The sequence below is a fragment of the Somniosus microcephalus genome, chromosome 20 (assembly GCF_052327205.1).
Source record: "Somniosus microcephalus isolate GS21.2 chromosome 20, FLI_Smic_1.0, whole genome shotgun sequence".
NCBI classification, from domain to species: Eukaryota; Metazoa; Chordata; class Chondrichthyes; order Squaliformes; family Somniosidae; genus Somniosus; species Somniosus microcephalus.
The window spans coordinates 71687669-71976026 of record NC_141006.1 but is presented as its reverse complement, the minus strand read 5'-3'; the positions used below and the strand labels follow the sequence as shown (position 1 = coordinate 71976026).

At 45.4% G+C, this 288358-nt stretch overlaps 6 protein-coding genes and 1 non-coding gene across 12 annotated transcripts in view; 5 read left to right on the top strand and 2 right to left on the bottom strand.

The window, feature by feature from the left end:
* The first annotated feature begins 16191 nt into the window (after positions 1-16191).
* Positions 16192-30095, top strand: LOC147103417 (uncharacterized). Its single transcript, XM_085962980.1, has 7 exons — positions 16192-16619; positions 17825-17951; positions 20429-20607; positions 21959-22128; positions 22234-22384; positions 24018-24139; positions 27307-30095. The coding sequence occupies exons 1-7, from the start codon at positions 16577-16579 to the stop codon at positions 28435-28437; spliced, it is 1923 nt and encodes a 640-aa protein (XP_085819106.1). The 5' UTR covers positions 16192-16576; the 3' UTR covers positions 28438-30095.
* Positions 30096-63643: 33548 nt separating this feature from the next.
* On the top strand, positions 63644-188913 carry myom3 (myomesin 3). Its single transcript, XM_085962979.1, has 36 exons — positions 63644-63786; positions 65921-66075; positions 70356-70506; positions 72520-72677; positions 74460-74552; positions 79930-80018; positions 82489-82533; positions 85307-85447; positions 91970-92131; positions 95947-96088; positions 97493-97692; positions 100096-100146; positions 104205-104332; positions 108986-109169; positions 115130-115304; positions 118345-118466; positions 124150-124337; positions 125319-125445; positions 127891-128069; positions 131539-131653; positions 135023-135179; positions 136924-137030; positions 137800-137844; positions 142551-142687; positions 152977-153121; positions 157404-157463; positions 160307-160374; positions 160513-160623; positions 163746-163833; positions 165416-165454; positions 173491-173596; positions 175156-175319; positions 175437-175473; positions 177836-177858; positions 180722-180777; positions 186715-188913. The coding sequence occupies exons 2-36, from the start codon at positions 65951-65953 to the stop codon at positions 186967-186969; spliced, it is 4173 nt and encodes a 1390-aa protein (XP_085819105.1). The 5' UTR covers positions 63644-63786; positions 65921-65950; the 3' UTR covers positions 186970-188913.
* A 19993-nt stretch (positions 188914-208906) lies between these two features.
* fabp10a (fatty acid binding protein 10a, liver basic) lies at positions 208907-220667 on the top strand. Its single transcript, XM_085962978.1, has 4 exons — positions 208907-209038; positions 215319-215491; positions 216291-216380; positions 220555-220667. The coding sequence occupies exons 1-4, from the start codon at positions 208972-208974 to the stop codon at positions 220603-220605; spliced, it is 381 nt and encodes a 126-aa protein (XP_085819104.1). The 5' UTR covers positions 208907-208971; the 3' UTR covers positions 220606-220667.
* Positions 220668-222047: 1380 nt separating this feature from the next.
* On the bottom strand, positions 222048-249685 carry LOC147103413 (gap junction beta-2 protein-like). Of its 5 annotated transcripts, none has more exons than XR_015072953.1 (2): positions 249378-249685; positions 222048-223450 (listed from the first exon to the last, which is right to left on the bottom strand). XR_015072953.1 is itself a non-coding variant. In XM_085962976.1 (2 exons), exon 2 carries the CDS (start codon positions 240806-240808, stop codon positions 240044-240046), a length of 765 nt encoding a protein of 254 aa, XP_085819102.1. In that variant the 5' UTR covers positions 240809-240819; positions 249378-249465; the 3' UTR covers positions 239254-240043. The 5 variants fall into 5 exon arrangements, 3 of the variants coding, with proteins under 3 accessions (XP_085819102.1, XP_085819099.1, XP_085819101.1); XR_015072954.1 differs by lacking the exon at positions 249378-249685 and adding an exon at positions 227364-229073; XM_085962976.1 differs by lacking the exon at positions 222048-223450 and adding an exon at positions 239254-240819 and having other exon boundaries at positions 249378-249465.
* LOC147103414 (gap junction beta-2 protein-like) lies at positions 231751-248746 on the bottom strand. The gene is made up of 2 exons (XM_085962977.1): positions 248663-248746; positions 231751-234499 (listed from the first exon to the last, which is right to left on the bottom strand). The coding sequence occupies exon 2, from the start codon at positions 234486-234488 to the stop codon at positions 233817-233819; it is 672 nt and encodes a 223-aa protein (XP_085819103.1). The 5' UTR covers positions 234489-234499; positions 248663-248746; the 3' UTR covers positions 231751-233816.
* Positions 249686-265660: 15975 nt separating the features above from the next.
* On the top strand, positions 265661-265732 carry trnaq-uug (transfer RNA glutamine (anticodon UUG)). The gene has a single exon. It is a non-coding gene; the product is annotated as a tRNA-Gln (tRNA).
* An 11655-nt stretch (positions 265733-277387) lies between these two features.
* Positions 277388-288358, top strand: part of srsf10b (serine and arginine rich splicing factor 10b) — a 16978-nt gene continuing 6007 nt past the window's right edge. Inside the window, exons 1-2 of one of the 2 annotated variants that reach the window (XM_085962971.1) lie at positions 277388-277538; positions 281406-281510. In XM_085962971.1, the coding sequence (XP_085819097.1) occupies positions 277474-277538; positions 281406-281510 (170 nt within the window). In that variant the 5' untranslated portion in view covers positions 277388-277473. The remainder of the gene's footprint in view (positions 277539-281405; positions 281511-288358) is intronic. The other variant, XM_085962972.1, reaches the window with a different exon arrangement.

Below are 288358 nucleotides of genomic sequence, written 5' to 3'. Positions count from 1 at the left end.
CTCGGGTCTGTACGCTGCCCGGCTTCGTAGCACCGGCCGCGCCCTGTGTGCTCCACCCTCTCTCTCTCCTCTTCCCGACAACGCTGCTCGGCCCCGTTGAAAAGCCACCCAATCGAGCTCTAGCCCGCCGCAGCCCAGGAAGGATCAGTGTACTACCTGCCACCAGCCCGATTAGCTGGAACACCATAGACTGGATAACCAAGCCCAGCTCTCGACAGCCTCACCTGCAAATCTTCGAATTCGATGAATCAGAGGGCGGTTGCCCACGGCTGACGCCCGTTTCTTCTGTTTGTTTTTTTTTCTTTTTTGGATTTCTTCCTTCTGGCCTCGACCTCTAACAACTTCGCTTCAGGGATGGATCCCCGTGAGGTGGTGCAGAACTTTAGGTAAGTTCGGATCTGTTCGTCGCCAGTGTAACGTCCGTGTGTAATTGAGACACGGACTGCAGGAGTAGGTTATAACAGGTGTTTACTGAATGGAGACAAAACTGGAACTACTATACAAAGTTACTACACAGGCTTATATACAGGGGTGGTCACTACTGGTACTGCAGTATACAGGGGCTGCAGAATATAGTTCCTTCTTCAAAGTACATACACTACAGAAGGGAGTGGGGGAGAGACAAGAAAGTAAAACCATAATTTTCCCCCTTCTGCACCTTTGGTTGGATTAGACCCGATGCTCATTCTATGTATGTCCTCATTCAACAACAACCACAACAGCTTGTATTTATATAGCGCTTTTAATGTAGTAAAATGTCCCAAGGCGCTGCACAGGAGTATTTTAAGACAAAAAATTTGACACCGATCCACATAAGGATAAATCACAGAATCACAGAAACCCCAGTGCAGATAGAGGCCATTTCGGCCCATCGAGCCTGCACCGACACATATCCCACCCGATCCCCGTAACCCCTACACCAACACATATCCCACCCTATCCCCGTAACCCCATGTATTTAATCCCCCTAACACTAAGGGTCAATTTATCATAGCCAATCAACCTAACTCGGACATCTTTGGACTGTGGGAGGAAACCGGAGCACCCGGAGGAAACCCACGCAAACACGGGGAGAATGTGCAAACTCCACACAGACAGTCGCCCGAGGCCGGGTTCGAACCCGGGTCCCTGGCGCTGTGAGCCAACAGTGCTAACCACTATGCCACCGTGCAGGTGACCAATAGCTTGGTCAAAGAAGTAGGTTTTAAGGAGCATCTTAAAGGAGGAAAGAGAGGTAGAGAGGCGGAGAGGTTTAGGCAGGGAATTCCAGAGCTTAGGGCCTCGGCAACAGAAGGTACGGCCACCAACGGTTGAGCGATTATAATCTGGGATGTTCAAGAGGGCAGAATTAGTGGAGCGCAGATATCTCGGGGTGGGGCGGGGTGGGACTGAAGGAGATTACAGAGATAGGGTGGGGCAAGGTCATGGAGGGATTTGAAAACAAGGATGAGAATTTTGAAATCGAGGGGCAGCTTAACCGGGAGCCAATGTAGGTCAGTGAGCATAAGGGAGATGGGCGAACGGGACTTGGTGCAAGTTAGGACACGGGCAGCCGAGTTTTGGATGACCTCAAGTTTACGTAGGGTGGAATGTGGGAGGCTGGCCAAGAGTGCATTGGAATAGTCAAGTCTAGAGGTAACAAAGGCATGGATGAGGGTTTCAGTGGATGAGCTGAGGCAAGGGCGGAGACGGGCAATGTTACGGAGGTGGAAATAGGCGGTCTTTGTTATGCTGCGAATATGTGGTCGGAAGTTCATTTCAGGGTCAAATACGACAGCAAGGTTGCGAACAGTGTGGTTCAGCCTCAGACAGATGTTAGGGAGAGGAATGGAGTCAGTGGCTAGGGAACGGAGTTTGTGGCGGGGACTGAAAACAATGGCTTCGGTCTTCCCAATATTTAATTGGAGAAAATTTCTGCTCATCCAGAACTGTATGTCGGACAAGCAGTCTGACAATTTAGAGACCATGGAGGGATTGAGAGAAGTGGTGGTGAGGTAGAGCTGGGTGTCGTCCGCGTACATGTGGAAACTCACGTGTTTTTGGATGATGTCGCCAAGGGGCAACATGTAGATGAGAAATAGGAGGGGGTCAAGGATAGATCCTTGGGGGACACCAGAGGTAACGATGTGGGAGCGGGAAGAGAAGCCATTGCAGGTGATTCTCTGGTTACGATTAGATAGATAAGAATGGAACCAGGCGAGTGCAGTCCCACCCAGCTGGACGACAGTGGAGAGGCATTGGAGAAGGATGGAGTGGTCAACCGTGTCAAAGGCTGCAGACAAGTCAAGAAGGACGAGGAGGGGTAGTTTACCTTTGTCACAGTCACAAAGAATGTCATTTGTGACTTTGAGAGTCATTTCGGTACTGTGGCAAGGGCGGAAACCTGATTGGAGGGATTCAAACATGGAATTGCGGGAAAGATGGGCACGGATTTGGAAGAAGACAACATGTTCAAGGGCTTTGGAGAGGAAAGGGAGGTTAGAGATGGGGCGGTAGTTTGCAAGGACGGAGGGATTAAGGGTTGGTTTTTTGAGGAGAGGGGTGATGACGGCAGATTTGAGATTGGAATGATTATTGTAATTTTATTAAGATGGTAGATGAGGTTTTACTCTGTAAGCATAACATGCACTTCTTAAAAAGCTCCTTTGAACCTTGCCCTCCTTTGCTGGCTGTGTGCCAGTATCACACTGTAAACAGGCAATAGGAGATCCATGAAAGTAATTCAGGGTAAGCTGACTACCTTATTTGGACATGTTTTTAACGAGGGTCCATATAAATAAATGCATCAGCATGGTTCAGTCTCCTTATTGATAAGATTAGACTTTGCCATTTGCAGAACCTACTTCCTATAATGTCTTGAAATGACAGATTAGTACTTTAACCCCCCTTATCACTAGACAACTGGTATAGGCAGTTTTCAATGATCTTTACATGAATGTCTGGGTGCAGCTTTTCTCCCAGATATGGCATCAAGCCACTGGTTGATCTGTAGTGTAAACTGGCTGAATTCTGCATTGTTTCATGCCCAAGAATTAAAAAACTGTGAAGCACAACTCTGCTGCAGTTTTTTGGCCAAATTCTGTCCTCTCAATATGCAGGGCTCGACACAGGCAGTGTAACAATGGGAAATAACAAGAGAAAACGCTGGAAAATCTCAGCAGGCCAGGCAACATCTGTGGAGAGAGAAACAGAGTTAACGTTTCAGGTTGAAGACCCTTCGTCAGAACTGAGAAAAAAGCAGGAAATAAATCAGATTAAAAAGCAAGTTTGGGGGCTGGGACATGGGGGAGGGGATGAAAGAACAAAAGGGAAGGTCTGTGTGAGGTGAAGAGACATTAAGAGATATTCAAGGCGAGACGAGATGGTAATAGGAGAGGTAAAGAATGGGTATATTCTTAATACTAGAGCAGGCTAGTAGTTTTCTCACAGTGATCCCACTGACATTTGAGTATTCAACTGGAATAGAAGTGCTGGATTTGGCCAAGAGAAATGATTCCAAACAAGGTACAGTATTGGATTATGGAGTATGATTATAGTCTTAGTTGGAATTACCAGGGTGTGACTGTTGCATAGTTACTTGTGAAACTCCATCAAGCCTGTTCAGTCTACATCCTCTGCTCTTGATTACACAATCAAAGTGCATTTATCGTACTCCACAGAGCAATTATTGACATGGGTGTATCCAGAAGGCAACAAATTGCTGCTTTCTAGGGTGGAGCACAACACTCTGCCAAAAAAAAAAAAAAAAAAAAAAAAAAAAAAACTATTTTGAACAAATGCAATTCAAATGAAAGATCAATGCTACCCTTCCAAATAGAAGCAGTATTAGAAAACAATTTAGATTTTCTGGAAGTGTAGGTAGGCAAATTAAATATCTTCCAACAGCTAGGATTAGAGTACAGAATAAAGTGAAAGTTGCAGAGGTGTGGAAGGAAATTGCTTCGACATGTTCCACGACTTTTTGTCTGGTACTTTCAAACAGATTTGCTGTTATTGCACTTTGGGTGGAACCATGCTCTAGCTTTCTCTGTTGCTGTCGTAATACTCACCTGTGTATTGGTTTTCAGCCTCAAGTTCCTACTGTCACCTGCCATTGCCATGGTGAGCAGCCTTAGCTACATATCATGAACAACTCTTGAGCCATGGATTTCTTCTTCTGGTGATTCTATCTTCCTTTCGCACAGCTGTTGTGTTTTCAGTGACATATATACACAACTACCGGGGTCCACTTCACCTTTTATATCTAATCTTGTAAATATTCAAAAGTTTTGATTCTTAATTTTGTTTTAAAGAAAGTTGTCAGTGTGGTCGAGACCTCAACGAAAGCTTGTCCATGCCTTCTCAGAAACACTGCGTGTATCACTGGTCTCGTCATTTCAAACTTACCAGTCGATTGCCCATGTTATTATATATGGGAAGTGAGGAAAAGGTTTAATCTTCAAGTGAAGCAGGGTTAAAGGGCGGGGGATAATTGGACCAGCAGGCGTAGATGTAATTCGGTCTCGCATTTTAATGTCATTGGCCCGGAATTTGCGGTCAGTGGCGAAGCAAAGGCAGTTACCGTTGGCATAGAAACATAGAAGATAGGAGCAGGAGTAGACCATTCGGCCCCTCGAGCCTGCTCCGCCATTCAATGAGATCATGGCTGATCATCCAAATTCAGTACCCTGTCCCTGCCTTCTCCCCATATCCCTTGATCCCTTTAGCCTTAAGAAATATATCCAACTCCTTCTTGAATATATTTAATGAATTGGCCTCCACTGCCTTCTGTGGTAGAGAATTCCACTCTCTGGGTGAAGAAATTCCTCCTCATCTCTGTCCTAAATGGCTTACCCCTTAGCTTTAGACTGTGACCCCTGGTTCTGGACTCCCCCGCCATCGGGAACATCCTTCCTGCATCTAGTCTGTCTAGTCCTGTTAGAATTTTATAAGTTTCAATGAGATCCCCTCTCATTCTTCTAAACTCCAGAGCGTATAAGCCCAATCGACCCAATCTCTCCTCATACGTCATTGAAGTATGAAGCCCTGAAGTATGCTTCGCACAAGGATCTTGTGATCTCTGTATCGACGCAAAATTCAAATCAATGGAGGTTAGTGGGGATCCCCTTGTGCGAGCTGCTGTGACATCAACAAGCTGTCTAAGCAGCCAATCAAAACACAGAATTGTCACAGCCAGCGAACAAGGAAGTGAGTAAGCTCATAAAATTCTAACTTTTAAAAAATATTGCAGCAAAACGAAGATTGGGGCTCTCACATGGGGAAAAGGCAAATTCAAAATAAAGATGAACAAACTTAAAAAAAAAAGTAAAACATTTTGGCCTAGAAATTCAGTATAGCCACTTTTGGGGCGGTAAAGTCGGGCGGTCGCTAAAGTTAGCGCCCGCCGGAAAGTGCAGGTCAGTTCGCCGAAATTCAGTAGATTTGGCCAAGAGTTTGGGCGAGCACTGAAACTGGCGTTGCACTCCTATCTTTAGGCGCTAAGCCGGCGGTGCGGACTGATAACGCCGAGGCCGGGCGCAGCGCAGGTGCGGTCATGTTTTGATTGACAGCAGACACCCTGACGCCGGCCAGCTCTTAAAGGGGGAAGGGTCGACTTGGTCTGCAGCCACGCCCTGGATAGTGGAGCCCTGCAGCGAGGCCTGAACACTGCTGGTGGACCCAAATAGCGCCTGAAGCCATGGAGAAGGCCCGTGAACAAGCGCAGCGCTTCTCCCAGCATGCTTTGAGGGTGCTGGTTAGGGGGTTGGAAAGGTACAAAGAGATCTTGTGCCCGGACAGTGGCAAGAAGGCTCCCAGGAGGCAGTACAGGAGAGCCTGGAGGAAAATCGCCCACAGGGTGTCAGTCAACAGCGATGTCCCCAGGACTGGTGACCCATGCCGCAAGCAGTACAACGACCTCACTCGGATGGTCAAGGTGAGAACCCTTTCCAGTGTCCTCCTCATCCTTGCGTGTGCACCTCACATTATGGGCAAAGGGACCTCAAAGGCCTAATGGCCAGCCCTCCTCCCGCAGCTATGGCACTGGCATGATCCTCAATAGCACTTTCTGCACTTAACACACTGGCCAAGCTATTCGACCATGGGAGGCAGTGCACACAACAACAGGGCACCACACTGGCCAAGCTATTCGACCATGGGAGGCAGTGCACACAACAACAGGCCACCACACTGGCCAAGCTATTCCACCATGGGAGGCAGTGCACACAACAACAGGCCACCACACTGGCCAAGCTATTCGACCATGGGAGGCAGTGCACACAACAACAGGGCACCACACTGGCCAAGCTATTCGACCATGGGAGGCAGTGCACACAACAACAGGCCACCACACTGGCCAAGCTATTCGACCATGGGAGGCAGTGCACACAACAACAGGGCACCACACTGGCCAAGCTATTCGACCATGGGAGGCAGTGCACACAACAACAGGGCACCACACTGGCCAAGCTATTCGACCATGGGAGGCAGTGCACACAACAACAGGCCACCACACTGGCCAAGCTATTCCACCATGGGAGGCAGTGCACACAACAACAGGCCACCACACTGGCCAAGCTATTTGACCATGGGAGGCAGTGCACACAACAACAGGCCACCACACTGGCCAAGCTATTCCACCATGGGAGGCAGTGCACACAACAACAGGCCACCACAATGTACTTAGAGGCCGTCCTTTCTCTTGCAGGCCAAGATGGCCCGGAATTTGAAGAGCCAGAATGTCACCGGGGGAGGCCGTGCCCAGTTCCAGGAGCTCAGTGAGCTGGAGGAGAGCGTGGCTCGACTCATGCGTGGCCGGGTGACTGGCCCTGTTGCCATTGGAGATGCCGACCCTGTGCTGCGACCCAATGGTAAGGACATGACCGTTTGGACCTCTCTCGTTCCCCTAGCGCATCAGATCTACATCCTTTGCCACTGTCCGACCAATGCGCTGAATGCCACCACTCATGCCTCCCTCGCTGACGCCCTGTCCTCACTCTAAAGCTACTCTTGTGCCTTCCTGCTTTCAGCTGGTGAGGAGGAGGTCCTTGAAGCTGAGAGTGCCAGTCCCTCGGAAGAGGAGGACGACGAGGACCAACAGGAAGGCGGCACATCGGGCGAAGCCTCATCCGCACCAGGGGATGGCAATGGAGGGGAGACGTCTTGCCTGGAGGAGAGCCAGGGGGAAGTGCTGCAGGGGGGTGTAGTTCCTGGGCCCAGTGGCGTCCAGGCACGTGGGAAGGGTCGGGCAGAACGGCGGCCTTCTCCCCAGAGGGAGAGTCCAGCTTCCAGTCCGGAGACGGTCCTCGCCCAGGAGGTGCGCCTCCTAGATGAAATGTCCGCGGATTCTGAGCGCCGCCACAAGGAGTTCATGGGGGTTGTGGGACAGTTGCCTCAGGCCATTGAGTCCCTGGCTCATAGTGTGGCCGCTTTCGGGGACTCACAGGCCAGGGGTGTCGAACAACTCGCGGCAGCACAGGCCAGGGGTGTCGAACAACTCACGGCAGCACAGGCCAGGGGTGTCGACCAACTCGCGGCAGCACAGGACAGGGGTGTCCAGCAACTCGCGGCAGCGCAGGACGCGAGTCGCGAGTTCATGAGTGGTGCCGTGCAGACACTCACTGATCTGATGCGGGCACAGACCAGGGCAGTTCGGGCACTCACTTCTGCCACACTCGCTGTGTCGCGGAAGCATCGCCAGGGCACCCGCCGCCCTGCTGCAGCACAGCGGTCTGGCCTCCACCAGATTGCTGCGCTTGCTGCACTGCCAGCCCGGCCGAGTGCCAGTGTCTCTGGCGACCAGCGAGCGCCTGGCATCAGCCAGCTTGCCCCCATTGCTGCAGCCGCCACTGCAACTCCCCCAGCCAAGGTGCGACGAGCTGCTGCAGAGACTGATGCTGCCCAGCCACAGCTGCAGCAGTCAGCAGCCGGCCCCTCCAGGGCCGGTCCTCGTCTAGGCCGACCCCCAAGGGCATCTGCCGTCACGCATTCTGCCCCTCAGGAGCCTTCCCCCAGCCTTGCAACACCCACAGGGCCCAGGTTGAGGCGGAGCAACAGGTCGGGCAGGGGCCGCACAAGGCTGCACAAGGACTCGCCCTCTCGGCACACCCAGTAGAGTGTGGTGGCAACGTTTTTTTTTATATGGGGGTGTTTGTGTTGTGGGGGGGGCTTATTTTGGTAAGGCCGAGGATGAAGGCCAATTGGATGGGCAAGTTTTGTTATTCCTCCCCAGGTTGTGGGAGTGAGATATTTTTGTGACTGTTTTTTGGGGGTCTTGTCTGTTTTTCTGTTTCATGTGGGAAGGGCCCTGAGTTTGTTAAATAAAGCTTTTTATTTATTCAGCTTGTCCAGGTGTCATGTTTCCAGTGGTTGTTGCGTTAAGCGGCTGAGGGCTTGCGGAGCGGCTGCATTCAGGTGCGTTCATTGCCACAAGCCATTCCCTGACAGGGGGCCTAGAAGTGTCATTCAATAAGCCGCCGGCGGACGGCCCTTGGACCTTGTGGTTCCCTCCTGGGCTGGTACTCCTCCTCCTCCTCCTCCTCCTCCTCCTCATGGTCCTCCTGCTCGTCCTCCTGAGGTGGTGGTCCAACGTGAGGTGGCAGTGCCTGAGTCCTGCGGATAGCCAGGTTGTGCAGCATGCAGCAAACGACGACGAACTGGGAGACTCTATCCGGCGAATACTGTAGAGATCCGCCGGAGCGATCCAGGCAGCGGAACCGTTGCTTGAGGATGCCAATCGTTTGCTCTATGATGTTCCTTGTGGCTTGATGGCTTTCGTTGTATGCCTCCTCCGCAGGGGTCCTGGGCGCGCGGAGCGGGGTCATGAGCCATGTACACAAAGGGTAGCCCTTGTCCCCAATAAGCCATCCCCTTGGTGGAGGCTGTGCCTTGAACATGTCAGCCACAGTAGTCTGGCGCAGGATAAATGCATCGTGGCTGCTTCCTGGAAAGCGGGCATTGACAGCTAGGATGCGCTGCCTGTGGTCACACACCAGCTGTACATTGAGGGAATGGTAGCCTTTCCGGTTGCGGTAATTCTCGGCATTGTCGATAGGTGCCGGCATAGCCACATGCGTGCAGTCAATGGCGCCCTGCACCATGGGGAAGTCCGCGATCCTGCCAAATCCGACTGCACGCTGCTCCTGCCTCTCTAGGGTCATGGGGAAGGAGATGAATTGGTGTCTCCTCGCGAAAAGGGCATCGGTGACCTGCCGGATGCAGCGATGCGCGGCGAACTGGGAGATGTTCGCTATGTCCCCAGCAGCGGCTTGGAAGGAGCCGCTTGCATAAAAGTTCAGAGCCACCGTGACCTTCACTTCCACCGAAAGAGACGTCCTGCACATCAGCTGTGGACGCAGATCTCTGTGAAGCAGCTGGCAGATCTCTGCAACCACCTCCCTTCTGAAGCGCAGCCTCTTAACACAATGCGCGGCAGTCATGGTGAGATAGGACACCTGCTGCCGGTATTCCCTGAGTGGGTAAGGCCTACGTTGCCGACGCCTGATGGCCCCTCTGCGTCTAGGCATGGCTGGCCCTCTCACACAGCGTCTGCGAGCCCTTCGCACATAATGCTGGAACTGAGGGTTGGAACCCCATACAGCCCCCATAATAAACTTGCAAACAGTGAAATCACAATGATTCAAATTTCCAAGCTCTGGCCAGAAGCCAAAAATACCTCTCCTATGTTGTCCCAAATCAGTAAGCTCTGTTCCTTGGTCTCTGTCCAGAAATCCAAAGCACTGAAGTCATTGCAGCAAAATGGCTGGGCTTTATAGGTCAGTGTAAGTGCCCTTTAATTAGCGCTCCCCGAGGCCCACAGGGCCTCTGTTGCATTCCACTTCACAGTTCTTAACAGCGCCACGCCCACATTGGCCGGGCGCCACTGAATTTCCGGTTTGGGGCGCACAAACAGCGTTGCACGACGAAATGACGTCATAAGCTGCGCGCGCAGCTGAGTGGGCGCAAACACTTTGCGCCGGCGCTAAATGTCAACTGAAGTTGGGCGTAGGCGCAGATCGTTCTGCGCCCGGGCGCTAAGTGCCTAGCGCTGCAAATCTACCCCTCTTATGGCGTTAGCGGCTGGCGAACGCAACTGAATTTCTAGGCCTTTATGTTTAATTTAAATTTGTTAATAAAATGGATACCTTTCACACTGCACAAAATATAATAATTTTTCAGGCCCTTAACCTTTGTTTAGCAGTCAATACGCTGTCCCACGGGCAGGACAGAGCCACCAGGGGTGGCAGCACAGTGGTATACAATTGGGATGGAGTGGCACTGGGCACCTTCAACATTGACTCTGGACCCCTTGAAGTCTCATGGCTTCAGGTGATTACCACCTACCTCCCTCCCTCAGCTGATGAATCAGTGCTCCTCCATGTTGAACACCACTTGGAAGAAGCACTGAGAGTAGCACGGGCACAGAATGTACTCTGGGTGGGGGACTTCAATGTCCATCACCAAGAGTGGCTCGGTAGCACCGCTACTGACCGAGATTGGCCAAGTCCTGAAGGACATAACTGCCAGACTGGGCCTGTGACAGGTGGTGAGAGAACCAACATGAGGGAAAAACCTACTTGACCTCGTCCTCACCAATCTACCTGTTGCAGATGCATCTGTCCATGACAGCATTGGTAGCAGTGACCACCGCACAGTCCTTGTGGAGACGAAATCCCGTCTTCACACTGAGGACACCCTCCATCGTGTTGTGTGGCACTACCACCGTGCTAAATGGCATAGATGCAGAACAGATCTAGCAGCTCAAAACTGGGCATCCATGAGGCGCTGTGGGCCATCAGCAGCAGAATTGTAGTCCACCACAATCTGTAACCTCATGGCCCGGCATATCCCTCACTCTATCACTACCATCAAGCCTGGGGACCAACCCTGGTTCAATGAGGAGCGCAGAAGAGCATGCCAGGAGCAGCACCAGACATACCTAAAAAGGAGGTGCTAACTGGGGGAAGCTGCAACACAGGACTACATGCAAGCTAAACAGCAGAAGCCTCCCCTTAGATGCATCTATACTATTCGCTTCAACCACTCCCTGTGGTAGCGAGTTCCACATTCTCACCACTCACTGGTTAACGAGGTTTCTTCTGAATTCTCTATTTGATTTCTTGGTGACTAACTTATATTGATGGCCTCTAGTTTTTGCTCTTCCCCACAAGTGGAAACACTCTCTCTGTATCCACTCTATCAAAACCTTTCATAATTTTAAAGACCCTTCAGCCTTCTTTTTTCAAGAGAAAAGAGACCCAGCCTATTCAATTCTTTCCCAATAGGTATAACCTCGCAGTTCTGGTATCATCCTTGAAAATCTGCTCTGTACCCTCTCCAGTGCTTCTATATCTTTTTTATAATATGGCGACCAGAACTGCACGCAGTACTCTAAGTGTGGTCGGTCTACGGTTCGACACCTTGAGGAGTTGCTCAGTGCAGAGGCTGAGGGAGGAACGGAGAGAGGATAACTTGGGGACAAACTCAAGGTGTGGCTTGGAGGGCAGTAGAAAGCAGTGATTTTTACATGAGAGGCACGGAAGCAGGTAAGGCGCTCAAAGGAGGAGAAGGTGCCAGAGGAGTAGGGTGAGAGACCAAGGTATGACTTGGTCATAGGGGCCACATCACCGCCACTTTGGTTTTTGGGTGGGACAGGTGGCAGAGAGCACAGCTACGTGAGTAGGTTTTGGGAAGGGGCAAGGTGTCACCACTGGTGAGCCCAGTTTCCATCAAACCTAGGATATGAATACAATCGTTCATAATAAGGATTTAGAGTGCAAGGGTCTTGTTTGCCAATGAATGGACATTCTGGATCAAAGTGCAGAGAGGGGCGGTGATTGTTCCTCTGCCAGCAAAGTCTAAGTAGAAAGTGGAGGGTGGGGTGAGCAGGACAGGGAGGAGGCTGGTGAGGTTTTCCCCCAGTAGATGCACTGGGTAGAAAAATTAGTGAGTTATGTTTGCTGCTCGTGAGGAGGCAGTGATGGAGGGTTTAAAGGGCCCTTTGGAGAATGCTAAGAAAGGTACAGAGTCGTAGCTGTGGGCCTCGTCAAGAGAAATGCAACCCTGGGACAGTGGCAGGGGAGCAAGAAGGCAGAGGAGTGGTGAGGGGTCGGTTTGAGGATTGGGGGTGGCAAATTGCTGAGAGGAGAAATGAAAGGTGGCATGGTGGGTGGCACACCAGGGGCCGAGATATTAAAAAAAAATGTAAGATTAATATATCGAGAGATAGTGGTTATTAGTAGAGTCAATTTTAGGTAATGAAAAGCTGTGCTTGCAGCCCTTTTCTCTGGGGAATGCAAAGCATACTTTGATTAGGATGTTGTATAAAGTAATAGTACATTTTTACGAACTTACCCGATAGTTAATTAACCTCCAATGTCTTAATTGCTGTATAATACAACGATGGGGTGACCAATGTAATCTTATAATTTTACGTAATAGAAATTCATTTGAAAATAATGGGCCAAATTGTGCTGTCAAGATAACGGTGAGACTAATGGCGCTTTCCATTCTTTATGCGTAAACGGTACAGCAATTTCAGGTGAGGAGCAGATGCGCGGTTAAACGCCAAAATCCAAAGGTTGCTGTCCGAGTTGCGCCGCTCCACCGGTGGCTTTGCGAAAACGGCATCTCGCCGACCGCCTCACCGTTGAAGTGCACTGAACGGTGTGAGGTTGCGCAGTAGATAGGAACTAAACTGGTTACAGAAAGTTAAGATAACAAAATACTGCGGATGCTGGAAATCCAAAATAACAACAGAAAATGCTGGAAAAACTCAGTAGGCCAGTCAACATCCGTGGAGAGAGAAACAGAGTCAACGTTTCGGGTCGAAGACCCTTCTTCCTGACGAAGGGTTTCGACCTGAAACGTTGACTCTATTTCTCTCTCCACGGATGTTGCCTGGCCTGCTGAGTTTTTCCAGCATTTTCTGTTGTTATTACAGAGAGTTAAGTCCTGTTATAACAGGCGTATGTACCCTTTTAACAATGTGATAGTTTAATTACTGCCAATCAACCTCTCTGGCACTGAAAATTAACTATTACAAGTGTAGCATCTCATTCCTTCAGGTATTAATTTTGGAGATTTAAAAAATGTCACATTTAATTTTTTTTTTAATTTACTTTTCCTTTCCGTTCCTTTCTTTTCTCTCTTAATCCAACCTGTACAAATGTATTGTTAGCTGGTACTTTGGTTTCCAATTTCCTACTTTGCAACAGTGACTACACTTCAAAAGTACCTCATTGGCTGTAAAGTGCTTTGGGACGTCTGGTGGTCGTGAAAGGCGCTATAGAAATGCAAGTCTTTCTTTTCCCCTCTCTTATTCTAGGGGTGCCCAATCTTTTTGTATTTCCGAACTGCATTGGTGTGTACCACGGTGCCTCATTTAGTTAACTATGAGAAAAATTAAACATCTCTTTAGTTTTCACGGAATATTTATCTATTTATCAGTGTCAGCTGTGGCACACTCGTCACTGGGTCAGAAGGTTGTGGGTTCAAATCCCACTCCAGGGACTTGAGCACATAAAGCTAGGCTGACACTCCAGTGCAGTGCTGAGGGAGTGCCGCACTGTCGGAGGTGCCGTCTTTCGGATGAGATGTTAATCCGAGGCCCCAGCTGCTCTCTCAGGTGAATGTAAAAGATCCTGTGGTACTATTTTGAAGAAGAGCAGGGGAGTTCTCCCCGGTGTCCTGGCCAATATTTATCCCTCAATCAACATAACAAAAACAGATTATCTGGTTGTTATCACTTGCTGTTTGTGGGAGCTTGCTGTGTGCAAATTGGCTGCTATGTTTCCCACATTACAACAGTGACTACACTTCATTGACTGTAAAGCACTTTGAGGTGTTTGTGAAAGGCACTATATAAATGCAAGTCTTTCTTTTTCTTTTTTCTAAGTCTTATGAGCTGCAACACAAGGATGAACAGGCTGGGTCTCTTTGAAAAGAGAAGGCTGAGGGGCGACCTAATAGAGGTTTTTAAAATTATGACAGGTTTTGATAGAGTGGATACAGAGAGAGTGTTTCCACTTGTGGGGAAGAGCATAACTAGAGGCCATCAATATAAGATAGTCACCAAGAAATCCAATAGGGAATTCAAAAGAAACTTCTTTACCCAGAGAGTGGTGAGAATGTGGAACTCGCTACCACAGGGAGTGGTTGAAACGAATAGTATAGATGCATTTAAGGGGAGGCTGGACAAACATATGAAGGAGAAGGGAATCGAGGGTTATGCTGATAGATTGAGATGAGGAAAGACGGGAGGAGGCTCGAGTGGAGCATAAACACCGGCATGGACTGGTTGGGCCGAATGGTCTGTTTCTGTGCTCTATGTTCTATATACTGCAAGGGTCACCATAAGAACATAAGAACATAAGAAATAGGAGCAGGAGTAGGCCATTCGGCCCTTCGAGCCTGCTCCGCCATTCAATGAGATCATGGCTGATCTTCTGCCTCAACTCCATTCACCGGCCCTATCGGCATATCCCTTGATGTCCTTACTAGTCAGAAATCTATCGACTTCTGTTTTGAATATACCCAATGACTGAGTGTCCACAGCCCTCTGGGGTAGCGAATTCCAAAGATTCACCACCCTCTGTGTGAAGAAATTTCTTCTCATCTCAGTCCTGAATGGCCTACCCTTTATCCTAAGGCTGTGGCCCCTGGTTCTAGACTCCCCAGCCAAGGGAAACATTCTCCCAGCATCCATCCTATCAAGCCCTGTAATAATTTTGTATGCTTCAATGAGATCCCTTCTCATTCTTCTGCATTCAAGAGAATACAGGCCTAGTTTACTCAATCTCTTCTCATACGACAGTCCCACCATCCCAGGAATCAATCTCGTGAACCTTTGTTGCGCTCCCTCTATGGCAAGTATATCCTTCATTTGGTAAGGAGACCAAAATTGTACAGTACTCCAGGTGTGGTCTCACCAAGGCCCTATATAATTGGAGTAAGACTTCTTTACTCCTGTACTCAAATCTTCTTGTAATGAAGGCCAGCATACCATTTGCCTTCCTAATGGCTTGCTGCACCTGCACATTCACTTTCAGTGACTCATGTACAAGGACACCCAGGTCCCTTTGAGCATCTGCATTCCCCAATCTTTCACCATTTAGGAAATACTCTGCCTTTCTGTTTTTTCTACCAAAGTGGATAACGTCACATTTATCCACATTATATTCCATCTGCCATGTTCTTGCCCACTCACTGAGCCTGTCGAGATCCCCTTGAAGCCTCTTCACATCCTCTTCGCAACTAACACTGCCACCAAGCTTTGTGTCATCAGCAAATTTGGAAATGTTACATTTAGTCCCCTCATCCAAATCATTGATATAGATTGTGAATAGCTGGGGCCCAAGCACCGATCCTTGCGGTACCCCACTAGTCACAGCCTGCCATCCTGAAAAAGACCCGTTTATCCCTACTCTTTGTTTTCTGTCTGTTAACCAATTCTCAATCCATGCTAGTATATTACCCCCAATTCCATGTGCCCTAATTTTGTTCACCAACCTCTTGTGTGGAACCTTATCGAAGGCCTTCTGAAAATCCAGATACACTACATCTACCAGTTCCCCTTTGTCTACTTCACTAGTTACATCCTCAAAGAACTCCAATAAGTTTGTCAAACAGGATTTTCCTTTCATAAATCCATGTTGACTCTGCCCAATCTTACTATTAGTTTCCAAGTGCCCAGTTATTGCATCCTTTATAATAGATTCCAGCATTTTCCCAACTACTGATGTGAGGCTAACAGGTCTGTAGTTCCCCGTTTTCTCTCTTCCCTCCTTTCTTAAATAGCGGGGTTACATTTGCTATCCTCCAATCTGCAGGAACCGTTCCAGAATCTATAGAATTTTGGAAGATGACAACCAATGCGTCCACTATCCCAATGGCCACCTCTTTCAAAACCCTAGGATGTAGGTCATCTGGTCCTTGGGATTTATCGACTTTTAGTCCCATTAATTTTGCTAGTACTGTTTTTTTTACTAATAATTATTTCTTTAAGTTCCTCATTCTCGCCACACCTTTAACTTGGAATTCCTATCTTATCCCATCAGTCCAATTAGTGTTTTATAAACTTGTCGCATTAAGGTTGTAGAGTTAAGGAGTATAGAAACAACTCCACATTTCTAGTACAGGCTGTGCTTCCAGAGAAGGAAGTATTGAACTTTAATGTTAGTTAGAGTCCCGCCTTTCCATACCGTTCTTCCCCCTGGTGAGGTCACATACCTGTGTTCAGGTAAGTGCATGAATGTGATCAGACCAGTATCCAATCCAAGCGAAAGAACGCTGAGTTCTGCCAACAGCGTTCTCTGCAGAAACCAGGAATTTCCTCAACACTTCACGGCCATTCCATCGGAGCCCATTGAGTCGTCAACGTGAATATTATTCTGCGGCTCGGAGAAGGGCAGCACTTGAAGCGTTTGGAGGCGAAAAGGAGCGTAGCCTCATTTCAATAGGAAGAGCGTTGCAAATACCGGGGCCACCCTCGCATCTCGGGTTCATTACAGACAGTAGCGAAATGACCTTCGACATGGGCTAGCAGTTTGAATGTAAATTAAACTTGGGGTTTGCTGAAGTGAGATAGTTTGACTGCAAAATGCGGCGGTGGGGGCTCCCAATACTGCTGCTTTCTTTTACTGGTAAGTATTTTAAATTCATACAATATATAAAATTAATGTTGTTTTAATTAGTCATTTTATTTTAGGCGACAGTTTATTATTTAATGCATTCCTTGTTTGATCTATTTTTGCACGTTTCATTGTGCCTTTGACCATTTTGCCAAATGGACTTCCAACTTTTACAAACATGGAATAAAGTAGATTGTGGGGTTGATACTGTGCCGGATATGTAGCCAAACCTCTGGTTGAAGTAAAGGTAAATCTAAAAGGAAGTGGTTTTATATTGTATATGAATATAAAATAAGTTGTGCTGGTTATTTATTTATGGAAACGGTGCATCATTGAGGAATCTAATTTATCAAATTACAGTCGATATGTAATTTCCCCATTCCTATTTTTATGTGTTCCTCCATTATCAGAATTCCTTTTTTTATATATACTGAGGGCATGCATCCCTCTATTTCTCCCCGATCTCCTCAATGTTAAATATTACTTCCTATGAGCAGGTACCAGGCTGAGAATGACTGACTGACTGTTCCTTGGAATTCCCCTTGTAGCCTGACGCCCCCTCCTGCAGCCAAGAGGCTGACATCAGAATTCCCTGACAGGTGGGAATCAATGCTGCACTCTTCTCTGCTGCAAACACTGGAATATCTTCCCATTGGATCTTGTTAGAAACATTTTTCAAAGGGTAAATTGTATTGGCTCCAATTTGTTTGTATGGGGTGGGGGCGTTTCAGTGCAGAATAGTTGGAAATAAAGAGAGACTTGCATTTCTATAGCGCCTTTCGCACCCTTAGGACGTCCCAAAGCCCTTTACAGCCAATAAAGCACTTTTTGAAGTGTATTCACTGTTGTAATGTGGGAATCGCAGCAGCCAATTTGCGCACAGCAAGCTCCCACAAACAGCAATGTGATAATGACCGGATTATCTGTTTTAGTGATGTTGATTGAAGGATAAATATTGGCCCAGGACACTGGGGAGAACTCCCCTGCTCTTCTTCGAAATAGTGCCATGGGATCTTTTACATCCACCTGAGAGAGCAGATGGGGCCTCGGTTTAACGTCTCATCTGAAAGTTGTGACCTTCACAACTTCTAAACACGTCGTTTGTTGCTTGAACTTTCACGTTTGATTTTAAATGAAATGAAAGTGAAATCTTTGGACATTTAGTGATCCAAATTGAGTAAAGTTCTTGCGGTTTAAGCTATTTACTTTTTTTTTAGGGTCCTTTGCATCGATTAAGTTGCCTGAACCCAAAGAGGTGCTGTTCGATTCTGTGAACTTCAATAATACTCTCCGATGGTTGCAGAAAGGACCTCACGAAACCGTGTATGATGTTGAGTACTCGATGTAAGCCCTGATACCGGCACCTAACAGTATAAACAGGGGGAAAAAAACAGTAGATTGGAAATTTGGATGGCGGACATAGTTACACAGGGTTATTATATCAAACGTGCCACCTTTCCATTTCATAAAAATAAGAGTGCACACTTCAACCCGTGGTACTAGGGCCTCATGGAAATGTATTCACGGGTATCGCACTATAATGGTATCGCTTGATGCCACTGACGGATGATAATTGTAAATTCTATTCCACTCAGCACTACTTTTATTACTATATTTCCTTGCCCTGTTTAGACATCAGGCTAGGGGCAGTACTGTGGCCCTGCTTTACCCCCCTAACCTGGCATCGTTCCAGTGTAACAGCAGAAAACTCTGGAAAAACTCAGCAGCCCAGGCAACATCCGTGGAGAGAGAAACAGAGCCAATGTTTCAGGTCTGGGACCCTTCATCTGACGAAAGGTCTTCGACCTGAAACCTTGACTCTATTTCTCTCTCCACGGATGTTGCCTGGCCTGCTGAGTTTTTCCAGCGTTTTCTGTTGTTATTTCGGATTTCCAGCATCCGCAGTATTTTGCTATCATTCCAGTGTAGCCTGTCTGCACACTGCCACCTAGTTGGGCATTTACAGAACTCCAGAGTAAACCTTAAACCGCAGGTCAGAGAGGGACTGTGTACGTGCTACTAAGGTACTTCTCCTTAAAGTTACCGTCCCATTAATCCAAGTGTTTATAAGTATATGAGATATCCCATATTTAGCTGAAATATTAAATAGCTTTTTTTTAAGTACATTTTTACCTGGTGTTGTTCTAAACAGGAACTATAATTACAGAAAAATGTCAAATACCTATTGCGAAAGACTAATACGTACGTTCACCGGTGAGTTACACAGAGGTTAATGGTTAACTGACAGATGATGAGAAACCATTTGGAATTTGCTCATACCATAAACCACAGAAGTTAAGCTTGAGTGGCTTGTTTATTAACTGAACCCTCCGATTGGACCACTGCCAATAGACAACTAGCTTTATTTCTATTACTTTATCATCTTTCCCATGCCATTGCTCAGGTAAATAGGATGCATTGTTTTATAAGTAAAGCAGTGTTATTTTTTTTTATTCGTTCCTGGGATGTGGGCACCACTGGCATTTATTGCCCATCCCTCATTGCCCTTGCGAAGGTGGTGGTGAGCCGCCTTCTTAAACTGCTGCAGTCCGTGTGGTGAAGGTGCTCCCACAGTGCTGTTGGGGAGGGACTTCCAGAATTTTGACCCATCGCTGAATCCCCCACTATCAACATCCTGGGGGTCACCATTGACCAGAAATTTAACTGGACAAGTCACATAAATACTGTGGCAACAAGAGCAGGTCAGAGGCTAGGTATTCTGCGGCGAGTGTCTCAGCTCCTGACTCTCCAAAGCCCTTCCACCATCTACAAGGCACAAGTAAGGAGTGTGATGGAATACTCTCCACTTGCCTGGATGAGTGCAGCTCCAACAACACTCAAGCAGCTCAACACCATCCAGGACAAAGCCCGCTTGATTGGCACCCCATCCGCCACCTTAAACATTCACTCCCTCCACCACCGGCGTACCGTGGCTGCAGTGTGTACCATCTACAAGATGCACTGCAGCAACTCGCCAAGGCTTCTTCAGCAGCACCTCCCAAACCCGCGACCTCTTCCACCTAGAAGGACAAGGGCAGCAGGCGCATGGGAACACCACCACCTCCAAGTTCCCCTCCAAGTCACACACCATCCTGACTTGGAAATATATCGGCCGTTCCTCATCGTTGCTGGGTCAAAATCCTGGAGCTCCCTCCCTAACAGCACTGTGGGAGCACCTTCACCACACGGACTGCAGCGGTTCAAGAAGGCAGCTCACCACCACCTTCTCAAGGGCAACTAGGGACGGGCAATAAATGCTGGCCTTGCCAGCGACGCCCACATCCCATAAACGAGTAAAAAAAAGACCCCCTGAATCATGTGCAGATGGTGGTTGATGATTGAATTTGGGTAGTTGTGATGTTCTCCATAATCTCATAGCCAGTCAGCATTGATCTAGGCTCACACAAATGAATAATGGCTAATTCAGCAAAGTCCCACCATTGTGAGATTGTCAACACCTTCAGTAGAGGAGGGGAAGAAAGAACTCTGGACTGGACTGAAGGGGTTTGCAAAAAAAAAAAGATTCTATTTCCTTTCTTGCTATCCTGGGCTAGTTCTGAATAATATAAGGATACCACAATAAATTGTACCATAAGATCTCAAAGATGAGTCTGAAAAGTGAAATATAGGAGACTTCACAATCCTCTCTGTTGTGTGTGTATATAGTTGATTTGGGTATATAGGCGTTTCACACTTGCGAATTACACAACTTCTCTGTCCCAGGCATCATACAGAATGATGACCTTTATAGAATTAAGCAATTTGGAATTAAAGGAGTCGGCTGTGTATTTGTATCCTAAAATACTCCATTCCTTTTGCAGTTATGGAGAAACTATATGGAAAAATAAACCTGAATGTCATCATATCACTGCACACTATTGTGACTTAACAAATGAGATTGTGCAGGAGAATAACTGGTACTATGCAAGAGTGATGGCAGTGTCGAAAAACACCAATTCAACATGGTCCTTATCTGAACGATTCTGCCCATTAGACAAGAGTGAGTACACCTTCCTCGCATACAGACGAGTAGCTTGAATCACCTTCAGCGGCATTACTTTAGTCAGTGCTGAAGGAACAACTGTGATAAGAGCTTGAGAAACGTTTAAAACACGGAACTGTGAAATGCTGTTTAGCCATCGACCTGCTTCTTTGATAATTCACAGTTCTCCTCATCGCGGATTCTGTCCCACCTGTGTAACGACCTGAGGGAAAGTTCTCTTTCCTCACTCCCTGATTTGCACACTCCCTGATCACCAAAGATATTCAACCAAAATTCTAGAATATCTATCCATCCCGCATTTTCATTGGCAATCTGCCTCTTGTACGCAATGTTTTCCTTAGTCCCAACAACCTTAGAAATACATGCTCCATAAAATATTTGATCATTGCAGTCAATCCCTTTCCTAACTAAGTTTGTATCCAATTCTTTTTCTTTGAAAGAGCTGAACCAACATAGATTCAATCTGTTCCACGTATCCTCTACTCTGGAGCAGAAACAATTCTTCTAATATCTAGTTTTCTCTTGTTAATGTTAAACCTACATGCTCCAGTGTTCACAGTTGAAGTTAAATAGCCTGCTTATCAGTTTAGGCCTCTCATTTTAGATATTTAGTAAATTGAGCTGGGAATTAATCCTTCTTCCAGTGTAGATAAAGTTCAATTCTGTAAGTTTCTGCCCATAAGATAAAGCCTTGAATCCTGATACTGTGTTTGCTGCCCTTCTCTGGAATCAAACATAAGAAGATAAGAAATAGGAGCTGGAGTAGGCCATTTGGCCCTTCAAGCCTACATTTGGCCCATTTAACAAGATCATGGCTGATCTGCTTCCTCATCTCCACTTTCCCCATATATCCTTTAATTCCCTTCGTTCCCAAAAATCTATCGATCTCTGCCTTGAATATACTCAACGACGGAGCCTCCACAGCCCTCTGGGGGAGAGAATTCCAAAGATTCACCACCCTCTGAGTGAAGAAATTTCTCCTCATCTCAGTCCTAAATGGCCGACCCCTTATCCTGAGACTGTGACCCCTGGTTCTAGACTCCCCAGCCAAGGGGAAACTTTTTCCCAGCATTAACCTGGTCAAGTCCCTTAAGAATTGCATTTTTTGGAGAGAAGCTGCCCAGATCTGCACTCAATCTTCCATATGTGTCCTCATTAGTGACCTATGTACAAGGATACATCCTAGCATTTGATTGGTTTATTGGTAACAGCATCACATTGACGGGAAGCTTTCCGTGAATGATCAAAAATCACACCCACCCGTTTGTCATTTCCACTTTTGGATGTCCTTTGTCACGTACTTATTAAATGTTTTCCGTTGTGATATAAAGTTACTTGCCTCTTTCAGCTGTAATTGGAGCCCCAGCTGTAGAGTACACAGCAGGTGTTAGAAACATAGCTATTCGGGTAGATCTACCGAAAGTGCCACCGAAAATGGGAGTGCAACGTTCTATTGAAGACATTTTTGCTGATATTCAATACGAAGTGCAGCTTAACCAATCGCTAACAAATAAAATGGTAAAGTATGCTGCCATTTTAGTTCAATTTAAACAGTAATTTCAGTAGCACTCGCGCTGATAATTGTTGTGTTTGACGGATGACGTGTAATATTTTTATTTTCAGGTATTTCATGCGTTAGATAAAAGTAGTCATTTCAAAATCGAATCTTTGGAGCCCAATACTAAATACTGTGCAACCGTGCATCTCCGTTTAAGCAAGGAAATGTATTTAAAAAAGAGTCAACCTGTCCATTTCTGCATCCAAACTTCGCAAGGTGAGAATGTCTGCAAATAGGATTGTGTGTGTGATGCATGCCTACTCCTCCTGGCCCCTCAAATGGAAACTTTACACTTACTGTTATAAATCTCATCATCATAAAGAAACGACTCATAAAATAACACTGGACGGCCAGCTGGTGGCGCCGTCCAAGGGGTATAAATACTCGGGCGTGGGCCCAGCCTGCAGGGACATTTTGTAAGACAAGGAACTAGTGAAATACAACTAGACCTCCATGTTTTGAAACAAGTTGATTAAAGCCTTGCTTTATACTCAAACCAAGTGTGTAGTGAGTTTTATTACATCACTTACCTTGGAGGGCTTCTTCTGTCTGCAGACCAGCTGCAAACCTGTTTCAACCTGACCAGAAAGCCGCCGTGGCTTCCCCGCTCCGGCCCCGGGTTAAAATGCAATCAGGGTCTTGTTGGCGTAATAGGATCCTGATTGGCATAAATTCATGAAGTCCCCGCCTGCTTTAGGAGGGGCATCGCAACCCATGTTCCCTTTAAGCTGCGGGGCCGCCCAGCGCTCTGCAGCTCCCGCGCAGCCGGCTCACCGGCTTTTAATGAGGAAAAACCGTGCATGCGTGGTGTTTCAAATGGGCTGCACAGTCCCTTAAAGGGGCCGCGCACCCAAAAAAAAATTAAAGGGAACATTGATCTCAAATGCCTGCAGTTAAAATTGGAAACTGCAGGAAAGGGTTTAGTTCCGAGTGGGTAAGTAACCTGCTCATTGTTAATTGCCCACCTGCCTAGTTTCAGCATTGAGCTGATACGATAAATGAATGAGTGGCAATTTCCCCTATATTTGTGGATTCTGCAGTTCCATTAGGGGAGGAGTTAAACTCTGCAATAACAACAGAAAACGCTGGAAAAACTCAGCAGGCCAGGCAGCATCTGTGGAGAGAGAAACAGAGTTAACGTTTCAGGTCAATGACCCTTCGTCAGAACTGGAAAAAAGCAGGAAATGGAAAGCAGGTTTAAGGGCTGGGAAAAGGGGGAGGGGATGAAAGAACAAAAGGGAAGGTCAGTGATAGGATAGAAAGCAGGAGAGATTAAGAGACATTGAGAGACATTAAGAGATATTCAAGGTGAGATGAGATGGTAATAGGACAGGTTAAGGAACAAAGGATGGCTCCAGATGGGGTGTGAATTGCGCTGGCAGAATGAAGGACAGCTGCCATGTGGGAGGGAAGAAGAGCGTTTTCTGTTGTTATTTCGGATTTCCAGCATCCGCAGTATTTTGCTATCGTATCGAGTTAAACTCTGCACTTAAGTGGAAATAGGGGCGGGTCAAGTGATTGTGGGCCACTCTTGTGATCCTCCCAGCTACTGGATCAAGGGCAGTATGGACAGAGATCTGTGCATAGTTTGCCTGCATACTAATTTCACCAAGGGCTAGTGCTCAGTCTGAAAAGATAACAAAAATTAACTATGATTTAAAAAGTGTTGGGTGGGGGTGGGGGGGGGGGAGGGAGGGGAGAGAGTTCAATCACATATCTGTTCCCAGAGCTGCACGAATTATTAAACTGAAGAAGCAAAGAATTGAGATTGTATGAATGTAAACATTGAAATCCAAAAGTAGTTTATTGTGTTACAGTAATTAATTTATTTTGCTTTACTTTTTTGTAGACAGAACATTGACCATCATTCTACTAATAGCATTTGTGCTCTTAGGAGCAGTAATCACTGGAATATTTTGTTATGTGGCATACAGTTACATAAGTCAACGCAGAACGCTACCACAATCTTTGGTATGTCCCGTTTATAGTTATCCAGAGCTGAACAATGTTTTTGCACTCCTAAGATAGGTTACATTGTAACATTAGGAACAGCAGGAGGCCAATCAGCTCCTCAGGCCTGCTCCACCATTCACTTAGATCATGGCTGATCTGCACCTCCGCTCCATCTACCCGCCTTTGCTCCATATCCATCGATACAAATACCTAAATAACAACAGAAAACAGATACAAATACCTATCTCTCTATCTATCTGTCTATCTATCTATCTAACTCCATATCTATCTATCTATCTCTCCATCTATCTATCGATCTATCCATCGATCTATCTATCCCTCCATCTATCTATCTCTATCTATCTATCTATCGATCTATCGATCTATCCATCGATCTATCTATCCCTCCATCTATCTATCTCTCCATCTATATCCATCTATTTATATCCATCTATATTCATCTATATCCATCTATCTATATCCATCCATCTATCTAGCTATCTATATCCATCTATCTAGCTATCTATATCCATCTATCTAGCTATCTATCTATATCCATCTATCTAGCTATCTATCTATATCCATCTATCTAGCTATCTATCTATATCCATCTATCTAGCTATCTATATCTATCTATCTATCCATCTATCTAGCTATCTATCTATATCTATCTATCTATCCATCTATCTATCTATCCGTCTATCTATATCCATCTATCTAGCTATCTATCTATATCCATCTATCTATCCATCTATCTATATCCATCTATCTATATCCATCTACCTATATCAATCTATCTATCCATCTATCTATCTATATCCATCTATCTAGCTATCTATCTATATCCATCTATCTATATCCATCTATCTAGCTATCTATCTAGCTATTTATCTATCTAGCTATCTATCTATATCCATCTATCTCTATCTATCTATCTATCTATCTATCTATCTATCTATCTATCTATCTATCTATCTATCTGTCTATCTATCTATCTATATCCATCCATCTATCTCTATATCTATCTATCTAGCTATCTATATCTAGCTATCTATATCTATCTATCTATCTAGCTATCTATCAAGCCCCAATTGTCCTCACATTCACAGCCATTTGGGGGGAGACTTCCAAATTGCTAGCATCCTTTGTGTGGAAAACATGCTTCCTGATTTTGCTCTTGAATGGCCTGGCTCCAATGTTAAGATTATGTCCCCTTGTTCTGGATTCACCCACCAGAGGAAATAGGTTCTTTGTGTCTACCAATGTACCCCCTAATTTTTTTTTTGCGTGCGGGTCGGGCAGAGAGCTGCACGATCGCGCAGCTTGGAGGGAAAGTTGGTTTCTACTCTATCAAATCCTTTTAAACACCTGGATCAGATCACCGCTCAATCTCCTAGGTTAGTAATATTTGAGAGGAGTGTACAGTAATAGGAGTAGTTGCTTCCCCATTTTTTCATTCAGTGTGAGCGTGAACTGTTCCTAGGGCAGGTATAATCTGGATTATACTCTGGATTATACTTCATAATTCTTCATCACCTTTTATTATAAAAATTCTAATGGTCAGATTTGCTTTTTTAGAAAATTATATATTTGGTATAACACAACCCTGATTCCAGACTAATTCAGGGCCTCACCATTTTTTCCCTCATAATGCAAACAGAAAGAGTTTTAATGATTTATTTGCTATAGGGATGAGCACAGTTGCTGTGGTTCAAGGTTTGATTCAGTTCCGTCCTCCAAGCAGCAGGTGTCTGAATTCTGACAGCCACACAAAACATTCACGAGCACATTTTTTACAGTCTGGCTTTAACATGTCTGCAGCTGTTGAAGATCTGAACAGCTAATTATTAGAATGTTTCAGTGATCATAAAGGAGCATGCTTTAAGTATAAATTGTTGCCATAAAGTTTTGAAGAATAAAACCACAAAATATTCTGTGCGCCCCCCACCGACCCAACAGCAAGCTGCATTACGCAGAATTACTTGCTCGGCATTGATTTTATTTTTGCTCCAAGATCAGTGATGTAAGAAAACTACTAGGTACTTGGTCTAAGCGTTAATCAAAGCTTTAATCAACTGTTTTACAACATGGAGGTCTAGTCGTGTCCTTCACTAGTTCCTGTTAAGAATGTCCTGCGCAAGCTGGGCCCGTGCCCGAGTATTTATACTCTCCCTGGACAGCGCCACCCGCAGGCCGCTCAGTATTATTTCATAAGTCTTTCTTTCATGAATGACCGATTCATGTCAATCAGCATTTAGAACCGTGAAGGATGTTAATCCGCACTAAAATGGGTCACTTATGTGAGCGCTAAGTTGCTCTTTGCAAGCTCCAAGAATTGGTACGGCAGATTTCCAGCAGAGGAAAAAAATGTAACTGTGAGAAAACGTTCACTATAAAAAAAACTTTCTGGGGGCACACTTTCAGCACAAGGGGCCGGAATTAGCGGTGGGTTATAGCGGTGAACCGACAGTGCTCGCCGTCATTGCCCCTCTGAAGCTGACCGCAACTTCAGGGTGTAGCGCACGAAACGTGGAAATCCTGAAGTTGCGGTCAGTCATTCACTGCTCCGATACTGGCTGCACTGTTAGCCACCCCCCCCCGCCCCCACCCCCCAATAGTCGGCAATCAGTGAAATCTGTGAAACTGATGAAAAGGTGGGCTTTTCCAGGGTAATATCGCTGTTAAATACCCCATTAAATGTTAGACCTTGTTGGATTAGGTGTAACTGGGGTTTTAACAGTGTATTGACTGCTAAACAAAAGTTATGGCCCTAGAAAGACTAATTTTTATATTTGCGGAGTGTCAAATTTCTCCATTGTGATGAGAAATTACAATTTTTAAGGAACTTTAAAAAAAAATTTGTGCATGATTATTTTAAGTTTTACCTTGTCCCCACGTGAGAGCCCCACTCTTTTTGTTTTGCCTCTCTGTGTAACATTTTGAAAAAGTCAGGATAAAAGCAGTTTCTCATTTCCTGCTTTCCTGTCTGTCGCGAGATCTCTGTGTGGGCGGCTTTCTTCGGGGCCAGTGGTGAACGCCTTTGCTTCGCCGCTGACCGCAAATTCCGGGCCAATGATTGCCATTAAAAATGCTTGACTCCTGAACTAAATATTTTTAAACAATCACAAGATACCCAATTCAGAAAATTAATATTTACTCAATTTGTCTACGTGCCTTACTTACAGAATTTGGACCAGATCCTTTCGCATAAGCGTGCTTTGTTGAGACAATCTTCACCAACACTGCAGCTGGTCACCGCTTATAAGAAGAAGGAGAAATTTCAATTTGAGCAAGTTATTCAAATGGAGGATATAGATCTTTTAAAGTCTGATTCCAATGATATGGAGGAAATCATGAAACAAAAGGAGCTTACCTTGGCAACACCGCTAGGTACCTATGCACCGCAATGTCACACCAGAACACTACAGACAAACCTTCTGAGTGCCAACGATTGTGAAAGTCAAAGTAATTCGTCTTCCAGGCCAATTGATAACAGGTGCTCTTCATCGTCGTATTGTCCCCAGGCTACTGATGGTCTGTCAAACAGTCGATGCTCAAGCCAGAATAGTTCGCAGGCACTGACTCAAAATTATGGTACAATTCTGCATATGACATCTCGGAATTCTGCCAAGTTAAATACAATTCCAGGACTGGACAGATTATCCGGGACGCAGAAAGTGCCTTTAAAGGCATTAGAAACGGTGAGTGAAGGCCTCCTTTATAATAATGGAGACCTAATGTTGCAAAATGGCCTTGAATTGGAGATACAGAAATTAAAATTGGAGGAGGAAAAACTAACACAGTTGCCACCCTTTCTATCATTGCTTGATGAGAATCAACAAACGCATCAAACTAATTGGAAGGAGAACCAGCCAACAGAAACGCCATTGTTGCTTCCATTGAAAGATGAAAACCAAATACACCTGTCATTGTTCCAATATGGACAACAAATGGAGAGCCAATCTCTCTTATCATTGCTAATGGACAAAGTAGATGTTTCATCTTTGCAGTCTGCAAGAGTGGATGAGCAACCAGCGAAAGAAGTATCCTTAACGGAGGTTTTGCAAACTGACCTCCAAGGTGGACAACTAGCAAGGGCTCGTCCATTGTTGGAGAATGATGAATTCACTGGGCTGCTACATGTGAAACCTGGATGGGAAGATGGATGCGAAGGGCAGCTGTTAACTTTCCATTCATCAAGGAGGGAAGGGCAACAAAGAGATGCATCATTTTTACAAACTTTACAAACAGATACTTCAATGGAAGGTGGTAAACTTCTTGAAGACTGGGAAATACAAGTTCACATGGACGAATAGGCACCCAAAGAGGGAGCGCTTATCTTAATCGCATATGATTCCACTGCAAGTGTTCCCTCTCTACAGATACTGCCTGACCTGCTGAGTATTTCCAGCGTTTTCTGATTTATTTAAGATTTACTTGTTAACCCAAGGCTCCATGATACAGATCGATGTGGCCTACAAAGACAAAAATCTTGGGACATCCCTGTAATAGGTTGTTTAATGGCCTACGATAAGTTTTGTTTTGATCATTTGTAAGTCATATTTCTCCAGACCCACAAAATCCAAACTGATCAAACCAGCAAATGAGAAATGTATAGACACAACTAGAACTGAATTGGCTGGGTTTAAAGAGCCAGATTGCTAGGGTATGTCGCCCAAGGGCCATATGTTAAACACTCCTGACCCAAGGTACACTTGTCACCACCAATCCAAATTAAAGGTGTTATGACTCAACACGGGGAACAATCAGCTCCCTTGATGGCTAATTAGATAAACGCAGCACCTTGCGTGGTACTGAACCGTGAAGGCTCGGAAGATTGGGCCGAAACATGTGGTTAATATAATTGTTATAATTTTTCATGTTTTAGAATAGCCCATGCCAAAGAAATGGAGGGCAAAGTTCAAGTTCTGTGGATGCAAAACAGGCGGCAGCTGATCGGCCGCCCGTTACACAGCCCGCCATCGGCCCTTTAAGCCGCGCGGCCGCGCAGCGCTCTGTGGGTCCTGTGCGCGGCCGGTGAGCCGCCTTTTAAATAGAAAGAACCGCGCATGCGTGGAATTTTGAATGGCCCGTTAAAGGGGCCGCGTGGGCCTTAAAAAAAAAATTAGAGGGAACATTGCACCCCGTCCGATTCTCATTCCCATGGATTTGCATTCATTTGCTCAGTCACTCAGGCCCACCCTCGTAGAGTAATAGAAACGACAGCACAGGAGGAGGCCAGTTGTTTCAACATGCCTGTGCCAACCAGTCTTATTGACGAGAACTTGGGTAACGGGAACATGCAGTTCTTCTGTTGCGTCCAAGATCTTATTTAAGCTAAATGTTGTACCGCATCAATAATATGAACCTTGTAATGTGCAAGGACTATTACTTTAATTCTGTGAAGTTGTGGGAAAATGTAATTGATGTTGTCGCTCACCTTCTAATGCAATCAGTCTTTTAAATGTGTAAAAAGAAATGCTTGTTCTGATACCGCATGTCCTAATTTACCATCAGCATAAAAATCAATTGACCTCTTGTTCATCAGCTACTTCCTATAAATAAGTTAATGATTTCAGAATGTTGGACTTTAAAATTGTACCTCGTTTCTTTAGTATCGTACTCTGAATTTAGCAAACTGTGAAATCGACGAATATAATTTTATGATGAATGTTCAAATGGCTGAATAAAGATAATTATCCTCAGAACCCTCCAGAATATGCCTTTTTCTTTGAACGTCACAAACTGATGACCTCATATATGTGATTGATTCTAAGCAGAGGTTCTGTTGTTGGAATTATTTCTTTTCCCACAGTGCTGCCCTATTGCATCCAAAAGGCATCATTTCTGTCAGAATATTTGCTCCAGATACTGAAAAACGACCAGAAAGATCAGCCACTCATCTGATGACGTGTTTCTAACTGGAGTTATCACAAAAGATTTATTTTATTAAGTGGCTGGCGTTACGTGACCATTGGCTGAGCTGAATTCTAAATTGAGAGCAGTTTGTTTCCCATGATTATATTGTGAAATGTTTTATTGGATGTTGTTGAAGTTCATTTTGAAAGCTATGTACTTGGCGATGAGTCAGTAAAACACGTTTGCCGCACCCCCTTTACCATGACGCTAACTGCAATTAGTTTATAGCCATGTTACAGTTTAATGTTTCAACCTAGATTTCTAGGCAGAAGAGAGAAATAAATAACAAACAGGGGAATTAAATAAATAAAGGCAGAAAAAGACTGAGCAATTAATAAATCATGAGTCGTGGGTATAAGATTGACTTTTTAAGAAAGATGTCTTCAAGAAAAATATCACATATCAGTCAATGAATCTATATAATTCTGTTTTCTTAATAAAATCAGGTATTCACAGTGCTTTTCATTTCTTTGGGTTTAGTAATGCTAATGATGAAAATAATTAGAACCAGTCCGAAGCAGGATACATTTCTGACCATTGAAATTGGTAACCCTGCCTGTGATGAAATATGCCATTCATCACTCACAGTATTCTCTGCCTGTGACTGTGGTTTAGTTTCAGTTTCATTTCCCTTACCTCAGTTCCGCTTCCTCACCATTGTATTGTATTGTAATGTATTGTGTGCAGGGCTCCGCCCATACCTGGCCCCTATGTAAGCTGGCTCAGCCTGCCTCGCATCCAGTACAGCAGACCTCTGGATGGAAGATACCTCTCCACTGTGTGTTACCTTCTAAGTTAATAAAAGCCTTGTTTTGTTCCGCTAACATTGAGTCTCGGATTTATTGAGGCACATCACTGCCCAAGGTAGGGCTAGACACAAAAGGCATCAAGGGGTATGGGGAGAGAGCGGGAATATGGTATTGAGATAGAGGATCAGCCATGATCATATTGAATGGCGGAGCAGGCTTGAAGGGCCGAATGGCCTACTCCTGCTCCTATTTTTCTGTGTTTCTATCTCAATGACAGCAACTTCTGCAGGCACTCAATTCAGAACACAGTCATGCACATGGTTTTCTGGCTGTTAACGATTGATGTCATTGTCTTTCTGAAATCTCAGGACTGCACGAACACAGAAGGAGAAAATGCTGACTGATGAACTATAGCAACAAGCATACTTCCAACCTAGTCACAAATCACTCCCATTAATGCCTTTAATCAGTGTGTGTGTCAAGCTAGATCATCTGTAATGGGGGAGGTGATAAAATGAACATCCCATGAATGTGCAAGGCATAAAGAGCAGATGAAGGTTAGAACTATAAGAATCACAAAACACTTCTGTTGTACAATTGCTGATCTGACTAAAAAGTAGTTCTTGATTTTGTTAAAGTGGGTGAATAAGTTATGTAATTTTGCATTTAATAACAAACATACTGCTCAATTTAGTATGGTTAGTTAAATTTCAATTTGTAATAGTTTCAAAAATATACAAGTGCTTCGGATCCCATGAACTACTTTGGCAGTGTAGTCACTGTTGTGTAGGCAAATGCATTTGCGCATACAACTGTTTCATAACACACATCACCAAGGCCGCCTATTTCCACCTCCGTAACATCGGCCGACTCGGCCCCTGCCTCAGCTCATCTGCTGCTGAAACCTTCATCCGTGTCTTTGTTACCTCTGGACTTGACTATTCCAACGCACTCCTGGCTGGCCTCCACCCTCCATAAACAAAGGTTATCCAAAACTCGGCTGCCCGTGTCCTAACTTGCACCGAGCCCCGTTCACCCATCACCCCCTGTGCTCGCTGACCTACATTGGCTCCCGGTTAAGTAACGTCTCGATTTTAAAATTCTCACCCTTGTTTTCAAATCCCTCCATGGCCTCACCCCCCACCCTATCTCTGTAATCTCCTCCAGCCCCACAACCCTCTGAGGTATCTGCGCTCCTCTAATTCTGGCCTCTTGAGCACCCTGATTTTAATCGCTCCACCATTGGTGGCCGTGCCTTCAGCTGCCGAGGCCCTAAGCTCTGGAATTCCCTCCCTAAACCTCTCCGCCTCGCTACCCCTCTTTCCTCCTTTAAGACGCTCCTTAAAACCTATCTCTTTGACCAAGCTTTTGGTTCGGGGAATCCAGAACTAGGGGTCACAGTCTAAGGATAAGGGGTAAGCCATTTAGGACAGAGATGAGGAGGAATTTCTTCACCCAGAGAGTGGTGAACCTATGGAATTCTCTACCACAGAAGGCAGTAGAGGCCAATTCATTAAATATATTCAAGAAGGAGTTGGATATATTTCTTAATGTTAAAGGGATCAAGGGGTATGGGGAGAAAGCAGGTACCGGGTACTGAACTTGGATGATCAGCCATGATCGCATTGAATGGCGGAGCAGGCTCGAGGGGCCGAATGGCCTACTCCTGCTCCTATCTTCTATGTTTCTATGTTTCATCTGCCCTCATTTCTCCTCATGTGGTTCAGTGTCAAATTTTGATCCTGTGAAGCGCCTTGGGACGTTTTACTACATTAAAGGCGCTAGATAGATACAAGTTGTTGTTGATGCTTTTAGAATCAAGACTGATATTAAGTCTACATGATGAGTGCCTTTCTGATTAACCTGAAAACAATGTTAACTAATTAAGAGCCTATATATAGTGATGTAGCATTGTTAGGGTGTATAACTAATAACCAAACACCAAAAAACGTAATTACAATTTAAAAAAAGAAACATTTCCTGCTCCTGGAGTATTATTGTGCCATTGGCACGGTTACACTGTTGCAGCAGAATACTCAAACTCCTGAGGGGGTTGGGGAGGTGGCCTGCACCTTAACTGTTCCCTCAAACTAAAAAAGTAAAAAAAGAAAGACTTGCATTTATATAGCATCTTTCACAACCACCAGACATTCCAAAGCGCTTTACAGCCAATGAAGTACTTTTATTGAAGTGTTGTTGCTGCTGTAATGTGGGAAACGTGGCAGCCAATTTGCACACAGCAAGCTCCCACAAAGAGCAATGTGATAATGACCAGATAATGGCCCAGAAATTGGTGTCGGGGGCTTCCCGCGGGTGCAAGCCCCCGACCTACACTTACCTAGCGCGCCGACAGCTGAAGCCTGGGCCTGCGTGGATTTCCTCTCTGTTGCCCGGTTCAGCTCCCGGCGCGCTGTGCTTGTGTGATCCAGCGGCATAGTTAGTGCGATGCGTCGGCTGGGATCACGTGAGCACTGGGCAACCAATCGGAGGTTGCAAAAGTTCATTCATGAGTTTGACAGGAAGAACTGTCAAACTCATGAAAACTCCAGGTGCCCAAAACACTACTTAAACTTGAAATAAAATTTAAAAAAACATCGCACTACTTAAATGAACTATAAATAACTTTAAAAAACTATTTTAAACAATAATTTTAAATTTTGAAAAAAATAATTTTATAAAAAATCGGGGCTAAAAATACATTTACCTTACTGTAAAGTCTTTAAAAATAATAAACCTGTGGAAAAAATGTTCTAATTTTAATGAATAGACCACTTACCTTTTAAAATTAAGTCCTTACGTCTGCTTTTTTCATTCGTAAAAAGTGGAGGTCTTCACGCACGGACAAACCTGTAAAAAGAAGGAAGTTCAATGCGCAGGCGCAGACTCCTGCGCGCACGCGTTCGACCTCTGAACCCCTTGGTTCAGAGGTTCGGAAATGCTGGTTTCCCACGCATGCGTAGTGCATGCAAGAAACTGGCACTTCCATCGGGTCCACACGTGAGTACCCCGTCCGCACTCACGCATTGGGACCCGAATTACTGGGCCCATCTGTTTTTGTTATGTTGATAAATATTGGCCAGGACACTGGGGAGAACTCCCCTGCTCTTCTTCGAAATAGTGCCATGGGATCTTTTACGTCCACCTGAGAGGGCAAACGGGACCTTGGTTTAACGTCTCATCTGAAAGGCAGCGCCTCCCTCAGTACTGCACTGGAGTGTCAGCCTAGATTTTTGTGCCCAACTCTCTGGAGTGGGACTTGAAACCCACAACCTTCTGACTCAGAGACGAGGGTGCTACCAACTGAACCACTGGCTGACACATTAACCACTAGAAGATGTAGAAGAGTGACGAGTAATGGCTTCCTCTCCAATGCCCTCCCTGTCCCCAGTTTTGGGATAGCAGCAAATCAGTGCTCTGTCTACCTGCCCTGATTGCATTTCAGAAGTCTTTTTTGGGGAAATGTGAGCACTATTATATGTGAGGCATCTAACCCCAGGCTTCTGTTATTATCATAGAATCATAAAATAGTACAGCACAGAAGGAGGCCATTTGGCCCATCGAGTCTGCGCCGGCTCTTTCGAAGAGCAATCCAGTTAGTCCCACTCCCCCGCTCTTTCCCCATATCCCTGCAATTTTTTCTCCATCAAGTATTTATCCAATTCCCTTTTGAAGGCTACTATTGAATCTGTTTCCACCGCCCTATCAGGCAGCACATTCCAAATCCTAACCACTCGCTGCGTAAAAACATTTTTCCTCATGCCGCCTCTGGTTCTTTTGCCAATCACCTTAAATCTGTGCCCTCTGGTTATCGACCCTTCCTACATTACAACAGTGACTACACTTCAAAAAGCACTTCATTGGCTGTAAAGCGCTTTGGGGCATCCGGTGGTCGTGAAAGGCGCTACATAAATGCAAGTCTTTCTTGCTTTCTCTTCTCCAGCCATTGGAAACAATTTCTCTTTATTAACTCTCTCTAAATCATTCATGATTTGAAACACCTCTATCAAATCTCCTCTTCGCCTTCTCTGCTCCAAGGGGAACAGCCCCAGCTCTTATTATGAGGGTGAACAGAGCAAAGAAGCTAGCTATCTCTGATCACATTCTGCTGCGGCCAAATTTATTGCATTAAATCACATTTGGGTTTGAGGACAAAACCAAAAAATCCCAAACAGAAATCAGAGCCGATCTCCCAAGAATCTAAAAATACCATTGACAGAAAACACTGAATAAATCAAACAAGTATGATGCTGCACTTTTTATCTTCAATCACTGGAGATCTACTACTTCATGGAACTAAGTGTAAAGCGGGGTGTTTAACTGCGGCAGATGCAATACCACCCATTGTGCATCTCTGCCCTAGTCGAATTTCACCCCCAGCATGTTTTTAATCCTCAATTGCTTTAAGGAAGTAGTTCATCTTTATGCTTACTAGAGAATGCCGGAACCAAAGCAGGTTTATTGGGAACTGAAAGACAAACCCTCTATTTTAGTTCTTTATTTGTAAATGCAGTTGAGGAAACTTTCAGTGTAACAGTAGATTCTACACATGTCTGTCAGCTGTGGCTCAGTGGGTGGCACCCTCTCTCGCCTCTGAGTCAGAAGGTTGTGGGTTCAAGTCCCACTCCAGAGACTTGAACACAAAAATATAGGCTGACACTCCCAGTGCAGTACTGAGGGAGCTCTGCGCTGTCGGAGGTGCCGTCTTTCAGATGCAACACTAAACTGAGGCTCCGTCTGCCCTCTCAGGTGGACGTAAAAGATCCCTCAGCACTTTTTCGAAGAAGAGCAGGGGAGTTATTGGGGCTAATATTTATCCCTCAATCAATATCACTAAAACAGATGATCTGGTCATCATCACATTGCTGTTTGTGGGAGCTTGCTGTGCGCAAATTGGCTGCTACGTTTCCTAAATTACAACAGTGACTACACTCCAAAAAGTACTTCATTGGCTAAAAAATGCTTTGGGACGTCCGGTGGTCGTGAAAGGCGCTATATAAATGCAAGTCTTTTTCTTTTCTGTGAACTCTCCCTTTTGTGGATTACAGATACATCATTGACAATTTCTTTCCCAGAGATCTGAAGTGGATTAATCTTTCTGGGGATACTGTCTAGTTATCAGGAAGGGGACCACAGTTGATTTTTCCCTTCCACAGTACTGAGGCCAATTGTGGCAATGCTGTGTAACCTTGCTGAGATCAAACAGCTCAACACAGATTGATTCCATCAATCCCCTGATCTATATATCTGTTTTTATATTGCACGAAGCTCATGCTAGTGGTGACAGTTCCAGACTCGTGGGTAATCTAAAAGTAACTGTAATGATCAATAACATGTCATTCTATAGTGGACACTAGGTGGAGCCGTAGAGCTGTGTAGAGCTGTATATAGCTGTATGTATAAGACTACACTACCCAGCTGTATGTATATTAAGACTACATTACCCATGAGGCACTAGGCTACCCACAAGGCAGCAGTCAAGATGGAAGCCTCTACAGATACTGTACCTAGTCCACATGTGCTCAATAAAAGTGTCTAGCAAAAGCTAGCTGTGTTCATAATAAGAATGTCTATTTATTAATGAACATAAGATGGTACCAGGATGGTGAAGATCTGCTGAAAATTGTGAAAAGCGACATGGAGAATTTGAAGCCACCAGAGCGTTTGAAACTCACAGGAAAAATCGACTACAATTGGCAGACTTTTAAACAACAATTCGAACTCTACATTGCAGCCATCGGATTCAGTACGAAGCCAGACGCAAGGAAGATAGTGTTGCTGCTTACGGTTGCAGGCCCACAGGCGATAGAGGTATTTAATACATTTGTATTTAATCCAGAGTGTGGCTGTTCATGGTTCCAACACCATCATCAAGTTTGCGGATGATACCACGGTAGTAGGCCAGATCACCAACAACGATGAGTCAGCCTACAGGGAGGAGGTCCAGCATCTCGTGAAGTGGTGCGCCGATAACAACCTGGCCCTTAACATCAAGAAAACCAACGAAATCATTGTGGACTTCAGGAAGTCTAAAGGCGGAAGTCACCCCCCCATCCACATCAATGGGGCTGTGGTGCAAAGGGTGGACAGCTTTAAGTTCCTCGGAGCCCACATCACGGAAGACCTCTCCTGGTCCCTCAATACCTCCTCTCTGGTGAAGAAGGCCCAGCAGCGCCTATATTTCCTAAGGAGGCTGAAGGGATGTAACCTGTCACCCCTGATCCTCTCTAACTTTTACCGCTGCACAATAGAGAGCATCCTGACAAACTGTATCACAGTACGGTATGGCAGCTGTAGCTACTATGACCGGAAAGCCCTGCAGTGGGTAGTTAAAACTGCCCAACGCATTACCGGCACCCGGCTACCGACCATAGAGCACATATACCAGAAACGCTGTCTACGGAGGTCACGGTCCATCATCAAAGACCCTACCCACCCCAGCCACAGTCTGTTCGCCCTCCTGCCATCTGGGAGACGCTACAGATGCATTCGCAACCGTACGACCAGATTTAGGAACAGCTTCTTCCCAAGGGCTGTCATCCTACTGAACTCCACAAATAAACTCTAAAGCCTGCACATCTGCCAATGCACTTTATTATGGTTATGTTTATGTTAATGTATTACAAGCCAAATGTATGTTGAATGTTTAAATGTCTTAATCTAAATGTACACTCTCGGGAGCCGCAAGCCTACATTTCGTTGTACTGCACATGTGCACTAACAATGACAATAAAAGTTGATTTGATTTTGATTTGAACAGAGAAAAATTAGAAGATATGCTAAAAAAATTTGATGCACATTGCTCTCCCAAAAAGAATGTGACCTATGAAAGATACATCTTCTGTTCTCGGACACAGCAACAAAATGAGACTTTTGATAGCTTTATAACTGATCTGAAACTGAAAGCACAGACATGTAATTTCTCTGAGCTCAAAGCATCCATGATTCGTGACCAGATTGTGTTTGGTATTCATGATAAAAAAGCCAGGGAACGTCTGTTGAGAGAAACCGAACTAAATTTGGAAAATGCGGTGAAAATATGCCAAGCCAGCGAGCTAGCTCGAAAGCACGCAAAGACTTTCAGTGAAATCAATAATGATGCGATTGTAATGAGTGATAATGCTGCTGTCGGTGCTGTGTCCTATAAGGGGAAGAAACGTGGGCAGAACAGAAATGAAAAGCAATCGGAGGATGACATTTTTAATTGTAAACGCTGTGGTTACAAACACCAGTTAAGACAATGCCCAGCGTTTGGAAAAATGTGCACAAAGTGTAATGGAAAGAATCACTTTGCCAAACAATGCTTTTCAAAAGTAAAAACTAAGAAAGGGCAACGAGTTAATGTAATTGAGGACACTGATTTAAGTGAGACATTTTTTGTAGGAATGGTGTCATGTGACAATATCAAAAAGGATACAGAAAATGTGCAGCCCTCAGAAATGGACAATGCTGAACATAAAGTTAATGCAGTAAAAGAGGACAAATGGATGATCCCACTGCAGGTAAATGGAGCATTAGTTACCTTGAAACTAGACACTGGGGCAAAAGCAAACTTAATCAGTATGAGTGACATTAACAATATGAAAGAAAAGCCCAAAATACAGAAAAAGTCAGTACTACTGAAGGACTATAATGGACAGAAAATAGATAGCTTAGGTGTATGCAGACTTAAAGTGACAGCCAAAGACAAAGTGCATCATCTCATGTTTTCTGTTGTGGCTGAAAGACTTGATTCGATACTAGGTGACAAAGCTTGTGAAGACTTAGAACTGGTCAAGAGAGTCTACCGTATAAACTGTGCCATAAGCAGACCAGATGACTCAGGTAATGAAGCAGAGAGCCCATCAAGGATGAAAAGGCCAAAGGGTATCCATGTCTTCAAAAAGCCTAGTTTCTCCAAGAAGAAAGAAAAATACTTTAAGGTCAAAGAGAAGCCAAAGGAAGAAAAGCACAAAGAGAAAAAACACAAGGAGAAAAAGTCCAAAGATATAACCGCAGCAGATGTTGTTAAGCAGTGGAAAGAGAAAAAGAAAAAGAAGAAGCCTGCACCAGAGCAGGAAGCAGTTCCGGTGGATACTCCTTCTTCCCTCAGGCCAATCTTTGGTGTTCCATTAGCCGAGGCTGCTGAGAGGACTATGCTGTATGATGGGATCCAGCTGCCAGCAGTTTTTCGAGAGTGCATTGACTACATTGAGAGTTATGGCATGAAGAGTGAAGGAAACACTGAAACCCTCTCCAAGCAAAGATCGCAAGGAGACCTCGATCTATACAAGAGCAGATTGATGACAATGCCGCAACTGCATCTTGTCATTCACCGCCAGAACAATCTCATGAAGACACATCAGACTTACCCGTGTTGAGAAGATCCACACGTGAAGTGAAAAAGCCTGATAGACTTAATCTTTGAGTACAATGTAAAGCTTTGAAAATGTGTTGACTGTTTTGAAAATGTTTATGTTTATAGAGCACTAACAAAAGTGTTACTGATATTATCTTTATTGTTTTCTTGAAAGTTGATTGATATTGATTTTGTTAAACCTCAAAGAAAGGGGGATGTAATGATCAATAACATGTCATTCTATAGTGGACACTAGGTGGAACCGTAGAGCTGTGTAGAGCTGTATATAAGACTACACTACCCAGCTGTATATATATTAAGACTACATTACCCATGAGGCACTAGGCTACCCACAAGGCAGCAGTCAAGATGGAAGCCTCTACAGATACTGTACCTAGTCCACATGTGCTCAATAAAAGTGTCTAGCAAAAGCTAGCTGTGTTCATAATAAGAATGTCTATTTATTAATGAACATAAGAGTGACTTCCCGAGATTTTTGACGTCCAGCAGTTGAAAAGACCCGGTAAAAATGGATCTTCCTAGCCGCCAGTTTTAGCAAACCCCGGCAACTTTAACTTCACATGAGAACTGGTGTTCCCGGTATAGCCTGAGCTCAATTTAAAAGCAACTTATGGCTCAATACTACACCATGGTACTGAATTAAAAAAGAACAGGATGCAGCGTGCAGATGGGGGTTGTGTTATGCGACTGGGCAAGAACCGCACACGTGGAAGATGAACATGTCCCCATTTGTGTTGATGGAATTTTTGTCTTCTGTGTAATACTGGGAACAACATCATTGTATACATAAACATTCAACATCCCTTCTCAGAAAATGGCTGTAACATCACAGGCGAATCTTTTTTTCTTACATACAGACCTTCTCTGCCATTTAGATTGATTTTTTTGCTGTAATTGAAGGACTTGAAAGGACACTACAAATATCGCCATAGAATCATAGAAATTTATGGCACAGAAGGAGGCCATTCGGCCCATCGTGTCTGTGCCGGCCAAAAAAGAGCTACCCAGCCTAATCCCATTTTCCAGCTCTTGGTCCATAGCCCTGCAGGTTCCGGCACTTCAAGTGCATATCCAAGTACTTTTTAAATGCGATGAGGGTTTCTGTCTCTACCACCCTTTCAGGCAGTGAGTTCCAGACCCCCACCGCCCTCTGGGTGAAAACGTTCTCCTCAACTCCCCTCTAATCCTTCTCCCAATTACTTTAAATCTCTGCCCCCTGGTTATTGACCTCTCTGCTAAGGGAAATAGGTCCTTCCTATCCACTCTATCTAGGCCCCTCATAATTTTATACACCTCAATTAAATCTCCCCTCAGCCTCCTCTGTTCCAAAGAAAACAAACCCAGCCTGTCCAATCTTTCCTCATCGCTCAAATTCTCCAGTCCTGCTTAATGTGACATACTGTCAAATTGTCATAAATTACCTCCAGTTGCTATTGTGAAATGCAGACTAGAATCGGGCCTAGTCACATTCCATACTCTTTCTGGTAAATGGGAGCACATGCATTCACAGAACAATATTTGCATATATAAAAACTATACTGTACATAAACATCTCTGAACATTAAGCCACAGTTATAGTGAGATTTGAGACTCTAACATAAGTTCAGTATGCACACGGAACCTCGGCAGAATGAGCCAGTCATACCAGAATCTCCATGGGGAAGTTCCACACAAATGATATCTGCTTTTTCTCATGTTCACACAAGGAAATTGTCTTTTTTTAACCGCAGCTCAGAGAATGAGAAATGTAAGCTGCGGCAGACAGTCTGAGGAATGGATGTAAAAAGTGGAATAGAGAAATTTAAAAAAAAAGAAAGACTTGCATTTATGTAGCACCTTTCACGACCACTGGATGTCCCAAAGCATTTGCAGCCAATGAAGCACTTTTTTGAAGTGTAGTCACTGTTGTAATGTAGGAAATGCGGCAGTCAATTTGCGCACAGCAAGCTCCCACAGACATCAATGTGATAATGACCAGATAATCTGTTTTAGTGATGTTGATTGAGGGATAAATATTGGCCCCAGGACACTTTCGCAGCTTGTGCTGACACAAGTCGGTGAAACAAACTCCTGAGACGGGTCTGATTTTTGCCAGAATGATTCAGGTGGATTATATCTCATGTTGGAAATTGGATTATTGCAGACTTTAGAATCAATTCAATCCCTATGCACCGATATAACTTGAGTATAAAGGCTCCAACATTAGACCTAATCGTCAACTTTCTTAAAAAACACGATATGATTTAGTGCTAGAATATCATGAGTTGTACAGCGGGGCTCATGTCTGTGTCTGTCCTTATTTAGGCAGCACGACTGTCATTCACAGCATTAGTTAACATAATGGGCCACGCTCATGACCCTAATCATCCAAGACTAACACAGGCATCTATATAACTATAAAAGGACAAGACAAATGCATGTGCGCTCTAAAAATATTAACCAGCTAAAAGACATCGGTAAATAGACTATTGAGTCTTTCTCTCTGAATCCGTACGCGGTATAACTTCATATGAATATATATTGAAATCATATTTCACTTACAATGCCACATGGGCTCTAGTATTTTATTCCATTCTAATATTTACTAAATATCAATTAATATCCCTATTATTAATCTTTCAATGCTAACTATGCTCCTATGTTCCTAACGCTACTAAATATTCAGTAGCTATCTTCAGATCACATGCCTTAAGTGTTAATAATTAAAGCCCATGGGATTAAAGGGACAGTGGCAGCATGGATACAAAATTGGCTGTGAGTCAGAAAGCAGAGAGTAGTGCTGAATGGCTGTTTATCAGGCTGGAGTGAAGTATACAGTGCAGTTCCCCAGGGGTTAGTATTAGGACCACTGTTCTTTTTGATATATATCAATGACCTGGATTTGGGTATGAAAGGCATAATTACAAAGTTTGCAGATGACACGAAACTCCGAAATGTAGTAAATAGTGAGGAAGATAGTAACAGACTGCAGGAGGACATAGACAGGCTGGTGAAATGGGCAGACACTCTGCAGCCAGGAGCGTGAGTCCCGAAGGCTATGTTGCCTACCTGGTGCCAGGGTAAAGGACATCTCTTCCAGGCTGGAGAAGAACTTGGAGTGGGAGGGGGAGGATCCAGTTGTCGTGGTCCACGTAGGTACCAACGACATAGGTAGGACAAAGAAAGAGGTTCTGCTGAGAGAGTTTGATCAACTAGGGACTAAATTAAAAAGCAGAGCCATAAAGGTAATAATCTCTGGATTATTACCTGAGCCACAAGCAAATTGGCATAGGGTCAATAGGATCAGGGAGATGAATGCGTGGCTCAAAGATTGGTGTGGGAGAAGTGGGTTTCAATTCGTGGAACACTGGCACCAGTACTGGGGAAAGAGAGAGCTGTTCCGTTGGGACGGACTACACCTGAACCATGCTGGGACCAGAGTTCTAGCGAATCAAATAACTAGGGAGGTAGATAGGGCTTTAAACTAAATAAGGGGGGGGCGAGGGTCCCGGTGGAGAAAAATCTAGAATGCTAAAGAGAAAAGACAAGGAAGCAGTGTAGGAAAGTGATGGGGTAAGGATAACCAGAGTGTGTCAGGAAGGGACAGAGCGTACAAACAAAGGAGTGCACTAACAAATAGGGTCCGGGTAAGAAAAAATGGTAATAAGACAAATAGGGCCTGTCGTGTCTCCTTGTGTTCTTATTCTATATATATTACAGACACTTTTGGTTCATTTTAGTTTGCTGTATTCTTGCTTTGTTACAGTGCTGCTGCATGGTGCGGAGTGATACAAGGGCCCAGAAATTAGGCTCGGGGGCTTGCCGCGTGTGCAAGCCCCCGATGAGCACTTACCCGGCGCGCCTGCCGTTCGGCTCCCGGGACGCTTGCAATTCCCGTTTTCAGTTGATTACTCCCGGGCAGCGTCTGACGTCACGCCGCCCAGGAGTGCAGCCAGCGCGAAGCCTCGAGCGCAGAGTCTAAGTTAGACACGCCCCTTGAGGTCTCCTTAACATAGGCCACGCCCCCGATTTTTAACACAAGCTGCAAAGCAATTCTACATACAGAGCAGCATTTTAAAGACATTTTTTGTATTTTTATTAATCTTTAGGTAACTTTTGTAAAGTTTTAAATACTTTTAAATTATTTTGAAGAATGTAAAGTAGTTTTAAACAGAATTAAAGCGTAGTTATTTTGATGAGCCGGCTGGGATCACGTGGGCACTGGGCAACCAATGGGAAGTTGCAAAAGTTCATTCATGAGTTTGATAGTAAGAACTGTCAAACTCATGAAAACTCAGGGCGCCCAAAACAGTACTTAAACTACAAATAAAAGTTAAAAAAACATCCCACTAAATAAAGGAACTATGAATAACTGTAAAAAACTATTTTAAACATTAATCAAATTTTAAAAAAAAATAATTTTTTAACAAATAGGGTCTAAAAATGCACTTACCTTACTATAAATTCTTTAAAAATAATAAACCTGTGGTAAAAATTTTCTAAATTGTATTAATAGACCACTTACCTGTAAAACTAAGTGCTTACGTCTGGTATTTTCAAGCGTAAAAACCGGAGGCCTTTACGCACGGGCAACTCTTTACAAAAAAAGGAAATTCAGCGCGCACGCGCTGCCTGAAATGTCGTACGCGTTCCGCCTCTTAACCCCTTGGTTCAGAGGCCAGGAAATGCCGGTTTTCAGCGCATGCGCTGTGCATCCTGAAAACCGGCACTTCCATCCGGCCCACGCGTGAGTACACCGTCCGTACTCACGCGTTGGGACCGGAATTACTGGCCCATTATGTCCGACGCTGCACTGTGCACTGCCCGTGCACAGTGTGCCACATAGCAATATAACTACACCATACCAAAGTAGTTCCATACCAAAGTAGTTCCATTTAACGATGTGCTACTATAACAATGTAACATCCCTCTTTCTCAAAAAACTAAAACATGAAATTTAACAATTTAAATTAACAAATATTATATCTAAACTATTATTATCAACTACAAAGAATCGTGAGTATTTTTTTAATTCACGATATCGCTCAGGTGGTTGGATGTTGTCCCTCCATCTTGTGGATTTGGTGGTGACCATTCCTCTCTGCGGTGTTTTGGTGTGTTCTGCTCTTGTTGTTGTTGCTGTCGCCTTTGGAGTTAGAGTGTGCATGCTTGTGGTTGTTTGATTTGTAGCGCTTGTTTCTGGTGTTGTACTTGTAGTGTATGTAACCGTCCACCTTTAAGAGAACTATTTTAGGGGTTGCACTACTTTATCTTGGCTGCTGTATACTGTAATACCGGCGGTGACCACACTGGTATATAAGTGCTGTGTAATGATTTATTGGGCAGTTCCGCCCTGACCTTCGAATAGTAAAGTCCTGTTAAAGTTTACTCTTGTGGTCTGTGTAGTAATTCGCAATATAACACACAGACTTTACAGTGGCGACGAGTTCGATCTTACCCTGCGGCAGAGATACATCCGAAGCAGTTAACGAGTGTCGAGAAGAGGCATCCGCCCTCGTCATTCTGCTGAGAGAAGACTCGAGTCTGCAAAGCAAGGAAGAAGGAAGAATTCTGACACGAAGCCTTCCATCAGCAACAGGCAGTGATCGTCCCTTCTATCACGGTGGTGAGTGAGCCGATCAGCGACGAGAAGCAAGCCGGCCACGTTGACTGTGAGTAGGGGAGAAAATAAAAAGAAACGGAGGATATAAGGGCGGTGAACTCGACCACGGCCGGGGAAAGGAGCCGGACAGAAGTCGGGACCAGAGGCGCTGAGACTGGGGCAGCGTAGGGCACGGAAGCCACGGTACAAGCGGGAACGCAGCTGGTGTGAGAGACCGGGCTACAAGCGGGAACGCAGCCGGTGTGAGAGACCGGGCTACCAGCGGGCTGGGAGATGCAACAGCATCGTGAGACAGCTCAACCGCGACCGGTGAAAAAGGCCGGGCAGCTACCGAGGCCGCGAGGCGCTGCAACCGGGATCGTAAGGCGCGGGAGGTAATAAAAATAAATAAATAAATAAAACCGCGGAGAACACAGCCGCAGCCGGGGGAGGAAAGGACCGGACTGCGAGAGGGCTGGGAGGCAAGATTGAAAACCGCTGAGGGAGAGACAGAGCCCGAGCGAGCGGGAGAGACAGATCCCGAGCGAGCGGGAGAGCGAGGGAGACCGAGCGAGCGGGAGAGACAGAGTCCGAGCGAGGGGGGAACAGGACCGAGCGAGGGAGACCGAGCGAGATTTCTGCCCAGCGGCTTACAGCAGCTTTCCGCAAAGGACCAAGAGCTGGAACTGTCCGCCGCCAACTGGTTGTCCCCAGCGCCCGGTTGCCCCTGTCGGGAAAGGGAACAAGGAACTCAATCAGCTGTTCTCGCGCTTCAGAATAAACCGAAAGCCAGCGGTCGTCGCCCGAGGGTAAAGCTTACCCCTCCCGCCAGAGGAAGAAACGTGGGAAGCCGCCAGTTAGGCGGGGAAGAAGACAAGCGCGGGAAACCGCCATTCTCGGAGGCGAGGAAGAAGACAAGCGCGGGAAACCGCCATTCTTGGAGGCGGGGAAGAAGATAAGCGCGGGAAAATGCCATTTAAAAAAAAAAGTTAAAGAAAAATTCGTTGTTGTTTCTCAGAAAGATTGTGAAGATGCCTAAGCGTGGTAACATCAACGATTTCGATTCCGATGTGGAAGATTGGGCCACGTATGTAGAACGCATCGAGATATATTGTAAGGCCAATAAAATAGCAAATGATGATAAAGCTCTAACCTTACTAAATTCAATGGGTGCGAAGACATACGGGCTATTGAAGCATCTTCTATCACCAGCTAAACCGGCGGATCAGACTTTTGCTAATATTGTTGCTGTCCTGAAGGATCATTTGAACCCCACACCGCTGATGTTAGCGGAACGATTCAAATTTTATGCGAGAACGCAACTGAAAGAGGAAAGCAACACGGAGTACTTGGTTGAACTGCGTAGACTAGCGAAATACTGTCAGTTTGGGGAAAATCTGACAGAGGCATTGAGAGACAAGTTCGTGTGTGGGTTGTCAAAGGAAGGAACACAAAAGTGACTGCTCGAAGAGAACGATCTTACACTTGATAAGGCTGTCCTTATTGCAGCATCGCACGAAGCCGCAGCGAGAGGCACTGCGGAAATGCAGCTGAAGGCAGCGGTACTCAGCGTGGATCAAATGACTTCGGGTACAACGAAATGTTATCATTGTGGGAAGACAACACACGACCAGAACCAATGCTGGTTTAAAAACCAGGAATGTAGAAAATGTGGCAAGCTTGGTCACATAGCTAAAGTATGCTGGTCAGGAAAGAAGACCAGCAACAAAAAAAAGTCACCGCCGGAAAAGTACAGCAAGGTACACAAGGTGGCTGAGAAGAGTTCGGATGAACAGAATTCGGATTCAGACTCCAACAGCAAGGAACTGGGTAGTCTGAGAATTCACAATATGAGTAAGGAAGCTGACTGACAAACTATCTGGGTCACACTGCAGATAGCAGGAGTCCATGTGAAAATGGACTTGGACACCGGAGCGGCGTTGACGGCCATGAATAAACAAGATTACAAAAAGTTATTCAAACATATTCCCCTACGGGACACGAAGATAGTATTGCAGACATACACGGGGCAAAAAGTATACCCCATCGGAAAGATAAAAGTCAAGGTGATACACAAGGGCAAAGAACACCAAGGAATGGAATTATATGTACTACCTGAGGGAGGTCCACCACTTCTGGGACGGGAGTGGATCAGGAAAATAAATATGGACTGGCACTCCCTAAAAGCAATAACGGTAGATTCCGGAAAGAAAAATGTCAAACCTGCACGATTGTCCAGAATACTGGATGAGGGCATATGCAACAGTGACAGGGACAAAGCAGAGAGTGAGAACTCGGTGAAGACAATCAGCTCAGACTCTGGAACTGATGATGGTAAGACCAGCCCATGTGCAAAAGACAAGTCTAAAATGGACTTGCAGACTAATGATGGAAAAACGAAGGAGTGCATAAATGTTTCAGAAGAGAGCAAAGTATCAGAACAGATTTCCACCGAACAACAACAACACAGGTTGACAGAGAATTCTGAGTCTGTCCAGTCTTCAGACATGCACATTTCTGAGGAACACCGGGCTCGAACTCAACTCCATTTCAAACTACAACAGCAATTAGAACAAATGATTCGCCATCTTGAGCAAGAGATGAATGCAACGAAAAAGTTCTTTGACACAGAGTGGGAGAATCTGGAAAGACAACAGAAGCAGCTGATGGAGAAAATGGAGCAGGAGCACACAAACCGTCTGCGCGAGGAGGCCAAACGAATCAAAGCTGATTCGGTTTCTGAAGGTGCGTGCTCTAATCTGCTGGAGCAAGATGTTCAGCAACTGAAGGCGCTTGTTAGCAGGTTGCAGGCAGAAAAGGCTGATTTGGTTGCCATGAATTCTGAGCACCTACTGAAGTTGGGTGCAGCATCACCGGACGATTCATTTGTTGAAATTCGAATGGCGGAGGCTGCGGATGATGGCAAATTAAAAGCAGCGAAGGAGCCCCAGTGCAAGGTTACAAACAGCCCTGCAGCCTATACGTCAAAAACACATGACGACGATACTGGGAAACATCTGATGTCAGAAGAGTTAACGGTCAGCCAACTCCTTCATATGCTGAGGGACAAGACTCTGAAATGGGAAAAACTTGAACACGAGCTTCAATCTTCAAAGGGAAGGGGTTCGGAGCTCTCAAAAGTTATTGAAATAGCTGAGGTTGCAACACAGACTGAGAAGATTGCAACAGAGCAGCCCTTGGATGCCAAGAGTACGCTGACTCATGGCAATGTAGAACAACAGAATGCTGAAACAGCTGCTCCAGTAGAGGGATTGAATAGTCCGATCAATCAATCTCCGAATGAAGTCGAAGTATTGAAATCACAAATGATGTCATTAGTAAAAGACTTGCAGGAAGCCCAGAAAAAGCTGGATGAAGCTGAACGCATGAAGAAGTCTCTTCAGGAGAGATGTCTGGATTTGGAACAAAAGCTGGCTAACGTCCAGCTGGGCATGGAGGAAATAGAGGACCCTCTCGCTGGCCTAGCTCAGGACGACACCGATTATTACCACTACCTGGACGACACCGAATATTACCATGACCTGTTCTGCCCAGCTTGTGGGGAAGTCTTCCAAAGTAAAAAAACCATGAAGAATCACGAAAAGTCTAAGAAACACCGGGAGATGGTGGCGCTGATACGGCAACAGGAGGAAGAGGAGGAGGAACTGTGCATGCAGCTGGGAGTGGAGCCCAGAGAGTCTCCAAGAAGCAGAAAAGGAAAAGACGAAGCAGAAGATGATGACCCATCTGAACCATTATCACCTCTACCAGGTCACGCACGTGGTCCCTCCGAACTGAGTCAAATCAGTTTGGAAGTAGGAAAACTTCCCAAGGTACTCGAGCCTTTAGAAGTCAGCAAGGCTGTTTCTGAAGTTACGGAAGTTCAAGCTGTTAAGTCCAGTGAAGGACTATTGGATGAGTCACCTCAGCAACGTGAACCTACTACACCACCGAGAACTACTACACCACCGAGGCGTTATCCCGACCGAGTCAGGAAGCGCAGGAGGCGCCTCCGCAGAGACTGAATCTGTGAACTGTTTCCCGCAGAGACTACATCTGTGAACTGTTTTTACATGAAGTTGAATATATGTTTTGATGTTATGTTTAATGGGGAATAGGTATATTGTAAGCTAAAAAGGGAGGATTGTAGTGTATGTAACCATCCACCTTTAAGAGAACTATTTTAGGGGTTGCACTACTTTATCTTGGCTGCTGTATACTGTAATACCGGCGGTGACCACACCGGTATATAAGTGCTGTGTAATGATTTATTGGGCAGTTCCGCCCTGACCTTCGAATAGTAAAGTCCTGTTAAAGTTTACTCCTGTGGTCTGTGTAGTAATTCGCAATATAACACACAGACTTTACAGTACTGCTTGTGGTAGCTGGTGTTGTCAATGTTGCTGATGTTGTCTGCTGCTTATCCAGTTCAGGTGAAGGTCTGATGTGGAGTCTGTTCCGTCTGTATTGGTTACCAGGTTCAGTCTCTACGAAGTAGGATCTTGGAGTATCAGCTTTTCCAATGACCTTGGCTGGATTCCAGGTTTTCAACACCAGGTCTTGCACATGCACTGATTGTCCATTCAGCAATTCTGGTAGCGTCTTTGCATGTTTATCGTAATGTTTGCTTCCTACGATTTGTGCTTCTGCCAGCTTTTGTCTGAAGTCCTCCTGGTCCTGGGGAGGATGTATTTTTGCTGGTAGCGTAGTCTTAAACTTCCTCCCATTCAGCAATTCTGCAGGTGATTTCATGTCTGCTTTCAGTGGTGTTGATCTGAGTGATAGGAGGGCAAGGTCTTGGTCTTCCCCCATCTCACTACTTTTGATGAGAGTTCTCTTGACAGTCTGGATCTGTCTTTCGATGAACCCGTGTCCCCTTGGGAAATGTGGGGATGAGGTTACTATTTTGAACCCATACTTTTCTGCCAGAGCTCTGAATTCACTCGATGTGAACTGGGTTCCATTGTCACAGATGACCTTTTCCGGGATTCCTTGTTCAACAAACAAGCTCTTTGCAATCCTGGTGGTAGTTGTGGCTCTCAAGTCTTTCATCCTTCTCACAAAAGGAAACTTGGAATAGTAATCTGCCACTATGAGATACCATTCTTGATTGCACATGAAGAGATCTGCCCCAACAGTGTGCCATGGTCTTGACGGTATTTCACTAGGTATCATCTCTTTCTGTTGTGCATTTCTGTATTTCTGGCATATACCACATGCAGAGACCATCTGTTTGATATTTTTGTACATGCCTATCCAGTATACAGCTGATCTGGCTCTCAGCTTGCATTTCTCCATTCCCATGTGGCCTTCATGTATGAGATGGAGAAGTTGTGTCTGCATCGTCTTTGGCACGATGATCCTCGATCCAGCAAGGAGAATACCGTCTTCTACTGCAATATCGTCTTTAATCGTCCAGTATTGACGAATTGTCGCCTGTACCTGCTGGATTCTCTCCGGCCACCCCTGTATTACTTGTTGTGTGAGTAGTTGCAACTCCTCATCTTTGCTAGTCTCATCTCTGATTTGACTGAGCTTTGTAGGGGTAACATTCACTAGGTGGTGGATTTTTACTGTTAGGCCCTCCACCTCGTGTTTCTCATATGGTGACAATCGAGACAACGCATCTGCTAGCACCATTTCCTTTCCTGGCTTATATTTAAGCGTGAAGTCATAGCTTTGGATCCTTAGAAGTAGTCTTTGCAGTCTTGCAGGCGCTTTGCACAGATTCTTCTTATAGATCTGTTCTAGTGGACGATGGTCACTCTCTATTGTAAATCGCCTGCCATATAGGTATGTATGGAATTTCTCGCATCCGTACTGTTAAGTCCGTGAATGATTGAGACACGGACTAGCAGGAGAGAAAACAAAACGATCTTTACTGGTGGAAGGCATAAACGAATCTAACCAACAGAGGCTCTCTAGCGCCTTTTATACAGGGGTGGTCACTGCCGGTATTGCAGCCTGAGACCAGTTATTCTCTTAAAGGTACATACACAACAATTCCTCCCCTTTTAGATAAACAGTACATAACATTCATTTAACACTAATGATAACGAATTACAATCACAATTACTGTTGCTAGATACATTGGTTAAGTTTAAGCAATTATAAGTTCAGTCTTTGAGGAGGCTTCCTGATTCTGTCTGGATAACGCCTCTTTGGAGTATCAGGTTCTTCTGGCAATGTTGAGTCGAAATCAATGTCGTTGTTTGGTTCATCTGCTTCCAATATTACCGGTTCTGCGGTAGCTGCAATTGGAACGTCGATTTCATTACCAGGTGTATCAGATCGTGGTGTGGAGTTGACGTTTTCCAGTGACTCTAGAATCTGGTCAGCATGGCATCTTACAATGCTCTCCCCAACGTCCACGGTATACATGAGAGGTCCTTGTCGTGTACAAATCGTTCCTGGCTGCCATTTCTCAGTGCGGTAGTCCCGGGCCAAAACTGGTTGACCTATCTTAAAGCTTCTGGTCGGCCTTTCATTCATATTCTGAAACTGCCTGTTCTCCACATCTCTTCGGACGTTTGGCTTAACCAAATCCAAGTGGCATCGTAGTCTTCGATTGAAGAACATCATGGCTGGAGTTTGGTTGGTAACTGCATGTGTCGCATTCCGGTAGGCAAACAAGAAGTTGTCCACCTTGTGTTGTAGGGGTATATCTTCATTACACATTGCCTTGATAGCCTTCTTGAATGTTTGGACAAACCTCTCGACCAATCCATTAGTGGCTGGATGATATGGGGCAGATGTGTAATGCTTAACACCATTGTTCTTTAAGAACCTCCGGAACTCTTCAGACACAAACTGTGGTCCATTGTCAGAGCAAATCTGTTCAGGCAGCCCATTCCTGGCGAATATGGTTCGTAAAACTGCGATAGTTTTTTCCGTGGTGGTTGAGGACATTTTTATTACCTCTGGCCACTTTGAATGTGCATCCACCGCAATTAAAAACATCGAGTCCATGAAGGGACCAGCAAAATCAATGTGCACCCTTTGCCATGGAGATGAGGGCCACTCCCATGGATGCAGAGGAGCTTGTGGTGGGGCGTTTTGGACCTTCTGGCATCCTGCACAGCTCTTGGTCATCTCTTCGATTTCTCTATCGATTCCCGGCCACCACACAAACGCTCTGGCTAAGCTCTTCATTTTTACCCCACCCAGATGACCCTCATGAAGCTCATTGAGCACTCTATCCGTCAACTTTGGTGGAATTACTACTCTGGATCCACACATCAAGGTTCCTCTGCACACTGACAGCTGTTCTCTTCTTGACGAAAATGCTGGCAGCAGTGGTTCGCCATGTGCTGGCCATCCCTTCACCGTTAAATCATAGACCCGTGATAGTGTCGGGTCATTCCGTGTTTCCTTTTCTATGTTTGCATTCGTCACAGGGAGACATTCGACTATGGTCGAGTGGAATACCTCCATTGGATCCACTGCAAGGTCTTCTTCTTCCACCGTCGGCAACGGTAGACGTGACAATCCATCAGCATTTCCATGCTGTTTAGTTCCCCTGTACTCGATGTCATATTGGTGTGCCCCTAGGAAAAGGGACCATCTCTGCAGCCGTTGTGCTGTCATTATCGGTACGCCCTTCTGAGGGTTGAAAATGGAGACAAGAGGTTGATGATCGGTTAGTAGAGTAAATTTTTGACCGTGCAGATAGTGATTGAACTTCTTCACCCCCCACACTAGGCTGAGGGCCTCTCTGTCAATCTGGGCGTAGTTACGCTCGGCAGAAGTTAACGAGCGTGACGCAAAAGCTATCGGCCTCTCCAAACCATGAAGGAATTTATGTGACAGTACCGCCCCAATGCCATAGGGAGACGCATCACACGCCAGCCTGATTGGCAGTGCTGGGTTGTAGTGAGCCAATACTTCCTTCGAAGTGATTAAGTCCTTACTCTTCTGAAAAGCACGTTTACAATCATCGCTCCATTTCCATGCTACCCCCGTTCGTAGCAGGGCGTTCAGTGGATGCAGAATTGTCGACAAATTTGGCAAAAACTTATTATAGTAATTCACCAACCCGAGGAATGACCTCAGTTGCAACACATTTTCAGGCGCTGGGGCCTTAACAACCGCTTCAATTTTGTCAGGGATCAATCACGTGGCCACAATACGATAGCTTTTCCTTAAAAAATTCGCACTTGGGGCGGTTGGCTCGCAGCCCATGTTCCCGTAGTCTAGTGAGCACCTGTTCTAGGTTGTTAAGGTGTTCACTGTCATCTTCACCTGTTACAAGGATGTCGTCCAAGTAACACTGAGTCCCCGGAATCCCTTGCAGGACTTGTTCCATCGCTCTTTGCCATATCGCCGGAGCCGATGCTACTCCGAATACCAATCGATGATATTGGTAAAGACCTTTGTGAGTGTTTATCGTAAGATACTTCCTAGAGGACTCTTCAACCTCCATCTGCAAATATGCTTGTGCTAGGTCAATTTTTGTAAAACGCTTCCCTCCAGACAGTGAGGCGAAGATGTCTTCTATCCTTGGAAGAGGATATTGTACTGTGAAGGACTGGGTTCACCGTCACCTTGAAATCCCCACAGATGCGAATCTTCCTTGGCTCCCCAGACTTATTGCTTAACGTTTTTTTCATGACAGGAACGATGGGTGTCGCCCACTCGCTCCAGTCGACCTTAGACAACACGCCCGCCTTCTCCAGATTCTCCAGCTCTGCCTCGACGGCTGGACAAATTGCATATGGTACCGGTCTCGCTTTGAAAAACTTGGGAACTGCATTCTCTTCTATTTTTAACGAGGCGGTTACGCCTTTAAGCGTGCCCAGTTCTTGTTGAAATACCTCTTTGGCGTTAGCTAAGATTGTTGACAATCGTCCAGGAGTGACGTCTTCATCTTTTTTACCGTCCACCGTTATTGCATGAATGGAATGCCAATCTAAGTTTATCTTCCTGATCCATTCCCGTCCCAATAATGGTGGTCCACCATTTGGCAGTATGTAGAGATACAATTTCCGTATTTTCTTGCCATTGTATTCGACAGGCACCCTTATTTTTCCTCTGGGGTATAATTTTTGCCCCGTATACGTCGTCAAGACGATGGATGTCTCTCTCAAGGGTATGTGTGAAAATAGCCGCTCATAGTCTCGTCGATTCATGACGGTTAGCGCTGATCCTGTATCCAATTCCATTTTAACTTGGGACCCTGCTATCGTGAGGGTGACCCAAATGGTTCGGTGATCCTCTTTTGTGATTACATTGTGAAGTTTGAGACAGCTTAATCTCCTGTTCTCGGATTCACTATCGCTCATCTGGTCTTCGGAACTACTGTCCGTCATCTTTTGTACTTTCTTGTACGGTTCCTTAGTAGCCTTTTTGTTGTCGCTGGTCTTCTTCCCAGACCTACAAACTCGTGCAATGTGTCCAATCTTCCCGCATTGTCTGCATATTTGTCTTTGGACCAGCAGTCCTTCTGGTCATGGTTAGTTCTGCCGCAGTGATAACATTTTGCAAATCCCTGTGTCATTTCGTGGGTGCCGTATTCCTGTGGTTTTTGTTGAATTTCTGCAGCTCCCCTGGCTGCTGCTTCATACGATACTGCCACGCTGAAAGCCTTATCTAGCGTCAGCTCTTTTTCTGCGAGTAACTTCTTCTGTGTTCCTTCACTCAGGAGTCCACAGACAAATTTGTCCCGTAGGGTATCTGCCAGTCCTGCTCCGAATTGGCAGTGCTTTGATAGCTTGCGTAGTTCCGTAAGATACTCAGCATTGCTCTCATCTTTGTGCTGAGTTCTCCTGTGGAAGTTAAATTTTTCTGCTATCAACAGCGGTGCAGGGTTTAAGTGCTCCTGTAGAACAGCAACAATTTTGTTAAAACTCTTCGCCTTCGGTTTGGCTGGAGTAATCAGACCCCGCAATAGGCCGTACGTTCTAGCGCCCATTACGTTTAGCAATATTGATGCCTTTTTCCCCTCCGCTATTTCATTTGCCTCGAAATATACCTCGACTCTTTCCACATACGTGGTCCAGTCCTCTAATGTATTATCAAAAACAGTGATACAGCCAGTCTTCAGCATCTTGCAAATCTAAAATGGCACCTCCCGCGCTTTGCCTTCTTCTCTGATTTAACAAAATGGCGCCTCCCGCGCTTTTCCTTCTTCCCCCGCTGTTGTTAGCGCTGCTTTCCACGGTTTCTTGCGCGTATTCTTTTTCTTTTATTATTTTCCCATCGTGGAGCGGACCCTCTGGAACACTTCACTCCCTCTTCTGAGGTCCGAACGCTGCCCAGCTTCGAAACACCGGCCGTGCCCTGTATGCTCCACCCTCTCTCTCTCTCCTTGCTTCCCGACTCGCTGCCCGGCCCCGTTGCAGCCCAGGAAGGATCAGAGCACTACCTGCCACCAGCCTGATTAGCTGGGAAACCATGGACTGAGGAACCCAGCCTGGCTCTGGAAAGTCGCTCCTGCAAAGCCTTGAACCCGATGATTGACGGTCAACGCCCGTTCCTCGAGTTTCAATGGGCTCTATTTTTTTTTTTTTCTTCTTCCGACCTTCAACGTCGTCGGAGCTGCTGCTGAGTTGCAGGTAAGTTCTTTCTACCTCGTCGCCAGTGTTAAGTCCGTGAATGATTGAGACACGGACTAGCAGGAGAGAAAACAAAACGATCTTTACTGGTGGAAGGCATAAACGAATCTAACCAACAGAGGCTCTCTAGCGCCTTTTATACAGGGGTGGTCACTGCCGGTATTGCAGTCTGAGACCAGTTATTCTCTTAAAGGTACATACACAACACGTACACTACTGCTAGTAGTTCTCTTTCTATGTTGGCATATCTCGTCTCGGCTGACGTCAAGGCCTTTGATGCGAAAGCTATCGGCTTTCCTTCCTGCACCAGAGCTGCCCCTAGTCCTCTGGTAGAAGCGTCTACTTGCAGAGTGACTGGTTTTCTTCTGTCATAATATGACAGACTTGTTTCTTTGCACAACAGTTCTTTAAGTTGTTTGAAATTCCTTTCATGTGATTCAGACCACTGGTATTCGGCATCTTCTTTCAATAGCTCTCTGAGATTTGTTGTATGTTCCGACATGTGTGGGATGAAAGAACTCATGTATTGGACCAAGCCGAGGTAACTCCTCAGCTCTTTCTTGTCTTTGGGTGGTTTCATTTCAGCAATCACCGCAATCTTCTCTGGATTTGGCTTGACTCCCTCTGGTGTATAAATCATACCAAAGAATTGGCATTCCTTGACTTTAACTATGCACTTATCTGCATTTAACTTGATGCCAGCCTTCCTGGTACTCTCCATGGCCTCATGTAGGTGCATGTCATGGTCTCTTTCATCTGTTCCATAGATCTGAATATCATCAGCTATTCCTATAGCTCCTTCACAGCCTCTGTATGTCTCGTCTATTTTCTGTTGAAAGATATCTTGACTGACCTTTAGCCCGAATGGTAGCCGCAGGAATTTGTAACACCCAAATGGTGTGTTGAATGTTGTCAGTGTTGTTGATTCCTCATCCAACTTCACGTTCCAATATCCATTTCTGGCATCTAGTTTTGAGAAAACCTTGGCTCCTGCCAGTGATGGCGTAATCTCCTCTAGCGTTGGGGTGGGATAGTGGTCCCTCTTTATTGCCTGGTTTAGATCTTTGGGGTCCAAACATATTCTGAGACACCCGTTTGGCTTTTCTCGTACCACAATTGAGTTTACCCAGTCTGTGGGTTCAGTGACCTTTACGATCACGCCCTTTTCTTCCACCTCCTTTATCTCTCTTTCAAGCTTTGTCTTCAGCTCGATGGGTACTTTTCGTGGAGCATGTATAACGGGCTTTACCTCTGGATCGATGATGATGTGGTATTGGAAATCTCCGAAACATCCCACTGTATCATCGAAACATTCCGGATACATGTCTATCAAGTCTTTTTTACTCTTGATTTGTGGGCGGTTCTCCAGTGGGGTGTTGCTGTCTATCTTCAGTGGCGTTTCTGTCAGCTCGTGATGCACTGAGATCAATCTCAACTTCTCGCAGCTGTTTAATCCCAGGCTCGCTGGCCCCTCAGTGTCGGTGACATAGAACATGCAGTTGATGTTCTTTCTTTTATGTGTCCCTTTGATAAAGGTTATTCCAAGTTGTTTAATCTCACTCCCCCCGTATGCTGTCAGTGTGACATTACTTGCCTTTAAACAACCATTTTTCGGGTAGCCATCTTCTCTCAGGTTTTCGGGAAAGATCTGCTGGTACAGTTTCAATGGGAGAATGTTGCTCTGAGCCCCTGTGTCCAGCTTCAACTTTAAGTTGATGGTTGTGGGTCGACCTTTAACTTTTTTTTGATTTGGATGATGGCGTGCAATTCTCTCCTCAGAGTATTTTCCGCTCTGGACATCTCGTGAAGCTGTATCTTTATGGTTTCGATGTTTAGTGCATTGTCGTGATCATCATCATTATCCTGCTCATCCATGGCATGGATATTGTGTTTCTTTCTCTGGTTCTGCTGCCCGCCTTTGTTTTTGATGTATGTTCCTTCTTTCTTCGTTCTACACCTCTTTTCCCAGTGGTTTAGTTTGCCACATGCATTGCAGCTTGTTCCATATGCTGGACATTTCCTCTTGTCTGTGTAATCGTGCGGTCTTCCACAATTTCTGTACATGTTTCCCCCGTTGTCATGTGCATGTCTTTGTGTGTTGTACTTTTCTCTCACTGCATCCACTCTGTTGTCCGTCTCAGAAGCCGTCCGCATGTCAGCCGTTTGAGAAATCAGCGTTTTCATTTGCTGCTTCATGGCTTCATGAGCTCTTGCAGTATCTATAGCCTCTGTTTTTCTGAGGTTTTCTTTTCCTATCAGGGCTTTTTGTACCTCTACATGCGCTGACCCCCATATTAGCTGGTCCACAAGCCTTTCCTCCATTTCCTTAAATTTACACTTGCTGGCTTCATTTCTCAGCCTTGTCAGGAAATTTTCAGCTGTTTCACCGGGTTCCTGTCTTAGACTCTGGAATTTGTATCTGTGCATACGGTGATTGGATTTAGGCTCTAGATGGTTGCTGAATTTATCAAAAATTGTCGCAGGGTTTTCCTTTTCCTCTTCAGTCAAACTCCAGCTATTATACAAATCTAGACCTTTTTCTCCTGTCCACAACAGAATGTAACTAACCTTTTCCTCATTGGTAGCACCCTTCAGGAAACTTTTGAATGTAAGCTCACATTTCTGTTTGAACTTGCGGAATGCTTCTACTATATCATCGGCTTCCCAGTTCATGAGGGGTTGCATTTGCACAGTCAGTGCAGCAGCAGCCGTCATTTTAGTTTCCCGTACGATTCACTCTCAATCACTGCAGACACCGGCACTCACAATCAGCTCATAAAATCACTTTTCATCTTATTCGTAGTTCGTATAGCACAATTTTGTACTCACTTATACCGCTGCCACCATGTCGTGTCTCCTTGTGTTCTTATTCTATATATATTACAGACACTTTTGGTTCATTTTAGTTTGCTGTATTCTTGCTTTGTTACAGTGCTGCCACATGGTGCGGAGTGATACAAGATGTCCGACACTGCACTGTGCACTGCCCGTGCACAGTGTGCCACATAGCAATATAACTACACCATACCAAAGTAGTTCCATACCAAAGTAGTTCCATTTAATGATGTGATACTATAACAAAGTAACAGGGCCGTAGTACAAAAAAATGTTAAGATGTCTAAAAATGTTAAAAAGACAAATCTAAAGGCACTGTATCTGAACAAAGCATTCATTATAAGGTAGACTAATTAACAGTGCAAATAGATGTAAACAGATATGATATAATTGCGATTACGGACACATGGCTGCAGGATGACCAAGGCTGGGAGCTGTATATCTAAGGATATTCGATATTTAGGAAGGACAGGCAAAAAGGAAAAGGTGGGGTGGCGTTGTTCGTAAAAGATGAAATCAGAACAATAGTAAGAAAGGATATTGGCTCAGAAAATCAAGATGTAGAATCAGTTTGGGTGGAGCTAAGAAGCACCAAGGGGCAGAAAACTTTGGTGGGAGTTGTCTATAGGCCTCCAAACAGTAGTGGTAATGTAGGGGATGGCATCAAACAGGAAATTAGAGATGCATGTAACAAGGGTACTACAGTAATCATGGGTGACTTTAATCTACATATAGACTGGCCAAACCAAATTAGCAATAATACTGTGGAGGATGAATTCCTGGAGCCAACTAGGGAACAGGCGATCCTAGATTGGGTATTGTGCAATGAGAAGGGGTTAATTAATAGACTTGTTGTGCGGGGTCCTTTAGGGAAGAGTGACCATAACATGATAGAATTCTTCATTAAGATGGAAAGTGAAGTAGTCCAATCCGAAACTAGGGTCCTAAATCTAAACTACGAAGGTATGAGGAGTGAGTTGACTATGAGAGATTGGGGAGCTTCATTAAAAGGCATGATGGTGGATAGGCAATGGCTAATATTTAAGGAATGAATGCATGAATTGCAACAGTTATACATTCCTTTCTGGCGCAAAAACACAAAAGGAAAAGCGGCCCAACCATGGTTAACAAAAGCAATTAAGGATAGTATTAGATCCAAAGAGGAGTCATATAAAGTTGCCAGAAAAAGCAGCAAGCCTGAGGATTGGGAGCGGTTTAGAATTCAGCAAAAAAGGACTTAGCGATTGATTAAGGGGGAGGGATAGAGTATGAGAGTAAACTTGCAAGGAACATGTAAAAGCTTCTACAAGTATGCAGACTGTAAAAGCTTCTACAAGTATGTAAAAAGAAAAAGATTAGTTAAGACAAATGTAGGTCCCTTACAGTCAGAAACAGAAGAATTTATAATGGGGAACAAGGAAATAGCAGAGCAATTAAACAAATACTTTGGTTCTGTCTTCACGGAAGAGGACACAAATAACTTCCATAAATGCTAGGGAACTAAGGGTCTAGTGAGAAGGAGGAATTAAAGGAAATTAGTATTAGTAAAAAAATAGTGCTGGAGAAATTAATCGGACTGAAAGCCGATAAATCCCCAGGGCCTGATAATCTGCATCCCAGAGTACTAAAAGAGGTAACCATGGAAATAGTGCATGCATTAGTTGTCATCTTCCAAAACTCTATAGATTATGGAACAGTTCCTGCAGATTGGAAGGTGGCAAATGTAACCCCAGTATTTAAAAAAGGAGGGAGAGAGAAAACAGGGAACTACAGACTGGTTAGCCTAACATCAGTAGTAGGGAAAATGCTAGAGTCTATTATAAAGGATGTGATAACAGGACACTTAGAAAATATCAACGGGATTAGACAAAGTCAACATGGATTTATGAAAGGGAAATCGTGTTTGACAAACCTATTGGAGCTTTTTGAGGATGTAATTGGTAGAATAGATAAGGGAGAACCAGTGGATGTGGTGTATTTGGATTTTCAGAAGGCCTTTGATAAAGTCCCACATAAGAAGTTAGTGTGCAAAATTAAAGCACATGGGATTGGGGGTAATATACTGGCATGGATTGAAAATTGGTTAGCAGACAGGAAACAGAGAGTAGGAATAAATGGGTCTTTTTCAGGGTGGTGGGCGGTGACTAGTGGGGTACCGCAGGGATCAGTGCTTGGGCCCCAGCTATTCACAATATATATCAATGATTTGGATGAGGGAACCAAATGTAATATTTCCAAGTTTTCTGACGACACGAAGCTAGGTGGGATTTTGAGTTGTGAGGAGGATGCAAAGAGGCTTCAAGTTGAGTGAGTGGGCAAATACATGGCAGATGCAGTATAACGTGGATAAATGTGAAGTTATCCACTTTGGTAGGAAAAACAGAAAGGTAGAGTATTATTTAAATGGTGATAGATTGGGAAATGTTGATGTACAAAAGGACCTGGGTGTCCTGTACACCAGTCACTGAAAACAAACATGCAGGTGCAGCAAGCAGTTAGGAAGGCAAATGGTATGTTGGCCTTCATTGCAAGAGGATTTGAGTACAGGAGCAAGGATGTCTTACTACAGTTATACAGGGTCTTGGTGAGACCACACCTGGAGTACTGTGTGCAGTTTTGGTCTCCTTACCTAAGAAAGGATATACTTGCCATAGAGGGAGTGCAGCAAAGGTTCACCAGACTGATTCCTGGGATGGCAGGATTGTCGTATGAGGAGAGATTGGGTCGACTAGGCCTGTATTCACTAGAGTTTAGAAGAATGAGAGTGGATCTCATTGAAACGTATAAAATTCTGACAGGGCTAGACAGACTGGATGCAGGGAGGATGTTTCCCCCTGGCTGGGGTGTCTCGAACGAGGGGTCACAGTCTCAGGATACGGGGTAGGACATTTAGGACTGAGATGATGAGAACTTTCTTCACTCAGAGGGTGGTGAACCTGTGGAATTCTCTACCACAGAAGGCTGTGGAGACCAAGTCACTGAATATATTTAAGAAGGAGATAGGCAGATTTCTAGACACAAAAGGTATCAAGGGGTATGGGGAGAGAGCAGGAATATGGTATTGAGATAGAGGATGAGCCATGATCGTATTGAATGGCGGAGCAGGCTCGAAGGGCCGAATGGCCTACTCCTGCTCCTATTTTTCTGTTTCTACACATGACAGATGCAATTTAACACAGAGAAGTGTAAAGTGATGCATTTTAATCTCAATTTCTTTAGTCATCCAGGGAACTCTAGCCTTGGATACCCTTTTTTTCCCCCTCGTGTGAATGTGTCTAGACTGTACCCGAACTAACTCTTCCTTGAAGGCCTCCCATTACTCATTTACCTGCTATTCTTTGACTCCAATCCACCTGGGCCAGATCCTTATTCAACTCACTAAAATTAGCCCTCTTCCAGTTGAATAACTTCACCTTTGATTATTTCTTGTCCCTTTCCATAACTACTCTGAACCGAATAATGTTGTGATCACTATTTCCCAAATGCTCTCCCGCTGAAACATGCTCCACTTCCCCCACTTCATTGCCCAGAACTAGATCCAGCACTGCTTCCTGCCTCAGTTCTGACGCAGGGTCCTCGACCTGAAACGCCTGTTTCTCTCTCCACAGACGCTGCCTGACTTGCTGAGTATTTCCAGCATTGTCTGTTTTTATTTCAGATTTCCAGCATCCGCAGTATTTTGCTTTTGTACTGCTTCCTTCCTCATTGAGCTGGAAATATACTGATCAAGAAAGTTCTTCTGTACGCATTTCAGGAATTTCTCCCCCTCCTTGCCCTTTACACTGTTCCCCATGCCCCCCAGTTTATATTAAGGTAATTGAAGTCCCCCGTTATCTTAGCTTTTAGACATTTGAGAAATTTGCTTTCAGATTTGTTCCTCTATCTCCTTCCACTATTTGGTGGTCTATCATATACACCCAGCAACGTAACAGTTCCTCTTCTGCTCCTTAACTCTAACCAAATAGATTCTGTCTTTGAACCCTCCAGTGCATCATCCCTTTTCAGGGCTGTTACAGCATCTTTGATCAATACTTGGATCTTGGATTCTCAATAGAAGAACATTTATGAATGCAACTACTTGACAGCAATATCAGGAGCACACGTTCAGCCCACAGTTGGTTCACTGTAATGATAGGAGCTTGACTTCTACAAATCTAGCAGAAAAAGCATGTTGAGACTGATTAATTACGTGATTCATTTCATTTGTTTGCAACTACTGTGATAAGGAGATTAGGAAAAGGGAAGGGTGGAGTTGGCCAAGTTATGTTGTGCCTGATTCATTGCAAAAGATGTTTTTTTTACATCAAAACTCTAATTTACAAGAGGTTACCAGTCCAAACATGTTTCGTTCATTAGTTTTCTCTGCCATTCTCTTAAAATTCTTTTGATAATTAGTTGTTTTTTATCCATTCCACATGCTCTGGGTTCCTTGCCAAGTGGAGGTGGAGTTTAGAAGCGTCACGTATGGAGAATTCAATTCAGTGGTACACAACTTACACACCATGGTAACAGGATCAGCTTACATCGTCTGTTCCTGAGTTCTGAAAATCAGGTGAATTACTGTCGGAATGCACTAAACGGAGGCCAAACATCCAGTGGGCTCATGCATTCACATCAGAAAGAAAGACTTGCATTTATATAGCACCTTTCATGACCTCAGGATGTCCCAACGCGCTTTGCAGCCAATGAAGTATTTTTAGAGTGTAGTCACTGTTGTAATGTAGGAAACACGGCAACTAATTTGCGCACAGCAATGTGATAACGACCAGATAATCTGTTTCAGTGATGTTGATTGAGGGATAAATATTGGCCAGGACACTGGGGATAACTCCCCTGCTCTTTTCGAAATAGTGACATGGGATCTTTTACGTCCACCTGAGAGAGCAGACAGGGCCTCGGTTTAACGTCTCATCTGAAAGACGGCACCTCCGACAGTGAAGCACTCCCTCAGCACTGCGCTGGAGTGTCAGCCTGAATCACAATATATTTCATGCCAATTAATGGGAGCGTTCATTTAAACGCTCCATTTGTTCTGCCAACAGTTCTAAAATAATTCTAAAATGGGAAGGACTGGATGAAGGGTGCATTGCTTACCTTACAGGACACTGCCACCTTTTGGGAATGGAATTTAAGACGATTTTCACTTTGAAAAGTTGAATTTACAGACAGAAACCTCTGCACAGTGTTTATTACTATTGAAAGTAAGACGACTCTGATGATTTATTGCAGACACTCGGCACATAATCCTGTCTGCATTTGTGTTTCATTGTGGCAGGCTTATTTTGGGTTTAACAAAATGAGACGGAGGCAAATATCCCTGAAAAATAATCATTGTATTTACTGCAAGCGCTGGACACAATGGACTGACGTGCGGTGCTGCATTTTGCTGCGATATATATGTCCACCTCTACGTTCATGAACAAGTAAAATGAACAATTGACATATTTTCTATATTTATTCAGGTGATTAATAAAGCTGCTATAAATAACTCGCTCAAAAGGTCACTAATGGGCAGCAGCAGCAGCATATTCTTCCACCGCTAGTCATTCCTTTTGTTGTCAGCTGGCAAGCGGCTGCTAACTTTTGTCCTTTAGATCTCCTCTGGACGCCCACTTATTCATCGCAGCTTCTGAATCTGGATAATCTGATTTTAACGTCAGCTTTTCACATTGGTGAGTATTTACCTTTTTGAACTGGATCTCTGATACAATGAGTGGCTGCTCAACAGAATTAAAACCAGGATTGTACTGTAATTGGATAATGTCCTTCCAGCACGGTGCATGTAATCCCCAAGATAGTGCCACAGATGCGGCTGTAGGCATGTCTTTTATAACGCTGCACTTGTATTTAATTTGAGTGCTCTGATGAAGAATTCAACTCTGTCTCGATGTTTAATCAGAATCAATATTTAGCGTTTTATAAAACTGTAGTTGAGGTGAGGCTGTTGCTGCACACAAGAGGGTGAAGTTCAACTTCGAAAAGGTAAATCGGGCTGGGTATATAATCGGGTTGGGCTGATCCGTTACTGCCCGTTTTGCGACCCCCCGCCCCCGACCTCCCCATCGAAGTTGTATTTTACCCCCAAGGAAATTTATTGATACAGCTTGCCAGCTTAAACTGAAAGGGGCCGATTTTAACTTGAGGGAATCCGCATTAATGGGGCGGTAAATGTCTCAAAACGGGGTCACTAGACCACAGCCCCATCGACGCTAACGCTCCGGGTGTAATTCGAGGTTCGATGATGTAGGTACGACCCTGATTGCAATTTGTAGGGACACCGGTGGAGTGTCATAAGAACATAAGAAATAGGAGCAGGAGTCGGCCATTCGGCCCCTCGAGCCTGCTCCGCCATTTAATGAGATCGTGGCTGATCTTCTGCCTCAACTCCATTCACCGGCCCTATCGCCATATCCCTTGATGCCCTTACTAGTCAGAAATCTATCGACTTCTGTTTATGAGTATCCCCAGTGACTCAGCCTCCACAGCCCTCTGGGGTAGAGAATTCCAAAGATTCACAACCCTCTGTGTGAAGAAATCTCTTCTCATCTCAGTCCTGAATGGCCGACCCTTCATCTTGAGGCACCACAGTATTCTATCTTTTAAAGATTGTTCTAAAACAATTAGAATTGATACAGAAATTCTGTCATCTTTATTGTGTTTTACTGGTTGCCTTTGAGGTTGGTAATCTTATTACAGAATGACTGAAGCTCAAGTCCATAGCCCACGCCCAATCTTTGGACCTATCTGGTTTGTATGACTAGATGTTGCACCACATTATAGATTTGCTAAGGCGTGACTCGTGTTTGTGTGTATATAATAAATGTATGTCTTTATGAATTAAATAATTTCGGGCAATAGCTTTCCAAACTCTCTAGTTTGTTAAAACAACCTCTGGAGAATTCCAATCCAGCCATGTTTCATTTTCTCATCTGTTTACACTTCCCCACAGTAATGAGCATTTTCTGACTGAGAATGTGGATAGGCTCTGAGTTGTTCTTGAACTGTGATGGTCACAAGGGCAGCTTTGAGTAACTCATCTAAATGTTCTCTTACTCCCTGCGTGAGTTGATCAAGCCTCTGCTGAACATCCAGATAAAGAAAGACTTGCATTTCTATAGCGCCTTTCACGACCACCGGACATCCCAAAGCTCTTTACAGCCAACAAAATACTTTTTGAAGTGTAGTCACTGTTGTAATGTAGGAAACGCGGCAGCCAATTTGCACACAGCAAGCTCCCACAAACAGCAACGTGATAATGACCAGATCATCTGTTTTAGTGATGTTGATTGAGGGATAAATATTGGCCAGGACACTGGGGAGAATTCCCCTGCTCTTCTTCAAAATAGTCCCATGGGATCTTTTACATTCACCTGAGGGGGGAGACGGGGCCTCGGCTTAACGACTCATCTGAAAGACGGCACCTCTGACAGTGTAGCACTCCCTCAGCACTGCACTGGAGTGTCAGCCTAGAATTTTGTGCTCAAATCCTTGGAGTGGGACTTGAACCCACAACCTACTGACTGAGAGACAAGAGTGCTACCCACTGAGCCACAGCTGACACGGCAAAGTTTTTCATAGTCGGCAGGGTTACGAACCTGCACAGGGAGACCCCAGTGGATTTTCTAGTCCATCGCCTTAACCACTCAGCCACAGAGATGGCCTGGTAAAGATTGTAACCTTGCCATGTGGGGAATCCCAGGTGCGAATCCACGTCCTACTCACCTGCTGCCAGCCAACTACACAATAACCTCCAATTACGTGTGTTCACCCAACTGGCAAAAGTCCATCTTGTTGTTTATGTTCCAGAAAACGTAAAGCTAACGTTCGCCTCAAGACATGGCAACCAAATTTCTGCATCTTAATCCGAATAAGCCTGAGCATTTTGATCGTTCTTCTCATGGGCTGAAATCGAGTGTGAAGAAAAGTCCAGCTGAGAAGAAGATTGCAATTCACGCACTCAGGTGAGCCCAGGGTTGGAGATTATGGGCTTTGTACGAATTTTACTTTAGTAATTCATGCAGACAAATTGGTTAAGGTTCTCAGTTTTAGTTGCTATGGTGTCATTTAACTGACTTTGAATATTGGTGTTAGCTATTAATTACTAATAAATATTTTCAATTTTTTGCTTAAAAAACCTGATGATTTGCATCTTTTATCTACAGAATGTTATAATTATGATATTTTATTGTCTTCTGATAATTGTGCAAACAGAAAATGTATTTTATTTATTATTTTACAAAAAAAATTCCCCAGACGTCTCTTCTACACTAAGGAACTTTCCCTCTCGACTGTCAAAGACAATGGGCCGGATTTTGCGGTCCCTGCCAAACGCTACATTAGCACCCGCCCAGAGACTTTCTGTGGGCTTTTGCGCTGGAAGTTCCCGTCAACCAACTATCCAAAAATCGCCGCGCCCTCTACAGGACATCTGGTACCTGAGTGAATGGGGCAAGCAACTGTGTGTCTCCTTAGCCAATCAGATTGAAGAACACGTTAATGAGCAGCGCAGAGTCTGAACCAGGAAGTGACTGTTAGAATATTGAAATCAATGTCAAATCAAGTACAGAAAGCGAAATAAAGAGATAGAAAGAAAGATTGGATTAAGAGAGAGAAATGGAAGGGATAGAAAGAAAAAAAGTTTTAAAAATATTTACATTTTTTAATTGTTTTAAATCTCCAACAATAATTCAATTCTGAAGGAATGAGACTCCACACTTGTTAAAGTTAATTTTCAGCGCCAGAGAGGTTGTTTGGCAGAAATTAAGACTTATCACCAATGTTCCCTGTAACTTGCGCTGCTGCACGGCTGCGCAGTGCTCCAGGGAACCCGTGCAGCCAGCTTGCCGGCTTTTCAACACAAAAAACGTGCATGCGCAGTATATTGAATAGCTCACGCAGACCCTGCACCGGGCCAAACACAATTAGAGGGAACATTGCTGATCACACCATGAAAAATTTACTTGCACTGGAATGGACAAGCCCTAACTTTTGCCGACAAGTTTAGCGTGTATATATCGGGCAGGTAAAGCAACTTCACATTTCAATGGCAAGCCTCTCCGCGAGATAACATTCTCGCGCAGCTTCTGGAGGAGCAGGGCATCTCGGACAGCAACTTCCTGATTTACGCATTTAACTGCGCGTGTGCGGTCGCTGGAAGCTGCTCTCTGACGTACGCCTTAATAACGATGAGCGCAGTTAGCCTCACCATTATTTCTACTGCAAAATCTGGCCCAATGTTGTGCCTCGCTGCATCTGCTGGGAAATGTTGTGACAGCAGCAACAAATGCTCTCGCTCCACTTTTCTCTACTTCCTTTCCCTTGGCCTTGTGTGATGCCTGGTGACTTGGCCGAAATCGTCAACTTGTTGATAGAATCTGATAATAGTTTATTTGATAATGTTCTTGAATTTCCATTTTACACCCCGCCTGGTTTTACTTTTGGGCAGCTGATTTGATGCTGTCAGTTTCTCACGGGAGTGGTTCGGTTAAAATTACCCCCTATGTTCTCTACAAAGACATAATGACCTTAGCTGTTCGCTTCTTTGTGTGACCTGGATAAGCATCAGACTGGAAACTGAGCCAAAAAGCCAAATCAAGACTATATTCTTATCCCTACAAAAGAAATAATTTCTTACGATAGAAACCCAGTATGCATTTTCTTAAGGGACCTTCTTTGTTCCCAGCCTGTGGCTTTCCTTTATATGGTGACACAAATGGATAACTAGACACTGGACCTTTAGAACAAAGTGAGCCTGGAATGGAGTGAGTTCTGAATGAATATGCACATGTTGTTGTCTCACACACTGGCTTTGCTCAGGAGTAGAATCTACACTGTGGATGGTTTGACTGTAGAATTAGCACATTGCAATCATAGTCTTTCTCTCTCGAGCCCTTCTGCTATGCCAGCTGTGCCTATCCTGTCAGCGGCATATAACACAGCGAGGACTTAATGTGACTGCAGTGGCGTCTTTGTTACAGAGTGCGAACTTCTGTGCTACACTCTCGTGTTGGGTGTAGCAGGGATGTTAGGAAGGGATAATTCAGAACTAAAGGAGAAGAGGTTACGAGACTAATTTAATACACTGGGGTTTGCAATGAACCAAAGTGGCACTTGAGCTTAGGGCAGCCCTGCAGCTTTCTGGACAGACTGAACAGTTGTTCCTATTTTCTCAGCTGTGCCCAATAAAGGTTCGAAAGTGTCTAATTTTCTATTTCTAAACTCTTTGCCTGCCGACTAATCTCAAATGAATCTAAAACATGTTCTACTCTGTAGCTAATATTGGAACTATACCAAGCTTTGCATAATTCGCAATATATCATCTTTCCCTGGGGATTCTGTGACTCGTTGGAATGTTTTTTTGCTGTAGATTCATGTCAGTTGAGGTCAGTGTCAGCAATGCCTTGAGTAGACAGGAAGTTAGCAATCTGCAATTTGTACACACACCCGGCTGACCCCATGCCTTTTCGCTTCCAACCCCGTCCCAGTATTCCTGGGATTCAAACAGAGACACCTACCTTGTCGGCCTCACTGAATGTGCTGCTTCTTATCCTCTAGATCAGCACAAATAAAACAAGATGGTGTCACCAGCAGGCAAACAAATGAATCTCTGAATATTTTTTATTCATTCACGGGATGTGGGCGTCGCTGGCAAGGCCAGCATTTATTGCCCATCCCTAATTGCCCCTTGAGACGGTGGTGGTGAGCCGCCTTCTTGAATCGCTGCAGTCCGTGTGGTGAAGGTGCTCCCACAGTGCTGTTAGGGAGGGAGTGCCAGGATTTTGACCCAGCGACGATGAAGGAACGGCCGATATATTTCCAAGTCATGATGGTGTGTGACTTGGAGGGGAACTTAGAGGTGGTGGTGTTCCCATGCACCTGCTGCCCTTGCCCTTCTAGGTGGTAGAGGTCGCGGGTTTGGGAGGTGCTGTCGAAGAAGCCTTGGCGAGTTGCTGCAGTGCATCTTGTAGATGGTACATATGGCAGCCACGGTAGACCGGTGGTGGAGGGAGTGAATGTTTAAGGTGGTGGATGGGGTGCAGATCAAGCAGGCTGCTTTGTCCTGGATGGTGTCGAGCTTCTTGAGTGTTGTTGAAGTTGCACTCATCCAGGCAAGTGGAGAGTATTCCATCAGACTCCTGACTTCTGCCTTGTAGGTGGTGGAAAGGCTTTGGGGAGTCAGGAGGTGAGACATCGCCACAGAATTCCCAGCCCCTGATCTGCTCTTGTAGCCACAGTATTTATGTGGCTGGTCCAGTTAATCCCTTTGATTGTATTTCCTGCCATTGCCAAGATGACGTTGCATACATCAATTACCCCTTCCTCTCTCTTAGGCAGTCCCTCGGAACCGAGGATGACTTGCTTCCACACTAAAAATGAGTTCTCAGGTGACTGATGAGTCCAATGCGGGACCTACGGTCTCTGTCACAGGTGGGGCAGACGGTGGTTGAAGGGGCGGGTGGGTGGGGTGCTTGGGTTGACGTGCGCTCCTTCCGCTGTTTGCGCTTGGCTTCCGCTTGCTCCCGGCGAAGAGGCTCGAGGTGTTCGGTGCCTTCCCGGATGCTTTTCCTCCACTTTGTGCAGTCTTGGGCCAGGGATTCCCAGGTGTCGGTGGGGATGTTGCACTTTTTCAAGGAGATTTTGAGGGTGTCCTTGAAGCGTTTCCTCTGCCCACCTGGGATTCTCTTGCCATGTCGGAGCTTCGAGTAGAGCTTTTGCTTTGGGAGTCTCGTATCGGGCATGCGGACAATGTGACCCGTCCATCGGAGCTGATTGAGGGTGGTCAAAGCTTTGATGTTGGGGATGTTGGCCTGAGCAAGAACACTGATGTTGGTGCGCCTATCTTGCCAATGGATTTGCAGGATAGGCACACCTTCCTACATGTATGGCTTTAAGTAGAAGTGATTCTGTGATATACTGGGGCTCTCTGTGCAGTGGAGTATGCCCATTTCGCACAATATGGCATACTCCACAGTGCCAACATCAACAGTAAAACAACAACAAAAAACTTGCATTCACTTAGCGCCTTTAATGTAGAAAACATCCCACAGCACCTCACAGAGGACAATGGACATTGAGCCAGAGAAAGGGAGATTAGGAATGGCGATCCAAAGCTTGGTCAAGGAGGCGGATTTTGGCCGGGCCTTACGGAGGAGAGGGCGGCTGGGGGGAATTTATTGTTAATTCATTTGATTCTATTTCTTGTAAAGTCAAAAAGAGATAACCTCGGATATCCTTCGTACAGGCCTGAAAGAAGAAAACGGTACGCGAGAGGAGAGACGGAGCCGGGCAAGCGAGTTTTATTTGGAAATGAGATGAAGAAGGTGGATGAAAACTACTATAAGGCTCAGAAACTACTGTTACTGAAGGCTGATCACAAAGCTATGCATGAGAAGGTAACATAAAGAACTGTGAGGAAAGAAAGACTTGCATTTACATAGCGCCTTTCACGACCACCGGACGTCCCAAAGCACTTTACAGCCAATGAAGCACTTTTTGGAGTGTGGTCACTGTTGTAATGTGGGAAATGTGGCAGCCAATTGCGCTCAGTAAGCTCCCACAAACAACAATATGATAATGACCAGATCATCTGTTTTATTGGTGTTGATTGAGGGATAAATATTGGCCCCAGGACACCAGGGCTAACTCCCCTGCTCGTCTTCGAAATAGTGACCATGGGATCGTTTACGTCCACCTGAGAGAGCAGGCGGGGCCTCGGTTTAATGTCTCATCTGAAAGACGGCACCTCCGACAGTGCAGCACTCCCTCAGCACTGCACTGGAGTGTCAGCCTGGATTTTTGTGCTCAAGTCTCTGGAGTGGGACTTGAACCCGGCTGTAGCACGGATTTTTTAAATTGCAATTGTTCTTCGATTGCAACACATTGACATACGTTATATTCATGGATGATGGGTCATGGGTCATAGTACAGTTTGGCAAATATGTTTTATGATGCATCCCTCATTTCAACACCTTTACGATAGTCAGCTGGATGACTAAGGTAGGAAGGTAGCAGTTAGGAACACATGACGAACAAAGCAATAATAAACAATGTTTACTATATATTTCAGCTGTTTTAATCTGAAGAGTCGCCTGTGTCCTTTATCCACTGCATGGATTGCTTGTTCTACACTCTCACTTTGTGATAGGCCATTAAGCAACATGGTCAGAAGGCCTGTATTCCTGCTCCACTGCTGTAACAATGGCAGAGTGGGACTTCCAATACACTTGGGGCCTTGCATGCCTGGGGTCAGACAATTAGCCTATAATTCATGGGCGCACACAGCCGTATCAGTGCAGATAGGTCGCATGCTCAGTGAGGGGGCAGGGGGGGGGGGGGATGGCAGGGATTGGCATGGATATGTGCCACGGCCAGTCGATTGAGCTTGGAGCAGGCAGGTCCGGCTGAAAATGGCACAAAAAGGAGAAAAATGGGCTCCTTCCGAAGAAGACCACTTTACTTACAGCTTCGACAAGGAAACAAGTGAGCTCCACTTCCACCGTTGTTGGCATACGGTGTGTGTGGGGTGGGGGGGGGGGGCACCAGAGGCGGGACTGGTGAGAACTGCAGTGGATGGTGACATCCCACAGTCTCACCTGATGTCAGACTGCAAGGTGGTAGACACGAGCACTGCCCTCCTCACCTCCCATAGGGAAGCCAAGTGTATCGTGGAGTGGGGCAGAGAACCAGTGGAACTGAAACCTGCCCCAACTTTGCCCCTGCTGGTCCCGGTCTATCTCCATGCTGCCACTTCACCCCATCCACCAGAAAATTCAGATTCCGTTTACATTTTTATATATTTCGGTGAATTTTACATTTCAAAATCCTGAGAAAACCATGAAATCCCTGAAAATTCTCAAATATATAACTAAGGCAATAACCAGGGGGGCATAGATTTGAAGTAATTGGTCGAAGGATTAGAGGGGAGTTGAGGAGAACTTTTTTCACCCAGAGGGCGGTGGGGGTCTGGAACTCACTGCCTGAAAGGGTGGGCGAGGCAGAAACCCTCATCGCATTTAAAAAGTCCTTGGATATGCCCTTGAAGTGCCGAAACCTACAGGGCTACGGACCAAGAGCGGGAAAGTGGGATTAGGCTGGAGAGCTCGTTTACAGCCGGCACAGACACGATGGGCCGAATGGCCTCCTTCTGTGCAGTAAATTTCTATAATTCTATGAAGTTACATTGTGCACTATACGCATGCATAGGAATTCCTCTGTCTGCTATTATATTGGAGGTATAATAATCTTATTTGAAATGGGTTATCACTTTCATTAAAATGAATGGACAAAGGAAGCACATGTGAATATACTAACTACAGTATTCCCACACAGATATCGCACAGCGTAATCTCACGGCCTAACTGAATAGTGCCGATGATACCTAAATATGTAAAAATATGTTGTTTTAGGCAGAGAAAAGGGCTAAAGAGGAGAGGCGATTTGCTGAGGAGTTTGCTACCCAGCCCCCTGAGTTTGTGGTTGGGTTGAGAAGCCACACAGTCTGGGAGAAGACGAGCGTTAATCTTTCCTGCGTTGTCCAGGGGGCACCTTCCCCTGACGTCAAATGGTAAGAAAAATTGAAACAAAATTAATTCAAACAAAATTACAGCCCCCGCCCCCCTATCATTCAGGAGTTCCAGAATATAATCTGATTAATATTAAAGGGACATTGTCATCCCATTCTGGAATGCTCTGGGTGGATGGTATAAGGGTGAGAAACAGCGAAACACTGCCCAATCTGACAAACAGATGTTCCCACCTGATGTTGCATAATTTAACGTCCCACCTGTCACCTTGAAGAAGTGGGTGGTGGACCAACCTATACTTTTGTTTATTTATTCGTTCATGGGATGTGGGCGTCGCTGGCAAGGCCACCATTTATTGCCCATCCCTAGTTGCCCTCGAGAAGGTGGTGGTGAGCCGCCTTCTTCAACCACTGCAGTCCGTGCGGTGAAGGTGCTCCCACAGTGCTGTTCGGGAGGGAGTTCCAGGGTTTTGACCCAGCGACAATGAAGGATCGGCAAGATACTTCCAAGTCAGGATGGTGTGTGACTTGGAGGGGAACTTGGAGGTGGTGGTGTTCCCATGCGCCCGCTGCCCTTGTCCTTGTAGGCGGTAGAGGTCACGTGTTTGGGAGGTGCTGCTGAAGAAAGCGTATACTGTCTGTTACCATAGCAACAATTTTAATCTGAGTCTATCCAAGAAGACAGTGGCCTAGAAATTCAGTGGGCTACGCCACCAGTTAGCGCCTAAAGAGGGCACTCAGTGGCTTTAGCGCCACTGGCCGCACCTCCTGCATTATTTAGCTGGGGCGCTAATGGTGGCATTAGCCTGTTGCGCTGCGCCGCCACCGATGACGTCATTGGTGTGCGCAGCGCCCCGCTACCGCCCCGATCGCGATATATGGCAGCGACCGCCTCTGTAGCGCCGTTCGCAAATGGCGCACGGTTCACGGGGCCTACCTGTGGCGGCAGTGGCGCAAATTAAGGTGGAGGTGCGGGGTGGCCGTTTTTTTCGGCGGCCGCCTGCCAGCACCTCTGTCCCCGGCCTTCTGATCGCCCCCCGCGGCATTGCCGGCTGTTTTCCGAGAGCCCGGCACTTCTCCTCGGTGCCGGGCTCTTTTGCCGGCACTCGCGATCGCTCATCGCGCTGGTGCAGGCCCCTCCCCCTTAAGAATGGGAGGAAGGCCTGCAGTACTGCAGCGCGCCGTGCCGCAGCGTGTGGCGCTGCGGCACGTTGCGCTGCGATATTCAGTTTCAGCGCCCTAAGAGGGACACGGAGCGCCTCGAGCCTCTCCCCGTGTCCCTCTTGGGGCGCTCAAGCTGAATTTCCGGCGATCGCTGCTGCTCCAAACGCTACGCTAAATCCGGCGCCCAGGCGAGCTTGGCGCCCCGTTTGCGGCTCCACCCAATTTCTCCCCCCGTGGAATTGGAGTTCTCTGAGGCCTTTACAATAGTGCTGGTTCTTCCATAAGGTGCAATCTTCATGTAAAAGCATCAGTAGTGAGATTATACCTTGGATACTTTTCAGTAATGTTGTTATTGTACAGGTAATGTGGAGTCGTATTATGGCGCCTTACACAGATCAGCTAAGATTAATTTGTTCACTAACCCTAAATTCTATCCTGCAAGGTGGTCATTCTTGAGGAGGTGAACCATTTAATCTTCCTGCTAATCCATAGCTTTTGTTTGTTCATTTCCTCTTCAAGATGAGGTCTAGTTCTAGATGAAACTAACATGTAATGCAACTTTAATGCTGTATTGTTTTATATTATATTGTATTAATCAGAAAAAACTTGCTTTGCATAGTTGCTAGGTATGGATTTTACTAAATCTATCATTACTGCCAGGTATAAGGATTCAGTTCTGATTCAACCAGCAACAGTTCCTGGCAAATACACAATTAGGAATAAAATTGGATTACAGACACTTGAGATTAGTAGGTAAGATATCTTTGTTTTTGAGAATTTATGGTAATTATTTTTTATTTTGTTTGTAACTGAACACATCAATAATGATGAAGAATCATGATGTTGGACCTTTATACTTTTAATTGACAGCTTTCTGTAACAGAATATTGCAACTTAATTTCCTTCATAATTATTATATTTCACATCCATACTTTTACCAGCCATGAAGTCTCTTGCAATCACCAAGGGGTAAAAATGGGTTAAAGCCTTAAGGACGGAATTTTTACCTGGAGGCCCGCCCGGAGGAGGGCGGTAAGACTGCGGGGAACCCAGAAGTCCGGGTTTCGCCGCACGCTGTGGATTTTTAACTCCACGGTGTTGCACAACATCACGGATAGGTTCCCCATCCTGATTGACAGGCTTGATCAGCCATGACCTCATTGAATGGCGGAGCAGGCTCAAGGGGCCGAATGGCCTACTCCTGCTCCTATCTTCTATGTTTGGCTTCCAGTTGGGCCGGGATTGCTGAAGAAGAAGCCGCAACAAATAGGTCGGTGCGAGTCCCGACCCCGGGGGTGGGGGAGGGGGTCCAATCCCTGACGCTGGGAGGGGGGCGATCCCGGGGGGTGGTGCGATTCCGGGGGTGTTTGTCCGCGGTGAGGCTGATGGTGGGGGAGCGGGGGGAAGCACTCCTGTCCTCCCGGCCCACAAGGATTGCTCCCTGAAGCTATCCTCGTCTCGCGGCAGCTACCGGGAATCCCGAGGCCCGGGAAACCCGGACAGTCACAGTTAAACCCACAAAGCAGGTTAAATCTGAGGCTTCCGGCCTCATTATCATATTTAAAGTGCCAGGCCGTCTCTGGGGAGCAGGGCTGCTCCTCCATTAAAACCGGAAGTGGGCATGTTGGGGTCAGGATTCAGATTTTTTAAACTTTAACCTCCCACCTGACCCCAACCCACTCCTTTCTGGGGGTTAAAATTTCCCCTTTGTTGGAATAGCAAACACAGGAATTGCATCCGAATATGTTCCCCAAGTGTTAAAAATAGGGCAGAGTGCAATTTCTACCCGCAAGTGTTTATTGAAAAAGAATTGCATTTAAATAGCGCCTTCGGATGTCCCAAAGCGCTTTACAGCCAATGAAGTGTTGTCACTGTTGTAATGTAGTAGCCAATTTGCACACAGCAAGCTCCCACAAACAGCAATGCGATAATGACCAGATCATCTGTTTTAGTGATGTTGGTTGAGGGATAAATATTGGCCAGGGCACACTCCCCTGCTCTTCTTTGAAATAGTGCTTGTGGGATCTTTTACGTCTAACCTGAGAGAGCAGACGGGACCTCAGTTTAATGTCTGATCCGAAAGACAACGCCTCCAACAGTGCAGCACTCCCTCAGTACTGCAATGGAGTGTCAGCCTAGATTTTTGTGCTGAAGTCTCTGGAGTGGGACTTGAACCCACAACCTTCTGATTCAGTCAGCAAGAGTGCTGCCCACTGAGCCACAGCACAAAGTGGGATATGGTTTGTAACATTGCCCTTGATCTAACTGAAATATAAAGTGTGACTTGTTGATGCTAAGAATATCTACTGCCCATTTCTAATGGTGAGAAAGAACCAAAAGTCCTGTAGTTTTTAATGAGGTTTGATGACAGTTTCGATCCCAATGGTAATCGATTTCAGAAAACATCAGCCCAGATTTTGCTGGAGCGAGCTACCTCATGGTGTGCCCTGTTATGTTAGAATTGTTCCGGTACCTTTCAGCTCAAATGTTTCTTGCCCACAAAGTTGCTGGAAGTGTGAGCTGAAAATTCCCTACATGCAGGAATGAGACGCCACACTCCGAATGAGGCAGCAACGAGGAGGTAGGCCAGATTAGCAAGGTGCTACTACGAAATCCCGCTGGCTTCATGAGACGGGAGCCCTGGTTGTACCGTTACTGACACAGGCATGGAGGCAGAGGGTATGGCTGAGGTACTAAATGAGTACTTTGCATCTTTCTTCACCAAGAGGATGCTGCCATAGACATAGTGAAGGAGGAGGTATTCGAGACACTTGATAGGATAACAATTGATAAAGACGAGGTATTAGAAAGGCTGGCTGTGCTTAAAGTAGATAACTCACCAGGAGTGGATGGGATGCATCCTAGGATGCTGAGGGAATTGAGGGCGGAAATCGCGGAGGTACTGGCCATAATATTCCAATCCTCCTTAGATACGGGGGTGGTGCCAGAAGAATGGAGAATTGCAAATGTTACACCATTGTTCAAAAAGGGGTGTAAAGATAAACCTAGCAACTACAAGCCAGTCAGTTTAACCTCGGTAGTGGGGAAGCTTTTAGAGACAGTAATCAGGGACAAAATTAACAGTCACTTGGATAGGTGTGGATTAATTAAGGAAAGCCAGCATGGATTTTTTAAAGGCAAATCATGTTTAACCAACTTGATCGAGTTTTTTGATGAGGTAACAGAGAAGGTTGATGAGGGCAATGCAGTTGACGTGGTGTACATAGATTTCCAAAAGGTGTTTGATAAAGTGCCACATAATAGGCTTGTCAGCAAAATTGAAGCCCATGGAATAAAAAGGACAGTGGCAGCATGGACATGAAATTGGCTAAGTGACAGGAAACAGAGTAGTGGTGAACGGTTGTTTTTCAGACTGGAGGAAGGTATACAAGTGGTGTTCCCCAGGGGTCAGTTCTAGGACCACTGCTTTTCTTGATATATATCAATGGCTTGGATGTGTGTGTACAGGGCACAATTTCAAAATTTGCAGATGAAACAAAACTTGGAAGTATAGTGAACAGCGAGGAGGGGAGTGGTAGACTTCAGGAAGACAGGCTGGTGAAATGGGCGGACACGTGGCAAATAAAATTTAATGCAGGAAAGTGTGAAGTGATACATTTTGGTAGAAAGAATGAGGAGAGGCAATATAAACTAAAGGGTACAATCTTAAAGGGGGTGCACGAACAGAGAGATCTGGGGGTATGTGTACACAAATCGTTGAAGTTGGCAGGGCAGGTTGAGAAAGCAATTAAAAAGGCTTACGGGATCCTGGGCTTCATAAATAGAGGCATAGTGTACAAAAGCAAGGAAGTTATGATGAACCTGTATAAAACACTGGTTCGGCCTCAACTGGAGTATTGTGTCCAATTCTGGGCACCGCACTTTAGGAAGGATGTGAAGGCCTTAGAGAGGGTGCAGAAAAGATTTGCGAGAATGATTCCAGGGATGAGGGACTTCAATTACATTGATAGACTGGAGAAGCTGGGGTTGTTCTCCTTAGAGCAGAGAAGGTTGAGAGGAGATTTGATAGAGGTCTTCAAAATCATGAGGGGTCTGGACAGAGTAGATAGAGAGAAACTGTTCCCATTGGCAGAAGGGCCGAGAACCAGAGGACACAGATTTAAGGTGATTGGCAGAAGAACCAAAGGCGACGTAAGAAAAAACGTCTTTACTCAGCGGATGGTTATGATCTGGAATGCACTGCCTGAAAGGGTGGTGGAGGCAGATTCAATCTTATCTTTCAAAAGGGAGTTAAATAAGTATCTGAAGGAAAAAAAATTGCAGGGCTACGGGGAAAGGGCGGGGGAATGGGACTAGCTGAATGTCGGCATGGGCTCGATGGACCAAATGGCTGCCTTCCGTGCTGTAACCATTCTATGATTCTATGATTCTAGGCACTTGCCCCTATTATTTTAACGGGGTGTGCCTGGGATTTGGGACAGAGTCAGATTGACGAGAAAAGGGATGGGGAAAGTCTCGCACCCATCGTACTCCCGGCAGTGCAGTAGAGTTCCTGCACTTTCTAGGTCATTGTTTTCAATATAAACTCTGACTAGAGCAGATTGTTGTCAGCTGTGGCTCAGTGGGCAGCACCCTTGCTTCTGAGTCAGAAGGTTGTGGGTTTAAGTCCCACTCCAGAGACTTGAGCACAAAAATCTAGGCCGACACTCCCAGTGCAGTACTGAGGGAGTGCTGCACTGTCGGAGGTGCCCTCTTTCGGATGAGACGGTAAACCGAGGCCCCGTTTGCTCTCTCAGGTGGGCGTAAAAGATCCCATGACACGATTTCGAAGAAGAGCAGGGGAGCTGTGTCCTGGGGCCAATATTTATCCCTCAATCAACATCACTAAAACATCTGTCCCAGCCCGGCCTTTCGATCTATTTCATTTCCTTTCCAGTTTTGAAAAAGGGTTAGACCCGAAACGTCGACTCTAATTTCTCTCCACGGATGTTGCCTGGCCTGCTGAGTTTATCCAGCATTTTCTGTTGTTATTTCATTAAAACAGATGATCTGGTCATTATCACATTGCTGTCTGTGGGAGCTTGCTGTGCGCAAATTGGCTGCTGCATTTCCTACATTACAACAGTGACTACACTTCAAAACAGTACTTCATTGGCTGTAAAGTGCTTTGGGATGTCCGGTGGTCGTGAAAGTTGCTATATAAATGCACGTTTTTTTTCCAGAATGTTCACTCTCAATCTTGTAACAATTTACAAAGAGTGTACATAATATTGGCCCAGAAATTCGGGTCGGAGGCTTCCCGCGGGTGCAAGCCCCCAACCTGCACTTACCTACCGCGCCGGCCGGTGTGCTGTGGGCCCGCGTGGGATTCTGATCCTGGGCCTGCTCCAACTGCCGGCGCGCAGTGCTTGCGTATCCCAGGGGCTCAGTTAGTTCGAAGCATCCCCTGGGATCACGTGGGCCATGGAGAGCCAATGGTAGCAGGGAATCTCCATTCATAAGTCTGTCAAAACTTATAAATACTACGGGCCCCAAAACATCACTAAATCTTCAAATAAATTTTTTAAAAACATCACATTTTTAAATAAACTATAAATTACATGAAATAACTATTTTAAACAATAATTTAAATTTTTGAAAAAAATAATTTTATTTTCTAACGGGGCTAAAAATAATCTTACCTTGTTTTAAAGTATTTAAAAATAATAACCTGTGGAAAAAATGTTTTAATTTTAATTAAGTCACCACTTACCTTGTAAAAAGCAGGCCTTGTGTCTGCTTTTTACATGTGTAACTCCTGGAGACTTACCCTCCCGGGAAAACTTGCAAAAAAAACCTAAGTTCGATGCGCACACGCAGCCTCTCCAGTGCACGCGTTCGACCTCTGAACCCCTCCTTTCAGGGGAACGGAAGTGCCGGTTTCCCGCGCATGCGCAGTGCATGCAGGAAACCGGCACTCCCATTGGGCCTACGGGGGAGTACCCCATGCGTACTCACCCGTGGAGACCCGAAGTTCTGGGCCATTATATAATGTGCAGATATTATAAAAGAGCAGAACATTTTAGCAAGTTGCTAGAAGCCGGTTTCCAGGAGGCTTGTTCATAATCCCTTTATAACCCATTGAACACGAGCTGTGAATTCTAAATAAATTTGCCTCTTTTCTCACTAGATGCAGCCCAGAGGACTCAGCCGAGTACTCAGCGGTAGCTACAAATTCTCATGGAGAGGCATTATCTTATGCTACAGTTCTTGTGAACAGTAAGTCTTGCCTGTTTGTCAATTAGCAGTTGCAATAACTTCAAGTCACTGACAAGATCTAAAGATCTTTATATGCGGTAAAGGAAAGGAAAGTAAGCTGACATGCCATCGATGCTCAATAATTAGATGGGCAATAACTTGTAGTGATTTTTACTCAAGCTAATCAGCTTTTTAAACTTGGCCGAAATAAACCGTCATAATCCAAAGGATGTAAAATATTCGTTTCAGAAATTTTTTAGTTGTTCAACAGAACTTTGCATTCCTGGTCCAACTTCTCTTTAAAGGCCCCGATCTTGAGGTCATTGTACCTCTTGTGGTGCTGTTCCGCATCTCTTGTGGGTGGCTGGTGGACGGCTGCTGTTAAACTGCCCATTTGCTTTCTTGTGAAGTGGAGAGAGGGGGAGCGGGGTAGCAGGACTCCACACCTCCGTGCTCAAGCACAAACGCGGAGCTCCGTTTGCTACTAAGAGGCTATCGCCCTCTGACACATTTGTTGATCAAGAGCTCGTCCAGTTCCTGTGTAGTTTACATTTTTTTTAAATAGTTAAATCTAGGCTTTTGCACTGGCGGCATTCATACTGCCATTGGTGTGAAGTCAAAATTATTTGAGACCCTCTATGGGAGGTTGCCTTGTTTTAGCCAGTTCTGGCCTAGACTGGCGTTGCTATCCTATATTGGCATGCCAAAACCTTGGTTAGACCACACTTAGAGTATTGCACACAGTTCTGGTCACCATATTGTAAGAAGGATATTGAGGCACTGGAGAGGGTGCAGAGAAGATTTACAAGGATGATACCAGAAATGCGAGGGTATACATCTCAGGAAAGGATGAACAAGCTGGGTCTCTTTTCTCTTGAAAAAAGGCTGAGGGGGGACCTAATAGAGGTCTTTAAAATTATGAAAGGTTTTGATAGAGTGGATACAGAGAGAATGTTTCCACTTGTGGGGAAGAGCATAACTAGAGGCCATCAATATAAGATAGTCACCAAGAAATCCAATGGGGAATTCAGAAGAAACTTCTTTACCCAGCGAGTGGTGAGAATGTGGAACTCGCTACCACAGGGAGTGGTTGAAGCAAATAGTATAGATACTTTAAGGGGTGGCTGGACAAGCATATGAGGGAGAAGGGAATAGAGGGTTATGCTGATAGATTTAGATGAGGAAAGACAGGAGGAGGCTCGAGTGGAGCATAAACACCGGCATGGACTGGTTGGGCCGAATGGCCTGTTTCTGTGCCGTATATCCGATGTAATCCGGTGTAAACTATTGGTGCAGAAGCTGTGCCAAAGACTGGGCAGCTCTTCTCTTCAACTTTATGATGCTTGGTCTCACTCAATCTTTCAGCCCCAACTTCCTGTTTAATCTTGTTTATGCCCCAGGACTGATTCTAATCAAAGATCTCCTGTTTTCTTTTAAACTTCCTCAATGGGAATAGCAGACTTTTCGCCAGGGAAATTTTCAATCTCCACCTACTGTTGCCAGTGTTTTGAAATGTCCTGCGGCCATGTGTGACATTATTGCGCATTTGTTTTCTTGTTTTCCTGCTGCCTTTTGCATGATATTTCCCCAGAGTCAGCTGAAGTTACCAACTTGCACAAGATACGACTTTCCACAAATTGAAGCAGGAAAGAGGCAGACAGAATATCACAGAACACAAGAGTGCAACCTGAACTATGTGCTTTAAAACATACATTATATACAAAATATACCCGTCCATACATACCAGTCTCCCCAGGGCTGGCAAAATTCGCCACCTGATTTCAAATACCCACCACGGCAGCTGGGGAATTTAAATTCAGTTAATTAAATAATTCTGGATTAAATGCAGCTACCATCAGTAACGGTGACCATGAAACTATTGGATTGTCATAAAAACCCATCTGGTTCACTAATGTCCTTTAGGGAAGGAAATCTACCGGCCTTACCCGGTCTGGCCTCTATGTGACTCCAGAACCACAGCAATGTGGCTGACTCTTAACTGCCCTCGGAAATGGCCAAGCAAGCCACTCAGTTCTACCAAATCGCTACAAAGAAGTATCACCGCACAGACTTGCAGCGGTTCAAGAAGGCGGCTCACCACCACCTTCTCGAGGGCAAGTAGGGATGGGCAATAAACGTTGGCCTCATCAGCGCCGCCCACATCTCGTGAGCCAATAAAAAAATCTTACTTTACTCTTGCGAGTTTAATTCGTATCTACCGTGCAAATACAGCAACTTTCACGCCATTCAATGTATGTGAACGGGGAGCCGGACAGCGAGTTGCCGTTTTCGCCAAGCTAACAGCAGAGCGACACAACTCGGACAGCAACTTTTTGGATTTCCGCGGTTAACCGCCTGAAGTTGTTGTGCAATTTGCATAAATAACGGTGAGCGCCATTATCCTGCCCGTTATTTCAACGGCATATCCTGGGCCTATATCTGTACATTTACCAAAGTTACTTCACCTTCTGTGTCTTTTGATGATTTGCAGAATATCAAGGCACGGATTCAGGAGGTGACTCTGTCTCGCTGGAAGGTAAATGATCGATGGATTTGTTTCCCGTCAGATTAACCCTTTCTGGAATGGTCATCGCTATGGTATTGTAATCTCGGACTGTTACAATTCAGTCTGACATCATTATCTGTTTTGCCTCTGGTTTGTTCAGATGGCTGAGCATCACATTGGCTTATGCAATCATAGTCTAAAGTTAGAAAAAACAATTTATATGTTACTTCACACTCTTGTGGGCTAAGCTAATGCTGTGTAACGTTAGTAACACAAGTGCTAACACATTGTTGCTCCCCAGCCCTCCACAGTGACTGACTGTATACAGGCAATTGTGCAGCCAATGCACCAAATCGTTTTGTACTCGGAGTCAATATTTAGGTTAACTGGGTGGCAGACTTGGCCCAGTGGTAGCACTCTCTTTTCTGAGTAAGAAGGTTCTGCGTTCTAAACCCCACTCCAGAGACTCAAGCACGTAACCCAGGCTGATATTTCAGCAGCACTGAGGGAATGCTGCACTGTCAGAGCTGCCGTCTTTTGCATCAGGCGTTAAACTGAGGCTCAGTCTACCCACTCAGGTGGATGTAAAAAATCACATGGTATTATTTGAAGAAGAGCAGGGGCGTTCTCCCACTGTCCCGCCCAATGTTTATCCCTCATCTAACATCCCTTAAAGAAATTATCCAGTCCTTTATCAGTTTGTGGGAACTTGCCTGCAGAAACTGCCGTGTTTGCCTTCATAACAAGAACATAAGAATTAGGAGCAGGAGTCGGCCATACGGCCCCTCGAGCCTGCTCCGCCATTCAATAAGATCATGGCTGATCTTCGACCTCAACTCCACTTTCCTGCCTGATCCCCATATCCCATGATTATCCTAGAGTCCAAAAATCTGTCGATCTCAGCCTTGAATATACTCAATGATTCAGCATCCACAGCCCTCTGGGGCAGAGAATTACAAAGATTCACACCCCCCTGAGTGAAGAAATTCCTCCTCATCTCAGTCTTAAATGGCCGACCCCTTATCCTGAGACTATGCCCCCTAGTTCTAGACTCTCCAGCCAGGGGAAACAACCTCTCAGCATCTACCCTGTCAATCCCCCTCAGAATTTTATGTTTCAATGAGATCACCTCCCATTCTTCTAAACTCCAGAGAGTATCGGCCCAATCTACTCAATCTCTCCTCACAGGACAACCCTCTCATCCCAGGAATCAATTATAATAGTGACAACACTTCAAAAGCATGTAGTGGCTTCATTGAGACATTGTGAAAGGTGCGATATAGATGCAAATTCTCTCTTTCTTAACTGTGTCAGCCCAGCAGTTCCAGTTTGTTGGTTTATTTAGTCATACTAGAAAGGCAATTTATTTCATATTATCGATGTCAACCAGGGCCACGACCAAGAGTTCCCCAATAGCTGCTAATGGTCAGCAGTCATTGTTGATCAGGTTCTTTTCAGGTGCTGCGCCAGTTGGAAGCAAGATGCTGGTCCAGTGATGTGCGAGTGAATTTTGCCATGTTTCTCTGAATTGTATCCTTTGTACCAGATGTCTATACAGCATGCCTTCTTCGTGTAACACTTTACCTTCTACCCTACGTAAACTTGAGGTCATCCAAAACTCGGCTGCCCGTGTCCTAACTTGCACCAAGTCCCGTTCACCCATCACCTCTGTGCTCGCTGACCTACATTGGCTCCCGGTTAGGCAATGCCTCGATTTCAAAATTCTCATCCTTGATTTCAAATTCCTCGATGGCGTCGCTCCTCCCTAACTCTGTAATCTCCTTCAGCCCCACAACCTCCCCGAGATATCTACACTCCTCTAATTCTGCCCTCTTGAACATCCCTGATTATAATCGTTCAACCACTGGTGGCTGTGCCTTCTGTTGCCTGGGCCCTAAGCTCTGGAATTCCCTCCCTAAACCTCTCCGCCTCGCTACCTCTCTTTCCTCCTTTAAGATGCTCCTTAAAACCTACCTCTCTGCCCTAATTTCTCCTTAGTGGCTCGGTGTCAAATTATTGTCTTGTAATATTCCTATGAAGTGCCTTGGGACGTTTTACTACGTTAAAGGTGCTATATGAATACAAGTTGTTGTTGTTTTTCAAAAACTATAATTATTGTATCTTTTAAAATTTAGGATAATTACAACAACAATAGCTTGTACTTTTATTGCACATTTCACATAAAACATCCCAAAGTACTTTACAATTTGGTTGGGGAAAATTAAAGCAATAAGCTTTTTCTTTCTAATCGATTTTGGATTTCAATCATAAAACATTTTGCACAAGTTGATATACATGAATGGCTTTTACACCACTTTTACACCACATGAATAAACCATAAACAATGGGGACAGAGAAGTTTACAGTGCAGTAGAAAGCTATATGGCCCATCATGTGCTGGAGTAAGTTAATACTAAATCCACTACCATGGTCTCTCCTCATAGTTTTGTATCTTCCTCTGCTTTGGAGAGGTGTTAAATTTTCACTTAAAAGATGCAATGGCATCAGCCTCAGCTATTCCCTGTGACAAGGTATTCCACGATCCAACAATGCTCTGCTTTAAGAAACTTCTCCTAATTTCTCTCCTTTTTTAGTGACAATTTTAATTAATGGCCCCCTCATCTTCGACTCCCCAAACAGAAGAACTAGTCTTTCCCTAGTCACAAACTTGATGGGCTGAATGGCCCATTTCAATGTTGTAACATTCTATGATTCCGTCACTGCACTGTATGCTTTTGTTGGTAACTGGTGTACATAACATTAATTGAAAGTAACCACTGTACTTCTTTCATGCTTTCCTCAGTCACCCACATTCCGGCGGATGTTGACATCGTTGATGGGTTTGAAGTTTCTTTTGGTAAAGAAGGTGGTTCTCTAACCCTGAGCTGCACCTTTTCACCAGCCCTGACGAGATACCAGGAAGAGGTCTGCTGGCTTAGGGATGGTCAGTGTTCTTTGAAATTTCATTTTTTAACCAGTAAATTTCTACCTATATGTTGTTTTAAAACGCTTCTCAGTTTGTTCACTTGAGCAGTAATGAATTCAGTCTTCTGCTTCTTCTCATTTCATGCTTTAACTTCAGCATAAAAAGCAATTTACAAGCGGAGCATAGTCACAGATAGAGCACGCAAACCTAGGCATGGGTTCCTTCCCGTGTTGCTTGACCAAAGGAAAAAACTTATATTTATTCATAATTCTCTTTATCAAACTGGAAGTAGCCTTACCTTATTTGGTAGTCTCCGGTCAAAAGCACCGTCCTTCAGCCAATGCACACATGTTTACATTTCTCGTACATCAACATTCGGTAGTTTACATTCAATGTACTGTCCTTCAATGGGCTTGTATTTCAACAACCTCTTGCGAAGATTGCAATGGGATGTGATGGGATGTTTACAGTATGGCAATACTATAAACATCCCAAGGCCCTACTTCAATCTTGAACACTGGCTGTTGCTAAGTGAAATCTGAATCTCTCTCTCTCTCTCTCTCTCTCTCTCTCTCTCTCGTAATGATGCCAACCACTTTTTTCCCGATATTGAATGAACTAAACCTGAACACCTTTCGAAAGCCGAGTTAACCGAGTTCCAGATGCCAACATTATACTACCCTTCACTGCACACTGCTATGCAGATGTTTTACTGAAACTGAACCCATCCTATGCAGCTGTCCCTGGAGGCTTAGACCTGTTCAATATCTCTAAGTCTTAATGATGCTTACATTCGAAATTTAAAACTGTGTTGAATAAAATACTTAATAAGCGGTGAATGTCTTTTGCAACTTTCAAAGTTCATCCATTTTCTGCAAGGTTAACACCGAGCCGGCACAGGCACGATGGGCTGAATGGCCTCCTCCTGTGCTGTATGATTCTATGATATGGACATTATAAAGTAGAATTGTTTATTCCTCGTAAGCTCATAGAGTAACACAAACACCTGTTACATTACATAGAGTTTACAGCACAGAAACAGGCCATTCAGCCCAACAGGTCTGTGCCGGTGTTTATGCTCCACACGAGTCTCCTTCCACCTTACTTCATCTCACCCTATCAACATATCCTTCTCTTCCTTCCTAGCTTCCACTTAAGTGCATCTATGCTGTTCACCTCAACCACTCCATGTTACAGCGAATTCCACATTCACCCCGTCCTCTGAGTAAAAAAATTTCTCCTGAATTCCTGATTGGATTGATAAGTGACTATCATATTTATGGGCCCTAGTAGTGGACTACCCCTTGTTATATTGCTAATATTGTTTCAGTCCTCACATGGTTTAAATAACATTTTAACATTTTAACATAATGTGATCATTTCAAACTATTCAGCAAAATTTAAATCAGGAAACCAAGCCTGGAAATATTAATACAAACGCAAAATACTGCAGATGCTGGAAATCTGAAATAAAAACAGAAAATGCTGGAAATAGTCAGCAGGTCAGGTGGAGAGAGAAACACAGTTAAAGTTTCAGGTCGATGATCTTTCATTCTGACGAAAGGTCATTGACCTGAATCGTTAACTCTCTCCACAGATGCTGCCTGACTTGCTGAGTATTTCCAGCATTTTCTGTTTTTATTCCTGGAAATATTAAACCACATTTTAGAAGCTTTTCCTCCTCTTGTGCTTGCCTGTAAAGGATCTCCTGGGGGCGATGATGGGAGAAAATCGGCCACGGAGAATTGCAGTCCCATCATTGGTCCCACCTGATTTTGTACCTATTAAGTTAAATGAATGTGGATTGGGCAGGCGCAGCTATGGGTGTGAGATCTTCCCCACCCAATGTCCTTCTATGTGCACTGCCCAGCTGATCTTTTATATCCAAACGTAAGGGGGAAATCTGCTTGATTTCCTCTAATAATGCAAATGATAATCAATTTTTTTCTTGCAAGCAAAATGGCTCAGAAATTCGCTAACCCTTCACTATTGTCTTGTAAAACACAACTTCTAATGTGGCATACACAACTTATGAAACCTTCTCTGGTGGAGAAATTCTATAAACTCTTTCTATAAGGAAGACTAGAGAAGGTGCAGAGGAGATTTACGAGGATGATGCCAGGACTGGAGAATTTTAGCTATGAGGAAAGACTGGATAGGCTGGGGTGGTTTTCTTTGGAACAGAGGAGGCTGAGGGGAGATTTAATTGAGGTGTATAAAATTATGAGGGGTCGAGATAGAGTGGATAGGAAGGACCTATTTCCCTCAGCAGTGAGGTCAATAACCAGGGGGCATAGATTTAAAGTAATTGGTAGAAGGATTAGAGGGGAGTTGAGGAGAACTTTTTTCACCCAGAGGGTGGTGGGGGTCTGGAACTTGCTGCCTGAAAGGGTGGTAGAGGCAGAAACCCTCATCGCATTTAAAAAGTACTTGGATATGCACTTGAAGTGCTGTAACCTACGGGGTTATGGATCAAGAACTGGAAAGTGGGGATTAGGCTGGATAGCTCTTTGTCGGCCAGCACAGAAACGATGGGCCAAATGGCCTCCTTCTGTGATGTAAATTTCTATGATTCTATAATGTAACCTTTGCTATACAATACTCTTTGAAGACTCCTAAACAAGTGTCAACTGTGGCTCAGTGGGTAGCACTCTCATCTCCGAGTCAGAAGGTTGTGGGTTCATAGTCCCACTTCAGAGACTTGAGCATAAAAATCTAGGCTGACACTCCCAGTGCAGTGCTGAGGGAGTGCTGCACTGTCGGAGGTGCCGTCTTTCGGATGAGATGCTAAACCGAGTCCCTGTCTGCTCTCTCAAGTGGGCATAAAAGATCCCCTGGTGCTATTTCAAAGAAGAGCAGGGGAGTTCTCCCTGGTGTCCTGGACAATATTTAGCCCTCAATCAAAATCACTAAAACAGATTATCTGGTCATTATCACATTGCTGTTTGTGGGAGCTTGCTGTGCGCAAGTTGTCTGCCGCGTTTCCTACATTACAACAGTGACTACACTTCAAAAGTTCTTCATTGGCTGTGAAGAGCTTTGGGACATTTGGTGGTCGTGAAAGGCGCTATAGAAATGCAAGTCTGTCTTTCTTTCTCTGGGAGGTTCTGGTATAATCAGGCTTTTGTAAACTCTGTGCCTGTATTCATTTGAACCCAGATACATTCATCAGCCAATCATGTGCAACGCTTAAGCTACTTCTACAGACAACCAAAAAATTGATCAAAGAGGTTGGTTTTAAGGAGCATCTTAAAGGAGGAAAGAGAGGTAGAAAGGCGGAGAGGTTTAGGGAGGGAATTCCAGAGCTCAGAGCATTGGCCGCCAATGGTGGAGCGATTAAAATCGGGGATGCTCAAGAGGCCAGAATTAGAGCAGCGCCGATATCTCGGGCGCGGGGGGGTTGCTTGTGGGGCTGAAGGAGATTACAGAGATAGGGAGCGGCGAGGCCATGGAGGGATTTGAAACAAGAACTTTTAAATCGAGGTGTTGCTTAACCGGGAGCCAATGTAGGTCAGCGAGCACAGGAATGATGGGTGAACGGGACTTGGTGCGAGTTAGGACACCGACAGCAGCGTTTTGGTTGACCTCAAGTTTACGTGGGGTAGAATGTGGGAGGCCAGCCAGGAGTGCGTTGGAATAGTCAAGTCTAGAGGTAACAAAGGCATGGATGAGGGTTTCAGCAGCGGATGAACTGAGGCAGGGGCAGAGTCGGGCGATGTTACGGAGGTGGAAATAAGTGGTCTTAGGATGGCACGGATATGTGGTTGGAAGCTCATCTCGGGGTCAAATACAACACCAAGATTGCGAACTTTAACATTAAGGCCACTGCTGAGGGACATCTTTTGATAAGCAGTCTGAGTAGGCACGTCCGGAAGTCAACCAAAGGGCAATCATTGAGGGAACATTCTGTAGATCGGAAGCTGTTTGCAAATCCTCAGTGCCTACCATTTTGGAGATGCCAGGTTATCAACATCAGAAAAGTCTTTAAACATGTCTGGCTTTCCTTCACTTTTGTTTACATTTGATGTTTTGAAGTGTGATGGATGGCTGCCAGATGCAAGGCTTTTATATTTATTTATATATCTTGTATTGTGCACTGTGAGGCAGAAGTTAAACTGTTTCAAGTGGCTGTAATTATGGGGAAAGAGTGGAAAAGCTGTAGAAAGGATTTTGTGAGAGATCTGTTCAAGACACTGAATTAAGTGTTTTTTGATGGGTTCCCGAAATTAAATAAACAAAATGTATTCCTTGCCTACTGCATAAAGATAAAAGAAGTAAATTTGCTTCTCTCACCTACTAATTCACGTGAATAATTTGTGCATATAACACTAGTTGTATAATATAATTGAATATGGTTACTTATATCAATTTTCCCATTAATGTTACCTCTTTTCATGCTTTACACTGTCTTTATACAAGACCTGAATTCACACTGACTTGTCCAGTTCTCATCACTTTTAATACTGTCAGTGCTCAGGCCTCTTCCATCCTGGACAACACAGCAGGGACGGAGATTACAAGTCCTGGCTTTGCTAATCTGGCTGTCAATTGTGGAAAACTAAACAAAGTGCTATGCACCTCCCAGATGCAAAGGAACAGGGCCTGATGCATTATTCTGAGAGTTGGCGTGCACAGATTGCTTTCAGACTGACATTGTGCATTCGAGGAGTCGTGGAGTTGTGTCCACAGTGTGCTCACACAAAGTGACACTGATTCATTCCGAGAGACAGTTACCTTGTTGAGCTTCTTTATTTGGCTGATAGCTTTGGGAAGCCCCGTGAACTCAAAGTCCCAGGCTTGTCCGTGAAAGTAAGATCTCTCATGAAAAACAACAGCGTTATTTCAAAAAAAGAAAGACTTGCATTTATACATCACCTTTCATGACCACTGGACGTCCCAAAGCTAAAGCCAATAAAGTACTTTTTGAAGTGTAGTTACTGTTGTAATGTAGGAAACGTGGCAGCCAAATTGCGCACAGCAAGCTCCCACAAACATCAATGTGATAACGACCAGATAGTCTGTTTTAGTGACATTGATTGAGGGATAAATATTGGTCAGGTCACCAGGGAGAACTCCCCTGCTCTTCTTCGAAATAGTGCCATGGGATCTTTTACACCTACCCAAGAGAGCAGACAGGGCCTCGGTTTAAAGTCTCATTTGAAAGACAGTGCAGCACTCCCTCAGCACTGCCCCTCCAACAGTGCGGCACTCCCTCAGCACTGCCCCTCCGACAGTGCGGCACTCCCTCAGTACCGCACTGCAGTATCAGCCTAGATTTTAGTGCTTAAGTCTCTGGAGTGGGACTTGAACCCACAACCTTCTGACCCAGAAGCGAGAGTGTCACCCACTGAGCCGCGGCTGTCACTTAAACACATAGAAGCTACCTCTATACAGGAAACTTTCGATTAACCGGCCCCTAAATAACCGGAAATGTCGGTTAACTGGCAAAATTCAGGAGTAGGTTCAGGTAACTTTTATTACTTTTTTTACTCCATTTGTTGCTGTGCAAGGGTGTAGCTGCAGCTGTTGCTAAGCTACAGAGACGCTTGCAACTTGTGCCGATTGTTCTGAAGCTAGCAACAGGGTTTGTTGCTTTATACGGAGCTCTGAGCTCCGTATCTTTTACTATAGCGTTCGGTTATCCGGAATTTTTGATGAACCGGCACCATGTCGGTCCCGTCCGTGCCGGATAAAAAAAGTTTCCTGTAGATAAAGTCTATTAATTTTCTAGTCATTTTTATTTATTTTAGGTCTTTACTATATTAGAAATCTCTGTTTTTGTGCTTTTTTTTCTTCCCACTTGCTGTATGTACCCGTTCAGTTGCGCTTCATCAATATTTTATGAAAATGACATTTCAGCCAATTAGGTGCAAGTGTGACTTAAACTTTCAAAGATGTAAGATACAAAATGTGGCACTTTATGGTGCGGCAGCTATGCACTAAAGGTAAAACTTTTATAAATAAATAGATACCCTCTCTAAGGCCTTCACATCCTTCCTAAAGTGCGATGCCCAGAATTGGACACAATACTCCAGTTGAGGCTGAACCAGTATTTTATAAAGGTTCATCATAACTTCCTTGCTTTTGTACTCTATGCCTCTATTGATGAAGCCCAGGATCCCGTATGCTTTTTTAACTGCTTCCTCAACCTGCCCTGCCACCTTCAGTGATTTGTGCACATATACCCCCAGGTCTCTCTGTTCCTGCACCCCCTTTAGAATTGTACCATTTAGTTTATATTGCCTCTCCTCGTTCTTCCTACCAAAATGTATCAGTTCGCACTTTTCTGCGTTAAATTTCATCTGCCACGTGTCCGCCCATTCCGCCAGCCTGTCCATGTCCTATTGAAGTCTATCACTCTCCTCCTCACTGTTCACTATACTTCCAAGTTTTGTGGAATAACTTTTTAAAGGAAAGGGATAGCAGAAAAATAATTACATTCAAAATGTAAACGTTAATGTCAAGGAGGTATTGTTGTCTGTGAAAAATGAATGCACACGTGACTAAGGTTGCTGATTTTAAGAGTTATTGTAATTACAGGTATTTTGCTGAAAGAGTCCAATTGGGTAAAGATTGAGGGCACTGACAACTCTACCAAACTGACTCTCACTCACATCCATAAGGAAGATGAGGGCCTCTATACCATGTGCCTTCTTACACAGACTGGCTACAAGGAACACAGTGGATACGTGTTTGTTAGAGGTATGGAACAAGTACAAAATTCATTACATCTGCATCCGCACGAAGACTTTAGTGTTTCTCTTAAGGAGGGAATTCTACCCTGTTTTAAAGTTGCACATTTATAGTTTACCATATGTGAAGTTTCACAGAACACTGACCTTGTTGCTTTGCACTTTCTGTCACCATTGGGGATGCTATTATTTCTCCTGTCTGCAAGCCATTGTAGTCAGGTTGATATTATAGTGTCTGGCTTGTGCTCTATAACTGTGGTATATAGATCTCCACGGCATTTTAGTTGATTCCATGGCACCTACACTGTATGCCTCAGAGACATGGACCATGTACAGCAGGCACCTCAAAGCACTGGAGAGGTACCGCCAACACTGCCTCCGCAAGATACTGCAAATCCATTAGCAGGATAGGTGCACCAATGTCAGTGTTCTCGCTCAGGCCAACATCCCCAGCATCGAAGCTTTGACCACGCTCGATCAACTCCGATGGATGGGCCACATCATCCGCATGCCCGATACGAGACTCCCAAAACAAGCGCTCTACTCGGAGCTCCGACATGGCAAGAGAGCCCCAGGTGGGCAGAGAAAACGCTTCAAGGACACCCTCAAAGCCTCCTTGAAAAAGTGCAACATCCCCACCGACACCTGGGAATCCCTGGCCCAAGACCGGACAAAGTGGAGGAGAAGCATCCAGGAAGGCGCCGAACACCTCGAGTCTCTTCGCCGGGAGCAAGCGGGAAGCCAGGCGCAAGCAGCGGAAGGAGTGCACGTCAACCCAAGCACCCCACCCACCCGCCCCTTCAACCACCGTCTGCCCCACCTGTGACAGAGACTGTAGGTCCCGCATTGGACTCATCAGTCACCTGAAAACTCATTTTTAATGTGGAAGCAAGTCATCCTCGGTTCTAAGGAACTGCCTAAGAAGAAGAAGACGACACTGTTGGACACCTACACTTCTGGGAGATTTGTCCTACCTTGACCCTTCTCTCAGCAGTTCTGATGATTGGCTGGTCAGTTTTTTGGGGTGTGATTCCAGGTTCTTATGTGTGAAGTTTCATGGAAGTTGAAATGAATTGATACAATTTACAGTATGGATAGAGGTGAACCAGTCTAGAGGATAGAGTGTACCTTGACTGCCAGTCAGTCTTTGATTAAGCTCCAAAGAAAAGACTGTGACAGAAGCTTAAAACAATGAGGATCCTAGCTAGAGCAGGTAGATAAGGAATTGGCTGAAAGAGAGGCAGTAGCAGGGACTAGACAGGGAGCAAAGTCAGGCAGGGGGATATACTCAGTGGAGTGACCTGGTGATTGGCACTGAAGCCTCTACTATTTCTGGTCCAAATAAATGACCTGATTTCAGAAACTCGCTGTAATTTGGTGATATTCACAGATGATATTAAACTAGTGGTATGTTGTGGGTGCGGGGGGCTTGCGGGGGGCAGTTGGATCCTGATGAAGCTGCCAAGGAGCTATAGAAGGACCCAGACAACATTTGCAAACAGGCTGAACTATGACAGATAAAATTTAACAAGTGAACCATCTAGAGGAGAAACTGAATAAGGTCGAGCAGTGACAGTAGATTCTATTTTGACCATGACCAGTCATTGCAGATCAGCAATTAACAAACCAAAAAGAGTCCGAGGTCACGTTGCTGATTCTGTAGAGTTCTCTCGTCTGGACACACCTTGAATACTGCATTTAGTTTTGATCACCAAAGCATAGGGGAAGCATCTACATTTTGGAAATGGTGGCTAGTAGGGTGATGACACTTGGTCCCTGATGCCAGTGGAGTTATGAGGAGATGTTAAACATAAGAACATAAGAATTAGGAGCAGGAGTCGGCCATACGACCCCTTGAGCCTGCTCCGCCATTCAATAAGGTCATGGCTGACCTTCGACCTCAACTCTATTTTCCTGCCCGATCCCCATATCCCTTGGTTCCTCCAAAAATCTATCGATCTCCGCTTTGAATATACTCATTGACTCAGCATCCACAGCCCTTTGGGGTAGAGAATTCCAAAGAGTCACAACCCTCTGAGTGAAGAAATTCCTCCTCATCACAGTCTTAAATAGCCGACCCCTTATCCTGAGACTGTGACCCCTGGTTCTCGACTCCCCAGCCAGGGGAAACAACCTCTCAGCATTTACCCTGTCAATTCCCCTGAAAATCTTACATGTTTCAATGAGATCACCTCTCATTCTTCTATGTATAGAGTATAGGCCCAATCTGCTCGATCGCTCCTCATAGGACAACCCTCTCATCCCAGGAATTTAGAAACATTTGAACTCTAACCTTGAAAGGAGGTGTATGAGAAAGTATATAAGATAGTAAATAGAATAGAATCTCAAACACTATTTCAGGTTAGTCCGACGACTGATATCAGCTTTCACATCTTCACACAAAGATTGATTAACACCATAGAATGGTCTTCCAGATAATGAAGTCAAAACTCAAGTTATTCAAGAGACAGTCGATGAGGGGGTAGAACTGGACTGCAGACTCCTATGGAATGATTTGTTAGATGGGCCGAATGTCCTTCCTCCTCTGTACTTATTTAGGATCTTGTTTTATAGAAATACGATCATGTGCGTCAGCTGCAAAGTCCCATGAGATGTTCAGTATCAAAGGCGGTTGCTTTCACTGTATAGATAAACCCTTTCTGTTCACAGAAATCACAGAAACCCCACAGTGCAGATAGAGGCCATTTCGGCCCATCGAGCCTGCACTGACACATATCCCACCCGATCCCCATAACCCCTACACCAACACATATCCCACCCTATCCCAACACATATCCCACCCTATCCCCGTAACCCCACGTATTTAATCCCCCTAACACTAAGGGTCAATTTTATCATAGCCAATCAACCTAACCCGCATATCTTTGGACTGTGGGAGGAAACCGGAGCACCCGGAGAAAACCCACGCAAACACGGGGAGAATGTGCAAACTCCACACAGACAGTCGCCCGAGGCCGGATTCGAACCCGGGTCCCTGGCGCTGTGAGGCAACAGTGCTAACCACTATGCCACCGTGCTGCTTTATCTATATATTTGGAAAATAAGAATCTAAATGAGCTGGAAGAGCAAAGGGATCTCGGAGTACAAATACACAAATCACTAAAAGTAGCGACGCAAGTTAAAAGCACAAGGATTTATTTCTAGAGGGATAGAATTGAAAAGTAGAGAAGTTATGCTAAACTTGTATCGAACCCTGGTTAGACCACACTAGAAGTATTACGCGCAATTCTGGTCACCATATTATAAAAAGGATATAGAGGCACTAGAGAGGATGCAGAGAAGATTTACAAGGATGATACCAGAAATGCGAGGGTATACATATCAGGAAAGGATGAACAGGCTGGGTCTCTTTTCTCTTGAAAAACTAAGGCTGAGGGGTGACCTAATAGGGGTCTTTAAAATTATGAGAGGTTTTGATAAAGTGGATACAGAGAGAATGTTTCCACTTGTGGGGAAGAGCAAAATTAGAGGCCATCAATATAAGATTGTCACCAAGAAATCCAATAGGGAATTCAGCAGAATCTTCTTTACCCAGAGAGTGGTGAGAATGTGGAACTCGCTGCCACAGGGAGTGGTTGAAGCGAATAGTATCGATGCATTTAATGGACAGTTAGATAAGCATATAAGGGAGAAGGGAATAGAGGGTTATGCTGATAGATTTAGATGAAAAAAGACAGGAGGAGGCTCGAGTGGAGCATAAACGCCGGCATGGACTGGTTGGGCCGAATGGCCTGTTTCTGTGCTGTTTCCAATGTATTTAGTTATAATTAATTAATGCAAAACGTCGCATTCTTTCTCCTACAGATGCTCCAGCTGCAGAAGCAGGAGCTCCTGGATCACCACTGGATGTGGAATGCCATGATCTTAACAAAGATTACGTGTTTACTACCTGGAAACCGCCAAGTGCTGATGGAGGGAGTCCGGTGATTGGCTATTTCGTTGACAGGTTGGTAATTGTCATTTGCGTCTGTTCACCAGTGAGCACGGCCCCGCCTACCTGAATCACCAGCAGAACTGTGTAAAGTCGGGAGGGAGACCAGATTTACGAATGACTCCCTCAACAACTGCTCAATTCCAGGCAATCAAACGCTGCCAATACCAAACGCAGTGCTGTATCTCAGCACGCCAGGCAGCATCCGTGGAGAGAGAAACAGAGTTAACGTTTCAGGTCGAAGACCTTGCGTCAGAACTGGAACAAAGCAGGAAATGGAATTATAGCAGGTTTATAATTTTCTGCTGCTTTCCATCTCCAGCTTTTCCCAGTTCTGATGAAGGGTCCCAGACCTGAAACGTTAACTCTGTTTCTCTCTCCACGGATGTTGCCTGGCCTGCTGAGTTTTCCCAGCGTTTTTTGTTCTTATTTCGGATTTCCAGCATCCGCAGTATTTTGCTATTGTAGCGGTGCTGTATCTGTTGCTCTAGGTCATTGGCAGACTGCTAGCATTTACCAATTATCAGCGGTGGAGTCCTTGCAGAGATCAGTATTGCCGATACCTAAAGCTGGCGCTCAATGGGGCATCTTAGTGGTGGGAATATAACTTTTTCTCTTCGGTAATACATCTCAAGCCTATTTTAGCTCCAGAAATATTTCCAATACATCGAGCCGGGACAATCTTTGTATTTACTGTGGATTGGGAGACTGCGGCACAAAACTTACCGCAGTTTGACAACGCTGATATCTCAAAATCTCACTCACCTAGATGATTATGGATAGAGTGCTGTGAATGGAACTGTTGCACTGTGTTGCTTTAAGACTTTAAGCCCATGGCATTCCTTACACGAGCGTGATGCTGTCAGTGGGTAAAATTAGGAAACTGCCCCATTTGCTCTCCCTGTTTTACCTGGATGGGAAAAAATGCACACTGTAAATTATATCATCTTTTAAACTATTCATTATGCAAATTGTGTTTTTATTTGTTCATGGGATGTGGGCGTCGCTGGCAAGGCCAGCATTTATTGCCCATCCCTAATTGCCCTTGAGAAGGTGGTGGTGAGCTGCCTTCTTGAACCGCTGCAGTCCGTGTGGTGAAGGTGCTCCCACAGTGCTGTTAGGGGGGGAGTTCCAGGATTTTGACCCAGCGACGATGAAGGAACGGCGATATATGTCCAAGTCAGGATGGTGTGTGATTTGGAGGGGAACTTGGAGGTGGTGGTGTTCCCATACGCCTGCTGCCCTTGTCCTTCTAGGTGGTAGAGGTTGCGGGTTTGGGAGGTGCTAACAAAATCCCAGATAATTTGAGAATTAACTTCTTTATCAGACTTAAGTAATTCAATTGAACATGAAGGAGTCATGGAGCTTACCTCGTGGTTTCTTGGTACGGCATAAATGTTTTTTGATATATGATTTTAGGTGTGAGGTAGGAAGTGACAAGTGGATTCAGTGCAATGATGTTCCTGAGAAATTGTGCAAGTTTCCTATTGTGGGCATATCTGAAAACCGAACATATCAGTTCCGTGTTCGAGCAGTCAATAGCGCAGGGGTCAGCAGGCCCTCTCGCATCTCTGAACCAGTGACCACAATTGACCCTATTGCTGAAGACAGAATAATAAGTACGTATCATCTATAGAATCAAATCGATCATTTTAATCTGCCTTGTTTGAATGTTTGGTCAAAAATGAATATCTTGAGAGAATTGAGCAATTCTACATAGGCTTAACACCTATCACATTAAAACTAATGAATGGGTTGCAATATTTCATCTCAAAGTGCATTGAAATGTTTATGTCAGGCTTTATTTCACCCGTCTCACCCCATGATCTACCAGTGGTGCTCATTCTTGCCCTCACCCTTATAATTGCTGACCTACAAATGGCTATAAACCAACATTTCCCACATTACAACAGTGACTACACTCCAAAAATACTTCATTGGCTGTAAAGCACTTTGAGACGTCCATTGGTCGTGAAAGGTGCTATATAAATGCAAGTCTTTCTTTTCTCCCTCAATTGTTCCCATTGCTTGCTCCTTCACAGGCCCTGGGTCTGACCAAGATGGCCATTAACAGGTCCAGGCAGCGTCACGTCGAGGGGATCTTCAGCCCGACTGCCCGCCTCTCCTCGCGCTACATTTGTGCCCGGGTGTCCCTGGAGAGAGAGCACGCGGTGTCTACTGGCATGCTTGAGGCCTTCCGTGACCGATGGGCACCGGAGGGACTGGCATGCTTCATCACCCGCCACTCCCCCCCCCCCCCCCCAACAGAATTTTCATTTAATTTGTTAACTTTCCTTTAAATTGTGTTTAAGTTAGTTTTATTGGTTGTGCCCCTTTAAGAAGGGGGTCCATGCTTCCTCTTTTTATCGGTGATGGCATTTGCCATCGATCACCGAAATTAAACAAAAAGAGGTTGCTCCTACACAGGATGCAACCAATCAAATACTGTGGCCCTCCGAGACCCTCCCCTCACCCGCTGAGGCTGAAATCAGATCGTGGAATAGATATAGGGGCAAAGTTGGTACTATGAACGAGTGAAGGGGCAACACCTGCCCCCCTGCAAGCTGCCGAGAAGTGAAGTCCGGCTGAGGGAAGAGCAGCTCCAACCCTTTGCTTGCCCGAGCGGGACTAGTGGAAGGAAGGGCACTTCATTCCCCAACTCCTCTGATGGTGATATCAGGGACTGGTGGAGAGAAAGGTAGCTAAACCCCACCCCTCTCCAGTTCCAGTGAGATAATATTCCTGAACTCATCCCCCCTCCAATTCCATGGAGCCATATGTCAACATGAGTCTTCAGGGAAGGAAAGGGGAGAAAACTGGGGAAGGATGGTAGACAGCAGTAGGAATATCATTCACGTATCATAAGTTGAATAGATAGTTTCTATCTCACCCACGTGCTTAAATCTCTTTGTGGCCTCACCCCTACTTTCTCTGTAACCTCCTCCAGCCCTATAACCCCCTGAACTCACCATTCTTCTGACCCTGACCTCTTGTGCCTCTCCCCACTCCCCCCCCCCCCCTCTGCCCTACCATTGGTGGCCGTCTAGGACTGACACTCTGGAATTCCCTCCCTTATCTCCTATGCCTCTCCACTTACCTCTCCTGCTTTAAGCCCTCCTTAAAACCCACCTCTTTGACCAAGTTTTTAGTCACCCCATCTAAATCTCCTTTTTTGTCTCAACATCAATTTTTGTCTGATCACGCCTTCGTGAAGCGCCTTGGGACATTTTTCAACATTAACAGTGTTATGTAAATGCAAGTTGTTGCTGTTAATGTGGAGCAATTTGTATTTATGTAAGCCGTGGCCCAGTGGGCCGCACCCTTGCCTCGGAGTCAGAAGGTCATGGGTTCAAGTCCCACTCCAGAGACTTGAGCACATAAATCTAGGCTGACACTCCAGTGCAGTGCTGAGGGAGTGCTGCACTGTCGGAGGTGCTGTCTTTTGGATGAGAGGTTAAACTGAGGCCCTGTCTGCTCTCTCAGGTTGACATAAAAGATCCCATGGCACTATTTCGAAGAAGAGCAGGGGAGTTCTCCCCGGTGTCCTGACTGATATTTATCCCTCAATCAACTTCACTAAAACAGATTATCTGGTCATTATCACATTGCTGTTTGTGGGAGCTTGCTGTGCGCAAATTGGCTGCCGCGTTTCCTACATTACAACAGTGACCACACTTCAAAAAGTACCTCATTGGCTGTAAAGCGCTTTGCGACATCCAGAGGTGTTGAAAGGTGCTATATAAATGCAAGTCTTTCTTTTTATTATTTTCTATATACTTAAGATATTATAGATCTAAAATAGTATATTATTTTAAAGCCAGAACAAAATACACATTTCAGATAATGTTTCAAATCTCTTTTAAAAGTATTAATGGATAATCTCAGCTTAAAATAATAACTTGGGTGCAGGATTTTTTTTTCTGTTCTTGCAGTCTGTGGCTCACAGTGATGTTTTACTGTTGATTTTCAATTGCCATAATGATTAAAATGCAACTGGTTTGTTTTTATTTTCATACATGTAGATATCCAGACAGATAGAGGCCGGATAGTGATCACTAAAGATGAGCTTGAAGGTGAGTTTTAAATGACTGAATCAAAGGTATTGGAGTGGATCTTCATCCTCACTGCCTGGGCGTTAACCTGGCAGCAGATGGCACACCATTTATAGAACCCGCCTGATTCGGTTAAATCAATGGAATGAAAATCAGACTGGTTCTATAAAGGCAGCAAATCTATCAGATTACCACCTGACCCCAGTAGCTTTACAAATTTGTTTTTGTTATGCTTTGCAAAGACATCATAAATTGATTGATATATCGCGCACACAAGACCGGAAAGAGTAAAGCAGACCACATGGTGATGTTGGACTAATCTGAAGCATAGAATATAATTGCAGGGAGGTTATGCTTGTACTGTAGCGGTACCACCGAGTGTCCCTTACTTACTCTACATAATTCTCTTTAACGATGTTTATATAGAGTTTGCATGTACGGGGCGTTGCCCCTTTAAGAGCGCGGGCAAACGCGATGACGTCACGTCGCACATCACATGACCGCCCAAACGCGATGACGTCACATCGCACATCACGTGACCGCCCAAACGCGGGCAAACGCGATGACGTCACGTCGCACATCACGTGACCACCCAAACGCGGGCAAACGCGATGACGTCACGTCGCACATCACGTGACCGACACAAGCGCGGGAAAACGCGGGCAAACGCGATGACGTCACGACGTAAACGCGATGACATCACGACGCAAACGACTGGACTGCCTAGTCAGTCCTCGTGGCATCCGCGTTGGGGAAAGACCTGCTCCATGGCTCTCCTGCATCGATCCTTGTTTTCTGGAATTCATCTAAACCTACATTAAAGACCTGTTTGATTGTTCTCCTGAGTTCGACCTCCGTTATTAGTTAGGAATACGACAATTCCTACATTGGTGACCCCGTTTTTCGTGAACGTTTTTCACGAAAGCAGCACAGCCGGACCCCGATTTTTGTGAACGATTTTCACAAAAGAAGCACGCCATGGAAGCAAAAGCTGTTTCGCCGACGCTACCGCAATACAGGGAGCAGCAACCGCCCTCGTGCTTTATTCTGGTAGAAGCCCCGTTCGCCCAGTGCAACATCGATGCGGCGCAGACCACGTATACGGTCTCCATACTCGACAGCTCTACTGCCTCTCGGATCATCCGCCTTCTCGACAACCCCCAAAGGAACAGCAAGTATGAATCCCTCAAAGCGCGGGTACTGCAGGTTTTCGGGCCCACAAGATCGGAGCGCGCCCCCACGGAGATGCCACGAGGGCTCACCCCTCGCGACCCACGAGGGCTCGCCCCTCGCGACCCACGGGGGCTCGCCCCTCGCGACCCACGGGGGCTCGCCCCTCGCGACCCACGGGGACTCGCCCCTCGCGACCCACGGGGACTCGCCCCTCGCGACCCACGGGGACTCGCCCCTCGCGAACCACGGGGATTCATCCCTCGCAAACCTCGAGGACCCATCCCTCGCAGACGCCGCACCAGCCCGTCAGCCTGCTGGATTGTTTTTTTTCTGCCGCGCGTGGTTCGGCATGAAAGCGAAGTGTTGCCACGCTCCCGGCAGTTTTCCCGTTTCAACCAAATAACAACTGATACTGCAACCACCGAGGTACGGGTCTACGGGCATCCCGCGGCCGTGAACGGCCACGTGGGACAATTGCTGTCCACCCCTGATCACAGATCAACGCAGCAACTGGTCACTCTCTTCTGTGTTACCGCTGTAACGTTACGTCGCGCACCGTCTCCTGTGCGTTCCCGACTTCTGAAGAGTGCGCTCGCCTGCTTGGCGAGTTTCCCGATCTGACAAGACCCACGTTCAACACCTCCAGGATCGCCCATTTCGGCGTGCCTCGCAGATCATCGACAGAGCCATGGACCTCGACCGCCCGCCAGACAGCACCGCCTTTTGGCCACACATCGTCGTTACGGCACACCAGGTGCGACCGCCCGCCAGACCGCCAACCGGCCAGATGTTTCGCACCAGTGCCCACTTCGCGCCACGGGCCGCAGAGGTCACACGTTTCCGCGGTCCTTCACAAGGCTGAATACGTTTTATTCGCCCTGACGCATATACGGATCTGCTCAAAACCAACACCTTTAGACCTCGCCCGCCACGTTGAGACAGCATAACCGCCGAGACCACCGGCCACCCATCGTCGTTACGGCAGACCAAGTGCTACCGCCCACCAGACCACCAGCCGCCCAGCAGCCTCCACCTCGATACTACAGGAGTCGTTCGGACAGGCTCGTCAGACCATCTCACCATTTGACTTTGTCCGTTAAAGTGAATTCTGGGGGGGCGCATGTAGCGGTACCACCGAGTGTCCCTTACTTACTGTACATAATTCTCTTTAACGATGTTTATATAGAGTTTGCATGTACGGGGCGTTGCTCCTTTAAGAGCGCGGGTAAACACGATGACGTCACGTCGCACATCACGTGACCGCCCAAACGCGGGCAAACGCGATGACGTCACATCGCACATCACGTGACCGACCCAAGCGCGGGAAAACGCGGGCAAATGCGATGACGTCACGACGTAAACGCGATGACGTCACGACACAAACGACCGGACTGCCTAGTCAGTCCTCGTGGCATCCCCGTTGGGGAAAGACCTGCTCCATGGCTCTCCTGCATCGATCTTTGTTGTTTTCTGGAATTCATCTAAACCTACATTAAAGACCTGTTTGATTGTTCTCCTGAGTTCGACCTCTGTTATTAGTTAGGAATACAACAATTCCTACAGTACTGTATAAATCACCAGTTAGGCCGCAGCGAGATTACTGCGTACAGTTCTGGTCACCAAATTACAGGAAAGATGTGATTGCACTAGAGAGGGTGCAGAGGAGATTTACAAAGATGTTGCCAGGACTGGTGAATTTAAACTATGAGGAAAGATTCGACAGGCTGAGGTTGTTTTCTTTGGAACAGAGGAGGCTGAGGGGAGACTTAATTGAGGTGTATTAAATTATGAGGGGCCTAGATAGAGTGGATAGGAAGGAACTATTTCCCTTAGCAGAGAGGTCAATAACCAGGGGGCATAGATTTAAAGTAATTGGTCGAAGGATTAGAGGGGAGTTGAGGAGAACTTTTTTCACCCAGAGGGTGGTGGGGGTCTGGAACTCACTGCCTGAAAGGGTGGTAGAGGCAGGAACCCTCATCACATTTGAAAAGTACTTGGATATGCACTTGAAATGCTGTAACCTACAGGGCTACGGACCAAGAGCTGGAAAGTGGGATTAGGCTGGAGAGCTCTTTTTCGGCCGGCACAGACACGATGGGCCGAATGGCCTCCTTCTGTGCCGTAAATTTCTCTGATTCTATAGAGAGCTACAGAATGGATGCACAAAGCAATTTATTTTCATAAACGATTGAGAATCATAGGATCATCGAATGTTACAGCACAGAAGGAGGCCAGTCGACCCATGGTGCCTGTGCCTCTTTGGTCGAACGATCCAACTAGTCCCAACTCCCCCACTCTTTCCCCATAGCCCTGCAATTTTTTACCTTCAAGTATTTATCCAATTCCCCTTTGAAAGACACTATTGAATCTGCTTTCTCCCTATCCAAGGTAATATTCAGACAACTTGCTGAGTTAAGCCATTGACTTTTGATGGAGTGGTCGGACATGAGCAATGCCTCTGAGTGCTCACATGAGGCGAAGATCTCCTCTGTGTGTTGGGTGCACAAATATCATAAGCTCTCTCTTTATAAATAGGTTTGATTGCGCTATGCCTATCGGACAGAGGAAACCCATGTTGAGTTACTAATTTCATCCAGCTATTGGGGGACGATATCAATCCACTGGGGATGGAAAAATCAGAATCCAGCCCAACCCGAAGAAACCATGCCCAGATCCTCACACCAGTTCAAGGCTGGCCTTTGAAGTGGGTTATGGACCTAGCTCTTGACCAAAGTGTGCAGGTAGAATTGGGGTACACAAAGAGCAGAGAAAATAACTCAAAGTGAGTAAAGGTAGGACTCAAATAAGTAAACAAAAGGGCACTGGAGTCAGTGGAGTTTTTAACTTTGAAAGTCAGAGTTTAAATGTCCTTAAAGTGTTGATGAACTAAACCTTATCTTTTCTAGGAGAAATCCGCATCCCACTACCTCCAACTAATATTCGCATCACTGAAATTGGACAAACATACACTGCCCTCTGCTGGAATGAGCCGTTCCCTCGTGGCAGAGAACCACTGATGTACTATGTGGAAAAGGTGAAAAGATAAGTGTGCAATGGAACAGCCAATAACAGTGATGTAATGTAGAAGCAACGTTCTAGGTTCGCTCTTGTTGTGAGCAGGTAACTAATACATCACCAGAAGAATTTGACCTGACTGCTGCTGACTTTATTACAGTAGACTGGGGGACGAACATCGTTTGTAAATTGTATTGTGTGCAGCTGTGGACAGAAAGAAGGGGGTCTGGATCAGAATCAATAGACAACAGTTAACAAACTCCACAGTGCTACACAACCTAATAGAAAGCTCATTGACCACATCTAATTTGCAGCCTTCAATAACTAAACTGCATTCTTAAAATAAAATTGGATCAATACATACCATTGGGTAGAATGGTCTCTGCATTTACCAGCTGTCACTCCTTCCTGTTACCAGTTCAAATACTGTAATATGGCAGAATCAGTCTGAATTGTCTTTGCATTGGTGGCCTTCATTACATTGAATTACATATAAATGGCAACATGGAAACATTTCATTTAGCCCAATAAGTCTGAGTTGGTGTATATCCTCCACACAAGCAGTGGTCCTTAACCCATGAGCCCGCTCAGTTCTCTTTCCTGCAGCCACCAATCTACCCTATTCAGGTCAGTCTTTGCTTTCCCAAACCAATTTGGCACAACAGCATGTCTGAGAAAAATGTTAGCAGCATTTATAATAAGATCATAACTTGTCTATATGTTACACAACATTTACAGGTTACCCTTCACAAGTATTTGTTTTATTTTGCGGGACTGGACATCCTCCGGAGGGCGCTTTCTTTGGGGCAGGTGGAGGCTCTGCTCCCAACAGACCATCCTGGATACTCCGATGTTGCCTGGGATCCAGGTCCAAGCCTAATTTTTTTTAAATTCATTCACAGGATGTATTGCCCATCCCTAATTGCCCTTGAGAAGAGCTTTTTTAAGTCTGTGGGCACTGTTTTCTGGGAGGAGGTCTATGACGTGCCTCAATAAATCCGAGACTCGATGTTAGCGAAACAAAACAAGGCTTTTATTGACTTAGAAGGTAACACACAGGAGAGAGGTATCTTCCATCCAGAGCTCTGCCGTACTGGATGTGCTGCAGGCTGGGCCAGCTTACATAGGGGCCAAGTATGGGCGGAGCCCTACACATAGTACAATACAATGGGCCAGGTATGGGCGGAGCCCTACACATTGTACAATACAATGGTGAGGAAACGGAACAGAGGTAAGGGAAATGAAACTGAAACCAACCGCAGTCACAGGCAGTGATGAATGGAATATTTCATCACAGTCTAGTTTCTGGCAGTACTCGTGAACTATGTACCCAAACCATGATAGCCCAGGTCAGGAGGTTATACACAGCCTTGTGATAGTGATGTATCTACGAGGAGCGATTACACAAACTAGGGTTGTATTCCCTGGAATTTAGAAGGTTAAGGGGTGATCTGATCGAAGTTTTCAGGACATTAATGGGAACAGATAGGATAGATAGAGAGAAACTATTTCCGCTGGTTGGGGATTCTAGGACTAGGGGGCATAGTCTAATAATTAGAGCCAGACCTTTCAGGAATGAAATTAGGAAACACTTCTACACACAAAGGGTGGTAGAAGTTTGGAACTCTCTTCCGCAAACAAAAATTGATGCTAGATCAATTGTTAATTTTAAATCTGAGATTGATAGTTTTTTATTAACCAAAGGTATTAAGGGTATGGGCCAAAGGCGGGTACATGAAGTTAGGCCGCAGATCAGCATGATCTCATTGAACGACGGAACAAGCACGAAGGGCTAAATGGCCTCCTCCTGTTCCTATGTTCCTGCATGTATGAAACTCAAAATGGCCACTGTTGCTACTTATGCTCTTTCTTGTTGGTAAAACCATCTTATAACCTTACAAGTGCTTCACTAATATTATCAGCAACCTGACCTCCATACTCTGGGTTCAAATTTAGCTCAGATTCTCGGATTTGGCATGGGCCGAATGGCCTTCTTCCGTGCTGTAACCATTCTATGATTCTAATCCTGAATCCAAACCTGAAACAGAATCCCAAAGGCTGAGTTGGCCTAAGTTCTCATCTTTATTATGAGTAAGAGAGGAAAGATTTTCTGCGTTTTGAATTTGTTGTCAGTATTAAGTATTCTTATGTCAGCTGTGGCCTAAGTCAGATGCAGGATAAACACTGACCAAGTAAGATGCCTATTCTTACTCTTGGATCATTCCCTACTGCACTAATATGCCAGTTGCATTCCTATTACCATTATACTTGTTGTCTCTTTTGCTAGAGATTGTGCAATCAAATGATTATTACCAGTTTTACATTGTGGGCTTCTGTTCACTAGATGGGAGCTGGGTGGAGCCTGGAAAAACTCATAACAAGTTAACATAGAAACATAGAAGATAGGAGCAGGAGTAGGCCATTTGGCCCCTCGAGCCTGCTCCGCCATTCAATGAGATCATGGCTGATCATCCAAATTCAATACCCTGTCCCTGCCTTCTCCCCATACCCCTTGATCCCTTTAACCTTAAGAAATATATCTAACTCCTTCTTGAATATATTTAATGAATTGGCCTCCACTGCCTTCTGTGGTAGAGAATTCCACAGGTTCACCACTCTCTGGGTGAAGAAATTCCTCCTCATCTCTGTCCTGAATGGCTTACCCCTTATCCTTAGACTGTGACTCCTGGTTCTGGACTCCCCGACCATCGGGAACATCCATCCTGCATCTAGTCTGTCTAGTCCTTTTAGAATTTTATAAGTTTCAATGAGATCCCCTCTCAATCTTCTAAACTCCAGCGAGTATAAGCCTAATCGACTGAATCTCTCCTCATACGTCATTCCTGCCATCCCAGGTATCAGCCTGGTGAATCTTCGCTGCACTCTCTCCATGGCAAGAACATCCTTCCTCAGATAAGGCGACCAAAACTGCACACAATACTCAAGGTGTGGTCTCACCAAGGTCCTGTACAACTGCAGCAAGACACCCTTGTTCCTGTACTCGAATCCTCTTGCTACGAAGGCCAACGTACCATTTGCCTTCTTAGTTAACAACAACTTACATTTATACAGCGCATTTAACGTAGCAAAAAGTCCCAGGGTGCTTCACAAGAGCGATATCATTTTTGACGCTGAGCCACAGAGGGTGATATCAGGACAGGCGACCAAAAGCTTGGTTAAAGGGGTCGGTTTTAAGGAGCGTCTTAAAGGTGGAGAGAGGGAGATGTTTAGGGAGGGAATTCCAGAGCTCAGGGCCCAGGCGGCGGAAGGCACAGCCGCCAATGGTGGAGCGATTAAAACTGGGGATGCGCAAGAGGCCTGAATTGGAGGCGCGCAGAGATCTCGGAGGCTTGTAGGGCTGGAGGGGGTTACAGAGATAGGGAGGGGCGAGGGCCATGGAGGGATTTGAAAAGAAGGATGAGAATTTTAAAATCGAGGCATTGTCAGACTGAAGTATAGCACTGAAAAATCATGTTGACAATGATCGTAACCACCGCTCCCATTTTCTCAGACAGCAGGTCGTGTTTGTTCTGCTATCATCATTCATCACTTTTGTCATTTAATTACTCCTGCCCTCCACCTATCACAGGCCTTTTCCCCTTGTTCGTCCCCACACCCCCGCCCACCACCAGTTTATTTTTTCCCTGGCTCTGCACTTGCTTAACAAGTGTTATGTCTCTAACTTCTTCCAGTTCTGGCGAAGGGTCATCGACCTGAAACGTTAACTCTGTTTCTCTCTCCACAGATGCCACCTGACCTGCTGAGTAGTTCCAGCATTTTCTCTTTTTATTTTATATATTATGTAGAAAAATGAGTTGTGTTACCCTCATTCTAGTTCTTACTGGACAGCGGTCTATAGGGTCAAATATCTTAATTCAGGAAAGAATGCGTACGGTGAGATGTCGCTGTATCCAGTGCTGCAGAAACTGCTCTTTCAAGTATGTTAAAGGCAAGACATTGTTGTGGAGTATTTTAAACCAACACTCGACACAAGGTTTTAGATCGATAGTCAAGTCGTCTTTATTGCACCGGTGGGGAGTCAGTCTGCTCTGTCTTAGCCAGACTTCTCCAAATTGGTACAGCAAACACTACATTTTTATACATTACAATAAGCATGGCCACCTCATGTTAAATTCATTCCTGCCACCTGATTGGATCTTGGCCCACATGCACCTTCACGGATTGGTTACGAATTTTAATATAAAAATGTGTAAGCTGCCTCCTCAATCAATCACTCAAACTGCTGAACGCTAATTAAATGATACCTTAGAATGTAACCTAGGTAATAAAGTTCTTATGGGCAGTTGAAATGCTGGACACCCTGTCTCCATTTAATTGTTTTATATCTCTCCAAAGGTCAGCTATCTTTGACTGCATCTTTATGGATGTGGTCTTTCATGGTAGTCCCTGTCTTCCTTACACTATTCAGTGAAACTGCCAGCGATGTCAGTTTAACTCTTTCCCCACTGCAACATTGTGACAGAATATGAAGCAATGGTTGGTGATGTGCACTCTACAGCACTTGGAAACACTTGGTGTTAATGGAAAGAAATTCTATAAATAGTCAACCTTTACTTACTGACCTTCGAGTAAAGACATAAATCTTTGACTTGCACGTATATCTATCAACAAATTCATGTTTAATTGGTCTTTCAATTGTCTTTCCTTTCAGTCAGTAGCTGGGAGTGGCAGCTGGCAAAGAGCAAACCTGGAGCTTCCTGTGAGCTGCCCAAGATATGCAGTCATTGACTTAGTCGGAAGGAAGCGATATTGCTTCAGAGTCCGAGCTGTCAATAAATATGGAATCAGTGAGCCGTCCCTGCCGTCTGAAGCCATGACATTTGGACAAATCCTAGGTAAAGTGACTGCTGATTATTCATCCCAATCCAGGTACACACAGGCCTGATCTAAGTCCAACCCAGAGGTGAAAGTTTAAAGTCATGGGGGATAAATTCGGTTGCTTTGCGCCTCCCGACAGGGTCAGGGGGGCGCGTTTGTGGCTGGGGTGGCGCAAATTAAAGGGCAGGTGCCAGGTGGCCATTTTTTTTTGGGCCGCCTGCCAGCATCTGCCCCATCTCGCCTCCTCCTGCGGGGTGCCGGCCGCGATCAGTCAGCCCGGTTCTCCTCTCGAGTGCCGGGCTCTTTTGCCGGCACCCCCCTCCCCGGTGGTTCAGTGGGGCCCCGGTGCGCGCTGCGCTAGGCCCCTCCCCTTTAATCAGGGGCGGGAGACCTGTAGTACTGCGGCACTACGTGGCGCTGTTGCACGTAGCACCGCAATAGTCAATGGGAGCGCCCCAAGAGGGAGGGGGAAGGCTTCCAGTGGCGGCCCACCTCCTGCTCGGGGCGCTATCATTGGATTTCGCCCCGGCGAAGTTATTGCCCCAAAAAGGGGGGCGACCCAATATTTCCCCCCAATTGTTCTCGGACATTCCAAAACTATGGAAAACCTGCTGCACACAGAATTCAGTCCCGACCGATCAAAGTACAGGAAACTCTTTGGTATCCGACACCGACAGGACCGGCGTGGTGCCGGTTTATCAAAAAGTCCGGATTACAGAGAAGTATAGTAAAAGGTACGAGAGCTCCGTACACAGCAACAAATCCAGGCTTCCCTGTTGCTTAGCAACATGTGCAGGAACTCCGGCCACAGACCAAGCATCCCTGTTGCTTAGCAACAAGTGTAGGAGCCCCAGTTACACAGCCACAGATCCAGGAACTGCCACTAATATGAAGTAAAACTTACCTGAAACTACTCCTGAATTTTGCCGGTTAACAGAGATTTCCGGTTATTTAGGTGCCGGTAAATCGAGAATTTCCTGTACTGTTTACTTTGTTTTCACGTTATAGTCAAGGCCAGATAAAGGTGGGAGGAGGCTCCTGTAGAGCTCTTAAGGGGGGCACGACCTTTCAGTCATTTTATTTTCATTTCCAATTTTACAGTAGGTTCATAGTTCCGGTTCTTACTAACTTTTTTGGCTTTTTTGAAAAGACGTTATGCATGTGTTATTAAAAAAAATTTGGAAAATGTTTTTTTTTTGTCCTCACAGTAAACAATGTTTATGTGGAACCTGAAATAGTCCCCTTATTCACTGAAAAGTTGGCTGTATTTGAAAGATTTGCAAGGCTTCAACAGAACAGGAAGAACTGAAAAAGAGGGGACAGGAAAAAGGAGCTCTTACAGTTCAAGCTTTTACAGGAGCTCAAGGAGCAATGGGGCAGTGCAGTACTGAGGGAGCGCTGCACTGTTGGAGGGGCAGTACAGAGGGAGAGCCGCACTGTTGGAGGGGCAGTACTGAGGGAGCGCTGCACTATCGGAGGGGCAGTACTGAGGGAGCGCAGCACTGTCGGAGATGCAGTACTGAGGGAGCGCCGCACTGTTGGAGGGGCAGTACTGAGGGAGAGCTGCACTGTCGGAGGGGCAGTACTGAGGGAGCGCAGCACTGTCGGAGGGGCAGTACTGAGGGAGAGCCGCACTGTCGGAGGGGCAGTACTGAGGGAGCGCTGCACTGTCGGAGATGCAGTACTGAGGGAGCGCCACACTGTCGGAGATGCAGTACTGAGGGAGCGCTGCACTGTTGGAGGGTCAGTACTGAGGGAGCGCTGCACTGTCGGAGGGGCAGTACTGAGGGAGCGCCGCATTGTCGGAGGGGCAGTACTGAGGGAGAGCCACACTGTCGGAGGGGCAGTACTGAGGGAGCGCCGCACTGTCGGAGGGGCAGTACTGAGGGAGCGCCGCACTGTCGGAGATGCAGTACTGAGGGAGCGCTGCATTGTCAGAGGGGCAGTACTGCGGGAGCGCTGCACTGTCGGAGGGACAGTACTGAGGGAGTGCTGCACTGTCGGAGGGCAGTACCGAGGGACTGCTGCATTGTCGGAGAGGCCGTCTTTCGGATGAGACGTTAAACTGAGGCCCCCTCTGCTCTCTCAGGTGGGTGTAAAAGATCCCATGGCACTATTTCGAAGAAGAGCAGGGGAGTTATCCCTGGTCTCCCGGCCAATATTTATCCCTCAATCAACGTCATTAAAACAGATTATCTGGTCATTATCACATTACTGTTTGTGGGATCTTGCTGTGCGCAAATTGGCTGCCACGTTTCCCACATTACAACAGTGACTACACTTCAAAAAGTACTTCATTGGCTGTAAAGCGCTTTGGGACGTCCGGTGGTCATGAAAGGCGCTATAGAAATGCAAGTCTGTCTCTTTTTCTTAATCTAAGTGTAAGCTACAGAGTCCCAATTGAGTTGAGATTAATGAGACGGGTTGATTTTGAAGTATCCCAAATGCAATCTGTCATGGTTAAGGTGGTACAAGATGAAAGAAGGCATGCAGAGGACATCAGCAGGTGCCAGAGCCAGATTGCCCGTGGCCATCCTTGTCCCACCAACCATATCTGCTGACTGAGGGGACCTGCCTCTGTAGGCTTCAGGTCAGGAAGGGGTCAGCTGCAGAGAACATACGAACATAAGAAATAAGAGCAGGAGTGGGCCAGACGGCCCCTCGAGCCTGCTCCGCCATTCAATGAGATCATGGCTGATCATCGACCTCAACTCCACTTTCCCGCCCAATCTCCATATCCCTTGATTCCCCTAGAGTCCAAAAATCTATCGATCTCAGCCTTAAAGAGCCGTGCCATCTGTTGCAAAGACAACTTCAGCCAACCATAGGGTGATCGTGGCCATCAGGGTCACCTCCGCACTCAACTTTCTGTCTCCATCCTCCTTGCAGTCTAACAGAGAGATCAGTTGCAGCATCTGTTAATGTGCTGCTCACATGTGTGTCAAACAGGTGACTGATGTAATCTGTCAGCACGGCCAACACTTTCATTTGCTGTCCCACTGAGTCGCAATGGTGGATGACATGGCTGCCCACTGCTGCATTTCCGAAAGCATTGAGCTCATTGAAGGTGGCCATGTGGTCATCCTGGCATTAGGTGCCTGCTCCTGAACTGTCACCACCCTCCTCACCTGTACATTGTAGTTCGCCCGGCGCTACCTCTTCAAAACCCACTAACTGCACCGTCCAGGATGTGTGTATCCGTGCTGGTGCTTGCAAGAGGCAGGCAGGGCACAGTGAGCTGCTCTTTAGTCCTGGATGTTGGCACCATGCTGTTAGCCTGCTCCACCATGGCTACAATGAAAGATAAAGAACAAATGTTAGCATTCCGGCTCCAAGACACCCACACTTCATGCAGCAACCTCTCCACTATGCCAGTCACCAGAAGGGTTCAGGTGCAGTGCTGTTTCATTACTTGTCTATATACTCTGTTCCTTGTCTCCAATTCTTTTGCTTGTCCTTGGTTTTTGCCAGTCACTCCTTTTCCCCCACATAGCCTTTGGAAAGGCTTAAAATGTATTTAATGTATTTGTAGCTTTCGGAAAAGAGGGAAAAAAATTGTCCCTATATGTGAGCAATGTTCCCTGTGAGCGGCGCTTCGTTCTGCGCGGCCTGTTTCTTTTAATGCGCGGTCCCTTTAAATTTTGGCGTATGCGCGGTATTTACACTGGAGAAGTTGGTGAGTGGTCTGCACAGGACCTCTCCCATTACAGTGCGGTCGTGCGGCTTAGAGGTAGCATTGTATGTGAGCACTTACCTTTAAGTGGCCGCATCCTTTTAAATATTGCCTGCTGATGACTTACACAGTTTCCCTCCCCCTTTGATGAAGTCCCAGCATCAGTCCCAAAATTATGAGGGGCATAGATAGGGTAGATAGAAAGGAACTTTTCCCATTAGTAGAGGGGTCAATAACCAGGGGGCATAGTTTCAAGGTAAGGGGCAGGAGGTTTAATGGGGATTTGAGGAAAACCTTTTCACCCAGAGGGTGGTTGGAATCTGGAACTCACTGCCTGAAAGGGTGGTAGAGGCAGGAACCCTCACAACATTCAAGAAGCATTTGGATGAGCACTTGAAACGCCATAGCATACAAGGCTACGGACCAAGTGCTGGAAAATGGGATTAGAATAGACAGGTAGCAAAATACTGCAGATGCTGGAAATCCGAAATAACAACAGAAAATGCTGGAAAAACTCAGCAGGCCAGGCAACATCTGTGGAGAGAAATTAGAGTCGACGTTTCGGGTCTTTTTTTGACAAAGGGTTCGACCCGAAACGTCGACTCTAATTTCTCTCCACGGATGTTGCCTGGCCTGCTGAGTTTTTCCAGCATTTTCTGTTGTTATTTAGAATAGACAGGGCTTGATGGCCGGTGCTCTATAACTCTATGACTCTATGACTATGACTCTAATGTTGAGAGCTTGCTACGCGTGGTTAATTAGGACTGACCTCAGGAAATCCAACAAAGTCAGCCAGTGAGAGATAACCCACAACATTGACCCTATAATTTCAGCAAGCAGCCCAAACACTTTCAAATTTCTTTCAAATCCGCAATCTCATTCCTGCCTTGTGTTGTGGGACACATGGAAGGAAAAGATAGAAAGACAGACTTGTGTTTATACAGCTCCTTTCATGACCACCGGACGTCCCAAAGCGCTTTACAGCCAATGAAGTAATTTTTGAAGTGTAGTCACTGTTGTAATGTAGGAAACGCGGCAGCCGGTTTGCTCACAGCAAGCTCCCACAAACAGCAGTGTGATAATGACCAGATAATCTGTTTTAGTGATGTTGATTGAGGGATAAATATTGGCCAGGACACCGGGGAGAGCTCCCCTGCTCTTCTTCGAAATAGTGCCGTGGGATCTTTTACGTCCACCTGAGAGAGCAGACGGGGCCTCGGTTTAACGTCTCATCCAGAAGACTCTACATTGTCTCTAAATTGTCAGACTGCTCCAGTTCTGATGAGCAGAAATTTTCTCCAATTAAATATTGGGAAGACCAAAGCCATTGTTTTCGGTGCCCGCCACAAACTTCGTTCCCTAGCCACTGACTCCATCCCTCTCCCAAACATCGGTCTGAGGCTGAACCACACTGTTCGCAACTTTGGCATCATATTTGACCCTGAAATGAGATTCCGACCACATATCCGCAGAATAACAAAGACCGCCTATTTCCACCTCCGTAATATCGCTCGTCTCCACCCCGCCTCAGCTCATCCGCTGCTGAAACCCTCATCCATGCCTTTGTTACCTCTAGACTTGACTATTCCAACGCACTCCTGGCTGGCCTCCCACATTCTACCCTACGTAAACTTGAGGTCATCCAAAACTCGGCTACCCGTGTCTTAACTCGCACCAAGTCCCGTTCGCCCATCACCCCTGTGCTCGCTGCCCTACATTGGCTCCCGGTTAAGCAACGCCTCAATTTCAAAATTCTCATCATTGTTTTCAAATCCCTCCCCTGCCTCGCCCCTCCCTATCTCTGTAATCTCCTTCAGCCCCACAACCCCCCCGAGATATCTGCGCTCCTCTAATTCTGCCCTCTTGAGCATCCCTGATTATAATCGCTCAACCATTGGCGGCCGTGCCTTCTGTTGCCTGGACCCTAAGCTCTGGACTTCCCTGCCTAGACTGGTCTGCCTCACTACAGTGCGGCACTCCCTCAGCACTGCACTGGAGTGTCCGCCTGGATTTTTGTGCTCAAGTCTTTGGAGTGGAACTTGAACCCACGACCTTCTGACTCAGAGGCGAGAGTGCTACCCATGGAACCCACCCTCCATGCCAAAGAAATAGGACTGGAGTATGGCAATCTTAAAACCTACTATGATAGTAAATCCCAGTATTGCCAGTGCACACAGATTCACTTTTTGTTCGAGTTTAGACAGATCTGCCTCCCTTCCAGAGGTCTGCACCAGATCCAGCGAGTAACCATTTGCAATCCCATGTTGGATAATTACTAATTGAACCATTGTCTCTCTTGCTCAGCTGCTCCTTCTCCGCCACACGACATTGTGCCCGTCAGAAACACCAGGAGGTCTGTGATGGTCCTGTGGAAAGAGCCTGAAGATGAAAACAACCTCATAGGCTTCTATGTTTATGTTTGTGAGGATGGGACAAACAACTGGGAAATCTGTAACAATAAGCCTGTGAATTCAAAGAGGTTAGAAGAATTTCATCTTACTGTAATAAAACCATACCAGTGTGAGGAGTGAAAGGTATAAGAGAGTCGATTGTACCTGAAAAATGACTGTTTAAAAAAGACTTTTTATTATCAGTACCATTTCTAAAAAATATATATGATATATATATATATAATATCTTGTTTTTTCTCACATCTCTACATATTTTGTGGTTATTTTTCCTCAACTGGTGAGTAAAGAGTCATAGGGCTAAAAATTGAGTGCTTTTAGCGCCGGAAATTGAGTGGTTGCACCCCTAGAGGGATGCGGGGCGCTACTGGAAGCACCCTGCATCCCTCTTGGGGCACTGTGAGTCAATATTGTGGCGCTAGGGCGCTGTGGCACGCCGCACCGTGGTATTGCAGGCCTTCCTCCCCTTCTTAAAGGGGAAGGGCCTTGCGCAGCGCGACCCCAGCCCAGCTGGGCCCCCAGGGATTGGGAATGCTGGCAAAAGAGCCCGGCACTCAAGAGATGTGCCGGGTCCTTGGAGTGCAGCCGGCACTCTGCAGGGGAAGGGGGGGTGCGGTTCAGGAGGCCGGGGACAGGAGCGCAGGCAGTTGCTGGCAGACTGCCAGCAACAAAAATGGCCGCCCCGCACCTCGCCTTTTTAAATTGCGCCGCCCCAGCCGCAGGTAGGCCCCCCTGACCGCGTCAGACATAGCGTCCAGCGGTAAGTCAGGGGGCGCTCCCGAAGATCGCGGCCGGGGTGCTGCGCATGGCGATGATGGCAGCGGCGGGGCGCTACCAGTTGGCACCGCCGCTAACCTCCCGCTGAATTTCATGGGAGGCGTGGGCAGCGCCGTGCCCGGGCGTTAGTTGCTTTGCGCCCCGTTAGGGCGCTAATGGGAGGCACAAAGCAACCCAATTTTTCCCCCATAGAGTCATAACGGCACAGAAGGAAGCCATTCAGCCCATCGAGTCCGTGCCGGCTCTCTGTGGAGCAATCCAGTCCGTCCCATTCCCCCGCTCTATCCCCGTAGCCCTGCAAGTTTATTTCCCTCAAGTGCCTATCCAGTCTCCCCTTGAAAACATTGAGTGTCTCCGCTTCCACCATTTCCGTTGGCAGCGAGTTCCAGGTCCTCACCACCCGCTGCGTAAAAAGTTTTTCCTCACATGCCCCTGTATGGGGGGAAAAACATTTACATCGCGCCTTTCATGACCTCCGGACGTCCCAAAGTGCTTCACAGCCAACAAGATACTTTTGAAGTGTACAATCATTAGCCAAAGGTGCTTCAGGGATTTGTGCTGTTTCACGTTGTATCTTAATTCACTTGTACCATTGAGTTGAAACCCTTCAGCCAGGAACCCAGTGATCTCACAATGTTCGGTGCACAAAAGTTTGTTTTTTTTAATTAAAAGAAACAGGCAGAGATCTAGAGGGGAGACGAGGAGACTTCTTTTCACTCAGAGAATTGTCGGGATCTGGAACGCTCGACCTTTACAGGTGGTGGAAGCTGATTCCATTAATAATTTTAAGAGGGAGTCGGACGGGTTCTCGAGGATGAGGAACTTACAGGGTTAGGGACAAAAAGCGGGGGTGTGGGACGAAGCCCGACCGCTCTTTCAAAGAGTCAGCACAGGCACGACGGGCCGAATGGCCTCCTCTGCACTGTAACTTTCTATGATTCTATGAAATCAAGCTTTTCTATTGGCCCAGTGAATAAAGGCACATCCCTGTGCAGCGCTTCTTCGTAGAGAACCGACAGCACCTGGTTCTGCTACTGGTCTGTGCTCAGTTAACTAATCTCATCTGGAGCTGTAGTTGGAGCTCCACAATTGGCCTTGGAACTTCTGGGTTCGGAGGAGGACCAGTCAGGTCCCTGCTGCTGATCAGCACTCAAAGGAGGCGATTTTGCCAGCCCTGGGGAGGCAGGTATGGAGGCGGGACTGCCGGAAAAATGGCAGAATCTGGGGGCGGGTGCCCAACCCGCCTCCATGCCATCTTGCCAGGAGGCGGGTAGCCGTCCCGTGCCGGACCCTGTCTCCTTTGGAGGTGGGAAGGGATTAAAGCCTATTAGCTGTCTGTTAACAGGCAGAAAATAGGATTATCCCCTTTTTGCCCGCACAAGTGCAGGCTTCCCGAAGGCTACGAAACCCGCCAGCTCAGCGAGGCGAGTACTGGGTCTGCGGGGGTCGGAGGGGTCCAAAAGTGTGGTGTGAAGGTGAGTGACGGGTGCAAGAGTGGAGTGGTGAGTATCTGAGGTAAGTGCAAAGTGTTAGAAAAAGTGTACTTAACTTTGTTTCTTCCTGCAGGCTTCAGTCGGTGGGTATGCGGAGAGTCTCGGACCTCCGTGTTGCAGATGAGAGATGGCCGTTGCATTCTCAGATGCAACAACCATCTCATTTCTGTAAAAGAAAGAAGTTTGATGAGGTCTTTAATTCAAGACCTCATCAAATACAGAGAATGTCAGTGTTTGACAGCTTCACAGAGCTATCAAACAATGACAATTCATCTGTCAAAAATTTTTGACAGATGAAACGTCATACGTTGACGTTCTCTGCAACCGGCTTTCCCTTAATTGGCCTGCTGAGCCCGCTGGGCGGGTTTAACAAGGTCAATCAAGGGAAAATAGCGTGGGTTGGCCAGAAGTTGATGGAGGCGGGACTAAAACCCGACAAGTGGGAGTCCCGCCTCCAAAAGCTCCCCTTTGAGAAAATGAGCCCTAAAGACTCCTGCTGTGAAGTTTGTGTGTGTGTGTTTGTCGGGTGAGCACAGGTCAGCCTCGGCTGTGGTGTTGTCCACGATCAAATAGAATTCTGACAATCGCTGTCTCGGCTCATACACGAAGAATGGAACCTTGGCTGAGGTACTAAAGTGCCGCTGAAATAGGAGGAGAAATGGGAGGGTGGAAGAGTTAAAGAAATAGATGAAAAGATTGCTCCGGTTGATTCTATTGCTGTTTAATGGTTGGCTTTATAAGTAGAGCCATGAGAGGGACACTCTTTTTAAAAGCTGCATGACATAGATACAAAATGAAACCAGCAAGAATCATTACAAGTGTGCCTGTTTCTATCTGCTAGTTTTGCAGTCCATGGCCTCACGCCTGGAAAGAAGTATGTATTTCGTGTGAAATCTGTCAATCCAGCAGGGCTCAGTGACTATTCCATTGAATCTACGACCATCGTGGTGAACAATCCCATCTGTGAGTATGCAATACACGCTTTTGAAAATAATGGTTTTCCAGAGAATAAAGTGTTAGTCAATTTTGGTGATTATTGCATTCAGTTTGAATTTCCAAATATGGAACAACATGTTACACCTACCAAGATCCAAAAATTATGCGCAGTAGGATTCTATAAATAATTTTTTTTCAGTTCCCGAGGAGAAAATGCACTAGAAGCCATCAGTGTTTTTAAAAGCTTCAACTTCAGGGTTTAGCTGTCAAACTAATCCGTTTTGTAGGAGACATGACGTATGTTGAAAATGTAGACTAGTGTGTGGAAATGCATTTGATGGTTTTTAAAAGCTGCAGGTTGAGAACAGATAGTGGATGGAGAAGGACGAAAGATTGCCACCTGCTGGTTTCAAGAAAACACACAATGTACAACAGTAATGTTCTGGACTATTTCCAGTAGGTTTATCTAGTGCTCCCATCTAATTTGCTTATTTTCCCTCCTTGTGCTGAATCTACGATGTCTGTCCTTTCAATTTCAATTTTATTGGTCACATAACCAAATACAACAAGTGAAATCCAGTCAGTGAAATACTTTTTTCTTAACGAGCTGAGCGCACCAAGCAGCAAAGGACACTTAGCTGCCTGGTCCGCACGGAACCCGCAAGGACGGCAGCCATCTTCATCGGCGCCATCCATTGGCTACCAGAGAGCAGTGGATGATTTGACTAATTGATAAGCAAGAAAACATTTCCCTCTTTTACCCTTCACCAAGGTTAATGGATACCTAAGGCTAACACCGTACTATGGGGTACGGTAACATAGTGGTTATGTTACTAGTAATCCAGAGGCTCTGGGCTAATTATCTGAGGGACATGAGTTCCAATTCCACCACGGCAGCTGGGGAATTTAAATTCAGTTAATTAAATAAATCTGGAATAAAAAGCTAGTATCAGTAATGAAACTACCAGATTTGTCATTAAAAACCCGTCTGGTTCACTAACGTCCTTTAGAGAAAGAAATCTGCTGTCCTTACCTGGTCTGGCCTATATGAGACCCACAGTGGTTGACTCTTAACTGCCCACTGAAAGGGCCTAACTAGCCACTCAGTTATATTCAAGAAGGATCTTGTACATCTACCTGAGAGAGCTTGGTTTAACGTCTCATCCAAAAGACAGCACCTCCGACAGTGCAGCACTCCACTGGAGTGTCAGATTGTTGTGCACAAGTCTCTGGAGTGGGACTTGAACCCAGAATTTCTGACTCAGAAGCAAGGGTGCAACACACTTTTTTTTAATGTATTATTTATTGAACATTAAAATCATTTACAACATCGTGATCATTCCATTGTATCATACAAATCCATTCCGCCGCTCTGCACAGCCATTCCTCCACCACATATTAACATCAAAACCTGAAGTTTAATTTGTCTCCCATAACATGTACTAATTTATTGTACTTTAAAAAATGATCAGTAATCATGGCTCCGAATAAGGGAAGTGTGCCTGATAATCCCCCATCATTTACTCTCCGGCCCTTCCCTCCTCTCATGCTCCTTCCCACCTTTTCGGGCAGCTGTTGCTTTCTCCTGCAGCCTCCGGCTCTTTTTCACCTCCTGTTTGAACCCTCCCGGCAGTTTCAGCCTCTTCCTTACATTAGGTTTGGGCCGAGGAGCTGCCCCTTCTCCCTCCTTCTGCCCCTCACTAACCTTTCCCTTTCCACACGATGCCACCCCACCCCCCACTTCCATGTCTCTGTCCCCCTCTGACTCCTCACTCTCGGGCTCTTCTGTAACCTCCCGTCCCTGCTCCCCGTCAGATACATAATCTCCCTTAGAGAGTCTTCCTGCTGTCACAGTTTCTCCAACAGTGCCACTCCCTTCAGCCTCATCTCCACCGCTGACCCTAGCTCCCCGTTTCTTCTCTCTCTGGGACAATGGCGCATTTGCACCTATTTTGCTCCCTTCTGGCGTCTTTGTCACCCCGCTCCCATCCTGCTGCCCCTTTAAGGCTCCTGCCTTTTGCACCCTCTCCTTGTCTTTCCACCTCCTGCTCCCCGAGATGTCTGACTCCCCGTCTTTCTTTGGAACACTTGCACATACCCCGTACCCCGCTCCCGCCTCCTCTCCCCCCGCGGACCCCAGATTCTTTAGGGAGAGCTGAGCCGTATTATGGCTCGACTCTGCCCTCGGTCCGTGCTGCCCACTGCTGTCTTTGTCTTTTTCCACCGTGTTGGTGTGTTTTCCACCATCTCCATCCTGTTCTCTGTTCTGCAATTTTCTGCCTCTTCCTGCGCTTTTTTCTCCTTCCATTCACCAGCTGTGCCCTCCGCCTGCTCCGCTCCTCCAGCCGCTCCACACACACCTCCTGCTCCTTCTCCTTATCCCATCTCCTCATCAATCAAGGGGCTTCCTTCTGCCTCACACTCACAGCGGGTGGGGCCTTTGCGACACACTCCACAGCTCTCCGCCTTGCAGCTCCGAACGATGTGTCCAGACTTGCCGCAGTTATAACAGTACAAGTCTGGACAGCTTCTTACAAGATGGTCGTGTCCAAGACAATAATAACAAACCTTCACCTGGTTATCATGCAGTACTCGAAAGTACTGCTCTCCTTCCATTGTCTCGAATTTCATGCTATATGGCAATGACTTCAGCCCCTCTGGGAAATGCACCTTTACATAATGGGTTCCATCTGCTACCCGCGTTCCTAGATAGTATCTCCTCTTTATTGCCGAGCAAATTTTAATGTCCCATGACTCCAACATTTTTATTAGCACCTCGTCCTCAATATAAACCGGCAGGATAAGAATGAGACCACCACCTCTTCCGAATATAGCAGAGTTATTTCCAAGAACTTATCTCCAACCTTCAAACTCAGTAAAAGCCTTTCCACCTCCTCTCGGCCACTGACCGTCACCTCGAACCCAACATTTGGCTTTGGTCGGCAGGCAAAGCAGCTTCCCTCACTGCAGTACTCGTACCGCCTGGATAATAACCCAAGCTCGTATCTCCTTATCCTCGCACTGAACCACCACCGTGTTTTCTTTTCTAAACCTCCTGGGGTCCCGGCCCAAATCTTTGGGCCTTTTTTTCTCCCTTCCCCCAACATTTTCTCCCCTGATTAAATTCACCCTGGGTATATTGTCCTCTGAGAGGCCCGGCACTCCGGGCATCTCAGCAGCCATCTGCCATCTGGCTGCTGTTTAAGGACCAAAAAGGCCCTAAAACCTGGAAAAAAAACTTTTTACAAACTCACTCCAACTCCCTGCAGCAATCAGGCACCCAGCAGCACCTGCTCACTCCTAACCCCGCCTACCTAGAGAGCGCTAGTCACTGAGCCACAGTTAACACTAATTATTAATATCATAATTACACACAACATTAACATTCATTAGTGCACAGTTAAATAAATCCATTCTGGTTTTATTTCTTCTACTTTATTAAAGCAGTAAGTCACTCTAGGGCTACCAAATAATGCAGTAAAGATGTGCGACAGGTTCGATGGACCAGAGGGTGACCTGTCCGTCGTTGTTCATTTGTTCATATGTTCGTAAAACTATACAGAAATGTAGAGTCATCAGTGTGATTCTGACGCAGAAAGTCTCTGGAGCAAGAAGACATTGAAGGGTAAGGTGAGAAGGTAAATAGGCGGATTTGGTCTATGAAAAGGGGATAGACTGCTGGGCCTAATGTCACTTCAATGTTGGGGTCATTACTCATCAATATTCTCATAAATGAGCTGGAAGGTGTCAGTAGCTTCATCTGAAATTCGTGGCTGACACAACACCAAAACAACAGAGCTGGTTAATACAAAGGAAGATAGGGACAAAGTACAGGGGACTTAGACTGCTTGGGAACATAAGAACATAAGAATTAGGAGCAGGAGTCGGCCATACACCCCCTCGAGCCTGCTGCGCCTTTCAATAAGATCATGGCTGATCTTCAACCTCAACTCCACTTTCCCGCCTGATCCCCATATCCCTTGATTCCCCTAGAGTCCAAAAATCTATCGATCTCAGTCTAGAGAATACCAAAGATTCACAAACCCCTGAGTGAAGAAATTTCTCCTCACCTTAGTCTTAACTGGCCGACCCCTTATCCTGAGACTATGGCCCCCTAGTTCTAAATTCTCCAACCAGTGGAAACAATCTCTCAGCATCTATGGGAAGGCGGGTTGATAATTGGTAGATGCAGTTTAATGTAAATAGATGTAAAGTAATGCACTTAGGGATATAAGCAGAGGACTAATAGGATTAATGTGAAAATACCAACAAAAACAAATCAGGAACAGGATCTGTGAGTTATCACGGATAAATCCCTTATGACATTGAGCCAATGTCTGGCTGCCATCAAGAAAGCAATTGGGTTGTAGAACAATCATGTGCAGACCAAAGAAGATTATCATGCCACTGTATAGAGCGTTGTTGAGGCTGCACCTGAAATATTCTGCGCACTTCTGAAACTCGCACCACAGGAAGGATGTAGCTGAATTGGAAAAGGTACAGAGAAGAGCTACTGGAATAAGTAGGTGACTAGAGAGTCTGACTGTAGACGGACTGTTGTTGTGATTCCTCATTGGAAAGAAGAAGGCTGAGGGGGAATATTATGGCTTAATAGGGCTCAGAGATGTAGAAGCGAAGTTAGCAATATATGATTTGGTACAGGATAGCAGAACAAGGGACCATGAATACAAGCTTAAAAGGACAGATTCAGGTGAGACATAAGAAAACAATGGCCCAGAAATTCGGGTCTCCACGGGTGAGTACGCACGGGGTACTCACCCGTAAGCCCAATGGAAGTGCCGGTTTCCTGCATGCACTGCGCATGCGCGGGAAACAGGCACTTCCGTTCCCCCGAAAGAAGGGGTTCAGAGGTCGAACGCATGCGCAGGAGAGGCAGCGCGTGCGCATCGAACTTACATTTTTTTTGCAGGTTTTCCCGGGAGGGTAAGTCTCCAGAAGTTAGACATATAAAAAGCAGTCGCAAGGCTTGCTTTTTATAAGGTAAGTGGTGAATTAATTAAAATTAAAACATTTTTTCCACAGGTTTATTATTTTTAAATACTTTAAAGAAAGGTAAGTTTATTTTTAGCCCCGTTAGAAAATTAAAAAAATGTTTTCAAAAATTTAAATTATTGTTTAAAATAGTTATTTCATGTAATTTATAGTTTATTTTAAAAATTTGATTTTTAAAATATTTATTTGAAGATTTAGTGGTGATGTTTTGGGGCTCATAGTATTTATAAGTTTGACAGCCCTTCCTGTCAAACTTATGAATGAAGCATTCCCTGCTCCGATTAGCTCTCCATAGCCCACGTGATCCCAGGGGACGCATCGAATTAACTGCGCCCCTGGGATACGCAAGCACTGCGCGCCAGCAGTTGGAGGAGGCCCAGGATCGGAATCCCACGGGGGCCCACAGCTCAATAGCCGGCGCGCAAGGTAAGTGCAGGTCGGGGGCTTACACCCACGGGAAGCCCCCGACCCGAATTTCTGGGCCACTACTTAACTGAGAGGGTGGGTAGATTTTGGGAGAGCTTACCAATGGAGGTTTTAGGGACAAGTAGCTTAGATTATTGCAAGATCAAATTGGAGCAGTATCTTGAAGAGAAATATATCTTCAGTTAGAAGTGCTAGGACGGCAGGGAGTCAGATAGGATGGACCTAGTGTCTTTTTTATGCTTCTACCTTATGGCTGTATTTTCTTGTAAAGTTCTTCCATCAGCACCTCATGGCCTGACACAACTGAACTCTGGGAAGAGTGAAATGGTCATTGGCTGGAAGGAACCCAAATTCCCTGTTGGAGCAGATATTCTGGGCTATTTCCTGAATTACCGTGATGCAGCAGATGCTGAGTGGCGTGAAGTCAATATTAAGCCGATAAAAGCAAGGATTTACAAGGTAAATTGGACATTATAAGACTGAGGGCTTAGACGCAATTTATTTTGGTGTCTTTTGTGATTAGTCTTGCCATAATGAAATTAGTACACACTGCGTCATCTTGGCATTTCCGTCAGATTTCTAAGCTTTTCTCTAGATGGCGACATTAATAAAACAGAAGAATGTAGAGGAAAGCAGTGCGATAATAATGAAAATAAAACTAATTATGCATTGACAACCCCATGAAAAATCTACCAACTAATGATGCACCTTAAACACTCAAATCTGTGTGATTTGTTCCTCGTTAATGAATGGGAATCCTTACTTAAGCTTCATACAACCTTCCTGTTGTATGTGATGCACCAATGGCCCATCCATCCCATGGAACGGCCAAATGTGGGTTTGCACACAAGATAATCCCCATACGGTCAGTTTTGAAACTCGGCTGATATGTCAGAAGCAGAGCAAAGTTTAGGTCAGATGGTTTCCAAACCAGGAGGAGAGAAAGTGGACATGAGCGGCTACTAAAGAGATGGGAGTGGGAAATACTGTAAGAATCCTTCATCATGTGGTGCCTTTATACCAGAGGGATGAAAATTACACAGTGAAGTGATGTAGAAACCTGCATCGTCGCTGGGTCAAAATCCTGGAACTCCCTCCCTAACAGCACTGTGGGAGTACCTTCACCACACGGACTGCAGCGGTTCAAGAAGGTGGCTCACCACCACCTTCTCGAGGGCAACTAGCAATGGGCAATAAATGCTGGCCTTGCCAGCGACACCCACATCCCATAAACACATTTTTTTTAAAGAATTAAATAAGGAAATGGGTCCTTCAAAACTTTTACTTCTTCACGTGCTTGATTAAATACTGAAGAGTGGTAACAGCAATTTGAAAGTACAAAGAAAGACTTTAATTCCAGAGCATTCTATTTAATTTCCACACCCCCCCCCCAAAAAAAAGCTGCAAAATTTTTACATTTGATATTTCTTTCCTCTGAAGATCCAAAACTTAACAGAAGGCCGTTTTTATGAATTTTGTGCCTCTGCGATGAACTGGGCAGGAGTCGGGCAGCCATCTGAAGCCAGTGACCAGTTTAAATGTGAGGAATGGACAATGCCACAGCCTGGTGAGTTTGCTACCCTCAGGTGAACACGGTGGTAACACACTAATTATCATACTTCATAGAGGAGACCGGAGTTCCGGCTCTGAATACTGCCTTGACATCCAGAGGGAGACTTGCATCTGGTGGGTTTGGGTGTGGGTGTCCCCGCTCCCCATTATATGGGTTGTGGTAGAGCATAAACCCCTCCCACTGAAGAGCACTAACCACCCTATCGGCCCCTTGCCTCAGCTCATCCCCTGCTGAAACCCTCATCCCTGCCTTTGTTACCTCTAGACTTGACTATTCCAACGCACTCTTGGCCAACCACCCACATTCCACCCTCTGTAAACTTGAGGTCATCCAAAACACAGTTGCTCGTGTCCTAACTCGCACGAAGTCCCGTTCACCCATCACCCCTTAGCTCGCTAACCTACACTGGCTCCAGGTTAAGCAACGCCTCGATTTTAAAATTCTCATCCTTGTTTTCAAATCCCTCAATGGTCTCGCCGCTCCCTATCTCTGTAATCTCCTCCAGCCCCACAAGGTTCCGCGATATCTGCGCTCCTCCAATTCTGGCCTCTTGAGCATCTCCTATTTTAATTGCTCCACCATTGGTGGCCGTGCCTTCCATAGAAACATAGAAGATAGGAGCAGGAGTAGGCCATTCGGCCCCTCGAGCCTGCTCCGCCATTCAATGAGATCATGGCTGATCATCCAATTTCAGTACCCGGTCCCTGCTTTCTCCCCATACCCCTTGATCCCTTTAGCCTTAAGAAATATATCCAACTCCTTCTTGAATATATTTAATGTATTGGCCTCTACTGCCTTCTGTGGTAGAGAATTCCACAGGTTCACCACTCTCTGGGTGAAGAAATTCCTCCTCATTTCTCTCCTAAATGGCCTACCCCTTATCCTTAGACTGTGACCCCTGGTTCTGGACTCCCCGACCATCGGGAACATCCTTCCTGCATCTAGTCTGTACAGTCCTGTCAGAATTTTATAAGTTTCAATGAGATCCCTTCTCATTCTTCTAAACTCCAGCGCGTACAAGCCCAATCGACCCAATCTCTCCTCATACGTCATTCCTGCCATTCCAGGTATCAGCCTGGTGAATCTTCGCTGAACTCCTTCCATGGCACACAATACTCAAGATGTGGTCTCACCAAGGCCCTGTATAACTGCAGCAAGACATCCTTGTTCCTGTACTCAAACCCTCTCGCTACGAAGGCCAACATGCCATTTGCCTTCTTAACCACCTGCATGCTTACCTTCAGCGACTGGTGCACAAGGACACTCAGGTCTCGTTGCACTTCCCCTTCTCCCAATCTATTGCCATTCAGATAATAATCTGCCTTCCTGTTTTTGCCACCAAAGTGGTTAACCTCACATTTATCCACGTTATATTGCATCTGCCATGCTTTTGCCCAATCACCCAACCTGTCCAAATCATCCTGGAGTTTCTCGGCATCCACCTCACAGCACACACGCCCACCCAGCTTTGTGTCATCTGCAAATTTGGAGATATTACATCTAGTTCCCTTGTCTAGATCATTAATATATATTGTGAATAGCTGGGGTCCAAGGACCGATCCCTGCGGTACCCCACTAGTCACTGCCTGCCACTCGGAAAAAGACCCGTTTATTCCAACTCTTTGCTTTCTGTCTGCCAACCAGTTCTCTATCCAAGTCAATACCTTGCCCCCAATCCCATGTGCCTTAACTTTACACGCTAATCTCTTATGCGGGACCTTATCGAAAGCCTTCTGAAAGTCCAAATACACCACATCCACTGGTTCTCCCTTATCTATTTTACCAGTTACATCCTCAAAAAATTCCAGTAGATTAGTCAAGCATGATTTACCTTTTGTAAATCCATGTTGACTTTGTCCGATCCTGTCACTGTTTTCCAAGTCCCAGGAAGGAATTTTTAAAAAAGCTCATATGAACAAAATGAGTGATGTCGTTTGCCACGAATTGTTAACAACTGGGACTAGCCTCTTGCTATGGCATGTTTTTTTTAAGTTTATTCATTTATGGGATGTGGTCATTACTGGCAAGGCCAGCATTTATTGCCCATCCCTAATTGCCCTCGAGAAGGTGGTGGTGAGCCGCCGCCTTGAACCGCTGCAGTCCGTGTGGTGAAGGTGCTCCCACAGTGCTGTTAGGGAGGGAGTTCCAGGATTTTGACCCAGCGACGATGAAGGAACGGCCGATATATTTCCAAGTCAGGGTGGTGTGTGACTTGGAGGGGAACTTGGAGGTGGTGGTGTTCCCATGCGCCTGCTGCCCTTGTCCTTCTAGGTGGAAGAGGTCGCGGATTTGGGAGGTGCTGCCGAAGGAGCCTTGGCGAGTTGCTGCAGTGCATCTTGTAGATGTCATATAGCTTTCCCATTTCTGTCCTCCTCCTTTATTTTGAATTGTTAATTTGTACTGTAAAGTTCAAAGTAAGTTTTCAATTTGTTCCCACAGGACCACCTTTCGATGTGACATTCACTGAGGTGCGCTGCACCTCCCTGCTACTCATGTGGCAGCCTCCGCTGTACATGGGGAAGGACCCTGTCACCAGCTACTTCGTTGAGATGTGTGAAAACGAGTCAGAAGAGTGGATAGCCTTAAATGAAGAGCCGATACTTAAAACACACATGAGGGTTTGTGAATGATTTTCTGATTCAGTCAAATATGGAAAGCAGTGATGTTTCAGGTCTGAAAACAACCTCAGCTCAGCAGCGTGAATGTGAGGGGGCCGGTGGTTTAGCTGGCGCGCTGCTTGAGAGACGCACTGGCATTAGCAGCAGTTCAAACAAACTATTTGGTGGAATGTTAGGATACAGGTTCACAGGCCCCTGGTGGAGAGTTCCTAATCTCAACCATGCCAGTGTGGAGAGAGAGGAAGCTAAGGTCAGGTGATTTTCCATGGGGAAAGAGAGAAAGCCAGATAGAAAGAAGAAAGACTTGCCTTTATATAGCGCCTTTCACGACCACTGGACATTCCAAAGCACTTTACAGCCAATTAAGTACTTTTTGAAGTGTAGTCATTGTTGTAATGTAGGAAATGCGGCAGCCAATGTGCGCACAGCAAGCTCCCACAAATAACAATGTGATAATGACCAGATAATCTGTTCTAGTGATGTTGAGGAATAAATATTGGCCCCAGGACACCGGGGGGAACTCCCCTGCTCTTCATTGAAATAGTGCCATGGGATCTTTTACGTCCACTTGAGAGAACAGACGGGACCTCAGTTTAACGTCTCATCTGAAAGACGGCACCTCCGACAGTGCGGCACTGGATTGGAGTGTCAGCCTAGATTTTTGTGCTCAAGTCTCTGGAGTGGGACTGGAACCCATAACCTTCGGAACCCTAACCCTAAACCTAACCCTCGGGCTACCCTCATGCACACTGTCAGCAAATGGTTAAAGAATTTGGCAGAGGTCTGACAGCGGGGACTGTAGTGGAGGGATTTTTCCTGTCAATGAGTTTCGTTAAAAGTAAGGCAGCGTGAATACAAATAAGGGCTTTTTGAAAAGTAGTGATGGGCGGAATAGACTGTTCTCCTAGTCAGGAATGGGTTGTGGTGCACGCCTATGTCAACTGGGCAGCACTTTCGTCTCTGAGTCAGATGGTTGTGGGTTCATGTTCCACTCCAGAGACTTGAGCACAAAAGTCTAGGCTGACACTCCCAGTGCAGTGCTGAGGGAGCGCCGCACTGTCGGAGGTGCCGCCTTTCGAATGAGACGTTAAACCGAGGCCCCGTCTGCCCTCTCAGGTGGACGTAAACGATCCCACGGCACTATCTCTAAGAAAAGCTAGGGAGTAATCCCCGGTGTCCTGGCCAATATTTATCCCTCAATCAACATCACTAAAAACAGATTATCTGGTTATAATTACGTTTCTGTTTGTGGGAGCTTGCTGTGTGCAAATTGGCTGCCGCATTTCCTACATTACAGCAGTGATGACACTTCAAAAATACTTAATTGGCTATAACGCACTTTGGGACGTCCTGAGGTCGTGAAAGGCGCTACAGAAATGCAAGTCTGTCTTTCTTCTTTCTGTTACAGAGAGGCGTAAAAAAATAAAAAATACCGTTTACCATTTACATTCACATATAAGCAAGACCAAAAATGTGACCCCAAAAAATATTCATGACTCGTACAAGATTATATGTTATAACATTACGAAGCTTCTAGCCAGCAACATTCTCCCCTTCACTTCCACTTTATCGGCAGGGTGCTGCTGCTGGGGGGCACTGTCTTTGCTGGAAGGAAACCAGCCAGGAGGGAAACCTGAGGGAGCACAAGACCTACATACAAGACATACTGCCCCCTCCTCCACCCCCTACCCTCACCCAAAGGGGGACTTACATACAGGGCAAGAAAATAACAACACAAGGTACTTGCAGAGAATGTTAATAAGAAAATAAGAACATAGGAATTAGGAGCAGGAGTCGGCCATACGGCCCCTCGAGCCTGCTCCGCCATTCAATAAGATCAGGGCTGATCATCGACCTCAACTCCACTTTCCTGCCCGATCCCCATATCCCTCGATTCCCCTAGAGTCCAAAAAATCTATCAAATCTCAGCCTTGAATATACTTAACGATTCAGCATCCACAGCCCTCTGGGGTAGAGAATTTCAAAGATTCACAACCCTCTGAGTGAAAAAATTCCTCTTCATCTCAGTCTTAAATGGCCGACCCCTTATCCTGAGACTATGACCCCTAGTTCTAGACACTCCAGCCAGGGGAAACAACCTCTCAGCATCTACCCTGTCAATCCCCCTCAGAATCTTATGTTTCAATGAGATCACCTCTCATTCTTCTAAACTCCAGAGAGTATAGGCCCAGTCTATTCAAGTAAGTGTTACTGCATTCCAGACTTTATATTTAACATATATTTCTTTGCGGCTGTGCACCTGAGTTTAAAGTTAACAGTAATGATCAGCCTGACCACTGAACCAGGGAGGTTCTGAATTTGTATTGACTCAGTTCAAAGAGCTTCAGTAAAGGTCTTTCTGCATGCTGGCACTTCTGATGTCCCAGTAAAATATTCCCCTTTATTTTTGCTCCTGGGGGAATGATTTCCGCTGTACGTTGTGTTTTACAGACGCTGAAACCAGCTCTTCTGATGGTGCTGGGGATCGCAGCAATTCAACTAATGGAATATGAATGTGATCCCTTTCCTTATCCATTTTTTAAAAAAATGTAGTTTCCCTCCTGATCTAGTCGCAGTTGTATAGTTCACTGTGTCTTTTTATATGGGGCATACGATGGCCTTCCTGGGGAACCCTGTGACCTGTGGCGAAGGGTGAATTTGCAGTCCTCTGCCTTCTAATCACCGGGAGAAAATATGAAAAGCGGGCAGAATGTTTTTTTGCTCCGATTTGCAGGTGTTCACTCTGGAGCGTTGCAGCTTATTTCCTGGGAGAAGAACACACCTGGTATCATGTGCGCTGAGGACTTCGGTGGTGGTTATCCTAAATTTGTGTCGGCGCTGCTGATAATGACCAAATGATGAGGGAGTAGAGAAAAAAAAAATAACATTTACACCCGAGAAGGTGCCAACACCTAGAATCATAGAAGCATAGAAATTTACGGCACGGAAGGAGGCCATTCGGCCCGTCGTGTCCGTGCCGGCTGAAAAAGAGCCGTCCCAGCCTAATCCCCACTTTCCAGCACGATAGCAAAATACTGCGGATGCTGGAAATCCGAAATAACAACAGAAAACGCTGGAAAAACTCAGCAGGCCAGGCAACATCCGTGGAGAGAGAAACAGAGTTAACATTTCAGGTCGAAGACCTTTCAGAGTTCTGAAGAAGGGTCTTCGACCTGAAACATTGACTGTTTCTCTCTCCAAGGATGTTCCCTGGCCTGCTGAGTTTTTCCAGTGTTTTCTGTTGTTATGTCCCACTTTCCAGCTCTTGGTCCGTAGCCCTGTAGGTTACGGCACTTCAAGTGCATATCCAAGTACTTTTTAAATGTGATGAGGGTTTCTGCCTCTACCACCCTTTCAGGCAGTGAGTTCCAGACCCCCACCACCCTCTGGGTGGAAAACCCTTTACAGCAGTGGCGTTAAAGTTACGTTTACATGTAACCGAGTTGTTTTTTGTTCAATTTTAACGAAGATTTCACACTTGGAGGAAGGCAAAACCTACATTTTCCGCGTGGTTGCATTCAATTCAGCCGGGACCGGTGAGCCATCATTACCCTCTGACCCTGTTCTCGTGGTAACCAGACCAGGTATGGTGTCTTTCTGACTGTCTGGGGGTCACTGATTTCTATCTAAGTTTTTACCGCTATCTAAAGCAAAAAATGCGCTGAATTGTCTGTTGCTATCGTTAGTGGCATTGAAATGGAGGAGCCCAGAGAATAGGAGGGTTGGATCCAGGCTCCACCCCATAGTATGCCCCCTGCAGGAATTAAGGTGGAATTGCACTCCTGATGTTTGTAGAGCCAATAAAAAAGGACTTGCATTTACATAGCGCCTTTCACAACCACCGGACGTCCCAAAGCTCTTTACAGCCAATTAACTACTTTTGAAGTGTAGTCACTGTTGTAATGCAGGAAACACGGCAGACCAATTTATGCACAGCAAGCTCCCACAAACAGCGATGTGATAATTGTTGTGTATGTAACCTGTTCCACCTTAAGAGAGCTTAAGCCAGCCAGTTCATTACTGCTAGCGTCTGAATCGGACTCCTGTTCGGCCACCTTGTGTACTTTTGCGTATTTTCCTTGTGGTGACTTCTTGTTGCTGGTCTTCTTCCCTGACCTGCATACTCTAGCTATGTGTCCAAGCCTACCACAAGTTCTACATTCTTGGTTTTTAAACCAACACTGGTTCTGATCATGCGTTGTCTTTCCACAACGATAACATTTGCCAGAACTCACACCCAATTTGTGTGCACTGAGCTCCGGTGACCGTAGCTGCATTACTGCCATGCCTCTCGCTGCGGCTTCGTGTGCTGCTGCCATAGTGACCGCCTTCTCAAGCATCAGCTCATTCTCCTTGAGCAGTCGCTTTTGTGTATCCTGTTTAAATAAACCACACACAAATTTGTCTCGTAGTGCATCTGTCAGTCCCGTTCCAAACTGGCAATATTTCGCTAATTTACGCAATTCCAGCAAATATTCAGCATTGCTTTCATGCTGTAGCTGCCTTCTGTCATAAAATTTAAATCGTTCCGCTAGCATCAGCGGCGTGGGGTTTAGATGATCTTTCAGGACAGTAACAATCTCATCGAACGTCTTATCCGCCGGTTCATCTGGTGATAACAGGTGTTTCAATTGCCCGTATGTCTTCGCACCCATTAAATTTAATAATGTTAGAGCTTTATCTTGGTCACGAATTTTATTGGCCTTACAATAATTTTTTACTCTTTCAACATATATGGCCCAATCTTCGAGGTCACTATCAAAGGTGCTAATATTCCCGTGTTTAGGCATTGTAGATTTGCAATTTCTCAGATTTTCTTTTCTTTACTTGTTATCAAAGATGGCGGCTTCCCGCTCTTGCCGTCGTCCTCCGCCCACAAAATGGCGGTTTTCCCGCGCTTGGCGGTCTTCACCCGTCCCCCGACGCCGTCTCCCTTCAGCCCCCGAGTGCGGCCCTTATCTTCGCCGCGATCGCCCGAGTGCGGCCCTTATCAGCGGATGCGATCGATGGCCCGGCTGCGCCTCGCACTTGAAAGCGGCCCGGCCCTTATCAGTGCTTGCGATCGATGGCCCGGCTGCGCCTCGCACTCCAAAGCCCTTATCTCCCGATCGCAATCGATGGCCCGCGCTGTGCACCGCGGCTCTCGCGCCTTCAATTTCTGCAGCCGCTGCCCTTTCAGCCCGAGTGCGGCCCTTATCGGTGGTTGCGATCGATGGCCCGGCTGCGCCCCTCACTTCAAAGCGGCCCGGCCCTTATCTGCCGATCGCTATCGCCCTGTACCTCTGTCTTCCCCAGCCCTGTCTTCTACTCCGGTTCACAAGCTGATGGAGGCTTCAGGGCCCTAATGCCTGTCGCTTCCAGTGGGGTGGTGTGGTTTGAAACCTCTCTTCAACCGCCGTGGAATAACTGCCGCAGGGTAAGAACCTGACTCGTCGCCAGTGTTAAGTCTGTGAATTATTTAGTTAATTAAGACACAGACTAATAACAATAAAAACAGGTCTTTACTGGTTGGAGGTAGGGACTATACTGAATACAAGATTACTGCACAGTGCTTATATACCGGTGTGTTCACCCCCGGTATTACGTCTACAGCAGCCTGAGAAAGTAGTACATCTCTTAAGGTGGAACAGGCTTAAGCTCTCTTAAGGTGGAACAGGTTACATACACAACAATAATGACCAGATCATCTGATTTTTATGCTGTTTTTTTGAGGGATAAATATTGGCCAGGACATCGGGGATAACTCCCTTGCTCTTCTTCGAAATAGTGCCATGGGATCCTTCACATCCACCTGAGAGAGCAGACGGGGCCTCGGTTTAACTCCTCATCTGAAAGACGGCACCTCCAGCACTCCCTCAGCACTGCACTGGAGTGTCAGCCTAGATTTTTGTGCTCAAGTCTCTGGAGTGGGAATTGAACCGACAACCTTCTGACTCAGAAGCGAGAGTGCTGCCCACTGAACCACAGCCGACACGAAAACATGAGAATTGTACCATTTGTGAGTTTAGTGCACAAAGATTGGTACTTTCACTCCACATAAATGAAAGACTTTGAACCAACTTGGTCTAATTAACTAGTTACTGGAAAGAGACTAATATTAATCTATAGGGCTAGAAATTCGGTGCATATGCGCCTCCCATTAGTGCCTCTGGGTGGCGCTAACGGGGCGCAAACGACTTTTCGCTCCCGGGCGCGGCGCCGCTAACAACTCCCGCTAAATTCAGCGGAAGTTTAGCGGCAGCGGTAACCGGTAGCGCCCCGCTCCGCTGTGCAGACATCATCATGCGTGTCGCCCCGTTTTCGCCCTGCCTGCAAAATTGGCCCACGCCCCCGAATCTGCGCCAGGCGATGACAGTGACCGATTCAGGGGGGCGGGAACAGAGCGGCAGGAGGTTCACGGGGCAATAAGTAAAGGGGAGGTGGCGGGCGGGCGGGGGGGGAAAAATCAGCCGATTTACTTGTCGTGGCCCGTTGCGTCTTTGAACGCGGGTGCCGCGATCTGGCAGCCCGGCACCCTGCTCCCTGGTGGCACAGGTAGGGCCCCGCAGAGTTGTGGGCTTGGGGAGGAGCCCTTCCATGCGGCAGCGCTACGTGGCCCAGTGCGTAGGGCTGCAGAACGCACCGCCCCGATATTCGGGGTTAGCGCTCTAAGAAGGAAGTGGAGCTTGGATTAATTAGCGTTCCACCTCCCTCTTGTGGCGCTAAAACTGAATTCAGCGATTGCGGCACTATTATTCGCCAGGTGCTAAATTTAGTGCCCAGGCGATGTTAGCGACCCAAAAATGGTCGCTAACGAATTTCTCCCCCTATATCTTTACAAGAATATTACACTAGACTAAATTGCACATTTCCTTGTATTACATTGTATTTGCTATTAGTAAACTAATAAATGATTCAGGTGGAACAATTGTATAAATAAACACGACATGAAGCAGGTCTGTTACTTTCCGCAGATACCACAGAGATAGATATCGGTGTGGACGAAGATGGAAATATTTTCATGGCTTTCCAGAACCTCGAGGCCGCTGATGCACCAAAGTTTATTTGGTCCAAGGACTACGAAGAAATTGCAACTCCTGAGAGGGTGCAGATTGAAACAAAAGAGGACAAGTAAGAATCTGGAAAATTCGGGAACTTTCAGTCTCAAAATGAACCCTGAGCAATAAAACAGAATCAGATCAACAAAGCAGTGATCAAGCTGCTCACGTTTCCCTCAGTCTGGGGCTCAGGTCCCAGTGCTGACGGATGCTTAAATGTGTGCTAAATTATGTAAGCTCTATTCATAGAATCAGAGAAATTTACGGCACAGAAGGAGGCCATTCGGCCCATCGTGTCCGCGCCGGCTGAAAAAGAGCTCTCCAGCCTAATCCCACTTTCCAGCTCTTGGTCCGTAGCCCTGTAGGTTCTGGCACTTCAAGTGCATATCCAAGTACTTTTTAAATACAATGAGGGTTTCTGCCTCTCCCACCCTTTCAGGCAGTGAGTTCCAGACCCCCGTCCACCCTCTAGGTGAAAAAGTTCTCCTCAACTCCCCTCTAATCCTTCTACCAATTAATTTAAATCTAAAAAGTTAAAATTATTTTCCAGCACTGTCTGGATCACTAGGCAATATTCCTTAAATTCAACAGAACCAATCCCTAACTTTATTGAGGGTGCTAAGACCCACTCACTTACCCTTCCAGCTAAAGGGAAATACTTGCAATAAGCAATCACAATGGCAGCGCAGAGCGTGAAAGAGACTAAAATTTCTATTTAAAAAAAAAAGATAATGCTCTAACAAACTGTGTTACTGCAGTTTCTTTTATTCATTCACGGGATGTGGACGTCGCTGGCAAGGCCGGCATTTATTGCCCATCCCTAATTGCCCTCGAGAAGGTGGTGGTGAGCCGCCTTCTTGAACCGCTGCAGTCCGTGTGGTGAAGGTGCTCCCACAGTGCTGTGAGAGAGGGAGCTCCAGGATTTTGACCCAGCGACGATGAAGGAACGGCGATATACTTCTAAGTCAGGATGGTGTGTAACTTGGAGGGCAACTTGGAGGTGGTGGTGATGTTCCCATGAGCTTGCTGCCTTTGTCCTTCTGGGTGGTAGAGGTCGCGGGTTTGGGAGGTGCTGCCGAAGAAGCCTTGGCGAGTTGCTGCAGTGCATCTTGTAGATGTAATTGCAAGAAATATGAATTGTTTGAACAGAAACGAATGTTCTAATTAATTAACCCTGCATTCTGCTAATGTAGGTGGGCAGTTTAATGTGAATTGTGTGGGTAATAGTTATCGAGCGCACATGATTGCAATTAGTGCTAAATATTGGATAGTTCATTGCTAGTGTAGTCAGTTTTGGGGATTCAATAGTGCACATTAACAGTGAGAGTCTTTGAGACTGGAGTTGCAGTGGTTTTAAAACTGGTGGTTAGACAATAGCATTTTAATGTCTTGCAGTTTAACCTGAAAGGAAGATTTTTTTGATTGCTATGTGTTAGTGACTTCATAAGAATATTAGGAAGATTTGCCCTAATTGCTGATTCTAGCAAATAGTAAATACATTCAATTAGAAACCTATATAGTTTAACTGCAAAAAGTCAATATGGAAAATCTTCGACCAGTGACCAGAGGAAATCTTCCCCCCTCCCCTTCCCAACCCTCCTTCTGAAGCCCAAGACTTGTTTATTACTGTACTGCAAATCAAATTTCTGCTTTGACTTATTTTAAGCACTTCTTTGCCTCTATGAAAGCATGCAGGACCATTTCTAAAACACTGTTCTGCATCTCCATCTCTTGCGTGACGTACCAATTAGAAAATGGAACAAATGTACCAACTTCAAGAGCTGCCTATGTTGACTATGAAATCTTTCTTTTTCCAGATCTAAACTTATCTTGATTGACCCTTCAGAAGAGGATTTGGGCACTTACTCTGTAGTGGTAACCGGCACTGATGGGGTTTCATCCAGTCACAATTTAACAGACGAAGGTATCTCCAATCTTACAAGAGACAAATTACATAGGATTACACAGGATATACGGCACAGAAACAGGCCATTCGGCCCAGCCAGTCCATGCTGGTGTTTATGCTCCACTCGAGCCTCCTCCCGTTTTTCCTCTTCTAAATATATCAGCGTAACCCTCTATTCCCTTCTCCCTCATATGCTTGTCTAGCCTCCCCTTAAATGCATCTATACTATTTGCCTCAACCACTCCCTGTGGTAGCGAGTTCCACATTCTCACCACTCTCTGGGTAAAGAAGTTTCTGCTGAATTCCCTGTTGGATTTCTTGGTGACTATCTTATATTGATGGCCTCTAGTTATGCTCTTCCCCACAAGTGGAAACAGTCTCTCTGTATCCACTCTATCAAAACCTTTCATGATTTTAAAGACCTCTATTAGGTCGCCCCTCAGCCTTCTCTTTTCAAGAGAAGAGACCCAGCCTGTTCATCCTTTCCTGATATGTATACCCTCGCATTTCTGGTATCATCCTTGTAAATCTTTTCTGCACCCTCTCCAGTGCCTCAATATCTTTTTTATAATATGGCGACCAGAACTATACGCAGTAGTCCAAGTGTGGTCTAGCCAAGGTTCGATACAGGTTTAGCATAACTTCACTACTTTTCAATTCTATCCCTCTATAAATAATCCCCTAGTGCTTGGTTTGCTTCTTTATGGCCTTGCTAACCTGTGTCGCCACTTTAGTAAATGAGTAAATCTTTTAAATTGGAAGTCTAAGGTCTGAACCTTTCTTTCAGAGCTGCAGACACTAAAGAAGCTGAGCCATCAGAAAAGAAACCCAAGTGAGTATTTCCTGCTGTTATAACTTTTCTATTCTATTCGATTGTTGAAATATGATGATGATATCAGTAAGCCAGAAAGGGCAACCCAATAACCAAAGATAGAGCCATTAGCCAATTAATACCTGGTTCCACCTAGCTCTTCCGATGTCCTCCGAGACACTACTGAGAAAAAGTGTTAATAAGAAAGGTTGAAAATCTACCACAGACTTGTATGCAAAAAATTTGAACTGAATTTCAGGTGTCATGAGCCTGGCTTGCCTATGTTGTTTTACCGTGAGGAGATCATACATTAATGGAAAGGTCTGCTGTAATCCTTACGTGGTAAAACATTGCCGACATCTGTCATGTTGCACCATTGTGATTGTGACTGCTTTTCAAATACTGTAACCACAGAGAGCAGAAGGATCAATTCACTCATAGGTGACGATATTTTACACTTCAACAAATGTGATTTAAAGGTAGCTTTACTAGATATCATGGCCTTAAATTTCGGCCTCGTTTTTCAGGCACTAAATGGCCTCCTAAGCCTCTAATATGGCGGGCAGGAAGTGCGTGTTCAATATGAGTCGGGAGTGCGTTACCCGCCATATTGATAAAGGCCATAAGTGCCCATACCTGAAACAGGCGCTAGCCCCTTTACACATACAACTGAAAGGCCTAAGGCCTGTTTGAAGCCTCCACTGCAAGATCGGTTTGCCCTGAAGAGGCGGTCGTTGGTGCCAGCTGCACTCAGGAAAGAAAGGTCTATGTGCGGCCTAGCGGGCGCTCCTCCAAGGGTCCTCCTGTTAGGCGGCAACCAACAAGGTTTAAAAGTGTTTAAAATATACTTACCTGAATGTGGAGCTGGGAGGAGCAGGAGGGCCCCTCCCGACCCCACATTCAAAGCACGTGAGCCATTGGCGTCCACCGCTCTCCCCACCAGTAACCGCCCCATCCCACCCCCTCGACCCCCGCTTCTACCTCCCAAAAATGGGCGTCTTCGAATTTCTAGGCCCAGGTTTTAACTCAGTGGAGAGTACTTTGAGATTGGACTGTATTCTTTGTTATTAATCTAACCCGTGTAAATGCCTACCCTTGGAGTATCGGATGTGGCCATTTTGTTACATTTAATTCCTCAATATTAGCCTATTGCTATCATTCTTTAGTTATGTTTGCTTGTGTACAAATGATAAATAGACACGTTGGGGGGGGGGTTCAATGTTCCCGCTAATTTTTTGTGCGTGGTCCCTTTAAATTGCAGCTGTCTTTCACTCTGCCAGTGCATTTCACACTTCATCTAGAGCCATTGTCTGTTTCTTTACCTCGTCTCACCTTGAATATCTCTTAATGTCTCTTCTTTCATCCCCTCCCCCATTTCCCAGCCCCCAAACTGCCTTTTGTTTCATTTCCTGCCTTTTCTCTCAGTTCTGACGAAGGTCTTCGACCTGAAACGTGGACTCTGTTTCTCTCTCCACGGATGTGGCCTGGCCTGCTGAGATTTTCCAGCGTTTTCTATTGTTATTTCGGATTTCCAGCATCCGCAGTATTTTTGCTATCGTCCCTTTAAATTTGTTGCGTGGCCGCACTAGCGTGGTGTGTCTTCCAGCGGCAGGAGCTGGTGAGCGGCCTGCGCGGGACCTCATGGTTGGTGCACACTACTGCACGGCCGCGCACCTTAGGGGGAACATTGATTGGGGGGGTGGGGTACATGAATGGCTTAGTAACATTTATTAACTCTATGCTGTAAGCATTTGTTTGGGCATTCCAACATGCTGACTAGCATACACCTTTCGTTTTGCCAATTCTCATTCAGAACAACAGTTGGGGAGCCTCGCTGTAACAAAAAGTCTGTAGTTCTCTATTAATAACGTGGATTTGTAACCGAGAACAACATTTGCTTGAGCTACATTTTGTTACAGTCTTGCACCTCACTTTGAAACATAGAAACATAGAAGATAGGAGCAGGAGTAGGCCATTCGGCCCCTCGAGCCTGCTCCACCATTCAATGAGATCATGGCTGATCATCCAAATTCAGTACCCTGTCCCTGCTTTCTCCCCATATCCCTTGATCCCTTTAGCCTTAAGAAATATATCCAACTCCTTCTTGAATATATTTAATGGCCCAGAAATTAGGTTCGGGGGCTTGCCGCGCGTGCAAGCCCCCGATGTGCACTCACCCGGCACACCGACATCTGAAGCCTGGGCCTGCTTGGAATTCCTGTCACTGGCCCGGTTCAGATGTCGGCGCGCTGTGCTTACCTGATCCAGCGGCGTAGTTAGTTCGATGTGCTGGCTGGGATCAGGTGAGTACTGTGCAGCCAATCAGGGGAGGGGAAACTTCATTCATGAGTTTGATAGTAAGAACTGTCAAATTCATGAAAAGTACGGGCGCCCAAAAGACTAGTTTAACTTTAAATAAAATTTTAAAAAACATCCCAATAATTAAATAAACTATAAATAACTTTTAAAAACTATTTTAAACAATTAATCACATTTTTGAAAAAAATAATTTTTTTAAAAATCGGGACTAAAACTACACTTACCTTACTGTAAAGTCCTTAAAAACAATAAAGCTGTGGAAAAAATGTTATAATTTTAAGTAATAGACCACTTACCTTAAAGAATGAAGTCCTTACGTCTCCTTTTTACGAATGTAAAAAGGAGAGGCCCTTACTCAGGCGCAAACCTGTGGGGGAAAAAAAGGAATTTCAGCGCGCACGCGCAGACTCCTGCGCGCACACATTCAGAGGACAGGAAATGCCGGTTTTCCGCGCATGTGCTGTGCATGCTGAAAACCGGCACTTCCATCGGGCCCACGCGTGAGTACCCCGTCCGTGCCCACGCGTTGGGCCCGGAATTACTGGGCCAATGAATTGGCATCAACTGCCTTCTGTGGTAGAGAATTCCACAGGTTCACCACTCTCTGGGTGAAGAAATTCTTCCTCATCTCTGTCCTAAATGGCTTACTCCTTATCTTTAGACTGTGACCCCTGGTTCTGGACTCCCCCGCCATCAGGAACATCCTTCCTGCATCTAGTCTGTCCAGTCCTGTTAGAATTTTATAAGTTTCAATGAGATAAGATGAGATAAGACACATGAATCTGTGTAAACAATGTGGGAATTGCCTTCACATTTCAAATGTCACACTTTAAAGAATCAAATGTATTGAAACAAAGGAAGAAAGCCAGGAATTTAATGCTGGGTTTTTTTCCCTGACCCGGAGCTGGAAATTTACGAGCAACTTCAAATCTGCAAACTTTCATTGTCAAACTTTTTGTTACAATGAGTCTCTCCAACTGTTGTTCTGAATGAGAATTGGCAAAACAAAAGGTGTATGCTCTGATTGCTCTGTTTACTTTCAGCAATCAGGCCTTGCGATCTTAAAAAGACGGGCCTCCTTAAATACAAATCCACCCCTGGTTGCAAAAATAATAACTTGCGCCCTCCTGTTATTGATTTATTGTGAGCAACGTCACAGGGGATCTGCTAGCAATACACATAATAACGCTAAAATGATAGAACCACGATAGGGTTCCCCCTGTCCTCACCTTTCACCCCACCAGCCTCCACATTCAACGGATCACCCTCCACCATTTCCGCCACCTCCAGCATGATCCCACCACCAAACGCATCTTCCCCTCCCCTCCCCTTTCAGCATTCCGTAGGGACCGCTCCCTCCGCGACACCCTAGTCCACTCCTCTACCACCCCCAGCACCCCTTCCCCTTCTCCTGGCACCTTCCCATGCAAGCGCAGGAGATGCAACACATGCCCTTATACCTCCCCCCTTCCCACTGTCCAGGGCCCCAAACACCTCTTCCAGGTGAAACAGCGATTTACTTGTACTTCCTGCAATCTAGTATACTGTATTCGCTGCTCACGATGCGGCCTCCTCTACATTGGGGAGACCAAACATAGATTGGGTGACCGCTTTGCGGAACACCTCCGTTCAGTCCGTAAGGGGCACCCGGAGCTCCCGGTGGCCTGTCACTTTAATTCACTGCTCCATTCCCACTCAGACCTCACTGTCCTCGGCCTCTTGCATTGTTCCACGGAAGCTCAGTGTAAGCTCGAGGAACAGCACCTCATCTTTCGATTAGGCACTCTGCAGCCCTCTGGACTCAACATAGAGTTCAACAATTTCAGATCATAACCTCGGCCCCTATCACATATATTTTCTCTCTTTTTAATCCACACTTTCGTCTGGGCTTTTTTCTTCCCTCCCACATGGCAGCTGTCCTTTATTCTGCCAGGGCCATTCACACGTCATCCAGAGCCATCCTTTGTTCCTTGAATATCTCTTAATGTCTCTCAATGTCTCTTTATCTCTCCTGCTTTCTATCCTATCTCTGACCTTCCCTGTTGTTCTTTCATCCCCTCCCCCTTTTCCCAGCCCCCACTTGCTTTAAAATCTATCCCTTTTCCTGCTTTTTTTCCAGTTCTGACGAAGGGTCTTCGACCCGAAATGTTAACTCTGTTTCTCTCTCCACGGATGCTGCCCTGGCCTGCTGAGTTTTTCCAGCGTTTTCTGTTGTTATTTCGGATTTCCAGCATCCGCACTATTTTGCTATCGGAAACAAAATGTACTTGGCCTTGTGCTAAACCGTGACACACACAGAGATTATTATTGCCAGTAATGAAAGCTCGGGTGGCTTTGACATTTATTTGTGATTTAAATTTTAAAAAAGCTGTTAACGTTAGTTCAATTGGTTTTTGTGTTATTTTCAGTAATTAACGTGAAGTCTGACTGGGCTGTTGAGCTGCTGGAGAGGGGTGCCGCTCGACTCTGGTTGCAGGTTGAGAGTTTATCTTCAGCTGCGCAGTTACGATTCATCTTTAATGAGAAGGAAGTCTCAAGCACTCCGGTAACCTTCACTCCACAGTTTAAATCTACAATATTTTATTTGCAACTCCATTACCCTGTGGCTTTTTGAGGTTTTTTTTTTGCTCGGTTAAGTAGTGGGTTTTTTTTTTAACGCAAGACCCCTGTTGCTACTTTTTAAAAAATATTTCACCAAGATGTACTTAGGCAAATCTTCAGTTATTGTAAATTGTCACCGCCTCTTTCATTGATCACGTTTTAGGACAGTCTAGAACTTGAGGGGGTCACAGCGGAACGGTAGCATAGTGGTAATGTTACTGGACTAGTAATCCAAGAGGCCTGGACTAATGATCCAGAGACATGGGCTGGATTTTCTCAATGGGGAGCTTTTGGAGGCGGGACTCCCACTTGTCGGGTTTTAGTCCCGCCTCCATCGACTTGTGGCCAACCCACGTTATTTTCCCTTGATTGACTTTGTTAAGCCCGCCCAGCGGGTTCAGCAGGTCAATTAAGGGAAAGCCAGTTACAGGTGACATCAGCGAGTGCCGTTTCATCTGTCAAGAGCTTTTGACAGATGAAATGTCAGCGTTTGACGGCTCTGTGAAGCTGTGAAACACTGACAATCTGTCCTCTGAGTTGAGTCCTTCTACTCAGGCTCAGTTAGAGATCTCTCCTGAGCAGAAAGCAGAGGCTGCAGCTTTTGACAGTTCAGCGGCCATTCTGCTTTCTGTGTCGGTGAGATGAGGGACTCCCGAGACCTGAAGGGAGGAAGCCTGCAGGAAGAAGTAAAGGTAGATAAAACTTATTAAAACACTTTACACTCACCTCACACATTCACCTCTCCACACTTGCACCCATCACTCACCTGCACACCGGACATCTCGACCCCTCCGACCTCTGCAGACCCACGGCCCGCCTCGCTGACCCTGGCGAGGTTCGGTGCCGTCGGGAAGGCCACACTTCAGGGCTGAAAATAGGGAATCTCCAAAAAACTGCACTAATCCCCTTCCCGCCTCGGGGAGGCGGCTCCCAGTGCGGGTCGGGTACCCGCCTCCTGGGAAGATGCCATGGAAGCGGGTTGGGGGCGGGATGGGTACCCATCCCCAGATTCTGCCATTTTCCCGGCAGACTCGCCTCCTCAGGGCTGGTAAAATTCCCCCCCATGAGTTCAGAATCCCACCACGGCAGCTGGGGAATTTAAATTCAGTTAATTAAATACATCTGGATTAAAAAAGCTAGTATCAGTAATGGTGACCATGAAACTACTGGATTGTTGTTAAAAACCCAGCTGGTTCACTAATGTCCTTTAGGGAAGGAAATCTACTGCCCTTACCTGGTCTGGCCTTTATGTGACTCCAGACCCACAGCAATGTGGTTGACTCTTAACTGCCCTCTGAAATGGCCCAGCAAGCCACTCAGTTATACCAAACTGCTACAACAAAGTCACTGTTGGGAGTACCTTCACTGCACGGACTGCAGCGGTTCAAGGCGGCGGCTCACCACCACCTTCTCGAGGGCAATTAGGGATGGGCAATAAATGCCGGCCTTGCCAGTGACGCCCACATCCCAGGAACGATTTTTTTTTAAAGTCTTGGAATAAAGGGTTGGCCATTTAGGACTGAGATGAAGAGAAATTTCTTCGCACAAAGGGTTGTGAATTTTTGGAATTCCCCACCCCAGAGAGCTGTGGATGCTCAGTTGTTGAGTATATTCAAGACTGAGATCGATAGATTTTTGGATACTAAGGGAATCAAGTGATACGGGGATAGTGCGGGAAGGTCGAGCTGAGGTAGAAAATCAGTCATGATCTTATTGAATGGCAGAGCAGGATCGAAGGGCCGGATGACCACCTCCTGCTCCTAATTCCTATGTTCTTATCTTATCTTCTCCGTCAATGGTCTAACTGTTATTCCTGTAGGTTTTGACACTTACGATCTACAAGCTGTCCTTACAGAGATGTGTTCTTATCACTATCAATTACGCACATGCAATAATCTGCTTAATGGATTTATCATAGTTTTGCACACTCAACCAAACTCTTCCAAATGGTGGCTACTACCACACAGACTGGAGATTTATACATGAAAGCAAATGGTAACTTTATTTACAAACCAATAATCAGCAAATACCATTACAATAGGCGTGTAACAGAAGCACAATGACAACATCATTACTGGGTTAAGTACCACAGTAATTGTGATGAAATATATGCCTTCATCAGCCTATGTGTTTTACCTGTGTGTTTCACCTGCTTGTATTGTGTGAAACGCCCCCTTTTGTTCCTATTGTGTGTATTGGCTACGCCCCTGTCTTTTGCCATATAAAGGTCTCAGGAGCTGGATGAGTCATTCCTACCAGACGCCCGATGTGGGAAGACCTGTAATGCTGCTATGTTCTTAGTGATTAAAAGCCTTAGTTGAATCTTTTAAATTCCTTGTCTTTGAGTTATTGAAGGCACATCAGTAAGGACAGCCTCTGGTTTCTCTCGGGTCTGTCAATTTGCCAAACAATTGATATTGCACTATTAATATCACTGTCTTGGTTCCAACTCAAAGCTTAAAACTCATTGGGAAACTTTATGATCTGATTTCATCAACAGCTGTTGAAAGGACTCCAGCTCTATCTGAAAGCTTCTAATTTCAACTTGTTCGGTGTCCAAAAACACCCCATCTGGGACCTCTTAGATGTTGGTCTCTCCTGAACAGATAGAGCTCGTCTTCACAAAATGCACGTCTTAAATTACAGGCCATCAATTGAGAGATAAAAACATTTTGCACGTACATGTCAAACACACTAACTGTCAATATGGATCAGACCAGTTCTGTTTGATCAAAATAACCATCTGCTAAATAAATCAACAAACAGATCAAAGAAATACTCTGAATGCTAGTCACAAGACAAACAACCGTGGTTATGTTACTAGACTAGTAATCCAGGGGCCTGGGCTAATAATTTGGAGACATAAATTCAAATCCCTCCACGGCAGCTGGGGAATTTAAATTCAGTTAATATAATAAATCTGGAATTTAAAAAAAAGTTAGGATCACCATGTAACTATCGGATTATCATAAAAACCCATCCGGTTCACCAATTTACTTTAGGGAAGGAAATCTGCCGTCCTTATCCGGTCTGGCCTATATGTGACTCCAGATCCACAGCAATGTGGTTGACTCTTAACACTGCCCTCTGAAATGGCCAAGCAAGCCACTCAGTTGTACCAAACCACTGTGACAAAGTCAGCACTGTGGGAGTACCTTCGCCACACGGACTGCAGCGGTTCAAGAAGGTGGCTCACCACCATATTCTCAAGGGATGAGCAATGAATGCCGGCCCACATCCCATGAACGAATAAAAAAAATATCTAAAATACTTTGACATATGCTTGAGATTCTTTGTAATATTTAGAGGTGAATGAACCACTTTATAATTTTACAGGAAACTTTCTTTTATCCGGCATGGACGGGACCGACGTGGTGCCGGTTCATCAAAAATTCCGGATATAGTAAAAGATACGGAGCCGAGAGCTCCGTATAAAGCAACAAACCCTGTTGCTTAGCAACAGGTTCAAAACAATGGCCACAAGTTGCAAGCGTCTCTGTAGCTTAGCAACAGCTGCAGCCACACCCTTGCACAGCAACACATGGAGCAAGGCAAGTAATAAAAGTTACCTGAACCTACTCCTGAATTTTGCCGGTTAACCGACATTTCCGGTTATTTAGGGGCCGGTTAATCAAAAGTTTCCTGTACAGACAATATTCAAAGCTGACATTTTGAAGAAATTAAAACAATTTCCATGATCACTGGGGGTGGGAGGGGGAGGGGGGAATTAAAAGGGAATTTTGAGCTTGCCCGTCTAAATATTTCTGATTTCTGATTTAGTTCATTTTTAAATTTGTTTATTAAAACAAGGACCTTTTACCTCTGGCTAATCATTGCAGCTCTTCAATTATTGAAATAATGATCTTGCTGGAATGACCTCACAAGCTTTATAAATCTAGCTTCACCAGAGATATCCAGTTACCGTCAATGAGTTTTATTGTTTTCCTCAGTGAAAGAAAGAAAGACTTGCATTTCTCCAGCGCCTTTCACGACCACCGGACGTCCCAAAGCGCTTTACAGCCAATGAAGTACTTTTTGGAGGGTATCCACTGTTGTAATGTAGGAAACACGGCAGTCAATTTGTGCACAGCAAGCTCTCACAAACAGCAATGTGATAATGACCGGATAATCTGTTTTTTTTGTTATGTGACAATGTAGATCGATAATTTTTCCACAGAACGGAAGTTATTCAGACTGATAATTAAAAGACAACTTTTGGGACCCACCCGTAACATTGGCATTTACATTGCATGGAGATTTTTTTTCTATTTCTGGACCCACAGTTAACATTTGCTGTCTGATGGGGAAGCGCATTGCCATTCCACTCCGCCTACTAATTCACATTGACCCGGAATTTGCGGTCAGTGGCGAAGCAAAGTCGCTCGCCGCCGGGCCCGAAGTAAGCTTCGCACAAAGGCCTCGCGATCTCTTTGGCGAGAAGTTCGGCTCTTCCGACACCTGGTTGAAATCAGCGCAGGTTAATGGGGAATCCCTAACGCGAGCTGCTGTGACGTCAACAAGCTGTCGAAGCAGCCAATCACAATGCAGAATTCTCACAGATAGTGAACAAGGAAGTAAGTTCCTTTGATTCCAACTTTTTTAAAATGTTAGCGAGAGCAAAACAAAGATTGAGGCTCTCACACGGGGAAAAGGCAAACCTGAAATAAAGATGAATATACTTTTTTTTAAATGTTTACATTTTTTAAAATTTTCTTAAAAATATTAATTTTTATTAAAATGGATAAATTTGACACTCCACTCCACTTCAGGGCCATAACCTTTGTTTAGCTGTCAATACGCTGTTAAAATTCCAAATAAACCTAATCCAAAAGGGTCTAACTTTTAGTGGGGAATTTCCAGCGATATTACTGCGGAAGAGCCAAAGTTTTCGTCCGTTTTCATGATTTGACAGATTTCACTGATTGCTGACTCTGTGGGAGGCGGGGCCACAGCGCAGCCAGTGTCGGAGCAGTGAGCGACTGACCACAGCTTCAGGACTTCCGCGTTTTGATGCGCGCACGCTACACCCTGAAGTTGCGGTCAGTTTCAGAGGGGCAATGACGGCGAACACTGTTCATTCACTGTTATTACCCACCGCAAATTCTGACCCATTAGTTTCTCTGTTCCTGTGCCTTTCTCTTTCTCATTGTGCACTAAGATCTGGCTTAACGCTGCCTTTTTCCATCTCCCTACCCTCCATTACTCTTTTATACAAACTGCAGCTACTATTACTATTCCCATCCCGATCACTTTTTGCTTGTGTTTATTTACTTTAGTTGTGTTTGGTTCTTTTTCTATTTTAAGATTTAAGATATCTCTCCGGTTTCCATCTAGTCAGTTCACTCAGCCTGTGAGCTCTAAGCTGATCCACTTTGCACCAAAATACATTAATAGCTGTAACTAGGCTCCCCCGGGGCCCAGTTGGTAAAGGCAGGGAGTAACTGAACATGCCAGAGTTCAGTTACTGCTGCATGCTAACCTCAGTCAGGCTTGACCCAACAGCAGAGGTCCCTGGCTCCGACCTCCCTCGAAGACAGTGGACGGCGCTCAACCCAATCCGCACGGGGCGCGGACGATGCAGCCACCTGCTCCACGAGTGGGAGAGGGGGGACTACCCGAAGTGAGACTGTGGCCATGAGTCCTAGACCGTGGAACACATCACATTGACCTGCCCACTGAGATCTGTGGCGGGAGGCACCTCATTTCCCCACTTGGATCTCAGGAGGCCGTCGAACGGAGAGCCAAACTAAACATCCCATTAGAAGCTTTTCCCGTCATATGAAACAACAAATCGGGATGGCACTGTTGATGCGGCAGTTGGCCTCAGCTGGGGATGGGGAAAGTCAACCAGTGTTCCTTCCCAATCCGGCTTTCTATCCAGTGACCCCTGCTGGAAGTACACAAGTGTGTCCATAGAGTGACGACACCATTGAGCTCAGCTGTGATCCCTCGTGCTTCACGATCAAATGGTGATCAGATGGTGTCAGCTGTGGCACTGTGGGTAGCGCCCTCTCCTCTGAGTCAGAAGGTTGTGGGTTCAAGTCCCACTCCAGAGACTTGAGCACAAAAATCCAGGCTGACACTCCCAGTGCAGTGCTGAGGGAGTGCCGCACTGTCAGAGGTGCTGTCTTTTGGATATGATGTTAATCCGAGGCCCCATCTGCTCTCTCAGATGTAAAAGATCCCATGGCACTATTTCAAAGATCCCCGGTGTCCTAGGGCCAATATTTATCCCTCAATCAACATCACAAAAAACAGATTATCTGGTCATTACTACATTGCTGTTTGTGAGAGCTTGCTGTGCGCAAATTGGCTGCCGCGTTTCCTACATCACAACAGTGAATATACTTCAAAAGTACTTCATTGGCTGTAACTTGCTTTGGGATGTCCTGAGGTCGTGAAAGATGCTGTATAAATGCAGGTCTTCTTTCAAGTAGCTTGCCAACACTCACCATTCAGGCTCACACAGGAGGACTCACCATTTGTCCACGGTACTGGAGGCTGCTACATGGAACTGTATCCAAGCAGGAGCTGACATGTTCCGGAGTGAAAGAGGGGAGAGAATTGGCAAGAAAAAAATTAATACAGGAAACTTTCGATTAACCGGCCACTAAATAACCAGAAATGCCGGTTAACCGGCAAAATTCAGCAGTCGGTTCAGATAACTTTTTTTACTTTTAGTTACTTTTTTTTACTCAGTTCTGGCTGTGCAAGCATCTAACTGAAGCTGTTGCTAAGCTACAGAGATGCTTGCAAGCTGTGCTGATTGTTTTGAAGCTGTACAGGGTTTGTTGCTTTAGACGGAGCGCTGAGCTCCGTATCTTTTAACTATAGCGCTCAATTCTCCGGCATTGTTGATAGACCGGCACCAGCTCGGTCCCGTCCGTGCCGGATACCAGAAAGTTCCCTGTAATTGCAAGCTAAAAATACCTTGTGAACTTGAGGGGGAGCTGTAGATAGAAAATGTCCACAGGCACAACCAATTCTTCAATCAACAAATCACTGTGGTTATTGTGACTGTTAATGCATAAAAATAATGAAAGACATAAAAACAGAAATGGTGTGAAGGTGGTAGGTCATAGAGCAGACCTGAATTTGACATTTTTATGTACACTAATGATCCATTGGAGAAATCAGACGTGCCCTAGGTTACTAGGGTCCCTCCAATATGTATGAATCAAATGATATCTTGAAGCTGATAGTAGCTGTGAGCAAACATACTGCATTCTGCAAAGATCATTGAGTTTCAGTCAGTTTTGATGGTTATTTGTGCATTTAAATTGAATGTTGAGGGCAATTGCTTTCACTACCGTTTTGAATCAATGTCAAACTTGAATAATAAAGTTGATTTTTATATTGGGCCAGATTTTGCTGTCGGAGAGAATTTAACAGCATCCGCCTTTAGTTAGACATGCCCCTTGTACGTTTAGGATTTCAACATTTTTTGCGCGGCAAGTTGCTGAAAGTGCGAGCTGATAACGGCGCCGCGAGGGGAAACCAGGCATCTGGGACCTGAGTGAATGGAACAAGCAACTGTGTAGCTCCTTCACCAATCAGATTGAAGGATTGTGAAATTAACAGCGCAAGGAATGAGAAGGAAATATAAAATAGAGTGGGTGAATTCAACGCTAAATCAGGTATAGAAAGAGAGGGAAAGAAAGATTGGATTAAGAGAGAGAAAAAGAGACAGAAAGGAAATTAAAACACAATTTACATTGTAAATTTTACACGTTTTAAATTTCCAACAACAATTAAAACCTGAAGGAATGAGACTCCAGATTTGTAATCCAGTGCCAGAGAGGTTGACTGGACGAAATTAACATTTGTCAGATCATTAAAAGTGTACTTTGACTGAAATGACAAGACTTCACTTTCTGTGGCGGGTTTAGTTCGTATCCACCGCGCAAATACAGCAACTTTGCGCCGTTCAATGCATCTCAATGGTGAGTCCGGCAGCGGAATATTGTTTACACGAAGATAACGGCGGAGCGGCGCATCTCGGGGAGCAACCTTTGGATATTGGCGCTTAACCGCACACCTGCTCATCGCTGTACCGTTTACGCATAAATAGCGCCGAGCGCCATTAGCCTCACCATTATTTTGACAGCAAAATCTGGCCCATTATGTTATTCTTTTTCTCCTTTATTTTCTTTTCTTAATTTCTGTACAGTTTATTCTTCATTGGTTGCTTTGACTGGAATCTGACCTCATTTTAAATTAGCTCTCTTGCCACATTGGGTAAATATTTAAAATATTCGCAGCCGTTAAGGCGTTTTTGGCTTCAAGGCAAATATTACTGTGTCTAAAAAATCAGGGCATGTTGATGATATTTCGTCCGTGAGAAAAGCAGAATAATATCAAAGGTAATAGCAAATAATCTACTGTGACTTATTTTTAAATGTCTGGGCACTCTCACGAATGGCACGATCTCAATATGAGTTTACGTTTGCGAAGATGTTTGCCCGAGAGTGTCCAAATTATGTTTAATGTAAGAACAAATCACAATCAACCTCCCCTTTAATCTGCTCAGCCGCGCAGCCGTCTCGAGGTCCCACGCAGCCGTCTCGAGGTCCCGCGCAGCCGTCTCGAGGTCCTGTGCAGCCGTTTCGAATTCCTGCACAGCCGACCCGAGGTCCCGCGCAGCCGGTGAGCCGGCTGCACCGTGCAAATAACCGCGCGTGTGCGGTAGTTTGAATGGGCTGTGCAGCCCGTTAAAGGGGCCGCGTGGCCCAAAAGAAATTTAGGGGGAAGATTGATCATAATACTTAAATGGTTATTCCATCATTGCATATTGAATTGTGTAAAATAGGGTCAGAAGAGATGGGTTAAATCCCATCCTAGTTGTTTGATTAAATAATCCGAGTTGCTACTCCAGTGCGGTACTGAGGGAGTGCTGCATTGATAGAGGTGCTGTCCTTTGGATGACATGTTAAACAGAGGCGTTCCCAAAAATCACAGGGATACCTGAGAGAGCAACACTTGGGAGAAAAATCATCCAGGCATTCAAGAAAATGGTGCGCATTTAAAAAAAATTTCTCCGAACGCTTCTGCTTATTGGTGACTAATTAAGAAAAACTCCTCATCAGAGAGGATGGTGACCGAAAACCACTGCCTGCCCAATAGTGCAACTTAAAAAGTACAAAGAACATCTTAAAACCGTGTACAGCTGCTCGAATGTCATTATTTCAGTCCAGTTTCCTAATCCATAAATCCACACCAATTACTTAGCGCCCAGGTCCTGCTCTGTTCCCGCCCATCACCAATTCCTGAGGGGCTCCACATGAACAGCCCTTTCCGATGGGAGCTTAATTCTTATATGGTTGTCGTCGTATGTATCTTCATACTGTTCCCTTTAGGGGACTGTATGAAGTGGTGGAAGGATTTCTGGCCACGATTAACGCTCCTTCTGTGACCGTAACCATCTTCGTACCAGCCATTAGGGTGGTTAGTCCTATGGCAGGAGGGTTTTACGGGCTCCCACAACCCATACGAGGGGGGGGGGGCACCCACACACGCAAGTATCCCGCTGGATGTCAACCCAGAATTTAGAGCCGGAGCTCCGACTCCACTTGCCGGGACTGTCTGGAGCGGGGTTCGAAACCCTACGCCTTCTGGCCCAGCGGCGGGGATGCTACCGCTACGCCAAAGGCCCACTCCCTAATATGGTAATCAGGCTTCCATGGTGTACATGGGCCCCTGACCATAGGGTCCCTAAAATTGACCTCACTGGCTATAATGCAATCAAGCAAATTTGTTTTTTTCCGCATACGTATTACAAAAACAAGAGGGTGCCCGCAATTTGAAGAGAAAGAGAGAGGGGACCACTGGATGCCCCAAAGCACTTTACAGCCAATGCAGTACTTTTTGGAGTGTAGTCACTGTTGTAATGTAGGAAACGCGGCAGCCAATTTGCACACAGCAAGCTCCCACAAACAGCAATGTGATAATGACCGGATAATCTGTTTTAAGTGATGTTGATTGAGGGATAAATATTGACCAGGGCACCGGGGAGAACTCCCCTGCTCTTCTTTGAAATAGTGGCCGTGGGATCTTTTACGTCCACCCGAGAGAGCAGACGGGGTCTCGGTTTAACATCCCATCCGAAAGACGGCACCTCTGACAGTGCAGCGCTCCCTCAGTACTGCACTGGGAGACTGTGACAAGGAAATAAACCAACAATCAGAGAAGGTCAAAAAGAAAATGATTTTTAAAAATGGACTCTTTTTCACACAGGCTCATAAAATGAATTTTGATAAAGCCAATGGCATTATCGAACTGATCATTCAAAACTTCTCCGAAGACGATCAAGGCTCTTACACTGCCCAGCTGCAGGATGGAAAAGCCAAGGGTCAGTTCACATTGGTCCTGATTGATGAAAGTAAGTTAACATCTACTTGTTTCATTTAATCATGTAATTATACTGCCATCTTTGTAGTCACTCATCCAACAGTGTGTTGAATTTTCATGTGTGACACTATTTAAGAAGGCAATCTCACACCCCATTCCTTCCCACATGCTGAATCCAACAGTGCACTAACTTGGTGTCCTATTTAACTTCAAACCTCATGTCCTAATCCTCAACAAACCACTTATTTCTGCCTCATCTTCCCTCACCTCACAGTTGCTGAAACCCTTACTTTATTACCTCCAGACTTATCCACTCCAATCCATTCCATGCTGTAATCTACATAAAGCTTCAAATCATCCAAATTTACAACACCCACAGCATGTCCAGCACTAAGCCCACTCCCCTATCACTCCCATTCACCCACAGCATGTCCAGCACTAAGCCCACTCGCCTATCACTCCCATTCACCCACAGCATGTCCAGCACTAAGCCCACTCGCCGATCACTCCCATTCACCCACAGCATGTCCAGCACTAAGCCCACTCACCTATCACTCCCATTCACCCACAGCATGTCCAGCACTAAGCCCACTCACCTATCACTCCCATTCACACACAGCATGTCCAGCACTAAGCCCACCCACCTATCACTGCCATTCACCCACAGCATGTCCAGCACTAAGCCCACTCACCTATCACTCCCATTCACCCACAGCATGTCCAGCACTAAGCCCACTCACCTATCACTCCCATTCACCCACAGCATGTCCAGCACTAAGCCCACTCACCTATCACTCCCATTCACCCACAGCATGTCCAGCACTAAGCCCACTCACCTATCACTCCCATTCACCCACAGCATGTCCAGCACTAAGCCCACCCACCTATCACTCCCATTCACCCACAGCATGTCCAGCACTAAGCCCACTCACCTATCACTCCCATTCACACACAGCATGTCCAGCACTAAGCCCACTCACCTATCACTCCCATTCACCCACAGCATGTCCAGCACTAAGCCCACTCACCTATCACTCCCATTCACCCACAGCATGTCCAGCACTAAGCCCACTCACCTATCACTCCCATTCACCCACAGCATGTCCAGCACTAAGCCCACTCACCTATCACTCCCATTCACCCATTTACCTTCAATGGGACCCCATTCCCCAATAAATGCATTGAATTCAAAATCTTGCCTTTAAATTTCCCCCAAAGGCTTTGTTCACTCTCTTTTTTTTCATTCATGGGACGTGGGCGTCGCTGGCAAGGCCAGCATTTATTGCCCATCCCCTAATTGTCCTTGAGAAGGCGGTGGTGAGCCGCCTTCTCGAACTGCTGTAGTCCGTGTGGTGAAGGTGCTCCCACAGTGCTATTAGGGAGGGAGTTCCAGGATTTTGACCCAGCGACGATGAAGGAACAGCCGATATATTTCCAAGTCAGGATGGTGTGTGACTTGGAGGGGAACTTGGAGGTGCTGGTGTTCCCTTGCGCCTGCTGCCCTTTTCCTTCTAGGTGGAAGAGGTCGCGGGTTTGGGAGGTGCTGCCAAAGAAGCCTTGGCGAGTTGCTTTAGTAATCACCTCCAACTCCATGCCCAGCTCACACCTTCAACTCTTCCAACTCGGGAATCTTATACATTTCCCGCTTCCTTCTCCTCTCAGTCTGCAATCTGGCACTCTCTCCCTAAACAGCTCTGCCTTGTTACCTTTCTCCTCAACTTTAAGAGTTTCCTCAAAATTTATGTCTTCAGTCACGTCCCTTAATTCTACTCCTGCTACTGCTCAGGATCCATTTCTCCCTGTGAAGCACCTTGTTTGAGATGTTTACTCCATTCCCTGGCCAGGCCGTTCGCAACCTTCGTGTTGTGTTTGACCCTGAGATGAGCTTCTGACCACATATTCGCTCCATCACCAAGACCGCCTGTTTCCACCTCCCGAACATCTCCCGACTCCAACACTGCCTCAGCTCATCTGCGTTCTTACCTCTAGACTTGACAATTCCAATGCTCGACTGACATAAATTTGTGCTCATCCAAAACTCAGCTGCCCGTCTCTTAACTCACTCCAAGTCTCGTTCACCATCTGGAATCCCCTCCCTAAACCTCTCCGCCTCTCTACCTCTCTCTCCTCCTTTAAGATGCTCCTTAAAGGCTACCACTTTGAGCAAGCTTTTGGTCATCTGTCCTGATATCTCCCTCTGTGACTTGGTGCCAATTTTTTTTTATTGATATTGCTCTTGTTAAGTGCCTTGGGATGTTTTGCTACCTTAACTACGCTATATAAATGTAAGGTTGCTGTTGTTGTGAAGCACCTTGTTTGAGATGTTTACCATATTAAAAGCATTATTTAAATGCAAGTTGTTGTATAAGGATGCGTAAAAAAGCTTTCTAAACTTTATTTTTAACTTAGTAAATGCTGGTCAGGAGCTGTGGGTCCCTTTGACTCTTTACTAACGTCAACCATTTATCTGGCGTTTGGAAACTACGGAACGAAATACACGAGATACAATTCATCCGACGTCTAGTATTTTACAATCTACAACATGTTTAACCGTAATATGAGGAATGAAATAGATCCTGTAGATGAGCTAAATGTGGGTGAGCACCTTGGGAATAGTGATCACAACACGATAGAGTTTAAGATCCAACTAGAAAGGGGAAAAGTGATTTCAAAAACTAGAACACCAGCTTGGGCTGGGGCAGATTTTAGAAAGAATAGGAGCAAGCTAGCTACAGGGAATAGAACAGAAGAGTTTAAAATTGTATAAGGAAGGGACATGGTAGATAGAAGCAGACTGTCTCCAGCAGTTGAGAGATCAAGAATGAGGGGTCATAGATCAAATCTAAAAGATTTAGGGGGAATAATTTGGTTGCTTTGCGCCTCCTGTTAGTGCCCATCGAGTCCGTGCCGGCTCTCTGTAGAACAATCCAGTCAGTCCCATTCCCCCACTCTATCCCTGTAGCCCTGCAGGTTTATTTCCCTCAAGTGCCTATCCAGCCTCCCCTTGAAAACATTGAGTGTCTCCGCTTCCACCACTTCTGTCGGCAGCGAGTTCCAGGTCCTCACCGCTCGCTGTGTAAAAAAGTTTTTCCTCACATTCCCCCCTGTATCTCTTGCCGATGTTGTAACTTCTATGTATCTTTTTAAAACAGTTTGCATTTTAAAGGTCTGTCTCAACTTTTGCAGCTAGTCATGTGACAGAAAATATTGATGAAATACTGACAGATGGATCATTATTTTATCAATCTCAAACCTGTACCTGTACTATAACGGTAGCATGAGTGTCTATCACACAGAATACTGACAACCTCCTCAGCCAAATATTAATACATCTAAGAACCGTAGAAATTTACGGCACACAAGGAGGCCATTCGGCCTATTGTGTCTGTGCCGGATGACAAAGAGCTCTCCAGCCTTATCCCACTTTCCAGCTCTTGGTCCGTAGCCCTGTAGGTTACGGCACTTCAAGTACATATCCAAGTACTTTTTAAATGTGATGAGGATTCCTGCCTCTACCACCCTTTCAGGCAGTGAGTTCCAGACCCCCACCACCCTCTGGGTGAAAAAAGTTCTCCTCAACTCCCCTCTACTCCTTCTACCAATTACTTTAAATCTCTGCCTCCTGGTTGTTGACTCCTCTGCTAAGGGAAATAGGTCCTTCCTATCCACTCTATCTAGGCCCCTCATAATTTTATACAGCTCAATTAAGTCTCCCCTCAGCCTCCTCTGTTCCAAAGAAGAAAACCCCAGCCTATCCAATCTTCCTTCATAGCTAAAATTTTCCAGTCCTGGCAACATCCTCATAAATCTCCTCTGTACCCTCTCTAGTGCAATCACATCCTTCCTGTAATGTGGTGACTAGAACTGCACGCAGTACTCTAGCTGCTGCCTAACTAGTGTTTTATACAGTTCATGCATAACCTTCCTGCTCTTATATTCTATGCCTCGGCTAATAAAGAAAAGTATCCCTATGCCTTCTTAACCACCTTGCTACCTTCAGGGATCTGTGGACACGCACTCCAAGGTCCCTCTGATCCTCTACACTCCTCTGTATCCTACCATTTAATGTGTATTCCCTTGCCTTGTTAGCCCTCCCCAAATGCATTACCTCACTCTTCTCCGGATTGAATTCCATTTGCCACTTTTCTGCCCACCTGACCAGCCCATCGATATCTTCCCACAGTCTACGGTTTTCTCCCACACTATCAACCACGCGGCCAATATTTGTATCAGCTGCAATATTCAATTAAAAAAAACTGACTAGAAAACTTAAAATAGATTTAAATGTTTTGCCGTATTTGATTTTTTTTTAGAGTTTCGAGATGTTTATTCACAGTGCGACTTCCGAAGGAAAGACTGGATGAGAAAACAAGGTAACAAAGTCTGACATGTCACTGACTTTATCTGTGCATGGTTACATTGCAGGTGAAGGACCGATACACAAGGCCATTGACCACGGTTTAGTCACTAATTTACAATTTTATGTTACAACTTCTCCCTTGTTGTGTGACAGACACGTTTGCACAATAGGAGCTGGCCGCAATGTAGCCATTTTTGTTTCACAGAAGAATGATTTTTGTATCCACTTTAACCAAATTAAATCATCCCAAAGGAAGGATGTTTGCTCCCACTGAGGGTTTTCCCATCATTTGGTAACGAACCACAAAAAAGAGTTCAACAAAGAAGAAGCTTACAAAATCTTACTTCCTATTCAGCGCTAAGTTAGTTACAAGTCCCAGAGCAAATGTTAGATATTTGTTTCGCACATATGGAACAAAATTAAACCCTGCTGGGATTGCAAGCTTCTTGTCCCCGATCTTAAAGCTACCCTTCTCTCAATGAATGTAGGAACAAATTCTTTAAACTTACTTTACAATTCATTACCTTAATGTACACAACTAATTTCCCTCTTCCAGTCATGCTTTATGGAAGATTTAGTTTGTGATCAGTATTCTCACACTGTGCTGTGTTTGCCTCTGAGTCAGAAGGTTGTGGGTTCAAGTCCCACTCCAGAGACTTGAGCAAAAAAGTCCAGGCTGACACTCCCAGTGCAGTGCTGAGGGAGTGCTGCACTGTCAGAGGTGCCGACTTTCGGATGAGACGTTAAACCGAGGCCCCATCTGCTCTCTCAGGTGGATGTAAAAGATCCCATGGCACTATTTCGAAGAAGAGCAGGGGTGTTATCCCCGGTGTCCTGGGCCAATACTTATCCCTCAATTGACATCACTAAAACAGATGATCTGGTCATTATCACATTGTGGGAGCTTGCTGTGTGCAAATTGGCTGCCGCGTTTCCCACATTACAACAGTGACTCAAACATTACTTCATTGGCTGTAAAGTGCATTGGGACGTCCGGTGGTTGTGAAAGGTGCTATATAAATGCAAGTCTTTCTTTCTTGTTTGTATATTGTCGCAAGGATATAAGTGATCAGATTACATGTTAGTTGCTTTGTCATTTATTTGCATTTGCACGGAGGACACTTTATTGATCAAAACAACAAGAATTACATTTATACAAAGCCTTCCACATGAAGAAACATCCTAAGATATTTCATAAATAGAAAAAAATAATTTTAGAAATGTTTTTTTTAATCTCAGCACCAGGAAAATGGCTTTGACACTTCAGAGGAAGCAGTTCAATGCATTAGGAGCAGTACTATGAATATTGTACTTCAGAAACCACAAACTCTATTTAATAGGTCATTCTACTGTTTCTCAGTTACAATAAAAATAAGACATGAGAAATTTGGCTGCGCCGTGCCTGTTTTTCAGGCGCTAAGTGGCCTCCAACATGGTGGGCAGGAAGCAGCGCTCAGTACAAGCTGGAGGTGCGCTGCCCGCCATATTGGTAAAGGCCAATAAATCGGCTTGCATTGCCCAGGTCTGAAACAGGCGTTAGCCCCTTTGCATATGCAAATAAGGGGCCTAACTCATGTTTGAGGCCCTACTGCAAGATTGTTTTGTTCCCTGAGGCAGCCAGTACTGGCTACATTCAGGAAAACCCAGCCTACAAACAGTCCTTAAAGGCACTATGATTATTATAATCCTTAAAGGCCTAACGCATGTTTGGCCTTTAAGAAAACTGGCAGATGACGCAGCATCAAATTACGTCATCTGACCGGCTTCCTCTTAATTGGCCGGTAAGTCCGCAGGGCGGGGCTTAACAAGGCCTGTTAGGTCGCAACCAACAAGGTAAGGTTTTCAAATAAACTTTGAGAGAAGGTATGCACCACCGGACTGCACATCCAAAGAATGTGGGCTGCAGCCAGCTACTGATCCTCGTCCGCGGATCACACTGCTACCTCAAACCTCAGCTACCGCTACCTCCCCCCGCACCCCCCGTCCGACCATAGCTTCTCCCCACCCACCACCCCCACAACCACACCCACCTGCCACCCCCACCACCACCCCCCACCCCCGCCCTCAACCACCCGCCACCCCCCCACCACCCACCACCCATCCCCCCACCACCCGCCCCCCCCATCCCCCACCCACCACCCCCCCACCCACCCCCCCCACCACCCACCCACAACTCACCACGACCTCTGCTTCCTTCCCGACCAAATCGCTCCCCCCACCCCATTCCCAGTCATCCCCCTTTATGACGTACCTGAGCGCCGCTGCTGCCATCGTGGTTGCCCAGTCTTCAATGCTGTTTCGCCGGCGAGCCGCCTGTTGCTCTCCGCAGCTCTCCGGCTGGATGGAAATGAGGCCCAATATCGGGTGCACCTCGGGTCTCACCATTCAGGCCCAGGGATTGATCCCTGCGCTCCCCACGTGCCCAGAAATGGGAGCGCCCAAATTTCTGATTGTGTAGTGTGAGGTCAACAAAATACTTATTAAAATTTTTTAAAAAGACAGACTCTCCAAAACCCCCTCAACATTTTTAGTATCATTTCAAAAGTGTGTTATAAAATATGGGACTGATGAACCATACCTGGGGACAGCTGTGCAGGATGATCTGCGGCCTCAGTGTTAAAATGCGGCAGAGCGGGGAACCCATATACAAAACTATTTGTAATTTTGCACTGCATAACCGCCTCACTCAAGGCACCGTCTACATTGCTGCACAGTTTTGGGAGAATGGTGTTACTCTACTCCCATTTACATTTGCTATCTCACAGTGAAATCTTCACATTTCAACGTGAGGGATTCTTTTGGTGCATCAGTTTTTATTGCATTTGATATTCATAACTTATTCAACCCAAATTTCAGGGCCTTATTTTGAGAACTACTTGCGCTGGGAAGTGACAGAAGAATGCAGTCTCCTTCTCACTTGCAAGGTAGAAACATGTTCTATAAAAATGAATTGCGTGTGACTTAAACATAATTTATCTTTAGTATCACGTAAAATTATTAAATCGGATGCACTAGTGTAATGTCTCAATTTTCATTTCTGGTTTAATTTGTACATTAAACAGGTATCAAATGTAAAGGCCCAGACCAGTGTTAAATGGTGCAAAGATGGGGAGCACATTACACATGCGACATACGATCCCCAGACTGGCATCAGTTCCCTATCAATTTCACAGGTAATGAAAAACATAAATGTTGTTTTGCTGGTCCGTGTTACTGGTTGTGGTCTATCAGATTGCTTAAACTTTTCGTGAGGCACTGCGTGCCCAACAGTCCAGTTCAGGAACATACGTACAATGACCCTCTGGTCCATTCTGCCTGCCCCACACAATGGCGATACTCCTGGGAGAGGGGCAAAAAAAGCTTAAAAAATCCCAGGCCAATTGGGGGGGAAAATCTGGGAAATTCCTCTTCGACCCATCTAGGCGATGGAAACTAGTCCAGGAGCTCGCTCTGGTCCTGAATTCCCTGCAGTGCCGACCTTCTGTAAGAGGTGATCTCCGCCCCAGCCAGAAACAGGTCCAGCTCTCGCTCGAAGTGTCTCCCCTCTGCTACGTTCAAACGCATGTGAAAATGACACAAAGGTGTGGGAGCTAAAACCACAAAGCAATGCTGAATTGGTCTTTTGGTGTCCCTCCTACGCTCTGTGCTGCTTGTTAGTTTTGGTACCAATGTGCAGCTGTTTGCATTTGTGCTAGTAACTGTTATCTGAGTTCTGACGAGGGGTCATCGGCCTGAAACGTTAACTCGGTTCCTCTCTCCACAGATGCTTCCTGGCCTGCTGAGTTTCTCCAGCATTTCCTGTTTCTATTTCAGATTTCCAGCATCTGCAGTATTTTTGCTTTTGATGATGATGAGTAATGAAAATATTATCATGATCTTTAATCTAGAGAAAATTGGAACGACAAAAGGCCACTTAGCTCATTCAGTCGTTTAGTTGTATGTGCGCTAATGTAGACAATTCTTTATCTATAAGTTTGCAAGTGGTTTATTCAAAATATTCTCATCTCCTTAGTTCTAATATAGTGGAGCAGAAAGTGCTGTACCAGAAATAAGAACAGAAAATGCTGGAAATATTCAGCAGGTCAGGCATCATCTGTGGCGAGAGAAACAGAGTTAACGTTTCGATGACCCTTCGTCAGAACTGAAACATCGGCCGCGATTTTGCAATTGGAGGCGGCTTGGGAGCGGGTCAGCTGGTTTCCGGGTTCCAGTCCCACCCCCAACGGACGTGATTTTACGTCAATTGGCCTTGTTAAGTCCCACCCTGCAGACTTGCCGGCCAATTAAGAGGAAGCCGGTCAGATGACGTCATTTGACGATACGTCATCTGCTGGTTTTCTTAAAGGGACCACGCACAATTTTTCTTTGACCGCTCATTTCTCAGTGTTTGACAGCATTGAGGTGCAGCAAACACTGACAATCACTGTACAAAGGTGAGCTCTTGCACCCAGGCTCCCTCCATTGACTCCCTCCATAGGCTAGAACAGATGGCAGCTGCAGGTGAGGTTACAGAAGCGATCTGTCACTGGTGAGAGAGGTTCTCCCAATGAGGTGGGACTAGACAGCCAATTGTTACCTACAGAAAAGTGTAAATGCATTAAAAATGATTTTCCCAAAATTTTCGTACCTCTGAAACTCACCAGTGCACCACTGGATCCTTCACACCACTTCTGCAGCTTCATCAATGAAGAAACATTACAGCAGCCTCACAACACGCCACACTTACCTGGCGTGGTGTCCGGACATCAGGAAGCCCGAGGCAGAAGCGGCAAAATTGAAAAAGAGCCCATTAACAAGTATCAGGTACCTGTTAACAGCCAGGTAAGTGACTATAATCCTCTTCCCGCCGCTAGGTGTCGGGTCCATGCGCAAATCGGGGACCCGACACTTGGGAAGATTGATTGGAGGTGGGTTGACAGCGGGTTTCCTGCCCGCTGTCAATCTTTGCGATTTTGACAGCGGTCCCGCCTCCAACCCCGCATTCTGAGGACCGGCAAAATTCTGGCCATTAACTCTGTTTCTCTCTGCACAGATGCTGCCTGACCTGCTGAGTATTTGCAGCATTTTCTGTTTTTTATTATCAGATTTCCTGCATCCACGGTATTTTGCTTTTGTTTTATAAGACTGTGGGGGGAATTCTCCTTTACACCCTGACCAAGATTTCCCTCATCGCACACTCCAGGATTGGCACAGGTCACTCCTTCCCCATCCATCACGTGCAAATACCTAGGGCTCTGGAGGATTCCCTTCCCATCCGCCCCACTTACCACGGTTTCCTGGGGCCTCTATTTGGAGGTGGGCCCCCCCCAGAGGTGGTGGTAGGAGGCTTTATGTTCCCCCATGGTGGGAAATGGTCTTGTGGCAGCCTCCTCTCCCTCCCGCCAGCCCCTGCTGAACCTTTAAGACCTCGCCCTACCACTGCTGGTGCTGCAGCAGCATCCCTACTCCAGCACCAATGTTCCTGTTAATCCGTGCGGCCACGCAGAGGTCTGGAGGTCCCGTGCAGGCTGCTCACCGGCTTTTAAATGGAAAAAACACGCGCATGCGCAAGAATTCGAATGGGCCGCGCACCCCCCAAAAGATTAGAGGGATCATTGTCCAGCACCACCAGAATTTTCCACTGTTGCTGACGGGAATCTTACCAGGAGCAAGCCAGGCATACGTAATGAATGCCACCCAGGAAAATGAGTCGAGGTCGGGGCAAATCCAGAGGACGGGCAGAAATCCCACCGGGACCGCCACTCCGAAGAGAAAAATCCCGCCACATGTCTCGCATTGCACTTTCTTTTGTGTTTAAGAACATAAGTACATAAGAAATAGGAGCAGGAGTCGGCCATTTGGCCCTTCGAGCCTGCTCCGCCATTCAATAAGATCATGGCTGATCTTCTACCTTAACTCCACTTTCCTGCACTATCTCCATATCCCTTGATTCCCCATGAGTCCAAAAATCTATCGATCTCAGTCTTGAATATACTCAACGATTGAGCCCCCACAGCCCTCTGGGGTAGAGAATTCCAAAGATTCACCACCCTCTGAGTGAAGAAATTTCTCCTCACCTCAGTCCTAAATGGCCGACCCCTTATTCTGAGACTGTGACCCCTGGTTCTAGACTCCCCAGCCAGGGGGAAACATCCTCCCTGCATCTACCCTGTCAATCCCTGTAAGAATTTTGTATGTTTCAATGAGATCACCTCTCATTCTTCTAAACTCTAGAGAATATAGGCCTAGTCTACTCAATCTCTCCTCAGAGGACAATCCCCTCCATCCCAGTTTACAAAATCATTTTTCTTTCCAGGCGACTAAGAAGGATGAAGGAGTTTATAAAGTGGTCGTGGCTGATGAAAGAGGACAAGACTCCAGTGTTCTTGAGATGCTCAATCAAGGTATGAAAGTTTTAAAAAAAAAAATTAAACTCAAGTTTTCAGTACAAAACATCTCATTGAAGGCTTGGCGCTTTAACACTCATAAAGTGCAGCCAAATGAAAACCTGCAATTCTCCCTGCATTGGCTGCATGCCACAAGGTGAAGCAGAACTAATGTCTATTAATGTGCTGTCGGGTGACAGCCATCTGTTTAATTAAAGGAAATATGGGGAGCTGCTTCTGTGTGTGTTTGGATGCTGGTCTTCATATCAACAGTGGAACCCCAAGGATAGAGCCTTGGGGTGCACTGAAGGTGACCAATGGGGCCATGGGAGGAGAAACCATTGCGGAAATGCACTTGCTGTGTTCCGTGCAAACATGTCAGGGCAGCAGCATGGAAGCGGGCACAGGGGAGAAACAATGGAGGAGGATGGTCTTGCAGAGAAGTCAAGAAGGGTCAACACACCAGAGTCACAGGGGCGCGATCTTGCCAGCCCTGGGGAGGCAGGTTTGGAGGCGGGACTGCCGGGAAAATGGCAGAATTTGGGGGTGGGTGCCCAAACCGCCCCCAACCCGCCTTCATGCCATCTTCCCAGGACAAATGTAAGAAGTCACACAACACCAGGTTATAGTCCAACAGTTTTATTTGAAATCACAAGCTTTTGGAGCGCTGCTCCTTCGTCAGGTGAAGTGGAGAAATGCCTACAGACACAGATTATATAGTCAGAGAATAATGCCAGATGATTACAGGTAATCTTTCTAACTGCCATTTATCACACCTCGGCAGAGAGATAATCACAGCAATCAAAGGTGTGAATGGTGTCCAAACAGGTCAGTCAGGAAAACATTACATCAAAGAACAATGAGGTGGGGTCACAAGGGGTAAAATGTTGCAGATGCTGGGGTCTGTATGAAAAACAAAAAACAGACAAAACATTTTCTTTGCTGGAAATCATAGCTGACGTTCACTGTAACTGGCTTTCCCTTAATTGACCTGCTAAGCCCGCTGGGCAGGCTTAACAAGGTCAATCAAGGGAAAATAGCATGAGTTGGCCAGAAATTGATGGAGGCGGGACTGAAACCCGACAAGTGGGAGTCCTGCCTCCAAAAGCTCCCCATTGAGAAAATCACCTCCACGGTCACACCAAATGTTGCTGGTGACTTTGCTCAGGGCTGTTTCAGTGCTGTGGGTGAGCTGGAAGACAGGGTGAAGGAATAGGGAATGATTGGAGAGGAGGGCACAAGTTGGGTGGCTACAGCACATTCTAGAACCTGAGAAATGAAGGGGAGTTTGGAGATAGACAAGTAGTTACGGAGAGCAGAAGGGACAATGGTGGGCTTTTTAAAGAGTGGGCCAATTTTGAAAAGATGGAGAAGACTGCCTGAGGAGAGGGAGCAGTTGACAATTATAGTAGCATTTCGGAAAACAAACCCTGATAATTATAGAGCAATTAATTCCTTTTTAAAATGTCAACATTATTGGCATAACATAGCTAATCACGATAATGTTATAAATATGATGGAGTTTGCTGTACTTTAATGTGTGGTGCTGGTAAAATAAGGAGATGTTCGTTGTTCTGACTGTGTGTATGTTTTGTTGCAGCATTTGACGACATTCTCAAGGAAATCTGCAGAATTTGCGGTAAGTAATTTGATACAGTGACGAATTTACAATTTATTTTCTACTTAAGCTGCAGTTGTACAGAAGTTTTAGAATACCATTGCAAAACCATGAGGGGTCTGGACAGAGTAGATAGAGAGAAACTGTTCCCAATGGCGGAAGGGTCGAGAACCAGAGGACACAGATTTAAGGTGATTGGCAGACGAACCAAAAGGTGACGGAAGGAAAAACTTTTTTACGCAGCGAGTGGTTAGGATCTGGAATGCACTGCCTGAAAGGGTGGTGGAGGCAGACTCAATTGTGGCTCTCAAAATGGAGAAGTACCTGAAGGAAAAAATTTTGCAGGGCTACGGGGAAAGGGCGGGGGAGTGGGACTGGCTGAAGTGCTCTTGCAGAGAACTGGCACAGGCTTGACGGGCCGAATGGCCTCCTTCTGTGCTGTAACCATTCTATGATTCTATGATATAAAATGGCCATAAAAAGCAATCTTATGTAGTTAGCCTCATCCACTTGTTGTTTTATAAAGTTGAACATTATGGGTTGGAACATCTGCGGGGGTTCCCCAATCTCCCGCCATAACTTTGGCAGAAGGTCGGTGAAAACCCCTGAGGAACGGCCTAAAAAGCCACTTACACTGTTTCTCCAGGTTTACACCCATCTCCCACGGTTACGGTGACAGAACCCCTTCAGAAATTCCAGGTGTAAAGTTGTCTATTAGACATTTGTCATTTTTCAGCCATGCGACTTTAATACAAATGTATGATAGATATATTTTCTGAAGTACGGTAGCATAGCGGTTATGTTACTGGGCTAGTAATCCAGAGGCCCAGACTAATGCTCCGGCGATATCGGGCTGGATTTTGGCAATGGGGAGCTTTTGGAGGCGCGTCTCCCACTTGTCGGGTTTCAGTCCCGCCTCCATTGACTTCTGGCCAACCCACGCTATTTTCCCTTGATTGACTTTGTTAAGCCCGCCCAGCAGGTTTAGCAGGCCAATTAAGGGAAAGCCGGTGACAGAGAACGTCAGCGTATGACGTTTCATCTGTCAAAATTTTTTGACAGATGAATTGTCATCATTTGATAGCTCTGTGAAGCTGTCAAACACTGACATTCTCTGTTGTTTGATGAGTCCTTGTATTCAAGACCCATCAAACCTCTTTTGTGAGCAGAAATTAGATGGTTGTTGCATTGGAGAATGCAGCAGCCATCTGTCATCTCTGCCACGGAGATGCCGGAGTCTCCGGTTCCCCAACTGTTGAAGCCTGCAGGAAGAAACAAAGGTAAGTAAACATTTTCTATCACTTTACACTCATCTCACACACTTACCTCTCCACACATGCACCCATCACTCACCTCCGCAACGCACTTTTCGACCGCTTCAACCCCCGCAGACCCACTGCTTGCCTCACTGACCCTGGCGGGGTTTCCCGATGCCGGGAAGCCCGCACTTGCAGTGATAATCCTCTTAACTGCCGTTAACTACCTGTTAACAGGCAGTTAAGTGGCTGCAATCCCCATCCCGCCTCGGGGAGGCGGCTCCCAGCGCGGGTCGGGTACCCGCCTCCTGGGAAGATGGCACGGGGGCGGGTTGGGGGCGGGATGGGTACCTGCCCCGAGATTCTGCCATTTTTCCGTCAGTCCCGCCTCCATACCCGCGTCCCCAGGGCTGGCAAAATTCCCCCCATGAGTTCAACTCCCACCACGGCAGCTGGGGAATTTAAATTCAATTAATTAAATAAATCTGAAATAAAGAGCTAGTATCAGTAATGGTGACCATGTTGTCATTAAAAACCCATCTGGTTCACTAATGTCTGTCTCCAGCCCCACAACAATGTGGTTGACTCTTAACTGCCCTCTGAAATGGCCTAGCAAGCCACTCTGTCGCAAGCCACTCCAAAGGAGGACTTTCACCACACGGACTGCAGCGGTTCAAGAAGGCGGCTCACCACCACCTTCTCAAGGGCAATTAGGGATGGGCAATAAATGCTGGTCTTGCCAGCGACGCCCACATCCAGTGAACAAAAAAAAGTGCTTACTGAGTGGTGGAGTAATACTCAAGTTTACCAATGTTGCCCCTGTTGTTTTTAAGCATTCACTGCATGGCTAGACTAGTATCAAAGAATTTTGGCTATGGGATGAATTAAAGCCTCTTGGCCAGAGCTGCTGAGTTAATTTAAGATGGTACTAATACTTCCAGTACAGTACAGAACCTTTCACTGCTTCGACCTGTTTGCACTTACCACTAATTTTGTAAGTTAACATGAAATAGATGCAAAGTTCTGTGTGAAGGATACTGAGTGGGACAGTCGATTCACACAATGTGCTTGCACCCCTGGGACACCTGCAATGAAAGTTTGGAGCGGTATCAACCCTTGTTACCTCATATGTCACCCCTGTGCTCGCAGCAACGCCTCAATTTTAAAATTCTCATCCTTGTTTTCAAATCCCTCCATGGCCTCGCCCCCTCCCTATCTCTGTAATCTCCTCCAACCCGACAACCCTCCGAGATATCTGCGCTCCTCCAATTCTGGCCTCCTGAGCATCCCCGATTTTAATCGCTCCACCATTGGCGGCCGTGCCTTCAGCTGCCTGGGCCCTAAGCTCTGGAATTCCCTCCCGAAACCTCTCCGCCTCTCTACCTCTCTTTCCTCCTCTAAGACGCTCCTTAAAACCTACCTCTTTGACCAAGCTTTTGGTCACCTGCCCTAATATCTCCTTATGTGGCTCGGTGTCAAATTTTGTTTAACACTCCTGTGATGCGTCTTGGGGTGATTTACTACGTTAAAGGTGCTATATAAATGCAAATTGTTGTAGTTTAAATTTTTTTTGAATGCTTCTGTTCATTGTTTCAATTGTAATTTAGAGTCCTAACTATTATCTCCTTATGTGGCTCGGTGTCAAATTGTGTTTGATAATCGCTCCTGTGAAGCGCCTTGGGATGTTTTACTACGTTAACGGCACTATATAAATACAAGTTGTTGTTGTTGTTCATCTTCTTCCCTCCTCCTCATCCTCCTTGTCCTCATCCTCCTAATCCTCATCATCCTCACAATTTCAAGTCAAGCCAGGTCCAGTTCTCTCTCAACGTTGAATAGCATTCAGGAGCCGGATCCTCCCCCTCCCGCGCCCAGCCCAGGTGTGCTGACGCCAATGGTGGCCACACACCTGTCACGCCAGCAGAGATCAGCTGACGCTAAGGTTGCCAACGCTGCTTGAATGTATTCCGGGAGGTTTCGTCACATCACCTTCTGTCTCCAACCGCCCCGTCCGCTCAAACAGCCTCTTTCTCCCCGATCTCCAATACTTTTATAACTAATAAACAAAAGCATTCAATGAAAATTAATAAAAAACATAGAATTTGTTTAACGCCCCTATGATTTTTCTCCCGGGTCTTTGCCGGCAGTGTCCAGGAGATCGATCTTTATTTCCTGGAGACTCCCGGCCAATCATGGGGGGTTGGGAACCCGAGCTAATTCAGCATTAAAAAAAAGACGGACTTGCATTTCTATAGTGCCTTTCTTGACCACCGGACCTCCCACAACGCTTTACAGCCAATGAAGTACTTTCTGAAGGGTAGTCACTGTTGTAATGTAGGAAACGCAGCAGCCAATTTGTGCACAGCAAGCTCCCACAAACAGCAATGTGATAATGACCAGATAATCAGTTATGGGTGTTGATTGAAGGATAAGTATTGGCCCCAGAAATAACTCCCCTGCTCTTCTTCAAAATAGTGCCATAGGATCTTTTACACCCACCTGCGAGAGCAGATAGGGCCTTGGATTAATGTCTCATCCGAAAGACAGCACCTCTGGCAGTGCAGCATTCCCGCAGCACTGCACTGGAGTGTCAGCCTAGATTTTTGCACTCAAGTCTCATGGAGTGGGACTTGAACCCACAACCTTCTGACTCAGAGATGAGAGTGCTACCCACTGAGCTACAGCAGACAGACTACACTGGTGATCATACCTGGGAGCCTCCTGGTTTGTGTGGCTCAGAACCAAACCTGAGGGTTTGTTTATCCACGAAGCCAGCTTGCCCAGATTTCATTTCTTTGCTCAGAGGAGACGCTTGGGTTCCAGAACAAAGCCCGTACGTACCCCATCATTTCTTGTTATGTGATTAGACTACTGGACGTTTAGTCACGAGGTAGCATCACATGTTGCTGACATCAACTATTGGCAGCTCTATTGTTGATTAAAGCAAATTAATTGTCTGATATGAAAAATGGCATAATACCAGGCAGGATAAGCAAATTCCAGTGTTATGAGTAATCCAAACAGGTTACTGCCTTTAAACCATTTTGTTTCAAAAGAATTTGGAGGATAACCTTTAGACAGCAATGTTGTAATGTTGCAAGGCTAGTTATGATTCAGAGATGGCTATAACTAACGTGCAATGCTTCAGTCTTTAAGGGCAAATAGACATGTGTTTAACACAGTGTCATGTTAACCTGTTGCACAGAACAAGCAGGGCAATTTGCAAATCATTTCAGACCAGGATCGCTCACCATCAAATTGTGTGCCCTCTTTCTCTTTATCAATTGGCTTGTTACAGGCCATTCATACTATACACCGAGTTACATCGAGTCTACAGCACAGAAACAGGCCATACAGCCCAACTGGTCTATGCCACAGTTTAACATAACTTCTCTGCTTTTCAATTCTATCGTTCTAGAAATGAATCCCAGTGTTTGGTTTGCTTTTGTTTAATGGCCTTATTAATCTGCGTCGCTACTTTTAGTAATTTGTGAATGTGCACCCCTAGATCCCTTTGCTCCTCTACCCCATTTAGACTCTTAGGGCAGGATTTTCATTGTGCCGTGGAGTCGGGATTGGAGGCATATGGGGGGTTAAAATCCCGAAATCAGGGGTCCCGACCCCTTCCCGCACCTAAACCCGCCTCCATGCCAGTTTCAAAGGAGGCGGGTACCTGTCCCGCACTGGGACCCGCCTACCCGAGGCGGGAAGGGATTAGTGCCAATTAACTGCCTGTTAACAGGTAGTTAACAGGCAGTTTTTAGCCTAATCCCTATTTTTGATGTTGAAGTGTGGGATTCCTGACGGCTCCAAACTACACCAAGTTAGAGGAGGCGGGCCGTCATGTTGAAGGACTTGGGGGGTTTGAGATGTCAGTGTTCAGGTGAGTGATGTGCGCATGAGTGCAAAGGTAAGTGTGTTTGGTGTGTCTAAAGTGATTAAAGAAGTTTTACATACCTTCTCTTACCTTTTCAGCCTTCCTTCCTTTAGGTTCCAGGAGTCCCTCATCTCACCGGCACAGAAAGCAGAATGGCTGCGAACTGTCAAAAGTGACAGCCTTCAGCTTACTGTGCAGGAGAGATTTCTAACTGAGTCTGTGGAGAAGGACTCAGGTTAGAAGTAAGACTGTCAGTGTTTGACAGCTTCAAACCGCTGTGAAACGCTGATATTTCATCTGTCAAAAGCTCTTGACAGCTGAAATTTCAGTCTGTGACGTCACCTGCTGCCGGATGGCCCTTCATTGGCCCGCTGGGCGGGCTCAACAAGGTCAATCAAGTTAAAATCGCGTGGATTGGCCGCATCTCGATGGAGGCGGGACTACAACCCCGAAAGTTGTAGTCCCGCCTCCTGCCCGACTCCTGAGTGAAATTCCTGCCCTTATTATCCAAGCAACATGTGCTCTCTTTATTCTTCCAACCAAAATGCACCACCTCACACTTATCTATATTGAGTGCAGAGCTCATGTTGATGCAAAGCAGGCCCACTTGGCATCGACTAGAAGTTGTGTGATGCAACTTGAAAATGAAACCGGCCAGATCAAATTCAGCTAAGTGGTGTGAGATTATCTGAAAGAAGTTGGCAGTGCATTGCCCTCGCACCGTAACTGCCACTGATCCGAAGCTCACTAAAAGGTTTTCAGGCGGTTTGTTCGGGCACTCATAAATTCTTTCAACTCAATTCTAAAAGTGCTTAATGTTGGCCAAGGCGAACTATCTTGTTTCTTCTCTGTGTACATTAACATTTTAGCTGGAATTTGGATATCGCTGAGCAGAGCTCTGCCCAAACGGTAGCATGAGTGTCTATCACACAGAATACTGACAACCTCCTCAGCCAAATATTAACATATCATAGGATCATAAAAATTTATGGCACAGAAGGAGGCTATTCGGCCCATCATGTCTGTGCCGGCCGAAAAAGAGCTCTCCAGCCTAATCCCACTTTCCAACTCTTGGTCCGTAGCCTTGTAGCTTACGGCACTTCAAGTGCATATACAAATACTTTTTAAATGTGATGAGGGTTCCTGCCTCAACCACCCTTTCAGGCAGTGAGTTCCAGACCCCCACCACCCTCTGGGTGGAAAAAAGTTCTCCTCAACTCCCCTCTAATCCTTCTACCAATTACTTCAAATCTGTGCCCCCTGGATATTGACCCTCTCTGCTAAGGGAAATAGGTCCTTCCTATCCACTCTGGGAGTGGGCCTTTGGCGTAACGGTAGCATCCCCGCCGCTGGGCCAGAAGGCGTAGAGTTTCAAACCCCGCTCCCGACAGTCCCAACAAGTGGAGTCGGAGCTCCGGCTCTAAATTCTGGGTTGACATCCAGCGGGATGCTTGCGTCCGTGGGTGTGGGTGCCCCCCCCCCCCTCATATGGGTTGTGGGAGCCCGTAAAACCCTCCCGTCATAGGACTAACCACCCTAATGGCTGGTCCGAAGATGGTTACGGTCACGGAAGGAGCGTTAATCGCGGCCAGAAATCCTTCCACCACTTCATACAGTTCCCCAAAGGGAACAGTGTGAAGACACGTACGACGACATCCACTCTATCTCAGCCCCTCATAATGTTATACCCCTCAATTAAGTCTTCCCTCAGCCTCCTCTGCTCCAAAGAAAACAACCCCAGCCTATCCAATCGTTCCTCATAGCTAAAATTCTCCAGTCCTGGCAACAACCTCATAAATCTCCTCTGTACCCTCTCTAGTGCAATCACGTCTTTCCTGTAATTTGGTGATCAGAACTGTACGCAGTACTGTAGCTGCAGCCTAACTAGTGTTTTATACAGTTCAAGCATAACTTCCCTGCTCTTGTATTCTATGCCTCAGCTAATAATGGAAAGTATCCCGTATGCCTTCGTAACATCCTTATCTTCCGATTAGGCACTCTGCAGCCTTCCGGACTCAATATCGAGTTCAACAATTTCAGATCATAACCTCGGCCCCTATTTCATTTTTTCTTGTAATTTTTCCACTCCTTTCCCCCCCCCCCCTTTCCTTTTGTTTCACTCTCACACCTGGCAGCTATCCCTTGCCCTGCCAGTACACTTTACACCCAATCTCAGCCTATTACCATCTCGTCTAGCTTCTAACACCTTTTATTGTCTCTTTTTTACTTCTTTTGTTTCTTTTATTCTTTTGTCCGATCGCAGCCCTGCCTCCGATCTATCTTTTCTTTCCAGTTTTGAAGAAGGGTTCGACCCGAAACGTCAACTCAAATTTCTGTCCACGGATGTTACCTGACCTGCTGAGTTTTTCCAGCATTTTCTGTTGTTAATCCTTATCTACCTGTCCTGCTACCTTCAGGAATCTGTGGACATGCACTCCAAGGTCCCTCTGATCCTCTGCACTTCTGTGTCCTACCATTTATTGTGTATTCTCTTGCCTTGTTAGCCCTCCCCAAATGCATTACCTCATACTTTTCCGGATTGAATTCTATTTGCCACTTTTCTGCACACCTGACCAGCCCATTGATATCTTCCTGCAGTTTACAGCTTTCTTCCTCACTATCAACCACACGGCCAATTTTTATATCGTCATCAAACTTCTTAATCATGCCCCTACATTGAAGTCTAAATCATTGATATATGTTAGAAGAAATTGATGAAATACCATTTTACTGCTGCTAGGCGTCTCTGCCCCATCCCCCAGCATACTGATTGGTTTTCTTTAGCTAAGTAGTATTAAGATATCTGTTAAGACCTGATCCTAGTTGAGATTAGATTTCCTCTGCTAAACTGAATCAATCGGAAGCATACTGTGCCTGGTTTTATAAAATGACGCTTTCTACTACCTGCACTTTTTGTTCCACAGGTACGTCTGCTTCTGAATTAAAATTACAGCCCACAGCCGATGGAATAAAGTTTTACTCCTTAATGAAATACAACATGGAATATATGAAAAAAACCTGGTCCTTAAAGTAAGTGAAGTGCATTAAATGACACTGGAAAATGGGCTGGATGCAGTCCTCCAGCCCAGTACCTGCCACCGTCCGCCTGATTTGTACCCCTGCATTGAATAACCGCTAGTGGGAAATTTAGGCTATATATTCTAGCAATTAATGAATAATAAGGTGCTGAATTGATCAGCTTTAATCAATAATTAACAGATTAGCATTGCCAGTTGTGAAAATTGGGCCATTAGTTTGTTGCGCAAGAGTAAATTGTACACACAACTTTAGAGACTATACAGAGAATTGCCGTTAAATACTTACAAAGGAACACAATTTGGCTTTTTGATAACTACACATTAAATTTACTTATATGGGATACTACAATAAAAGAACAAAAAGTATGAAAATTAAAAGGTTCAATTAGCTAGCTGGTTGTTCAATACTGATCACCAATGATTGTGTTTTTTTTATTCATTGGATGTGGGCATTGCTGGTGTTTATTGCCCATCCCTAATTGCCCTTGAGAAGGTGGCGGTGAGCTGCCTTCTTGAACCACAGAGGGCAGTTAAGAGTCAACCACATTGCTGTGGGTCTGGAGTCACATATAGGCCAGACTGGGTAAGGACAGCACATTACCTTCCCTAAAGGACATTAGTGAACCAGATGTGTTTCATGGTTACTATTACTGACATTAGCTTTTTATTCCAGATTTATTTAATTAACTGAATTTAAATTCCCCAGCTGCTATGGTGGGATTTGAACTTATGTTTCTTTGGATCATTCATCCAGGACTCATGGATTGCTAATCTAGTAACATAACCACTTTGCTACTGTACCCCATATGTGAGAGGCAGTTTCAATTAATATTATATTCAAGTATTTCAGCAGAACATTTGATGTAATTTTCTCCTTTTTTATGATGCGTGTGAGTGCACTTGTATAGAATGAGACAATCAATACAATCATCAACTGTTGTCCCCCTTGGTAAAGGCACCTGATTTCTGGCTTACAAACACCAGACTCCTGTGCACTAAAATATGAAAGAAAGAAAGACTAGCATTTCTACAACGCCTTTCATGACCTCAGGACGTCCCAAAGCGCTTTACAGCCAATGAAGTACTTTTTGGAGTGTAGTCACTGTTACAATGTGGGAAATGCGACAGCCAATTTGCGCACAGCAAGCTCCCGCAAACAGCAATGTGAAAATGACCAGATAATCTGTTTTTAGTGATGTTGATTGAGGGGTAACTATTGGCCAGGACACCATATTATTATGAGAAGTCGCACAACACCAGGTTATAGTCCAACAGCTTTATTTGAATCACAAGCTTTCGGAGCGCTGCTCCTTCATCAGGTGCAATGAAGAAGCAGCGCTCCGAAAGCTTGTGATTTCAAATAAAGCTGTTGGACTATAACCTGGTGTTGTGCGACTTCTCACATTTGTCCACCCCAGTCCAACACTGGCGTCTCCACATCATGACCATATTAATAAATATGGCACCACACAGCTTTAGACATTCCAAATCTGTTTATGATGATGAATTTCTGCGGCAATAACTAAAAAACGGTCATTTTGGGTTTTTTAGCGAGAAAAGCCTGGAGTCTCAAGAAAGGAGGAAGGTTGGATCTGATAAACAACAGGTTTGGCTGCACATCCTCAATCCAACTGAAGCAGACAAGGGGAAATACGCCCTGGAACTGTTCGATGGCAAACAGACTCATAAACGAGTATTCAACTTATCAGCACAAGGTGAGAAATTGTGCTTTTAAGTGCATTCCAGCATTGCTGTAAAAAGTGTCTGACAAATTATACCGTTATTATTCAATATATACGTCCTGACATTGAATCTGTGGATTTGTTTTTCAGTTTTTGATCAAGCAATAACTGAATACCAAAGACTGAAGTAAGTTTCCCATCACCAATTCCCTTTTATGTATTTGGACTGCAAAGTAATTACCCCTGTAGTGGTTGTGGTGACTTTCCTCGATATAGTCCAATCCTCTTAAGATTGCATGGGGGGGAAATTCGGTATCGCCCCGTTTGGGGCGCAATTATCGGCCGGGCGCAAAGTTTAGCGCCTGCCGCTAATTATCGCCTCCGACTGCAAACTTGGCTTCTATCGCCCCCGGAGGTGATTGGAGCGCTAAATCAGCCGCTACACACCTCTCTTAAGGCGCTAACGCTGAGGAGCGAGGTGCTACCTCAGAGCGCTGGCGAAGCTCATGTGATGTCAGTCAGCAATGGAACACAGACACACTGGCGCCGGCCAGTCCTTAAAGGGGAGGGTCGATCTTGCTCTCCATCCACACCCTGCTCATTGCAGCCTTGAATCTCGGCCTGGAGAGACCTGTACATCAAATCTGTTGGAAAGAACAATGGAGAGGCCCAGGGAAAGATGCCAGAATGCAACCCCCATAGTCTCTTCTAAATTGATGCAAGGAAGATCAAATCAAAATGAACCTGCAAAGTGCTGCTCAGTAGCCAAAACTCCTCAACACAGCTTTGAATATCTCCAGAAGTCTCTCTCTCTCTCAATATGCGTGGTGCAAAAATGTCGCCGAAAGAAAAGGCAGGAAGCGGTCGCCTTTAAATAGCACCCCCCCCAGTCCCTTCCCGACTGCAAAACGCTCCCCTCAACCTGTCATTGTTAGCGGCAGGCGGTAAGCCACTCAATATCCGGTCCGGGGCGTTGCACGCTCGACTGACATCACGATCTGCGGGCACAGGAGATCATGGCAGTAGTATTTAGCGCCACCGCAAAATGTCATCAATTTTGCAAACAGCGCAAACATTGCCACGCCCGGGCGCTAGTTGCTTTGCGCCCCATTAGCACCCTCTTAAGGCGCTAATGGGAGGCACAAAGCAACCGAATTTTCCCCCCCATATGTTTGGGACACAAGAAAATTCTGATCTTATCCAATATATGATACAGATACACCCTAACATATTTCTACGGTATTTCTTTTTGCAATGTAAATATAATGGGGCTCTGATGGACCGTTCCACTTTGTAAGATATAGGAGAGAACTTATTTGAATATTACTGCATATACAGCGAATGCAACCTTTGTATCTTAACAATCATTAGTCACATCGCAACCGCTGCGCTCCTGCACCTCCTGGCTCCACAATCAGACAAGTCCAAAAATAAAACCTACCTTTCTGGTGACAGCCTCCAGTCCCTTTAAGGTTCAGCTGCCAAGCCCCAGCAACTGAGAATACTGACCGCAAGTAAGCATCTTCACAAAATGTGCTCAGCCCCTGTTGCAGTCAGTCGCAAAACAATTTTGTAATGGGGGCCTCAAGCAGGCGTTGGGCACCCTATTTCCACACGCGTTTGGTTTCAGTCGCGCGCCCTGGACACCTATGCAGGATCCTTTACCAATATGGCGGGGTGGCGTGCAATGAACATGCACATGCCGCCCGCCATATTGGATCATACATCTGTAAAACGAGCATGGTGCAATCCAATTTCTCGGCCATGTCTTTGGAACAGATGATTTCTGAGAATGCAGTTTTGTTAGCAAGTTGTTAATTACAGAGTTACCAAAAGAACTTCTCCTGGATTGCAAAACATGGTATGCTTAGAGCACTTTTTGTAAAGATGCTTACGTGCAATGTTGGTATAACCCGTCCCGTTGATTAGAAATATGAGTCAATATAATCACCTGCTTTTAAAAAAAAGACTTGCATTTCTATAGCGCCTTTCATGACCTCAGAGCTTCCCAAAGCGCTTTACAGCCAGTGAAGTACTTTTTTGAAGTGGAGTCACTGTTGTAATGTAGGAAACACAGCAACCAATTAGCGTACAGCAAGAGCCCACAAACAGCAATGTGATAATGAGCAGATAATCTGTTTCTGTGATGTTGATTGAGGGATAAATGTTGGCCAGGATACCTCCCCTGCTCGTCTTCGAAATAGTGCCAAAAGATCTTTTACATCCACCTGAGGGGGCAGATGGGACCTCGGTTTAACATCTCATCCGAAAGACGGCACCTCCGACAATGCAGCACTCCCTCAGCACTGCACTGGGAGTGTCAGCTTAGGTGCTTGTGCTCGAGTCTCTGGAGTGGGACTTTGAACCCACAACCTTGTGACTCAGAGACGCGAGCGAGTGCTACCCACTGAGCCACGGCTGACACCTTTGTGCTGTTGGGGCATCCAATGCTTGATGTTACTGATATTTTTTTTTCGTACATCTGTGTTTAAAATGTAAAGATAATGAATTTGTGGGAGTTTCCTAATTTTGTTACATTTATTTTTCAGGCAAGCAGCAATTGCAGAAATAAGTAAGTAACTTTGATCAAACACAGTCAGCTACGGTGCCAGTTTTAGGTCATTTTCTGGTATTGGGGTGACGAAAGTTTAAAATACAAATAAGGAAAACCTCCTTTATCTGAACAAAATATATTTACCTGAATCTAAACATTCTATTTAGTCTCCTTTAAAGTTTCTTTCCCCCCAGTGATAGAATATTGGGAGAAAGAAGTTTTAAAATGCATGAAAAATAAATTGAGGGCCTGAGCTGGGAGGAGAGGTCAGAGGTTACAAAATGCCTGAGAGGTCCAGGGCTGATTGCGCCCTCATAAAGACATCCACTTCAACTACTTCAATGTTGAAAAGAGTGGAAGAAAAAGCAAATGAGGCAGTTTTAGTGATGCTGCGGGCTTTGAAACCGCAGAGTTTTTAAGAGCAAATGAAAAGCGAGCGAGGTTAAGGAGTTACACAGTTCCAAGGACCTGAGAAAGAATGTTGGAGTAGGAGATATTGTAATAAGTGTTGAGTTCAACAAGGAAACAGCGGTAAGTTTGGCATATTTGCAGTTTAGGAGCAACAACTGAACAATTGTTTCGTTCTTAAGGAGCAGTGAAGGGCGCTCGACAGATCAATGGGAGCTGTCGCCTCTGGTCATAAGACACTTCAGGGGGAATTTTAACTCCCGGGCTGAAAGCTTGCGGGGTGCACGGCTGCCCGCTCGGGAGCTGCAGTGAGAGGCCCGGTCCTCATAAACATTCCACCGGTCAGCTGCCTGCCCAAAACGGGCAACAGCAACAACTTGTATTTATACGGCGCCTTTAATGTAGTAAAACGTCCCAAGGCGCTTCACAGGAGCGATTATCAAACAAAATTTGACACCGAGCCACATAAGGAGAGATTAGGGCAGACTTGGTCAAAGAGGTAGGTTTTAAGGAGCATCTTAAAGCAGGAAAGAGAGATGGAGAGGTGGAGAGGTTTAGGGAGGGAATTCCAGAGCTGGGGGCCTCGGCAGCTGAAGGCACGGCCGCTAATGGTGGAACGATTAAAATCAGGGATGCGCAAGAGGTCAGAATTGAAGTAGCGCAGATATCTCGGGGGGGGGGGTGGGTGGGTTGTGGGGCTGGAGGAGATTACAGAGATAGGGAGGGGCGAGGCCATGGAGGGATTTGAAAACAAGGATGAGAATTTTTACACTGAGGTGTTTCAACCAGAGGCAGCGCGCCGGTTTTGGGCCTACAATAATCAGGCGGCTCAGAGGCTGCCAGGTAAGTTGTGGGGGTGGTTAGGGAGGGTTATGCGGGTAGGAAGGGAAGACACTGGGGTAGAAGTGGCCCAAACTTCTTTTGTGGGACTTGGAGGCGCACACCTGTTTCCCCGGGCCTCACAACGATAGGTTTTACACTTACCTTTACAGGACCTTAACTGTGTATCCGTCAGGTTTGGGCATGCGTGAGCAGGCACCCTGCTCAGTAGTTAAAATAGCAACGGGGTCATGTCTAAGTAATTGGGCCCTAATTTGCATATAGCTGAGGCTCCGGGCTGAGTCAGGTCGGCATCTCAGCTTCCCGAGAAAACAGCGACGTTAAGAGAGTTGCGGGGAAAGCGAGCGGTAAACGTGTGGCTTGAATTTGAACTCTTGAATTTGGTTTCCGCCGGGCGGAGGGAGTTAAAATTCCCCCTTTAATCTCTGTATTACTGACTAAGCCTTTAAATCGTAATTCAAATCACCCTTTGATCAATGCCAACAAAGGCAGTTCATTTCAAATAGGTTGTCCCAATGGATAATAGAATACAAGCACTGTGATGTGGGACGATTCTGGCCTGGAAATTCCAGTTGTGCTGGTGCGACGTCGGAAGTGTGGTCGGGTGGGACTTCCGTCCATCGGCCTGTTTCATTGCTGACACTGGCAATCCATCCTACGGCCCTTCAGAATTTTGGAGCAGTACCTTGCCGCTTCAAAAAAGAAAGACTTGCATTTCTATAGCGCCTTTCACGACCACCGGATGTCCCAAAAGCGCTTCACAGCCATTGAAGTACTTTTTGAAGTGTAGTCACTGTTGTAATGTGGGAAACGCGGCAGCCAATTTGTGCACATCAAGATCCCACAAACAGCAATGTGATAATGACCAGATAATCTATTTCTGTGATGTTGATTGAGGGATAAATATTGGCAATGACACTGGGTATAACTCCCCTGCTCTTCTTCGAAATAGTGCCACGGGATCTTTTATGTCCACCTGAGAGAGCAGACGGGGCCTCGGTTTATCGTCTAAATTAAAAAGCAGAACCTCAAGGGTAATAATCTCTGTATTATTACCTGAGCCATGAGCAAATTGGCATAGGGTAAATAAAATTAGAGAGATGAATGCGTGTCATCCAAAAGACGGCACCTCCGACATTGCAGCGCTCCCTCAGCACTGCACTGGAGTGTCAGCCTGGATTGGAGTGCGGCTTGAACCCACACTGGGTCGACGAACAGATGTTCACCTCCTGAGGTGCTCGTTGGTTGAGTTGCCACTTTTGGGAAAAGGCATTGAGGGGCCCCACTACAGCATTTGTACGGCTCCTATCCCTGCATCATGCGGGCCAGTCACTCGGCAGGCCTGGGTGATTCTTGGTGGGGAGCTCCATCACGCCAGTCCCGCCTCTTACTCTGATACCACGACTGAGGGGGGTAAGTGGAACGAGTACCCACCCCTTCTCCTCCGTCAGATGTTTTGATCATGGGCAGATACCCGGTGGAAAGAGGCGTTCACCCAAGAGTTCTCCACCTCCCCATTACACGATATTGGCACCAACGGGTTGGAATTTCAAGGGTTTTGCGTTCCCTGGAATTCTAATTCAGCCACTGTCTATCAGACTGCCAACAGATTATTTTGTTCTTGTTCCTTCAGACAGAGCTAAAGTGACCAAGGGTCTCCCTGACGTTGTTAACATCATGGAGGACAAGGTAAAGAATGCAAATGTGATGGAAATATTAGCTTACAAAGATCAAAGCTTCATGGAATATTTTGTATTGCTTGTCACAGCCATTTCATTTAAAGCTAAACATTCTAATAATGTTTAGTAAAGATTATTATTATTATTTTGTGGTAGTATCTAATATAAGTAAATGTATGCTCCCTACTTTAGTTATCAAAAAGCCAAATTGTCTTTCCTTTGTAAGTATTTAATGGCAATTCTCTGTATAGTCTCTAAAGTTGTTTGTACCATTTACTCTTGCGCAACAAACTAATGGCGCAGTTTTCACAACTGGCAATGCTAATCTGTTAATTATTGATTAAAACTGATCAGTTCAGCACCTTATTATTCATTAATTGCTCGAATACGTAGCCTAAATTTCCCACTAGCGTTTATTCAATGCAGGGGTACGGATCAGGCGGGCGGTGGCAGGTTCTGGGATGGAGGACCGCATCCAGCCCATTTTCCAGTGTCATTTTTGGGTGGGAACATGCAACGAGATTGTAATAGCATTGTTTCTGTCTCCTTTGGTCCATGCATCTGATTTTGCTAGTGGTCTAGGTACCAGTGTATCTAATGAGCTGGCAGATCAAGTTTTCCTGCTGATCTAGGAACATAGGAACAGGAGGAGGCCATTCAGCCCCTTGAGCCTGTTACGCCATTCAATGTGATCGTGGCTGATCTGCGGCCTAACTCCGTATACCCACCTTTGCCCCAAATCCCTTAATAACTTTGGTTAACAAAAATCTATCAATCTCAGATTTAAAATTAACAACTGACCTCACATCAATTGCCATTTGCAGAAGAGTTTCAAACTTCTGCCACCCTTTGAGTGTTTCCTAACTTCACTCCTGAAAGGCCTGGCTCTAATTTTTAGACTATGCCCCCTCCTGACTGCCCAAAGCATTTCCACCATCTACAAGGCACAAGTAAGGAGTGTGATGGAATACTCTCCACTTGCCTGAATGAGTGCAGCTCCAACAACACTCAAGAAGCTCGACACCATCCAAGACAAAGCAGCCTACTTGATTGGCACCTCATCCACCACCTTAAACATTCACTCCCTCCACCACCGGCGCACCATGGCTGCAGTGTGTACCATCTACAAGATGCACTGCAGCAACTCGCCAAGGCTTCTTCAGCAGCACCTCCCAAACCCGCGACCTCTTCCACCTAGAAGGACAAGGGCAGCAGGCGCTTGGGAACACCACCACCTCCGAGTTCCCCTCCAAGTCACACACAATCCTGACTTGGAAATATATCGGCCGTTCCTTCATCGTCTCTGGGTCAAAATCCTGGAACTCCCTCCCTAACAGCACTGTGGGAGCACCTTCACCACACGGACTGCAGCGGTTGAAGAAGGTGGCTCACCACCACCTTCTCAAGGGCAACTAGGGATGGACAATAAATGCTGGCCTTGCCAGCGACGCCCACATCCCATAATCGAATTTTTAAAAATCCTAGACTTCCCCACCAGCGGTAATATGTTCTCTCTATCTACCCTATCAGTTCCCCTTAATATCTAGTAGTTCTGTAGACAATAAATTCCTGTATCAGCCTCCTGGCATGGATCTGGTAGCGAAATACATTTCTAGCCACCCTATGAATGTGTCTCTGACCCCATCCCGAATCCCAGTGCCAGGGACCTCAGCAGCTGTAACATTTTCAGGGCAATGGATACAACCACAGCACTTTGCCACGATTAATTTTACTATCCATGTCAACCAAAGATTTTCAACAATTATTTGTTAAAAGCAACAAAATCAAATCTGCCACTTTCCCAATGGCAGTCAGTCACTCCGAAATCACAACTGGTCCCAATGCTGCCAGGGTTGGGTCCTAACCTACTTTTCCACCTGCCTAATGATACCAGAAATGCGAGGGTATACATATCAGGAAAGGATGAACAGGCTGGGTCTCTTTTCTCTTGAAAAAAGAAGGCTGAGGGGTGACCTAATAGAGGTCTTTAAAATTATGAAAGGTTTTGATAGAGTGGATACAGAGAGAGTGTTTCCACTTGTGGGGAAGAGCATAACTAGAGGCCGTCAATATAAGATAGTCACCAAGAAATCAAATGGGGAATTCAGAAGAAACTTCTTTACCCAGAGAGTGGTGAGAATGTGTAACTCGCTACCACAGGGAGTGGTTGAGGTGAATAGTATAGATGCATTTAAGGGGAGGCTAGACAAGCATATGAGGGAGAAGGGAATAGAGGGTTATGCTGATAGATTTAGATGAGGAAAGACGGGAGGAGGCTCGAGTGGAGCATAAACACCGGCATGGACTGGTTGGGCCGAATGGCCTGTTTCTGTGCCATATATCTGATGTAATCCTATGGAAATAACATTGGGGGGAGGGAGGTGGAATTAGTGGAAATCCCAGTCGATGACATCACCCCACCAGTCCCACCTCTTTCGATGACATTCACAGAGAAGAGGGCCCCTGCAAAAAGTTTCCACTCCCACTTCCAGCAGAATTTGGCAAAATGAAAATAAAGTGTAACCTGGTCCTATTCCAGAATCCTCCCTCACTTGCCCAGATTGACTGGAATGGAGAAATCTCAGGGCTTGTGTGGATAATGTTCATGCCCGATTCAGGTATCTAATTTCACTGGCAGTCTGCTGATCTACGTAGTGATTGCTACAAATTGCCTAGTGTGTTTCTGCATCCTATTTGCCTGCAGTTTAATGCCTGGATTTTCCATTTTACTGTAATCAGGGCACATCTTAGCAGGGCCGGACTATTTTGCATGTTTAAGGTGGGCCGTGTAAAGAATAGCCACAGTACAGCCTGGCCAGTAGCATAGGAACATAAGAACATAGGAACAGGAGGAGGCCATTCAGCCCCTCGAGCCTGTTCCGCCACTCAATGAGATCATGGCTGATCTGCGACCTAACTCCATATACCCGCCTTTGGCCCATATCCCTCAATACCTTTGGTTAACAAAAAGTTAGCAATCTCCGATTTAAAACTAATAATTGATCTAACGTCAATTGCCGTTTGCGGAAGAGAGTTCCAAACTTCTACCACCCTTTGTGTGTAGAAGTGTTTCCTAATTTCACTCCTGAAAGGTCTGGCTCTAATTTTTAGACTCTGCCCCCTAGTTCTAGACTCCCCAACCAGCGGAAATAGTTTCTCTCTATCGACCCTATCCGTTCCCCTTAATATCCTGAAAACTTCGATCAGCTCACCCTTAACCTTCTAAATTCTAGGGAATACAGTACATCCCTAGTTTGTGTAATCTCACCTTGGAACTTAACCCTTGAAGTCCGGGTATCATTCTGGTAAACCTACAGCCTCAGGACTGCCCCAAAATCCCCCCCCAAAATTTACATTTGTTTTTAAATAATGCTTTAACCTATGCAATCTAGCACCCTGCAATCAACTGCAAAGGCGCTTCAATTGTTTAAATCACGTCGCCACCATAAAAACCCTGGATGCCAGAGATGGGTGTTCCTGGCTCTTATTGTTGTCAGATGGCAGATTGCCGTCACATGCCATTACAATCTGCTCACCTATATTTAGGCAGACACATTGTAAGTCCCTCGTCACTTCCAGTGGAAAATCTCGGGCAACTACAGGACAATTAGTTTAACATCTATGGTAGGAAAAATTTGGAATCAGTAATTAAATATGAAGTTACTAAACATCTATTTGAAGAGAAAATTATTAAAAGCAGCCAACACAGGTTTCATAAAGGAAGATCACGCTTGACAAACCTGGTAGAGTTCTTTGAGGAGGGGCAGATATGCTAGATGGCGGATAATGTAATGGAGGTGGTGTACATGGACTTTCAGAAAGCCTTTGACAAGGTACCACACAGGAGACTATTGGAAAAGATTAAGGTGTATGGAATTATGGTGTAGGGCTGTGGGGTGGAGGGGTGGTGTAGCAATTTGGATTAAAAACTGGTTAGAAAGGAAGAAACTAAGATTAGGAGTTAAGGGAAGTTGCTCAGAATAATTGGAAGTGGGTCCCACAGTGTTCTGTTCTGGGCTGCTTTTGTTCAATGATTTGGATATAGGGCGAGAGGTGTTCAAATTTGCAGAAAATACTAAAATAGGAGGCATAATAAATAATGCAGAGGACCAAAGGAAGCTGCGAGGGGATATTGGTAAGATGGTGGAACGTGTGCAGTTTTTGGCTCCACACTATAAGAAGAATGTTGAGGCAATAGAGAGGATGCAGTGCAGATTCAATAGGATGCTGCCTGCTATATTGTTAGAGGTGTTTAAAATTATGAAGAGATGCTATAGAGGAGATAGAAACATATTGCTTCCAGTGATTGAGAGGTCCAGAACGAGGGGGCGCGAATACAAAATTAAATGTAACAGACTTGGACAGAACAGGGGGAGCTTTTTACACAGAGCGTTGTGAGGTTCTGGAACGCATTATTGGAGTTGGTAACTGAAGCAGAGGCACTGTCAACATTTAAGAATAGGTTCGAAAGATGGTTGACAGAAAGGGGAAATAAAGGGATATGGGAACAGGGCAGGAACATGGGATTAGGAATACTGCTCATGTGGAGGATAAACATCAACGCCGAATGGCCTATCTCCGTGTTTTGATTTCTATGTAACATAATATAAGAACATAAGAATTAGGAGCAGGAGTCGGCCATTCGTCCCTTTGAGTCTGCTCCGCCATTCAATAAGATCATGGCTGACGTTCGACCTCAACTCCACCTTCCCGCACTATCCCCATATCCCTTGATTCCCATAGTATCCAAAAATCTATCGATCTCTGTCTTGAATATACTCAACGACTGAGCCTCCACAGCCCTCTGGGGTAGAGAATTCCAAAGATTCACCACTCTCTGAGTGAAGAAATTTCTCCTCATCGCAGTCCTAAATGGCCGACCCCTTATTCTGAGATTATGACCCCTGGTTCTAGACTCCCCAGCCAGGGGAAACATCCTCCCTTCATCTACCCCGTCAGGCCCTGTAAGAATTTTGTATGTTTCAATGAGATCACCTCTCATTCTTCTAAACTCCAGAGAATATAGGCCTAGTCTACTCCACCAGGGAATAGTAGCATAGTGGTAATGTTACTGGACTAGTAATCCAGTAGGCCTGGACTAATAATCCGGTGATAATAATTCATATCCCACCACGGCAGCTGGGGAATTTAAATTCAATTAAATAAATCCGGAATAAAAAGCTAGTATCAGTAATGGTGACCATGAAACTACCAGATTGTTGTAGAAGCCCATCTGGTTCACTAATGTCCTTTAGGGAAGGAAATCTGCTGTCCTTACCCGGTCTGGCCTATATGTGACCCCAGACCCACAGCAACGTGGTTGACTCTTAACTGTCCTCTGAAATGCCCTAGTGAGTCACTCACAGGCAATTAGTGAATATAAAAAAAAATCTTCTCATCCCAGGAATCAGTCTAGTAAACCGTTGTTGCACTCCCTCTAAGGCAAGTATACCCTTTCTTAGATACGGAGACCAGGTGTGGTCCTAATTATATAATTGCACTAACATGACAGAGGAAAGAATACCCCACCACACTACTTTGGAGATACATTGGGGTATCAGAGTAATGCCAATGGAAAGCCCTGCCCTAATGTCCAATTTCTTTGGCATAGCAGCCAAAACAGATGAAGAGAACTTATGAATAAAGCGAGAGTGAGAGGGAGAGAAAGGTAAAAGAGCAAAAAGGAAGGAGAAAGCAAAACCTTTTTTCAACTGGGATTTGTTTTTTGGTGAAATCCTTGATTCATGATTGATTCTAGTTCACATGTGGCAGATAAAGAACACAAGTAGCAACTGGGGTGTGACAAAGTCTTAACCAGGATGATGACTGAAATAGTCCCAAGGTCTTCCCTGCCACTAAAAAAACAATATGCAGCTGAATTATTTGATAATGCCTTTGTGCTCCAGACTACCAAAAAGTAAAATTAATATTTTGTTGTCTTCAACAGACCCTGTGCTTGTCTTGCACCATTGCTGGAGATCCCATTCCAGAAGTATTCTGGTTGAAAAATGATAGAGAACTAGTCTCTGGTGGACACTATCAGGTCGCTGTTGAAAAGACGACTGTTACCTTCACCATCGAACAGGTCACTTCTCAAGACTCTGGAAAATACAGTGTGTTTGTGAAGAACAAATATGGTTCTGAAACAGCTAATGTCACAGTTGGTGTGTATAAACATGGAGAAGAGTCAAAAGAAAAATAACAGTCTGCATCTGTCAATGAAAAGCCCTCCGTTTCAGGATCTGTAACAAAGTCACATTGAGGATAAAAGGTTCACCTACTTTTGTTGTGAAACGTCCTGGGTTCCAGCGAACGACATTATAGTTTGGGGTGCTGTTAGCGGTTTAATTATAAAGGCAACATAGAAATTACAGCTAGGCCTTTGAGTGAGATAGTAATCATTTTGAGGAAGTAATGGAAATCAAAATGTTTCAGAAGGTGACAGGAGTCAACATTAGGAAAAGCTAGGAAATTAGGAGTAAACATAGCGACTTGGGCAGAACTTTTTCACCCATAGAGTAACAGACATTTGGAATATGTTACTAGAGAAATCAACTGAAGTGTGTTCAAAGAGACAATTGGATACACTTCTGAAGAGAGAAGACACTGAGAGATTTGGTGAGAATGCAACAAATTGGGGGTTGAGACATATCTAAAAGGGATTTTTGAGCCTAATGGCATTTTCTTGTTGCTAACAATTCATATGTTCTTATCTGCCCTCCCCCTCCACTATACGGGGTAGATCTCCAAACTATATTGGGTAGATTTTACAGCTTGGGAATTAAGAATCACTTGGCCAAAGCGCAGACAAGAAAATCTGATGGGAAGGATCACATGCCTCTTACAGAACCCACTGGATTTTCCTCCCATCAATTTGTCCTCGCTCCACCCGCATATGTTGCTGTGAAAGTGAAGTGATGGTGGAGGGGCAATATTGCAGGCAAGGGAGCAACCGCAGCATAGAGCTATAATTGAGCTGTGTTCCTGATCTCAGGAGTTGGAAATGGGCCACAGTTCTTGCTCTTGGTTGCAGTTCAGTAATCCCTGCTGGGAAAGATATGTGTCGGTGTCAAATAAGGACATAACTGAGCTTTGTTGTAATGCTCTTCAAATTTGAACGCTTGCCCAGGCTCCCTGCCTAAGCTTACATTAACTGGTTGCTTTTATTAAACCAATTAATTTTTATTAAATACATTTATGTCATCCAATGTAGGAAATTTATTTTAACCAGATGCGCTACATTCTTTAAAAAATATTACAATTATTGGCATGGTGGGTTAGACACTAAACTTTCTCGCTGGGACCTAGATTAAAAACCAGCCCAGACAAATGGGAGGAAAGTTTCCTTTGTCTGCTGGTTGTTAGGATTCTATGGGAAATAAGTTTGAACAGTCTCAATCCAGTTCCTCGTGCGCATGGACCCGCAATACAATGTGGTCCCGTGTTTGGTATTAATTATCAATCCCGCTCAGCGAGGAGGACACAGCCAACACAGGTGTAGGGAATGGAAAAAGATTATACTAGTGCAGTGCGCGGTGTTCCTCAGAACTGGGGGTGGGGGGGTTGCTGAGGCACACTGTTGGGGCAGAATGGAGGAAACTGTACTCTGCATCTAACCATGCTGCACATGATCTTGGAATGCTAAATGCTGAAAGTGTTCCATTCCCCAGTGCAAACATCCTGCGCCTTGATGAGCACAAAAATTCACACAAAAACATCATGAAAGTATTAGAAATCTTCAAATTGCAAACAGCATTAAAACATTCAGAGCGCCGTGCTCTGTTAAGTACTGCATAAACCCAGTTTCTTGGCAGAGAGGTTAAAGGCAGTCACAGCCTCATTTTTGTACAGATTTTGAACGGTAGAGCTTTGCCTCGACAACTATTCTGAATAGATGCCCACCTTCAACCAGCTGGAAGTGGCCAAACCCACGCAACATGTTAGTGGGACAATTTATGGATGTTGTACAATTAGGGATATAATCAAATAGTGGTCTTGCACCCCAATTCCAGCACTCCGCACTTCTGCTCCTGACTCCTTTTATGAATGAACAGTTGGTCCTGTAATACATTGATTTAATTTGTCATTACTCAAATAGGATTGTTGCTGATTTGTTATACATCATAGTAATAAAGTTGGAAATGATTTCTGTTCCACCGTTAATTACTGATATTAATTATGTTTTGCTAAGTACCCCTCCTGTGAGGTGTTTACAGAATGTTTTTGGACTTAGCTGTACAATATTATTGGCATTGAAGATCGATGAACCATATCTGTAATTTACTAGATATTTTGGAATAGAATTGCTTTCATTGGCTATTGTTGGCCCTGATTATAAGGGGGGGACGGGAACTGCGTGCAGGAGCCCCAAAGCGCACGCACCCCCCACGCCCCTCCCCCCCCGCCTCCCCCCGGGGATTCCAGGGATGTGGAGGTGAGGCCAATCTTAACAGCCAGGCCTCACTTACATAAATGTCGACGTATGAGGAGAGATTGGGTCGATTAGGCTTATAATCGCTGGAGTTTAGAAAAATGAGAGGGGATCTCATTGAAACTTATAAAATTCTAACAGGACTAGACAGACTAGATGCAGGAAGGGTGTTCCCGATGGCGGGGGAGTCCAGAACCAGGGGTCACAGTCTAAAGATAAGGGGTAAGCCATTTAGGATTGAGATGAGGAGGAATTTCTTCACCCAGAGAGTGGTGAACCTATGGAATTCTCTACCACACAAGGCAGTTGAGGCCAATTAATTAAATATATTCAAGAAGGAGTTAGATATATTTCTTAAGGCTAAAGGGATCAAGGGATATGGGGAGAAGGCAGGGACAGGGTACTGAATTTGGATGATCAGCCATGATCTCATTAAATGGCGGAGCGAGCTCGAGGGGCCTAATGGCCGACTCCTGCTTCTATGTTTCTATGTCCCACCCAAGCCTGGCCAGATTCACTACCTGGCCGGTGGGCAGGAGCGGGAATTTGGCGTCAGGAGGCCGCAGTCGGCCATCCAAGGTAACGGACCCCTGCAGTCAGTAGGGGGAAGGGTCCGGGGGGCGCGATTGTGATGGGGGTGCTGCAGAGGGGATCTGGGGAGGGGGCCGGTGGGGGTACTGCAAAGGTGATCGGGAGGGGGGGAAGCTGGTCCTGGGGAGGCCCAATAACTCCATGCGGGGCCTGGGGCAGCACGCCTGCTCCTCTGGGCCCACAAGGAGTTCTGAAAACTTACCCTGGTCTCTTCTGGCCAGTGGTTAGGCTATCGGGTTCCAGACAGTGCAGGTCTCTTCCTGACTCAATATTAAAATCATGCTGTAGCACCTTCGACGATAAATGACTACAAGGTGCACTGCAGCAACTTGCCAAGGCTTCTTTGACCGCACCTCCCTAACCCGCGACTTTTACCGCCTAGAAGGACAAAGGCAGCAGGCGCATGGGAACACCACCACCTCCAAGTTCCCCTCCAAGTCACACATCATCTTGACTTGGAAGTATATCGCCGATCCTTCATCGTCGCTGGGTCAAAATCCTGGAACTCCCTCCCTAACAGCACTGTGTGAGCACCTTCACCACACGGACTGCAGCGGTTCAAGAAGGCAGCTCACCACCACCTTCTCGAGGGCAACTAGGGACGGGCAATAAATGCTGACCTTGCCAGCGACGCCCACATCCTGTGAACGAATTTTTAAAAATACCTGCCCGCCAGTAGCAGGAGCCTCTGCCAAGTTGAAAGTCGGCAAAGCTGAAATGGCAGCGAGCGAGAACGGAGCGACGTAAATCGACACGGCCTCATCTTAACCCCTCCTACACACCATTCTCGCTGGGCGGGGGGAGGGGCGGAGGGTGGTGTTAAAATCAAGGCTAATCTGTCTCCTTTGTTAGCACCAGTAAACTCTGATTCAACTCACAAGGACATTAATGGAAAAGCAGATCAGTCACTTAAATTATGTTAAACAATGCTGAGGTACACTCAGATTAAGAAGGACTTTTTGTCTTTATTACCTTAACTCTGTACTTAAGAATGTTTATTCAACCCGCACTGTAAAAGAATATTTTAATCCATGATTGGGTAAAACACTACGGGCAGGATTTTCATTGGGCCGTGGAGTCGGGATTGGAGGCGTGCGGGGAGTTAAAATCCCGAAATCAGGGGTCCCGACCCCATCCTGCACCCAAACCTGCCTCCATGCCAGTTTCAAAGGAGGCGGGTACCCGGCCCGCACTGGGACCAATAATACAGGTAGTTAGCAGGCAGTTTTTAGCCGAATCCCTATTTTGAAGGTTGAAGTGTGGGATTCCCGACGGCTCCAAACCACGCCAACTTAGAGGAGGCGGGCCGTCGGGTTGAAAGACTTGGAGGGGTCGAGATGTCGGTGTTCAGATGAGTGATGTGTGCATGAGTGCAAAGGTAAGTGTGTTTGGTATGTCTGAAGTGATTAAATAAGTGTAAATTACCTTTTCTTACCTTTTCAGCCTTCCTTCCTTTAGGTCCCGGGAGTCCCTCATCTCACCGGCACAGAAAGCAGAATGGCTGCGAACTGTCAAAAGTGACAGCCTGCAGCTTCCTGTGCAGGAGAGATTTCTAACTGAGTCTGTGGAGAAGGACACAGGTTAGAAGTAAGACTGACTGTTTGACAGCTTCAAACAGCTGTGAAACGCTGATATTTCATCTGTCAAAATCTCTTGACAGATGAAATTTCAGTCTGTGACGTCATCTGTTGCCGGGTGGCCGTTAATTGGCCTGCTGAGCCCACTGGGCGGGCTCAACAAGGTCAGTCAAGTTAAAATCACGTGGGTTGGACGCATCTCGATGGAGGCAGGACTACAACCCCGAAAGTTGTAGTCCCGCCTCTAACCCGACTCCTGAATGAAAATCATAGAAACATAGAAGATAGGAGCAGGAGTAGGCCATTCGGCCCCTCGAGCCTGCTCCGCCATTCAATGAGATCATGGCTGATCATCCAAATTCAGTACCCTGTCCCTGCCTTCTCCCCATATGCCTTGATCCCTTTTGCCTTAAGAAATCTATCTAACTCCTTCTTGAATATATTTAATGAATTGGCCTCCACTGCCTTCTGTGGTAGAGAATTCCACAGGTTCACCACTCTCTGGGTGAAGTAATTCCTCCTCATCTCTGTCCTAAATGGCTTACCCCTTATCCTTAGACTGTGACCCCTGGTTCTGGACTCCCCGGCCATCAGGAACATCCTTCCTGCATCTAGTCTGTCTAGTCCTGTTAGAATTTTATAAGTTTCAATGAGATCCCCTCTCATTCTTCTAAACTCCAGCGAGTATAAGCCCAATCGACCCAACCTCTCCTCATACGTCATTCCTGCCATCCCAGGTATCAGTCTGGTGAATCTTCGCTGCACTCCCTCCATGGCAAGAACATCCTTCCTCAGATAAGGTGACCAAAACTGCACACAATACTCAAGATGTGGTCTCACCAAGGCCCCGTATAACTGCAGCAAGACATCCTTGTTCCTGTACTCAAACCCTCTCGCTACGAAGGCCAACATACCATTTGCCTTCTTAACCGCCTGCTGCACCTGCATGCTTACCTTCAGCGACTGGTGCACAAGGACACCCAGGTCTCGTTGCACTTCCCCGTCTCCCAATCTATTGCCGTTCAGATAATAATCTGCCTTCCTGTTTATGCCACCAAAGTGGATAACCTCGCATTTATCCACATTATACTGCATCTGCCATGCTTCTGCCCAATCACCCAACCTGTCCAAATCATACTGGAGTTTCTCGGCATCCACCTCACAGCACACACGCCCACCCAGCTTTGTGTCATCTGCAAACTTGGAGATATTACATCTAGTTCCCTCGTCTAGATCATCATTTATATATATTGTGAATAGCTGGGGTCCTAGGACCGATCCCTGCGGTACCCCACTAGTCACTGCCTGCCACTCGGAAAAAGACCCATTTATTCCAACTCTTTGCTTCCTGTCTGCCAACCAGTTCTCTATCCAAGTCAGTACCTTGCCCCCAATCCCAATTGCCTTAACTTTACACGCTAATCTCTTATGCGGGACCTTATCGAAAGCCTTCTGAATGTCCAAATACACCACATCCACTGGTTCTCCCTTATCTATTCTACTAGTTACATCCTCAAAAAATTCCAGTAGATTAGTCAAGCACGATTTACCTTTTGTAAATCCATGTTGACTTTGTCCGATCCTGTCACTGTTTTCCAAGTGCTCTGCTATTACATCTTTTATAATGGACTCTAGCATTTTCCCCACTACCAATGTCAGGCTTACCGGTCTATAATTCCCCATTTTCTCTCTACCACCTTTTTTGAATAGTGGGGTTACATTAGCTACCCTCCAATCCATGGGAACTGTTCCAGAGTCTATTGAATTTTGGAAGATCCTGCCCCACAATTCTATTTTAGGAATAACATTTATTTAGTTTCTTCCCCCAGTTATTTAATGTGGCATGTTTCATAAATCTACAATAATATGAGTCTAACATTACTGGAGATCTGCACTGGCTGACTAGCCAAGCCTTTCAGAAGGTCAGACCAATAAATTTCAGCCATATCAGCCAGACGCATTCCTAAACCTTTAATCCAATGGTCATGACAGGCTATAAAGATTCAAATGCTCGAATGCTTCAAATGAGCACTACATCAGAGCCTCGCACTAAAAGGCAGCGTTGTGTAGCTGAATATATTAGACTTAAAATTTACAAAAGGCGATTTGTTGAGTGGAAAATGTAGTCGTAAATTAACAAGCTTGAGTGGAGCAGACTTGGAATGCGAACAGCTAGGCCTAACGTTCACTGAAAGGGTTTTAATGCCAAGCAACACTTGATCAGGTCAATCAACTTTTGGTTCTCAACCAAGGATGCCGTATGTGTTCTCAGTTACAATGCTAAAGTTTTCTGATTTGCAACATATTTAATGCAATATCAAGGTACTTCAGGACAATGCCCTGAATACTCAAAGCTTCTGGCAGAACGCCAATACCGGACAATTATCGGGAGTAAGCTGGTAAGAAAGAAGGGGATTAGAGTAAGGAATGGAAGGACAATGGACTTGCGTAGATCGAGGATCTGTTTGTCCACAGTATTGCACTGAATCCATCTGACACTCAAACAGCTTTCCAAAGTAAAGGTGATGTCTCTGGCTGGCTGTTAGAGAGATGGGAAAGAGGACATGGATTGTGTCTGCTTGTTCTGTTGGTGACAGTCCAGGACAATGGAAAGAATAAGATGTCACAGATGAGGTAAAAGCAGATGAAATTAAATGAGGAAAAGACCAAAGGCAAAAGTTTAGTAAAGGTTTCACTGTTAAATCTATGTTCAGTAGCTTTCACCATTCACTGTCTGACTCTATCTTCAGCTGCAAGAAAGACTTGCATTCCTATAGCGCCTTTCACGACCTCAGGACGTCCCAAAGCGCTTAACAGCCAATGAAGTACTGTTTGAAGTGTAGTCACTGTTGTAATGTAGGAAACGCGGCAGCCAATTTGCACACAGCAAGCTCCCACAGAGAGCAATGTGATAATGACCACATAATCTGATTGAGGGATAAATATTGGCCCCAAGACACTGGGGATAACTCCCCTGCTCTTCTTCGAAATAGTGCTGTGGGATCTTTTGCATCCACCCGAGAGAGCAGATGGGGAAGGTGACCCCATTTCTTTCAACATTTTGTATTTAACCAGTAAGATTTTGATTCATAAGGTTATTCACCCAGAGTGCAGATTAGATTAAGCAAACAGAGACCTTCATAGCACACCATTTACTTAAACTTGGCTTCAGTACCAGGTAAATCACCTTTTACTTTAACCTGCAAACTTAATTAGGAAATACAAGATATTAACTTAAATGTTAAGTAACCTAATTGTTAAATCCCACTTTCTCTACTATCCATTTAAAAAAATTAAATAGTTAACATCAAAAAATTATTCTTTGGAAGAAATGCCTTATACAGGAAACTTTGGTTTATCCGGAGGTTGTATGGCCAGAAACCTCGATCTAACGGCAGAAATCAGCAGCCGTTTTGTTAGGTTTTTTTTCTTTTTTTTTCTTCTCCTAGCAATTTTTTAAACAGTCAGTCTCTGGAAAGCCTCTCTGAAGCTGTTGCTAAGCTACAGAGACGCTTCCAAGGTACGGGCCGACTGCTTACAAGCTGTTGCTAAGCAACAGTGTTTGTTGTCAGATACGGAGATGAAAACCTCCGTATCCTTCAACATTAGCGCTGGTCTGTCCGGAAGTTTTCATAGATCGACATCACACCAGTCCCGTTGGTGCCGGATATTGCGAAGTTTCCTGTATACATAACAAATAATACAGCTGCAAAAAAAAACCTTCATTTTCGTTACTAGTTTTCTTACACAGTAGATTCAAATCTGCAGGACAGACCCACCAGGGGTGGCGGCACAGTGGTATACAGTCGGGAAGGAGTGGCCCTGGGAGTCCTCAACATTGATTCCGGACCCCATGAAGTCTCATGGCTGCAGGTCAAGCATGGGCAAGGAAACCTCCTGCTGATTACCACCTACCACCCTCCCTCAGCTGATGACTCAGTACTCCACCATGTTGAACATCACTTGGAAGAAGCACTGAGAGTAGCAAGGGCACAGAATGTCGCTGGGTCAAAATCCTGCAACTCCCTCCCTAACAGCACTGTGGGAGCACCTTCACCACTCGGATTGCAGCGGTTCAAGACGGTGGCTCACCACCACCTTCTCAAGGGCAATTAGGGATGGGCAATAAATGCTGGCCTTGCTAGCGACGCCCACATCCCATGAACGAATATTTAAAAAAATACAGTCTAAACCACTGAGACACTACATTGCACTACATCAAATACTCACCAATAAAAATATGCACAGAACTTTCAAAGATTTATTTGATGTGTGCCTTATTGTTGAAACCATTCATGTTTATTATGTTCAAGTCAAAAATACATTACAATACAACAATTTGCATTGATATCGCACCTTTAACATAGGAAAACATTCCAAGGCGCTTCACTGGAGCGTAATCAAATATAAATTGATGCAGAGTCAAAGCAGGAGATATTAGGATGGGTGACCAAAGTTTAATCAAAGAGGGAGGTTTTAAGAAGGACCTTAAAGCGGGGGAGAGAGAGGTGAAGGCGGAGGGATTTAGGGGGGGAATTCCAGAGCTTAGGGCCTAGGCAGCTGAAGGCATAGCCACCAATGGTGGGACTAAAGGAGTGGCGGGGGGGGGGGGTGCAAGGGACCAGTGTTGGAGGAACGCAGAGTTCTTGGAGGGTTGTAGGGCTGGAGGAGTTTACAGAGATAGGGTGAGGTGAGGCCATGGAGGGATATGAACACGAGGATGGGAATTTTAAAATTGAGGTGTTGGTGGACTGGGAGTCAATGTAGGTCAGCGAGCACAGGGGTGGTGGGCAAGTGGGACTTCGTGCAGTTAGAATATGGGCAGTCGAGTTTTGGATGAGCTCAAATTTACGGCGGGTAGAGGACGGGAGGCTGACCAGGAGAGCTTTGGAATAGTTGAATCTAGAAGTAACAAAGGCATGTATGAGGGTTACAGCAGGAGATAAGCTGCGGCAAGGTATGGAGATGGGCCATGTTACAGAGGTGGAAGCAGACATTCTTTGTGATGGAGAGGTTATGTGGTGGGAAGCTCAGCTCATGGTCAGATAGGATGTCCAGGTTGTGAACAGTCTGGTTCAGTAGCTGTCACTGGCCAGGAAGAGGGATGGAATCAGTGGCAGGGGAGTGGAGTTTGTGATGGGGACCGAAGACAATGACTTTGGTCTCCCCAATGTTTAATTGGAGGAGATTGCTGCTCATCTAGGACTGGTTGCAGTCTGACAACACAGAGGCAGTGGAGGTGTGGTGGTGAAGTAAAGTTGAGTATCACGGCGTACATGTGCAACCTGACGTCTTCGGATGAGGCCGCTGAGGGGCGGCATGTACATAAGAGATGTAGGTGAGAAATAGGTGGGGTGCAAGGATAGCTCCTTGGGGGACTCCGGAGGTAATAGTGCAGGAGATTCTTTGTCTGCAACTGGATGGGTAAGAGTCGAAATGGACGAGGGCGGTCCCACTCGGCTGCACAATGGAGGAGAGGTATTGGCCCTTGGGTCCCACAACCACACTAGCAGATACAAGGCTGTGCCAGAAACAGGCAACCAGACTGCTTAAGGAAACGACTGACACCTCTGAACCCAAGTACATCCAAATTTGAAACAATGTGGTGATATGTTATAAAGTGACAAAGTTATTCAATGCAAATCAACACTGGAAAATATATATATATGTATTATAAAATATTAGTGTTGGACTGCTTTCTTGTTAGTTTTCATTTTGTTGCTTTAAACATCAGATTACACACACACTCAGTTGTAGTAATGCAGGATCAGTTCTTTATTGAAACCTCATACTATCCATGACCAGTATGAGTGCACAAGTCTTGTCATACTACACAAAACCAGTGTGAGCACAAGCTGCTGAGACACACACTATCTGATTCCAGTGTCAGCTACTAAACAGTGTTCCCTTACATTTCTTATACTAATTTTCCGCTTTGATCACTACATTCCATGCATACTATCAATAAATCCTGGTACATCAAAGGTACATACAAATGCCAACAGAATAACTACGTAAACTAAACAACCGGGCTCTCAACTCTTCTAATTGCTGCAATAACACACTTGCCATCCATTTTATTACGATAACACACAGGGAAGGCGCCGAACACCTCGAGCCTCTTCGCCGGGAGCAAGCGGAAGCCAAGCGCAGGCAGCGCAAGGAGCTCACGTCAACCCAAGCACCCCACCCACCCGCCCCTTCAACCACCGTCTGCCCCACCTGTGACAGAGACTGTAGGCCCCACACTGGACTCATCAGTCACCTGAGAACTCATTTTTAATGTGGAAGCAAGTCATCCTTGTTGTATCCGTGTGTTAATAGAGACACTGAAGGCAGGAGTTGGTTTCACAGGTGTTTACTGAACAAAGTCTGGAGGTGAATTAACTGATACAACACAATATACAGGCTTATATAGCCCGAGTGGCCATTACCGGCATTACAGTACACAGGGGGCTCTTAAAGGCACATACACTACAATTCCTCCCCTTTTAGCCAACCAGTACATAATATTTTAAGTAATCATTAATTACATGTTACAAGAACAATAATCTACACATTGCTGTAGTTAATCAATTATAAGTCAGTCTCTTTGGAGGCTTCCTGACTCGGTCCGGATAACGCCTCGGTGGTGTAGTAGTTTCTGGTGGTGTAGTAGGTTCTTTTGGCAAGGCTGATTCGGCTTGAATGCCAGTGTCAGGTTCATCTGGTTCCAGTATCACCGGATCGGAGGTAGATACTATGGGTATCTCTACTTCATCATTAGGCGTATAGAGTTGTGGTGTAGATTGTCCCTTTTCGGATGACTCTATGATCTGGTCAGCATGGCACCTTATTATGCTTTCTCCAATGTCCACGGTATACATCAGCGGTCCTAGTCGTGTGCAAATAGTTCCAGGCTGCCATTTCTCGGTGCGGTAGTCCCGGGCCAAAACTTGTTGACCTATCTGGAAGGTTCTAGTTGGCCTTTCATTCATGCCTTGAAATTGCCGGTTCTCCACGTCCCTTCTGATGTTTGGCTTGATCAAATCCAGCCGGCATCTTAGTCTTCTATTGAAGAACATCATGGCGGGAATTTGGTTTGTAACCATATCACAGAATCACAGAATCACAGAAACCCCACAGTGCAGATAGAGGCCATTTCGGCCCATCGAGCCTGCACCGACACATATCCCACCCGATCCCCGTAACCCCTACACCAACACATATCCCACCCTATCCCCGTAACCACATGTATTTAATCACCCTAACACTAAGGGTCAATTTATCATAGCCAATCAACCTAACTCGCACATCTTTGGACTGTGGGAGGAAACCGGAGCACCCGGAGGAAACCCACGCAAACACGGGGAGAATGTGCAAACTCCACACAGACAGTCACCCGAGGCCGGATTCATATGTGTTGCATTCCTGTATGCAAACAAGAAGTTATCTCCCTTATGCTGAAGTTTTATGTCTTCACTACCCATGGCCTTTATGGCCTTCTTGAAGGTCTGGACAAACCTTTCAGCCAATCCATTGGTGGCGGGATGGTATGGGGCGGACGTGTAGTGCTTAACCCCATTGTTTTTTAAGAACTTCCTGAATTCTTCGGACACAAATTGCGGTCCATTATCAGAACAGATCTGTTCAGGCAGCCCATTCCTGGCAAATATGGTCCTTAATACTGTGATGGTTTTTTCCGTGGTGGTGGAGGACATCTTTATTACCTCCGGCCACTTGGAGTGTGCATCAACCGCGATTAAGAACATTGAGTCCATAAATGGACCAGCAAAGTCGATGTGTACCCTTTGCCATGGAGATGAGGGCCACTCCCATGGATGTAGAGGGGCTTGTGGTGGAGCGTTTTGGACCTTCTGGCATCCTAGGCAGCTCTTGGTCATTTCTTCGATGTCTCCATCGATACCTGGCCACCATACAAACGCCCTGGCTAGGTTCTTCATTTTCACTCCACCCAGATGCCCCTCGTGAAGCTCCTTTAGCACTTTATCCTGGAGTTTGGGTGGAATCACCACTCTGGATCCACACATCAAGGTTCCTCGGCACACTGACAGATGTTCTCTTCTTTGCGAGAATGCTGGCAACAGTGGTTCGCCATGTGCTGGCCACCCCTTCACTGTTAAATCGTAGACTCGTGAGAGAGTCGGGTCATTTCTCGTTTCCCTTTCAATGGCAGAATTTGTTACTGGTAGACATTCGACTATGGTAGAGTGGAACATCTCCACTGGGTCTACTGTAGGTGCCTCTTCTACCATTGGCAACGGTAGGCGCGATAAACCGTCAGCATTCCCATGCTGTTTTGATCCTTTGTATTCTATGTCATATTGGTGTGCCCCTAGAAAAAGGGACCACCTCTGTAGCCTTTGCGCTGTCATAATGGGAACACCCTTTTTAGGGTTGAATATGGAGATGAGGGGTTGATGGTCAGTCAACAAGGTAAATTTTTGTCCGTGTAGGTAATGGTTGAATTTCTTCACTCCCCATACCAGGCTGAGTGCTTCCCTGTCGGTTTGGGCATAGTTACGCTCAGCTGAGTTCAATGAGCGTGACGCAAAAGCTATCAGCCGTTCTGAGCCATCAGGGAATCTATGCGATAATACCGCTCCTACGCCGTAAGGGGATGCATCGCATGCCAGTCTGATTGGCAGTGATGGGTTGTAATGAGCCAAAACTTCCTTGGACGTGATTAAGTCTTTGCATTTATGGAAGGCACGTTTACAGTCTTCGCTCCATTTCCAAATTACTCTTGTTTGTAGCAGTTCATTAAGAGGGTGCAGAAGAGTTGATAAGTTCGGTAAAAATTTATGATAGTAATTTATCAATCCCAGGAACGACCTTAATTGTGAAACATTTTCAGGTGCTGGGGCTTTTATGACTGCTTCAATTTTTTCAGGTGACTTATGCAACCCTTCCTTATTAATTATGTGGCCACAATATGATATTTGTTTCTGGAAAAATTCGCACTTGGGGCGATTTGCTCGTAGGCCCCGTTCTCTCAGCCTAGTGAGCACCTGCTCCAAATTGGCAAGGTGCTCGTTGTCGTTTTCTCCTGTTACAAGGATGTCGTCTAGGTAGCATTGAGTCCCCGGAATCCCTTGGAGGACTTGCTCCATAGCTCTTTGCCAGATAGCTGGAGCTGATGCTACTCCAAAAACCAGTCGATTGTACTGGTACAGGCCTTTGTGTGTATTTATCGTGAGATACTTTCTGGAGGCCTCTTCAACCTCCATCTGTAGATATGCCTGTGTCAAGTCAATTTTGGTGAAACGTTTCCCTCCGGATAGTGAGGCGAAAATATCTTCTATCCTCGGACGAGGATAGTGTACCGTGTGAAGGACCGGGTTTACAGTCACCTTGAAGTCTCCACAGATGCGAATTTTTCTCTGTTCTTCAGATTTATCATTATTCAACATTTTCTTCATGACCGGGATGATGGGTGTTGCCCACTCGCTCCAATCTACCTTGGATAATACGCCTGCCTTTTCCAAATTCTCCAGCTCTGCCTCGACTGCTGGACGAATTGCGTATGGCACCGGGCTTGCCTTAAAAAACTTGGGAATTGCCGCATCTTCCACTTTTATTGAGGCGGTGATGCCTTTCAAGGTTCCTAGTTTCTCTTGAAACACTTCCTTGGCGTTGGCCAAGATGTCTTTTAATCGTTCAGGTATGACGTCATCATCATTTTTTTTCTTACTGGTCACCGTCAGTGCCTGAATGGAGTGCCAGTCTAAACGTATCTTCCTGATCCATTCACGTCCCAACAGCAGTGGACCACCATCTTGTAGAACGTATAAATACAACTTCTGTATTTCCTTGCCGTTGTATACAACAGGCACCCTTATTTTTCCTTTGGGGTATACTTTCTGCCCCGTATATGTTTTCAAGATAATGGATGTGTCTTTTAAAGGTATATGCGGAAATAGCTGCTCGTAATCCCGTCGATTTATGACGGTCAGAGCTGATCCTGTATCTAGCTCCATTTTAACTGGGGACCCTGCTATCGTGAGGGTAACCCAAATGGTCTGGTAATCTTCTTTGGCAATTACATTATGTAATTTGAGACAGCATAGTCTCTTGTTTCCGGAGTCACTATCGCTCTTCGGAGCTACTGTCCGTCATCATTTGTACCTTTCTGTACTTTTCTTTATTGATTTTTTTTTTTCCTGTCCGTGGATTTTTTTTGTCCAGATCGGCATACCCGTGCAATGCGTCCAATCTTTCCGCATTGCCTGCATGCTTTGTCCTTGAACCAGCAGTCCCTCTGGTCATGGGTGGATCTGCTGCAGCAATAACATCTCTCGAAACCCTGTGTCATTTCATGGGTGCCGAAGTCCTGTGTCTTTTGCTGTATCTCTGCAGCTCCTCTTGCGGCTGCTTCGTATGATACAGCCATACTGAAAGCCTTGTCCATTGTCAAATCTTTCTCAGAAAGCAGCCTTTTCTGTGTTCCTTCACTTAGGAGACCGCAGACGAATTTGTCTCGAAGAGAATCTGCCAGTCCTGCCCCGAATTGGCAGTGCTTTGATAGCTTTCTTAATTCGGCGAGGTAATCAGCATTACTTTCATTCTTGTGCTGATTCCTCTTGAAGAATTTGAATCGTTCCGCTATCAGCAGCGGTGTTGGGTTTAAGTGCTCCTGTAGGGTATCAACAATTTCCTTAAAATTCTTGTCCTTTGGTTTGGCTGGAGTGATTAAGTTTCGTAACAGCCCATATGTCTTTGCGCCCATTAGGTTTAGAAGTACTGACGCCTTTTTATCATTTTCTATTCCATTTGCTGTGCAATATACCTTCACTCTTTCCACATATGTGGTCCAATCCTCTATATCGTTATCAAAAGCATCAATATTGCCAGCCTTAGGCATCCTGGAAAAAAATGGCGCTTCCCGTGCTTTTCTTTCTTTCCTGCAGAAAAGATATGGCGCTTCCCGCGCTTTCCCACCGCTGCTGCTGACAACGCTGTTTTCCGCGTTTTTTAAATTTTTTTAAAAAATTTTTATTCACAGGTGGAGACTCGTTCCCGCCGGACTCTCTGGGACTTTTCCCCCCCTCTGCTAGGTCCGAACGCCGACCTGCTTTGCAGCGCCGGCCGTCTCCCGAGTGCTCCCCCCCGTCTGTTTCTGCTTGCCTCCACCTTCGCTGCTTGGCCTCGCCGCAGAGCCAGCCGATGGAGCCCCAGCCCGCCCAGGAAGGATTATTGCAGTACCTGCCACCGGCTCGGCTAGCTGGTGAAACCACAGTTTTTTTTTCTTGCTTTTCTTCGACTTTGGACGTCTGAGGAATCGATGTCCTTGAGGTGCTGTCGAATTGCAGGTAAATCCATTTCCAATTCGTCGCCACTGTTGTATCCGTGTGTTAATAGAGACACTGAAGGCAGGAGTTGGTTTCACAGGTGTTTACTGAACAAAGTCTGGAGGTGAACTAACTGATACAACACAATATACAGGCTTATATAGCCCGAGTGGCCATTACCGGCATTACAGTACACAGGGGGCTCTTAAAGGCACATACACTACAATCCTCGATTCCGAGGGACTGCCTAAGAAGAAGATAACACACAGGTGATCAAATTGACCCATTCGAATATGGCTGACTGACTCTCACACCTTCTAGTATCTGCTTTCCTGCGAGGACATCCTCTGCTTTGATCTCTTACCCAATTTACACCCCACACTCAGCAGAAGGCATGTGCTGATCTCACAGTGCGCAGAAAAAAATAGCGAGGTACTCGGGTAATACGGACTTTTGCTCCTACAATTAGCATATCTCTTGCAGCATTGCTTGGAGGCAGAGAACAGTGTCCTTGGAATGAGTAGGGTGCTGATTCAAGACAAGGTATGGGCACGCCCAAGGGCCAATGATCAATGGCCTAAAAGTGCAGAAAGCCTGGGGCATGAGCACTGAAGGAGGCTCAGGGATTGGGGCAGAGCCGGGCCAGATGAATTGAGGAACAAAGAACAGGGATGGGGGGTGGGACAGAAAGCAATATGACTGCCTTGTGTGGTTTCATCAAGCTGATCTTCGAGAAACAATTAGTTCATGATGACCACATAACTGTAGACGACATGTCGTTAGCATAAACCAATCAGCAACTCTGCAGCCATTCAACCATCATACGCTTTCGACAATCAGACCATTGTACACTCTTACAGGTGCAAAACTTTTAAATGTAGCCTTAATTTTTCAAACTAGGTAATTTTTTTAATGCCAGCATAATTGTTGACAAAAATCCCTTCAAACAGAACGAGTTTACAGCTCAACTAGAACTACCAGCCAGAGAAACTTTTCTTGCATTTATTTGCAATGTTGCTAAATAATAGTGACAAGCGGAAGCCATCTCAATCATTTCTTCAGGACAGAGGAGAGAGAGAAAAATGGGGAGAAAAACAAACAGCTCAATCACATCAACAATGCAACAGGTTGACACTTTTATGTGTTTTTTTTATCCTAGTTAGTGAAAAGCACTGGAACAAGAGAACACTTTGCTGGTGCAATGGGCTGAGTGCAGCAAAATATGTTGTACAGTCAACATGCCTCAAAATAAATCTTTCAACGTGGCAAATTGCCAACTAATAGTTTGACTTCCACAGTTAAAAGCTTTAGGCCCAAAATGACTAGGGCTGGGGGGGAGGGGGTGCAGTGGCAAAGCACTCAGGGTGAACGTTGGGCCAGAATTTGAGGCCGAACCTGCATCCACTGGATCTCCACCCTTTCTTTACTATGTTGCCAATTTGTGCCAGAAGTAGGGGTTGAGTGCTCCTGGCTGATACAGGCGTACCAAGTATACCGAGACCATCTCCGACCAGAAATGCCTCACGCGCCAGTTTCCCCAGTGCCGACTTTAGATTATTGAAAATGTTCAACGTTTGTAACCATCTTTGACTGGAACGCCGGCCCCCTCAGCATTGTATCTCGGTGCCACTCCAAAATTCCTCCGCCCCCCCCGCCCCCACCCAACCACTGTCTAGGTGGGTGCTCCAGTAATACCACAAATGACACAGGTACCTGCCCCATATCCAAATGACCTTCACCTTGGGATTTGAGACGGGGTCAGAGTGGCAGCAGACTGGCATCTCAAAGCCCTGCCCTTAGCACTTCGGAGAATTTCAGCCCGTTTTTGTGTCTACAGGTTGTGGTTTTATTACAAAATTAGGGCTGTATTCCCTAGAATTTAAAAGTTTAAGGGGTGGTTTGATTGAAGTTTTCAGGATATTAAGGGGAACAGAGAGGGTAGAGAGAAACTATTTCCGCTGGTTGGGGAGTCTAGGACTAGGGGGCATAGTCTAAAAATTAGAGCCAGGCCTTTCGGGAATGAAATTAGGAAACACTTTAACACACAAAGGGTGGTAGAAGTTTGGAACTCTCTTCCACAAACAGCAATTGATGCTGGGTCAATTGTTAATTTTAAATCGGAGATTGATAGATTTTTGTTAACCAAAGGTATTAAGGGATATGGGGCAAAGGAGTTAGGTCGCAGATCAGCCATGACCTCACTGAATGGCGGAATAGGCTCGAGGGGCTGAATGGCCTCCTCCTGTTCCTGTGTTTTTGGCATATGTCTGAATTGAATTCTATTTTCTGCTTTTTGCTGCTCACACACGATGGAAAATAAAATAATTTGCACACGTCGATTGGCTCACTTTTAGTAAACAAAGTATTTTCTTTCCAGTTAATGGGCCAATGGAAAAATTAATCTATGGGCAAATTTGTTGAGTCGTCATGGTGAACTATACCGAGGACGATAACTGGCAGATTTTTTTCATGGAAGCCAGTTGGTAATCTGCCGTCTTGTATAGAAGCCAAATGATTTTTATTGGAATTTTTTAACTGTAGTCAACAAGATTAGGAATATTGGTGCGGAGAATGGAAATGGAGCAGTTTTCCACTTTGAGCATCCAATGTCACTGTCAAGCATTTTAAAGTCATGGTCAAGTACAGAATAAGCTTCCTTCTACTCTACGACACAAAAGCAAAATACCGCGGATGCTGGAAATCCAAAATAAAAACAGAAAATGCTGGAAACACTCAACAGGTCAGGCAGCATCCGTGGAGAGAGAGACCGAGTCAATGGGCTGGATTTTGATACTGGAGGCGTGTAGGAGACGGGACTACAACTTTCGGGGTTGTAGTCCCGCCTCCATCGAGTTGTGGCCAACACACGCAATTTTCACTTGATTGACCTTGTTGAGCCCGCCCAGCGGGTTCAGCAGACCAATTAAGGGCCACCCGGCAACAGGTGACGTCACAGATTGACATTTCATCTGTCAAGAGCTTTTGACAGATGAAATATCAGCGTTTGACAGCTCTTTGAAGCTGTCAAACACTGACAATCTGTACTTCAAGTTAATTCCTTCCTCTCAGGCTTATTTAGAGGTCTCTCCAGAACAGAAAGCTGAATGGTGCAACTTTTGACAGCTTGCGGCCATTCTGCTTTCGGTGCCGGTGAGATGAGGGACTCCCGAGACCTGAAGGAAGGAAGGCTGTAACGGTAAGTAAAGGTAAGTAAAACTTCTTTAAACACTTTACACACACCAAACACACTTACCTCTGCACTCATGCACCCAACATTCACCTGAACACCGGACATCTCGAACCCTCCAAGCCCTTCAGCCCGACGATCCACCTCGCTAACTTGGCGTGGTTTGGAGCCGTCGGGAATCCCACACTTCAGCAATACAAATAGGGATTAGGCTAAAAACTGCCTGTTAACTACCTGTTAACAGGCAGTTAATTGGCACTAATCCCCTTCCCACCTCGGGGAGGCGGCTCCCAGCACAGGTCGGGTATCCGCCTCCTTTGAAACTGGCATGGAGGCGGGTTGGGGGCGGGATGTGTTCGTGCCCCCTGATTTCGAGATTTTAACCCCCCACATGCCTCCAAACCTGCCTCCACGGCCCAATGAAAATCCTGCCCAATGTTTCAGGTCAAGGACCTTTCGTTAGAACTTCTGATGAAGGATCATCGACCTGAAACGTTAACTCTGTTTCTCGCTCCACAGATGCTGCCTGATCTGCTGAGTAGTTCCAGCAATTTCTGTTTTTACTCCTTCTCCTCTACCCCAGCAGTGAAGAGAAACCGCGGAAAAGCTTTCTACTGTTCATTTTCACTCTAGCCACCTTTATGGGTTGTCTCAGGGAGCTTGTTACCTTTTGTTGATTTATAGCAGTTTCACGCTATTGACGTACACCCGTTCCTGGTTGAGATGGACAAACTAATTACACAAAAACCTTTATGTGAGAGAGGAGACTTTCATTTCGTTAGCCTGCCAGAGTTCAAACTCATGTCCCATAAGTGAAAAAAAGCATAAAGTCCATCGCACCATGTAGTGTCCCAACATGAGCAATGTTTCAATTTTTTTCCTAACGGTCATGACACAAAGGTGCTAATGTGTCACCGTTTTTCTTCTGTCACCAGACCAGGTGAAATGGAAACCGGCAGTTATTTTACAAGGATGACGATGCACTTTTGAACACATTCCTGCAGCAAGGAATATTTCTTTTTCTCGACCCATATAAACTGGTGTAATTGTTATTAACAGATTAAAGAGCATCTGCCTTATTCTGACGAAAGGTCATTGACTTGAAATGTTAACTCTGTTTCTCTCTTCACAGATGCTGCCTGGCCTGCTAAGTATTTCCAGCATTTTCTGTTTTTATTTCAGATTTCCAGCATCTGCAGTATTTTCTTTTTGCCTTATTAGATGTTCAGCAAACATTTAATTAAATCTTTACAAATGTTGCCACTTGCTCAACATTTAGGCCTCAATGAGTAGTAGTTTTCCTTTGAAGTGTAGTCACTGTTGTAATGTAGGAAATGCAGCAGCCAATTTGCGCACGGCAAGCTCCCACAAACAGCAATGTGATAATGACCAGATAATCTGTTTTTAGTGATGTTGGTTGAGGGATAAATATTGGCCAGGACACCGGGTAGAACGCCCCTGCTCTTCTTAAAATAATGCCAGGGAATCTTTTACATCCACCTGCAAGGGTAGACAGGGCCTCTGCTTGAAAGACGGCACCTCTGACAGTGCAGCGCTCCTTCTATATTGCACTGAAGTGTCAGCGTAGATTATGTGCTCAAGTTTTTGGAGTGGGACGTAACCCCATGACCTTCTGTCTCAGAGGCGAGAGTGCTACCAGTGAGCCAGCCAAGGCTGACTTCACGGTAAGCATATGGGCCCGTTTTGAAGAAGAGGAGACCGCTACTTGGTTTTCATTGAGATGATTTAGGGCTTTTACTGCTGCTACCCCAGACCTACCACCACCTTTCACCAGGCAGACTCGGGGAGCAACAGCAAGAGGGATGAATGGGAAAAAAGGTGGACCGAAAGCCAGGCTCCCCACGCCCCCACCATCAGGATCTCACCCCGGCGGGCAGGGGCAGGTGGTTGGCAGCACTTCTGCTGAGAGGGCAATGAAGCTCAGGTTGCCCAATTTTGCCCCATTTTCTGCCTGATTTTGGGAGGGTTCACAGAAGAAGATCCAGCCGTGATGTCAATTCGCTAATGATCGGCACATCAGTTTCATATCAATTTCAGAACTTTCGACTGGTTCTGAAGGACTGACAGAAGAGATGAAATTGCACAATGTAATATAATGCTTTAGGTGTCAGAGGATCATCATGCAAAAGTGCAAACACATTCATATGTTAATCACACACAGTGCAATTTCACCTTAGAGCACGTTCCTACAGTCACAAAAGACAAACCATGCTGAAGCATTTTGTTATAAATTTCTATATAGATTTTGTGAAGGGCTTTGGAAAAGTTATATTTCAGTTTACATAGGATTACATAGGCACAGAAACAGGCCATTTGGCCCAACCAGTCCATGCCGGCGTTTATGCTCCACTCGAGCCTCTTCCCGTCTTTCCTCATCTAAATCCATCAGCATAACCCTCTATTCCTTTCTCCCTCATGTGCTTGTCCAGCCTCCCCTTAAATGCATCGATACTATTCGCTTCAACCACTCCCTGTGGCAGCGAGTTCCACATTCTCACCACTCTCTGGGTAAAGAAGTTTCTGCTGAATTCCCTGTTGGATTTCTTGGTGACTGTTCTTATATTGATGGCCTCTAGTTTTGCTCTTCCCCACAAGTGGAAACATTCTCTCTGTATCCACTCTATCAAAACCTTTCAGAATTTTAAAGACCTCTATTAGGTCACCCCTCAGCCTTCTCTTTTCAACAGAAGAGAGACCCAGCCTGTTCATCCTTTCCTGATCGGTATGAGTTTAAATTTAAAAAAAATTCCACTAAGCACTATGCAGGATATTACCTAATTCTAATGCTGCACTCCTCAAAAAAGATCATTGACCTTGAAAGAAAAGTGAACATTTTACATGACTTTGAGCATTGAATTAATTATAATGTTAGGTTACTTACATCAAGAACCTTCTTTTTGTTTGTCCAAAGGGGCCTTACATTGATTACTTTTCAGTTAATGATTAGACTCAAACCTTTAGACCCGTTATGTAGCCAAATTATTAACAAATCTGAATCTACCCATGATCACTGTCAGATATAAATACTGGTCAAAAAAGCCAAATTCTACTTTGCTAAACATTTTCCCAATAGTCGGCAGCAAAGTGGAAGGTGGTAGCCGGGAAAATGGCATTCTCTGGAACATGGCAGGTCTACTCCCAGGAGAACATTGAAGACTTTATGCGAGCTCTCTGTAAGTTATAGTAGCGACTGTGAGTAATGACTGAACGTCTGGGCCAAGAGTTTCCGCTTTGGGCGCAATCGGCGATCCGGGTGCAAATTGCGCTCGTTTTCGGAAGTGGTGTTTTTGCTCCAGATTCCGAAGAATTCAGAAGAAAGCGAGGGGATCTCATTGAAGCATACCAAATTATTACAGGGTGGATGCTGGGAGAATGTTTCCCTTGGCTGGGGAGTCTAGAACCAGGGGCCACAGCCTCAGGATAAAGGGTAGGCCATTCAGGACTGAGATGAGGAGAAATTTCTTCACACAGAGGGTGGTGAATCTTTGGAATTCTCCACCCCAGTGGGCTGTGGAGGCTCCATCATTGGGGATATTCAAAACAGAAGTTGATCGATTTCTGACTAGTAAAGGCATCAAGGGATATGGCGATAGGGCCGGTGAATGGAGTTGAGGCAGAAGATCAGCCATGATCTCATTGAATGGCGGAACAGGCTCGAAGGGGCTGAATGGCCTACTCCTGCTCCTATTTCTTATGTTCTTATGTTCTTAAACCAATTTGCATAACACCGAACATAACATCTGCCATGGACCAGCGCACTCGGGCAGCGTTTTAGAATGTAATTTTTTCTTTTTGTATTAAGAAATATTTCTTGACATATTGAAGAGCGGTAACCTGGTGCAGTTTTATTAATATGGCTGAAAATGGGTTTATCACCAAAACTGAGCATTTTTAATCATTGTGACTGGTCAACCACTTGGGAGTAACCCGATTTTAAATAACTGAAAATGGCTTTAAAAAAACTATAAAGAACCATTTACTAGTTACAATGGTGTACGGTAGTCAGCTGCTAGTAAATTATTTTTTTTAATGATATTTGAAAGCTTTTAATATCTAAAAGGTGCCTCTTAGTGTCCTTGCGTCTTAAAAAAAGCTTAATTTTTGGAGCCTCTTGGAAGTGTAGCAAACAGGCGCAATTAGCGGAAACTCGCCGCGATGATTAATTCCACCTGGGAGCGTGGCCAGTTTTGTGGGCGGGGCCGGCTTCTACCGAGCTGTTTTTTAAACCAGCGCAAAAGACCACGGAAACTCGATTTGCGCTGGACGTAATTTGCGTTTGAAATTCCGCGATTTATTTATTTTTTGCTCCGGTTTTGGACGATTTTGGGCGAAGGCCAGCCCAGCCGAGCAGGGACTCCAGGCCCTGAGTTTAGCGTAGCTGTGTCATTGTTTGCGGGTGCCACTTTCAGGTTACTGTTCTCAGAATGAAAATCGTTTGATGTCTCAAAAGCTGAGAGAATTGCTTCCCGGTCGGTGCTGATAGCTGATCGCAGACACTGTGGTAGCAGCTGCTCCATTATAAACCTCAGAGCCCCTGGGAGCGGGTAATTGACTGGAGTTCTTGCTCCTCATCATGCGCTTCTGAACTCCCCCCCTGCTACTGGAAAACGCGCATGTGTGGATATCAGATTAGGAAAGCATGGGGGCAATCCTCACTATCGACGCTCACTCTCTAGGCTCATATATAGCTCCCTGATCTGGGCAGCAGAATCATAAACCCACGAAACACTGATGAGGCCCCGACTTCAACTGCAGGTGGACTCCCCGCTCAGGCCTGAGTTAAAATTGCAGTCGGGTCTCAATGATGTCATCGGTGCCGCAACATGCCTATGAAAAGAAGGACCCTGCTGGCTCCAAGGGCGTGGTCCTTGCTGCCTGCTCAGGAGAAGCAGGTTAAAATTTGCAGTTGTTGGGATCATGGCGGCTTTTGGACAGCTAAGAGTCAAGGGCGAATTTAACTGCTCCACCCGCCAGGTTTCTGCTGAGCGAGTGGGGTTAAAGTCGCCCCGGCCTGGATTTTAGCTGATAGCGGGTTCCGGCGGGATATCACTCTGGTGAGTTAATTTCCAGCCCAGCCACGGCAGAATGAGGCCCGGCCGATTTTAATGGCCGGGCCTCCATTGAATCCCGCAAGCTGTCTTCCCGCCCATTTCAGACGGGAAGTGACGGAAAATCATGCGGCCCGACGGCAGGTCAGTGGCGGGATCGGCTGCCGGGACGTTCCGTGGGGGGTCCCCCGATCGAGAGGGTGGGGCAGGGGAGGCCAACGCTTTTATTGTGGAGGCCTGGAGGAGCATGGTCCCTCAAGCCCCCCCAACAAGGAAAATAAGAAAAGATTTTAAAATGTACCTTTTTGGACGTCTGCTGGCCTCGACCCTCGTCTCCGCTAGGCCGGCCTGACAAGAAGCGTTCTGCGCATAAATGTTAACTTTCATAAGCCGATAGAAACACCAATTCAACTTTTAATTTTTAGTTTCTTCTCCTGGCATGGATCAGTTCGGCAGCAGCGATCTCTTTGCCCCACCTCCTCCCCTCCTTTCTCCCTCACCAATCTGTGGGAAGTCCATGGAGAACAACCAAAAAAAAAACCCCACTGGATCTGCACGTGCGCCACTGCTTTATTTCGTTGGCAGCAGACGCGTCCTATGTTAAAAAGGACAGGTGAAAATCGGAAACCGCCAGCTCCCGGCAGCTCTAAGGTGGGTCAATAACTTTGGATGATTTGAACTGCCCACCCACCCGCCCGGTTTCCACCCATGCTGCCAGGGTAAGGGAACCAGATCTAGCGGTGTTAACAGTAGAAGTTGCCTCACTGCTGCTAGCCTCCTGCAAACTGAACTAAAACAAGGCTGGTAAAAAAGAAGTAAAAGCTGATTTTAGGCACGAAACCCATGTTATTGCCGCCAGCTCCCAAACCATAGATCCCATACAGCAAGCTGCAACCCTAAAGTAAACTAGTCGGATTCACTAAGTCTGATAGCTGGGACGACTAGAGAGGTTAGTCAATCTTTGTCTTTAAACCACTGATACTCTTGCCTAAAGCCTTTCTTGCGATTTTAAGCTCACATACGTATAAAACATCAGAGGCGAGCAGATTGCAATCTGCTTCAGTGTGAATGAACGCAGCACAAGCTCTCTTTGGTTTGCAATAAGGAAAGAAAAAATTGTCATTAAGCTGAAGGAGGGAGCTGGAAGTTTATTCGGTCCAGCCAAGCTCAATTGCAATGGACTTGGATGAGCTTGGTTTAAACTGAACTGAACTGAAAAAATACTTGGCTAAATACTTGAAGGAGAAAAAATTGCAGGGACTCGATGAGCCAAATGATCTCCTTCTGTGCTGTACTATGATTCTATGAACTGATACTACATGCATATATACATGTAATGCATTGCATCTGTGTACTGTACATTTGTGTTTTAGCTATGAAGTTCCTGTGTGTTTGGGGAAGGGAAGGGAAGGGAGGATCTCTGGACAATCCATTGATGACTTGGCTGGCCATATTATAAGACAGTCGTTACAGTGTGGCCATCTTTGCAATGCAGGATAAGTTGCTCCATCTATCAGGAGAAAGGTCCTTAATTGGACGTGCACTTGTGGTTCATGAGAAGGAAGATGACATGGGCAAAGGTGGAAATGGTGAGAGCTCTCGAACAGGAAATGCTGGAGGAAGTTTAGCCTATGGTGTGATTGGAATCGCTAAAGAATGAAATGAATATATCTGTGGGGTGGAGAATTGACATTGTAATGTTTATTTAATATACAGATAATTATTTTTATGAGCGGTATCAATATTACCAACTGACATGAATCAGTCATTCATGAAAGAAAGACTTATGAAATAATAGTGAACGGCCTACAGGTGGCGCTGTCCAGGGAGAGTATAAATACTCGGGCACGGGCCCAGCTTGCGCAGGACATTCTTAACAGGAACTAGTGAAGGACACAACTAGACCTCCATGTTGTAAAACAGTTGATTGAAGCTTTGTTTAACGCTTAGACCAAGTGCCTAGTAGTTTTCTTACGTCACCAACCAAACTCAGTGACTGACAAGATCTTCTCTTCCATCTGCATATCACAGGAGTGGAGCAGCCTGGTACTTTTGTACTTTTAAATAAAATTATTGAAGTATTTCACAATTCATTTCTCACACCACAAAGTATAATTTGGCCATACTGAAGAAATATTTTGCCAGAGTATTTTCACAAGCCACAATCTAGAATGACTATTCAAATAATTCAACAGTTCAAATATCCATATAGACCATTTTTGGGACACTGTTCTTTCCTCTATGCGTCCGTCCATAAATTACAGCTTTTAATGTGTTCTTAGCGTTACGATCCATGTCCTTCATTCTTACTGTATAGCCTAACATCCAGCATTATAGTTGATGCCAGGAGCCATTAACTTTCTCCATTTTTCTGACAATTTTCTCCACAATCGTTATTCCACTCTATTAACTTTTCCAAGTAGCCTTTCATATATGAGCATAGGCCAAGAGTACAAGTGGTCTACTGAATCAGTATGGGGGGTGGGGGAGTCTTCATCCACACATGTGCACATCCAGCAGGGGTCAATAAGCAGCAATGAGGAGCAGGGCCCTGGACTATATTCCCCTCCCTAATGCACTAATGCCAAAGCCAACTTTAGCACCCCAAGCTGAGATTAGGAACATAAGAACAGAAGGAAGCCATTCAGCCCCTCATGCCTGTTCCGCCATTCGATGAGATCATGGCAAATCTGCGACCTAACTCCATGTAACCCGCCTTTGGCCCATATCCCTTAACATCTTTGGTTACCAAAAATCTATCAATCTCAGATTTAAAATTAACAATTGATCTAGCATCAATTGTCATTTGCAAAAGAGAGTTCCAAACACCTACCACCATTTGCATGTAGAAGTGTTTCCTAACTTCACTCTAATTTTTAGGCTATGTCCCCTAGTCCTAAACTCCCCAACCAGCGGAAATAGTTTCTCTCTATCTACCGTATCAGTTCCCCTTGATATCTTGAAAATTTCAATCAAATCACCCCTTAATCTTCCAAACGCCAGTGAATACAACCCTAGTTTGTGTAATCTCTCCTTGTAAGTTAACCCTTGGAGTCCGGGTATCATTCTAGTACATCTACGCTGCACTCCCTCCAAGGCCAATATATCCTTCCTAAGGTGTGGTGCCCAGAACTGCTCCCAGTGCTCCAGGTGTGGTCTAACCAGGGTTTTGTAAAGCTGCAGCACAACTTCTACCCCCTTGTATTCTAGTCTTCTAGATAGAAAGGTCAGCATTCCATAAGCCTTTTTGATTATTTTTGCACCTGTCCGTGACATTTTTGCGATCTATGTACATGGGTTGGGTAACCCAGCACAGAATGGGGATTGTACCTGGAACCTTCTTGCTCTGTATTGGTCAGCTGCTCATTCGATAAACTTGCTGAGCCTTTGGGGGAACCTTTTGCAAGTTGCACACTCGCCTCTGAGTCAGAAGGTCATGGGTTCAAGTCCCACTCCACAGACTTGAGCACAAAAATCTAGGCTGACACTCCAGTGCAGTGCTGAGGGAGTGCTGCGCTGTCGGAGGTGCTGTCTTTCGGATGAGACCTTAAACCGAGGCCCCTTCTGCCCTCTCAGGTGGACGTAAAAGACCCCACGGCAGTATTTTGAAGAAGAGCAGGGGAGTTATCCCTAGTGTCCTGGCCAAAATATATCCCTCAATCAATATCACTAAAAACAGATTATCTGGTCATTATCACATTGCTGTTTGTGGGAGCTTGCTGTGCGCAAATTGGCTGCTGCGTTTCCTACATTACAACAGTGACTACACTTTAAAAAAAAGTACTTCTTTGACTGTAAAACGCTTTGGGATGTCCGGTGGTCGTGAAAGGCGCTATAGAAATGCAAGTCTGTCTTTCTTTCTTTCAATTACTGCACACAAGCATGATAAGTTATTACTTTTCCCACTGGTGCCCAGCAGAAAATGGCCTACTAGAGCAGAGGCCAGGTACCATCTGGTAATTGGATTATACCTGGCCTCTGCTGATTTGAAAGCCTCCTCCTCAACACTCCCTCATCTCCTCCTCAAAACTATATTTACATATGGGGACCTCCACCACCTAGAAGGACAAGGGCAGCAGGCGCATGGGAACACCACCACCTCCAAGTTCCCCTCCAAGTCACACACCATCCTGACTTGGAAATATATCGGCCGTTCCTTCATCGTCGCTGGGTCAAAATCCTGGAACTCCCTCCCCTAACAGCACTGTGGGAGCACCTTCACCACACGGACTGCAGCGGTTCAAGAAGGCGGCTCACCAGCACCTTCTTAAGGGCAACTAGGTGTGGCCAATAAATGCTGGCCCTTGCCAGCGATGCCCACATCCCATGAATGAATTAAAAAATATATATATATGCCTGTAAAGTCCATTTCAGTAATGATACTCCTATTTGTTTAATCGTGCAGCTCTTCCAGAAGACGTAATAAAGATTGGAAAAGACATCAAGCCAACCATTGAAATTAAACAAACTGGAGACAACTTTGAAATCACAACAAAAAGTCCACGCCAGGCAGTAACAAATCAGTTTACCATCGGAAAAGAAGCGGAAATCACCTCCATGGATGGCAAAAAGCTAAAGGTATTTTGAGACCCTTTTTGTTTGTCATCCCTTGTGCTGCCTCCTGTATCACTGTCAGACATGAAGCATTGCACCTATGCATCCATATATTATTTAAAATTCTAGAGCATGGTAGGAAATGCATTTTATAAATGTTTTCCTATGCCCCCTAAGCTGGAAAGTTTGCCTAATTTGTGCACACACGCAGTTTTACATCTCAGAGACTTCCTTTCTAAATGAATGTAAGTATTTAGTTGGCCTGTCCCTGAGTATCATCAGGACGGCTTCATTAAATCCACCTAGGCTTGAGCACAACAATCCAGGCTGACACTCCAGTGCGGTACTGAGGGAGTGCTGCACTGTCGGAGGTGCCGTCTTTCAGATGAGACGTTAAACCGAGGCCCCGTCTGCTCTCTCAGGTGGACGTAAAAGATCCCATGGCACTATTTCGAGGAAGAGCAGGGGAGTTCTCCCCGGTGTCCTGGCCAATACTTATCCCTCAATCAAAATCACTAAAAAAACAGATTACCTGGTCATCATCACATTGCTGTTTGTGGGAGCTTGCTGTGCGCAAATTGGCTGCCACTTTTCCTACATTACAGCAGTGACTCCACTTCAAAAGTACTTCATTGGCTGTAAAGCGCTTTGGAACGTCTGGTGGCCGTGAAAGGCGCTATAGAAAGTTTTTCTTTCTTTACCTATGAGCCTAGCTCCCTGGTCTCAATGTAAACAGGATATTTACTTCCCCAGCTTCTTTCGGGTTGGGAGGCAAGATACTGCACTCTTTTGCACACATTTATCATAACTTTGTTTTACACAGTGCACTGTTCAGATGGAAGATGGGAAGCTAGTATGCAAGCTGCAAAACTTTGTCCATGTACAGGAGGTGCAGGGGACGGAAATGATTGAAGTAAGTACAAGTTATACAGGGGGAAAAATTCAGTATCGCCCCATTTGGGGCGCCGTTATCGGCCGTGCGCAAAGTTTAGTGCCTGGCGCTAATTATCACCTCCGACAGCAAACTTGGCTTTTATCGCCCCTGGAGGTGATTGAAGCGCTAAATCAGGCGCTACACACCTCTCTTAAGGCGCAAAGGCCGACGAGCGAGGCGCTACCTCAGAGCGCTGGCGAAGCAAGGAAGGGCAAATCAAAATGAACCTGCAAAGTGCTGCTCAGTACCCAAAACCCCTTCACACAGCGTTGAATCTCTCCAGAAGTCTCTCTCTCTCTCTCAGAATGTGTGGTGCAAAAATGTCACCAACAAAAAAAGGCAGGAAGTGGTCGCCTTTAAATAGCGCTCCCCCAGTCCCTTTCTGACAGCATAACGCTCCCCTCAACCTGTCGTTGCTAGCGGCAGGCGGTAAGACAGGGAGCGCCACTCAATATCCGGTCCAGGGCGCTACCGGGGCGTTGCGCACTCGACTGACGTCACAATCTGCCGGCGCAGGAGATCGTGGCGGAAGTGTTTAGCGCCGCCGCAAAATGTCTAGTTAATTTCACGAGTGGCATAAACATCGCCGCGCCCGGGCGCTAGTTGCTTTGCGCCCCAATTAGCGCCATCTTAAGGCGCTAATGGGAGGCGCAAACAACTGAATTTTTCCCCCATAGTTCCTCCAAGTATTCTACACGTTGTGTAGCTTTTAATAAATGCAGATGATAAGCTACACCTCGCTATGAGTTATAGCTGAACTTTGTAAAGGAAATAGTTGGATAAAATCCACCTATAAATGATTCCGGAGTAAATGATAATTGAAAAAAGACCCTTTGCCAACTGCAGCAAATAGTTTCAGGAGAACTTTGGAGCATAATTGTCATTTTCTATCATTTTTGACTATTGTCTTTGTGCCAATATGAGTATTGTGCGGCCTTATTAACTGGAAAAACAAGTCTGGGTCTATCAGCACTATTTCCCACTGAACCTTATATGCTATTATTATGAATATATAATACTAATTCCCTGGTGACAGGAGCAGGTTTTTCACACCTAAATGCTTGGTTCTGACTGATAGAACATAAGATTTAGGAGCAGGAAGAGGCCATACAGCCCCTCGAGCCTGCTCCGCCATTCAATATCATGGCTGATCTTCGACCTCAACTCCACTTTCTCGCCCGATCCCCATATCCCTTGATTCCCCTCGAGTCCAAAAATCTATCTGTCTATCTAGAGGTGAAATCAGGCCTGTGGCGGGAAATTTGGGCCGATAGTCTTTTTAAAAATAAAACTGACCTCTTGTTAAATCTGACTGAACCAAGTGGCTGGATGCCTGCTTCACCAGGCAAATGGTCCCAAAAATGTACGATTTCTTTTTACCAAAAAAAAAGTTTGTTAAAACTATCTTCAAATTCCCTCTCCGTTGCTAAATGAATTTTGGCGATCTCAGTTCAATTCCTGGTGGAGGCAGGATCACAACACTGAACTCACAATCAAGTACAAGTTTGCACTTCTAAGTTTTCAGACTTTGGGCCCAGAACCGAGATACCTCACCCACCACCAGCACATATTGGAAAACCTTTCCGTAACCTGCCATCAGGGGGCAAGGTACAGGAAACTTTTTTTATCCGGCATCGACGGGACCGACGTGGTGCCGGTTCATCAAAAATTCCGGATAACCGAAAGCTATAGTAAAAGATACGGAGCTGAGAGCTCCGTATAAAGCAACAAACCCTGTTGCTTAGCAACAGGTTCAGGACAATGGCCAAAAGTTCCAAGCGTCTCTGTAGCTTAGCAACAGCTGCAGCCACACCCTTGCACAGCAACAGATGGAGGAAGGGAAGTAATAAAACTTACCTGAACCTACTCCTGAATTTTGCCGGTTAACCGAGATTTCCGGTTATTTAGGTGCCGGTAAATCGAAAGTTTCCTGTATGTCAGTGTGTCAGCCGTGGCTCAGCGGGCAGCACTTTCGCCTCTGAGTCAGAAGGTTGTGGGTTCAAGTTGAGCACAAAAATCTAGGCTGACACTCCAGTGCAATACTAAGGGAGTGCTGCACTGTCGGAGGCACCGTCTTTCGGATGAGACGTTAAAGCGAAGCCCCATCTGCTCTCTCAGGTGGACGTAAAAGATCCCATGGTGCTATTTCGATGTCCTGGCAATATTTCTCCCTCAATCAACATCACAAAAAAACCAGATTATCTGGTCATTATCACATTGCTGTTTGTGGGAGCTTGCTGTGCACCAATTGGCTGCCGTGTTTCCTACATTGCAACAGTGACTACACTTCAAAAAGTACTTCATTGGCACTTTGGGACATCCTGAGGTCGTGACAGGCACTATAGAAATGCAAGTCTTTCTTTCTTTCACTGCAGCCCAGAATTGGGAAATCTATCCATAAAATGACTGTTTCAGGCAGACAGTTGATAAGGATGGCTGACGTTGCAAAGGGAAAATGATTCACCAATGCAGTAGTTGGGTTTAAACCCCTGGGTAGACCTTGGGACGGATCGAGGGTGGAGCAGAACATCTGCCCATCCAGGACCCTGTCCAAAATCCCAGGCTGAGCGTGGGTGCCTGTGCCTACAACTGGGGTGCCCTCCTGAGTGTGGGGGGCTGTGGGGAACGTTTGGGGTCCTGCAGGGTTCTGGGAGATCAGTGAAAGAAATACTTGAAATGGCTAATTTGTTTTTGCTGGTTTTGATGATTCTTTAATAGCTGAAACCAGCCTGGTAATTTTAAATGCACCCCCATTACTCCATGGCCCTAGCAACTCTAGATACCAGACTCTACCAGAGATACCAGACAGGTGTCCATGGCATCCAGCGTTGCTCAGGGTCTATGGTGGGCAGGAAGCTTGCGCACCTGAAAGTGGATCCAGGAGGAGCAGGAGAGCTCCTCTTGACCCCACATTAAAATTTTGTGCGCTTATTGTACATTTTTCTCATTTACATCACAAGGGCCCAGAAATTCGGGTCGGAGGCTTCCCACGGGTGCAAGCCTCCGACCTGCACTTACCTACCGCGCCGGCTGTTGAGCTGTGGGCCTGCGTGGGATTCCGCTCCTGGGCCTGCTCCAACTGCCGGCGCGCAGTGCTTGCGTATCCCAGGGGCGCAGTTAGTTCGAAGCGTCCCCTGGGATCACGTAGGCCATGGAGAGCCAATGGTAGCAGGGAATGCTTCATTCATAAGTTTGACAGGAAGAGCTGTCAAATCTATAAATACTACAAGCCCCAAAACATCACTAAAACTTCAAATACATTTTTTTTTTAAATCACATTTTTAAAATAAACTATAAATTACATGAAATAACTATTTTAAACAATAATTTAAATTTTTGAAAAAATTAATTACATTTTCTAACGGGGCTAAAAATAAACTTACCTTTCTTTAAAGCCTTTAAAAATAATAAACCTGTGGAAAAAATGTTTTAATTTTAATTAATTCACCACTTACCTTGTAAAAAGCAGGCCTTGCGACTGCTTTTTACATGTCTAACTTCTGGAGACTTACCTTCCCGTGAAAACCTGTAAAAAAAACGTAAGTTCAATGCGCACGTGCTGCCTCTCCTGCGCACGCGTTCCACCTCTGAACCCCTTCTTTCAGGGGAATGGAAGTGCCGGTTTCCCGCGCATGCGCAGTGCCTGCAGGAAACTGGCACTTCAATTGGGCTTACAGGTGAGTACCCCTCGCGTACTCACCCGTGGAGACCCGAATTTCTGGGCCATTATAATAACAACAACAACTTGTATTTATATAGCGTCTTCAATGTAGTAAAACGTTCCAAGGAGCTTCACAGGAGCGATTATCAAACAGAATTTGACACTGAGCCACACGCGGAGAAATTAGGGCAGATATTTTAGTCAAAGAGGTAGGTTTTAAGGAGCGTTTTAAAGGAGGAAAGAGAGGTAGAGAGGTGGAGAGGTTTAGGCAGGGAATCACAGTGCTTAGGGCCTTGGCAGCTGAAGGCACGGCCGCCAATGGTGGAGCGATTAAAATCAAGGTTGCTCAAGAGGCCAGAATTAGAGGAACACAGACAGGCACACAATGATCTAATACATCGTCACTGTCACCTATTGGCTTTATTCTATCTTAAAACGTGTTAACATGTGTTTCCACTGCATTGACTCATTTAATTCCTATTTTTCTTACAGAAACTTACTGCAGGCACCACCACCATGATTAGAAAAAGCCGACGAATTTAACCACAATGGAACCAGTCTCCTGTGATCTATTAAAATAAACAAAAGAAATACAAATCCTGCTATTATTTGTGTGTGCTTGTATTTTTCTCCCAAACATCAGTAATAGACTGGGTAAAGTAACCCTGAGTGTGAGAAGTAGCTGTATAGTAGATCAGTGGGGAAAGGTCTCAATCAGACACATTTGTAGTCCTTCTCGCAACTAGTAACGTGTGAAAACTTGTCCTTTTATTTCCACACCGTATAAATATGCATTCATGTTTGTATATTGACATGAATCAGTCATTCATGAAAGAAAGACTTATGAAATAATACTGAGTGGCCTGCTGGTGGCGCTGTCCAGGGAGAGTATAAATACTCGGCCACGGGCCCAGCTTGCGCAGGACATTCTTAACAGGAACTAGTGAAGGACACAACTAGACCTCCATGTTGTAAAACAGTTGATAAAAGCTTTGCTTAACGCTTAGACCAAGTGCCTAGTAATTTTCTTACATCACAGATTCTCCCTTGTTTTTCCCTCCCTCTTTCCATGTTTTCACTCACTCGTGCTCTCTGGCTCGCTCTTGCTTGCTCTCTGGCGTGTGCGTGTGCGCTCTCTTTCTGGCGCCGCGTGCGCTCTCTTTAACAAGTTAAAAAAAGAAAATTATCTGAAAATTCTCACCCTGACTGAGGGTTATGAGAAATTTCTTCACCGGTTTTTGAAGAATATTCTATGTATGGGATGGGTGGATGTATTAGACAACACATCCTTTCCAACACAATTGTGATTATTTATTGCTGGACAGATTGACATGAATCAGTCATTCATGAAAGAAAGACTTATGAAATAATACTGAGCGGCCTGCGGGTGGCGCTGTCCAGGGAGAGTATAAATACTCGGGCATGGGCCCAGCTTGCGCAGGACATTCTTAACAGGAACTAGTGAAGGACACAACTAGACCTCCATGTTGTAAAACTGTTGATTAAAGCTTTGTTTAACGCTTAGACCAAGTGAGGATGTTCCCAATGATGGATGAAACTAGAACTAGGGGGCATAATCTTAAAATAAGGGGCTGCTCTTTCAAAACTGAGATGAGGAGAAACTTCTTCACTCAGAGGGTTGTAGGTTTGTGGAATTTGCTGCCCCAGAAAGCTGTGGAAGCTACATCATTAAATAAATTTAAAACAGAAATAGATAGTTTCCTAGAAGTAAAGGGAATTAAAGGTTACGGGGAGCGGGCAGGAAATTGGACATGAGTCTAGGTTCGGAATGGTCATGGCCCTGTGGGTAGTGGAGCAGGCCCAGGGGCCGTGTAGCCTGGTTCTGCTCCTACTTCTTGTGTTCTAATTCTGTGTTAGATTTCAGGAGATGGTTTTATTCCTGTTCCTGGCTGGGGTGGAGATCGCCTTTACAGAAGGTAAGTTGTCGAAGTTTCGACTGTTCAATAAGACTCTGTGAAACAAAGTGATCGTCAAAGGCAGACTTTATTTAACTACTTGCTAGCAAGGGGAGCAATCACGTAGGCAAAGGCTATCGTGACTTCTCCGAATACATGGACAAAAACACCTCTTTTTATACACAAAGATCAAAACCTTTTATCACATGGTATAGTATTGAGAGACACAATTAATAACATTAAAAAGAGATGAGTAAGGAATGTTTAAGGTCAACAAGAAGATGACTAAAGGGTCAGCAGAGCCTTGGTGTCTTAAGATAAGGTTAGCCAATAGATAATCAAAAGTCATGATGCAGGAATACCTTTAGATAAAGTTAATTAATTTTATACAATGGAGACGGTTTGTCTCTCACTTTGTTTCTGGACATTCATATGAATGTTTACAGTACATGTCCTTCGGTTATCATGCTTTTTGTTCTGCTAAGCTTATCTTGTTTACTGGAACTGCTTAGCCTGCAAGCTACAAAGGAGTCACATCCTCTTCCTTAAACCGCTTCCTAATATGGGCCTGCCCGTTTCCCCTTATGTTATACTGTGTGAAGCCATTTTGGCCTGTTGAAACAGTTCCAGACTCCATTTTAATATAAGAGAGTATGTGTGCTTATTTTATACTAATATGTGTGGATATATATTTCTATGCTGATGCACTTCTACATTCCCCCATTTTGTCCTACCTAGGACAATATAGCCCACATTAATTCTTTCAGTCCCTTTTGTCGGTCCTCGTGCCAAATTTAAATTTTGGCCTAAGGATACCGACTTCATTTCCGTTTTGACCATCCCCGGGATAATACCTGTATGGTTATAATTGGGTTGATACCATCCCTGGAAGGTGGTCAGATTATAACCTGCTGATCTCCACTGAATCATATCCATGGTTCTGTCTGGGTTGCCTGAACTATTTCGCCTTATGATCCATTCTGCTGTTTCGGAAATATTAAAGGGAATAGATCTTAGTGGGATTCCTCCTGTGGTGTGAATGGGTATATGGACACAGACCCAGCAACTAGATCTACCACTATCCTTAGCATGCTCGTAAGCCATATACAGAAAAGTGTTAACATGTAATTCTCGTTTCTTTCGGGGTTCTTCAATATATCTCTGACAGTTTACGTATACCATCTCAAAGAGCACATACAGCGTGAACAATAATTTCATCGTCTCAAGTCTTTTTTTTTTAAATGTCCCCGTCTGGTGCTTTCTTGCAATGGGATGCGTGTATCCAGGTCGGTCTTTCCTTGTTTTTAACAGCTGTGTTCGTTGTCAGGAGTACTTGGTATGGCCCTTCAAAGCGTGGCTGTAGTCCGTTCTTTCTTTTGAAGACCTTTACGTATACGTTATCTCCTGGTTCCAAGTTATGGCACCTTCCTTCCGCTGGTTCCGTTTGCGCCTCTTTTACCTGCTGGTGAAAGCTGGAAATACATCTAGTTAATGCAATACAATAGTTTAACATGTTCTCATCCATTTTATGGATGTCCATTTGCTTAACCGCAAGTGACGCTGAAAATGGCAGTCTTAGGGGTCGTCCCATAACAATCTCATGTGGCGATAGTCCGGTTGTCCTGTTAGTTGCTGCTCGCATTATCATCAATGCTAGGGGTAATAGTTCGACCCATTTAAGTCCAGTTTCATTGCAAAGTTTAGAAAGTTTATTCTTCAGCATACCATTATATTTTTCTACCAGTCCCGCTGACTGTGGATGATAGCTGCAGTAGAAGTCCATTGTCACTTGAAAGTTGTGCAGGTATACCAAATCGTGGTACAATTTCTTTTAACAAACATTTTGCAACAGTAACTGCATCATTTTTTTTTACATGGAAAGGCTTCAATCCATCGTGAAAACACATCTACAATAACTAATACATACTTAAATCCTAAACATACCGGTAATTCAATAAAATCCATCTGTAAATGTACAAAGGGTCCTGTTGGATTTGGGTGGGAGGCAGCCTGTACCTTTTCCGTTTTACCTGGGTTCATTGTTTGGCAGGTAATGCGTTGTTCACTAATTTGTTTTGTAATTGTCATAATTCCTGGTGCATACCATGTTTGATTAATATAGCCTGCCATCCCCCCTTTGCCCGCATGCGTGAACATGTTAACGCATCGGGCAATCCATGGACTTAAAGATTTAGGAGCCACCATACGGCCATCCTGGTGAACCCATACCCCTTCGGGTGTTTTAAAACAAGAATCATTCACCCAAGCTAACACTTCGTCCGGACTGGCCTGTAATTGATAGGCCAAAACGTCATCAATTGTGGGTGGGGGATTGTCTGGATCTTGATTTCTAAGAACATATGCAGACACTTGTGACCCTGTATCAGAAAGAGCAGCAGCCTTAGCTGCTCGATCCACCCTATCATTGCCCAAAGAAGTCTGGTCTTGATTGCCTGTATGTGCTTTGCATTTAATAACAGCAATTTTTTTTTTTTTTTTTAGGACACTGGAGAGCCTTTAAAAGGTTATCAATTTGTTCAGCATTTTTAACTGTAGATCCTGATGAAGTCAGGAATCCTCTAAGTTTCCAAATTTGACCATAATTATGAGTGACTCCAAATGCATACCGAGAGTCAATATAAATATTCACTGATTTTCCTGTAGCTAAAATATATGCTCTTGTAACGGCAAACAGTTCTGCTTGTTGTGCTGAAAAGAAAGATGGTAGTCAGCATACTTGGATAATTGAATGATCATTGGAAATGGCATATTCACTTTTTTTGCGAGCCCTTTTCGTCTCTGAGGGCTGATCCATCCACATAAAATATAAAATCGCTATTGTCCAGAGGAGTTTCTACAATGTCTATACGAGGCTTAGTGATAAGCTGAGTCACTGATTCACAATGCCTCTTGGGTAGGTGATACAGTAAGTAGACGACCTGCTAATTGCATGAGGGTTAACCCATCGGTTAAGACAATGTTCTGTAAATCCTGTTTGAGGCACTGCGGAAAGAGAGTTTAGCTTTCTGTATAGCCTTGTGGCAGCCTGGTCCATGTGTATTGGGTTCCTTTGAACGTGAAGGCAAACAGGAACTGGGAATCTTGGTGAATAGGAATGCTGAAGAAGGCTGAGCAGAGATCAATGACCGTATAATACCTTGCATTAGGAGGTATACTGATCAGGATGGTGGCTGGGTTTGGGACCACCGGGTAGGCAGGGAGAACAGACTCGTTAACTGCTCTTAGGTCTTGAACCAACCCTGACTTATTCTCCACTCCTGTTGAACTGCAGCTTTTGATAGGCGTAGGACCATCTGTCCTAGATCAGAAGGTTTGAATTCATGCGCCACTGCTAGTGTACAGTGTGGCTTCGAGTCTTTTACCCTGAATAATTCCCATGCTGTTTGGGTCAACAAGATTGGTGACGCTATTCCTTCTTGCCCAATTAAAATTCTTCGGATTTTAAGTGAATATTTCTGATGCAGAAAGGGCTTGTAATTAATTGCCACTTCTAGATCTTCTCCCGTTTTGTCATAATAGGCTATACAATGCAATTTATCATGCCAATGTCCTAAATTAAACTGCTTCTGGTATTCTGATACTGATCTTGTGGCATACTGCAATGCTCCCACAGCCATCAGTAATTCTTTACTGAGGTTGTCATCATGATTAGTTCAACAATACAAAATAGGAGAATTGTGGACCTGCAATGGGTACATCCCACATCTGTCAGTTGGAACATATACCTTCAGTCCTTTTTCCATACATGATATCACTGCTTTCATTTTACACAACAAATCTCTTCCTAATAAGTTGATGGGAACGTCTTCAGATAATAAGAATGCATGCTGTTCATGAAAGTCTTTCATCTGTACATCCAATGGAGTGGGCCATACCATAGTCTGGGTTGTTCCTGAAAGTCCTACACACTTGACACTCTGATTGATACAAGGTGCTCCTACTGCATATTGTTTAGTCAAGACCGAATTAGTTGCTCCAGTGTCTACCAAAAAATGGAACTTGTGTTCCATTCATATTTAAATTTATAAATGGCTCTTCTTTAGAATTTAATGATACTGCAGGCAATTGTACCACAGCCTGTTGTTCCTGGGCAATGTCTGGGGTGGGCTCTAAGTAACGTCATGCTGAACAATTTGGATTTTGTCCAAACTCTTCGTTTGGGCCACTTTGTTTTCCCCAGGGATTGCTAGTTGTCCAATTAGTCTGTGGACAAGTGTGAACCTGGGCTTGGGTATTTCTGTTTCCGGATAAATTTTGTGGACCCTGCCAACCCTGATTTATTTAACTTTTTGTTGTTTATTCTGTTCCTGATTAATCTCATCCCTCTTTTTATTATGTTTACTAACTTCTATACTTCGTTCGCGTCGCCTCTCTGCTTCCTTTTTCCAATCTGAGAAGGCTGACCAATTAACTTCCTTTTTTTTTCTTTTTCTCTGCGGGTCTCTAGTTACGAGGCAATTCTCTAGACATGTTATTCTGTCTAAATTAAAGGTTCCGTCTATAGGGAATGGGTATTTGTCATTCTTGGTCCAATTAGACCATTTAGGTAAATCATTTGTGGATGATCGGCCACAATTTTGAAAAATATGGAAAGCTGGGGTTCCCCTTTCGGGGACCTTTCTTTTGTGCAGCTCCCATCCTAGTTAGCTTTCAATTTCCACTAGCTGCACTTGTTCTGGGTCGCAAGTTTTACCCTCAACCCTCTTACGACCCCTACAGGCTGACCAAAGTGCTGAAAGCGATGAACAATAACATACAATAATAACAATCAAGAAATAACTTGAAGGTCCAAACAGGTACACAAAAGAACTCAGACATAAAATAACATAAGTACAGTTATGCAGGCTTTCTACAAAAGCTAAATTACAATCCGACAGTTTTCTCGATCTGCGTGGTACGCTCTACAGATCGAGGCCTTATTTTACAAGCTTTTAACAACTAATGACTGAGTATCACGATCCTAAGTGCCTTTATGCCTCTCCGCCCACTTCAGGGTCCTGACCTTCGCGTGGGGGATTTCCCCTCTTAACAACCGGTCTGCGCGTTTGAGACAGGCACTTCCTTGTCCTAGTCGATCAACTCAGTCACTAACAGTTTTCCTTTAAATCTTTACAAATTTTACATATGCATATAAGCGTTATTTTACAAAACAGTTGTGTTTTATTTCTGAATCCTTATTCTATACTTATCCTTACTCTAACTGCCTATCTGTCCTTCGGGATTACTAGGTAGTCCCTTCACAGATTACGTCACTGTGCACTCTCTGCCTATCCTTCGAGCTAGTCTCTTCACAGGCCCTCTGGTACCCTTATTTCTTTCTTTCTGTGTCTATCCTTCAGGCTAATCCCTTCACAGTACACTCACATATATTCCGGAACTCAACCTGGTCGCGACCTTTCTGTTGTCTCCCTTTGTCCGATAGTTTTGAAACCTGAACCGGCAGTATCCTTCTCCTTTTAATGTCAAGATAAAAGAAGCAAAAGGTTACACAAGTTAACTCAAGTTCCAAACACACATGAGTCTTAACAGATCGCAGTGCTCCCGTCGGAAGTAACAGACTACACCAACTATGTATCTAAAGAGAAATCCTTTTCTGTGAGAAAACCTCACTTATGGCCATTCAGGATTTGTCATTAGCAAAGTATGGTGTCCTCGTCCGTGACTTACCGAAAGGCAGCAAGCGATCTCGGTGGAACCTCCAAGAAACTGTCGAAGTTTCGACTGTTCAATAAGACTCTGTGAAACAAAGTGATCGTCAAAGGCAGACTTTATTTAACTACTTGCTAGCAAGGGGAGCAATCACGTAGGCAAAGGCTATCGTGACTTCTCCGAATACATGGACAAAAACACCTCTTTTTATACACAAAGATCAAAACCTTTTATCACATGGTATAGTATTGAGAGACACAATTAATAACATTAAAAAGAGATGAGTAAGGAATGTTTAAGGTCAACAAGAAGATGACTAAAGGGTCAGCAGAGCCTCGGTGTCTTAAGATAAGGTTAGCCAATAGATAATCAAAAGTCATGATGCAGGAATACCTTTAGATAAAGTTAATTAATTTTATACAATGGAGACGGTTTGTCTCTCACTTTGGTTCTGGACATTCATATGAATGTTTACAGTACATGTCCTTCGGTTATCATGCTTTTTGTTCTGCTAAGCTTATCTTGTTTACTGGAACTGCTTAGCCTGCAAGCTACAAAGGAGTCACATCCTCTTCCTTAAACCGCTTCCTAATATGGGCCTGCCCGTTTCCCCTTATGTTATACTGTGTGAAGCCATTTTGGCCTGTTGAAACAGTTCCAGACTCCATTTTAATATAAGAGAGTATGTGTGCTTATTTTATACTAATATGTGTGGATATATATTTCTATGCTGATGCACTTCTACAAAGTACTGTAGAAAATATAGGGACAGAGTGATCTCCTGGAAGAGTTTCGATCGCCTAGATGGGTCGGAGAGGAATTTCCCAGATTTTTTCTCCCAAATTGGCCATTGGGTTTTTTATCTGGTTTTTCGCCTCTCCCGGGTGATCACATGGGTTCGGGTGGGATGGAGAGTGATAGAAGATTTGAGGTTAGGATCAGATCAGCCATGATCTTATTAAATGGTGGAGCAGGCTCGAGGGGCCGATTGGCCTACTCCTGCTCCTATTTCTAATATAACAACAGAAAAAGCTGGAAAAACTCAGCAGGTCAGGCAACATCCGTGGAGAGAAATTTGAGTTGACGTTTCGGGTTGGACCCTTCTTCAAAACTGGAAAGAAAAGAAACTAGATCGAAGGCAGGGCTGCGATCGGACAAAAGAATAAAAGAAACAAAAGAAGTAAAAGAGATTAGAAGCTAGACGAGATGGTAATAGGCTGGGATTAGGTGTAAAGTGTACTGGCAGGGCAAAAGATAGCTGCCAGGTGTGAGAGAGAAACAAAAGGCGCCACATGAACACACTCGACTTCTCTCTTCAGCAACACCGGCGCACTCTATCTCAAAGCTGTCCGGGTCCACAGTTCCATTTCATCCTTCGACTCATCCGACGCTTCAACAAAAAACTTTTCTTCTTCCTTTCCGATGTCAAGGATCGCAAGCTTCATCAACTCTTGGACACCAACGCCCCTCCGGAACCTTCTTCCCCTTCACTTTCCTCTGACCCCCCTTCTCCCAATCCCACCCCCTGCCGCGTTTTCACTATCCCCTCTGACCTTCCACTCTCTGACCCTGAACGATCAGTCCTCAGCAAAGGCCTGAGCTTCATCCCCTTACGCCCCCACCTCAATGAATTTCAAGCTCGGCACGATGTTGAGCTCTTTTTCCGCCGCCTTCGTCTCCATGCCCACTTCACTGGCCAGGAGTCTTCCCCCCACACAACTGACCCTTTCTCCCGCTTGCAGAATTCCCGTTCTACCTGGACCCCTCCCCCTGGCCTCTTACCCTCTCTAGATCTTTTCATCGCTAACTGCCGCCGTGACATCGGCCGTCTCCATTTCTCTGCTCCCCTCACTCACTCCAACCTACCTCCCTCTGAACTTGCAGCACTCCATTCTCTTAGATCCAACCCTGACATTGTCATTAAACCCGCTGACAAGGGTGGTGCTGTTGTTGTTTGGCGTACTGACCTCTACCTAGCGGAAGCTGAACGCCAACTCTCCGACACCTCCTCCTACCTCCACCTGGACCATGACCCCACTACCGAACATCAAACCACCGTTTCCAAGACTGTCACTGACCTCATCTCCTCTGGAGATCTTCCCCCTTCTGCCACCAACCTCATAGTTCCCCAACCCCGCACAGCCCGCTTCTACCTCCTTCCCATGATCCACAAACAGGACTGCCCTGGTAGACCCATCGTTTCAGCCTGTTCTTGCCCTACAGAACTTATCTCTTCCTATCTTGACTCTATCTTTCCTCCCCTTGTCCAGTCTCTTCCCACCTACATCCGCGACTCTTCGGACGCCCTCCGCCACTTTAACAGTTTCCAGTTTCCTGGCCCCAACCGCTTCCTTTTCACCATGGACGTACAATCCCTCTACACCTCCATCCCCCACCCGGATGGCCTGAGGGCGCTCCGCTTCTTCCTTGAACAGAGGCCCGACCAGTCCCCATCCACCACGACCCTCCTCCGCCTGGCTGAACTTGTTCTCACATTGAACAACTTCTCCTTTAACTCCACTCATTTCCTCCAAATCAAAGGTGTTGCCATGGGTACTCGCATGGGTCCTAGCTATGCCTGCCTTTTCGTGGGCTATGTGGAACAATCTTTGTTCCAGTCCTACTCGGGTCCCCTCCCTCACCTCTTTTTCCGATACATTGATGACTGTATCGGTGCCGTTTCCTGCTCTCGCCCCGAACTTGACAATTTCATTCACTTTGCCTCCAATTTCCACCCTTCCCTCACCTTCACATGGTCCATCTCGGACTCTTCCCTTCCCTTCCTCGACTTCTCCGTCTCCATCTCTGGGGATAGGTTATCGACCAATATTTACTACAAGCCCACTGACTCCCACAGCTACCTGGACTACACTTCCTCCCACCCCGCTTCCTGTAAGGACTCTATTCCATTCTCCCAGTTTCTCCGCCTCCGCCGTATCTGCTCCGACGACGCCACCTTCCACACCAGTGCTTCAGACATGTCGTCCTTTTTCCGCAACCGTGGATTCCCCTCTACCGTGGTTGACACTGCCCTCGACTGTGTCAGTTCTATCTCCCGCACTTCTGCCCTCACCCCTGCCCCTCCCTCCCGGAACCACGATAGGGTTCCCCTTGTCCTCACCTTTCACCCCACCAGCCTCCACATTCAACGGATCATCCTCCGGCATTTCCGCTACCTCCAAAGTGATCCCACCACCAAACGTATCTTCCCCTCCCCTCCCCTTTCAGCATTCCGCAGGGACCGCTCCCTCCGAGACACCCTAGTCCACTCCTCTATCACCCCAAACAGCCCTTCCTCTTCACCTGGCACCTTCCCGTGCAAGCGGAGGAGATGTAACACCTGCCCCTATACCTCCCCCCTTCCCACTGTCCAGGGCCCCAAACACCCCTTCCAGGTGAAACAGCGATTTACTTGTACTTCTCGCAATCTAGTATATTGTATTCGCTGCTCACGATGCGGTCTCCTCTACATTGGGGAGACCAAACGCAGATTGGGTGACCGCTTTGCGGAACACCTCCGTTCAGTTCGTAAGGGTGACCCCGAGCTTCCGGTCGCCTGTCATTTTAATTCACCGCTCCATTCCCACTCGGACCTTACCGTCCTTGGCCTCTTGTATTGTTCCACGGAAGCTCAACGTAAACTCGAGGAACAGCACCTCATCTTCCGATTAGGCAGTCTGCAGCCTTCCGGACTCAATATCGAGTTCAACAATTTCAGATCATAAGCTGGGCCCCCATTTCATTTTCTCTTGTATTTGTTCCACTCCTTTCCCCCCCCCCCCCTTTCCTTTTGTTTCTCTCTCACACCTGGCAGCTATCTTTTGCCCTGCCAGTACACTTTACACCTAATCCCAGCCTATTACCATCTCGTCTAGCTTCTAATCTCTTTTACTTCTTTTGTTTCTTTTATTCTTTTGTCCGATCGCAGCCCTGCCTTCGATCTAGTTTCTTTTCTTTCCAGTTTTGAAGAAGGGTCCAACCCGAAACGTCAACTCAAATTTCTCTCCACGGATGTTGCCTGACCTGCTGAGTTTTTCCAGCTTTTTCTGTTGTTATTTCGGATTACCAACATCTGCAGTATTTTGCTATCGTCCTAGTTCTTATGTTCTTATGTTCCTAGTAGTTTTCTTACGTCATATATATCACTTGCAGAAAAGCTTTAGGGAGGTAGTTTAACCATGGGATACCAGAGGGCAGAAGAGACACTATTGGAGGCAATGTCGTGCCCGCATTGTGACCGGATCGCCAGCAGGGCCATCATCTGGAAACATGTGGTAAAACTGAGTGAGCCAAAAGTTTCTCGAGCTTACTGTTGGCAAAGACAATAGCAGATCTGTTTTACAATTTTAGATCGTGTCTGAGGTAAGGATGTCTGTGTAATGCCTGCACTGCAGTCAAGCAGCCAGGCCTCAATAACGAGCTGCAGAAAATGGGAGCAAAAATCCTTGGCTGCCTTGAAAGGCCACTCAGTTTGAAAATGTATCTATAATTGTAATTATCCTTCATAGGGGTAAGAAATCACTGCTTGGAAAAGAGGAACTTTAACTTCTCCGTTAAGTCTGCCAATCAAATTCCTCTTTACTGTTGGCTTTACTGAGTCCATCGTTGTGACTGACTGCTCATGAGAAGCAGGGCAATGTTTCTGGGAGAGGCCAGAATCACATTGCACTTACTGGACTTTCCATATTCCACTCTTAGCTGCAAATCTCTAATCCTTACCTTTGCATCAACCAACCATCAGGTCTTTTTGCATTAATGCCTAATCCTCTGAGGCGCCAGTTATAAATCTGGTATTTGAAAAATGACATACCTTACAGTTCTAAAATCTACCTCCCATCCAAGGCACCAGAGCTTGGATTATACGGATGAACCAGTGGTTGAAGAGTTTCGGGGGGAAAAAATCAGTATCGCCCCGTTTGGGGCGCCATTATCGGCCGTGCGCAAAGTTTAGCGCCTGGCGCTAATTATCGCCTCCGACGGCAAACTTGGCTTTTATCGCCCCGGAGGTGATTGGAGCGCTAAATCAGGCACTTCACACCTGTCTTAAGGCGCAAAGGCCGAGCAGCGAGGCGCTACCTCAGAACGCTGGCGAAGCAAGGAAGGGCAAATCAAAATGAACCTGCAAAGTGCTGCTCAGTACTCAAAACTCCTTCACACAGCGTTGAATCTCTCCAGAAGTCTCTCTTTCTCGCTCACAGAATGCCTGGTGCAAAAATGTCACCGGCAAAAAAAGGCAGGATGCGGTCGCCTTTAAATAGCGCTCCCCCAGTCCCTTTCTGACAGCAAAACGCTCCCCTCAACCTGTCGTTGCTAGCGGCAGGCATTAAGGCAGGGGGCGCCACTCAATATCCGGTCCGGGGCGCTACCGGGGCGTTGCGCACTAGAGTGACGTCACAATCTGCCGGCACAGGAGATTGTGGCAGTAGTGTTTAGTGCTGCCGCAAAATGTCTAGTTAATTTTGCGAGCGGCGCAAACGTCGTCGCGCCCGGGCGCTAGTTGCTTTGCGCCCCAATTGGCGCCCTCTTAAGGTGCTAACGGGAGGCGCAAACAACTGAATTTTTCCCCCTTGGTGTCTGCGCTGATGGCTCAATCGGTTTATCCAGTGAGGAACTGAGTCTTTGGGATGGCGCAAGTCTGAGGTTTGATCTATGGTCGGTGATGCCAGCTGATCTCAACTGGGGTGGTCCTAGGGTCACTGCAGTCCCACCTGATCATTATCAAGCAGCCCTTTTATGTGTGGGCATTAGGTGAGGGCAAGATCAGATGCCCCCTGTCCCCCAGCTCGAAAAGCCGACTAACACCCATCATTGTGAATCATGCTGAGCACTGGATGGAATACATGAGGACAATCATTACAGGGTACCCCAGCAAGGAGTACACACGTTCAGCAGAGGGAAGAAGGAAGAAAACTGGTGAAGGCAAAAAAAACAGGAGGAGGAATCGCAATCAATGGTTCCTAAATTCATATTCATATTCAGACTTCAAAAATCAAATTTGTTGAGCTAAATGTGAAGGATAAATTGGATATTTCATGTGGCTGTTTTACTGATGATACATGCCTGAGTTTAGACAAATTACTAAATATTCAGACCTCAGTGGGCCACCATCAAGCTTTGATCAATTGTTGTTTGAAGAAGGAACGTGAGTTATTCTCCTTCTATGTTTTTTTACTGTTTTCTCACAGAGAACCAAGCCTGTTTACATTGAATCATGTAGTACCTTACAATCAAATAGCACAGTTCAGCAACATTCAACAAGATGCACACAGCTGAAGACACTAACATAAAAACAGTACAGATTGTCTTCTCAGTTGGCCTAGAAACAAAGCAATCCACAATATTCGGACAGGGATATTCACTGCACTTCACAAGTCGGAGCATCTTGTACCCTTCATAGATCCAATAGAATAAATACATAAAGGCAGCTTCAAATAACATTTTGAAGATAATGCTGACCAAGTAAGTCCGCAGAAGAGAGGCATCAATCTTTACTTTTTGCAAATCTGCGTTCTGATTAAAGATTTTTATGTTCTTCTTGCCTTTTTTCCTTTGATAAACATGCATGCCAATGAGAAAGGCTGGAATGGACACGAAGAGGAGCTGGAAAACCCACAGCCTGATGTGGGAGATGGGGAAGAAATGGTCGTAGCACACGTTCCTGCAACCAGGCTGCTGTGTGTTGCACACAAAGTCGCTCTGCTCATCTCTCCACACAGTCTCAGCCGCCACCACCAAGACCAGGACACGGAAAATGAAAATGACCGAGAGCCAGACTTTCCCCAGCGATGTTGAGTACTTGTTCGCTCCGCCCAGCAATGATTGAAGGGACTCCCAATCCATTTTGGATGACCCTAGGAATAAACAGCACCAGTTACTTTACTGCAGCTAGGAATCTGGTAGGAACATAGGAACTGCTAGACAAGAAAAGACCAAGGTTCCTCTAGTTTGCCTGCTACCATCCTGGTGTTCTTGCTCAGGCCAACATCCCCAGCATTGAAGCTTTGACCATGCTCAATTAGCTCTGGTGGACGGGTCACGTTGTCCGCGTGCCCGATACGAGACTCCCAAAACAAGTGCTCTACTCGGAGCTCCGGCACGGCAAGAGAGCCCAGGTGGGCAGAGGAAACCCTTCAAGGACACCCTCAAAGCCTCCTTGAAAAAGTGTAACATCCCCACCGACACCTGTGCAAGACCGCACAAAGTGAAGGAGAAGCATCCGGGAAGGCGCTGAACACCTTGAGTCTCTTCGCCGGGAGCAAGCGGAAGCCAAGTGCAGGCAGCGCAAGGAGCGCACGTCAACCCAAGCACCCCACCCACCCGCCCCTTCAACCACCGTCTGCCCCACCTGTGACAGAGATTGTAGGTCCCGCATTGGACTCATCAGTCACCTGAGAACTCATTTTTAATGTGGAAGCAAGTCATCCTCGGTTCCGAGGGACTGCCTAAGAAGAAGAGAAGAAGACACACGATACAAGGATAATAGAGTTTGTGACTAATCACAGCAATCAATCTCTATTAATTGGTTTACAACAGATGAGGAAAACCCCTAGTGGTGGAATGTTTGGGGAACCAGAGGTCCAAAGTCATGTCTTCCTCCAAGCACGCTACACTCACCATGTGACATGTCTCATTTACTCATATACGGTATCCCAAAACATCTGCTTCCCAAATTGCTGTAAATGTTGTTATTAAACTATAGATAATAATATAAAATTAAACAGGCAGGTGATTCCTACACCAGTTAAAATCATGAACAGAATGGACGCAAATTGGGTGGAGATCTGACGTAACTGATCTCCACCCAGTTTTCTGATTGATGACACTCAATCGTGTGTACAAAATCTACCCTTGTACGTCTAAATGCTAATCATCAATCATGGTTGACATGACTATTTATCATCAAAACTCATGCCTTTCCAAACCAGTTAGCATCAAAGCTAAGTTTGCAACATGGCTACAAAGTGTAAACACAATAAATCACCACATAAACATTGATACATGTTCAATAAACCACCATAAAAAGAAAGCCAGTCTCACAAAACATCGTTATGTAAGAAACAGCTATTAGATTCATAGATGAAGTTTGACTCTTAGAACAGAAATTAAAACTGCAGCCAGGAACAGATGGGGGGAGTGTCAGCAAGGCCAATTAACAAACACCAAAATGATAGGAAGGTCATAAAATGCAAGGAAACATGGGAGGATAGCACTAGCTAGACAATACGAAGCCATAAAATGCCCTTGAAAAAACTTGACGAAACATTCCTCAGAAAGATAAGAGGAAAGGGCTCGGCAACCATGTAGAAAGAGACAGTGGGAGATGTTTTCCTGCATCACACTTGGGATATAGATTAAGTATAGGTGATTGACATTAAATAAATCACGGCCCACCGAAATAACTATAAATATAGTGGGCTGAGAGCAGAAGTTAGTCAGCGAGGGGCGAAGGCTTCTTCAAGGTGGAAATCAATGCTGGCTCAGGCCTAACACTTTGACTAAGTTTAGCCTCTGAGGTGGATCAATGCTAACTCAGGCCTAACACCTCCAACAGCTCGGGGGACGAATCAACAGCGGTGACTGCTGTTGCTGACTGCAGAGACTCGCTGACCCGGGACCTCCACGCTGCCTCATCAGACAACCAACCAACCGTCCGTCCGGTCGTGGCATTCCGCTTCGGGAGTCGTAGATCACTTTCTACTGTCACGGGTTGTATGTCTATTATACTCAGCTTAAACCATATGTAATATCTGATTATGCTTTCAAACTGTAGCTCTTTAATAAAAGTCGTACTACTTCTAAAGCCCTGTTGGGTAATCTGTGTGAGCCTGTGATCCGGATCTTACAGTTAGCAAAAATAGAAAAATTGCACCGATGTTTGCAATCACTCCAAGAATTTGGCACCTTTCCTGATGGAGACTAAGTTTTGTCGCAACAAATTAAATTAAATTGCAGGAGCACAGGAGCATTTTTTAAACAGGACAGTCGCAGTTGAATTGGCCAAAATTGACTTTAAAGAATTGTGATTAGGGCCAAATTGAACTAATTCAGGTTATTTCTACAAATTTGACACTGATTCCTGGGTCATAGCTGGCACCTGACTTTTGGCTGACTCCCTGAGTATTGGTTGTATCAGTCAAAGTGCTGCCATAGATTGTTCTTAAAAAGTTTTTAAAAAGCTGGTGAACATGAAGTCTTAGGGGGAGAAATTGGGTGGAGCCGCAAACGGGGCGCCAAGCTCGCCGGGCGCCAGATTTTGCGCTGCGATCGGAGCAGCAGCGATCGCCGGAAATTCAGCTTGAGCGCCCCAAGAGGGACACAGGGCGAGGCTCAAGGCGCTCCGCGTCCCTCTTAGGGCGCTGAAACTGAATATCGCAGCGCAACGTGCCCCAGCGCCACACGCTGCGGCACGGCGCGCTGCGGTACTGCAGGTCTTCCTTCCATTTTTAAGGGGGAGGGGCCTGCACCAGCGCGATGAGCGATCGCGAGTGCCGGCAAAAGAGCCCGGCATCGAGGAGAAGTGCCGGACTCTCGGAAAACAGCCGGCAATGCCGCGGGGGGAGAACAGGAGGCCGGGGACGGAGGTGCTGGCAGGCGGCCGCCGAAATAAACGGCCGCCCCGCACCTCCACCTTAATTTGTGCCACTGCCACCACAGGTAGGCCCCGTGAACCGGGCGCGATTAGCGAGCGGCGCTACAGAGGCGGTCGCTGCCAAATATCACGATTGGGGCGGTAGCGGGGCGCTGCGCACACCGATGATGTCATCGGTGGCAGCGCAGCGCAACAGGCTAATGCTGCCATTAGCGCCCCAGCTAAATATCGCGGGAGGCGTGGCCAGTGGCGCTAAAGCCACTGAGTGCCCTCTTTAGGCGCTAACTGGTGGCGCAGCCCACCGAATTTCTCCCCCTTTGTGTTGTTTGTGTCAGCTGTGGCTCAGTGGGCAGCACTCTCAACTCTGTGAGTCAGAGGGTTGTCAGTTCACATCCCACTCCAGAGGCTTGAGCACAAATATCTAGGCTGACACTCCAGTGCAGTGCTGAGGTAGTGCTGCATTGTTGGAGGTGCTGTCTTTCAGATGAGATGTTGAACTGAGGCCATGTCTGCTCTCTTAGGTGGATGTGAAAGATCCTATAGCACTAGTGTCCTGGGGGCAATATTTATCCCTCAATCAACATAGCAAAAACAAATTGTCTGGTCATTGCTGTTTGTGGGAGCTTGCTGTGTGCAAATTGGCTGCCGCGTTTCCTACATTACAACAGTGACTACACTTCAAAAAAGTACTCCGTTGGCTGTAAAGTGCTTTGGGACGTCTGATGATCGTGAAATGTGCTATAGAAATGCAAGTCTTTCTTTAACACAATATATGGGAAGCATTGAATATGGAAAATATTCCATTTGTGGCCTAGCAATAAAACCTATTTATAATTGTTTTTAGTATTGATCTATCTCTATCCCAGCTCTCACCTGTTCTCAGTACCGCCCTTGCTCCTTCATTTCCAAATTCAGACATAATCCGAGACGCAGTTTAATTCGAACAAAAGCAGTTCATTACAATATAAAATCAGGTTTCGAGCACTAGGCACATTACATTGCAAACGGGTCTCTGCGCTGCCACTTTCCTGTAACAAATTAGTTGTATATTCCAGTTATACCTTACATAAGCCTAGGAGTTAAGTCATGCAGTTTCCTGGATCAACATCCAGGCAACCAGACCCCCTCATGGGCTGCAGAAAAATGGAGCCAAGGTTCTCTGGATTCACTCCCCAGACTATAGAACGAAAGAGCACGAAGTCTGAAAACTTGTCCATAAATATCAATACCTTCAAGAAAACCTTGGCTGAAAGTGGAATTTGTCATTTTGTAATCTTGCGTGCCACATCAAAGACTAGCCTTTCTTCTATTGTTCACTTTTCAACAATCAATCATCATTGATGGACACAAGAGGTAAGGCAACATACCCAGGAGATGCTGGGTCCAATCTGAGGCTGGCTTACGTCGCACTTAATGAACTTTCCACATTCCACTGTTGAAGGCACTTTCATGCCGAAGGAGTGCCGGCAACGACAAATGTACAGCACTCCCACCATTGACCGCATTGTTACAATAACAGGCCTGAGCCCTGGAGATTCCGAAAGCAATGCAGACCCAGGTTCCCATGGGTGTCACGAACGACCAGCAGGTATCCACTTAGAAGTGAACCTGTGGAACCACATTCCCACCTTCAGCTGTGGAAACGGCAAGTATCAGCCTCCAACAGCCTTGAGTGAAGTGGCCTCGGAAAATATGATAAACAGGAGACAGTGGTGCATAGAAGTCAAAAGCTGCTGTTTGAATGTGCTCCATGGACCTCTTATGATAAGCTGCACTCCTTTATATCTCAACTTTGCTCATTGAACTGAACATCAACCAACTTTGAGTTATCAGGCATTTTAGGCACAATTATCAGTACTTTTTACATAAAATATTGTATTTAATCTCATTCTCTGAGGTTCTAACATCCGTCTTCTATTCAATACATGGTTTGTAGTTTAAATGATAGGACTTCTAATCTGCTTCAGGTTCCTTATCTTATATGTTTGAATCAATTTTTTTTATAATCCTTCTCAGTTTGGTGAACGTAATTTATTGAGGTTACATTCCCAGAGAATTACAGAAGGTTACAAAAAGGCAGTGATCACATACTCACAAGCAGCACAGCAATGAGTGAGTCGCAATGGCTGTAACATACAACAGTGACAAACAAAATAATCTGCAATTAAACGGCATCTAAATATCCGGAATTCTCTATTAACCAGCAAAATTCTCACTCCGAAAACAACACCTCAATAACCGGCAATGTTGCCGAGTCCGAGTCTCCTGCGGTGGCCGAGTTAGTCAGTGGGGGTAGTTCTCCAAACTGCCACTACTCGGCTTCTTGACGCTGTCGGAAGTCAGAACACCTCAATGCCCCTGTAACAAGAGTCTGACTCTCCCGCGCTGCCGGTAGTCTCTTCTGATCCGCCATTTTACAGGGGTACTGTGTGTCGCCCACGCTGCTGGTAGTCATTGCAGTGCATTACCCTCAACTGGCAGTACTGTACTTAATCAAGCATCTTCCACCATCCATTTAACACAACATTCTCTAGGTGAGTACCCAACTACTGTACACTGCACATTTCTTGATTTTTTTATTTTTCTTTGTTAAAAATAGCCTCGGTAGATAACCCTCTCCGTCATCCAGAATTTTTGATCAACCGGCAACACGCCGGTCCCGTCGGTGCCGGATACCAAAGAGTTTCCTGTACATGTAAGGAGCAGGTTAACCATTCCCTGCTGAAGTCCTGCAATGACTTGGTGAGCAATGAACTACATGTGTGTGTTGTATAATCGTGATTAATTCAGAAATCATTGTCTTTTGTTAACACACAGAAGTGAGATCTAAACCGCTCTCTCGGTCATCGTCGAACTTTGCCGTGCTGTTGCTTGAGGCCGTTAGTCCTCTGCTTTTTTCATTGTGTTCTACTGCAGAAAACAAGCTTTGCTTCCATTGCATCACGCAGTATCTTATAATCAAATAACACAGTTCAGCAACATTCAACAAGATGCACACAGCTGAAGTCACTAACATAAAGATAGTAAAAATGGTTTTCTCAGTTGGCCTAGAAACAAAGCAATCCACAATATTCGGACAGGGATATTCACTGCACTTCACAAGTCGGAGCATCTTGTACCCTTCATAGATCCAATAGAATAAATACATAAAGGCAGCTTCAAATAACATTTTGAAGATAATGCTGACCAAGTAAGTCCGCAGAAGAGGGGCATCAATCTTTACTTTTTGCAAATCTGCGTTCTGATTAAAGATTTTTATATTCTTCTTGCCTTTTTTCCTTTGATAAACATGCATGCCAATGAGAAAGGATGGAATGGACACAGAGAGGAGCTGGAAAACCCACAGCCTGATGTGGGAGATGGGGAAGAAACGGTCGTAGCACACATTCCTGCAACCAGGCTGCTGTGTGTTGCACACAAAGTCGCTCTGCTCATCTCCCCACACAGTCTCAGCGGCCACCACCAAGACTAGGATGCGGAAAATGAAAATGACCGAGAGCCAGACTTTCCCCAGCGATGTTGAGTACTTGTTGACCCCATTCAGCAGAGAATGAAGGAAATACCATCCCATTCTGGATCACTCTAGGAATAAACAGCACCAGTTACTTTACTACAGCAGAACATCTGGAAATGCATCTACACATCGTTTTAAAGATCTTGTGCATGCATGCACTTCCCATTCAACTTCTAGTGCTGATTTTTGACCACACTTATATGTCAGCATTCAAAAGTGAAGCTGCCAAGTCGAACATTTAGAACAGAATTCCTGTATGTAAACAGTTTGCCGTCACAATGTTGCTGCAGGCTCTGGCTGGTAGGTGGCACTGTGGAGTAGGTTTCTGTAGTTCCTGACCACTGCAGCTGGTCCTGTTGAATGGTTCTATAGAGACCGGGTTCATGCTCACATTGTGAATGTCCAATCTCTACAGGAGCTAGCTAACGCCACTGCAGAAAGAGGTGACATTCTTTACATAGACAGAGGAGCGAAAGGTAGCAGTGGGAAGAGAATCCTACCTTCAGCTGTATTCCCTACCCAATCTCCTGCCGCACCATCTGGTTAGCAGACTGGCATCGTGAGAGTTGTGAGCAAACTGCTCTCTATTTTCCCAGTGAGAGGTTTGAGTGCAAAATAGGAGATAGGAAATAAAAGGTGATGCTCTCTGTGAGTACCTGGAAGGTGCCTACGGCATAAAAATGTAGGTTATTTGTTAGCTAGACAATGACCCAGTCCTAATATATTCCTGGTCTCTGTCTAATATCTGTCCAACTCTCTTTAACAACTCTCCTTTCAGAACTTCCAAAAGGCACTCAGCAAAGTGCCACATAATAGGCTTGCCAGCAAAGTTGAAGCCCATGGAATAAAAGGGACAGTGGCAGCATGGATATGAAAGTGGCTAAGTGACAGGAAACAGAGAGTACTGGTGAACGGTTGTTTTCAGACTGGAGGAAGGTATACAGTGGTGTACCCAGGGGTCGGTACTAGGGCCATTGCTTTTCTTGATATATATTAATGATTTGGACTTGGTTGCACAGGGCACAATTTCAAAATTTGCAGATGACACAAAACTTGGAAGTATAGTGAACAGTGAGGAGGATAGTGATAGACTACAAGAGGACATAGGCAGGCTGGTGGAATGGACGGACACGTGGCAGATGAAATTTAATGCAGAAAAGTGCGAAGTGATACATTTTGGTAGGAAGAACATGGAGAGGCAATATAAACTATAGGGTACAATTCTAAAGGGGGTGCAGGAACAGAGTGACCTGGGGGTATAAGTGCACAAATCATTGAAAGTGGCAGGGCAGGTTGAGAAAGCAGTTAAAAAAAACATACGGGATCCTGGGTTTCATAAATAGAGGCATAAAGTGCAAAAGCAAAGAAGTTATGATGAAACTTCATAAAACACTGTTTTGGCCTCAACTGGAGTATTGTGTCCAATTCTGGGCACCACACTTCAGGAAAGATGTGAAGGCTTTAGAGAGGGTGCAGAAAAGATTTACAAGAATGGTTCCAGGGATGAGGGACTTGTTTCTAAAAGCTTCCCCACCACCGAGGTTAAGCTGACTGGCCTGTAGTTGCTGGGTTTATCCTTACACCCTTTTTTTGAACAATTGCAATTCTCCAGTCCTCAGGCACTACCCCTGTATCCAAGGAGGATTGGAAGATTATGGCCAGTACCTCTGCAACTTCCACCTGGACGTCTCTCAGCATGCTAGGACACATCCCGTCCTGTCCTGGTGACTCAACTACTTTAAGTACAGCCAGCCTTTCTAGTACCTCCTCTTTATCAAGTTTTATCCCATTCAATATTTCAACTACCTCCTCTTTCACTATGACTTTGGCAACATCTCCTTCCTTATTAAGGACGGATGCAAAGTACTCATTCAGTACCTCAGCCATGCCCTCTGCCTCCATGAGTAGGTCTCCTTTTTGGTCCCTAATCAGCCACACCCCTCTTTTACTACCCGTTTACTGTTTATATGCCTATAGAAGACTTTTAGATTCCTTTTTATTTTAGCTGCCAGTCTATTCTCATACTCCCTCTTTGCCCCTCTTATTTCCTTTTTCACTTCCCCTCTGAACTTTCTGTATTCAGCCTGGTTCTCACTTGTATTCTCAACCTGACATCTGTCATACGCCCTTTTATTCTGCTTTATCTTACTCTCTATCTCTTTCATCATCCAGGGAGCTCTGGCTTTGGTTGTCCTACCTTTCTCCCTCGTGGGAATGAGCCTCGACCGTACCCAAACCATCTCCTCTTTGAAGGCAGCCCATTGTTGAATTACACTTTTGCCTGCCAATCTTTGATTCCAATTTACCTGGGCCAGGTCTGTTCTCAACCCACTGAAATTGGCCCTCCACCTATTAAGTATTTTGACTCTAGATTGCTTTTTTCCTTTTCCATAGCTAACCTAAACTTTCTGATACTATGATCACTGTTCCCTAAATGTTCCCCTACTGATCCACCTGACCCACCTCATACCCCAGAACCAGATCCAGCAATGCCTCCTTCCTCATTGGGCCAGAAACAAACTGATCAAGAAAGTTCTCCTGAACACACTTCAGAAATTCTTCCTCCTCTCTGTCCTTCACACTATTATTATCCCAGACTATATTAGGATAATTGAAGTCCCCCATTATTACTACTCTATAGTTATTGCACCTCTCTGTAATTTCCCTGCAAATTTGCTCCTCTATATTGTTCCCACTAGTAGGTGGCCTATAGAATACACTTAGTAGTGTAATGGCACATAGAAGATAGGAGCAGGAGTGGGTCATTCGGCCCCTCGAGCCTGCTCCGCCATTCAATGAGATCATGGCTGATCATCTAAATTCAGTACCCTGTCCCTGCCTTCTCCCCATATCCCTTGATCCCTTTAGCCTTAAGAAATATATCTAACTCCTTCTTGAATATATTTAATGAATTGGTCTTAACTGCCTTCTGTGGTAGAGAATTCCACAGGTTCACCACTCTCTGGGTGAAGAAATTCCTCCTCATCTCTGTCCTAAATGGCTTACCCCTTATCCTTAGACTGTGACCCCTGGTTCTGGACTCCCCCGCCATCGGGAACATCCTTCCTGCATCTAGTCTGTCTAGTCCTGTTAGAATTTTATAAGTTTCAATGAGATCCCCTCTCATTCTTCTAAACTCCAGCGAGTATAAGCACAATCGACCCAATCTCTCCTCATACGTCATTCCTGCCATCCCAGGTATCAGCCTGGTGAATCTTCGCTGAACTCCTTCCATGGCAAGAATATCCTTCTTCAGATAAGGCGACCAAAACTGCACACAATACTCAAGATGTGGTCTCACCAAGGCCCTGTACAACTGCAGCAAGACATCCTTGTTCCTGTACTCGAACCCTCTCGCTATGAAGGCCAACATACCATTTGCCTTCTTAACCGCCTCTATTGTTTAAAATGTGATGATTTATTTTTATTTAGGTTGTGTGAAAATGTGATTTCTATTATGCTTACGGGGTTTCCGTACGTAAATGGAATCCCCATAAACATAATGGGCATCCCCCTTTGTGATTGGTTGGGCTAGCCCATGTGATCCCAGGGACACTTGCAAACCACATGCGCCCCCGGGTACGTGGGCCTTTACGCAGGTTGTACGCCTGCATGCCCAGGAGCGCGAGTCTTCGTAGGTCCGGGGTCATCAAGTAAGTACGGATTTTACTTGTGGTTCGGAGGCATTCACCCACGGGAAGCCTCGGACCGCAATCTGCAATTTCTGATAGAATTAGAATTAGATACTTATCGGCAAACCGGACTTAAATTTTTTTTTCTTTTCTTAAAATAGTATTACAGAATTCATAGAATCATAGAAATTTATGGCACAGAAGGAGGCCATTCGGCCCATCATGTCTGTGCCCACCAAAAAAGAGCTACCAAGCCTAATCCCACTTTCCAGCTCTTGGTCCGTAGCCCTGTAGGTTACGACACTTCAAGTGCATATCCAAGGACTTTTTAAATGTGATGAGGGTTTCTGCCTCTCCCACCCTTTCAGGCAGTGAGTTCCAGACCCCCACCACCCTCTGGGTGAAACAAGTTCTCCTCAACTCCCCTCTTCGTTAACAGTTTTTTTGTTTAATTAAAAATAAATAAGGCCAGGTGAAATAAGTTATTGAACACTGACTCCTTACACAGTTCAAATAAAACATTCCGGCCTAGAAATTGAGTGCCCTTAGCGCCGATTTTGCGGCGCTAGAGGGCCTAGCGCTGCATTTGGCGCTGGCGCCGAAATTGCCTGGGGCCCTTACGCCGCGGTAGACCGGTAGCGCTGCGCCGGCACCGATGACGTCATCGGTGTGCGCAGCGTCCCGGTTGCCATGCCGACGGGCCCCAGCGCCGAAATTCAGTTGCGGCCGCCTCGCCCGTGACAGCCGCAACTAAGACTCTGGCAACAGAGTCTTACGAGTCTTTGCGCCGGCGCATTAAAGGCCCCGCGGCGGCCGGCCGCTTTCCCGCCGGCCGCCTGGCCGCAGCTCCCTCCCCGGACTTCCCCCCACCCCCCCCCCCCGGAACAGAAGCAAGCCCGGCACTTGTCCGAGGTGCCGGGCTCATTTTTTAAAAGATTTTTGCGGGCCGCGATCGGATGCAGGCAGCTCCTCCTTAAGGGAAGGAGGAGGCCTGCACTTCCCGAGCCTGCCGCACCGCATCGGGTGCCGCAGCGCCGGAATTGCGGCGCGAAACGGCAGTTAGCGCCGATTTACCGCCGCAAAGACCCTTCAGTAGCGCCGGCAGCCGTTTGGGCGCGGCCCTGCTGAATTTTTGGCGCGCGCAGGGGGACTTAGCGCCGGCACTAACTTCCGGCGCTAAAGCCCTGGCTAAGCCAAAACTCAATTTCTAGGCCTCCGTGTTTAATTAAAAGCTCCTACTGTGCAATCTTTTTTTCATTTGGAATATCCAAACAGCCTTCTGTGCTGCACCACACTGATGTACCAATGTCCTGTGCTGTCAAGGGTTACATCCATATTAGAAATCAAGCATGGGGTACTTGGCTTGAATACCACATCTGGACTTGTAACAAGATTCCGAGGAGGTGAAATTCAGTTGCTTTGCACCTCCCATTAGGGCCCCCAGGGGCACTAACAGGGCACAAAGCTCCTAGCGCCCAGACACGGCGCCACTAACGCGTCCCACAAAATTCAGTAGGACATTAGCGGCGGCAGTAGCCGGTAGTGCCCCGCGGCGCTGCACCGCCGGTGATGACGTCATCACCGTGCGCAGATCCCCGCTCACGCCCCGGCCACAAACTTCGGTTGCGCCCCCTGATATGTCCGACAGGGTGCAGCCGCGGCGGCGCTAGTTAAAGGGCAGGTGCCAGGTGGCCTTTTTTTTCGACCGACTGCCAGCACCTGCCCCCTTCCCCTTTTTTCTTCGGGGTGTCGGCCGCTATTGCTCAGCCCTGCACTCCTCTTGAGTGCCGGGCTGCTTTCCTGGCTCCCCGCTCTCCGGTGGTTCAGCAAGGGCCCTGGATCAAGCTGCACTAGGGCCCCTCCCCTTTAATCAGGGGAGGGAGGCCTGCAATGATGCGGCGCTACACACCAACGCGCGTGGCACTGTTGCACATAGCGCCGCGAAATTGACTGGTTGCACCCCAAGAGGGAGGGGAAGCACTTCCAGTAGCGCCCCACCACCTACTTGGGGTGCTACCACTGAATTTACGGCGAGGGGTGCTAACTTTTTCGGGGCGCTAAAAGTAGCGCCCCAGCGAAGTTAGCGCCCCAAAGGGGGCACAACCATATTTTTCCCCCCTAGATTCAACTTTCAGTGAAGGACATGATTCTGTGGGCTGCTTTCACCCACCTAATTGTGGCAGATCACAAAATGGTATCTGGGATTGCTCATCTAGCCCTCTGGCAGCTCAGCGTGGAATGCACTGTGGTGTAAGAAATTCAGAGGGAAAGAAAACTAACAATAATCATAAAAGTAAAGAAAAAACTCTGATTCAAGAAAATCAAAGGAAGCCAGATAATTAATCGGCTAAATAAAGCAAAAAATGGAATATCCTTTAACTTTGTATTGTGTCTATTTAAAGCTGTCAGGTATACTGGGTATTTTGTCTAAATATGTTTCAACGTTTTCTCCCACACAAGTCACAATCTTTCTTTGATTGATATCACTATGGTCATTGTTCCTCTTAAGGTTCTTCTAGTCTTTCTCCAAAGCTACAAAGACATAATTCTACACTCATTTCCACTTTCTTGCATTCCCACTGTATAAAATCAGGATTCACCTGACTCCTACAGTAACTCATTCTTTCCCAAGGACTTCAAACTATGGAATTCATTACATTCCTCAGCTATTGCTTTCTCCTACATACAGGCTTTTAACACTCAAGCTTGCGGGAGCTCTTTGGTAAGATCTCTCAATTACATAGAATTACATAGAATGTGCAGCACATTCAGCCCCACTGATCTATGCCAGTGTTTATGCTCCACACAAGCCTCCTCCCACCCCTCTTCATCTAATCCTATCAGCATAACCTTCTATTCCTTTCTCCCTCCTGTGATTATCTATGCTATTTGCCTTAACTACGCCTTGTGGTATTGAGTTCTACATTCTCACTTTCTCTGAGTAAAGAAGTTCCTCCTGAATTCCCTTTTTATTGGTGACTTATGGCCCCTAGTTTTGGTCTCCCTCACAAGTGGGAACTTCTTTATGTCTACCCTATCAAACCCCTTCATAATCTTAAAGACCTCTATCAGGTCACCTCCCAGCCTTCTCTTTTCTAGAGAAAAGAACCCCAGCCTCTTCAACCTTTCCTGATAGTTATAACCTCTCAGCTCTGGTATCATCCTTGTAAATATCTCTAAAAAGATGGTAAAAGGCAAACATTTGCGGGGAAATATTTCTTTCTGGAATCAGGTGGATTGTATTTTTAATCTAAAATTTTAACAGGACATAAAATAAATCCAGCTTACCTTGTTCTAAATTTAGAATTACTGTCTCACTGTAGAAAATATTGGGTGAAATCTCCGTCTGAAATGTCCTACGCTGATATCTTGACTGAAACCAAGCAGCTCCTCTGCCAATGTGGCTATAACCAGCAGCAGAACCAGTTTGAAGTAAAAACTGAAATGAGGCATCCATAAATGAAGAATGTAGGTGGACCTGCTATAGATGAACAAATACTCTCTTATGACGTCGTGATACATTTGTAATACGGCTCAGATGAATTGTGTAAAAGCACTCAATATCCTTTAATATCACAAATAAATCACTGATATATTGATACAGGTCTGTAGTTATTGGTGACTCGTTTGGAAGTACGGTACATTGTTTTTAAATCCAGATTAATGGATGGCTGTCGTAAGAACAATCTTATCATTTTGGGGAGTGGCATAGCATCTTCATGCTTTACCAAATAATTTTGACTGAAGAGTGTTGCACTTCCTGTTGGCACCATTAGTGCCTCTATTTTTGGAATGTATTGCAGTATGTTATAAGGAAACTCCATCCACTGGATATGAAAATACAGTATTTCATTTCCTCAAGATGGAGCACTTTATCACATCAAGTCAGTTCAACTGCTTTATTTCATCTTTTAAATATCTACACTGAGAGAAAAACAGATTACTGCTGCTGTCCAAACAAAAAAAAGAAGTGCATTGTGAGTGACACCTGCCATTACAAGGGTAAGTAAAGGATTTCTGGGCCCGAAATTCCAACTCTTTTTTCGGTGCAACAGCAGTACAGTTCTGGCATAGGAGACTGCAATTTGAGTCATAAGCCTGCTGCACTTGGAGTTATAATCATTCTAAACTACACACATAGTTCTGCTGGAATTAGCTGCTGGCAGATGACGTGCAAGTACAAGTATGCAAATAATGTGATCATGAAATCAAAGGCTCGCTGGCATGAAGGTCCGCACTGCTCCTGACTTAAATAGAGCATGTATAATAGAGGAGTTACCTGCATGACTTGTCAGACCAGGAAGTCATTGAGTTCACAGGCTTTGAATGTTCACAAGCTTTGACTGAAGCAGTTAGAAAAATATTTTCTCAGCTGCACAACTAAGAAGGAATTCTTCACGATAGCTTTCAGCAGTTTGAGACAGGGAAATCTTTTCTTCCACCCTTCTGTTACGGAGCCATCACCATGGGGCTGACAGTGAGCATTCTCGTATATGTCCTTATAACAGAGGAACAAAAGCAGGTAGAAGAGGAAATGAGAGAGGCTGTAACAAAAAAGACCAATTTGGAGATACTCTTCCATCAGAGTCTACAGACCATGCTATCCCTTGATGATGTCTTAGAAGAGGTCTTCTTAAGGAGACAATGGTTCAGTAAGGAGGCATAAAAGGAACTTGGGTCTCCTATTGCAAACTGACGTCCAAACATCCTGCCAAACACAGAAAACACAGAACACAAAGTGTTTGTATATATTTACAGCATGCTTCTTACTACCACTGTGCCTAACACTGGTGCCACACTGTGCCGTTCTTAGACCTATCCTGGTGTTACGCCAAGGTGATACCCAAGGGTCATATCACCAAAACCTTTCCCAGATTTCAAGGCAAGCATAGGTGCTTTCAAAGGTTTGGACTCACTGATGAGAGTGATCTGAAATATCAGAGTCAAAATAATCTAAGATAAGGTTTTTATAAAGAAAGAAAATGTAGCTATACCAGTCAATCATTCACAGAGAATCAGTAATCATTGTGTTGATGGCTGTAGTCCTTTGTGCTTGAAACTGACGACCCTCATTGGAAAGACATCAGTCTCGATGACTTCTCTGAAGACTATTAAAGTAAAATGAGAGGACCAAACTCTTCTGTACATTTCACAGACCCAAAAGCCTGTCTGGGGTCAAAAGCTTTCTGCTGTTCACGCTTCTGGTGGTTTTGTTTCTCCCTCAGGAAGAGCTGGTGCTCACTCAGTGGCTGACACAACAACTTACACTTATATAGCCCCTTTAACATAGAAAAACATCACACGGCACTTCACAGAGGCGTAATCACAAAGATTGGCACCAAGCCAATGGAAGTGTGGCCAAAAGCTGGTCAAAGAGGTGGATTTTAAAGAGAGTCTTGCTTGCCAACTCATGTGATTAGCCACAAGATTTTTCCTGCTTAGTAGGGTATCTTCTTTCGCTGTCCACCCTGTTTCCATTTACCTGTTCCAGCTCACTGTACGTGATTTTTTTTTGGCATTCTGGAGTCCTCTTTCATTATTACGTGTTCTGATCAATGCAGCTGTGCTCTTACCAACATGGGCTCAGTGGTCAATGTCTGATCATAGTGTAGCATCTTCAGCTGGTGATACCACAAGCATCTTAATTATCAAGAGTTGGGACTTGACAGAGGAAGGCAAAGAGGAACTATGAAATTAAATGATCAAAGAACATAAAACAAAATAGTAAAATATTTTACAGGCACATCAATTAAAAAGGAATAGGGCCATTAAGGGATAGACAGGATAATACTACAGATAACGATAGAGAGATGGCAGAAATATTAAATAATTATTTTGCTTCAGTATTTACCAGAGAGATAGAACAGGTAAACGACATTGGATGATGAGATTAGTAATGAGATAAGTGCATTTAAAATAAAAAGAGGGGATATATTAAATAAACTAATCAAACTCAAAGAGGATAAAAGCCCTGGTCCGGATGGATTGCATCCACGTATTTTAAAAGAATCTAGGGAAGAGATAGCAGAGGCACATATTTATTAATTAATTAGAAAAAGGTGTAGTGCCAGAGGACTGGCGGATAGCTAACGTAATACCGATATTTAAGAAGGGGGATAGAACATGTCCAGGGAATTATAGACCAGTCAGCCTAACATCGGTGGTAGGAAAAATAATGGACTCCCTACTAAAGGAGAAAATAGAAGAACATCTAGAAACCAAAACATAGCAATGAATAGTCAGCATGGATTTCAAAAGGGAAAGTCTTGCTTAACCAACCTCATTGAATTTTTTGAAGAGGTAACAGAGAGAGTAGACAATGGTAATGCAGTAGATGTAATTTATCTAGATTTTCAAAAGGCCTTCGATAAGGTGCCCCATAATAGACTGATGAACAAGGCCAGAGAATGCGGAGTCAGGGGACAAGTAGCAGAATGGATAGCTGGCTGGCTTCAAGACAGAAAGCAGCGAGTAGGGGTAAAAAGTAGCTATTCACAGTGGCAGAAGATAGGTAGTAGTATTCCACAAGGATCAGTGCTGCGACCACGGTTGTTCACAATTTATATTAACATTTTAGACTTAGGAATCAAAAACACAATTTCTAAATTTACGGATGACATCAAATTGGGGGGGATTGTCAATACTGAGGAGGACTGCAACAAATTACAGGAGGACATTAATAAACTTGCAGAATGGGAATGTAATTGGCAAATGAAGTTCAACACTGATAAATGTGAGGTATTACATTTTGGTAGGAAGAATAGGGAGGTCACTTATTACTTGGAGGGTGCGAGTCTAGGTGGGGTAGAGGAACAAAGGGATCTAGGAGTACAAATACACAAATCACTAACAGTTGCGACACAGGTTAACAAGCCCATAAAAATGCAAACCAAGCACTCGGGTATATTTCTAGAGGTATAGAATTGAAAAGTAGGGAAGTTATACTAAACCTGTATCGAACCTTGGTTAGACCACACTTAGAACTGCGTACAGTTCTGGTCGCCATATTGTAAAAAGGATATAGAGGCACTGGAGAGGGTGCAGAGAAGATTTAAAAGGATGAAACCAGAAATGTGAGGGTACACCTATCAGGAAAGGATGAACAGGCTGGGTCTCTTTTCTCTGGAAAAAAGAAGGCTGAGGGGTGACCTAATAGAGGTCTTTAAAATTATGAAAGGTTTTGATGGAGTGGATACAGAGAGAATGTTTCCACTTGTGGGGAAGAGCAAAACTAGAGGCCATCAATACAAGATAGTCACCAAGAAATCAAATAGGGAATTCAGAAGAAACTTCTTTACCCAAAGAATGGTGAGAATGTGGAACTCATTACCATAAGGAGTGGTTGAAGGGAAAAGTATAGATACATTTAAGGGGAGGCTAGACAAGCATATGAGGGAGAAGGGAATAGAGGGTTACGCTGATAGATTTAGATGGGGAAAGACGGGAGGAGGCTCGAGTGGGGCATGGATGCCAGCATGGACTGGTTGGACCGAATGGCCTGTTTCTGTGCTGTATATCCTGTGGAAACCTATGTACTTTAGAGAAGTATAGACTTAGAGGTGATCTGATTGAGGTTTATAAGGTAATGAAAGGAATAGATTGTGTTCCAATTGACAGTTTGTTTCAATTAAATAGGTCAGGGAGGAACAGGGGTCACAAATTTAAGTTGTGTAAGCCTAGATCGAGGTTAGATACCAGAAGATGGTTCTTTTCCCAGAGAGTACTGGACCTCTGGAACAGGCTGCCGTCTCGTGCGGTGGACGCTAATTCGCTGAATCCCTTCAAGCGAGAGCTGGACCTGTTTCAGGCTGGGGCGGAGATCACCTCTTACAGAAGGTCGGCACTGCAGGGAATTCAGGACCAGTGATCTCCTGGACTAGTTTCGATTGCCTAGGTGGGTCGGTGAGGAATTTCCCAGCTTTATTTTCCCAAATTGGCCTGGGTTTTTTCTGTCTTTTTGCCTCTCCCAGGAGATCACATGGTTTCGGGTGGGGCGGAGCGTGTATATATTGTGATACACAAGGTATCGCAACTGTGTGAGACAGGCTGGATGGACCAGAGGGTTTATACCTGTCCGTCATTGTTCGTATGTTCATAAGATGCCTAGACCAAGGTGTTTGCATCTGCTTCCACTTATCTGGGATGCTTTTCACCTGAGTAGATTATGAGCCTCAACAAAGGTCACAGAGGAGGTCATAGGTGAGCTTTGTTCACAGATGCCTGCATCCTAGAGGTGCACATTAAAAACAATCTGCAGCCTAACTGGTTTTCCACAGCATCAAGCAACTATAGCCCTATCATAAGCCTGAAGGAAGAGATTGTGCATCAGCTAATATCAGGCAAGTGCTGCACCAAACCCACCATCACCATTGGTAATACTGAAACAAAAGGTGTCAGTAGATGGTCAATATAATATCAATACAATATAACAACTGCCCTTATACCTCCCCCCTTCCCACTGTCCAGGGCCCCAAACACCCCTTCCAGGTGAAACAGCGATTTACTTGTACTTCTCACAATCTAGTATACTGTATTCGCTGCTCACGATGTGGTCTCCTCTACATTGGGGAGACCAAACGCAGAATGGGTGACCGCTTTGCTGAACACCTCCGTTCAGTCCGTAAGGATGACCCCGAGCTTCCGGTCGCCTGTCATTTTAATTCACCGCTCCATTCCCACTCGGACCTCTCTGTCCTCGGGCTCTTGCATTCTTCCACGGAAGCTCAGCGTAAGCTCGAGGAACAGCACCTCATCTTCCGATTAGGCACTTTACAGCCTTCCGGACTCAATATCGAGTTCAACAATTTCAGATCATAACCTCGGCCCCCATTACATTTTTACTTATTTTTTATCCACACCTTTGTTTTGGCCCTTTCCTCCCCCCCCATTTTTTTTCTCTCCCACATGGCAGCTGTCTCCCATTCTGCCAGTGCATTTCACACCTAATCTAGAGCCGTCTTTTGTCTCCACTAGTCCTATCACCATCTCGTCTCGTTTTGAATACCTCTTAATGTCTCTTCACTTCTCTTTTGTTCTCTCCCAGCCTGGCCTTTCAATCTATTTCGTTTCTTGTGCTTTTTCAGTCTTGACAAAGGGTTTGACCCAAAACGTTGACTCTATTTTCTCTCCACCGATGTTGTCTGGCCTGCTGAGTTTTTCCAGCATTTTCTGTTGTTATTTCGGATTTCCAGCATCTGCAGTATTTTGCTATCGTCAATATAATATCGCTGTGCTATAAATAATCAACTTTAGTTCATAACAGGCCAAAACTACCTAGGGTACGTTTGCGCTACAACTTTAGCATTGGTGTGAATCAGTTTCCATTTTGCACTGGTGCTAGAGCTGTAGTCTACATCCAGAGTTAGGTCCTGACCTGACTTTGAGGGAAGTGGAGTGAAACTCCTTGGAGCAGGCTGACTCACACAGCTTTGCTTTGACCCTGTTTGACAGGTTTTACAGCCAGCTTGATACCAGTTTGGATTTATGCTTCACAAGCTGTCAAATCAGGTACAGAAAGAGCCAAGCCATTTTCCCTTGTACACTTTATAAAACTAGCTGCGATTAATTTAAATATCTAGATAATATGGACACTGCAGCCAGCACTGTCTAATCATTTGAAAAGTAACTGCTGGAGGAGGAGCTTGGCCTTTAAGCATGGATGCAGACCTGTGTCCTGGGCAGTAGAACTGAAGTTGCTGCCAGACAGTGTAAATGAGGTAAACAGGAAGCAACTGAACTTCAGTATCGATAAGCGTGAGGTAATACATGTTGGAAAAGAACGAGGAGGCCACATACGCCCAGGACAAAATGTGTCTAAATGGGGTAGAGATACACAAATCACTAAAAGTAGTGACGCAGGTTAATAAGGCCTTAAAAAAGCAAACACACCACTGGGGTTCATTTCTGGAGGGATAGAATTCAAAAGCAGAGAAGTTATGTTAAATTTGTATGGTATCTTGGTCAGATGACACTTGGAGCACTGTGAACAGTTCTGGTCTCCATATTATAAAAATACAGAGGCACTGGAGAAGGTGCAAAAAGACTTACTAGAATGATACCAGAACTGAGAGGTTATACCTATCAGGAAAGATTGAACAGGCTGGGGCTCTTTTCTCAAGAAAAGAGAAGGCTGAGGGGTGACCTGATAGAGGTCTTTAAGATTATGAAAGGGTTTGATGGGTAGACGTGGAGAAGTTGTTTCCACTTGAGGGGGAGACCAAAACTAGGGCCCGTAAATATAAGATAGTCACTAATAAATCCAATAGGGAATTCAGGAGAAACTTCTTTACCCAAGAGAGTGGTGAGAATGTGGAACTCATTGCCACAGGGAGTGGTTGAGGCGAATAGTATCGATGTATTCAAGGGGAAGCATAAGCACATGAGGGAGAAAAGAAGGATTTGTTAGATGAAGCGGGGTGGAAGGAGGCTCGTGTGGAGCATAAACGCCAGCGTATAGCTGTTGGGCCGAATGGCCTGTTTCTGTACTGTAAATATTTTCTAGATGTGGAAAATTTGAAACAAAAACTGAAAATGCTGGAAACACACAGCAGGTCAGGCAGCCCCCGGGGGGAGAAAAGACACGTTAACGTTTCGGGAGCATACCTTCCTGAAAGAAAAACAAAGGGAGACTTGAATTTCTGCAGCGCCTTTCAGAATCTTAGGACGTCCCAAAGCGCTTTACAGCCAATGAAATATATTTTTTGAAGTGTAGTCACTGTTTGCGCACAGCAAGCTCCCACAAACAGCAATGTGATAATGAACAGCGAGGTGTTGATTGAGGAATAAATATTGGCCAGGACACCGGGGATAACTCCCCCACTCTTCTTTGAAATAGTGCCATGGAATATTTTACGTCCACCTGAGAGGCCCTCAGTTTAATGTCTCATCCGAAAGACGGCACCTCTGAGAGTGCAGCGCTCCAGCCTCAGTACTGCACTGGGAGTGTCAGCCTGGATTTTGTGCTCAAGTCTCTGGAGGTGGAACTTGAACCCACAACCTTCTGACTCAGAAGGGCGAGAGTGCTACCCACTGAGTCACGGCTGGCACCTGATCATATATACAGTATATATAGTATAGTATAGTATTACAATCAGAAAAAGAGGAGGTATATATATAAATCAACAAACTCAGAAAGGAATTATGAGTGGGATGGTGTAATAGACCATCTCAGTAAAGTAATGAATAAGAACATTAAAACATCAAAGAAACAAAGAGGATATTACAGATAAACAGCATCTAAAAACGAACAGAACAAATGGAGGAGAGAACGCACACAAACCCAGACACACACACACAAACACCCAGACACAAACATCCAGATACACACACCCAGACACACACACCCAGACACACACACACCCAGACACACACACCCAGACACACACACCCAGACACACACACACCCAGACACACACACACAGATACAAACACCCAGACACACACACCCACACACAGAAACAAACACCCAGACACAAACACCCAGACACAAACATCCAGACACACAAACCCAGACACACACACACAGACACAAACACCCAGACACAAACATCCAGATACACACACCCAGACACACACACACAGACACAAACATCCAGACACACAAACCCAGACACACACACACAGACACAAACACCCAGACACAAACATCCAGATACACACACCCAGACACACACACACAGATACAAACACCCAGACACACACACCCACACACAGAAACAAACACCCAGACACAAACACCCAGACACACACACACAGAAACAAACACCCAGACACCCAGACACAAACACCCAGACACAGAAACAAACACCCAGACACAAACACCCAGACACACACACACAGAAACAAACACCCAGACACCCAGACACAAACACCCAGACACAAACATCCAGACACACACCCAGACACACACACACACAGACACAAACACACACAGACACCCAAACACAAACCCCAGACACCAACACCCAGACACACACCAACACCCAGACACACAAACACCCAGACACAAACACCCAGACATCCAAACACCAACACCCAGACACCCAAACATAAACACCCAGACACCCAAACACCCAGACACACACACCCAGACATACACATACTCAGACACACACATACCCAGGCACACATATACCCAGACACACACACCCAGACACACACCCAGACACACACACCCAGACACACACCCAGACACACACACCCAGACACACACCCAGACACCCACACCCAGACACAAACACCCAGACACACACACAGACATACACATACCCAGACACACACCCAGACACACACACCCAGACACAAACACCCAGACACACACACCCAGACATCCAGACACCAACACCCAGACACCCAAACACAAACACCCAAACACACACACACCGACACACACACCCAGACATACACATACCCAGACACACACACACCCAGACACACACACCCAGACACAAACACCCAGACACACACACCCAGACATACACATACCCAGACATACACATACCCAGACACACATATACCCAGACACACACACCCAGACATACACATACCCAGACACACACACACCCAGACACACACACCCAGACACAAACACCCAGACACACACACCCAGACATACACATACCCAGACACACACACCCAGACACAAACACCCAGACACACACACCCAGACACACACACCCAGACACACACACCCAGACATACACATACCCAGACACACACACCCAGACACAAACACCCAGACACACACACCCAGACACAAACACCCAGACACACACACCCAGACATACACATACCCACACGCACACATACCGACACACATATACCCAGACACACACACCCAGACACACACCCAGACACACACACCCAGACACACACACCCAGACACAAACACCCAGACACAAACACCCAGACATCCAGACACCAACACCCACCCAAACATAAACACCCAGACACACACACCCAGACACACACACACAGACACACACACACCCAGACACACACACACAGACATACACATACCCAGACACACATATACCCAGACACACACCCAGACACACACACCCAGACACAAACACCCAGACACACACACCCAGACACAAACACCCAGACACACACACCCAGACACATACAGACACATACACACCCAGACACAAACACCCAGACACAAACACCCAGACACACACACCCAAACACAAACACCCAGACACACACACCCAGACACCCACACACCCAGACACAAACACCCAGACACACACACCCAGACAAGCACACCCAGACACAAACACCCAGACACAAACATACAGACACACACATCCAGACACACACAAACCCATCCATACTCATGCACACACAAACAATACACAGATGCATGGCAAAAAATTAGAATGATCTGTAAATTGCTTAAAAACAAGAGATGGTTAAATAGCAGAAGGGATATTAGCATAAGATAATAGGAGGCAGAATGAGAAAAATCAAATAAATTAGAATCAGTAACGAGACACAGGAAACATGTGAAATGTTGTGATGGTGGAAGCCACTTTTATAACTTAAAGGAGCATTGTTACGGGAAGTGGACAAGAGGTACCAGAGCTGAGTTACTTCCTTTGCATGGATGCTGCGCAAAATAACACAATGACACAAATTATATCATCACATGATGTGTTTGGTAAACAAACAAAAAGGGTCGCCAATGGTGTTCCTGTCTGTCAGTGATTATGATACAGAGAGTTATTAGGTTCAAAGAGTCATTGGCCTAGAAATCCGATGGTGCCACGCCCATTTTTCCAGGCACAAAATGGATGTCTAAGTATACAAAATGGCGGGCGGGGCACGCGTGCTCATTACAAACCGGACATACGCTGCCCGCCATATTAGTGAAGGCAGAAAAAGAGGCTTCCAGCGCCCGTGCCTAAAACAGGCGTTAGAACGTTTGCATATGTAAATATGGAGGCTAACTTCTGTTTGAAGCCCCCTTTGTAAAATTGCGCATGACCTGAATACAGCAGGTGCCTTAAAGAGACCGCTGGAGGCCGCCATCAATAAAGTAAGTTTTAAAAAAAACCTGAACGTACATGGCTGAAGACCATTCCCAGTCCCCACTCAGCCCCCTCCCAATCATCTCCCCCCCTTTCTCGATTGCCATGTCCCTCCCAATTGCTTCCCCCTTCTCTCCCTCCCGATTGCTTCCTCCCTCCCCCAGGATCTACCTGAAGGCCGCTGCCGGCGATGCAATGGCCTGAAATTTAAATCCTCTTCATCAGCGAGTTGTCTGGGGACACCTGGCGGGCATTTGAAGCTTGCCGGTGTAATGTAAATGAGGCCCGAAATCCAATATCAGGTGTGCCTCGGGCTTATCTGTTCCAACGCAGGGATTAACCCCTAAGCCCAGTTTGCGCCACTGGTGCGAACCAATTTCTCGGCCATTGAATGCAATATGATGTACTGCAGCTTTGTTTGCTATGTCAAGTTGCATTTAAACATGTCTTTTTTTTTCAAAATCAAATCAACTTTTATTGTCATTGTTAGTGCACAAGTGCAGTACAACGAAATGTAGGCTTGCGGCTCCCGAGAGTGTACATTTAGATTAAGACGTTTAAACATTCAACATACATTTGGCTTGTAATACATTAACATAAACATAACCATAATAAAGTGCATTGGCAGATGTGCAGGCTTTAGAGTTTATTTGTGGAGTATCAATGTCAAGTTGATAAGAAAACAAATTATTAAACATCAGTTGTGCAGGAAAGAATATTTCCTATTCATTCATATAGTGCTAAATTTCTGACAAAGCAAGCTTGTCTGTTTATAATCAAGTTTCTTTTCAGCTGTTAGCACCCACATAGTTTAAAGGTGACCTTGCCCTCATTCATCTTGCAGTCATTAATCCTCTGCTCCTGGCCCATTGTCACATAACAAAAATCTGACAATGTGCTAACAATAGCCTACTCAAAAAGGGTGTCTGCACCATTCCTGACCTGGGAGTGTTTGATGATGACATTGAGTGGTAAAACGGGAATGTGTTCCATTGTCTAATATGTTAAGAAGACTACGCTTCTCCACTGGGCTAGTGATCCAGTGACTAGTGGATCGCGAGTGGAGCTCGGGGCCAGGGATCACGAGAATATCAGTGCTAATTTGATCCTGTGAGACACATCATTCATGTCCGAGGCCGGGAACTAGGAGCGAGGACGAGCCCAGCAGCGAGGTCAAGGCCCAGGAGTGGCACAGCGTGGACCAACAGCGGGGTCGGGGCCCAGGGAAGGTGCGGCACGGGCCAACAGCAAGGTCGGGAGGACCACAATGCATCCTACGAAACCCAGGCAGAGAGGACCTGCGGGAAGGAGGGTCGAGGACAGTAGCAGTATGTTTGTGTGTGTGTGCTAGGCTGATGTAGCAGAGCCTGGTCTCCAATCGTCTTGGATCCCCTTGCCATTGGACCAAGACCTTGCTCTGTCAAGCCCGTGTGGTAGCTGGTGTGCAGCGGCCACCCCACGTTAAAAGAATTCACGCACAGGCATCTTCCACCCTTTAAAATGAAGTTCGGGACCTGGAACGTCAGGACCCTCATAGACAACCCCAACAGTGACAGACCGGAATGCCGTACTGCTATCGTTCCCCGGGAGCTCAGACGTTTCGACATTGACATCGCCGCCCTAAGTGAGACCTGGCGGGCAGGGGAAGGCCACCTTAAGGAGCAAGGTGGTGGCTATACCTTCTTCTGGAAAGGCAAACTGAAGAAGAACGCCGCCTCCATGGGGTAGGCTTCGCCATAAAAAATGAACTGGTTGGGCGTCTCAGAGACTCTCCTAGTGGTATAAACGAGTGCCTCATGACTCTTCGGCTCACCCTAGCCCAGAAACAGTGTGCTACGGTCATCAGTGCGTACGCCCCAACACTGGAAGCCACAGACGAGACCAAAGAGGAATTCTACTCCAGCCTCGAACAATCCCTGTCCTGAGTCCCAATGGGTGACAAGCTGATCCTCCTTGGCAATTTTAACGCCAGAGTTGGAAAGGACACAGACCTCTGGGGAGGTGTGATCGGCAGAGAGGGGGTAGGGAAAGCCAACTCCAACGGTACCCTCCTCCTGTCGGAATGCTTAGAACATGGCCTTGTCATAACCAACACCTTGTTCCGTCAGAGAGACAAGTACAAGGCTTCATGGCAGCACTCTCGCTCCAAGCACTGGCATCTGCTGGACTACATCATTATCCGAGCGAGGGACCGCAAGGACGTCCACATCACCCGCACCATGACAGGAGCTGATGACTGCTGGACAGACCACTGCCTAATCTGCTCTGTCATCTCCATCAATGTAGCCCCAAAACAACGGCGGCAACAGAAACAATGCCGCAGGAAAATTAACGCTGGAGCACTCAAAGACCCCGCTAAGAAAGCCCTATTCAGCCTGCGCCTCACAAACAACCTGACAACTCCCAGTGATGCAGAGACACAGAGTGCCCACAGCACCTGGTCTGCACTCAAGGCCTCCATAATCAGCACCTGTGAAGAGACGCTCGGTCACTCGACCAGGAAACACCAAGACTGGTTCGACAAGAATGACCAGGAGATCCAGGAGCTAATAAGTCGCAAGCGCAAGGCATTCCTGATCTGGAAACAGCAACAGAACTCGAGAGCAAGAAAGCAGCTTTACAGAAGCCTGAAGACCGAGGTCCAACAAAAAACTTGTGACCGAAAGAACAGATGGTGGGTGGAGAAAGCGCAGGAGATCCAGCAGCTAGCCGACAACCACGACGTGCGTGGATTCTTTAGCGCAGTCAAGACCATCTACGGCCCAAGCACCCAAGGCCCTACCCCACTGCGGGCCAAGAATGGAGAGGTACAGAGAGGCAGTCAGTGCCCGCTGGAAGGAGCACTTCGAAGATCTCCTTAACCGCGACTTGGTCTTCGACGTGAGTGTCCTCAACTCCATCCCACAGCATGCTACCCGCCACCATCTCAGCACAACCCCAGCCCGGCATGAGGTTGAAAAGGCCATCCGACAACTGAAGAACAACAAGGCTTCAGGAGCAGATGGAATTCCCGCCGAGGCACTAAAGCATGGCGGAGAAGCACTACTGGTGCGAATTCATGAACTCATTTCTCTTATCCGGAAGGAAGAGAGCATGCCAGGGGATCTCAGAGATGCTGTAATTGTGGCCATCTTCAAGAAAGGTGACAAGTCTGATTGCGGTAATTACAGAGGAGTTTCCCTGTTGTCTGCCACAGGGAAAGTCATCGCAAGAATCCTCCTCAATCGCCTTCTCCCAGTGGCCGAAGAGCTCCTCCCAGAATCGCAATGCGGATTCCGCCCACTAAGGGGCACAATGGACATGATCTTCACTGCACGTCAATTACAAGAGAAATGCAGGGAACAGCACCAACTGCTGTACATGGCCTTCTTTGATCTCACAAAGGCCTTCGACACTGTCAACCGTGAGGGATTATGGAGTGTCCTCCTCAAATTCGGCTGCCCTCAAAAGTTTGTCACCATCCTCCGCCTGCTTCACGACGACATGCAAGCCGTGATCCTGACCAACGGCTCCACCACAGACCCAATTCACGTACGAACCGGGGTCAAACAAGGCTGTATCATCGCACCAACGCTCTTCTCGATCTTCCTTGCTGCAATGCTCCATCTCACCCTCAGTAAGCTCCCCACTGGAGTGGAGCTAATTTACAGAACAAACGGGAAACTGTTCAACCTCCGTCGTCTCCAGTCCAGATCCAAGGTCGTCCCATCCTCTGTCATTGAATTACAGTATGCAGACGACGCTTGCGTCTGCGCTCACTCGGAGATCGAACTCCAAACCATCGTCAACACCTTCACTGAAGCGTACGAGAGCATGGGCCTTACATTAAACATCCGTAAGACAAAGGTCCTCTACCAACCTGCCCCCACCACACAGTACTGCCCCCCATTATCAAAATCCACGACAAGGCCTTGGACAACGTGGACCACTTTCCATACCTCAGGAGCCTACTGTCAACAAGGGCAGACGTCGACGATGAAGTCCAACACCGCCTTCAGTGTGCCAGTGCAGCCTTCGGTCGCCTGAGGAAGAGAGTGTTTGAAGACCAGGACCTCAAACCCGGCACTAAGCTCATGGTCTACAGAGCAGCAGTGATACCCGCCCTGCTGTATGCCTCAGAGGCATGGACCATGTACAGCAGGCACCTCAAAGCACTGGAGAGGTACCACCAACGCTGCCTCCACAAGATCCTGCAATCCATTGGCAGGATAGGCACACCAACGTCAGTGTTCTTGCTCAGGCCAACATCCCCAGCATCGAAGCTTTGACCACGCTCAATCAGCTCCGATGGATGGGTCACATTGGCCGCATGCCTGATACGAGGCTCCCAAAACAAGCGCTCTACTCGGAGCTCCGGCACGGCAAGAGAGCCTCAGGTGGGCAGAGGAAACGCTTCAAGGACACCCTCAAAGCCTCCTTGAAAAAGTGTAACATCCCCATCGACACCTGGGAATCCCTGGCCCAAGGCCGCACAAAGTGGAGGAGAAGCATCCGGGAAGGTGCCGAGCACCTCAAGTCTCTTCGCCGGGAGCAAGCAGAAGCCAAGCGCAGGCAGCGCAAGGAGCGCACGTCAACCCAAGCACCCCACCCACCTGCCCCTTCAACCACCGTCTGCCCCACCTGTGACAGAGACTGTAGGTCCCGCATTGGACTCATCAGTCACCCGAGAACTCATTTTTAATGTGGACGCAAGTCATCCTCGGTTCCGAGGGACTGCCTAAGAAGAAGAAGAAGCACATAGTTCCATTTAAAGAAAGGGCTCCCTCACTCTTTCCTTCCTCCTACAATTTTCAGGCTTTGAAAACTAACGCTTAGCATCACCTGAACACTACATCAAAACATTAAATAATTTTTTTTTTTAATCACATTTTTAAAATTAGTTAAAATTACATTAAATTAAATATTTTAAACAAAAATTTAATTTAAAAAAATAATTAAAGTTTTTTATGGGGCTAAAAATAAATGTACCTTTTTTTAAAAGTATTTTTAAATTAAAAATGAGAGAATTTTTTTTTTTAACTTTTTTAAATTCTTATGCTGGTAAAAGCAGGCCTTACACAGGTTTTTACCAGGCGTAAGATTTTTAAGGGATTTCAGTGGGCGGAGGATCTGCAGAAAGCGGAACTCTCCCCCCGCAGATGCCCTTCTCCAGGGTAGGCGTCTGATCTGTCAAGTGGATTCTTGACAGATCGGAAGTGCCGGTTTTCAGTGCATGTGTGCTTCGCACGCCTGAAACCGGCACTTGCGAGGTCCCTACAGGTGTGTACACACCTCGTACACACCCGTAGGCATCGGAAAATACGGGCCATTGCTATGCCTATAATACCCATGCATGTTAATTCTGAGTCTTATCTGCGCCATCAGATGAAGTAGTTACCAAGAAGCTAATTACTTCCTGAATGGAAGAAAAGGAATATCAAAGGGTGAATCACCTGGACTGCTCTTGTGGTTTGGGAAAGCTCCAGAGTCAAGGCACCATGCATGCCCGCCAGGTAAGGTAGATCAAGAAGGAAATGGGAGGGAAATAATTAAATACATAATGGTGCAAAAAATGTAAAAACTTCAATTGCACAAATTGGTCCATCAATCTAGTCAAACTTTTCTTAGTTGCTTGTGACAATCAAAGAAAAAGCAGAGTATTAAAAAACACCTAATTTATTGGCAGAATATTCAATAATTCTAGTAACTTGTCCATGGCATTACCCATAGTCAGTTGATGAATTTAAGTTGATGAATTTAATTTTTTTTTGTGGCCATGCTGCTAGTGTAGCTGCCGTACAAGCTGGCGCAACTTCATCTGAGGGCAGGTTTCCCTTCATAGAAATGGTTTGGATGCTTCACTTGTAAGTCAATTTTCTGATGGATTAAATTGTACAATCAGAATGAAGTGTATATATTTTGAGTGCAAAGCAGCAGTGATCATTATCTTAGGTAAGAACTGATACAATATTGGAGCCTTTTTTTTTCATGTCCCATGGTCATTTTTAACAACATATTTCAGTAGCACTCAGTCATGCATTTGTGTTGCAAAAACATATAGCATTTCAATAAAAATTACATTAGAATCTTTGTTTCCGGCATTTTTGAGTCATAATTATTCAACTTATGAAGCTCAGCAAAAGTGAGGTCTCCCCGCATAATGCTAATTGTTTCAAAAGTTACCAATCGGTGCCAAAACACTGTATTGAAATACCCTGCCACTTCTGAGTTATTTGTAGTGTAAACAAGACTTCCTGCAGATTACAAAGGAACATTAAGATGTGTTTCACATTAATCTGCTGATACGCAGCATGTACAGTTACTGATAAGATACAGGAGCAGTGAGGACTCAGTGAAAATGGTTCTTTTTGCTTACGCAGACAAATGGTAACTTAAAAGCAACCTGTATTTTGCAAAGTCATTGGGCCAGTAATTCCGGTCCCAGCGCGTGAGTACGGACGGTGTACTCACGCGTGGGCCCGTTGGAAGTGCTGGATTTCAGCATGCACAGCGCATGCGTGGGAAACCGGCATTTCCTCCAAGGGGTTCAGAGGTAAATTATTTTTTTCAAAAATGTTATTAATTGTTTTAAATAGTTTTTTAAAGTTATTTATAGTATATGTAATTTTTGGGATGTTTTTTAAAATTTTAATTAAAGTTAAACTAGTCTTTTGGGCGCCCGTACTTTTCATGAGTTTGACAGTCTTTACTATCAAACTCATGAATGAGTTTCCCCTCCCCTGATTGGCTGCAGAGTGCTCACCTGATCCCAGCCGGCACATCGCACTAACTACGCCGCTGGATCAGGTAAGCACATCGCGCCGACATCTGAACCGGGCCAGTGACAGGAAATGCAAGCAGGCCCGGGCTTCAGATGTCGGCGCGCCGGGTGAGTGCACATCGGGGGCTTGCACGCGCGGCAAGCACCCGATCCTAATTTCTGGGCCATTAACTCTTGAAACACTGATATTTAGCCATTGCATAATTCAAAAACTGATATATTTTAATTTTAAATCATGAATTTTTAGTAAAGGAGAAAAATCAAACAAAAGGACTTGTGGTATGAGGGTGCACAGAATTCCGTGACACTGAGAATGAAGGCTCATTTGCAGGCTACCTTACAAGAACAGCCTAAGAGTTTTAGAACATATTACAACCATCAAAGTCTTTATTGTTTTCTTATTAATGCCAAACCTTTTGGTTCAACGGTCCAGCCACATGCTCCATTGATAGTTCAGCTGATTAATATACAACATAATATGTGTGGTTCTATGGTGTAATGGTTAGCACTCTGGACTTTGAATCCAGCAATCTGAGTTCAAATCTCAGTAGAACCTTACTTTTAGGGTATAGAGATTATATTACTGGACAATAACTAGAATCATAGAAATTTACGGCACAGAAGGAGGTCATTCGGCCCATTGTGTCTGTGCCGGCCGAAAGGAGCTCTCCAGCCTAATCCCACTTTCCAGCTCTTGGTCCGTAGCCCTGTAGGTTACGACACTTAAAGTGCATATCCAAGTACTTTTTAAATGTGATGAGGGTTTCTGCCTCTACCACCCTTTCAGGCAGTGAGTTCCAGACCCCCACCACCCTCTGGGTGAAACAAGTTCTCCTCAACTCTCTTCTTATCCTTCTACCAATTACTTTAAATCTATGCCCCTTGGTTATTGACCTCTCTGCTGGGGGAAATAGGTCCTTCCTGTCCACTCTATCTAAGCCCCTCATAATTTTATACACCTCAATCAAGTCTCCCCTCAGCCTCCTCTGTTCCAAAGAAAACAACTCCAGCCTAATCAATCTTTCCTCATCGCTAAAGTTCTCCGTTCCTGGCAACATCCTTGTAAATCTTCTCTGTACCCTCTCTAGTGCAATCACATCTATCCTGTAATGTGGTGACCAGAACTGTACGCAGTACAGTACAGGGTGCACAGAATTCCCTGACACTGAGAATGAAGGCTCATTGGCAGGCTACCTTACAAGAACAGCCTAAGAGTTTTAGAATATATTACAACCATCAAAGTTTTTTAGTTTTCTTATTAATGCCAAACCTTTTGGTTCAAAGTTTGAATCACATGCTCCATTGATAGTTCAGCTGATTAATACACTACATAACATGTGTTATTCTATGGTGTAATGGCTAGCACTCTGGACTTTCACTCTAACAATTTGAGTTTGAATCTTACTTTTAGGGTATAGTGGAATTGTTACTGGACAAGTAATCCAGAGGCCTCAACTAATAATTCAGAGAGAGATCTTGAGTTCAAATCCCAGCATGGAAGTTTGAAAGTTCGAGTTCAGTTTTAAAAATCTGGAATTTTAAAAATGCTGATATCAGTAAAAGTGTTTTTGAAACTGTCAGACAAGGCCGACCAGATATTCCAGTTCCTGCGCTCCACAGGACTCGTGGAATCCTCTCTGAAAGAAGTGCTTCCCCTCCGCCAAAGACCTCTTGCACCTCACACTAGTCTAACTCTCTGGTACTATGTGGCAAGCCTGCAGACATTGCCTGGCTGAGATTTTATTGTCACTCGATACCACTCTGTACGTCTCTGCTGTATTCGGAGTGAAAGCAGCAGGTTTCCCCCCACCATGGGCAGCTTGATCACCTGACCTTATTCAAGTTGGTGACATCTCTGCCCCTGCATAATGCTGCCATAGTTCACTAGAGCTCATTGCATTAAGTCTACTGTGATAAATCCATGTAGTGAGACAAGGAACTCGAAGAGGCGAGGTATTAGAATTAATACGAGTACTTTATTAAACGACTGCGAAACAACCAGGCAGGCCTGCATCCAGGCATTGCACCTTTGCTGACCTTGACAGGAAGCAACCCCTGACCTTAACAGGAAGCAAACCCCTGACCTTAGCAGCAGCATTGGCTACAGCACCACCTGGTGGATAACCTTAATCATAACATCCCAGATTACTATATCCCTCCCCCCTTAAGATGTCAGTATGAATTTCTTAACAAACAACCATTCCTAAGGGTCACATAAGAAGTCTCCATTAACTATGTTCCATACTTGACAAATCTAACAGGTCAGTATCAATCTCTCTGGTGGCTTGCAAGTCCTTTGTGAACGTCTGACAGTAAAGTCCCTGCTTGTTTGTGGTGAAGCCACCAGCTGCTACTGAGCAGTGCTCGAAGTATCTGACTCTGCAACGATGGTTTCCTCTTCACGAATGGGTTCCTGTGGAATTGTCTCTGTCCCTGGTGGTGGCACCACAGATGCACTTGGATAACTGGGGGCAAACCTGTCCTCAGCCATTGCATCTGGAACATTCATTTCAATTTCCCCTTGTCTGGTAAGTTTCTGATCTACATGTCTGCGTACTACCCTACCATCACCCAACATGACCTTGTATGATACAGGACCGGTCATTGAGTCTATGAAGCCAGGAATCCACTTGGGTCCATAACTGAAATTCCTGGTAAGGACCGCATCTCCTTCTCCAAAACTTCGGCTCTTTGTTCTTTGGTCATGGTTCTCTTTTTGTTTGTTTTGTCTGTTTTCCATTTTCCTTTTTAGGTCTGGGTGGACAAGGTCAAGAGTGGAGCGTAGTCTACGACCTAATAACATCTCAGCAGGAGAGAGTCCTGTGGTGGATTGAGGTGTTATTCTGTAGCTGAACAGAACCCGTGACACTTTGGCTGCTAAACTCCCTTCTGCACTTTTTTTCATCATCTCTTTAAATGTTTGTACGGCTCTCTCCGCAAGTCCATTTGAGGACGGATGATATGGAGCCGAGGTCACCTGCACTATGCCATTTTTTCTCAAGAACTCTTCTGTCTCTGTACTCACAAAACAAGTGGCATTGTCACTTACCACAATCTCCGATAGCCCTTGATTACTGAAGCTCCAACGCAAGCAGTCTATAGTAGTAGTGGCGGAAGCAGAATTTACAGGATAAACATCCATCCATTTGGAATGTGCATCAATGATTATGAGGAACATCTTCCCCATGAATGGACCCGCATAATCTAAGTGCAATCTTCTCCATGGTTTATCTGGCCACTCCCAGGGGTGGAGAGGAGCCGCTGCTGGTGCCTTCCGGTGTTCCTGACAAGTGCTGCATGTCTTGGCTAGATTTTCTATCTCCTCATCTAGCTTTGGCCACCACAAGTAACTCCTAGCCAAGGCTTTCATACGCGAGACCCCAGGATGACACTGATGTAGTTGCTCTAGGATAGACTGTCATGCTGGCTGTGGAATAATCACTCGTGCTCCCCACAACACGCAACCATCCTGCACACTAAGCTCTGTTTTCCTGACACTGTAGGGTGTGAAGTCAGCCCCTTCCGGATGCTGTGGCCATCCCCTCACCACATATTCTCGAACTCTAGACAGTACTGCATCTTTACCTGTCCATGTTCTTACTTGCTCTGCAGTCACCAGTGCCGTGTCAGTGTCCTCCAACATCAACACTCTGTCCTCTGGAGCTGCACGGATAGGTGTGCCTGGCAGTGGAAGATGGCTGAAGGCATCTGCGTTCCCATGGTACTTGCCCGCCTTGTAGGCGATGACATACTCATATGCCCTCAACGTCACGGCCCACCTCTGGATCCGGGGTGACACCATTTGTAGAACTGCTTTCATTTCATTGAAAAGAGAGAGAAGAGGTTTATGATCAGTGCATATGGTGAACTTCCTGCCATATATGTACTTGTGGAACCTCTGTAACCCAAACATTACTGCTAACCCCTCTTTGTCTAACTGGGAATAGATTTTTTCCGCTGGTGTTAGAGTTCGGGACATAAACCCTATTGGTCTTTCAGTTCCATCTTCCATGCAGTGTGAAAGAACTGCCCCCACCCCGTAAGGTGAAGCATCACAGGAGAGAATGATGTCTTTCTCTGCATTGTAGTGAACCAGCACATCCGACGACAGCATCAGTTTCTTGGACTGTTCAAATGAAACCCCCTGCTCCTCTCCCCACTGCCACTGTGTCTCCTTGCGCAGTAGTTTGTGAAGAGGTGCTAACACAGTTGACAAGTTTGGTAAAAACCTGTTATAATAGTTCAGCAGTCCCAGGTAAGCTTTCAACTCAGCCACATTTGTAGGAGCAGGGGCGTCCTGCAGTGCTTGTACCTTCTCCTTGAGTGGATGGAGCCCGGTGGCGTCCACTCTGTGTCCCAGGAACACTGCCTCGTTCCCCAGGAAAGTGCACTTACTCCTCTTGAGCCTGAACCCTGCCCTCTCCAATCTCTGCAGTACCTCTCTCAGAGTGCTCAGATGCTCCTGGTCGGTTCTTCCCGTCACCAGAATGTCATCCAGATAGATGGAAACATGTGGAATCCCTTGCAGTACACCTTCGATTGTCCTCTGGAAGATAGCTGGACTAGATGAGACACCAAATGGTAAGCGGTTATATGTAAACAAGCCCTTGTGTGTATTTATGGTGACATACTTCTTTGATTCGTCATCCAATGTAATCTGCAAGTAGGCATGACTCATATCCAACTTTGTGAATTTCTTTCCTCCAGCCAGGTTTGCAAAGAGATCCTCTGTTTTGGGAATAGGATACTGCTCTAGTTTGGACACCCGATTGACTGTCAATTTATAGTCTCCGCAGAGTCTTACCGAATTGTCCGGTTTTAAAACAGGTACTGTGGGAGCTGCCCATTCCGAACATTTCACTGGCTCCAGTATGTTCTCTCTCAATAGATTGTCAAGCTCAGCCTCTACCTTTGGCTTCATGGCATAAGGCACAGGTCGTTGTTTAAAAAACCTTGGCGGTGCCTCCTTGTCTACATAAATCTTAGCTGGGGGGCCATTAAATGTGCCAAGTTCCTCCTTGAACACATTCGCATGTTCACTCAACACTTCTTGCAAAGTCAACTGTTTCCCCGCATCTATTTGATGTACTGCTCCCCAGTCTAATTTAAGTTCTTTTATCCAGCCCCGGCCTAACAGGTTTGGTCCGGTACCCGATACTATAACTACCGGTAGCTGTTCCACGGTGTCCCTGTGTTGCACAGTTACATTAGCTGTACCTAATGTCACTACTCGTTCACCTGTATATGTTTTAAGATGCAGGGAGCAAGGCTTTAACTCTGGAACTTTTGCACGTTCCACAATTTTGAGTACTCTGCCTTGTTCATTATGGTTACACCGCACCCTGTATCGACTTCAAAGTTCACCTTAGAGTCATTTACTGTCAGTTGCAATGTGATAGGAGCCACTTTTGGAATGTTCTCTAACATGCTATACATTATGAACATGTCCTCTTCTTCCTCAACTTCCCCGCTGATGTGGTGTGCTCCATGTTTTTTCAGTTCTCTTCCTTGGTTTTGCTTTCCTCTCCCTTTTGGTTTGGATTCCTCCACAGGTGATTTCGTCCTGCATGCTCGTTTTATGTGTCCTTGTTTCCCACACTTGTAGCACTTTTCCTCCAGAAACCGGCATTCGCTCACCAGGTGATTGCCCTTGCATCTATAACATGCCTTCACATGCTCACGTTGTGGTTTCTGACGCATATTTAACTTGTGCACAACAACCTGACCTGCAACTTGCTTAGCATTAGCCCTGTCTGAACCCTGTATTTCTTTTACATCTCGGTTCGCTGTCTCTATGGCTTGAGCAAGTTCCAATGCTTTTTCATAAGTAAGCCCAGTCTCGGATAATAATCTACGCTGCATTCGGTCGTCCATTATTCCGCAAACTAGCCTATCTCGCAGCATTTCCTTCAGGTTGTTCCCATAATTGCAATCTTGTGCTAATTTACGCAACACCGCTACATAGTCCATTACGCTCTCTTCCTCTTTTCTGTTCCTTGAATTAAACTTGAACCGCTGTACAATCTCACTAGGCTTAGGGTTGAAATGTTCTTTTAGCAAGGCCACTAATTCAACAAATGAATTGTCTCCAGGCTTTTCAGGACTGAGCAGATTCCTCATCAAACTGTAGGTTTGGCTTCCCACTGAACTAAGCAGAATGGCTTTCCTTTTTCCGGCATCATTTACTTCATTTGCTTCGAAAAAATAACCCAACACTTCACAGTACTCCTCCCAGGTTTGTGCTTGAATATCAAAAGTGGAAACCGTTCCTACCGTGGCAGCCATGCTCTCTTCTAACTGGTAGCTAACCATAGCTCGTGATTTTGTTGTTTAAACGTCCCGGCAGACTTTTCTTCTTTATTCAGGGTCCTTTTGTTACCTCGTCGCCAAATGTGATAAATCCATGTAGTGAGACAAGGAACTCGAAGAGGCGAGGTATTAGAATTAATACGAGTACTTTATTAAACGACTGTGAAACAACCAGGCAGGTCTGCATCCAGGCCTTGCACCTTTGCTGACCTTGACAGGAAGCAACCCCTGACCTTAACAGGAAGCAAACCCCTGACCTTAGCAGTAGCATTGGCTACAGCACCACCTGGTGGATAACCTTAATCATAACATTCCAGATTACTATACTACATAGGGTGGAATCTTTTCTCCAGCCCTAGCCTTTTTCCCATTCAGTAAGTTAAATACAACTCTTGCATCATTGAAAACATTCTCTAACTGAACCTCAAATGGCAGGGATGCTGAAACTCCTCCTTCTCTTAAACCAATACATAGGATAGTCAATACTAGCCATACACTGGCCAGGTATGCATCTACCGCTGCTAAAAAGAAACACAAATGCAGGCAATTTCACTCGTCTCTCTGCACCAGATGCAGCTGTAGCAGCATCAGATTACACTCAAAAACCCTCTACTGGCCACATGTTTACCATGACCAGATATAAGAATGGTGTCATATTCCCTGCATTAGGTACCACGACACATGCAGCAGTCTCATGTCCCACAAGGATAATAGGGTCCTCGATGGTCCACCACAACATCTGAGTGGACCTGCAGTCAGTTGCTTTGTACCCCACCTTATTGCATTTACAATACTTCATTTTCCCTGCATCCCCACCTCCACAATCTGCTTGGCTATGTCGACAAAAGATATAGGGTGATCATCAAGATTAGTGAGCTTCTGACTGGTTGGCAGCTGTGGGGCATCTGTCTATCCACTTGCTCATCGGCTCCTCTTCACTCATAAGACCACAAAATATTTGGCACATTGAGCTGGCTGACTCAGGGTTGTGCACTCCTGCTAAAGCAACCATACATAGAATTGCATAGAATATGGCACAAAAACAAGCCATTCGGTCCAACCAGTCCATGCTTATGCTCCACTGGAGCCTCCTCCTGTCCTTCCTCATCTAACTATCTGCATAACCCTCTAGTCCTTTCTCCCGCATGTGCTTATCCAACTTCCCTTAAGATGCATCTATACTCTTCACCTCAACCACTTCCTGTGGTAGCGAGTTCCACATTATCACCACTCTCTGGGCAAATGGTGTCAGCTGTGAGTCAGTTGGTAGTATTCTCACCTCTGAGTCAGGAGGTTGTGTGTTCAAGTCCCACTCCAGAGACTTGACCACAAAAATCTAGGCCAGGACAGTACTGAGGGAGTGCTGTGCTGTTTTTCAGATGAGATGTTAAACAGAGACCCCGTCTCCTCTAAAAGGTGGATGTAAAAGATCCCATGCACTATTTCGAAGAAGAGCAGAGGAACTCTCCCTGGTGTGTTGGCCAATATTTATCCCTCAATCAACATCACTAAAAACAGATTACCTGATCATTGTCATGTTCCTATTTGTGGGAGCTTGCTGTGTGCAATTTTGGCTACCATATTTCTGACATTACAACAGCGACTGCACTTCAAAAGTACTTCACTGGCTGTAAAGTGCTTTGGGGCATCCTGAGGTCATGAAAGGTGCTATATAAATGCAAGGCTTTCTTTCCTTAAAGAAGTTTCTTCTAAATTCCCTACTGGATTTCTTGGTGACTACCTTATATCGATGGCCTCTAGTTTTGCTCTTCCCCACAAGTGCAAACATTCTCTGTGTCTACTCTATCAAAACCTTTCATAATTTTAGACCTCTTTGGTCACCCCTCAGTATTCTCTTTTCAAGAGAAAAGAGACCCAGCCAGTGACACTTGTCATCTGGAACTCATTCTAGAAAATGATCTCTTACAGTAATTGACTTAGTTCCACAATAAAAGCTTGACATGAAAGAATGTATGGAATGGACTGAGGGAAGGCAGTGATGGTTGATTCTATCAGCTATTTTAAAAGAGTATTCAATCTATGCAAGCAAATTATTATTTAAATGGGGAGAGATTACAAAATGCTGAGGTACAGAGGGATCTGGGGGTCCTTGTACATGAATCACAAAAACTTAGCATGTAGGTACAGCAAGTAATTAGGAAGTAAATTGAATGTTGGCCTTTATTGCAAAGGGAATGGAGTATAAAAGTAAGGAAGTCCTGTGACAACTGTATAGGGCATTGGTGAGACCACACCTGGAGTACTGCGTACAGTTTTGGTCTCCTTATTTAAGGAAGGATATACTTGCATTGGAGGCAGTTCAGAGAAGGTTCACGAGGTTGATTTCAGAGTTGAAGGGGTTGTCTTATGAAGAAAGGTTGAGCAGGTTGGGCCTATACTCATTGGAGTTTAGAAGAATGAGAGGGGATCTTTTTGAAACATATAAGATTCTGAAGGGGCTTGACAGGGTAGATGCAGAGAGGATGTTTCCCCTCATAGGGGAATCCAGAACTAAGGGGCATAATTTCAGAATAAGGGGGCACCCTTTTAAATCGGAAATGAGGAGGAATTTCTTCTCTCAGTGGGTTGTGAATCTTTGGAATTCTCTTCCCCAGAGAGCTGTGGAGGCTGGGTCATTGAATATATTTAAGGTGGAGATAGACAGATTTTTGAAAGGTAAGGGAGTCAAGGGTTATGGGGATCGGGCAGGGAAGTGGAGTTGAGGCCAGAATCAGATCAGCCATGATCTTATTGAATGGCAGAGCAGGCTCAAGGGGCCAAATGACCGACTCCTGCTCCTACGTCTTATGTTCTTATGCCTAATGAAACATTTTATAGAGAGTATGAGAGGTATCATGGGAAACAATAGTTCCTAGACATTGAAACTGCTCAGATAGACTGCAATGATCTTTTATGATCCTGTACTTTCACATGTTCTCATGTACTATGGTAATGAGCAGTGACACCTAGTGTTTGTGATGGCCAGGCTATGTCAATGCGAACACAATATGTACCTATCTGTATCACACAAACACAATATTGGTCGTCATGCCTTCAGCTGCCTGGGCCCTGAGCTCTGGAATTCCCTCCCTAAACACCTCTGCCTCTCTTACCTCCTTTAAGAAGCTCCTTAAAACTTTGGCCAAGCTTTTGGGTTATCTGCCCTAATATCTCCTTATGTGGCTTGGTGTCAAATTTGGTTGAAACCAGCAAGAACAATTTTTTGTGCAAAATGCTCAGAAATGCCCCATAATGTAATCCAAACATTAGAGGTCCGATTTTTTTTAAAAGTCCATGGGGGAGAAATTGGGTGGAGCCGCAAACGGGGCGCCAAGCTCGCCTGGGCGCCAGATTTTGCGCTGCAATCGGAGCAGCAGCGATCGCCGGAAATTCAGCTTGAGCGCCCCAAGAGGGACACAGGGCGAGGCTCAAGGCGCTCCGCGTCCCTCTTAGGGCACTGAAACTGAATATCGCAGCGCAACGTGCCGCAGCACCACGGCGCGCTGCGGTACTGCAGGCCTTCCTCCCATTCTTAAAGGGGAGGGGCCTGCACCAGCGCGATGAGCGATCGCGAGTGCCGGCAAAAGAGCCCGGCATCGAGGAGAAGTGCCGGGCCCTTGGAAAACAGCCGGCAATGCCGTGGGGGGCAATCAGGAGGCCGGGGACGGAGGTGCTGGCAGGCAGCCGCCGAAAAAAACGGCCGCCCCGCACCTCCACCTTAATTTGCGCCACTGCCGCCACAGGTAGGCCCCGTGAACCGGGCGCGATTAGCGAGCGGCGCTACAGAGGCGGTCGCTGCCTAATATCGCGATCGGGGCGGTAGCGGGGCGCTGCGCACACCGATGACGTCATCAGTGGCGGCGCAGCGCAACAGGCTAACGCCGCCATTAGCGCCCCAGCTAAATATCGCGGGAGGCGTGGCCAGTGGCGCTAAAGCCACTGAGTGCCCTCTTTAGGCGCTAACTGGTGGCGCAGCCCACCGAATTTCTCCCCCCATGTCTTTCCCACTCAGGCATGAATGCATTAGTGATTTTGGGTTGCAAATAAAATATTGAGCAACTGGATGCCCCTGCACTGAGTGGGGAAGAGGGGCAACAAAAGAAGCACAAAGAGGGCTTCAGCTGCATTTTAGTGTCAGCCAGTGGTTCAGTGGGTAGCACTCTTGCCTACAAGTCATGAAGGTTGTGGGTTCAGAGTCCCACTCCAGCAACCTGAGCACATAAAGCTAGGCTGATTAGCGTGTAAAGTTAAGGCACACGGGATTGGGGGCAAGGTACTGACTTGGATAGAGAACTGGTTGGCAGACAGAAAGCAAAGAGTTGGAATAAACGGCTCTTTTTCCGAGTGGCAGGCAGTGACTAGTGGGGTACCGCAGGGATCGATCCTTGGACCCCAGCTATTCACAACATATATTAATGATCTAGACAAGGGAACTAGATGTAATATCCCCAAGTTTGCAGACGACACAAAGCTGGGTGGGCGTGTGTGCTGTGAGGAGGATGCCGAGAAACTCCAGTATGATTTGGACAGGTTGGGTGATTGGGCAGATGCATGGCAGATGCAGTATAATGTGGATAAATGCGAGGTTATCCACTTCAATGGCAAAAACAGGAAGGCAGATTATTATCTGAACGGCAATAGATTGGGAGAAGGGGAAGTGCAACGAGACCTGGGTGTCCTTGTGCACCAGTCGCTGAAGGTAAGCATGCAGGTGCAGCAGGTGGTTAAGAAGGCAAATGGTATGTTGGCCTTCGTAGCGAGAGGGTTCAAAACAGGAACAAGGATGTCTTGCTGCAGTTGTACAGGGCCTTGGTGAGACCACACCTTGAGTATTGTGTGCAGTTTTGGTCACCTTATCTGAGGAAGGGTGTTCTTGCCATGGAGGGAGTGCAGCGAAAATTCATCAGACTGATACCACGGATGGCAGGAATGACGTATGAGGAGAGATTGGGTCGACTGGGCTTATACTCGCTGGAGTTTAGAAGAATGAGAGGGGATCTCATTGAAACTTATAAAATTCTAACAAGACTAGACAGACTAGATGCAGGAAGGATGTTCCCGATGGCCGGGGAGTCGAGAACCAGGGGTCACAGTCTAAGGATAAGGGGTAAGCCATTTAGGACTGAGATGAGGAGGAATTTCTTCACCCAGAGAGTGAACCTGTGGAATTCACTGCCACACAGGGCAGTTGAGGCCAATTCATTCAATATATTCAAGAAGGAATTAGATATATTTCTTAAGGCTAAAGGGATCAAGGGATATGGGGAGAAGGCAGGGACAGGGTACTGAATTTAGATGATCAGCCACGATCTCATTGAATGGCGGAACAGGCTCGAGGGGCCGAATGGCCTACTCCTGCTCCTATCTTCTGTTTCTATGAACACTCCAGTGGAGTGCTGCACTGTCGGAGGTGCCGTCTTTCGGATGTGACGTTAAACCGAGGTCCCTCTCAGGTGGACTTAAAAGATCCAGTGGCACTATTTCGAAAAAAAAGCAGCGGAGTTATCCCCAGCCAAATATACACAGCAAGAAAAACCCAGATTATCCAGTCATTATCACATTGCTGTTTGTGGGAGCTTGCTGTGCGCGCCGGTTGGCTTCCGCATTTCCTACATTACCAAAAGCGACTACGTTTCCCCAAAACAAAAAAAGAGTACTTAATTGGCTGTAAAGGGCTTTGGGACGTCCGGGTTGGCCGTGAAAGGAGCTGTGCTAAACGCGCGCGAGTTTTTTCTTTATTCACCGGGCGGCTGCGGCGTGGTGGCGGGCGGGCGGGCGAGCAAAATGGCGGCCGGGCTCGCCGCCTGTACCAAGATGGCGGCGCGGCGGAGCGCAGCCATTGGTCGGCGTGCCATTGTGACGCGAATTCAAGCGGGTTTCCACGCGGTGCGCCTGCGCAGTGGCCGCTTTCTGGCTGCAGCAGCCTCCCGCGCGCGTGCGCCCTCTCTCTCTCTTTTATTCCATTCTCCGCTCGGTGCTGTTGCCGCCATGTCACGGTACGCCCGTCCGCCCAACAGCTCGCTTTTCGTCAGGAATGTGGGCGACTGCACCAGGTGAGGAATCGGCCTTCGAAGTGCGTCAGTCGAGTCGAACCGGAGGGGGTGGGTGATTATCGGCTCGGAAAAGCCGCGGGTTGCTGGGGCCTCGGGTTTTTCCTCTCGCCTCAGGCTTTCCTCACCTCCCGTGATCTGCAAAATGGAGGCCGCCGCGTTCTTGAGGCCTTTCACCACACACACACACACACACACACACCAGTGCAAGCAGCGCGGGCTGCAATCCTTTGCAAATTTAAAAAAATAATTCCTGCAGCTTACTGGAAGGGGGAGGGGGGGAGAGGAAACCATCCCAAGTTAGTTGAGGAATCGTTTCTGCTTTTTCTCTTTTTTTTTAAATCGAGAGATTCGGTCAAGGAAGGCTGCTGAAGGTTTTTAAATAGGCGCCAGGGATCGTGTTTGTTTCCGAGTGCTAAACCGCGCTTTTCTGAAAACTTCATTGCACCTTTCTTTTGTGGCGGCTGGGAGCAATGGAACACAAAAAAAGTTGTAGACGTTTATAAAAAAAAAAAAAATAGTCTAAATAAATATATGCTTGCAAAGGGTGCATTAGATTTTGGTAAAAGGCCCATTGAAAAGCATTCCTTTGGAAGGTAGATGAAGAGAGTACCTAAGGAATTTTATATAAGAGTGCAGTCTAATGCATTTCAAGTTAGCCTTTGAATTTAATCTTGTGATGTCTACTTAAAATAGATAGTTACCTTTCAAAATATTTGGTTTAGAATTGAGTTTGTAGTACAATAAAGTATGTTCTTGCAAATGTAGCTGGTTATTGACATTAATTTGAGAATATAATTCATCTCTACAACGAGTTTCAAAAGCCTCTTGTGACTACTTGAATTGTGATGTTTTACAACATTCATACACTTTGAAAATAAACAGCACTCTTAAGGTATTTTACCTCTTTTTTAGTGGAGTAAATTTGAGTGCGATTGAGTAATCATAATTGATTTTTATTAGAAATTTGTTGCAGTGGCGTTTAATAAATTTGCACAAGGTATCACAGCCCATGGGGAGGGAGCAAATGCAATTTTGTATTTAAAAAAATGTTGGCATTCTTTTAAAAATTAAAACTTACTTAACCATCTTGTTAAAGATGTATCCATCTGTTATTGAGACCTGGATCTAGTGTTCAACAAAAATAGAAATTGGTTAGATTTTTAGAAATGTCAATGTTCAAATGAAACCCTGTGAACTAGTTTTAGTTAATTGTCCCAAAAGAAAAGCATGTATCAATAACTACTGGGTTAGAAGCAAGAGCCTATAAAGTTTTGCAAACCATAGCTTAAATTATCTAGATACATTTGGAACCTGAAGCTATGCACCTTTAAATTATCCAAGTAACAGAAATAATTTTTTTGTAAAAGCTTACAAGTTGGAAAAACATTTTTAAGATAGAATGGAAACTCTGCATAAGCTAAATAATAATTACCAGAAACTGAGGTTGTACTGCTTTTACAGCAATTTGTAACTGTTCTATGCGTTCTAACTTGTCTTCAAGTAATTCTCTGTAGCCCAGTGCCACCACTTGAACTGTTTAATTGCACAAATAAAAATCCAAATAGGCTAGGCTTTTTGCATGTTCCTTCTGCTCCATATAGTGTGCTTTTCTGTCCAGTTAATGCTTTGTTTTTAATGCTTTTATTTTTCTGATTGAGGCTTCATATTTGATAGGTAAAATCAATCCGTTATGTCTGATCTGTTAAGTATATTTTAACTTGGGTGTTGCCTGTCCTTTCCTGAGGATATTCAGGTTGGAGTACAGTAACAGGAGTATTGGTGGACTGTTTAATTCTGTGGGGACATCACAGTTGAGCCAGCCCTGTATTTAGTTGACACATGCACCTACATTCTCTAGTAGGATAAATGTGAGAAGTCACACAACACCAGGTTATAGTCCCAACAGCTTTATTTGAAATCACAAGCTTTTGCAGCGCTGCTCCTTCGTCAGGTGAAGACTTCTTGTGATTTCAAATAAAGCTGTTGGACTATAACCTGGTGTTGTGTGACTTCTCACATTTGTCCACCCCAGTCCAACACCGGCATCTCCACATCATGTCTATTAGGATAGCTATGGATGGTGATTGGAGCGAAACCCTAGTCGGAAGCATGCCAGTTGTGTGCCTGAAGTTGTCCAGCTGATATTTGGTACCCCAATACAGAGAAAAGATTGAACCTAAACCTTGTTTTTAGGTGCAGTACTGCACTGTGCTATATTTTCCCACTGAGTCATTGTGGGAACCCTTTCAAATATTGATTTATCTTGGGGAGGGGGAACAGCACGCTTAAAAACTGAATTATGATGCCATTTAATATTTCAATATACATTTGCAGCTAGTAGTGAGCACATATAGATGGTTATTGAAGTTCATTAGTTAATGTGTTATTTCATTTTTTTGAATCTAGATGATTGAAGGAGAGTAAAAGAAAAAAATGAAAATCTTCATGTCCTAATGTTCCTATATGATTAATGAAATAGCATCAAAGCATCTGATTGAATGTGTTGTGTGCTTCTCTTAAAAATGCACAAATGCTTTGTAAAGATTTGAATTATTGTGCTGGGTGAAAATTAAGTTCAAATCAGAGTTGTCTGGTATGTTCAGAGCATAAGCGCATTGTTAGCTGGAGTATTTATAATACGCACAAATATTAGATCCCATCTCCAAAGAGCCTGGATAATGAGTGCGTCGGCCTTGCAGATAAATGTTCAACATAACCCAGTTATCACATAATTGTGAAATATTATTGCCAACCCTTTGATAGTACAATGAGTTTTTAAAATGCCAGTTTAAAAAAAAAAGTGTAATTTTTTTATGTGGAGATGGGGATAATTCGAAGTTAAGCTCAAAGCTCATTTTCTTTTGTTGATTATAAGGTGTCACTGCTTTTTTTCTAATAAATTGAACTAAATTAGACAAAAATAAAGCTATAACTAAGTTAAATTTATTTTTTTGCATAACTATCGTTTTTAAATGGTTCTTGTAAAAAATAAAGTACGCGGATCAATGGATGATTCAAACTCGAGTCAAATTTGGGGACATTTGATTTGAATTAGATGGAACTGGTGCTGGAGGCTGCTTAGCTGCATCAGAAATGGGAAATTGGTCAGGACAAGGATGGAGACAGGTCAAAGAGGCCAGGACAATGAGAAGTGACCAGGAAAATTATATATATATTTACACTTTTTAAAAAAAACAACATAATTTGGGTTATAGCAATTAATCTTATCTAATTTAGTTCAATATAAAATAACATCAGATGCAAACATCAATGATACAAGATAGTAAACTGTGGACAGGCTGGAAATTCCAGGAGGGACAGCAAGAACTGAGTGGCTAGAAAGCATCAACTGTGTGATCTTGCTTATTGATGTACTGGAGAGGAGATGTGAGAACATTATGTAGATTACATTGGATGCATCTTCACATTTAGTTCAAAGAGGCACATAGAGCCGAATCTTTTGACTTAAAAATTGCACTGATTGACAAAGTCAATATTCAGATGGAAATCAATTAATATTTATTTGAAATAACATTAAAATGATTGAGGGAATTAGTAAAAGCTTAAGAACCCTAAATCTATATGCAATTTATAAAAATTGAGGCAGCAGTAAATAATTCCACTTTTTAAAATGGGATGTGTTTGGCCTTTTTGCTCACCTGAATACTAGCAACTTGACTGATCCTATTCCTGCCATCCTGTAGACAGTTTACAAGTTGATTTGATGTTCCAAAGCAAAATCTTTAGACGGTGATAGAATCTCCTTTTCAGATGGTTTAATGTCGATTGAGTTTTTGGACTCTTCAGCACATGCACAATGGGCAATTCATATTACAAATCACCTGTATCGTTTTTATGGTACTTTAGGCCTGAGGATTTACGTCGTGAGTTTGGTCGCTATGGCCCAATAGTAGATGTTTACGTTCCCCTTGACTTCTACACTCGACGTCCAAGAGGATTTGCATATATACAATATCCTTTCTTCAGTTCTAAACAAGTGAAGCAGAGATACTAAAGGTCTTTTCACAGTTTGATGCATTTGAATGTCAAGTTCATTCTGGTTCTATATAGCTCTGTTGCTTTGGAAATTGCTGGTTTGGGGGTGGGGGGCAGGGTTATATTTGAGAGAATGCCAGGGGCATGTGTACATTGCTATATACAGTCCCCACCGCTTATAAAGGTTGCGTTCGTACAAACGCGATATGCCGCTATACGTGATGGCTGGTATTTATGGATATAAAAATCCTCCGTTTTCTTCTTTTACTCTCTCTCATCGCAGGGGAGATAAAGAAAAGGCATTGAGGTTTTTATTGGTGATAATCTGACAAAAAATCTGTACATTCGGTCAATTTCATAGAAGCATTGATATTGTAGCACAGGAACAGCAATCCACTCTAATCCGATTTCTTGCTTGTGTATAACATGGGCAAGTGCTCAGTCCAGGATTGCTTCCAGTTCTATAACCCCCATCAGCCCTCATCACGTCTGTTCTTTGGCCAACAACTGCCCAGAGCAATAGAACCTAAATTACTCCGTCTAGAGAAATTGACTCTAAACTAATTCTAATGTGGAAACCAGGAGACCGGTTAAATTTCAGTCCTGTAATTCACAGAATCCACCTAATTTAATTTGATATGAGTTTAATTGTAATAAAATTCCACAATGATCAGTGTAAAACAAAAGATAACAATTCATTATATTGTTAGAGACCCTTAATACAGTTGTTTCTGCCCGAAATAAACGTAGCACTTAAGATTGACGTTAATGCAAATGGATAATGGTTATCGCTTTTTTGACGATATAAGTGCCTTCCCGTTTTAAACGTGGGCGTTTTAAGTGGTGGGGACTGTACCGTGGTCTTGGCATATATCAAAAATGAAAAGCACCGAATCGTGCCAGTTATGGTGACTTAATTTCCGGTAAACTTGGAAGCTTTTTGAGAATAACCAGATTATAGTTCATGCTGAAATGTGGAGTAATTCCAGTGTTGAAATAAGGGGAAGGAAGCAGTATTGGGGCTAATACAAAGACTGTTAGCGTGTGAATACTGGCAGAAAACTTGCTTAGCTGGGTAGCACACACTTATAGCAATGTAATATAATACCAGCTGCTTAAAAAATGAGGTTAGGTGCTGTACTGCAGCAACAGAGTTCATTTTCCATGTCCCACTTTCCACAGACTGGTTAGCCTGAAACTTAAATGGAGAAAGTTTACACACAATAGTTTGATATTCCAATGTCATTGATGCATTTAATTATAATGTAGATGGGAAACATTTAGTAATGTACATACTGCATCCTTTTGCAGGATATATCCAACCACCCCAGTGTCTTTTTTGCAACTAAATAATTTGATGGCAATGTTTGTTGAGTGGGGCATACATAAGAACATAGAGATTAATATTTTTTTTAAAGTAAGTTTTTATAAAGATTGGTTAAAAAAAAATCTTCCTTGGCTCTGTTACCACCACTTTGACCTAGTTTTTAAAGTGCTTCAATGCACAAACAAGAGGCCATGTGCTAAGTGACCATACAAGTTTTAAATGTTTTTGGCTGCTTGATCAAAGTCTTAATACAAGTTGCTGTTTTGTGCCCTTAAAAAAAAAGTCAAATTAATGGTCTGAATCACCAGCATTGTTTAAATTTCAGCTGATCATATTTTGCTTTTAAAATTCACTGTATTGTAGCAGTAGCTTGAATACTAAATGTTTAAAATGTGTAGCAGTGCTGCGTTTGTTCACCTTGCAGCCCATAAGCAGCTTTATTATTAAGAGCACCTTGAAGTACCTGGAATTTACACATTTTGTCAGCATGAAAGTTGCTTAATAGAAATCCTATGTTATCAGAAGCAAAGAAAAAAAGTAAATTGAATTTCCTCATTAGAAATGTGCTGAGGTAGTACAGATCCAAATGCATGTACCTCATGCATTTGGAAAAGTACACCAAAGTAAGTGTGCCCATTTCCCTTGGTCAACACTTGGGAAGACCCAGTAAAAAAAATCGCTGCTGGGCTTAGCAAATGCAGCCAATATTTTCTTTTTCTTGTTGCTGTTTCAATTAGGATTCTGGGAGACTGGTCCCTCGCATTCATGTTACTTAATACCTCTCCCTTTTCTCGGTGACCGGTTTGTAGACCCAAACATTTCTGGGTTTGATAAGTCAGCTGCCAGGAAAAGGGTGCTGGATTTAGCGGCATAAATATCAGGAATTGGCACTTGGATGCTGAAATCTGAATTAAAAGCAGCTTTACTTTTCTGGCTGTGCAAGAAAGCAGGACTAGCATCTATATGCCCTCTATTAGCTAATGTATTAAAAATGCGGAGTGATCTCACGGTTCTAACAGTATTAAAACTGAAGGTGGCACTGTTCGCTTAATGTTAAGTTACCAATTGATTAGAAAGGATTGGAACTAACACCATGTGACTGCTGTCAGGTGTATACATAGGAATTAACAACCTTCAGCCTTTTGAGGGAAAATTGTACATCTATTACTGAACCAGTATAGTGGTTGGTTAAGTCGTAGACCTTTCATTGATTTGACATAAATTTGTCAAATCATTGCAAAACCTGCAGTAAAGCAGTGAATTTAGCCCAATTAGCTTTAATAGAAGCTTTGTGGAGTTCATCTGACAATAGGCCACACTTGGCTGGTTATGTGCATGCACACAGCATTCTCCTAGCATTTAGAAGTTTAAATTTTTAGAATGTGGGGGGTGGGAAAAATTTCTACTCTCTGAACATTTAAATTGAGGTCAAGGTCCAGGGAATCCCTGAACACTTGTAATCCAGGTTTGCCACTCCACTTAATTGACCCAGTAATGATGAAGCAATGGCGATGTATGTCCAAGTCACACAGGTGTGTGACCTTGGAGATGGTGTTCCCATGCACCTGCTGCCCTTGACCTTCTAGGTGGTGAAGGTTGTGGGTTTGGGGGGAGGGGGTGCTGGCGAAGAAACCGTGACGAGTTTCTGCAGTGCATCCTGTAGATGGTACACACTGCAGCCAGTGGTGGAGATGATGGATGTTTAGGCTAGTCAGTGATGTGCCAATCAAGCAGACTGTTCTCTCCTGAATGATGTCGAGCTTCTTGTGTTGCAGCTGCACCCAGGCAAGTGGAGAGCATGGCATCAAACTCGCTGACTCATTCCTTGTAGGTGGTAGAGGATTTGAGGAGTTGCAGAATATCCAATCTCGGAGCCACGGCATTTATGTGACCGATGCAGTTGAGCTTCTGGTCCATGGTGACCCCTAGGATGTTGATGGGGGGGGAATCTGGCGATTGTAATGCGATTGGTTAAGTTCTGTCATATTGGAGATGGTCATTGCCTGGCACATGTGCAAATGTTACTTGCCACTTCAGCCCAAATCTGGCTGTTGTCCAGGTGTTGCTACATTTGGTCATGGACTGCTTCACTATCTGAGGAATTGCAAATGGAGCTGCAGACTGCAATAAGAACATAGAAATAGGAGCAGGAGTAGGCCAATCAGCCCCTCGAGCCTGCTCCACCATTCAATAAGATCATGGCTGATCTGATCCTAACCTCAAATCTTCTATCACTCTCCATCCACCCGAACCCATGTGATCTCCCGGGAGAGGCGAAAAACCAGATAAAAAAACCCAATGGCCAATTTGGGAGAAAAAATCTGTGAAATTCCTCTCCGACCCATCTAGCCAATCGAAACTCGTCCAGGAGATCACTCTGTCCCTATATTTTCTACAGTACTTACCTTCTGTAAAGATGATCTCCACCCCAGCCAGGAACAGGAATAAAACCATCTCCTGAAATCGAACACAAGTAGGAGCAGAACCAGACTACACGGCCCCTGGGCCCATGCCACTACCCACAGGGCCATGACCATTCCGAACCTAGACTCGTGTCCAATTTCCTGCCCGCTCCCCGTAACCCTTAATTCCCTTTACTTCTAGGAAACTATTTGTTTTAAATTTATTTAATGATGTAGCTTCCAGGGGCAGCAAATTCCACAAACCTACCACCCTCTGAGTGAAGAAGTTTCTCCTCATCTCAGTTTTGAAAGAGCAGCCCCTTATTGTAAGATTATGCCCCCTAGTTCTAGTTTCACCCATCATTGGGAACATCCTCACCGCATCCACCCGGTCAAGCCCCTTCACAATCGTATATGTTTCAATAAGATCGCCCCTCATTCTTCTGAACTCCAATGAGTAGAGTCCCAATCTACTCAACCTCTCCTCATATGACCACCCTCTCATCCCCGGGATTAACCGAGTGAACCTTCTTTGTACTGACTCGAGAGCAAGTATGTCTTTTCTTAAGTATGGACACCAAAACTGTATGCAGTATTCCAGGTGCGGTCTCACCAATACCTTGTACAACTGCAGCAATACCTCCCTGTTTTTATATTCTATCCCCCTAGCAATAAAAGCCAACATTCCATTGGCCTTCTTGATCACTTGCTGCACCTGCATACTAACTTTTTGAGTTTTGTGCACCAGGACCCCCCAGATCCCTTTGTACTACAGTACTTTCCAGTTTCTTGCCATTAAGATAATAACTTGCTCTATGATTTTTCCTGCCAAAGTGCATAACCTCACACTTTCCAGTATTGTATTCCATCTGCCAAATCTCTGCCCACTTACTTAGCCTGTCTATGTCCCTTTGCAGGTTTTTTATGTCCTCACTCACTACTTTCCCTCCCATCTTAGTATCATCTGCAAACTTTGATATGTTACACTCGGTCCCCTCCTCCAAATCGTTAATATAGATTGTAAAGAGTCAGTGAAGAGCCCCACTTCTGACGTGCTGGAGGGAAGGTCAATGATATAACAGCTTAAGATGGTTGGGCCTAAGACACGGCCCTAAGGAACTCCTGCAGCGATGCCCTGGGGCTTAGATGACTGGCCTCCAACAACTATAACCATCTTCCTTTGTGCCACATATGACGCTAACCTCTGAAGAATTTCCTCCTTATCCCATTGACTTCAATTTTACAAGTCTCCTTGGTACCACTCACTCGAATGCTGCCTTAATGTCATATTAGAATTCAGTTCATGTCCATGTTTGAACCAAGGCTGTAATGAGGTCTGGAGCTGAGTGGCCCTGGTGGAATCCAAACTGAGCATTAGTGAGCAGGTTATTGCTGAGTAATTGCCACTTGATGGTGCTGTTGCTGACTCCTTCCATTGCTTTTCAGAAAATTGGCACTATGTTGATTGGGCATTAATTGGCCGACTTGGACTTGGCCTGTTTTTTGTGGACAGGATATAGCTGGGTATTTTTCCATATTGGTAGATACCAGTGTTGTAGTTGTACTGGAACGGCTTGGCTAGGGGCGTAGCTAGTTCAGGAGGACAGGTCCAGTTTAAAGGATGGTTTTCCTTTGGAAGGGAAAGTAATCCCTTTTGAGGCAGTTAGGTAACCAAATCTCAAGAAATAACAAACAGTTATGTTAGCCTGCAACAGTTTTATTTCCTTTTGGCACCTTTAGGTATTTTGCAGTCATTGTCAATCCTGTGTAAGATTTAAAAGGGTCTGGTATATAATTCTGAAGTTAGTTGTGGATGATCAAAGAGTACATTAGACTGTAGCTACTGGTCCGAAATCAGTAATTACAGCCTGTTTAGGATGCCTGACTGAAACTTCAATTCTGCTGCCCAGGAAAGAGCTCTGTGCATCTATCCTTTCACATGAGATTAATTGCTGTGCACCAATAGTGAATACCTGTGCTCCCCATGACACATACAAGTGTTACATGCATTAGTCTACTGTTTTGTGTTGTTATATTGACTTGAAACGGAACTTTCTGGATTAAAGAAATTCTTGAGCTCCTATATCCCTGTATATCTGAAGTAAAGCTATGTGTCCCTACTAATAAGTGATTTTTTTTAAATTGGAAGAACTTCATCTGGCAAGTCCTTTTTTAGGATAAACTGGCATGAATGTGCAGATTGACGTAGAGTAATTTTTTCCCCACAGAATTCATACCCCTACACATTTGAATCCGAATTATTGGATAAGTGCTGTCTGAACCATTCATTTTAACTTTTTAAAAAAATTAATCCAAATCTGAATAAGATTTAAACTGTAATTTAAAGTTCGGCTTTAAGTCGAAGTCATTTAAAAGCAGCAATTTTTTGAACTTGCTGCCTGATGACGTTTTCATGCTCATAAATATTTGTTGTGTGCAGTAGATGGAGATTGATTAGCTGCAAATGTAAAATAGGCAATGCAGACTCCTTTTTCTATAACTATATACTTTTAATTTCAATTATGAAAATTCAATTTTTATCTCTAAATTCCTGCTTTTTAAATTTACATTCAGATTATTGGATAATTCGATGTTTTTTAAGCACAAAAACTGAAATGGCAGTAGATTGTACTGTGATGAGAGTTTTATTCTTGCATTATGGTTCTTCAAAGAATCTAAAACTGAACTGATGCATATTTCTTCTGGAATAATTATATTGTGATGAAGATTGGCTGTTAAAATGTTCAGGGTTGCACATGACAAATCTTAAATTCAAATTAAACGTTTCAGCAATTTCTTACTAGTGTGATTTAAATTTGAAGTTCTGATCCTGTGCAATCCACACAAATTTAAGTCAATTAAAGATTATTTTGGTTTTCTATCTTTACACACTCCATTCCTATGAACTCTGAATGCTTGTTTCTGAAAATTTGAGCAAATACTCTGCTTCCTCCTTCCCCTAAATTGTATATAATTTACTCAAGTTCTAGCGACAATCAAAATGTAAAGATACTGAATATCTGTCCAAGAATGACTATTGTAGCAATGTAATTGAGAAAAATGCAGGTCCCGTGTGCAACAGAACTTCAGGTCAG

Bases quoted from the DNA above. Each gene is read 5' to 3' on its own strand.
- fabp10a (XM_085962978.1), top strand. From the start codon at position 208,972: ATGGCATTCTCTGGAACATGGCAGGTCTACTCCCAGGAGAACATTGAA. The intron at 209,039-215,318 runs GTAAGTTATAGT...TTAATCGTGCAG, and splicing joins AGACTTTATGCGAGCTCTCT to CTCTTCCAGAAGACGTAATA. The intron at 216,381-220,554 runs GTAAGTACAAGT...TTTTTCTTACAG, and splicing joins AGGGGACGGAAATGATTGAA to AAACTTACTGCAGGCACCAC.
- LOC147103414 (XM_085962977.1), bottom strand. From the start codon at position 234,488: ATGGATTGGGAGTCCCTTCAATCATTGCTGGGCGGAGCGAACAAGTAC.
- LOC147103413 (XM_085962976.1), bottom strand. From the start codon at position 240,808: ATGGGATGGTATTTCCTTCATTCTCTGCTGAATGGGGTCAACAAGTAC.
- myom3 (XM_085962979.1), top strand. From the start codon at position 65,951: ATGGCAACCAAATTTCTGCATCTTAATCCGAATAAGCCTGAGCATTTT. The intron at 72,678-74,459 runs GTAAGAAAAATT...CATTACTGCCAG, and splicing joins CCTTCCCCTGACGTCAAATG to GTATAAGGATTCAGTTCTGA. The intron at 163,834-165,415 runs GTATGAAAGTTT...GTTTTGTTGCAG, and splicing joins TCTTGAGATGCTCAATCAAG to CATTTGACGACATTCTCAAG.
- LOC147103417 (XM_085962980.1), top strand. From the start codon at position 16,577: ATGCGGCGGTGGGGGCTCCCAATACTGCTGCTTTCTTTTACTG. The intron at 16,620-17,824 runs GTAAGTATTTTA...CTTTTTTTTTAG, and splicing joins ACTGCTGCTTTCTTTTACTG to GGTCCTTTGCATCGATTAAG. The intron at 20,608-21,958 runs GTGAGTACACCT...TGCCTCTTTCAG, and splicing joins ATTCTGCCCATTAGACAAGA to CTGTAATTGGAGCCCCAGCT.